Genomic DNA, 288,358 nt, shown 5'->3' with positions numbered 1-288,358 from the left:
TGAGACTCCCAATAAGGGAAGGTAGAATGGCTACGGCAGTTAATTTCTAGAGACTCCTTTGTAATGCTTTCATTAATGCATCACAGTTACACAGAACAGCTGGGCTCATTTTGACACACTCTTACAGGCCAGAAACTTAATTTGGTCCATTTCAGCCCCCAGTGCCCTGCCATTTCCCTCCCCTCCTCCTCCTCTATTCTCCTTCCTTTACTGGTCTTTCTTTCACTCCGGTTTTAGTTCATTTTTGATTGGACCTTCACAGACATGCGTGAAGGGGGAATTCCTTTTGGCATATTTACAAGCACACGTAGCATAATTTTGTCAAATCCCTGTCACATTTCCTCCCCTTTCCTGTCCCCCTTGCTCTCTTGCTCTCCCCCTTGTACTCCACTGATTTTCCCTTTATCATTATGACATCTGACCCCTCCCTAGCATTTTCCCCCTTATTGTGCTCTAGTTTCCACGTATATGAGAAAACAGTCAACCCTTGATTTTCTGAGCTGATTTACTTTACTTCACAATGTTTTCCAGTTCCATCCATTTACCAACAAATGTTGGAAAGTTTGTTCTTCTTTATGGCTAAGTAAAACTCCATAGTGTATATATACACATGTGTTTTATCAATTCATCTTTTGACAGGTGCCTGGGCTGTTTTCATAACTTGATTACTGTTGTGCTGCTATAAATATTGATGTAGCTGTATTTCTATATGATGCTGATTTTAATTATTTTGATAAATACCATGCAGTGGGATAGCTGGGTTATGTGATGGTTCATTCCTTGTTTTTGGAGGAACCTCCATACTGCTTTCCTGGATGGTTGTACAACTCTGCAGTCCCACCAACAACTTGTGAGTGTACCTTTCCTTCCACATCTTCACCAGCATTTATCACTGTTTGTATTCTTGATCATTGCCATTCTGATTGGAGTAAGATAAATCTTAGTGTGTGATCCTGATTTGCATTTCCCTAGTTGCTAGAAATGTTGGAGATTTTTTCATATATTAATTGGCCATGTGTGTTTCTTATTTTAAGGAATGTCTGTGTAGTTCTTTCACCCTTTACTAGTTGGCTTGTTTGATATTTTGGTGTTAAGCTTTTCTAGTCCTTTATGTATTCTGCGTATGAATCCCCTGTCAGAAGATAGCTGACAAAGACTTTCTCCCACTCTGCAGGATCTTTCTTCACATGCTTGGTCATTTTCTTTGCTGTGCAGAAGCTTTCTGTTTATTCTAGGTTTTATTTCTTGAGTTTTGGGGGCTCTTGATAAAGAAGTTGGTGCCTGCACCAATATGTTGGAGTGTTGACCCTGTTTTCTTCTAACAGTTGGAAATCTTACGGTCTAATTCCTAAGCCTTTGATTCACTTTGACTCGACTTTTGTTCAGGGTGAGAGATAGGGTCTAGTTTCATTCTCTACATACGGCTAGCCAGTTTCCCCTCCACCACTTGTTTAAGAGGCTATCTGTTCTCCAATATATATTTTTGGCACTTTTGTCAAATATGACATGACTCTAAGTATGTGGGTTTGTCTCTGTGTCTTCTATCCTGATCCACTGACCTTCATGTCTTATGTATGCCAATGCCATGCTGTTTTTGTTACTATAGCTCTGAAGCTTGAGACCAAATATTGTAATGCCTCCAGTATTGCTCTTCTTCTTTAGGATTGCTTCAGTGATTCAAGTTTTATTCTTTCAAATAGTACTCCTTTTTCTAGTTTTATTGGTATTTTAATAGGGATTACATTGAATCTGTATAGAGCTTTTGATATTATGCCCATTCTGACTATTAACTCTTCCTATGCATGTGAGGTCTTTAAATCTTTTAAGATGATCTTCATTTTTCTTTCAGTGATCTATAATTTTTAGTGTAGAGATCTTTCATCTCCTTGGTTAGATTAATCCCCAAATACTTCATTTTTTGAGATTATTGTAAATGGGGCCATTTTCCTAGTTTGATTCTCAGTAGGATCACTGTTGGAGAGTAGGAAAGCAATTGATTTATAAATGTTGACCTTAGATCCTGCTACTCTGCTGAATTCAGATAAGCTACTTATCAACTCTATAAGTCTCTTATGGGGTTTTTTGGTGGTCTAGACACAGGATCATGTCTTCAGTAAACAGACAATTTGACTTCTTTTCCTTTTTGTATCCCTTTATTTTCCTTTTGTTTCTTGATTGCTCTGGCTAGAGTTTCAAGAATTATATTGAATAGGTGAGAGTGGACATCCTTGTCTTGTTCCTGATTTTAGAGGAAATATTTTCAGTTTTTCTCTGCTTAGCCTGATGATAGCTTTGAGTGTGTGATATATAGCCTTCATAATGTTTGGGTAACTTCCTTCTCTCCCTAGCTTCTCCAGCATTTTTAACATGAATGGATGCTGGATTTTATCAAGGCTTTTCTGCACCTATTGAGATGATCATGATTCTCTCCCTTATTTCCATTGAAGTGGTAAATTACATATATTAATTTGCATGTGTTGTTTCAATATTGGTATACCTGGGACGAAACCCACTTGATTATGGTGTATTATCTTCTTTATGAGTTTTTAAATGCAGTTTGCTTATTAAGAACTTCGGCATGTATATTCATCAAAGTTATTGTTCTGTAGTCTTTCTTTCCTTTCATGTGTCTTTGTCTGGTTTTAATATCAGGGTGTTACTGTTTAGGTATTAGGTGTCCCACAAAAGCTCAGGTGTGAGAAAACACAAAAAGGTTTAGAGGTGAAATGATTGGGTTATCAAAGCTCTAATCCACTCAGGGCATTATCACTTGATAGAGATTACTTGAAAGGTAACCAAAGGCAAGTAGGCTGTGGCTGGAGGAGGTTGGTGCCTGAAGAAAGGCCTTTGGTATTGCCGCAGTCCTGCTGCAGCAAAATAACCGGGGGGTGATGAGCAACTTGTGTACATGGATACAGCAGGAGTGGGAGCCGTTTATTGTAGGACAGGAGGGGTATATATACATTCCACACAGCTTATCTTAATTAACATAAACTAGATACAGCAGTCAACCAATAAGGAATCTCCACACTTAATGGCTCACTTTTGTTACTTCACAAACCACTCCCTCTGGCAAAATGCCAGGCGCCATCCTGACTTGTTTACAGACCCTAACATGGTATAATATTTTCTATCTGGTAAGTGGAGTCTCTCTCTACTTTCTAATCATCTGATTATCACATCTTGAGCTGCTTCCCTCCATCACAATCCTCCACCCTGATGTCCAGCCTCACCTCAAGCAACAAGGAATGAAGTGGGCCATTTAAGAACTGAGACCTCTGAATCCATGAGCACACGGATGAACTTTTCCTCCTCTAATTGTTATTGTCACATCTTTTGGTCATAGCAGCAAAAAGGCTGACCAAAACACAGGGTATACCGGCTCCATAGAATGTATTTAGGAGTCTCCTCCCTCTCAATGCCATGGAGTACTCAGAGGAAAACTGATGTTAGTATCTCTTTAAAGGTCTGGTAGAATTCAGATGAGAATTCATCTGGTCTTGGGCTTTTCTTTGTTGGAAGGCTTTTGATTACTATTTCAACCTCATTACTTAGGTTTTCTGTGTTTGGGTGGTTCAGTCTGGGCAGGTCATATGTGTTTAGAAATTTGTCACTGTCACCAAGATTTTCCAGTTATTTGAGTTTAAGTTTTCAAAATATTTTTTGATGTTCCTCTGTATTTCAGAAGTGTTTGTGGTGATATTTCCTCTTCCATATCTAATTTTGTTTGTTTGGGCTTCTATCTCTTTCTTTTGGTTAGTTTAATTAAGGTTTTATTAATCTTATTTACAGACAAAAAACCCTCTTTGTTGTATTGATCCTGTGTATTTATTTTTTATTCTAAATTTCATTAATTTTGACTCTGATCTTTATTAATTTCTTGTCTTCTACTAAATTTGGAATGAGTGTTTTAAGGTTTGAGGTGGAGCATTAGATGATTCATCTGTTATCTATTTTGTTTTTGATGTGGACACTCAATGGTATATGTTTTCTTCTTAGAACTAAATTCATACTATCCCAGAGATTTTGAAGTGTTGTATCTCTGTTCTCATTTGTTTCTAAGAATTTCTTAACTTCTTCACTCATGTCTTGTATGACCCATTCCTTATTTAAAAGTGTTTTGTTCAGTCTCCATGTGTTTATGTGGTTTCTATTACTGTTTCTTGCAGTTGATTTCTAATTTCTATCCATTATGATGTGACAGCATGCATCAGATTATATTAAGTTTGTTTTTATCTGCTAATACTAAGACTGTCACCTAGAATACATTCTATTTTGGAAAATATTCCTGGCTTACTGAGAAGAAAGTAAATTCGGGTGTTTGGCAGGGAAATATTCTGTATATGTCTATTAAATCCATTTTGATTTATAGTATTATGTAGGTCAGAAATATCTATCGTCATTTATTTTGTTTGAAGGACCTTATTGGTGATCATCCACTATTATAGTACTGGGATCTATCTTTCATTTGATATCAAGTATTTTTAATTTAATTGCATATGTGATATTCAGGGTATATAAACTCACTATTATTATATCTTCTTGTTGGATTGTTCCCTATATCAGTACATGGTGGCCTTCTTTGTCGCTTCTGATTAATTTTTGTCTGAAATCTTCTTTGTTAGATATGAAGGTAGCTACTCCTGCTTGTTTTCAAGCTTAATTTACATAGAATTTTTTATCCTTTTATTTTTAGCCTGTGGATATCTTTCACACAACCTATAGTTGAACCTTGTTTTGTAATCCATTCTGCCAATCTATGTGTTTTATTGGGGAATTGAGACTATTTACATTTAGTGTTATTACAGATAGATGCTTGTTAATTCCTGCCATTTTTGGTTTGTTTGCTATAATTAATTCAGGCTTGATTTTCATTCAGGTAGTTTCTCTTTTCATATACTTCATCTATTTGACAGCTTTGGGGTTTATTTTTGAGTTTTTCTTTGTGCAATATATTTTTAAGTTCTCTTTCAAGAGGCTTAGTGATCATGAATTATTTTAGTTTATTCTGATGAATTTTTATTTGTCCATCAATAATCTCATTAATGGTCTTTCTTTGGAATTTCATTCATTTCTATGTCTGTTGATTCATTTGTTGGGGGATTGGGAATTTTAGGGGGAGATTTGTGTGTCTGTTTTCTCAGGTCTTGAATTTATCCATCAGTTGATTCATAATCCTTTTCCTCTTTTATATGCATGTCCTTTTAAGTGAAATCAATCTTTTTTATTTTTTCTTTTAGGAACCGCTTTCTGCTTTTTCGATATGAGTAGATTTCTAGGAGTGAGTCCTGAGGTCTCTCTAGTTGTTTCTTCTTGGGCTCTGGTTTTGGTTTGAGGTTTTTTCTCTCCTATTCTATATGTTGAAGTATTATTGAGTCTCAGGTAGGGCTAGTTCATATGTGAAGTGAGATTCACTGTTACTTGGCTCAATTGGGAGTGTTCCTCAGAAGCAGGATCTCTACTTTACAAACTTGAAGTGTCCCATTTATTTCCAGTCCCTCTTAGAGAAGAGTGGGGGTCCAGAAATAGCAAATAGCAATATTGTTAGTAAATTATGTACAGCCTTAAAATAAAAGTCCAGTGTTTACTTTGACCTCTATAATACTAATTACCACCTACATAGGAAAGACAGGGTTAGTGCTTAACAGGAGCACCAACAATAGACTCCTGTAAATTAGATCAGACATTAAACCAGGAAGTGTCTACTATATCATCCACTGAATTAATAATCACAACATGAATGGGATAGGTCAAAAATAAACTATATAATCCCACAAGATAGTGGAATTACAGTTTCTTAAGTGAAGAGAAAATAGGAAGGCAAGAAAATGTTTGAAATAGTTAAAAAGCGTACAGAAGAGAAGCAGGAAATAGGTAGGAGATGATGACTACAAAGGGGTAGAAGAAAATAATTAGAAGTAATAGAATAATAAAAAAGTGGAAATGGGAACAAGAAAATTTGTCAAGTAGTGGTGAAAGAAAGTGAAGAAAGAAAAATAATAAAGTCAAAAACCAAATATGAACAAACAAATATAAGATCAAAGCAACTCAAACTCACATAATTTTACTCCACCAAAGTCAAAAACAAAACTAAATAATAAATGGGTGAAGAAAGCAATTAAAATGAAACCATAACTGAAAATATACATATATATGTATATGATATTCATATATACTTATGTATTATATTTTATGTATCATATATATTGTATATATTTATACACCCAGAGAGAGAATGAGAAAAAGCAAAATATGAAATAAATTTCAAAAATTAAACTTAACTTTTAAATATAGTAGATTTTTTTCTAAATTGGGGACAAGATAAAAAGGAATGAAAGTAAAAACTATGAAAGAGAAAGTGCTTGCTTCCTCTGTGGGGATCAAAACTGTTGGCAAGAGGGATTTTCATTGCTTATGCTATTGAGCCAGTTTTTGTGTTTATTTTATGAAGTCTTGGTAACCCTGGGGTCATGGGCTGGGGCTGTTGGGTCCAATGTGTTTGTGTTTCCCACCAAGTTGCCAGGGTCCAAAGCTGATTGCAGTAGTCTTAGCTTCCCATCTCCCAGTACAGGGTGGGATAGACTTGTGAATGATGTACTTCCAAAGCAGGGCTGGTGCATAGTTCTGAATTGGAGGTTCCAATAGTTGAGTTTTCATCTTGGTCACCTCGGACCTCCACTAGTGGGTTCTGAGGTTGGATCCACACCCCTGCTGCTGGGGAGATGCTGATCTCTGCTGGACATCTGGGTCTTAGGTCCCTCCATAAATCCCACCTTGAGGATTCAGAGTCTAGCCTTCCACAGGTCTCACCTTCACTCCTGTGGATGGGATTCAGCCTAGATCACCATGGAGTGCAGATGCTCCTGTCTCACTGGTTATTGGTGTCTTCTCAGTAGCTCTTCTGTGGTGCCATCAGCAAAGGGAATTCTTTCCTCATATCCCAAGCCTGGATGCTGAGGGCACAGTCCTTTCTGCACCCGCTTCAGCCCTGGTCCAGGCACACTCTGGACCCCACAATAGATAACTTACTAAGCCCAGTGGCAAATTCCTTTATGAGTTCCTGGTCTCCTGCTTTGCTCTCTACCTTGTGGCACTTATAAATTGTTCCCCACCAGAGTCCCAGGTCCCTCTGGCTTATCTGCCCAGAGGCTGAGCAATTTGGGTTGCTTTTCACTCTTTAACTTCCCCACCCCACCTCTGGTCATTAAGCTCAGCTCTGTCTCCATTCCCCAGGTTCCCCCAGGTCACACCTCGCTGTGCCCTCTGCCTGTGTCCCTCCCCTCAGCAGTCCAGCTGGTGCATCCCTCATGGATTATCTCTCATATCACGTTCAAGGTTTCCCATTTTCTTGGTGCTGTGGTTCCTTTTACTGTCCAGGAATGAAGCTGCAGGAGTCCCTCAGTGGCTCACCTTGCTGAAGAGCAGTCTTCCTCTTTCCAACCTTCTGGGAAAGATGCCGTTCCTCTAACCCACCATCTTCTCCCTCTCTAGGCATTCTTTATTAAACTTCCATGGTGTGCGCTTGATTCCAGCTGTTCTTCTTAGGCACCTACCGGTTTGAATTAATTGAAACCAAAGCAGTATGTTTTAATTTATATGTAAGTTATCACCCGGATATTATAGATCCACAAAAATCGTAGGAGGATATGCTTATGTGGGCAGATACCCATGGAAGCAACCAAATATTAAATGCAGAAAAAGGAGCTGTGATGAAATTAATTTATTATTATTATTATTATTCCTCTCATCTACCATTTAGCAGACTGCATTACCATTTTCCCTGGTAATTTAACATTAAGCCACGTGAGGAGATGGTGCTACCATCTGCATCTGCATATTGAACCCCACAAATTTTACTAATATTTATATTTTGTCTGTGTGAACCAATGCCTCCAGTGTCTATCCCAGATTTTTATGTCCATTTGTGGCAGTATTTTTAAATTATTCTGTTAGCAGTCAGTCATCAATGCTAGTGAATTCCAAGTCGATTGGCATTTAGAACTGGTCTCATACAGCTCTCTTCAGCCAACCTGTAATGCTTTTAGAGTATCTTAAAAAATAAAAGAAAGAGATGTAGAAATGATAAATAAGTATCAGAGGGGCATTTTTTTTTCAAAATCATATTCCTAATGAATTTTAAGCCTTCAGTCTGGGTTTATAAGTCTAGGGAAAAGAGAGATCTGGAAATTATGCTTGGCATATTTTACTTATTTCTGTATACACTCTGGTTGTACCTTGCTTGATTCTTGTCCCTCTGTCCTTCTCTGACTGAAAGTGAGGCAGAGAAGAGAAGGCAGTGTGACACACAGAGAAGGCAGGAAGTTTACTGTAATTCTATTCTCCTCACCACACTTTCTTTGCTCTAGATTAGAGACTTTGGCAATTTGCAGAAGCCTTCCTCAAATCGGCCATATTGCAGAGGTTCACCTTGAACCCCTTTCTCTTCCTTGTCCCACGCATGCTCCATTCACAAAGCTCATTGCTTGTGCTTCCTTTTTATTGGCCAAGTAAGTCCAAGTCTTCCTTTGTTCATTGCTACAAGGTTTCACTGAAATCATTTCAAACCCAACATTTGCTCTTCTGTATCAAATTCATTTGCATAACACTATTGAATCATTTGTTCTATAAAATCCAAGTCATATGCTTTAATTTCATGCTGTAAATCCTTTATTTTCCCCCGATTCCCTTGGAAAAATTGTTCTTAACTTAAAACCCTTTGATAACTTCTCACTGCGCATGTGTAAAACACCACCCCCTGACCACTTAATTAGCCCCAGAGAAGAAAATCCTTTCTAGATAGCATTCTAATTCTAGTTCAAAGTCTTAATAGGCCCCACAGTGTCCTCACACTCTGGCTTTGCTCACTTCTTCTGTTCAGTGTCTTCACATTGTCCCCTGCCCGGTCTCAATGCTGTACATACCAAAGCATCTGCCAGAAATGCTCCTGTTCGTCACCTGGACTAGCAGAGTACACTCTTTGGGGTCAAGAGAAGCATCATCCTCTTACAGCTGTCATGCAGATTCCATGCTTCTGCTCCATACTCTTGGGATTTGTAGTTTTTAAAATAGCTGGGATTGGACATATCATTCAAAATTGTGCTCAGTTCTACTTTTTCCACTCAACTGTAAATTCCATGAAGCAAAGAATTATGCCAAGCAAGGTCACCTCTGTGTCCAAAAATATATGTCAAAATGTCTGATAGTTAAGACTCTTTATTATACAACAAGCAAATGAACAAACATGGTCACCATTACGGCCAAGTTAGTGTCCCCAGGATGCACAGAATCTAGATGTCCCATCCAAAGACCTGAGTTGCCAACAACAAACCTTTCCTCAGTCACTTCCTTTAAGTTCTGTATTTAAAGTGATTTCTTCATCTTAAAATTAAAGCACCTTTCAATAAACAGGTCTAATATAAAACATCTAAAAAAGAAACTAATAAAGCAAACAAGTAAATTGAGAAGGAAAAAAGTATGGAATGAAAATAATCTAAACTATGACATTCAGAAATTCCTTTGAGTTTTAAATCTAAGGAACATCTAAATGAATAAATATTTTATTGCACGGTTCAAAAAGAACATTAGAATTTAGTAATTTTTTTAAAAAATGAGATAAAGAAAACAGAAAAAAAACAACTCAGCATATTTCTGACTGGAGAGAGAAAAATTAATTGGTAAGTAAATCCAAAGGGCTGAACTAGGACTATTTGTGTACATAGAGATGAAAATGATCAGTGTTCATGTTCCTCATGTCACAACAGAGAACCATCCATGAGAAGGCACACGTGGGTGGCTAGTAGCTGGTGGTGGTGGTGCTGGAGGAGGGGTTAACCAACACCACTGTCCACGTCGGGCCAGGAAGACTGGGGTGCACATTGCAGCTCTGATGGACGAAGATGCATTTCCTCCTTTCCTCCTACACAAGACAATAAATGCTGCTATTTAACTTCAGAACTTATCCCTGAAACTTCGATATTGTAGATGGAAAAGAAATTAAGGTAAGAGGAGTGAGAAAAATGTATTGGGGGAAACCATGCCTATTTAGAGAGCTCAGCATGTGGATAATTGGAAGCAGAGAAGGAGATGGTTTCTAGATAGCATTCTAATTCACATGGTTTAATTTCCAACTGATAAAATACAGCATGGCTCTGACCCTGAAACGTTCGGTTTAACAAGCAAAGAGCTTTGGAGGAAAGCAGGGTATTTAAAAGCTCTCACAGGGAGCGAGACCATTAGCTCCGTTCAGTAAAAATTTCAGAGTATTAATTAGCACTTAATTATTTTTATCATTAAACTTCCTGAATGTTCTCAATATGTCTTCTTAACTTAAGCCCTTTGATAACTTCTCATTGCGCATGGTTAAAACACCACCCCCAGATCACTTTTCCTACCTGCCCTGCCCCAGCCAAGGCTTCCTCTTGTCCTCACTGACCTCTAAGTTGGCTCTAGAACATTCAATACACTCCCTGACCAGGGCATCCATTCTATCCTTCCACCTAGAGGCTGCTAGTAGGCCCTGCCCCATTGACTGCCCTGAAATCTTGCACTTGTGTAAAATAGGTGGCCGCTTCTCAAAATGATGTTTCTAAGATGCATAAAAGAAAACTTACAGAACTACAAATGTAGCCAATAATATTAAAGTATCATAAATATTTTAGACAAAACTTGCTTTACAGTAACTTCTTTATCAATTCATTAAAATAACAAGCAGCATATCTAGTAATGCCTATAATGTCAAAGTAGTAATGAATATAACTACATTTTAAGATGTCTAAACAGTATTATATAAAATACAAAGTATTATATAAAATTAAAATATCTCTAAATTCTTTAGATGACAAAATTACAGATACTGGTAGGACTCCTGCCCATTACAAAGATAATTCAAAATTGAAGGAAATACTAAATTGTGGTTAGGAATTATTGAAGGAAATGTTTGAATTTTATTTCAAGTTTAAGTTCATGAGCCCCCTGAATTATAGGGAGGAGCCCAGACCAAAACCCCCTTCTTTACAAAATGCTCTTTCCCAGATATCTGCACTACTCTTGTTCCACTCTTTAATCCTGTCAAGGTCCCCTTCCAAAATCCTTTGCCCTGAGTACTTAGTAACAGAGCAGCCCTTCGTTCATTATTGTATGTCCTCTGCTCTTTTTTCTCTGCACCACTTACTGACTTTCTGTGTCTATACTGTCTCCTGCTAGCATCTAAGATGTGTGAGATGAATGCTTTTCCCCCTCTTTCAATTGCTGCCACATTCCCAGCAAATACAGCAAGGTCTGGTATGACTAAGCTATCAACTGATGTTTGTTCAATTCATTGATGAAAGGAGAATCCCTTAGAATGGGGTAGGAACTGCTTATTTCTGATTATTTTGCTAGTCTCATTCTGTACTGCTTCCTGCCTGACTCATGGCCCTCTATTCTTAAATGCTCTCCTTTTTCAGAAAGAACAAGGTGCCATCCTGCCTCCAGTCCAGCTCTCGGGACTGTCCCCTCCCATCCCTCCCCAGCGCCACCTGTGCTGGTGAACTCCTACCCGCCCTGCAAGGCCCATCATGCCTGTTGAACAGTCTTCCTGGGCCAGCTCTCCCTGACGCATGTTCCTACAGACCCTCTGCTCCCCTACGCTTCACAGGGATAAGTGAATGGTTATTGGCATAAACTTTCCTTCAAAGTTTACTACAACTCCCCAGAAGCTGACACAAGTGCCCAGCCAGCATTTTCAAAACTCATGTGAGCAAATCAGACGGGTCTCAGAGACTGCCCTCTAGAGATCTTTCTAAACTTAGAACTTGGAACACAATCACAAAGTTAGCTGGCCCAGCCCAGGCCATCGCTGCTTGCACCTGTTGTCTTTGAATTAAATTCTAATGAGATGGCAGAGATCACTCATAAATATTTATAAAGACAAGTTTGGCACACACTGGCACCGGGCTACAAATCCTCAGTGATGTTATTCCGCGTTCGGTAGCTTTCCAGTACCGCAGCCCCCAGTTCCACCTGAAGCTCTGCCAAACATTTGATGCCCAGAAGGAGCATTTTCACCTCCAGCTTGATTTTAAAGCCGGAATTTAGAACAGACTTAACATTCTCATATAATTTAATCTTTGGTGCAGTAAGTTTCTACATTTTATCCTAAAACCACTAGTTTTCAGTAAACAAAACGCTGTCTGGGAGATATGGTATATATAAAAGAAAGCACTGTAAAAAAATGGAAGTTCTCTCTTCTTTTTCTTAACCCTATGGTCACGATCAGGGCTGGACACTGAAGGCCACTCAGGAGGGAGGATACTCAGTGCAGACACGTGAGTTAAAGAAGCACTGGTCAACACCAAAACCAAACCAAGCTACAGAATCAGCACCATTGGAGTCTTCAAGAGATAAAGATCAATAAACCAGAAGAGTGACTCCTAAGTGCTGTTCCTGTCAGGACACACCCCCAGGCTCTGCTGCATCAAAATGGGGTTTTATCACCTCCCAGAATACTTCTTTGCTGTCTCCCAGGTATAACGAGGTGTTGGGGAATTTTTACACTCTGCTCCTCTGCTGTTATTAACTCTATCTCAGTGCTATTATTTTGAAGGAGATACTGCAAAATAGCAAGGGATCACATTCTCATTAGCTCCTATAATGCAAGACACTAACATTATAAAAGAAACTTAAGTCCATGGCTGTGAATATTAATGCCAAATCACTATCTGACAGCAGCAAAATAACTGAATTATAGTATCCCTATTCTTAGTTGGGAGAAATTTTAACTCCCATCTAATACTTCAGGAAATAAAGTAAATATGTCAAAATCTTTTGAACGTTAAGGAAATACTGATAGCTGAGAAAGCTTTCCTTTCGTTTTTGACAAGGTTAGAGGTTTTTTTTTTTTTGAGGGATTTGTTATGAAGACAAAAGTCTCCTCTTGAAATGTTTGCAAGAAAAATGAATTACATTTCTGAGAGGGCAGAAATTATTTGGGGTAAAAGTTAATTGCCATATTTTTAAATTATTTTTGTGGCCTTTTAGAGGTTTTAATAAAAACTGTCCCTACCCAGCCAATATGACTAAATCTGAGAAACAGCAATTAATGATTAAGGTGTACATTTAAGGCTTGAATTCCACCAATCAGAGAGAAGGAGCGACACTGACCTACCGCGAGAGATGCCACGGCTCTGTTTTCATGCCCACACACAATCGCTGGCAGCTGTGTTCAGGGCACTCTCCATAAAGCAGTCACTGGAGCAAGAATTAATTCTGTTCTGTATACTCACTCATGCACACACACACGCACATGGGCACACAAAGCCAGTTTTGAGAAAAGTCAGGCAATATTTTTTATGATAATCCATCTACGCTGCCCAGTATAAACAACTCAGTTCCACTCCAATAGGGAAAGAAAGAGAGATGTTATTTTTAGCAGCATGATAGCAAATCTCTTTGATTTGTCTTTAATTTGAAAAATTGCTCATGGAAGTTTCTGGTATTGTTTTTGTTCTGTTTTCTGCAAGTCCAATCCTGAGTGTTGCTCACCTGTGCCCATTTGTATTAAACACATTTATGTTCTTCTGGTGATAAACCTACTGCAAGTGCTCACCAGAATCAACCTCTGAAAGATCAAATCAGTAATCTGTCTCGTTGGCATTAACACAGTCCATTAATGTAAACCATTCTAGGTGGTAGAGAGATTTCTAGGCAAGAGGAACTACAGAATTAAGGTTGAGTAAGTAAATTTGTGTTAGAAAAATATGCGTGGAATAGAAGCAATGCAGAAGAGGTATTGATTGATTCCTCTGCCAGGGAATAGAGGGAATCACAAAGGTGATTAAATACCTTTTTGGAAAAGAGTAGATATTTTCTAGGTAGAAAAAAGTTTCAAAACAGCATCGAAGCCTTAAGAAACCTAAGATCATAACATCTTCTCCCTGTATCTACATCAAAAAGCAACTTCTACATATTCCAGAAAGTAGAAAGGGAAGAAACACACACACGCACACACACACACACACACACACACACACACACACTCACACACACATATACCAAAAAATAATATATCAGCATTAAATATGACTATACACTAAATCAGCCCTGCACTTTTTAAGAGAAACAAGTATAAATGGCAGTACTATTTATTTTCTGATGACATAAACAGCAAAGCAACTTCACTGAGAAAGACACCTCAGACAGGAATACGCTATGAGCATCATTCTTCCTGTTTCCGTCCTGTTGCCTCTGTGCTAGCAGAGACTGGCAGGCAGGGGCAGGGGCACAGAGCCTTGGGGTTGCCAGCCCCCCTGCTGCCGGCTCACCTGGGAGGAATTCTCAAGTGGAGGGAAATGGCCTAGGGGTCAAGTGCACCCCACAGACATTCAAACCATTTCTGACAAAGGCGGTTTCCCAGAGGAGAGGCCTCTCTGGGCAGGACAGGCAGCCCGTCAGCCTGTGCTGCTGGCTTGGTTGTTCTCTAAGGGATGTACTTGAGAAGGAGGCTCATTTTAGGGTTTTCTTTTCTGAGACGATTCCTTAAACTGGCGATTGGAATGGACTTGAGTGGCCACACAGGGAGACAGGAAGGGGGCTGCTAACCGCAGAGAGAGTTTGAAGAGGTCAAGTAGAAAGGATTTTACAGAACATTTTATCAGAGCTTACTTTAAGGTGGCTGAGACTTTTAGTAAAGCCTGTCACCCTAACTTACCATGGTTGGGTTTTAGTTTTCTATAGATTCTTTATAGTAACTATAATTAATCTGCTGTGCTACATGTCCCCAAACTGTGACATGTCTCCAAAGTGCCACGTATTAAAGGCTTGTTCTCTGTAGTGGTGACGTTGGGAAGTGGTGGGGTCTTCAAGAGGTGACCTCTAGTGAGAGGTGTGAGGTCATCAGTGCTGTGCCCTGGAGAAGACTTTGAGGCACAGGTCTCTTCCTCCTTCTCTTTCTCAGATGGGAGTGCTCCCCCTGTAGCTGCTCCTCCCATGAGACGATGTACTGCCGCAGACCAAAGCAGCAGTGCCAGCTGGGCATAGACTGAACCTGCAAAAGTGTGAGCCAAGATAAACCTTTCATTTTTTAAGGCTGATCTGTCTCAGGTATTTGTTACAGCAATGTATAGCTGAGGTAAGACCTGAGACTACTTAGGGGTGACTGAGCACATATGGATTCTAACTGATTTGTAAAAGAAGGACCATGATGAAGTATTATGTTATACTGAAAGAAATACAGCTGTTAGTGAAATTGAAAGTATGTGAATGTTTTACTAGTCATAGCTTAAGAAAATAAACTTGATTCCTCATTGTCTAGGTTAAATTAAACAAAGCAGATATAACTAAAGAATTCCAGTGTCCAGAATTTCCACCTTATTGTTTTAGTGGTTGGAGAGATTTCTTGTATGTATGTATGTATGTACTTTTTGAAGAAGGAACTGTGACAATATGACAACAAGCAACATGTGGTTGTCGTTTGATGCTGCCACTTTCCACAAGTCCAAGGAATTGATTGGCAGCTGTGAGATCTGTCAGTCTGGAGAGCTCCAGTTGAAGTGCGCGACATTTATCATCTCATTTTATCCTCACTAGATTCTTTGAGGCAGGTTCTCTTATCCTGATCTTATAGGTGTGGGAATGGAAGTGCACAGAAGGTAAGAAACATGTTCAAGTCCCCAGAGAGTCTAAGTCTGAGCCAGGACTCAGAGCAGTTTTATTTCCGATCCAGAACCTGCTGGGTGGAGGCTGGAGGGGAGCCATGGACAGGGCGCGGGTACCAGGGAAGTCCAGGTGGGCAGTGCGATGGCAGGCTGACGGGAGACGCGTGCTGCCCAGTGTGTGGGCTGGACCTCGGACTCAGTCGGCATTTTACCGCGGTTTTGATGAAATTGTCATCATAAAACAAGGGCCCTCCCCAAATAAATGCAACCTTGCCCCCCCCCAAAAGTAACGGGACACCCTCACCCAGGCTGGGCACAGATGCGCTGGGGCTGGCGGACCCTCCCGCGGTGCCCTGCAGCAGCCCTGCCCCTGGCCGCCTGGCTGTGTGCCAAGGTGAGCTCCCTGGAGGCGCCCACCTGCTTCCTTTTGTCCTCCGGGTGGATCCCGCCATCCCACCCAGCTGACCACACCTTCCGAGGGCCAGTCTGCAGAGGCAGTCCCGGAAATGTTGTAGGGTTTCCTCTACCAATCCAGACTTCTCTAATCTCCAAGGAATTGGCGACCACAGCTGCTGCTCTACCTTTTCTGTGGCCCACGCGAGGACTGGCCCCACTGACTGGCACATCCCCCACCCCACCCCCGCAGCCCCCAGTTTCCCAGGGTCGCGCTGAATTATGGGTTGGGGCTGCCCTGCTCCTGGCTGGGGATTTCGAGCTCAAAGCCTGGTGTCAGTCACACTCTGGCCCAGCCCGACTCCCTGGGGCCGTCTGGGGCCTCCCAGGTGGGCTGTGAGCAGGGTGGCCCCTGTCTGGCGAAGCCTCTCCATGCCATGCAGAATGATGAATTCATTTTCTCATGGGCTTCTCCCAAGGCCTTTTCCAAAGACGCTGATCTCCTGTGGTTTCTGAGCCCAGTGCTCAGGACACAAGATGGGCCTCAGCTGGCGCCTGAACGCTTTCCTGCTGCCCAGAGGGGTGCCTTCTGTCAACCTGATGGCCCTCCTCAAAGTAACTCATGTTTAAGCAATCAGGTCTCTCTCTCTCTCTCTCTCTCTCTCTCTCTCTCTCTCTCTCTCTCTCTCACACACACACACACACACACACACACAACCCCCCCACACACACACTATGTGTGTGTGTGTGTATTGTTTTTGCCAAAAGTTTTGATTAAAGTGCAAGAAGAAACCAATGTGTTCAATGGAGGTATCATTTGGAAAGCGTAATAAGTTACAGGTACATCAGTATTCTTTTTGCGATGGGGACCACGTTCGCCGTGCTTTAACAGCGACACAAGTGAGCTTTCATCTCTTGAGTGCTCTGACGAAGTCTGAGTGTGGAAGGCTCTGCTCTAGACCTCGTTCCACTTCTCAACACAGGCAGGGATTCCAAGACCTGTGCTCTCTCTACCTCTCCCCATTGCATCTTGCATTTTCTCTCCTATTTTAAATTTGTTTTGTCCTGCAAATATCTTTGTTAACTGCAATTAGAATGTTCTTGAGTGTAATAGGATAGGTAAATCTCACTTTTGGGGGTGAAGTTACCAGGGATTGAACTGAGGGCACTTGACCACTGATCCACGTTCCCAGCCCTATTTTGTATTTTATTTGGAGACAGGGTCTCACTGAATTACCTAGTACCTTGCTTTTGCTGAGGCTGGCTTTGAACCTGCGATCCTCCTGCCTCAGTCTCCCTCTCTGCTGGGATCACAGGCGTGTACTACCATGCCCAGCTAAATTGCATTTATTAAGGGCATTCAACAAAGGAGCACCTGAGGGAAAGTCCAAGACATAGAGCACTTAAAAGTAATTACATCAACTTTTAAAATGTAAAGAAATGTAATCAGAAATAAATATGAAACCAAAAGGACACTAAGGTTTGTGGAAAAAAAATCACACCAAATTATTTAATTTATTTGAAAACATAGTAATGGCTAGACCAGGGGCTCCAGATCAAGTTTCAGTAAAGTTTTATTGGAACTGAGTTATGTCCACTCAACTACATTCTGTCTGTGGCTGCTTTCTGCTTTTTGTGGTGGAGACACAGAGGGTTGTGAACCCCCACACACATCCTGCAAATCCTGGAACTTTTGTTATCTGGCCCATTGCATAAAAGGTGCTTGGAGATGGAGGAATGGTTTCTAGCCAGTGTTGCTGCCCCTGTGGAGTGCCCCCTACCAATAGTCATCAGGGCACCCATATTGGAAGTGTACTGGAGTGTCTGCTAAAGAGGTTTCTGCCTCTGGTTTCCCCATCACAGTCCACTGGGGTTAAAAATACCTATTCATCAGAGACAGTTGAATGTTTTAGAAAATGTGTGCAAAACAACTCACATACCTATTTTTGTGGGGTGAATAGTCAAACAATATATAATTGATTTGTTATATAACCAAATAAATTCCATTTACATGGAGAACGTGTCCAATTTTTCTAATGGGCTCATCATACATTATGCTGTTTATATACTTAAGATACTCTTCTATTAAAGAAAAAAAAAGAAAAAAGTAAATGAAATTTGCCAGGAGACCAAAAAGGCCCCAGTAGAAACAAAATGGACAACCTCTGTTTTGATCAGCTTAATCCAACCACATATCTCACAAAAGCAAAGCCGTCTTTTTCCACCAGTATCACATGTGTCTGTCTGCCTGTTTGGGCGAGCACTAGGAAACCTAAGGGGAGTTATTTTGTTACTGATGAAAAGCCCCAATCTGTAACACATATGTGCATTTCAGTATGTAGTATCTGCTTATTTTCATTAAATTGCATTAAATGCTTCAATATGCAGCGGAGTCATCTTCCTTAAGAATCATGTACTTGTGGAATTCTTTGTGGTATCCTTGGGAATCCCTTTACCATGAATCCATGGCACTCCGCCCTTACTGGGCTCACTCCCTCTAGCCCCTGGTATATTTATTAAGACGGGGGAGTTTTTTCCTTCTCGACTCTAAATTTGCTCTTTTCCCCAAGCTACCGTTTTTGAACTGAAAGCAAAGGCAAAGGATAATATATTTGAGCAAAGACTATAACATTACTAGAAGTTACTGGAGGAGGCCTGTTTTCTTACTTAAGGCAGCAACAGAGGTTTTATTCTCTCACTTTGCTCCCCAAACTGCTGTACTTTAGACCTGAGCAAGGCCTGAAGTAGAAAAAGAAAGCAAGCCAGGGATTTCTGCCATTCACGCACGTTCACCATCGTGGGTATATGGAAGTGAGTACTTGCTTTTGTACAAACTTCTGTTCACCACAAGACACAAAGCCCGCATACGACTTTAAAATGGTTGATATAAACCTTCTTTCACATACTCTCATTATGTTATTCCTGGAAGAAAATGAACTTCACTTTATGACTATACTTTAATGGGCACCTGGTAACATACAGTGGTTTACTTTTATTTATTCTTGGTTAATTATTCATCTTTGTTTTCACATTGACAGCCATGTGAAGAATGAAGCTTTTTTAAGCAAGATTTTGTTTTAATCACACTTCACTTCTCTTTCCTAAATCCATCTCACGGCCAAGAGTTCCAGTAGCTGAAAGCCACCACCATGGTAAAGGCAAATAACACATTTTTGTTCATATATAAATAAAAGATACTACTCTTATTTGTTTTTACTTAGAAAGGAAAGGGTGAAATGAACAGAAAAAAAATTATTTTAGATGAAATTCAAGAGTTGCTTGTCAATTTCACAGACAAATCTGTGGAAGAAGTTTGCTTCCTGAAGAGACCAGAAGATTCTGAGAGCATAGAGGTATCATGACGTCTAAGCTTAGGCAGGGAGACGAGTGGGTGCGCAGCTGGGGCTGGGCTCACCTCTGGGTGAGTCAGGTCAAGGCAGCTTGTGCTCACAGTTTCAAAGCTGCCTTCTCACTTACTCAGGCTGTGGATTTGCACTTCCCACACTCACAAGGGAGGCTCGGGAAGGTGGGAGAGGTGGCAGTCACAGCCCCATTCCCAGGGCACTCATCACCACCTACAACACCTGCCCACTCTCCCGGGGTTACCTCTCCCAGATTTGGAATGGGGACTCCTGCACCAGGGGCAGAAGAGGAAGGAGTTTCCTTTCAATTCAAGGTGCTTACAGCTATTTTGAAGCCAATAAGCAATTATCATCAAGTATAAGTGCAGGAAGTGAAAGATGTGTTCAAATAACATTAGTTTTTACTTATAGGTTTACTGTATCCTGAAATAGCTCACCTATGTCAACGAGATAATTCAGTATTCATCGTCAGTGCCAACAGGGATAATAAATGGCATACTATTAATATATATGTTGGCTACTACTTTAAACAATTTATAAATAATAAACTTGTTTAATCATCAATAATTAGCAAGTCTGAAGCAAAAGTTAAATAATTTGTTTGAGGTCACACAGAGATCACAAGCAGTCGGTCACCAGACCCAATCCATCTCCCCAAACTCTTTCTAAAATAAATATACACATATCTTGAGACAGTCGATGTTAGTCACTGTCTATTTCACCTTATCATCAAGTGCAGGTTCCATTGCAAAAGAGACACTCTAGAGTTTGGCTCTTGGGATGAGTCCAATTTTATCTGAGAGGCTGTAGACCTTAGTAATTAAACACATCAACTTCTTGGCCTATTTCCTAGGATTTGAACCCATAGTAAGTGACCCTGAAAGTTCATAATCTTTCTCTGCCTCAGTTTCCTATTCTGTGATATGGAGACAATGTTACTACTTATTTCTAGAATCATTCTGATGATTAAATGAATCAATATAAGTTAAGTGCTTAAAGTAGTACATGGCCCACAGGAAGCACTGGATACATGTCATTTGTAATTATGACTGTTCTAAGTGGGGGGTGAATGTGACCCTTTTGGAAATGAGGACTCTGTACTGTAATTGATTTATGATGGGTTAGTGTGGGTCCTAAGTTCAACTCTGGTGTCCTGACAAGGAGACAGACCTTTAGGAAGGAAAGACGGGGGAAGTCATGTGAGAACAGAGGCCGAGGCCCCAGTTGAGTTGCCAGGAACAAAGATGGCCAAGGATCAGGAGCCGGAAGCACCGTCTGTGGGGTGGGTCACCTTGGCTTGTTCATTCTGACTGGAACTTCACAACCTTTCACCAGCACCTCCCCTTCCCATCACCCCTCAACCCCACCCCACTTCTGGTGACCACCATTCCACTCTCTGCTTCTGTGGGTTGACATTTTACATTCTGCTGCACTGTTTTGGATTCCACATGTGATATTTGTCCTGTGTCACATGACATACTCTATTGCTGGCTTACATTGCTTAGCATAATGTCCTCTAGATTCATCCCAGTTGTGATAAATGACAGAATTTCTTGGCCAGGAGTATTTCAGAGTACCTGTGCACACATATTTTAAATCCATTTATCCATGAATGGACACATAGGTTGATCTCTTATCTTGGCTATTGTGAACAATGCTGTAATGAACCTGGAGGTGGAGACGACTTTTGACATATTGGATTTAATTCCTCTGGATACACGCCCAGAAGTGGGATTGCCGGGTAGGTCATAGAGCACCTCTATTTTCAGATTTGTGAGAAATCTCTATACTCTTTTCCAAAATGGCTGTGCTGAGTTACATTCCTACCCACACTGTACATGTGCCCTTTTCTCCACATTCTCACCAACACTGGTTACCTTGCTGTTTGATGGTGTTCTAAGAGGAATAATGTGATGATTCAACATGTTTAGATTGCTTTTCTCTAATGATTACATTAATAGAAGGTAATTTGACTAAAATGGTAAACTTTTTTTTTCCACAAATCTTTTGGGGCCCATATGTTATATTTTTTCTTTCAAGAAGTCTCTATTTAGAGCCTTTGCTCATTTTTAAATGGAACTGTTTTTTTGTTATTGGGCAGTTTGAGTTCCTTCTGTAAGTTGCATATTAGCCTCTCATTCTATATATACTTTGCCAATATTCCCCACCTGTCTCTGGGTTGTCTCTTAGCTCTTTTATTGTTTATCATGCAGGAGCTTTTTAGTTTTATATTACCTCTGAAATCACTTTCTGGAGCAATGTCAAAGAGGTTCTCCCACATATCTTCTTTCAGTAAATTTATATTTTGAAGTCTTAAATTCAAATCTTTAGTATTTTTTGAATTGATTCTCCTACGAGGTTACATTTTCATTATTCTGTGGGTTGATAGCCAGTTTTCCTCACACCACTGTTGAGACGACCCTTCCACTATTCTGTATTCGTGGCACCTTTATAAAACATCAATTGGCCACAGATGTGCTGCTTTCATTCTGGGTACTGTATCCTGTTCCATTGGTCAACATATCTGTTTTTATGCCAGTAGCACACTGTTTTGATTACTATACCATTGTAATATATTTTAAAATCAGTCAGCATAATGTCTCCAACTTTGTTGTTTTTGCCCAAGATGGCTTTGGCTCTTGAGATCTTATGTGATTTTATATTAATGTTAGGGTGGTCCTTATATTTAGGTGAAGAAGATATTGGAATTGTGATAAGAATGGCATGGAACCTGTAGATCACATTGAGTACAGTGACATGCCTCTTTCCCCATTGCATGAAGGTGGGATATCTCTCCATTTATATATGTATTTCAATTTTTTCATCAATTTTTATTTTAAGCATTTTTTTCCCTGTGCAAGCATTTGGCCACAATTCTATCAAGATGCCCTGAAATTATAATGCTCCTCCCTAATTCTACAGAATCCAGATGGTAGTGGTGGGAAGAGGTCTTTGACCTAGCTAGAACTCTTCATGCATGTCTTTTATCTGTGTGGGCTTAGCTCTGACTTGACAACTTTTCCACCCAGGCGTTTGAGCGCAGAGCCCTACATGGTCAGGTGGTTGGCAGCTTCACTCCCCCGCTGCACTGAACCACAGGTATGTGTGCAGCCATTGCTGCCCAGTCTGTGTCTCAGCTCCAGGGGAGGCCTCTATTCAGAACCCTTTTCCCTCGTGACTGGTTACCTTGGTGGGATGTGAGGATAGAGAAGTTTACGTGTCTTTTTTTTTCACATTCAGGAGGATCTCAGTTAATAAGAAATATTTTCAACTGATTGAGTCTCAATAAAGAAATGAGTCAGATCAAAAAATATTACCCCCAGGCTGGGGTTGTGGCTCAGCAGTAGAGCGCTAGCACGTGCAAGGCCCTGGGTTTGATTCTCAGTATCACGTAAAAATAAATAAATAAATGAAGGTATTGTGTCCAACTACAACTAATAAATAAATAAATAAATAAATGTGTACCTCATATTAAATATTTTCTTTTCTAAAAAAAATGTATCTTCCCTTTTTCTGAGATTGAAATTCCTCATGGGAGATCAAGGGCAAACATTTTTCTTATATCCTTCCTCCAGAGCAATATGTAATAAGCATCATATTTGAAGGAAATAAATAACTGATAACTTTAAACCTATTTCTAGAACTTTGAAGTCTCTCTTGACAAGGACACTGTTTCATATACCAACCCTATTTGTCAAGATAGAAAAAGATTTTAAAAAGTCAATGAATTCTTTTTATTTTAAAAAAAAATTATGACAAACTAATAAGCACAATTTTATATTTTTCTTACCAAGATCCCAGTAGTGCACATAGAAGTGCTAAAAGAAAACCCCCAATATATTTCCAGAGGTCAGTTTGGGTACCTCCTCATGCATCAGGAAGAAAATAGTACCTTGGGAGTAGAGAGTCTCTCATTGTAGGAAGACGCATGTCACCAGCATTTATTTGGGAACATTTTGCATCTTAGGCAGTGTTTTACATATTTCTTCCAATCTTCTAAGTAACCTAACTGAGAAATTGTATAAAAGGACTTTGAATATTGAAGAAAGAGGCTATTGTCTCTTGAGCCTTAGACTAATTCTGGAATCTAAGAAAACTATAAGGAAAATTAGATTTTTTTTCATCAAATGTAAGAGTGAAAGAATAATAAATTAAAAAGTAACGGGTGAGATCATAGTTGAAGGTCAGAGTCTCCATCTTAGTCTACTGAGGATGCTGTAAGTCACCCATTTACGCTGGATGACTTGTGAACAGTGGAGACTTCTTTCTCTCCTAGGAGGCTGGGAAGTCCCAGATCCAGGTGCTGGCCGTCCCTGTCTGGTGAGGACCACTTCCTGGTTCAAGGCCATTTTCTTGCAGGTTCTCACAGTGGAGGGGACAAGGGAGCTCTCTTGGGCTTCTCTCACGGCAGTATCCCATCATGTTCATGAGGCTTCATTCTCATGACCTAATCACCTCACAGCCCCCGTATCACTGAGGAAGGTCACCTTGAGTGTTAGGCTCTCACATGTAAATTTTTAAGGTTTGAGAAAATGAATACTCATTCTATAACAGTATCTAGTCTAGTTTGGGATTAGTTTTCTTTTCTCCTTTTCTTTCTTCCTTTATTTTATCTTCAGTAAACACCAACTCTGACTAAAATATTTTTTAAAGAATGTTAAGAAAAAGAAAAACAGTCTAGCCCCAGAAAGATCAGTAGAATTTAAGATAAAGTTAAAGTAGTCTCAGAAATTCCTGAAAGCAGAGCTCGGAAGAGTCAGACCTAATGGGGAATCTCTTTAAGGTGCTCATATCATGTTGCATCAAAACTACATTTTTTCTTACATTATTCAGGAGTTCAATTTCCACAAAGAACTAAAAGATATCACATACCTGTGTGATAGCCAGGAAGGTACAGGGCATCTTTAATAGCATCACAGCAAGATTTGTTACCATCTAAGGGGAGAACAGAGTGCTGTTCCCAATGGGAGAGTCACGGATGAGGAAGTCCAAAGAGTAGATTCCTCGTTAGTGTCATAGTAAACTCTAAACTCTGTTGTGTTACATGTAGCCTCCAGACTCTTCGTTAAAATTAACAACCATTTTAAATTATTTTGATTATGAATTTTTATCAGTGTTTGATTCAGCTATGAGTCAAATAGATACAAAAGAGCACTAGAGTAAAGACATTTGAAGAGTGTTTTCCCATATGTAACAAGTTAAATGGCAAAGGATGCAGCTCCGTGATGCACAAGGTCCTCAGAAACACACGTCCCTTCTACCTTCCTGTTCCACCATGACAGGTTTCCTTTCTTTCATCTCCAAGGTCAGCTGTAGCTCCAGGTAGTCCTACAAATGCCATCTCTAGATGTCACATCCAGGTGTCACATCATAGGAAGGGACAAAGAAATAGCAGAGGACACCTGCATTCAATCACATCCCCATGTACTTATCTGGAGCAGAAGACAGAACAGAGTGACTCTGTACTTGGTGATACTAGTCTCAGCCAATGATCAGGTTCTCTTTTAAATGTAGAAGGGAAAGAGATCTGCACATCTGGGATGGGCTCTGGTGCCTGCTGCCATGGCATCCTTAGGTACTATCGTTTCACATGAATTTAATCTATTTATCATTTTAGCGAAAGACAGCATACATTTTTACTTAGTTTACAAACCCCAACTGTATTAGTCAAGGTTCTCCAATGAAACAGAACCAAGAGCACATGGGCACACACCACACACACATAGCTGTAATTATATATATATATAGTGAGGCTGGAGGTGGGGGAGACTGAGCGGGACTAACAAATAGGAACACAGTGGCAAGTGCAGAATCTAAATCTAAAGGGTGGAGGCTGGGACTCAAAAAAGGCCAGAGCTAGAGTTCCCTTCTGAAGACTGTCTTCTGGAGAATTCTCTGACTTCAAGAATGCTCAGTCTTATGTTGAATTAGGACCTTAATAGAGAGAAATAGATCGGATATTGTGCAACTACATCACACAGAGCAATGGGCTTTACTCAAACCCATCAATTTATATGTTGATCTCATCTGAAGGCACCCTCGCAGACTTTACCATGTATCGAGTTAGGGGCCTGGTCAATCAATACATAAAGTTAGACTTTAGAACAGCAAATGGAGTACTCTGACTCAAAACTTAACCCTAGTTACGTTTAAATTTCCAGTCAAACAAGCATTATATATACATACATGTGTACTTGCACACACACATAGAACACATAAACATCCATACATACACAAGGATACTTGTATCCTTGAGGATATATAAATCCAATTTACATTGGATCAATAAAGCATCATCAAATGAGTGAAGGAGAGAAGAAGCAAAGAAGCTGTCTGAAATGTCCTTACTCCAAATAGACAAAGCAACTCATGATGATATCCATGAAAGAAAAAGAGGGAAGACAATAAATACTGAATTCTCTCAGAGGACACTTGAAATATAGTTACAATGTATAACACTGAAAATGCCTGGATCTGGGGAACTTAATGATTTTACACAGATAATGGCCTGTGAAAGAATAAAATTAAAAAATAAAATTTTAATTTAAAATTCACAAATTGAATTTCTCAAATAAATTTATTACCTAGCCTCAGATTGGAGGCTATTAATTCAATCAGCAAATCTTTAATAACTATTATATGTGAGTGATCATGCTATTCTAAACACACATGGTCTGAAATACATTTGTTTAAATACGGTCTACTTATCATGAGCCTTGAGTACTTTAGACTCCAAATGTAATATCTGAAGTGTAGTGAAGATTACGAAATCCAAGTTGTTCACCCAAGATGACTGTGGGTGCAGTGGAGGTGCCAATATTCTGTGACTGGTCTCCATATCCCATGTCACAAATGGCAGCTGTCACTCTGAGAAAGCCCTCAAAGCATTAGGCTAATAGGAATTCAGCATGTAATTCTGCAGGCTGAAACCATATTGAGGTCTAGAAACTCATTTTATTGCTAGCTTTCTTCTGGTTAAATTATTTAAAAGATTTATTCTTTTATCCAGGTATCAAGAATGTGTTTTATGTTGTTCATTCCCAGAGAAACGGCAATGGATGGTCCTGGCAAAGCTCTTTGCCCTGACTGAACTGTCATATGGGAAAAGATACATGAGATTTAAGTTGGTCCATCAGATGAGATGACCTCAGGCAATCCTGATGTGAGAAGGTGTTAAAGTTCTCTTTTTCAGCCATGATGAAAAAAGTAAAATGAAAGCCTTTTCTCCTTGCAGGGAAATAGAGAGAAGAGCCACTTCCACTTAGGAACAGAGGCTGCACTAGACCAACACTTCTGGGGTGGCCTGAGCAGTATGGGCTTTGAGGCTGGCAACAGCAAAGTCTGAAGGGTGTCCAGCAAGCCCAAGACTCAGGAGAGAGAGCCAGTGTTGTGCTTCCTCACACACACACACACACACACACACACACACACACACACACACACACACATACACACACACACACTGTGATCCCCGTTGATCAGGGCTTTAAGCAAAATACATGATATGTACACAGAACAGGAAAGGTGAAAGGGAAAGAAGCGGATCTCTGTGGAACCATTCTAAAGTCAACACTGTCCCCTGCTTTGTGGTCTCTAGAGAAAAGTTCTTGATCTAGTAAGAAAGCAGTGCTTTCTTTTTTAAAATAGAGAATTGACTGTTATTCTAATTTTTCTCAGATTTTAGTTCATATTTTGTAACAATGATAAACCATTTGAAAATAAATCGGGCAGATTAAACATCAGAAAAGAATGTGTAACAGAAAGCATTTAAAAGGAAATATATAAAGAATCATAGATTAGGGAAAACTCTTGCTCATTAAGTTCTCTTTGTTTATGTAAATAAGTATTTCAGATCAGATTTCCAGAGACTGAGAAAGGCATATAGCATCTGTACTATTAATATGGCTTCACCAAACGCCATGTTTTCTCACATAAAATTTCTCCTTTTCTTACTCCTTACAGATCCACTCTTTCAAGAAGAGTGGACTGTGGCCATCAAGTTGGTTACTCACTTGTTTATACTAAACTATTTATGAAGCCCCTACATGTAAGGCATTAGGGAAAACTAGTCAAAGAGACAACCGAGCCGACTGACACTCCTTCAGCAGGTTTGACAGGAGCAGACAAGGCAGTCCCCTGTGAACAGACATGTCTCCTTCCCTGGGTGGTCGGCCTTTTCTCAGGCCATCTTCCTGCCCTCTCTTCTCTCAATGCTGCTCTCTCTGGACTTCCCAGATCTGGGAAATGGTGGCAGGCACAGCCCCCCACATCATGAAGGGGCTGTTCAGATCCCTTCCCACTGCTACCACACAAATGCCACTACGCACAGATGTTCAGTGGCTTTTCATGAAAAGGGGACATGAGAAGTCGGATGGTCTTAAACATCCACAAGCTGGATCTTTGCTCATGGTTTTAAGTAATTCAATCTTTTACTCTTTATAGGTTAGGTGGTTTGCATTCTTTCCTTAGAGGATCTTTTCATCTAAAGCTGGTCTTAGTAATTGATTGGATATTATTTAGATCTCTAGAAATTAAAGATTTAAAGATTTGTACTTTTAAATGAGAGCCACAAACATTAAGAGCATAAATTTTAAGTTTTAAACTTAGTATGAGTTTGCTATGGCTGCCATAACAAATTACAACAGTCTGGGTGACTAAAATAACAGAAATCTATGTTCCAACTGTTCTGGAGGACAGAGTGCTGAGATCCAAGCACAGGTGGCTTAGGTTTCTTGGAGGCCTCCCCTTGTGGCTTGCCAAGGGCAATCTTCTCCCTGACTGTCCAGCTGTGCCCTTCCCTCTGTGCACGCTTTCTGTATTCTAACCTTTGCTTATAAGGAGACCATAGTGGATCAGGGCCCACTTAACTGGGCTCATTTTAATTTAACTGCCTCTTTAAAGTCCCTATCCCCAAATACAGTCACATTCTGAGATACGGGGTTTGAAGACCTTACCCTATGAATTTTAGAGAACACCACTCAGCCAATAACCAAGGTACAACTTAACCATCCAGAAACCACTAGAAAGTTAAATGCAACAGCCAAGTTGTGAAACTAACATGCAGATCGAATGTGAAAGGCAAAATACAACTTTCCCAGTTGTATTTCTCCCTACCTAGTTTAGACTGATCTTTCTCCTGAAAATCTTATAAAACTGTAAGGGATTCACTGTAGAATGAATTTCTTATGACATTTCAAAGTTAAAAAAAAATAGGAATTTCCAAATCCTACCAAATTGGTAGCACTTTTTGCATATATGGTGGAATTTTTTTAATGCCATGTGAGATTATTTTAATAATTTCTCTTTGCCCTATATATATTTATGATGTAATCTGTCGCCAGTCTTAGTTATTTGACTTAGATTCATGTCAATGTTTATCCCATTCAGTATAATCTTAGTAAAAATTCACTACAAAAGAATTTAAAATTAAATTATTTTAATCTTAATAAAAAGACTATTTCAATCTTCATAAAGATTCAATATAAAATAATTTAAGATTAAAAGAAAGGATTTAAAAAACAAAAAAGGAGATTTGGCCTTTTGTACAAAAGTGTTCTGGGAAGGAAGGATGTATTACACCAAGTGTCTGCCCTGCTTGCCAAGCCTTTCTGCTATGCAGATGAGGGGTGCAAGCATGCTCCGTCCTGATTGGCTGATATTTAAATTGGACCTGGCTATCTTGCATGGGTCAGTTCCTGGTGGTGAAGTGGGACTCCTAGGACAAAGTTCATTTTGGCAGTTGCAACGGGAGCAAGTCTGGGCAATGGCTGCAAAGCTCAGTCTGTGGTTACTGCAGGAACACATGAGACCCTTGGTCCTTAAATGCCTACCAGACTCATTTGGAATTTAGACCCAAATGGGATGCTGCCTGGAGATTCAGCTTTTAAAAAAATTCACAGTAAGATGTAAATAAAATGGGTATTCTTTAAAAGTTGAAATTCATGAATTCAGGCCATTCTTAAAGACAGGGGAAAAAAGATGAATGATGTCCTAGAGTGTATCCTTTTACCTCCCCAATTTGCACTATCCACAGGAGGAAGTTGGGGGCAGTAAAACTGTAGACTTTAAGTTTTTGCAATTATTCCTTTGACCTATATTAAATTGAAGAAACTCCTGAGGGGAAGAATTTAGGCTTTGGTGTGTCCTGCGATTTCTTTTTGATGGATAGTTTTATAAGGTGAGAGAAAGGAACATCAGGGCCACGTGCCTGGGTGCATGTGTTTGCAGGTGGGATGCCGTTGCTGCGGTAGAGGGTGTCAGATTATTGAGGGATGTCGGTTAGCACAGGAGGGAAGGCAGGCAGGCCCAAAGGCGGAGAGTGGGAAGGCGAGGATGTTCCGGATGTTAAACAAATAGCTACTGAAGCACATTGTCTCAAGACGCCTTTTAAACTCATACCAACACAGGAGCACAAAATATTAAAATAAATATATTTGGAGCATTTTAAAGAATTGTAAAAATGTCTCAACCAGTTGAGATTGCCTGAAAGAGTCACTGCAAATTCATTCTAATCAGTTGGAACTCTCAAAATTAAGCTCAGTCACTCATAAAAAAAAAAGTCTTTTTAAAACATACTTTGTGAGGACAAAATGTGAAGACTTGTTTTGAACATCCCCTTTCATCACTGGAAATATCAGCAGCAAACTCAACTTCTGGGTTCTGTTCTCAGAATTCTAAAAGGCCCTCATATGCCTGCCCTGGAGCACATTTCCAAATGCTCTAGAATGCTTTAATGCTTTCATTTTGACTTTAACTAAAGTGTTTTTGAGTTGAATAAATATTGGGATTTGAGGCAGATTCTTATTTGTATGGAGTTCTTATTAAACACAGTGAGCAGTTTCTTTCTCATTCTCCCTGATATTATCATTTTTGTCCTGAAATAGTAATAATCCTAAGAGAGAAAATATTTTTCAGGAATTAAAATTGATCTTTCCAATAAATAGACATGGTACCCCTCATCTGTCAGTCGTCTGAGGATAATGGGCATCAGGAGTCAGGACTCTTCCCAGCAGGACCTCACACTCCTTTAGACCACAGTGCTGTTTCCTAAGTGCGCTTTTCAACATCCATCATTTTAAATTGTTTTAGTGAAACAAATTCCCGGCACTGTGTTCTCCAATAGTTCTCCCAGCAGCAGGACCCAGTGTATCACAACTGAATGTCCCAGATGTTCATTCTGGTTCGGTCCCTGGCTGAAGACAGGTTCTGGAGACCTATGGAGGTAGATCAGAATCACTCTGGGAGGTGGTTCCTGAGAGCATCCAAGAGGCAAAAATACTGCCGACTCTCTGTTTGGAGCTCATGAGAGCCTTTCTCCAGAATAAACAGTGAGGAGAAAGACAGCCATCCTGAGAGGGAGTGCAAGTGAGCCCCCGCATGCAGGTGAAGGGATGGCTTTGACTGTCCAAGGTAAAATCTTCCAAGATGGTGTCAGACTTGCAAGAGTTGCAAAAGGCATGGCAACCATGCTCATCTTCAGGGTGGCCAAGGCTTACCAGATGTGATCTTAGTTTAGTTGCATTAGTTTCTGGGATTACAGATATTTACACACAGTGTCTGCCTTCTAAGACTTCAGCATTTGGCCAAAAAAAAAAAAAAAGACTAATATTGCAAAAGCAAAAGCTGAAGCCAAAACCTGTACTTTTAAAAGAAAGAATTAAATGAAAATGAAATTTATGCCAGTGGTTAAATTTTTAAAAATTTATCTTACTATATTATCTTAAAACTTATTTAAGACTCTAGCTAGTATTTATACTAATTATCTAATTAAAGAGTATTTTTAGTTTGTCAGCTTAGGCAGGGCTGTTGTCCTTGCTTCTTGTTTCCAGTGCCAGGAGGATGAGTGATTTGCCTGGTTGAACGGCCAGGCACCTCATTCTCCAGTGGACATTAATTACTGGAAATCACAAACTCTGAATAAAAGGAAGGGTTTTACCTCGGTCCTGTAGTCTCCCAGGACTTGTTAGATGAACAGAATGTTTATGTAAACATTTCAAGAAAGAAGATGGTGCCTCTTCTCACATCTTTGAAATAACCACCAAAAATTAATAAGCATCACATATTTAGAAGGACCATGCAACACCAAATGCCAAGCCCTTAAATTCCACTCAAGTGATTAAAAAAAAAATCTGAATCATAGTTTTGCAAACCTTTTGTCCCTCGGATCATTTTTACACTCTTCTCAAGTACGTCCAACTTTCCCTGATCTTTATTTCTGGAATTCACTTTTCTTTACAAAATGTTTCATTTTCCATAATGTCTGCCTTCTTCCCAGAATATCAAATCGTTTTTCACTTCAGCTCCACTCTCTGTATTTGTTTCCCACCACCTTCTCTTTTTAATAATCTGCCCATAATCACTAAACCATTTAGACAATAGTATTTGTTCCAAGATCAGGCTGCAACCTTGATCCCTGAAGACCTGAGAAACATTTTCTAGATGCATCCATGATTCTGACAATATTCTGAATTTTAACCTATTTAAATAAGGCATCAAATTGGAAACTGTTGCTTTTTCCTATTCTTACAATACCAGATCAACTATTCAGATCTTAGCTTCTATCTTTCCCATAAGCTATAGCCATCTCTGGAACCTCTTTTTGGAACATAAAACACATTTTTCCCCTTTAATACAGCTTATCTTTATTTCATTACAATATGTTTGTGATACTTTGAAATTTCAACATAACTCTGAAGTTTAACCATACCACAGAATAACCATTCAGGTGTATGAACTCCATGAACTTTCTGTTGCTTTGATTTTTAGAACTACTGTTAAGAACTTGTTTGCAACATCTAATGCTTAAAAGTGATCACACATTGTTATTAGGAATTTTTCCCTCTGTTAATGATAGCTTCAAGTGATTTCTATAGATATCTAAATGTACTACAGATACCTAAGGATATTTATCATATAGGTCGTATTACACAGATTAATATAAATGTCGATGTGTAAGTAAATATAAATAATCTAGGAAGTAGAAATAGGATAGACTGCTTTAGGCTGGGGTATCTTTCTTCAAAGTTTCTCTTGAAATGTAATTGCTATAGCACCCAGGAATTTAAGATATTTGTAATGACCTAAGACAGAAAATTTACAAGGATGTGAGAAGTGCAACTTTTTGATTTATTTTGTGACATATAAGAAAATAAATTTGACAATTACTTTATGTATAGTATAATACTTCAATTAGTTATAAATCTTATCCAAGGAAATGAGTATTTCTTCATTTTCATGCAAGAAACTTATTTTTTTAATAAATAGAAATATATAGAAACTGATGTACAAAAATTTACTTGAGTGACATTCAAATACACAGACAAGTGACATTGGAGAAAAGTAACACAGGACAGAACGGATATAGCAAAGTTATTACCCATGATATAATCTGGTTCGCATTGATTTGATTTCTTATCACATCTCCATTTTACAAAAGCAAAACTCATAGATAATTTTTTTTCTACTTATTCTTAATTTATTACAATCCACTTGACCCTTTATAAAGTTATTGAATTGATAAGTGTACCTTTTCTTTTCTTTTTTCTTCCTCAAAACTTTGCATGGCTTTTTTTCTTTTTTTCCAATGAAGTTATTTAATAGTGGTAAAGACTAGTTTTACAAATGCAATTGATATTCCTAAAATAAATTTTAGTCCTATCCTCATGGGAACTTAGTCAAGCAATACATTTTCTGCTAGCCATTACAAAATTGGATACACTTTTGAACCTTAATTGCATGTCATTCTGCATGTTGCAGAAAGGATTCTACAGGAATATACAAAATCATAATCAAGGATGAAAGTAACAAAAGTCATAACAAATCTTTACATTTAGCATTGCCAAGGAAGATACCCAGTATCATGATTTTGAAGCACAAGGAATTTCCACATTTTCTAATTTTCCTCCAGGTCAGCATTTTTATCATTGGAATACAGAACTGTGAATGAGTCAGAAACAAGAGGAAATGAAGACAATTGTAGTCCAGTTTACATGTCAGAGCTGATGTTCCAAGAGCTTTACAAGCCTTTTACATGTGTTCTGGTACTTCCCTAATGTAGCTACAATATCTCCAGGGCCTTTTACATCCTTTCTTTCCTTTCTCAAGCGGCCCATAAATGAAGCTTAGGAGAGCACAGAATTTTAGGAAAACGACCAGAGGGGTTTTCTGGTCATTTTTTCCAATTTGATCATTTAAAACAAATTCCTTTTCCTTTTCAGTATTTCTTGTTATTTTAGAGAAACAGTTCAAATTTTACAGGAACTCAAATATCTAAGTTCTATTTCTCTTCTGGTGTTGACAGTGGTTTTAAAAGACTGGCAGGTATAGGCTCTGATATGCTTGCACTGGATATTTTATGACCAAATGGGACATAAGCCCACAGCCCCCCTTTCATCAGCCATGAAAATAAGGCAGAGAATGGATTCAAGTTCAATTAGGGGTCATTTAGTTGACCTGATTATGAATCAGTCCTGATTTTCTTTTCATAGATTTCAGGTACAAGATATGTAGTACCTCAAAACACTGCTTTGTATAACATGTGTATAAATGGTGTGAGCCGTCTCCATCCAGAACCTCTATGAACATGCAGGCCCAAAAGTCAGTTCACTCTCCTGGAAGAAGGGGGTTGTCAAATGCAAATGTACCTACTATTAAATATAAATACAGCTGCTTTTTGTGTCTTTCTTATGCTGTACACATATCTGTATGTGTGTGCTTTTGGTTTTGGTTTATGCTTTAGGGTAAAGAGAAATATAATGAAGCAAAGCATGGAGATATTAATATGCAAAAGCACTGTTAAAAGAAAAATGTTTGGCAAATTAAATTTAAAGGAGTTCATCTGAGCCAAGAAGGATGCATGAATGGACAACATTCAGTTCTTTTGCTACATCAGAGCTGGCAAGATAAGACCTGCAGGCCAAATCTAGCATACTGCATGGGCTGTGAGCTAAGAGTATTTTATTTTTTAATAGTTATCAAAAAATCAAAAGAAAGATAATATTCTGTGACACATACAAACTATGTTATATTTAACTTCAGTGTCCATAAAGTAGTTTGCTGAAATATTTATCCATTTCCACACTGACCCCATTTTTACACTTATAACAGCAGAATTGAGCATTTGAAATAGACTACTACTCTACAGATGAAGTTCACGGACTTATTGATTTAAAGAAACCAATGGACATGTTCAGCTTTTTGTCTAAAAATCACATTGCCGAAGTCCCAAGAGCTTCTTAGGAACATGTCTACTGGTAACGTCTTGCTGATTATCTTGTATTCCCAAGTGCACTCGCTCAGCATCTCCCTGGCCTCTCTAGGTATTTGCTTATCTTGTTGCTCTTATATCTGCTTACTGCTTTGCTCTCAAATCTGGTGTGTACCAATTTCTATACCTGTTCTATGAAATGTAAGAAAAAAAGACACGCAAATACTCAGGCTCTTTTAGTTAGCTTTTCAATGCTCTGACCAAGAGAATTGACAAGAACCTTAAAAGGAGGAAAAGTTCATTTTGGTTTGGATTTGGAGGTTCAGTCCATGGTCTGCCACCTCCATAGCTCTGGGCTTGAGATAGGTAGATCGTCATGGTGGAAGGGTGTGGTAGGGGGAAGCAGCTGAGGACGTGAAATCAGGAAGCAGAGAGATCTCAGCTCACCAAGGACAAAATGTAAATCACACAGGCTTGCCCTCAGTGGCCTGCTTTCTCCAGCCACCCCTACCTGCCTGCAGTTAGCACCTGGTTAATCCAAATGCAAAAGCACTGCTGAAAGAAAAATATTTGGCAAATTTGACTGTCCTGTTAATTTTCACGACTCTATGACCAAACACTCACCTAAGGGAATTAGTCTTTAAAGACCTGTGCAGTACCTACTGAGAGCGGGGCCTGAGAGTGTGAACCAAGGGACATACCTACCCAGTGCCAGTTTGGGTCTGTGAGTCTCTTGGGCATTCTTACTGCTTTTAATACTAACACAATGTAAAAGGAGAGTGTGGTCTCATTTTCATCACTTGGAGTTACTAGATGGGAAAAGAAGGAAACAGATGTGCCTTTCATGTCCCCTTTGTAAAACTGAGGCCAGACTCCTCTGAGACTGTGCGGACACCTTGTAGTTTGAAAACTAGATCAGAGTCAGGGTCCTCCGGTCAGAGGCAAGGCAGGCTCAGAGAGCTCTCTGGCTGGTTTTCTTGAGGGCTCCAGAATTTGTCAAGCAAGCTTTCTGGTAGGTTTTTCAAGCCAGGCAAAATCACCATCATGGACATGTTCGTTTCCTTTCCTAGAAACTCTAATGGGGAAGTTTGTCTGTGCTTTCTCTCATGGCTGTAATTAGGAGATAATCCTTCCTTCTGAAGTAAGGCAGAGATGGAAAATGTTTTAAAAATTTCTTTTGTATGAATGCCACAGAAAGGAACATATCCAAAGAAATAGACATTTTATTAGGGATGGTTCTATAGACAGCCGTATCCATAACCTCCCCTCTCTGTAATATGGGCTGACCCCTTTACAAGAGGAGCTAGCTTTGGGGCAGCTCAGCCTCCTCTCTGCAGGCGCGGCTCCTTTTGCCTTACTCAGTTGTTAACTCCTGCTCATTTCCCTTATTAGCCAAGACCTCACTTCCTTAGAGAATCCTCCCATTCCTTACTCACTCAGCTCACAGCTGCTAGGGGTTTCTTGGAGCCTCTGTGTCAGGGACTTTTGATTTCTTACCCAGTATTCACTTTCCTCTCCTATTTTCTTATGAAATCTCCATTTTGTCAAGAATGACAAGGTGACCTGCTTTAACAGTAAGGTGAATTTCTTGTTCCCCTCAGAGCTGAGTGGATGGGACTTCTGTCCAATCAGGTGAGCGTGCACCTTGATGGAAGTGAAGCTCACTTAATGAAAGGTGGCCTCAGGTAAGTGTCAGCCTTTGTCCTTCTCTTGCCCTCTTTCTGCAGGCCGGTCATGTGACCTGGGATGGAATCTTGTGGCCATGAGGACTAGGACAAGATCACAGTGACATGGCCTTTGAATCTCTTCACCAGTGTGGGGAGCCATTTATTTCCGGAGGTCTCCCTACTGTCGAATATTACACATCATTTGTTAAGGCCCTCCGATTGCTTTATTCTGAACCACACAGACTCAATCCTTGGCGAGTATCCCATTCATAACAGTTTGGGGTGCCTGCTGGGGCCTGACTGTTCGTCTTTCCTCCAGTGGGACCATGGGCTCAATCAGAGGGAAAGACAGTGGTTGTTTTGTTCCCCATTGTAAGAATTTTCTCAGAATAATACAAGTTATGAAATAGCACCTTAAAAACTTCTACCAAAAGTGTATGTCCCTTCTTCCAATAAGAAATCTGTATAATTCCCCAGGAACATTGTCCCTGGTTGGAGGTACTAAAGCCACACCAGAGTTTTTCATGCTCAGTACCATGAACAGTTTAGGCCAGATGATTTTTTGTTTAGAATGAGGTTCTTTCCTCTGTCCATTGCAGATGTTGAGCAGTGTCCTTGGTCTCTACAGACAAGAAACCAGCAGCACCGCTCCCCAACATTGTGATCACCAAAAATGACTCCTGACCTTAACACGCATCCCAAAAATGGGAACAAAAATCACCTCTCTTGAGAACCAGTGGATTAGACTAAGGCGTCTTGGTGGAGGAGGTGGGGGGATCCAGTAGAGCAATTCAAGATGGCTGTTGGCAACCTAAGCCCCTGCCTTCAGGACCCCCTGTGGTTGTGACCTGTGCCTCCCTCCTGGGCCACCACTAGCTAAGGACTGAATCAGACTCCTCCTCACCACTTATCTTCCTATAGAAGAACAGACATAGAGCACCTACTACTGAGTTTAGGAGGAACTTCTTTATAGGACACTTTTGTAACACATGAAAAAATCACTGTGAGATCAGTTCAAATTTTTGAAATATCAAAAAGTAAAAGTATCTGCATTGAAAAAATTGAGCAATTCTTAAACATAGAAGAGTACAAATGTATTTTTAAACCTGTATCTGAGAGCAACACAGCGACCCTCTGTGTGTTTATGAGCAACAGTTCTGAACTCTTGAGGAAAGCCCACTTTCTCCTCCGTCTACAACCTGGTTTCATTGGATAATTTAAAATACCCAGCAGACACATTTGTGCTTTCCAATATCTGAGCCCAAATCCCCTCTATGGGTAGGGCATTTCCATACTAGTATTTACAAATGGAATGGAAACAATAAGGATTTACAGTTCTCCACTGTGAGAAGCCCCAAGCATGGGAGAGGGTGAGTGGGTTGCTCTTCCCAGCTCACCCCTAGGTACTTTCCTGCTAGTCAAACTCAGTCACATATGTACTCAATTATCCCAGCCCACACCCACCAATCCCCACATACAAGCCTTAATCTACAAGGTCATCTAACGCTTGAAAATATTCCTGTGAATAATTCATCTATCACCTCTAGGTACGGTCTATCCAGTCTGATGGAATCCTGAGAATTTTAACTTAATTTATGACCTTAGTTTATTCATAATGCATAACAGATTCTTCAAATATGTAATATAATTTTTCAGAGTACAATACCACATTTATTCCTTCTAATCTTTGTTATGAATTTTAAATAGCCAAGACCCCGTTATTCTGTTATTTTGTTATTTAAAAATTTTATATAGTTTTAAAACTATTATGTATAGTAATGTACCAATTGAAAAGGACTCACTTCTAAGAAAGGAGTTACCCGGTTTTAGATTCAATTCTATCTGAAAATATACTGGAGAGCTTATTAATGGTTATTTATTTTAAAATAAAATAACAGAAGCATTACTTTTCTTTTTCAAATCTGCATTACAGACTGTCTTTATTTTGAAGTATAATAAGTCGACATAAGCAGGCATAAGCAGGCACGTTTCCTCAGTGAGCAGCTTGGTTAATTTTCACAAGCTGGACACACCTGTGTAAGCAGCGTCCCCATCAGTAAACAGAGCCGTGCCAAACTCAGAAGCACGTCCTGCCCAAGCTTCCTTCCAGGGGTTGGTAAAAACTAAAACATGTGGGGAAATGTGGGGCCTGTGATGCCCCTCTGAGCTTTATGTCCTTCATCTACAAGTTAATGGAACAAGGAATATGCTGAAAAATCACTCCATTCCACGTGACAAACTCAGTGTATGAAGACATGTCTTAAGCTCTAGTAGGTTGCAAGAATGAAGGGGATTATTTTAATTTGCCATCACTGCAAAGCACCCATTGCAGAGTTCACCTTGGAAAAATCATCAGGCTGGGCTGCATCCATGGCAAAGGGGGAGTGTGCTGTGGCTGCCGAGGCTACCTTGCAAAGGACTCTCTGAGGCTCAGGGTCTTGCTGGGTCATCTGGCTCTAGGGCTGGTGTTCAGCCCTTCCAGACTCTCAGAGATAGTTGTCTATTTCTAAGGGGCCTAGAGCTGTTTAATAATCTCCAGGGACTGATTATAAAACTCAGAGTCCTGATTTATTAGTTTACCATGAGGGCACCAGGCACTTGAGACTCCTGGCCAGAACATTCTCTGCTGACTCCTGGGGGGAAGCCACACTGTTTTAGCTTGTGGGTGAGGATGGTTTAGGAAAAAGGAAAGATAGGTGCCGGGAAGTTCCTCCTCTGTGGTGCGATCTAGGTTCCCTACTTCTGCATCCAGATGCAACCCTGTTCCTTGACTCTTCTCTTCAGGCCATCTCAGCTGCCAGTCTAACCAGTGGTCAATCCAAAGGCCCGAGGTTCCAGAAAGGGAACTACGTGGGCATTTTCACCTGGTAATATCCTCTGACATGTCATCATGGGAGACTCACACAACATTTCACGCTCTTCCATAAAACAGCCATATTCAAGTCCTGTGCGGCTCCCCTGTGTGCTACTCCTGTGGCAGGTGTCTTTGGGCCCATTAGCAGAGGAAGTATCCCACTGGAGGCCCCGAAGGTTATTGGGTTTTTCTTTTCTTACCTTTTCTTTCTTTCTTTGTTCAACTTCTCTTCCAGGTTCTTGTGGCAAAGATTCATGAGCAACTGAGAAAAGTTTCTATCCTTGAAGATGAATGCTGACCCTTGTGCCCAGAGTTAAATACGTGTCAGAGACTAATCAGTACAGGGTTGTGGCTCTTCTCATGCCCAGTACAGGCTGGGTCATGCCCCCTGCTCTGTTTCTACCTCTCCTGGATGTATGCTTTCCTGGGGAGCCGTCTTTACCAGACTCTTCACCTCTAATCAGCTCAGCAGCAACTTCTTTAAAAACGATGATGTTTTCAATTAAGGAACTCTAGTGTACTTAGAGAAGATTTCTTTCCCTTTGTTAAAAAGATTGTTCTAATTGTCTGGATTAATTCATTATGTGTCAATCCCCTATTCTTGGGAACCTATATAGAACATAACAGAACATAAAAATTCACAATACTTTGACACTCTTCTGGGTAAATCTCATACCCTCTATGACCTTCACTAAGGCTATTTATGAAATGGAGATGGAATAATAAATGCAGAATACCTATAACACTCACCTGACACTATTTTCAAAGCACTTCAAAACCACAGTTTTGGCCAAATGAAAATAGTTAATATTAAAAAATAATCAGTGTTTATTTTTTGTGATTTGAGATTTTTCTTCTATAAATTTTTTAGGCATTAAGATTGGTATTTTGTTTTAACATTATCCTCATAATATCTAAATATTTCTTAAATAGGATTTGTTTTTGAAACAATTAAAACATAAAAATATCAAACTACAACATTAAAAACAAAATTTTAAAGTTATTTTTCCAACTATAGTGTGAATCAACAAATTATTTCAAAAGATAAAATATGATAAAATATATTTAGTTCTATTACATGTTTAATATTAAAACAAAAATAGTGCACCTAAAGGATCAAAATATTCTTCCTAATTTTCTACCAAATACTCAATTAATAGCTGCATCAATTATTATTTTTCTATCTTAATTTGTTGAACAAAATTCACAGCATCACAATCACCATAAAACATGACATTATTTTTGTTTTGTTTTGTAAAAAAAAATCTATGCATTTCTACATGAAATGACACATTGGATTTCAACCTACAGGACACATAATGAGATTTTTACTTTTCTACACCAAGAATACTTTTAATCATCAAAAAATTACACTTGTTATTATGAAGAAATCCAAATAACACAATGAAATACTGAAAACTTTAAAAGTATTTGAAGATGGTAATAATGGTGATTATCATGGATAATGAACAAAGGCAGAGATGTCAGGAAGCATGCTTACGTAGGCACTCAGCTAGTTAGACCCCCAAGGCCAGCACTCAGGCCAGCGAGTGAAGATCTTCGGCATTGGCCACTGTCTTTGTGTGGGTATTTTTGTTTGTTTGTTCTTTGTCTATTTGATTTATAAAGCCAAAGTTTATGAGTCTATACTTAAGAAATAGTCAAAATTCAATAATTTTCCCATAATTATTAGTCTTCAATCTATTCTGTGTGTTTGTGGCTTAATTTTCCAATAATACTTAAAAATTAACTAATGTACATTTCAAAAAATAAGGATTTTTGCTGGTTTGAATTCAGGATTCAAAAGAAACAAAATTTTCTAGTCCAAGGGAAAAAAAAATAAAAGAATTCTCCAAGCCTGGAGATGAGTGTTTTAAAATGTTGTTCCAAAGTGTTTCAGAGAGGACATTTGCAAATAGCATGTTACTAATAAATGAAGTTGGCACATTTTAAATGTTTAAATCTGGACAGTTCTTATAACTGACTCAACATTTAATCTTTGAAGCATTTTTCCTCCCTTCCTGATTCTTTCATTTGGAAACAGAATTTAACTTAGAATAATTTGATAAATGTCATGTCAGCAATTTTTAAAAGAGACTTCTGTTGTTACAAAAGCTGGCAGACACTAAACAGACAAAGTTTTGGAATAATTGATAAAGACAACAGCAGCAAGGATCTAGACTCCCAGTGGGCAAACCACCTATACAAACAACACTTTCAGCTCAAATCTGAGCTGCTGACTTCTGAACATTGAATTATTTAGGGCATTCAAAGGCTTTCACTAAGGAAAGATATATCTACAGGCCTGAAGTGTAAAGGTGCATTTCAACCTGAAAGATTAGTCCTCAATAATAAATAACTCGATTGCTATGCTTTTGTCAAATGCTTTTCTGCATCAGAACTGTATGCCTTCAGTTCAACACACTATGTGTTTATTCAGAACATTTCAATGTTATTTTGCCTTGAAATCTTCAAAGACAGGCATTTTTAGAGGCAGAATATAAAAGGATAGAAAATGGCCATCCAGATGTTCTTGTGTTCCAAAGCAGTCTCCCTATTGCAGTCCAGACGGCCTGCTCTGGATTCTTAAAGGAGGAGTGTGGTTGGAGGGATGAGCTAGTCCCCCTACCCCAGCAGCCATGGCATGTACTGCAGGTCCTGCCAGTACAGAGAGGGGACTCAGAGTCCCTGCCCCACATTCTAAGGGACAACAGTGTTTTGTTTTGTTTTACTTTGTCTTATTGAGAAATAGGGATTTAACTTATTTTTAATGAGCTTTTTGTTTTAAGACAGGTCTTAGATTTATGAAAAGCATTCGCAAAGAGAGTAAAGAGAATTTCCTGATACGCTGTGGCCAGCTTCCCTCATTGTTAACATCTTTGTATGGGACACTTTTTAAAGCTGATGAAACAATACTGATACATGATTATTAATTAACTTCCACAGATTATTCAGACTTCCTTAGTTTTGACCTAATGTCCTTCTCACACCCTGGGGTCCCATCCAGAGTACCGCGATCCATTTGGTTTTTCTGCTTCCTTACATTCCTCAAGGCTAGGACCACTTCTCAGAAAGTCTTAGTTTGGGGTGATTTTTTGATAGATTTGAGGAGTGCTGATTGAATAAAGTCACACAGTGGGAGTTTGTCTGGTTTTTCCCCTCATGACTGGACTGTACTTATGGGTTCTGGGGAGGAAGATCGGGGAGACAGTACTATTTTTCTTCAGATTCTATCAAAGGTACATATCCTAATTGGGATGGCCAAGGAAGATTTTCAAGGGTTTCCATTGAAATTACACTCTTTCTGACCTCCGTTCCTTCCTGACCCCTCTGAAAGTCCACCCATGAGGACTGGGTTGCTTTGCTCCATTCCTGGAGGGCAGGATGTTTGCAGGACTTATCTGGAGTTCTTCTGAGCATATTCGCCTCTTCTCATTCATGAATTCATCTATCTGTCCAGCCATTTGTATCACAAGGACTCACTGATGTTCGTTTTAGGCACTGGGTTACAATTTAATATCACTTGGTTTCTTGGCCACTGGGAACTATTTACTTGGCTCTTATATCCCTTTGGCTGACTGTGGTGTCTATGTGTGTGTGTGTGGACACATGTGGGCATGTGTGAACTGAACATGGGTGTGGGTGCTTTCTTACTCTCTGGCTCTGTAAGATGTTCCAGGCATATCTTGCGTGTTTCCTGTCCGAATCCTAGAGTCTGATACCATGACCAAACAGGCTTTGGCCCAAGCGACCATCAATTCTGCCAAAGATGGCTATTGCCTGAGAGAGTATATTTTCAGGGCAGGACAGCCTGGATTCCCCAGGTGTTCCCTCCTCATCCTGCTGTGCCCTGTGGCCACCTCCCTGCCCGATCCCCAGCCACTGTTCCTTTCTGCAGTCCAGAATGCTATTTCAGCTTAACCACAAGCTCTTTATTTTTAGTCTCATTCATGTGGCTCCTATCGCCAGGCTGCCAGGGCCTTGCCAGGGTAATTTCTCCTGCACAGGAAGGGATAAGCCACCTGAGAAAATAAAGTCTGAAATAGTTAGTGAAGAAATAAGACAAAGTCAGAATTCCAGTTTTAAGAAGCATGGAGTGCCTGATAGGATCTTCCAGTCCTGGTAGGAGCTAGAACAGAACAAGTAGAAAATCTTTCTGGTGGTTTTATTTAAGGGGGTACATCAAAAGCAGTGATAAGGTTTCAGGGGTGGAGTCATTCTTCATGATGTCTTGCAGTCCCCAGGTTGATTGGCATCTTAACAGGCTACGCCCATCTCTGAGAGGCTGCCTAGCTGCAGCAGGTAACCCCATCTCCAGAGCTGCATGGGACCTGGCAGAGATGAATAGGACTCACATGTATCTGGGTGATTTTACCAGCAGGATTGCCACTGGAAGTTCCCCAAAACCAGATTTTCCTATCCAATGAGCTTCCATGCTGATTTGGTCCCCACATAACCCAGGGATGCTTCTTGAAGTTCCCATGTGCACGCTTGTAGGTAAAGTGCATTCCATTTCCCATTGATCTGTCTGTGGTCAGGCTATTTCAGCAGGCTGGATTATCAGATCTTCACAGGGCGGAGCTGAAGTTCCTTTGCTCCAATACATCTAAGGATGTCTTTACCTCAGCATAGAGTTAGAAGCATTCTTCTGTGATCAGCAGAGCATCTAAATTCCCATTTCAGCTTGTTAGTAGCAACATTTCTTCAGAAGGAATCAGTGGACTGGAATGGTAGTTCATCATTAAGTTAAGACTAATATTTATCAAATACTGTAGATGAATTATTAACGGAACCATCCCTTGTTATCCTGACAGTTGTTAAATACTGAGCGAAAGCAAGCCTGTTGTCAGAAAGAACTTCTTGTACATGAGTGCAAAGGAGCTTTGGCTCTGTTTTCCTTAGCTTTGCATTGCTGTGACCAAGAGACCTGACAGAAATAACGTGAAGGAGAAAAGGTTTATCTTGGCCCATAGTTCCAGAGGTTCAGTCTACGCTCGGCTGACTCCATAGCCCTGGCTGGAGGCAAGGTAGACTTCATGGCAGAAGAGCATGGTGGGGGAAAGACATGGTCAGGAAGCAGAGCGCTCCACTGGCCAGGGACAAAATATAAACCAAAAAACACCCCCCAGTGTCCCACCTCCTCCAGCCACACCCCTCCTGCCTGTAGTTCCTACTCTGTAACTTATATCAGTGGATTAATTCACCAATTAGGCTGTGCCTCTCATAATCTAATCATTACTCTGCTTCTTCTCACACGTGAGCTGTTGGGGAACAGCACATATCTAAACCATAATAAGCTCTTGGAATCAAATTGAAGAACAGGCTTAAGATGTAACCCAAGATGAAGAGAACTAGGAGATTCAGAGCACAGACAGATATAAGGAGGCCATGTGGATACATGCAGGACCCAGCAGTTGAAGACGCAGGGGGAATAGACGATGAAGTCTTCCTAGAAGGATTTATGAGGGTGTCAGGGCTTGTGCTTGTCACAAAGGATGGCTCTATGTGGATAGTCCAGGCTAAAGAGAGAGGGATGCTGAGAATGAAAGGTGAGCCACAGCAAAGGCTCTGGGTGAAGCTGAACACCTCAAGAGCCCAGCCAATCCGCCAAGAGGGAGGCAGTCCCGGGGGTACTTTCAACAGAAGCAACAGCTTGAGTAGTTTCAAAATAGAGCTATGGAGTAGATCAGTGGTTCACCTATGGCCATCCAGGGGACCTAAGTTTCCGAACAGATAGTTGATGTGAAAAAATAATGTTTGTGACAAATTTGGAGTATCGACACCACTGTTAGAGCAAAGCTGAGCGCTCAAAAAACCTCTTAGCACATGGCATTGCCACATCCCTGGTCACCTGCTCAGAAGTACACGTCTAATCCATTTCTATCTAACAGAGGGAAGTTTATAATTTCAATTTGCTGATGGTTGGAAGAAGATTCTCCTTCAGGCACAGAGGATGTACAGATGGGGCACATGCTGCTTCTCCAGGCACCTCGGGACTGAAGGATAAGGTGTGTGACAGAGGAAGGAAGTGCCAGAGGAGAACAGGGAAGAGCCAGGAAGCTGAGGAAGCACATTTGAATCCTGGCGGACACCTGGCTAGAGATGCTGATGGAGCGTGGGGACCTCCTGTGCAGCTTCTTCAGAGTCCTCCGAGCGTCTTCCCACGCACAGCCCCACGTTAGGAGATCGCTCGAGCTCTACCTCCCTCCACACCTTCAGAACCTGTTTCTCACCGTCTTCCTCTGAAATAATGGAATGAGATCTGAACTAGTCCCCTTTCTCCACCCCTGCCCTGCACATCCAGGCCGATGACGAAAGTGACATCTAACTATTCCTCTGCTCAGCCCCCTTCAAAAGCTCCTCCAACCACTTGGGGTAAATGCCAAAGCCCCGCTGAGGTTGAGCAGGCCCTGCATGACCTGGGGCTCTGCATGACCTGGGGCCCTGCATGGCCTGGGGCCCTGCCAATTCTGCAACCCCCTGCCGTTCCCCATTCCCCCCATTCCCTGTTTCTCAGGCACAGGTGATACAGTTTGTCTTCCAGCTTTTCCCACTTGTCCCTCATTGTTTGGAACACAGCTGTATAAGACACTGCTATTCCTTCACTTCCATCCATTCTCCTGACGGGGGATTCAGCTTCCAGAGAAAACCAGCAACCTCTTCCTACTGGTACCAAGTACAGTTCTTTTTTTCTTCCATTTTCCAGCTTTATTTTCCTTCCAATCCTTTATTATTGCTTGAGACTGTTTAGTTCTGATTTCTGATTTTCTACCCCCACCACTAACATGTAAGTTTCATAAGAAAAGGGAGATTTTGTTTTCCATGTTAATCTCTCTATAGCCTGGAGCAGGACAAGCAGTAGGTGCTCATTAATGCTGTTAAACTATTCTTTAGGCTATTTTGAGTTGTTCTTACTTCTTTTGTTATTTTGCAACTACTAAGAGCAATTTAATCAGATAAATTCTAACCTAATTAGCCTTTACTAAAATTTAGTAAAGGGTAGGTTGCTTACGATTACAGGTGATTATTATTATTAAAGAGTAATTGTAGATGACAATATATCCTACCCATCAAAGACATTGTAAATTATGTGATGTTGCATGAAGGTGAACTCTTCATATGTAATGTTCTCCATTAAAAGGATTAGATATTAGCCGACCCAGAAAAATGAAAATAGCAGTTCATGGAAACCATTTGTATTGGGAAAGGTAAAACAGCCCAAGTAAAATGCATCTCATTTAGAAGGGTTGAAGATTTTTACAAAAGAAGAAATTCCACTGTGCTCCTCTATGAATGGTACAGTGTAGTTTTACATTTCCTTACAGAGGAACATGGGTGGGATTTAATAGGGACTCAGTTTCCAGGAAAAGTTGGAGCTTCCTAGTTATAGAACTAAAATGCTAGATACTTGACATATTACCTAACTAATTACATGTCACCTAATTTTATGTTTTCAAAACCTTTTCCTGGTGAATACTGTAGTTATTTTGCTGACAAGAAAACCTGAGGTTCAGAAACAAACAGACAAAAAATCCTAAGAGCCCATAACTGCTACTGGCCACCAAAAGCTACAGCTTCAAGTATCCAAATTAATTAAAAACTTTTTTTCAGTAAATTTGTGAAGCTTTTGGAATATATGCAAACATTATTTATGTATTGTCTGAAAATTCCTTGTTTGGAAAAATAGGGCTGAAAAGATATTAAAATGCTTATTGTGTTTTTCAATCCATTCAGTAAAATTTTAATTATCAAAAAAAACCTAGCTCACTGTTGTTTTGCAGATGAATAATGTAATTATTTAAAAATGGAAACAATTGTATCGACAAAGAGACTATTAAAAGTGAATGCTACTTGCTAATAAAGCTACATTAGAAGTGCTACAGCCACTTGTTAAAATAAATCATAGTAAGGGACAGGGAGAGGAATGTAAAGACACAAGGAACAGTGTGATAATTACAGTTAACAGTGACTATGACATGAGCTTCACGCCTGGAAACACTTCTGTAAAGACTGAAACATCAAAGAAAATGTCTCACACCATAAATATACAGGAAATTACAAGAAAACTTCTCTCAAAACATTGTGTGATAATAGGAAATGTATTATGCACCAGGAAGGAAAACAATATATGCATCCAATAATAAGAACAAAGGTATTACTTATGTCTGATGGAAACTCACTATTGTGGAGGCAGGAGTTCTAAAGGTGAGGCGATAGGGCTGTTCAAGTTTTTGATGCAAAGGACGACCAGGAGGCCCCCAGGCTGTGGCTTTGTGTGCTGAGGCTGAAGATTCTGCTGGACGGGGTCTGGACATGGGCGAGGTGTAGGATGGTCTCAGTCCCCTTGCAGCTGGCTGGCAGTGTCAGACCCAGAACCGAGCCGTGTCTCCAGGTTCCTCGGTCAGAACCCAGAGACTAGGGTCCACCACCACAGCCACCGCGAGATGGGCACAGCCAGCACAGGTGGTCATCACTGCCTCTTCTCCACGCCACAGCCCCATTTGGACTTTCTGCTGAATGGATGCCCCCACACCAGGCTCTGAGTAGGCTCTGTTGGAATTTAACATCTGGAACTCTCGCGTCAACATGGGCTTCTTTGAGAGAACAGAAGTTGACTTTTTGGACACGAGTAAGTCAGCCAGTGGATTCATCCGAAGGATGAAACACAGCAATGGTCAATAGCAAATGCAGCGCCATCACCCTACCACTATCCACCAACTAGCCAGCTCCCTTCTGTCATCCAATCCAGTGGCTTTCATGGCGTCTACTCTGAATGATTTACAATGACAACCTCATCAACCTCCGTTCTTTAAGAGGAGGCTTAGCTGGTCTGGGCAGTTTGCTTTGACAATGAAGATACTTGAACAGGACTTCCATGGGTATGATTTTGCAAACTACTGTACTCTGGCCAACGGAGGCCTTATTGGTATAGATTTCAGTCTCTCAAACTATAAAAAGACTGATAAAACAGGAATATGATAAGAAGTTATTAAAGCACTGAATGACAAAGACTTTCCTCAGGTCACTTGGTATAGAAAATCTTAAGGGATTTGTAGAGAAATAGATACAAAAGAAAAATCCAAAGCAACGTCTAAAGGAAGGGGACAGTAAATCTTCAACCCAGTCTGGGTCCCAGGCTGCCACTGATTGAGCTAAAATACTCTCCAGATCAACAGTTTTGAAAGTAGGAATTGCTTGGGTATTAAGTAAAGCAAGATGTAGTTTTCAGAACCCAGAAATGGACACTAGAACTTCAAAATATGAACATAGAGCTTCTGGCGCCAATATCACCATGGAGCCTGAGCAGTTTCAGGTTTAGCTTCAAGATCTCAGTGAGCAGGTGGAGAAACTGGGAAAACAGCTGTCTGACCCCTCAAGCCCACAATTCACATAGACTCGCTCCAGATTCGTCAGGGCCATGAAGGAAACATCAGCGTGTGTAGCTTTGGCTAGATAACATCAATCGATTATTTAAAGTGTCAGGGACTCCAGGAGCCATGACTTCAGAAAAATGTAGCGAGACATCACAGCGTTGCGTGAAGCGAGGTAGGAAGCCAAGGAGTGGCAGAGCACATGGGCATGGCTCAGACCCTTCCTTCTCAGCAACGTGCCAAAGCAGCAGCCGCTGCCACCTCCCCGCCACTTGGCATTCAGCCCTGGTACCCGGGCCTTGGCCATTTCTGAGGCTTAGTTTAGTAGGTATTCAACACAGGTATTGGCACTGATTTGCGATCAAATGGCTTAGGATTTTCAAACTGCAAGTGTTGGAACCCGCTCTTGTTTGAGAAATAGCACCACCAAGGCTCCATTTGGAAAAATAAATAAACCTTCAGGAGGCCTGGTGCAAGCTTTGGCAGCTCCACGACATCTGTGCCTAACTTCAGCAGCTCTGACCTCACAGTCCCCGGGGCTTGGACAAATCACATGTCCAGTTCTGGCTCTGCAGGCCTCGGAACAGGAGAGGCCCTCCTTCAGTTAAAGAAAACTCCAAGTGGAGCAAAACAGGAAAAATGACAAATGTATGCGTTGGTGTGTTAAGAGATGCCATCAAGCGTTCCTCATGCTGAGTCTATGTTTTCTAAAATTGATGCTGTAATTACATAGCATCCCAGGAACTTGATAAAGAGTTGATATTTTTCTCGACTCTGGAATTTCAACTCCATCCACATTTGCCATGCTGAATAGCTTTTTGCTTATGAATATAAAACCCACTTGTGTATTTTCCTTTGCTCTGTAAAATATCCTCTAATGATGTCTCTGACTAGGAAAAACATCCTTCCATCTAGTATAGATAACTGTTTTTGCTAAAAAGTTTTACACTACATGGATAATTCTGCATTTGTTTCTTATACAGATGAGGTGAACTCCAGTGTTTGCAGAAGAATCAACTTGTTCTTCAATAAAGGCCTCTTGAACTACACTGAAGGGCATTTTCTTATACAGAATAATATACATATTTTTGCATGTGTATTAAATACGTATTTATGGAAAGAAGCTCTTGCCTCAAACTGTTTCCCATTTTTAGGGGGATTCCGTTTTCTCACATTTTAGACTTTGAAGCTTCAGTGCATGTGGAAGAATGAGCCCAAGCACCAGGTCTTTGAGGATGGCCACTGAACAGCAGGTGGGGACAGTTTCCAGCCTGAGTGTTTGCTGACTCAGCTCCCGTGTCCAGTCTTTTCCATTTGTGGATCTACTTGGACCCTTGGCAACTCCCCCCACCCCCACAAAGGAATGTTGTGAAGTTTGTCAGACTTTTAGTGACCTGTGTTGATCGTTTTAGGACACTTATAAGAAGTGTTTATTGTTGTTATTTTGCTTTTAACATTTAAAAAGATTCATCTTCAACCTCCAGGAACAATTTTTTTCCAGTGCTGGGAATGGGACCCTGAAACTCACATATACCAGGCATGTGCTGCACCCCAGAGCTGCGCCCCAGACCTCTCAGGACATATCTGGATTCCAGTCAAACTGATCCTATGCAGGTGAAGAATGTGTCATTTCTTTCAGGGAAACTGACAGGCTTTTCTGTTATGGAGCTACTTCTTACATGGTCATTGATAATGACACCAAATACAGTGGCATGAGTACCACTTGCTGTCTTAAGTGCTTGTTGCATATTAGGGAAGCAACCTGTGTAACAAGGTGTTCTTTGTATGAGTTATAAACGCTCCATAGTCTTAGGGTGCTAGAGCCTGGATAACTGTGCGCAGAAGGTCAGGCTCTGTGTGATGAGCATAGGAAAGCATCAGTTCGAGGACACTGGGTAGGGGGGAGTTCATGGAAGAGAAGGGCCTGAGCCTGGACTTCGTGGACATGCAATTACAGCCACCTACTGACCTTTCCAGTTCAGTTTCGAGATGCAGTTAGAACCTGGAATGTCATTGAAAATGGTTGAATTTTTAACACAGGTTTAATTATATGTATTTAAATATAATATGTATTTTTTCTAAAACACATATTGTGAGATATTGTGCCTATTTATACATTTAAAAATAAATGTTCAGCAGATTTGGGTTATATAAGTATTATAAAAGTGCTTATAGTAATCATTGGCTTTGCTGATCCAAAATATTTTACTTTGATGCATTAAAATTAGAAAAGCAAAACAAAAAAAGGAAAAAAAAATAGAACGGCTATTTATATATGAACATTGAACTTGTTTTTAAAAATATTTCCCTATGACAGCAATCCCCAAATCCAGACTGTAGAAAAGGGCTCAAAAATAATTTTACATTTTGCAAATTATATTTAGTTGTTGAGGGACCTTTATTTTATTCATTTACTTATATACAGTGCTGGGAATCAAACCCTACCTCACACATGCAAAGCAAGTGCTCTATCCTTAAGCCACAACACCAGATCCTCATGTGAACATTTTATAAAAGTACATTAGCTCTCTTATTTTTCATAAGACAATTTTCATTTTACTATGTCAGACCCCTGGAAGTCTGTGAAGGGGTTTCGCTGCCTTCATTTGGTGTAGAGTCTATGTGGCACCATAGACAATAGGAGTAGCGTGTCAACTTCTATTAAAGAGATAAAATTGGCATATTCAAAGGTGTCATACTAAGGGATTTGGATGCTGTTGAGACACACTGGGCTACTTCAGGATGGTGGTGAGGTCCTTACTTGCTGGGGATGTGCAACTTAGGGTGACCAAGGGACCTGTGGGGCCACAGCCTTCTCCTTTGCCATACCACGGCGTTCAGCACCCACCTGCCCAGAGAGCTTGTCATTGCAGTCTCAAGTGGCCTGCTGACCTCCCGTGCTCCATTCCTCAGCACAGAAGCAGCCTTCCATGCCACAGTCCGCAGCCCTGAGGGGCTCTTGGCACTTTCTCACATTCCCTCTGACACCTGCTCTTAAGGATATTGCTCCATTTTCCCTTGTGTCAGAAGTTATATAACTTGCACGGATGAGCTGGCATCTCTGAAATCATCTGTGACAAAACAAGTGTGCCCTACCCAGGGCTGTCTGTCCCTCCTCCTCCTTCAGCAGGTAACAACTTGCAAGGTGACAGGAAACTAATGTGGACCCGTGCTGCATAATCATGGGGAAGAAATCACCCAGAGCAGCTCATCCTCCAGGTCCCTGTGTCTAGAGCGGCGACCTGTTCCGTGAAGTCACTCTCAAGACGCGCAGAGCTGCACTCCAATCAGCAATGGCCAGGGAACAAGGAAGCACGCCTGGCACACCTCCTGCAACAGATCCTAAATGGCTCATCCCCTGCCAGGGCATCAGGGCTCCAGGGGAGGAGAGGAACTTGGCAGTGTGTGCTACCAGAGAAATGGAGCAGAGGGTTTGTCCAGAGACCCACTACAGAGGTCAGGGTTGGGGGCGGGAAATGTTGGGCAGAAGGGAAGCTGTGGCTCCCCTACTCTAAGTTCTCTCTCCTTGTCTACAACTAGGCTTCTTTGTGTATGTTCCTTCATTCATTCCACAAATCTTTATTTTTTAATTTTTTATTAAAGTTTTTGTTAAAATGTGAGCATCATTGCTCCCGAACACATCACTGGGTAATTTATAATGAATGTTTCCCTACTGCAAATGATTTTTAATTTTAAATTTGATACTATCCTCCTCCTCTCCCTCTTCCTCTTCCTCCTCCTCCTCCTCCTCCTTATTATTATTATTATTATACCATAAATTGGACTCAGAGAGACTTAACCACTGAGCCACATCCCCAGCCCTTTTTAAATTATTTTTTAAATTTTGAGACAGGATCTCATTCAATTGCTTGGGGCCTCAATAAGTTTTCAGGCTGTCTTTGAACTTGCAATCCTCCTGCCTCAGCCTCCAGAGCTGCTGGGATTGCAGGCATGCACCACTGCAGCTGGCCCACATGGTTTTTTATCTCAGTTATTTGTCATATTTCTTAATCTTTAATGTGTGAAGTGCCATCTGAAGGTCTCATTGAGAAACAGATCCTGGTTTGGTAGTGGTCGGGGCGGGGGGACAGGAAGCAAAGTTTCTGCATTTCTCAATGTTAATAGGTCTCTAATGCCATGGTCTGTGAGCTACACTTTGAAGCAAGGATCTAAATTAGCTTCCAGTCCTGTCTGCCAGTCTCTGAGTGGCAGCACCACATCATCTCAAGGGGCAGCACCTCCCTGTGCTGTGGACCCAGCTTCTCTTGCCAGGTCCTGCTCCGCAGAGGCACTGCAGTCCTCCTCCCAGCCTCCTGGGCCTGAGCGCTCCTTAGCTCTGCTCTCTTCCTACTCTCATGCTCATTGCTTTATGCAGCAATTACTCCTGTACCGTGGACCAGCCTCGGGTACAGACAGCATGCTGGACCATGGCCTGTCATCCCAGACTGCAGTATTGACTCTCTATTTCAGCTGTCTGATTCCAATTTCTTCCTCTTATTTTGCTGTAATGTGATCTTTCCTGGGTTCACCTCAGACACCTTCAGAGCCCCTTCTCTGAACAGGTGCATCCCCCTCCCTGACAGTGGCAGAGGGGAGTGCTCTGCAGTTGGATCTAGAGTGTCTACTGAAGGCGCGGACCCCACCAGGGCCCTATTGGGAGGTGGTGGAAATTAATATGTAGGGCTGAGCGGAAGGTCCTCCTATCATTGGGGACATGCCCTCTAAGGTGACACTGGGATCCCAGACCTCCTGTTCTGCTCCTCTTTATGTTCTAGCCAAGAGGTGAACAAATCCTTGCTCCAACACACTTTCTCCAAGGTGATGTGCTACCTGAGCCTGGGCCCAAAGCCAATGTGCAAACCAATCATAGCAGAAAACTCCAAAACATGAGCCAAAATAACCCTTTTCTCTTCATAAGTTGGTTCTCTCAGGTTTTTATTACAGTAAGGCAAAGCTGACTAACAACTGTGTTTCACAATCAAGCCTACACCATGGCTGATGGTCAATATTGGCAAGAGACAAGTTGTTTGGTTTCATCTCCTCTGTTTTAATTGATCTGAAAAGTTGTAGGCTAACTCCTATGTTTAACCAAGCTGGGGTCCATAGCATATATGATCGAGGTCCTCAAAATCTTCTTTCTTTGTAACTCTACCAGAAAACATAACATCTCCTCAAATCTAGGGCTAATGATACTTACCTAGAGTATTTTCATTCCTTCCATTATTACATCTTTGTGATGAATTAGGTTCTTTATTACTTTCTAGTACAGGGCTCATCAAATTTGCTTATTGTAAACATCCATGCAATCCTAAGGTTATGCAAGATGTACCTTGGTTTATCTTATCAAGTTACCTGTAAGATCTTTTTTGGTAGAATCTGCTTTGGGTAAAAATTCAAAGACTCTTTAAAAAAAATAACACCTTTTTCTTCTCCTCTTGCCACCTCTTAACTGTCCCATTAAATATTTAGAATATACTCTTCCCACACAAGCGAGTTTCAGCATTTATGTGAAAATCCACAGTCCCAGAATAGCTCAGAGGAATTCTGCAAAAAAAAAGAATAAAGTGAGGGAGTTACTCCACCTCATCCTAATTCCTAATCTGTAGTTATGATAATAAAGACTGTGTGGTATTGGAAAACGGATTAAAAAGGAAGATTGTCTTGAACAGAAAAGAGAAGCCACATTAAGATCTGTACAAATGTTCCCCACTGATGTTTGACAAAAGTGCAAAGCAACTGAGGAGTGAATGACCGAGCCTTTTTTTTATAATGGCACTGGGAAAGGGGATGTCCAAGGCAAAAAGGAAAATAGATGAATCCATAAATTTGTATCCCAGAGTTAACTATAAACTTAAAGCTGCAAAATTTTCATAAAAACACACAAAAGAAACTTTTCAGAATCCAGAGCTAGGCCACAGGTTCTTAAACTTTACCCCCCACCCCCCAATCATCCTGCACAAATTAAAATCGATAAAGTGGAGCTGCATTAAAATGGAAACTCTTGCTCTGTGGATCCCATATGGAGAGGATGAAAAGAGAAGCTGAGCTGGGGAAATCATCCTCAAACTCCCTGTTGGACTAGAGATAGTGTTTAGAATGTAAACAAAGGAAAGCAAACATGCAACAGTAAAAAATATGACCCAGTGAGAGAACGGGAAAGAGCACCAACAGACATCAACCGCACCAGGCCCAACAGACATCAACCGCACCAGGCCCAACAGACAGAGGCTGGGGCCTGATTCCACCAGTTCCTGTGACTGGGCTCAGGACGTCCAGTGGCCAGAGAAAGGCTGACTCTGCATGTGGGTGAGGGCGAGGGACAGATCAGCAGGTTCCCAGGCCCTCAGACCCAGGCTGTATGAGGCCACAGGGTTTCCTGGTTGTCCACTGCATGTCCCGAGACTGCTCAGGCTCCATATCCAGGGACACCCTGTTGGTTCTGCTTCTCTGGCGAACCCTAACACACACAGATAGCAAACAGCACAGGATAAGATGCTTAACATCATCAGCCGTCACGGAATGCAAAATAGCCACAGTGAAATGCAACTACACACCACAATAACTCAAATAAAAAGTAGTGCTGGGGCTGGCTGGGGCTCAGCCGTGGAGCGCTTGGCTGGCATGCATAAGGCCCTGGGTTCAATCCTCAGCACCACATAAAAGTAAATAAACAAAATAAACTATTGTGTCTATCTACATCTAAAAAAAATTAAACAGTGCTAATATCAAAATCTGGCAATGACACAGAAAAACTTGGTCATTCCTACAGTGCTGATGGAAATGTAAAATGGTATGGCCTCTCTGGAAAGCTGGGTGACAATTTCTAATAAGTTCAACAGGAACTACCATGCAACTGAAACATACTCTTCACCTTTTTTTCCCAAGAAAAATGAAGCATGTTCCACAGAAAACAGTACACATTAATGATTAAGCAGTTTTATTCATGGTAGCTTCAAACTAGAAATAATCCTATTGTCCTCAAAAGGAAAATGGTTGACAAACTGCATTACATCCAGTCCATGGAATACTACTCAGCAATAAAAAGGAAAGTGAATTAATTTCTAAATAGAAATTCCAACCCCAGAAGTTTGAATGCTGCATGATTCCAATAATATAATATTCTTAATATGACAAAAAATAATAATAAGTAACAGATGAGTGGTTGTGCATGGCTAGGAAATTGAAGAGAGGAGGAGGAGGAGGCAGTTTTAGGTGTAAGAGATCCTTTTGGTGATGGAGAAGTTGTCTGCAGCAGCACCAACCTCCACCCTCTGGCTGTGATATTGAACAGAAGATTTGCAAGGGGTCAGCCTTGTAGGAAGCCAAGTGGAAAGCACCTGTGATGTTCTGTCATTCTCACAACTGCCTGAGAACCTGCAACCTCTGAAAACAAGATGCTCCATTTGTCAATTATATAATTCATGTTTCCATTATTTTATTTCATAGCCAAGATAAATTACATTTTAACACAGACATCCAAACGACATGACTTTGTCCAGTATCACATTTCCTTCAAGATTGCTACCAATACACGCATTGATGCAGTCTGAGGTCAAAAGTGTTCCTAAGATGTGCCTTAGAATGACTCTAGATGGTGCTTATAACCGTGTCCACAGTCTTCTCACGGCAGAGTGGTCTTGTTCCTCAAATGAACCCCACAATGATGACGCGCTGTTGACAGATGACGCACTTCTTTACCCCTCTGCATACAGGCAGTAGAGAACCAGCCCCTCCAAAGTAGACTGGGAGCTTCCTGCTTCCCAGAATAATCTCTTGCTTCTTTCCTGAATTATCACCTCTCAGTTGTGGGGGCTCCTAAGTTTAAGTAAATAATTCCACCTGCACTCTACCTGCTGTTGATTCCTCAGTGTCTATATGGATCTCATTTTCCAGTGACTCATCCTTGCTGTGAATTTACATTCAGAGGTAATATGCTTACATTTTTGTAGTTGGCAAATAAGTCTGAGCAATGTCACAAGAGTTATACTTAAAAACAAATTTCAGATAAAATTATTAGTACGCACCCCCGCCCCTCCCCCCCCACACAAATTGAGTACAAGGAATGGCATTGGGTTTAAGCAATACAGAGGAGACCAGTTGTTTTGGTCACATGTTGTAAAATCACTCTACCAATGTCTTATGAGCTCTTTCCATCAATTCAAAAGGGGACAAATACTGAACAATATCATTGAAATCGTTAAGGAGTGGTAATTATTCCATGTTCTTTGTTTTAACTATTTCTCAAAAATCCAAAATTAAATGATGTTTATTTTGACAGAATTCATGTAAGTAAATGTTCTAGAAAGTCAACTGCATTAAATACCTCGTGTATTTTGTTGGTTACTAAGACAGAACGAAAAGGCCTTTAGCATTTGCTCTCAAAAATCAAATCATTATTGCAGTGCACAATTGTATCTATGTCCAGATCTTCAAGCTTTCCAAAAAGATGTGTCTTACCACCGTACAGGGGGATTTTGTGAGGATTCCTTTGTCACATATATGTTGAAGCTGCTGTTCCCATGTGTGTGCTTATTTCAGAGTTAGCTGGTAAAAACTGCAAATAAGCATATTAAATGCTATTAAAATCTTGCAATAAAGCTGGAAAAATCTTAAACACAATTATTCTCAAAGTGATTTGATCATCGATTTATTAGTTGTGGTGCGTCGCCAGTCTCAGAGGACTCCCTTGGAGGCCGCCTCCTCCTACACGGCTCCCTTTGGCAGTACTTTCCCAGAGTAATCAGATTTTTATTTTTTCACCAAAGAAGGACCTGAAAAGCAATATTCAGCCCATAAGTTTTGTGTGTGTTTGTAAGGGTGTGGTATTTGTGTATGCCTGTGTGTGTTCCCTCTTTATCAAAAACAGTTATTTACAAGATCTCCTTTCCTTACCACCCACATAAAAAACCCTAACTCTGCCCTTGCAAGCGAATCAGATATCGGAGACGCCCAACGTTGCTCTTCTTCATGCTGCTGCTAGTTCCCAGAGTGTTTGCAGAAACCGCTAATGCCATCCTGTTTCTTCCGTAGTTTCCACGTTCCTACCGAGTTACTGGAACAGAAAAGAACCGTGCAAGTCTTCTTCTTAAAGCTTCCTGACAGCTTCCAATTCCATGTAGAACAGGAGGCCCCCTCTGCACTCTGTGTTAAAGGCCGACTGACTGGACGCACTGTCTCTCTGGACTCAGTTCCCGCCTCTCCCTCTCCTTCACCCTATGAGTGGAGTGACCTTGTGTCATTACTTGAACTTGACAAGCTTGCTCTTTCCTCTGCCCTGAACATCCTTCAGGCCTCCTAACTCAGAGGATCAGTTGCTTTCTTCTAAATACTTAACCACCAGAAGAGAAATTATATGCTTAATATTCATGTACAGTTAAAAAAAAATGTTTCCCTTCCCCAGCCAGGTTCTTCTCCATCACCTGTGGTTATTTCACTTGGAAACATCTCCAGTGATGCTGTTGACTCTTTGATCTACTTTCCTATTTTGTCTCCATGGAAGAGTCTCAAAGTTCAGAAGAACATGGATCCTCTTTATGTTTCCCACTATGATGTCCCAGAAATGAGAAGCATGCCTGGTACCAACCAGGTGCTCCGTACTCACGTCTGAATGTGTGGATGAGTCCACAGGAAAGAGGGAAGAGAGGCCAGCCGTCCCTCGGGCAGGAGGTGACCTTGGAGCAGTCCAGCTGAAGAGAAGATGGTCAAGTGGAAGTCCATTAACTCTGACCTCTCTTGGCCTGGGACCCTCAGGTCATCATTCAATCTGTCCATAGCTCAGTTCCTTCAACAGTATAAAAGAAATATTAGACCTATCCTTCCAGGTTAGAATATTATACGAAAATCACTTAAAATACTGCGTGGTTAGCCTTGAAATAGAGAAATAAGGAATCCAACAAGGATCCCGATGTGATGTTGACAGAATGACATGTTTCAGAAGAGGAAAGGTGAGAGAAGCTGTTCCTAGGTAGAGACGGGGAGAGAGACTTACTTAATGGATCCCAGGTAAAAATCTACTCCCTAATGACAAAGGGTAGGAGTTCACAGGGAAATGGCCTATTGCAGTATCCCAGGGCACAGCTGGGTGTGTGTATGCAGGGTTGCATTTTAGTAGCAGTTAATAAATTGCTTCATTGGTTCAAAAATTATCCAATAATTATAAATTTATGTATCTACCTTAATTCTTTGCAGGGGAAGGATTAAAAAAATGTGATCAAAGTCTCCAAACTCAGCTGATTACAATGGTAATTAATGAATAAACATCACATTTTTCACAGAATCTTGCCTGATGTCAGCTGTCTTACCAGGTGTGACTGGTGTCGCACATTACTTAAGGTGGTCTGGAGTGTGTCATTTCTGTTCTGATTTATCTGGCTTTTTCCTTGAGATGCTTTATCTGCCTGAAGAAAACCAGAGAACTGCTTGAATTCCGGCTCAATGTTTTTCTCCCTTGAAGTTGTGTTAAAACCCCATGTAAAATAATATTCTAAGCAAGGAAATCATTTTAACTCCTTGCTAAGTTGGAGGCATAGAATAAGATATCTTACTTCAAAATAACAATATAGAAGATTTATTATTTCCATACAGACCCACTGCTATGCTCACTTATGAACTATCTTATTGAATCCTCACAAAATCCCCCTGTACTGAGTACTGTGATTATTATGCTCATTTTTACTAATCAGTAACTGGGGTGGGGGGAGTGGGGGGGTGGGGATGGGGGGGTGACGAGCAACTTGTGGACATTGATACAGCAGGAGTGGGAGCCGTTTATTGTAGGACAGGAGGGGTATATATACATTCCACACAGCTTATCTAATTAACATAAACTAGATACAGCAGTCAACCAATAAGGAATCTCCACACTTAATAGCTCGCTGCCCTTATTTCACAAACCACTCCCCCTGAAAAATGCCAGGCGCCATCCTGACCCTAACACTTGAGTGGGACAGAAAGAAGGAAGGGGGACAAAATGCAAGGAGTTGGAATACAGCAAAAGGAAATACAAACCATGTCTCGCTTCCCGCAAACTCAGCCGGAAGTTCACCCAGGAACCAATGAGCGCGTCTTCACCTTTCTGCATGCTTTAACATCTCGTAATTTCCCCCCCTCTGTATTCAACTCACAAAAATTCACCTCGGATTCTTACATCTGGAGCTGCTGGCTGTGAGACCTGTGTGGTGGAGGTAAGGATGTCCCCACAGGGGTCACTCCACAGGAAGACACAGAACTCAGAGGAGAGAAGTCTGGGCCAGAGGGAGGAGAAGCTCTGTTAGGGGAAAGGCCAGAATCTGACCAAGTGTTGCTTCTGAGATTCAAGATAAAGATGCGTCTTCCACTAGGCCATATTCAGAAAGTCGAAGCCTGCTATTACAGGGGATGGTTACTTAGTCAGCATCACACCAACCTCTGAACTTAGTTTTCCAGTCTATTAGGTGTACTTAGGACTTCCTGGCTCTCTTTCGGAGATTTGAAAAGTTAGCCCAGGGCCCCTGACCTGAGGGCCTTTCCTTTAGCAAACTTCAAGTTTAAGGAGAATGGAATCCAAGTTCTGCTCTATAACTTGTGACAGGGCCTTGTTTAGAGGATGAGAGCCACCTCTGAGCCCAGATGACCAGAGGCACTCACCTCCAGGGAGAAGGAGCACCGCGCACACTGCACCATCTCCCTCTCGGCGGATTTTTATTTGAGATGGTCAAAGTGGATTAAGTTCAAGTTCTGTTACTCCGCATGGCTTTTCTGTAAATGGGTACCGGTGTGAAGTTTTGTTTTCCTCTGAAGAGGGAACTCCATTTTTTTTTCCTTTTCCTTTTTCTTTCCTGCCTTCCTGTCTTTCTTCTCCCTCCCTCATTCTTGCTGTCTTCTTTTTAAAATAATCCTGGTGTGGTACTTTCGTGTTGATCATCTGCTCTAAAATGCCATCTCCACAGCGTAAATAGTGGTGACTGCAGACCTGTGCGGGACTCCATAAGGCACTACTGGTGTGTCAGAGGGGCTTACAGCAGCAGCGGGACTTACTTCTAATAAGTTTGTGATTTCTTCTAATTACTTTCCCCAAAGGAGGCCTTTCTGGGTACATGGTGAACCTTACCCAGAGCCTGGCTGGCCAGCTGCTCCTTCCCCACCCCTGTCCCCAGCCCTGCTTGACAACAGAATAACACCAAACGCTCAGCTTGCGTCCAGGGTCTGGGTGGGCTCCACCTCTGCAGTGTGGAGGCTGCGGGGTTCCTCGCTCCCCAGCCTCCGCTGTCCCACCACGGGGGGGGCTCTCTTCAGAACAGGGGATGTGGTCTGTTCTTCCCATGTGCACAGGGGCACAGCATGCCTGTGCTTGGACCTCAACCTCGTGACCTGGCAGACACCTTCTCCTCCTCTGCACCTTAGCCAAACGACCCTTCCTCCAGGAGCCCAAGGATCACCCTGTGCTTTACAGCACAAAGTGATTCATTTGTTTAATGATTTGGTCTCCATCCCCCTCTTCCAGCAGAGCTCAGTTGCATCAGGGCAGAGGCCTTGTCTGCTCTCATTTCACATTTTGTCCCGAGCATGTAAACACTGACTGCTCAGAAAACATTTGTTGGAAGAGTAAAGGAACAAACAATCTGGACTCCTGGACTCTGTTCCTACTGTAACTTGACGCTCTGTTATTCTGCTAATCAAAGTGACATTTCATTTCCCTCTTTCTTATATGAAAATTGAGAAACTGTCAAGAACCATGAGTTGATGTAGCATGAAAATGTGTGCCCTGAATAGTTCTTGACATCCTGTGAAGTGGAAACCGAGGCACACTGCTTCATCCTTTCTGACACTCTATGTATGTGCCATCTTACTTTTAGCCTTTGACGGCAAGTCATGAGAAATGACTTTTCTGAGGTACAAAATACGCACACACATGCACAAGCACCATAAGTGGTCAGTGGCAGGAAGCTTGGATGTGCTACACCTCCAAACACAATGCACCTTTTGATCTTCCTTACCCCCAGCCTGTCTCCAAGAGGCAGGTAAGTGTGGAATCTCATGTATGGTGGAAAAGGGTCACAAAGAGAGTGGGAATTAGGAACAGCCTGGCTACTGTGCACACAGCACAATTCACGTTGTCTTTGTGACATTGTATATTTAATCTTCATAATGGACTTTTGATGCAGGGTAAGTGTACAGGAGAAAACTGAATTTAGGGGACATCAAGGTACAAAGCCAAAGCACAGGGCCACTGTGGAGGAGCTGAGGACCCAGGGCTGATTGTTCAACAACCGCTAGTGTGCTCAGCGTCAGGAGAGAAAAGCGTTCTCCTCCACGGAGACTGCTGTCTGCTAACACATCATCGCCCCCCTCTGGAAAACTCCTGTCCAGAGAGTGTGGCTGCCCATCTTAGGAACTTCCCTGAGATCTGACCAGCTCTTCAGTCTGCAGTGTTCTTGGCAACTGGTGCCTTCTGGTAGTAACCAACAGCCACTGTCACAGCAAAGATGCAGATGCTGAGAGGCCAGGTGAGTGTCACCTGAGTAGACCTGAGTGAGCCACTAAAACAGCGAGGTTCATTTAGAGGAGTAGCCAGACCTCCTCACTAGAAAAGCAACTTTCTAGGACAAATTTTCTTTAGACATTTTAAATTCATATTTTGTACCTCTGAATAATTTATTTTATTCTAATAATTAACTGATTTTAGAGCGATCATAAGGAGTGAAGCATTTTTAAACAAACATAGCCAATTTTATTTTCCTATAGGAACTGAGAGCTTGAGGCAGAAATCAGAGGCTTAATATTTACTCTAAGAAAATGTGTTTCTATTTCTCTTGAATGGTTACTTTCTATATTGTGCTATTACTCTGGGTCCAGGAATAAGTGTATGACTCATGATTTAATTCCTACTAAATGGAGAAAAAGAAGTTTGGGATATTTAACAGGTTTGTTCTTTGGCAACTTAACATCCCTTTTCATTAATCTCTGAACACCTGTTGATGCTTCAAACCCAAAATATCATGATCTTAAGTTAACCTGTGCTCTTAACCAAATAGAGATGCACATTGCACTTTATTTTACATATCTTTAGCTCAACAAATGAATCTTCTGAAAAATAATAACTCTTGCTAATATTTCTCCACTTTTGTCATAGACATAAGCTCCTTTGATAGATGATTGTTCTTTCAAAGCTTAGTTCTAGATGAATTTTTGGATAAAAAGTGAAGTCATGCAAGTCGGTAGAAAGGATAGAACAATCCACGGGATGATAACATGGAGTTATAAAGGTGCAGTCCCACGGAAATCGCCTTGAGAGTTGTGAAATTCGGTTTGCCTTGGCACTTGCAGAGTTGACCTATGTGAGTGCAGGCAGATGTGGTACCAGGCTCTCCAGATAGTGCATCAACAATAAATTGGCTAGACATGCCATCATACAACTGTTCTGCACTGTCACCCTCTTTAGAGATCACCACAGCTGCAGAAAACTGCTATGCCAGCTCCATGCCTCCTATGGGATCAGAGTGTCAATCACAATGGGGAGAAGTAGGCCCGTGCCCTTCTGATCTGACCCCCGATGGTGGTGCCAGATCCAGGGCCTCAAACCTTAGCTTCCTTGGGCTGCCCTGCATCTCACCCTTTCCCTCTGGAGAGCTTTCTTTCTTTCTCCTTCTTTCCACAGGTATCGATCCCAGGCATGCACATGTCTTAATAATCACACAGATCTTGTCCAGAGTCCTGGGGAATTGAAACTGTGAGCCTTTTAATTTCCCCACCTGTGAAGTTGGGCTAATAATATCATTACTTATTTTCCAGGGTATGCTTCTCAAATGAGAAGTGAAAATATTTGTGAAGGGGAAAATGTCATTCAAAAGTACAATTATGGCCATAATTGAAATCAGTTTTACCCAGGTGCTTTCCCTAAACCAAGAGATCTCATAAAGCACTTAGTCCACCTAATAGAAATTCAATAGTTATGTTAATGAAAAAATGTACCGCTACCACCACCTGTGAATGACACTCCACATCAACATTCAGAACCTGTGTGAGGACTCAGATGTCCTTGGGGTGTGTGGATACAGTCCTTTCCCGGCTAATGAGTTTGTTCTCAAAACACAGTGAGAATTTATTTTGCATCCTGTGCAGCACACGGTACATATCTTGCTATCGGCTATTTGACATAGTTTTAGCACCACACAGTTAAAGATCACAATTTTAAGGTACAGCTAGTGTGTGATCTTTGGAGGATTGTTACCCCCTTTGGTTTTGTAATAACTGTCTGGAGAACAGCCCAAAGATCCTCAGCTGCATTTGGCTGTCTCCCCTCAGGGCAGTCCAGTCCTCTGTGCAGAGTGCTTAGATCCCTCCCTGCCAGGCTCTGGAACATGCATATCAATGAAGGGATGGATTTATTCTTGTACATTCTCTTAGGTAAAATATTCAACTTTAAAAATGCATGTTACATCTCCAAATAAAAATTTAGAAGGTCATACTAAGACCTGTCAACAGTTGTGTTGGAGTTATAAACCTGTTCAGATTTTCCTTAAAACATTCATTTAAAAAAAATCACTGTTGCTATGGTAATTAGAGAACTCTCATCAATTTTCTTATGCTCAATATGAAGAAATGAAAATGCAGAGCTTCAAAAGAAATGTTCCCAAGTCTTGTTTAATAAAAAATGAGTCTTTCAAATTTTAAGTATTTTAATCTGAAATAAAAGCCTAGAACTAAAGGGCATATTTTAAATTGATGTGGCTAGAAAGCAGGCTAAAATTTCCAAACAATATCCATTTTAGTGAGCTGCTTTTAGGCCCAAAATAAGCACGCAAGAGGCTGGGGTGTAACTCAGTGTAAAGTGCAGGCTTAGCAGAGCCCTGGATTTAATTCCTAGCACTAAGAAAACAAAAAATAAGAGTGCCTAAAGGCAAAATTACAATTTATGCAGGTGTTGTATTTAGATGAGCACAAACACACTGCAGTGTCAGACACAGATGACGCTTCTAAAGCCTTCCTTCCCAACCCCTGTGCATCTGCAGAGGTAACCAGCACACTCATACTAGCCCCATTACCTCCCACAGGAAAAAACGCACAGAAAGCATATTCAGTGAAGTCATGCACTGTTAAAAATGTTATCCAGTAAAAATAAAACAATGTTGAATTGAGAGCAATATTAAGATAAAGTTTAAAATGATAAACGATTCAGGTTTGATAATCAACCTAGACTTCCTCACTGGCTCTGGGAGATACGCTTATACTTGGAGAAATATGGCAGTAACAACATTACTATCAATATAATAATATGTTACTATCTTGACATAAGTTTTGAAAGTTTAGGAAGAGTTTGGAAATACTTCATTATGGAAGCAATATTCCTAGAACTGAGTGGACAGGTGAATAGATTCCAGGAAAGGAGTAATTAGAGATGAGCAACAGCGTTCATGCTTTATCAAATTTCTCAGAAATCAGGTAATACTAATATGGACTAGAGGTGAAGCTCAGCCTCGGACAGGCCAGTTTTTCCTGAAAGCAAGGATACCAGTGTACCTGAGTCAGCAGGAGAGGAGATGTTTTCTGTCTAGCCTTCACCAAACACAGCAGCCTGTAGCAACCTGAAGATCCTCACTAGCTGGGTTTTGTTGATGCCTGTGCTTGTTCCCACCCTGCAAAGTCCTGTTCTCTTTTGCCCAGTGTCCCTTTCATTCCACTTTGTAGAAGTGGAATTGGAGGCTGCCCCAATTCGTGGATCTCTTGAGACTTCTTTATTTAAAAAAAAAAGTATAAAAATTCAATCAGTAATTTACAATTTTTAATTAAACCAAAAGTTTTATCATGTGTACTTACAAATTTTACTAAATAATATGAAGATGTTAATTTTGAACAAATTGATCAATGGAGTCAATACAACTCACATCAAAATTCAAAAGATTTGGGGGTGGGCACCTGACATGCTAATTCAAAATGTACTAAGAGAAAAAAAGGCTGAAATATGGTCACAATACTTACTCTGTCAGATAATAAGGGACTTACATTAAAGTCATACTAATCACCACAACACAGCATTCAGAACAGGTGTATGACAGCTTGAACATACCCTTTCCATTTCCCCACAATTTACAATAGAAGGAACGGTGTAAGTTCAAGGGGAGAGGCGGGCTGTTTATTGGGGGGTGGTTAAAATTGCATATGCAAATGAAAAGGAACCTACCTGTTCAAATAGACAAAAAAATAAGCATAGCTATTATATACTTTATTGCCAACATTCCTTGGAATCACTGACTGTTGGGGTAGAAACGATATCTTAAATAGAGTTGATGGCACATATCCTTAAAAATAATTAATTTGACTACTTTAAAGTTAAGAATGTGCATCCTAAGACACCATTAAGAAGAATTAAAGCAGACCACAAACTTTGGCCAGGACACTTGCAATCAAGTAGGAATTAATATTCAGAATATATTATCCACAATCATGTATGAGAGAGGTGGTCAGATGAGCCATGAGGTGAAGGCCACCAGACATCTCACAAGGGTGGACGTGATCTCTGATTTCTGGGTGGGAGTTATACTGGCAGAGCACAGTGCCATCGCTCTGGCGTAACCGACAGGGTGTAGGGTGAGTTCAGGTATTTTCCTAGAGTTCTACTCCCAGACATATATCCTGGAAGTGCTGATGCTTAGTGCCTAGAAAATATATATAACTTCATCTTTTAAATGAAAAAACATGGCTAGCAGTCCAAATATCTGTCAAGAGTATGATGAATAAATAAGTCTCCCAAGAAAATTCTACACAACTCAACCACCTGCATGCACAATGATTAATCTTCAAAAAGTAACACTGTAAAACAACAAAACCACACAACAGAAACAAGATATTGGCCTTATGTGTAATGGAAAATAGGAAAAATTAAACCACTAACTTTTTCAGGGAAAAACATAAGTAAAATCAAATATGAGAAAAGTTAACTCTCAAGTTAATAATAACTTGTGGAGGAAGAAGGAAAAATTTTGATCAAGAAATATCAATGAAATCTTCAACATTGCTAAGAAAGTTTAGTTTTAAGTTGACTGTTAGTATTTTTATAGTATTGCTTTTGAAATGGTACCTGCATTATTAATTCATGTAAAGTGTGTTTCATCAAAACCAAAACCAAAAATCTCAATGTATTTGATATCTAACATGATAAGTTTGGATCTAGTTTTATGTCAAAAAATATAGTTTTGGCTTTTTGTTTGAACAGAAAATGAGAAATATTTTTGGGGAAAGTGTTCTCTTCTTTTTCCTCTTTCTTCTGTAGATACTGCTTTGGAAATCAAATTAGTTCAGCTGGGAGGGTCTTGCATTTGAGGTCAATCGGGCAATGAGGCGAGAGAGGCTGTCTCAAAAACAAACAAAATATTCTATAGATAGAAATCCCCTCTGAGTGTAAAGAATGACTTTATGGCTCTGGTTAGAGAATTTTGTTTGTTTGTTTTTCTCTCATTGATGCGGAAGGTAGTCCTCCAAAATCACCTTAGCAAGGGAGATTCCTTGACCAGCAAACAGATCCTTAGAGAGTTACCTAAAAAGCTCTTATGATATCATAAATCACCTGAAATATTTAATATTTACAGCAAAAGAGACATAATTCTGTGGATAAAAGTAACTGGAGTACTGATGTAGAGTCCTCACAACAAGCTTCTACTATTTACACAAAATGCAGGATCTAGATATTCGAAATAATTCAGCCCTCTAATATTAAGATATATCTGTTAAAAATAAATAAGACAAAACAAAAGCAGATAAGCATTTGAAAACTAGTCCCAATGTTTAAGCTAAACAGGTGCTTCCATCTAGTTCAAAACAGACAGAAACCAGGTTAGGCCAGGAAGCTTTCCCATGCAGCATCACCGTCCAGTGGAGGAAAGAACTGCACAGAGAAGCCTTTTGCTCCTACAAGATGCCAGAGGTCGATCAGTGAAGCATTTTCAAAACATATAGCCAAGTTGGGTTATTTTTCTTTAGTTTTGACTGGGTGCTTCTTTTCTTCTATTTTTATTTTCATGGAAAAAAAAAAGTTAAGGTAGTATTCTAGGCTCTTCTAGTTTTGCAAATTTTTTTTCTAGTTTTGCAAAAATTTCCTGGCTGGTCTCTGACTGTTATACCTAAGTAAAACAAAATTTAACCATCAAATTTCCCGCCTGCTCACATTCTGTCTGTGTATCAGCTCTGAGTAGCTGACGCATCTCTAGTACCTGGGGCACAGAACAGCCCTCGGTGGGAGGTGCTCAGGCAGTTTTCATCTTTCTTTCCCACTTTTCTTTCTTTCTGTTTTTTAATATTTATTTTTAAGTTGTAGTTGGAGACAATACCGTTATTTTATTTATTTTTACGTGGTGCTGAGGATCAAACCCAGGGCCTCACATGTGCTAGGCAAGCGCTCCACCACTGAGCCACAACCTCAACCCTTCCTTCCTTCCTTCCTTCCTTCCTTCCTTTCTTCCTTTCTTCCTTCCTTCCTTCCTTCCTTCCTTCCCTCCTTCTTTTCTTTTTAATTTAATCCAGTAGCTTGCATACATCTCAGCAATTTTTCCTAGAAGTCGATCAAATCATGAAGAAGCTCTGGGATCCCTGAGGGGACTTTCTAATCATTATTACTTTTTACAAATAAGATTCCTATACGATTCTCTGTCATTCAATGGAGCAGGGTATGTAATTCTTTGAAAAACAAAAACCACTAGCAATAGGTCAGTTCCACAAACACAGCCCTGAACGTGCGTAAGTGCGGACAGAAACCCAAGACTGAGCTTCCTGACCGGCATCGTTCCCTAAGCGCTCTGAGTGTCCAAGGCGACAGAGTGGAAAGCTTCTCTTTCCTTCCGAGGCAGCTTTGCCTAGCTTTGCCTGGGTACTGGATTCACAGGTCCCCCCTAATTCCTTTCCAGGGACTGTGGGGAAGGCAGGGCAGTGAATTGACGGTGACTGCCCGGCTGTTTTCATTTGCTCTCATTTTCCTAATAAGGCACAGCACTGACAGCAGGAAATTGTCCCTACAGAAAAATCTAGCAACGCTAGAGAAAAAAAATGCTCTGGTTATGGAGACTTCTGCTTCCTTTTCACCAAAAGTGCAGTCAGTACTGAGGGTCCTATAGTGAAAAGCTCGTGACAGCCAGTTAAGAAGGCCTGCACTGGTCATTAGCAAGCCAAGGAGTCTCCAGGAGTCTGCATGAGGAATCTGTGAGTGATACAGCACCAAAGGATACTTCTCTCCCCTAAGCTTCTTTTCCAAATGGTTGGAAATCCCTTGGTGTAGGCATCAGTTTGGCAGTAGATGTGGAATTTTACTTAAACTACATACAGTGAAGGATTGACCCTGTAGGTGTGAGACTTGGCAGTGGAGCTACACGGAAAATACGCAAGCAGCAGAAGAAACCCAAACACCAGGGAGAAGAGGGTGCCAACGCATCCTCCACGTCTGCCGGGCGCTGGCGAATGGAGGGTCCAGTGCTCACTGTGCAGAGCGTGCTCTGCCACCCCACCTGGTGTGCCAGGCAATTCCCCGAGATCCAAGGGGTCCTTCTGTCAACACCGTGATAGAGATGAAAGCTGATTCTCAGAGCGCCTACGGAGCTGCTCCTACCTAAACTTTGAAACAACTGATGGAAGTAGAAGTCAGAGGGCTTCAAATGAAAAGTTGAGCATGAATCATCGCCCTCCAAATGTTAATCACAGGCTCCCAAATATAGGTTCTCAATAAATATTTGTTGAATTAAGCTGGATTCCAAAACAAACAGTTCTGCTGTTGTTACTCAGTCTAAGAACTACTTAGGCCTATTCCCAACAATAATAAAAGGGAGTGCGTTAGAACTTTTCCTATACAGATGAGAATCATACGAGCAATTTAACTTTTAACAAGCTTAGAACCTGTTAGTTTGGGAGCAGTAACCTAGGTTTAGAATGTGGGGTGAGTTTTACCTTCCAATTTTGTTCTCTTTGTGATATTCTTTTCCATTTTTATTAATGCTGAAGATGGCAGATATATGATAAGCAAAGGTAAATGCTTGGAAACATGTCAGACTTGGGATGAGCTGCTACTTACCTCTGCACACTTGCTAGAAGGTGGGTGGGGAGAGAACTACAGATACGCCCTTTTCAGGTGTAAGATTTGAACTTATCAAAAAAGAGGAAGCCCAAACACTTCACTTGTTATAACATACCACCTCTGTCAGAACATCACACAAATATGTCAGTCCAGGGCAGACAAAAAGAATGGAAATCAAGTGCCTTGTGGAATAGTATTCGGGAGGTGGAGTAACAAATGGGAAATATTTGTTGTTTTCAAAATGTGCTATTTTTGACGGACTAAATAACAAGTCTCGTTCTCTTGTTCACTAACACTAGATTGTTATAAGAAGCAAATTTGATAATGTATAAACAGCTAGCAAAGTACCTAGCACATTCTGATAATCAGCCAATGCCAGTGACCATGATCCTCTTACCTGTGTGACATCTCGTGAGTGTTTCTGCCCAGTCATGGCCACCTTCAATTATTTTGCGACATGTACAAACTGGACATGTCTTTTAACTTATTAGAATAAATAAAGAGAATCTAGAGAGGATGGGTTAAAAATTGGAAGAAAAAAACTATAAACAAAAAGGTGTGGAATCAGGTACAGAAGAATCAATCTGAAGAATATAAAGATAAAAAAGAGGCACTAGAGAACTATTAAAAAAAAAAAGCCTTGACTAGTGTGAATGGTGGGTACTGATGTCCTATAATGGCAGTGGAAGGGAAGCAGATATTGATGGTGGCTGTTTGGACTGGTACAATCTGGCATAGCCTTAGGAAAGGTTTCCTCCTTGATGGGACTTCAGCCAGACTCCTTGGAGCCCTTCCTTGGCTCACAAAGACTTGAACTGAACACTAGCAGGGTTTCTCTCTGCTGAGGGGCACAGCCTTAGGAGGACTCCAGGCTCCTTCAAGAAGCTGCCTGAGAAAACTCAAGGCCCCCAGGGCATTGCCTTTGGTTTCCAGACAGCGCCCACCCTGTGCCAGTCTCCCTGGCCCAGTAGGAGATGAGCTTCTGGAGGCACCATAAAACAGTCCCACTTTACGGAGCCCAGGTGGGTTCCACGTGGTCCTCCCCAGTGGCTGTGACTTTTGCTTCTATTACTATTGAACCCACTCTCCCCCTCCCAATTTCCCAGTTCTCTCTTTGAAATGCTGAGTCGCCTCTGTAGAAAGGGAAGCAGAGTTCAGCCCATTTCGACTCTGCCCATGACAGTCCTCTAGCCTGTTGCCAACCAGAACCTTTAACCAGCTGTGGCTTTGTCCTGTGTCTCCTCATGGTCCCCACTGCCAGCCGCAGGGGGCCGAGGAGGGCTCAGTGAACTCGGTAAATGTGAGAATGTCTCACTGGTGGTATCAAAAGCAAAGAAGGGGAGTGCCTTACCGAGAGCCCGGGGTTTGGTCTGTGCAGTCCACAGCCCAGAGCAGTGCTGGAGGGGAGGGGGCTCAGGTTGGCAGATGGCTGAAGAGAGGTGGCAGAGCTGTGGACAGAGGCCAGTCCTGGGGACCGCATGATGGCCTGGCTTTTCCTTTAAAGAAGGGGGCTCAATGCCAACCTGAGCACCCTCCCTCCAGCACTGCACCCTTCAAATCTTTCCTCATGTGCGTCACTCTATTGCCATTGAACCCCATTCTGCAACCATGTGTCTGTTCTGTGACTAAAGACAAGACGGTCAGCTCTTAGAGATACCTGCTACCTCCTCAACAGCATGGTGCTAGAGCCCCGTGCCAACCCTCTGAATGCTTCTAGCACAGGGTTTGGGAGGCAGCTCAATGAAACCAAAGGAAAGAAAAAAGAAAGGAAGAAGGCAGGCATAGTTCTGCACCCCTGTGATCCCAGCCAATTCAGACCTCCTCAAATTATCGAGGCCCTAAACAACTTAGTGAGGCTCTGTCTCTAAATAAAAAAGGCTGGGAATATGGCTCACACGTTAAGTACCTCTGTGTTTCATCCCTGGTCTGTAAAGAAAAAAAGAAAGTATCTTCCTAAGACTCTAAAACAATGTGCACCTCCTCTCTGTGGCCTTCCCGCAGCATTTCACAGTGTCTCAAATTCTACCTTTTTTTCTGAAGGAGTGTATTTTTTTTTAATTCTAAGAAACTACTCATCTATGGTTTCCTATCATTTTGTTTGCCTTTTTAGTTTCTATTTTGTTTTTTAACTTGAGTTTCATGTTAAAAGACTTCAGAGTGTCTATAACTCTCTGATTATGGTGAGTATGCACTTTTTCATGGGAAATGGCTCATAAATTTGATCAGTATATCAAAAGACCTATGAAGTTGGAAGCCTGTTCCCATGGGTAATCTTCATGAGTCATCTCATATTTTTGTGGCAAATTCTCTACTAAACATAAGAGCTCTATTTCTATCTGTCAATCTCTTCCCAGATGTGGCTGAGTTATTACAAACAAAATATTCCCATCTCTATCACTGCCTGCCTCTTGCGAGAAAGTATGTGCCCGGGGTTGTAATCTCCCATTTCAGTCGATGGTGTTGGCCAGACTCGACCATAAAACTTTTGCACTCAATTTGAACCTTGCCTTTTTTGCTCCATCATATTTAATAAATCACAAAGTCTTTCCATTTCTATCTCAGAGATATCTTTAAAAGAGAAGATAAAAATAAATAGTAAAAATAAGAAAAGAAAGAACTCCATTTGGCCATGGCCTTTCCTGTGGCGATACCAACTGGCTCATGACAATCCCCAGAGTCACTATTACAGCATATGCACTTATTCAAAATATGACCATAGTAAAATTTTCTGCTCCTCGTCCTGTGTGTAAGAGCATTAAATAACTCTGATGTTCTAATTACCTTACCTCTGTTACTTACCCCTCCCTCTGCCTCAGACTCTGGTGTTTCTCCCACCAAGTGACCAGGATAAAGGATGGGCTCTAACTAAGAACCCAGTGCCTTTACCTAGTATAGACCTCCGCACAGTTCTGATCCGTTAGAGTGATTCTACTGCCAGGGGTGCTCTTAATAGTGCCTTGGGGACCCAAATTCCTCCAATCTGTGACCCCTGGTCTGGAGGCCTTTGCTTCCAGTTGTCACAGAAAAGAATTTCCTATGGGACCTTTAAGGATGTGTTCTAGAAGTAACCTAAATAACTCCAGCTCACCTGTCACCACCAGATCTGGTCACATAGACTCGTCTAGGTGCAAGAGTCTGGGAAACAACTCTCCCTATGTTCCCGGGACAGGGCCACACTACTGCACCTCAGGACTTCTCTAACATACCCGCCATGTTGAAACTCCTCGTACTCCAGAACCTGCACATCTCAGCTCCAAGCTCTGTAGCATGTTGACACTCAGCTCATCCATGTCTTCATCACACACCTCTGAACGTATCCATGGACTTCCAGCATCAAGTAGCACCCTATTTGTCTTTGGTTGGTAGTACCCAGTGATACCCCTAAGATAGCGGCAGGTCAGGTTCACTGCCTCCATGTTGCAGGAACTGCTCAGATAACAGCGGTCCCTCTTTGCCATTATATATAAATTCAATCATTTAACAAACGAAAATGTTAAATGTCATCTGATTATAACATTTATTTCCATAAATTAGTTTAAAAATACTTCAAAACAGTATATATAAAAAATCATATAATGATATTTATATATATAATTATACATATAAAATATACATATATAAAATGGTAAAGAGGGATATAAAATTTCTCACAATGTTGAACAATAAACATTATATTCTTATGTAAAAAGAAGCATGAATAATTTATAAAGGTGGATCTATATTTTTCTCATAGTACTTTTAGCAAAAAACCATAAAGTAAATCAAGTAATATCTACATGTTAATAATGGTACCAAGATGCTATTTTATTGTAGTCAGTACATTGGGAAAAGCGTTTTAAGAAAATGAAGCTCTTGGCTTGGTTATTCTTCTATGCAGATGAACAATTAATTTTATTTTATCAAAATATAAAATAGTTTTTAGTTTCTACCAATTATGGACCATACAAAATCTCAACTAACATTTTAATTTTTATTGGTTATAGAACAAAGCAGTTTATAAATACACATCTTGGAAAAAATTGGAGTTGATTCCTCTAGTTCGATATCTCTAATTTTCTCAAATTCAGCAGGTGTAAGGCATAAAATAACAGATGGAAAAGTTAAAGAAGAAATTGAAACTGGGGTATGTTGCACATAATTCTATTTACTATAATAAAACTTAGTGTTAAAAAAGAGACCTGTTTATTTTTACTTTTCTCACTGAAAAATTTAACAGGGAACATAGCTGCTAGCATTTCCTGAGCCCAGGAATGAGAAGTTAGCCCATCTTGAATAAAGTTCCATTTCACTTTCCCATAATTTTGAATCCCAATTGAACAGAAGTTTAGAAATACATCAATTTTATAGAACCACAAGGAAACATTTGTGCCTACAATCCAGTCATTTCAAAAGTGATGATGTTGAATGTCACATGATCACCACTGCTTCTTTCCAAAAGTTAGTGAAAAGAAAAAAAAACTTTAAAATTGTATTTACACCTTTACATTTATCTATTCATTAAATATTGGACCAATCCATTGAGAATTTCTTCATTTTGCTAAATTTCTTTCTGGGCACAATAATAGAAGAATTAGTTACATGTAAAATGCAAATCAATTTAATATTATCTTCATTTTAAAAACTCATTTTGCTAACGGCACCACCCATCTTTTGGATACTTGAGTCCGAGGTGTTAGAAGGGTAATGCAGGGCCCTCAAGTCTCTCCTGGTCTAGGCACCTTCCAGGCTCCGGTGCTTCTGCTTAGGGAGCCCCTGCACTCCCTCTTTTCACAGAATGGCCATCATATCGTCTCTTCAACTCCATTTGATTCTAGTTAACAAACCCTTTCCCCTCCTCCTGCAAACACACCTTTAAAGTTTTGTTACATAGCTTTCTTGGGCCTTTTACATGGATATTGTCCAAAAAAGTACACATTTTAATTAAATATACTTTCCAAAATTTACTCAGTATCTTTGTTTTCAGGTTTATCTTCAAGCACTTTTCCAGCATCAATGACCTGATCCCCAAACACTGTGTGTTCCCACTTTCTGAGCATCTTCCATCTCTCTTTTATGCACCCAGCCTCCTGACCTGAGAAAGTCTCCTACTATCCCAACTCTGGAAATGAGATCCCAGAACTGTGCCCTGGTGTGTCATTCACACCGCGATGCATTAGCCCCTGGCTCAGAAGGTGTGCTGTGACACTGTGCGTACATGAAGTCTTCTCCAACTGACCTGGTGGCATGTGTTTTCTCTGTCCTCGGATCTCCACGTGGCACTTGACTTTGGGGATTGTACAATACATGTGAGCTGCTTTGAAAGCCAGTGTTGGAGCATATTCCCCCTGAGACATTCTCCAGAACTGCGTCCATTTACATCATTGTCACTGTCCTCTACATAAAATAAGCACCATTTATTAATTTAATATTGAATTTCCCTAGTGTACTCACACACACACCAATGCAAATTTTTAGAATAAACTAGCATTTCACAGATAAATTTCATAAAAGAAATCAATGGCAATATCAGCCCCTTTCAATATTGCAGGCTGGGCTATGATAAGGGGACTATCTGGGAGAGCAATGTGGCAATAGACACATTAGACATTAAAAGCTGGTGGCTGGAAATTCAAGATTAAGATGGCATCGACCCACATCCACTAACTCCCTTTCCTAAATGCTTCCAAAACAACTACCAAGACAGAATGAAAAAACAAAACACATACTGAAAATCAATACCAACATGAATCAATTCGAAGAAAATTAGACTAATGGCTATTGTAAATGGATAAAAGTACTTTCCACAAATGCCCACTGGTTGTTCACATTATGCTGTGTCAAAAGAAGCCGCACAAGCCTATACAAAGTGCAAGAGAGAAGCTCTCTTTCTCTCCGTTGGATCTCTCTGATTTAGAAACACAAGCGCCATAGAAAACTAAAAGTCACACAACTGGCCGATTATTTTATGGGTGTTCTTAATAACACTAACCCTAAAAGTGTATCTTTTTTCTTCATGTAGACAAACTACCAGTTCCAGAGTAAAACTCAGAAGAATGGTTCGGTGAACAAGGACTATTCAGGGGCAGCAGCTGAAGGTGGCAATTTTTCTCAGGACAAAAAAGCTGAGGTGCTGCAGATCAGCCGGCAGGACAGCAAACATGCGGCCCTTCTCCTTCAGGAGTGTGATCACGTGGGGACTGGAAAATGGACAAAGTGCCTGATTTTTCCACAGTAATAGATTCTTGCATTATTCTAGTCCTATATTTGTATATGTGTATATAGATGTGTATGTGTGTATGTGTGGGCCATGGACTGACACTGCAAAATCATGAACCATATAAACTTTTCTCCTCTAAGTTGTTATTGTAAGGTGCATTTGTCACAACAGTGTGATGCTGGCTAAACCACGTGTACGGACTTATATTTAAAAGGAAAATGGGGAGCAATCTAAAACACTTATTATCTAGAGTGTCCGAAGAGGAGGAGAGGTGGGATAAGGACTAGCTGTTAGAAAACCGTGCAACCAAAGCCCACACGGACAGCTGTAACACAGCAGGGCCATCCAAACCACCAGACGTGCTGACCCATAATGAAAGTACCTTAGAGAAATGGAAATGATAAAGAAAGAGAAATGATTTTCAAGAGAAAAAGAATAATCATATCCAAACCACTAATTAACAATAATCTTGCACTAAAAAAAAATTATCTTGACTGGAACATGGTGGCGCATGCCTATAACCCCAGCAACTTAGGAGGCTGAGAGAATGGCAAGTTCAAGTTCAGCTCAGACACTTAGTGAGGACCTAAGCAACTTAGTGAGACCTCAGCTCAAAATTTAAAAAGTAAAATAAAAGGGCTAGGGATGTAACACAATGGTAAAGAGCCACTGGGTTCAATCCTCAGTACCCAAAAATAAAAATTAAAGAAAAATCTCCCATCAAGAAAAGCTGTAAATTATCACACAAATTTGATAAAAATAATAATATATTCAAACCCCTTATCCATGGAGGATATGTTCCAAGACCCTTAGTGAATTCCTGAAAACAAAGGGCAGTTCTGAACCCCATGTACACGGTTTAATTCTATGTGTGCATGCCATACCTATGATAAAGTTTAATATATAAATTAGACACAGTAAGGAATCAACACCATAGCTAATAATAAAATGGAACAATTATAACAATATGCTATAATAAAATTTATGTGATTGCTGTCTTCATCTTCCTCTTTCAAAATGCATTATGGTGCATTCACTTTTTTACTTAAAGAAAGCATTTTATATCTTTTCTTTGGTGTATATAAATTGCCAGCATCACTACACTTGCATTTGGAGGCCATTATGAAGTAAAATTGGTTATTTGAAGCCAAACACTATGAATTCGCTAAGTGACTAATAGGTAGGTAGTTTATACAGAGTGGATACACCAGACAAAGGGATGATTCATATCCTGGGATGAGGGACATGTGAGATTTCTTCATGCAGTCAGGATGATGCACATCTAAAACCTTATCAAGTGTTTATTTGTAGAATCTTCTATTTAATAATTTTGGATCATAGTGGACAAACAGTAACGGAAAGTATGGGAAAAACTGACTAAGGAGGGACTACAGTGCATAATAGTTATTAAAATTAGACATACATGCTGGTTAATTGGACAATCCTAATGAAAGGAATGATTTTCAGAATAAATACTAATTACTGGAGTTTCCTTGAGTTGAAATTGTATCTTCAATAGAACAATAACCATGGAAGAAAATAGACCTAAATTATTGGCAGTGGTTTTGGTAAGATCTACGAGGGAAATAAATAAGGAGCTGTGGTAGGGCATACAGAGCAAGTGACCTATATCAGCTTAGTGGTCAGGGAAGTTGTCTTGAAATTTATCTTTCATCCAGTATTTTATTATGTTGAATGTTTTAAAATTTGTATAATGGACATAGGAAATGTTTTAAGAATATCCCATTTGATAAGAAATTTGGGGAAAATGACACAAGATATATTAAAATTTCTTGAATAGTAGGACTTAATAGTTTTAGGTAGAAAATGTTGATAATAAAAACATGAGTGACATTTATTTTTGATCTTTTGTATTTACCTTCATACTACTAAAAGTATTATATGATCAGAAAATGGTAGCGTAACATTAATTTTTAAAATAAAAATTTCCTACAAAAATGGAAGTATCCAAAAAGAAATAAAACAAACATCTGTAAACCTGTAATTGTAAAAATCATCCAAATCTTTTCATTTTTAATTCAATTTTTCTTTTATTAAATGAGTTCAAACTTGCTAGGACACAAGTTATTTTTTTCTGAAAAAAAATTTAGAGGAATCCATTGGCAAATATCAGGAGATATCAAGAATATTGAGTTCTGCTAAGGCCCCTACTCCTAGAGAGGAGCAAGGGTAAAGAAAACCCCATATTTTTTGAGTTCCTAGAAATGCTAGTTGCAGAGGGAGACTTGACTTTGCTATTGTCCAGATATGACCCAACTTTACCCTACCCAGAACCTCAGGCAAGACCCAATTCCATCCTGCTTCATGATTCTCAAAATTAGCTGATGATCACATCACTTACCTGCTACTATAAAACTTAGGTCCCCTCATTTTCTCTGATCTGCTCCTCAGTAATGAAGGTTTTTTCCTACGCAGTGCATGAGCAGGATCGTCTCTGCACGTGACCAGTGCTTTTCCCTTATGGTTTTGGCACCATGCTTGCAATGGGTCCTGTTCTCTCCACAGATTCACAATGCTAATAGCCTTTGTGCCCTGTCCCTTCCTGACTGGGGCTCTGGGAGCCCTGGTTGAGTCCAGCCCTAACCCTACTTTGCAGACTCCTGTCTGCTATTGGCATCGAATGGAATTGATTTGGATTAGGTAGGGTACTCACTTGGTTCTGTTTCCTTTGGATTCATCCCCTGATCTCAGGATCCTCTGGATGGATGAACGGCTGTAGAGCTCTTGTGTTGAGTGGAAGATGGCAGGGGACCTGGTTGTCAGACTTCTGTGCTTCTCTATTCATCCATTTTTCCTCAGTTGGATTCAGAATCTCATGCCGACTAGACAGTGAATGGTAGGTCTGGTAAATTCTGTACTTCTGTCCTTATGATTGATTCAGGCTGTAATTTCAGAATTGAAGCTATAAACGTTTTTATGTTTGAATGTTTATATGCGTGTAAGTCAGAACGACCCTTCCTCTCATTGTGTGTGTGTGATATTTTTTTGCCTCTGGATGTCGTTACCATGGAGGATTATAAAATCTTCTTCTTCAAAAAAACTATGTGTATAGGTTTAAAGATAAATGAAGATAAATAAATTGAATATTCCTAAAAAATTCCAGAAAACAAGAAAATTGAACTTATATTTTCAATATGCTAAAAATTTCTCATACAATTGTGTCAAAAACATTTTAAAAATTCACAGGAACCAAATTTAGGAATATCTTTAGTAAACAAAATTAGTTTGACATTTTTGGGTAATACAAACAAAGTTTTGTGGTATAATAGCTTTGAATATTAAATGTAACACAGTATATAATTTTTATTCCACATAGGTATTGTTTTCTAAAATTTAAACAGGTTGGCTGGTTGAATAAGGTAGCATTAATTCTTTCAAATGTTTGCAATTCTTAAAGATATGTTAATTTGTGTTTAATTAAATTGAATTCTTAATCTGACAAACTCTATTTCTGCAACAATTTTGTCATTTGGAAGACAGTTTAAACATTGTTCCCAAGACCCTGTAAGACAAGCCGGTCATCTCTGTTTGTCTGACTCAATCAACTCCCAAATATTTTTTTGTAAAACTTTAAGATATTCATCAAATGAACGTTGTCACTATTGCAATAGGCTGAATAAAACAATCTCTTTAAATGTCCAGTGCATTTGATATTTCACAGTGCTAACTTATATACTTGACACATGGACTCTTTAACAAAATAAATAGATTTTACTCTTAATTCTTTCTGACCGGGTGAACTAATTGTTATGTATTGCCTTCAAAAGAACTTGACTTTTTCTTTACAGTTCAAGTTAAACAGAATAGAAGTCTCTGTGCTTGAAATTCCCCTGTAAATGAAAAAAATAATTTCCTATTAAGGATATGAATTTCCCATTAGAAAAGATCACTGTATTAATACCCTCTAAGGTAATCCTTTCAGTTATTATTATTTTTATTTGAGCTCTGAGGATCTCTTTATAATTCATCTGAACTACTTGACATCTATCATCCAGGCTTCAATGCTTATTTACTGCATTCTGCCCCAAATAGGATCCACTAAATCTGAATTTAAAAATCTATTATGCTCCATTAGTACATTTATCACCAGGACAGGAATGGTACAAACTCTGCAGCTGGGAGGAGCTGGCCTGAAGTTTCCTTGACGGAGCCCATGGGTGATAGCTGGACCTTTCTAGCATGTCTCAGTCTTCACAGGAAGGAACAAAGAGAAACCCACAGTGTTGCTCTTCTCACATTGGTCTTAAACTGGGGTGGCTCTGGGGCCTTTGAGTTGGTCCATATATAGTGTGGGGTTGGTCCATATATAGTTTACCAATTAAATAGATTTAATATTTTGCATATAATTTTAATTAGCTAATTAATGAATTAATTTAGGTACTAGGGATTGAACCCAACAGTGCTTTACCACTGAGCTACAACCCAAGTCTTCTCATTTTTTATTTTGAGACAGGGTCCTCTAGGTTGAAGAGGCTGATCTTGAATTTGTGATTCTCCTGCCTCAGATTCCCAAGTCCCAATGATTACAGGTGTTTGCCGCCGTGCCTAGTTATAATTTCTATTTTTATTTTTATTTTATTATTTTTTTTTTTTAGTTTTCAGCGGGCACAACATCTTTGTTTGTATGTGGTGCTGAGGATCGAACTCGGGCCGCACGCATGCCAGGCGAGCGTGCTACCGCTTGAGCCACATCCCCAGCCCTATAATTTTTATTTTTAAAAGCATGCAAATTAAATTAACTAAAAGTCAAACTAAAAGATTTACTTGTAAATGTCATTTGCCCTATTATCTCCTTCTAAATAGTCCCTTTTTTGCTGATGGTTTTTATATTTTTGCATACATATAAATTACCTGATATTTTCCTTCATGTTCATAAATAAGTACATTTTAATGTTTTTGTGAATGGCGATAATAAGATTTAAAGAGGCTTTATGACTCAACTAAAAATAGAGTCATCCTGTTTGGGGTCCTTAAAAATAAAGCTAATTCAAAGAAACAAAGAGCAGAAAGAGATTCTTTGTCAAAGTCAGATCCTTACTGGGATGGGAAAGAACTTCCTTTTTCTAAATATATTACATAGAAAGATATATTTTTCTTTCAGTGTATTACTCTGAGACCTCTTATAGTCCAATGTCCACAAGAAAGCCTGGAACTTTAGTCTTCATTGAGTAGACCTCCTCAGTCTTCCTAGACTTGACTCCCTCCGTGGCCCCTGGTGGAGCTGGGTCTCAGGATCCTGTGAATAACACATGGGCAGGAAAGGAGGAGAGGAGAGAATCCAGGCAAGGAAGAGGCCGCTGCAGAGTGTCTTTCCTCTGGAGGCCCAGGGAGGAAAGTCCAGAATGCCTGCGTTAACCTACTAACTTCTGACTGTGTCCTTAATTAGTTGGTGATAGAATAAACTGTTTTGTTAAACCTGTTTCTGAGTGTCCCCCGGAGGCTGTCACACGTACACCCACATGGAAGGCATTACCAACCCCCAGATGCACTGTATTCCCCAATCCTTAACCCCTTTGTACCTCCCTGAATTTCCTCACCTGCTTTGAAGTACTTATCTCTGGATCTCAGAGCCCTTACTGGCCTGAAAATGAGAGTAATTATCTAAATTTCAAGCCCCAGAAGTCAACTCTCTGACCCTGGCAATTGGTGAGCTGCTGGGGTCAGTGGCTGCCTGTGGTTGGAGGAATGGATTGTGCATGGGAATTTGGGTATCTTCCCAGAACCATGACCCTCTCTGGAAGTTTTGTCCAAATTCAGGGAAGTTGTGATTATCCCATTCTGTCCATGAATAAGAATCTTTATCTACAGAAAGCTGATGTAGCAATTAGCCTGGGACGCTAAAATGACAGAAGGCAGAAGATGTGAAAGAAATTCTCGTAGAGATGAGTACTACGTTTAGACTCTCAGAGAAACACAGTGAGAACGTCAGAGAAGGAAATACTTAAGTACTAAATAGCAGAGAGGTTAACGGAAACTTTGTGTTATTATAAATCAGAAGAATGAAAATTAAGGCTCTCAGATACATATATTGTGCAATATAACTTAAAAGTCTCATTCTTCCTCACTAAAAATTCTAGTTTTAGAATTCTTAAATTCTTAAGAAGTTATCCAAGCAGGACAAAAATTACTTCCCCTTGCCCCTTGGTATTTGATAAATTGATGAGAATCTAAATATTAGCAGGATCGACTATCATAAGATATAATTTTGGAGACCCCTTCAATTCTAGGTGGGCCCTATGTTTTCAAAGATTACATTGTAGATCACTCATTTGCTTTAAAAAAGTATGATTTAGAAGTTACACTTACTTGATTCATAGCAGATGACTCAAAGGCACTGAGTTAAAAAGTATGAAAAGGAAGAAAATAAATAAATGTCCAGTCAGAGATGACATTTGAGGATGGCAGAAACCTTAAATTGTCATGTATTGATGGGAAAGTGGATAAATAACTGAAGAATGACATGAAGAAGTATGCAGCATTTACATCAAATGCAATACAATATGAACAACATTCATATAAAAATAATTCCTAAGCTATTGGCACAGTGTGCAATATCATACAGTTAAGAAAAAAACCCACATTTAAAAAAAATTTATACATTCAATAACTGAGACAAAAATGGAAAAGAAAATAATTACGAGTCTAAGCTTCAAGATCATTCTGAGCTTGAGAGGGATGTGTGTTGAGGAATATAAGAGAGGGATGCTGTTGAGGAATATGAGAGGTGCACCCATATTGCTGGATGTGGGTTACTGTTTGTTTTTTTTTTTTTAGAACCTCTATCTCCCTGTTGAGGTGACCTTTTGCTTCCTGTATTTGCTTTGTAGCTCCTTGTTGAAGTGATCTTTCACTGTCTGTGTGTGCTCTCTTGTGTCTTCCTTGTGTTTACAGAATGTTTTAGCCATGTGCACCCTAGATTCATTCCTCCTGCTGTTGCTGCCAACGACTCTAATGACGTGGTGTCTTCATTTGTTTGGGGCACATTCTTCCCTGTCATTTCATGTTGCTTGTGCGTCTTCCTTCCCAGCTCTGTGGGTCTAGATTGTTACGGTTTTTACCCTGTAGGTTTGTAGTGCTCCTGTAGGATTCCGAGACCTCTCCTTTGTGGGGAAGGACAATATTAACAGATCCCAGTATCAGCAATATGCCACCTATGAGCAATTTGTTGTTATTCAGACGTTTACAGTTTAGTCTCAATGTACAGAAATGTTGGATTCAATTATCATCTAAAATATAATCAGTAGTTTTGTAAAAAGGTTTACAGTTTCTGACAGTGAACAATAATCTGGGGGTGGGGCGTAGGACGACATGCTGAGGAGGTGGGATTTGAGGATATAGAGTTAATCTATCTTAGGAAGTGTGAAGGAGAAATCTAGCAAAGAGGGTTAGTGGCAAGAGAATAGACAGGAAGTAATTTAGGGTAGGCAAGTACCTGGGATGACAGTAGAATACATAAAACAAACACACATATATATTTAGAAAAATACAGGTGTTAAAACACTAACATTTGGAGGGGGAAAGAAAAATGAAAGAATAAAAAGAAGAAATAAAGGGCATATCCAACAACACCTCTATATTATATTGTTCAGACGACTCAGTCCTCAAAGTCCTATTTCATGCAAAGTTCTTGGTTTCACATATATTGGGGGATATGAGGGCCAGAGGATGGGGGGGGGGTAGAAGAGAAAAAACAAACAAACAAACAAACAAGAAACTGGAAGGAAGAAGCCAGGAGTGGCTAGCTTTAGAGATCCCTATCTTTCCTGCTTCTCTTCTCATCCCATAGGTGGGGTCAGCTGTTGGAAGCTGGTGTCTGCCCTCCTGATGGTGGAGGTAGCCAGGTGGGAAGACTGGTCTGGCACAGGCCACCTGGATGTGGGGAGTGGCACTTGCCAGCCCCTGCAGAAAGACTGCACCTCACGGGTCTCTTTTGGGGACCTCTGGTATGACGTGAGCGCCGGTACTCTCTCCCTCCATTGCCTGGAGATTCCCCAGGCCCTGGCCTCTCCTCTCCCCTGCACTCAGTGCCCCATGGAGGAACCTCTCACCCTGGGGGCTCCCGTGGGCGGTTCCCTGGTCACACTGCACACCTGAGTTGGGCAGCTACTGCGTTGGGTCACCTCGTTGGAGAGGGGGGAAGGTTGGAAACCTGGTGCCTGGCTGCTGGAGGTCCCATCTGGGAATGGCCCCCGCTGATATGGCAAGAATGTTGAGCCCAGATGGCGGCGTCTGCTGAGGTGGGGGACTGCGTTGTGCTGTGGGGAGGTAGCACCTGAGTGACAGCGTGGGAACTGAGCGGAGTCCTGGCGACCTGCAGATGTGTTGATAGGTGATTCTGCCAAGGTGCTCCCGAATCTTGCCTGGCTAGAAATTGGGCTTTGGGTCCTGCTCCAACGGGGGCGTCCTATTGAAGGCTGAGGCCCTGAGCCCCGCAGGGTCACCTGCTGGTGATGTCTAGGGAGAGCAGCTGGATGGGGTCCTCTAACACTCTCCGAGATGGAGTCTTCCCACTAGGTGAGATCTGCGGGCCTGGGGCATGAGGCAGGGCGGCTAGCTCCCTTCCTGCCAGGTTTTCCCTCTCTGGAGGCTGGTCACTGTGAGGCCCTAGATGACATGTGCAGAGGAAAGCTCATGGGTCATTATTACTCTATAAAATTAATTAATTTGCCAACTAAATAAGTGAGAATGAGTCCACAGTAGGAGAATGCAATGAAGAAAGTTCTGAGATTCATTTTTAAAAGGTAGAGGTATGGACCCAGAGAGTCCTTTTCAAACTCCTGTGTTGAAACACTAACACCCAGTGTGACAGTATTAAGAGGTAGGGCCTTTGGGAGGTAAATGTGGTTTACATGAAAACTTGAGGGTGGGGTCCTCATGGTGGGATTAGTGCCCTTTAAAGAAGAGGCCAGAGACCTTGCTCTCCTCCTTCTCCACCCTGTGAGGACACAGTTAGATGTCAGCCATCTGCTAGCCGTGAAGAGCCCTCCCTGAGAACTGAATTGGTCTGAACCTTCATCTTGGATTTCCAGCCTTCTGAACTTTAAGAAATAAATTTCTATTGTTAAGCCTCCTGGTCCCTAGTATTTGCTATAGCAGCTTGAGCAGACTGAGTCAGGCAGAATTTAGGGTCTGAAATTTTTCAACAGCCCTCCTGTGAACTATCCCTAGCACAGCCAGATTCTTGGGCTACAGCTGAAGCACAGACATCAGAGGATCTTCCTTGATGACAAGTGAATAATTTTTTTAAAATTTATTTTTTATTTTATTTTATTTTATTTTTATTTTTTATTTTTCCTGCAAAGAGAGCAGAAAATTTCTAGTCTTGAAAATGATTCTAGGAGCTTAACATATCTCTACCTAGGAAAATTTCAAAAATTCATTAGTGTCTGGATTTTTATCAGAGATGAATTTATAGGATTAGAACAGAGTTTTCCTCCAAAATAAATTTCTAATCACATAGGTTTAAGTTAGGAATATTAATTCAATAATTTTCTCATTTGTAGACTGAATATTCTCAGATACCTAAAACAACACATGAATTTTGTTTTATTTTTTCTTTTCAACCTGAAAACAGGAACCGTGAGCCTCCCTCTCAGATGGAGTGGGGGTTAGCCACCTGTGGCCACCATGTGCTGCTCAGGGTTGGGACTTGCAGTAAATTTAAATTCACATCTGATTGGGAGGAACTAGCATGAACAAAATGATATTATCAGTTACATGTTCGGCAAAAATATTATAAATGTATGCATGGGATTAAACAAAATATATCAAAAAAGTTAATTTTTTCCTCTTTGTGTGTGCTTAACAGAAAATGTAAGCTTCATATGAAGCTCTTTTTAAAAAATTTATACTGGGCATTGATCATGTAGATATATCAATGTCCAGAAGTTATTCTGAGCTTTCATTGACTAATAACTTCCTGTCCACTGAGTGAGGTAATGAGAAGATTCTGTTTTCAAATTATGAGGGGCCAGAGCAAGTCTTTCAGGTGAGAAAATGAAAATCATTCCAAAGGGGCTATTTTTAGGGACAGAGAAATATTTGGTGATTGAAACTGTTTACTTCAGAAAGATGAAAATAACTTCATGGAGGAAAATTCTTTACTCCATTGTCTGGGAAAAAGCCAGCCCAATGTTTCAATCTGAAACAAGAGAATTATGAAAGACACTATATGCATATGTAGAAAGAGAAAAAAACCTAAATATGTTCTAATCTGAGGGCCAAGTAGATTATAGAGTAAGTAATGAGATAATATAAATGATGATATTAGAAATAACAGAAATAATAAAAGACCACCAATGTCTACTTTGGATTTTTAAATGGCTGTAGAATTTTGTTGAATGAGCTAGACATCTTAAGTGACAAAAATGAACATCTTTGCAAAAAAAGAATTTCAAAAGGCCAGCCTCTTCGTCTGAGAGTTCTGTAACCCCAGTCCCAGGTAGAATGATCTAGTGTAGAAAATTCTTAAGTTTTCACCTCAACCCACTGCATACAGGCACAACCACATTCGGATACACACACCTACCATTCCAGGTGAGGCCAAAGTCCCTTAGTCAGGAAGAGCTCAGTGAAAATCAAAGCCCCCTGACCATTAGCACTTGGCCTAATCCCTCGCTTAATCCTCAGTGGTTGTCTCTGGATTAAAGCAGAAGTGCAGCATGCCAGCCTGCATTCATCACTGCCACGTCTCTGCTCCTCCAATGCCTACTTCCTGCCACACCTTCCAAGAAGCCCATCCTGCTGCCAAGGTCAGCCATCCCTGGTGCCCTACCAGCTCTACCTCTGCCCCCTGGGACCTCCAGACACTCAGAACAGCACTGCACCGCTTTCTGCCTTTTGAGAGTAGAATTTGTGCAGCCAACATTCACTGCATTCAACGTGCCATTCAGTTCAGTTCTACGCAATAAGATTTTAAGTTTAGCTCAAATGATTGTCTGTGTCTTGTTTATTGAAAAATCCATAGCTTTGATGGTAGCTTCACATAAATACATCTCATCTAGCCTATTTATCAGTCATGGAATGATTATACACTTCAAAAATTATTTACTGGAAGCCAGGCCTAGTGGTGCATATGGGTAATCCCAAGGCTCAGGAGGCTGAGGCAGGAGGATCAACAGTTCAAAGTCAGCCTTAGCAAAAGTGAGGTGCTAAGCAACTCAGCGAGATTCTATCTCTAAATCAAATACAAAATAGGGCTAGGGATGTGGCTCAGGGGTGGAGTGCCCCAAGTTCAATCCCTGGTGTCCCCTCACCCCCGACACATACAAAATTATTCACTCCAGAATTGACAGCTTTTGCCCTGGAAACATCTTTTCTGTTCTACTCATTGGTAGTAGTCAATCTGCTACTTTAAAAAACCAACTCACACAACAAACTATTTCAATGTATTTCCTGCCACTGCACAGATGTCCCTCTACCTTTCAGATAAACTTCCTAGAAAAAACAATGAGTTTTAAGTTTTAATTGAATTTGTGCACTTTACAAGATTAGAAAGAAAGGAAATGATTGCACTCACTTTCTCATTTCTTTACTTCGTCAGAGGATCCCTTTAGTCAACAATCCCCTAATGCTAGTGGTCCTCCGTGTGTCTCCCCGCAGTGGGTCGGTAGGGTAAACCCCACTCTCCTCAAAGATTTCATATAATTTCAAACTGCATTAACTTTCAAGTCAGAAGATATTTATGGCCCTTGGAGAAATGTGATCAAGATACAGTGTTTGTCTCTAGCTTCTCAACACTCCTTCCTAAAAAAAGAGATTCTTTCACATCAAAGCTTCCCCATCCTTCTGAAGAGAACTGGATGACCAGTAGAGTTAATGGTCTTCAGTTTATTAATCACGGTTTGCTCCATTTCATGTTCCAGGACGATCACCAGCACGGCCTGTGCCTATGGCGATTCAACTCTCAGAGCCTTAATTTCTTCCAGGATTTTTCTTTACCAATTCTCATCCCCTTGCCTTTTGAAATTTTTCTTTTTTCTTCTTCAGATAATGTTTCCATCGACATTGAGCAATATTGCATTTCATGCTTGCTTGGTGCTTCAGGTCTAGTAACCACATTTCCTGTGAACCGTGCAGTGGTCAAGTCAGACTGGTTGTTGGCTTTTTGATGTGAAATGGTTATTGCACATGACTGAGGTGACACATATTATTTTTGCCTCTGATCATGTCACACATAATAAAACAAGTAACACTCAGGCTAGAGCACAGATTGACCCACAAAGTTTATAGAAGTTTGACTTTTTATGTGAAACTCACGGCTAACGTAGAAAAATAAGAATTGGAAATTCTTGTCCCCTCAACGAAAACCCACTATAATTAAAAACTACTAGAACCAGCAGAGCCCAGTAGAGGATATACACACTCAAAAATGGTGTGTGTGTGCGCGCAAAACTAGATTTGTTATTAACAGTGCATTTACTCTTAAAAATAGAATTCTAAAGAGAATCTCAATCTCAGAGCTTTTGAATTATATATGAACCTTGTGAATTATATATGAACCTATCTCAAATAGAATAATGAAAATAATGTGTTGGTGAAATAGAGTTAGAATATGGAGGAGTAACGTAAATAAGTAAGGAAATGTGAATCAATAGTACTTTTTCGATGCAGGAAGATGAAAAATGTAGGAACATTGAGAAAATGAACAGATACTTGCACACACGCAACTCTCACTATTTTTCCATTTTTTATTCCCTGGCTCAGGAGATATCCACATGTGCTTTTTTGTGTTTTTTACCATGAAGAATTCATATTTTTTCTTTATTATTTTAAGATAAAATATGTATCTTTTCCCCAAGATGTTAGATTTACCAACCCTAAGAAGATAATTGTCATATTTTGAGTGGTTTTTTTCAAGAGTCAATATTTTAAAAATGATAACTCACCCATTATAAATACACTAAAACGTGTCTAGCCCACGTCCACTATGAGAGACGTGTGCATCTGTATGCTGTGCCATGTGGTGTGTCTCACCCATGCTCACTCACCCTTGCTCACGCTGTGGTGAGGAAGAGAGCCACCTGGCTGTGGCAGAGGCTGACCACGCAGCCCATCCCAGGCAGAGGAGACCCACAGCACTTGATGGTCACAGGCACCAGGCCTGGGGGTAGGAAGCTGCAGGCCTTGTGCTGGCCTCACCAGGTCACAGCCCAGAACAGAGTGGACAACCTGCTTGTGGGGACAAGCCCTGCAGGATCAAGAGCCAGGGCGCCCCTGAGTCCTGATGGGGGACATCACTGCCCAGCTGAGTGATCCTTTGCACAGCCCACACTCAGATCCTAGGGCCCACACTCAGAGACAGGCCTCCTCCAGGAGAAGGGTGCAGGGGACCCTTATCCAAGAGAGGACAGCGAGGAAGGAACCCAGGTGAGGCTAAGGGAGGCCCCTCCCATGTCACTGTGGGCAGGGTAGCCTGTGAGACTTAATTTCAGGCTTGGCACTGTATTCTTTTAATAATACGATTGGTTTAGCAATGCTGAAATCAAGCTCAGAGAGTAGGTGATCAATTATTAAACTCCACTGATGTTTGTGGAAAGCGTCACCGGTTAGGTGTGAGTAGCCACAGAGAACAGGAAGACTACAGCCAGGTGACAGCACATCCCGGGAGTTGTGAGGTCAGGTCCTGACAGTCAGATTTCTGCTTCCCAAGCCCTCCGTGTATTGGATGAAGCCCACCCGAGTCAGGTGGTTGCTTCTCTGAGTCTACCAACCTGATGCTGACCTCACCGGGAAACGCCCTCACAGACAGGCCCAGACTTTGTTGTAATGGTGTTCAGTCAGGGAGGGGAAGCACTGAATTACCATCACACACTGTCCCTGCCACCGGCCTTCCCAGGAGCAGCCAGAGGAAAGTACACGAGTGTTTCCTATCAGGGCCTGGAGGAGGAGGTCAGCGCTTGCCTGGCAGGGGGTGTGCCCCTTTCATATTAAACCTGCAACGAGTTCTTCCCAACTGGACAAGGTCTCAGGAAGGCAGCCCTGTCCTCAGGGTTGAAACAGTGCTGGTGGCCAGTTCGACCAAATTTTTTGTCTGTTCTGACTCCAGAGCCCATGGCCTCTTTCTGACCTCATCCAGGGACAGGAAACGCTCTTTTCACAGGATAAACTATTTTTGCATGCTCTTTAATTGCTAAACATTTTTTATTCCTAATGAAGTCAAATTGTTTCCAAAAAATATTGGAAATCACCTTTCTATTCTTCAACAGAACCAGGTCAAATGTCTTTAACTAGTGTGTCATTTTACTATCCCTGTGTTTATGTGACAGAAATATTTGAAAGGCAATCAAAAAATGATAACATTGGGCTGGGGACATAGCTCAGTTGGTAGAGTATTCGCCTTGCATGCACAAGGCCCTGGGTTCAATCCCCAACATCACACACACACACACACACACAAAGGAAGTGATAAAATTATTGACTTGAAAGAAAAAAAAAGGTCAGTGAAAAGTTACTTTTATTAAACTTCATATGTGGCATTATATAAAATTAAAATATTAGAGCATTAAAAAAGAAAATTTGACTAATTCCTTTTAATTATGTGAATGTATGCTTTAAAAAGAGAGAAAAACATACATATATATTGGTATGTTTTATTAATAAATAAAAAATATATGGCTTTCATTTTTTAGCCTAAACATTTGCAAATCTGTCACAATCTTTCTCAAAATCAACCTTCTTCACATATTCAGGTTCAATAGACAGTATAGATGGATTTGACAACCTATCATCACTCACAGGGACGAGAGACAGTTTTCCTTAACTTATTTTTTTGAAAATGTTGTTTTGCACGGAAGCCTCAGATGCACAAATGCTCAGCAAAAGTCCTCGACATAAGAATCAGTTTGGCAGAGACTTGGAAACTCCAGTTCATGACAAATTCCAGAAATCAAAGCCCTGCCAGGGCCTTGGGTCCTTCAGGTTCTGTTCTTACAATTTTCAGATGTCTAAAATGTCTACAGCAAATGAAGACTCCGAGTAGTCACCAAGAAGGACAGATCTAAAGTAATTCCACTTCTGTTTCTTCTAATTTCACAATTACCGTGATGTCAGCACTTCCATAAAATGATTGTCTCAGTAGTTGGAGGTTCAAGCCATGCTGAATGTGAGATCTGAGGATTCTGAATCCTTGAGAAACTGTTTCTGTGCAACTGAGTCTACACGTTTCAGAAGAACAATGTAATTGGAAATTTTTCAAATAATTTAAAGTAGTATAGAATGTTTCTTAAAGCGTGTGTGTGTGCGCGCACGTGTGTGTGCGTGTGTGTGTGTGTGTGCGTGTGTGTGCATGAAAAGGGCTGTCTAGAATTTCCACTGACAGAGACTTCTTCAGGAAAGATTATTTTATTACCGACATTGTTTATAATTGCCAGCACATGGTCATAAAAAATGTTAGGACCACCCTTCAGTCAGTTTTATGAGCATTTTGAAATCCTCCACCAACTATTCACCCCATTACTTCTTAGACCCAGTGCTGACTGCTCGCCAGCCTGCCTCAGAATGCCTGTGCTGTCAAGTTGCTTGGGGCATCTTAAGCTCCTCCTGGGCTTGGGCATCTCCTCCTCAGACATTCGTCCTATAATGACATCCTCAGCTGTCACTGCTCCCACCCTGCCGGCCCTCTGCTTGTCAACCAGCACTTGATAATTCTATATTTCAGATGAGCAATATTTAGGTTGCTGGTAATTTACTTTTGTATTGATCAACCTGAAATTACAAAACATGAAGTGTGTTTTCAAGCATGGAATAATAGTCCATAAAATTCCACATGGTCTACCGATATTATCTCTTTACCACTAACATAACTAACAGTCACTGCAGATATTTCATGGCCTGATGCCAGATCACAGTATAAATCACCAACAAATACCCACAGAGAAGTTAAAGGAATCTATATATTTTCACAATTACATTTACCACATCAATTTTCAGGTCCATTATATCTCAACTTTTGCTCTGTTTCTTATATAGGCTGAGTCCATCAGTATTTTATCTCTCTTCCTTTTGGCCTGAGTTTGTACCCACTTAATTGTGGGTTTTCTCTTAAGCATCAATCAACTAACCATGATAGCTATAAGAAAATGTTAAAAATTAATGTTTCGGGACTGGGGCTATAGCTTAGTGGTAGAGTGCCTGCCTCACAAATGTGAGGCACTGAATTTGATCCTCAGCACCACTTAAAAATAAAGATATTATGTCCATTTTCAACTAAAAAAATTTTAAAAAATAATGGGATATTGTGTAATATCCCAGCTTCATTTGAGAAATTATTTTTTTAAACCAAGAAAAGTTTGCAAATAAATTCTAAATTTAAATATAACAAAAAAGGTTCTAGAATGTAGCTGTGCAGGCTTCTGTAGATGGAAAAGGGTGAAGGTAATCTAATTGAGTTCCTAAATTTAGAGAGGAATTTATATACATAGGAGTTAAATGATTTTAGACTCACAAGGCCTACGTGTGAATCCTGAGTTCCACCATTTATAAATCTGTGGCTAGTCGAGCATCTTAACCTCTTGAGCTTTTATTTCCTCATCTCCAGATACTTGGAAAATAAAATACCTACCTCCTGCAGTTGCTGTGAAATAATGCATACAAAGTGTTTCCCAGAGTGCTTGGCAGGGAAATTTTGTATTGAGATGGAGCAGAACACAGTGAAAGGCCCACTGGAGAATTCTAGGGCCAGAATGTCTGGCCATGAATCATGGAGCCACAGATGAGTCTCCTGTTTATTTTCTCATTTGTAAGATGGGGGGAGGGGAAGTTGTACTTTACACATTTGTTTGTTTTTGAGGAATAATTTTAAGTGAATTAATATTTGAAAACATACTCAAAAATAAATACCAGCTGGGTATTGTGGCCTACACCTGTAATCTCAGCAGCTCAGGAGGCTGAGGCTAGAAGATGGCAAGTTCAAAGCCGGCCTCAGCAATTTAGCAAGGCTGAGTCTCACTAAGTTGCTTATTGAGACCCTGTCTCAAAATAAAATACAGGAGGTCTGGGGATGTGGCTCAGTGGTTCAGCACCCCTGGGTTCAACCCCTGGTACCAAAAAACAAACAATAACAAAAAGAAAGTGCTTTCCAAATGCTTATTTGTTTATATAATCTATATGGTTGCTGCTATGACCATGACTCTTGAATATGCTGTCTTTTAAAATATGTAATTCTATGAATTGCACCATTTTTTCCTATTTAAACCTTCAATAAAAAACAACATCACCATGTGTGTTTTCTTGGATACTGAGACCTCAATCCTGAGACTCCCTAGTGCACAGTACAAGCCTGCTGCAATGAAGTCCACCCACCTTTGAGGACATGATTTTGGGAAAGGGACAGGGCTCCCATAGCCGCTTCTCCTTTTAATAAATTACTCTGGCAATGGAAACATGGCTGTGCATTTTCTCTCTGTTTTTTGATAACCCTGTGGAAATTCAGAAACTGGCCACGAGAGCCCTGGATAATAGGAAGAATTCATTGTGTTCTTAAATGTCTATGGCCCTTTTTAAAATTTAACTATACTCAGGCACTAGACAGAATGGGGCACATTGTAGTAAAAACAATCACAGGATGGGTAGCAGGCTCTGGATCCTGATTCTGAGTGGGTGATTTGTCCCTGGGGGCACCTGGTAAGGTCTGGAGACATGTTAGCTTTGTGAGTTCTCCTGGCATCTAGCCGGTAGGAGCCAGTGACCTTCAGACACAATGGGTGCAGCCTTCATCCCCCGCAAAATTACCTGGTCTGAAACTGCAGGACTGTGGAGGTCCCAAATCCCTGCTGGTCAGTCAGCCTGGGTTTCTGACTGTACCAAAGTCAGGGAATCTCCAGTTCTACTTGGCTTGCAGCACACATAAGTGTGTTTGTGAGTTGTGCCAATTCCCAATCCAGTCACTGCTGTTGAGAAGGCATTGCTAGGATGCTAAAAATAGCCAGTTGGCAGAAGTAACTTGACTTTAGTGCTGTTTTTTGTTTATTTATTCTGTAATCAGACTCTAATTGCCAGTATAATGTCCTTTCTGCTAGCTACTTCCATGTTATTATGCACATTCTGTATGCAAAAATTATGCACTTACTTTTAAATATTGTAAATATTTGCTCTAAATATATACTAGCATTTTTCTATATTATAGCTCTACCCAGGCAGTAGAATAATACTTATAAAATGTGGAATTCATACACAGAGTCGGTAAGATGAGAAATGTTGCTTTTTGGAGGAAGATGATTTTGCAAAGTCGGTGTTTTGCATTATAGATGTGTGAAAAGAAAACCTTGGTTTTTAGTTTAATTTTATGAAGTAATTAGCTCTGCGCTCCTTCCAATGTAAGGGTCAGCAGCAAGTCACATGATCACGCACCCCCTTCTCCCCCCCCCAAAAGGGCTGCTCCCTAAAGGCCAGTACTAACGCTTTTACTCTACTGCATGTCCCCTTCCCTTGAGTGGGAATGCAGGAAAAAAGTTCTGCTCTGTGCTTCAAGTCAGAATAAGTTCACGAGTTGGTAGATTCACCCATGTTCCATCACAGCACAGCTCCAAGGTCAAAGTAAGAAATGTCTAGAAAGCCACAGGATGTTTGTGCTTTGCTCTAAGAAAATACTTGTTAAGTCTTTTTTTTTTTTCTTTTTTTAAGAGTAGGATTCCCCTTGATTGGAGCTTCAGAACAAAATCCCGTTGCCAGTGTCTCAGCAGTCATAGGCAGGGGAAGGAGATATGGGTAGTGGCTGACACATCTATTAAAATTCTTGAGGGAATTGCTGATTTCTACTCTCTTTTCCATGCATGGCCTTAGACATACAGATTCCAAGATTAAAGAGTAGGTACTTCAGAAAGAATGGGTGCATTATCTACTTCCATTTTCCCCTAGGGGTTGGATCCCTTTTATTTTGATTTATATGTTATTCCATTCTAGTTCTTTTGGGGGGAAAAAAGTTTTTATTTTGAAAAAGTATAACATACTAGACCCGATAACAGACACCTGCCAAATATTGATACCTTTATGAATGTATACAGTTTTGCATAACTATGTTCTTATTGAACATAGTTTTAGGAGAACAAAAATAACATTTTTTTTCTCTTTGAATCAGACTCTTAATTACTATTTTAAAGCCTCTTTCTTTTTTTTTCCAGGTTGGATGTGCTGGTTTCTCCTTTGCCTCTGTTAGTCAGCTTGTCCTCCTCATGAACAAAAGGCCATCTAAGACTAATTTACAGGAGAAAAAGTGTATTTGGGGCTCAGAGGTTCAGTCCACTGAGGGCCAACTCCATCAATTTAGGCCTGAGCAGGGACAGTCCTTCTTGGCAGAAGGGCAGTGGTGAAGGAAGGCTGCTCAGCTCGTGGTGGCCAGGAAGCAGACAGAGAGGCCAGGGACAAACCATAGGATCCCCAGGGCACATTCCCGGCCCCACCTCCTGCAGCTGCCTTCCTTACCACCCAGTCAGCCCATTCCAGCTAAGAAGGACTGATTAGGCTACAGCTCTCTGAATCTCATCGTCTCACTCCTGAACACTCCTGCATTCATGGAGCTCTGGGGGACCCTCACATCCAAACCACAGTCTCTAAAATTATTTATTTCAAAAAGTTTATTCATTGTTGAAAATTTTATCTTTCTCTACATCCAGTTATCAGAAAGATAAAGAAAATGAAAGATAAATTTTTTTAGACTTTTAAAACACTATAACTATTTTAGACTATTTTTAAGAACAAAAGAGTAACTTAAATTAAACATGGTACAACTTAGAATGCAAATTCCTCTTCTCTCTCCCCCTTTGTCTGAGGCAGATCTGCATGCAGGTTGTAGGCTTTTTTTGTTTATGGTACACATTTTACTGAATCTCTGGCCTTGGTATTTATCATTACAAGCCATCTAGGATTTTAAGATCTGGGTTGAGGAATGATTTGAAAGTTGTACCATGATGTTCCCTGCTAAGGAGAAACCTGAGATCAAAAATATTGCTTAAACTGATCTGACCAAAAGGTGCACTATGCACTGGTGCTTAAAAAGCATGCTCTTCTCTCATTGAGTGATGGGAGTGCTGAAGCCATAGCCATCCTTGAAAAAAGTGCAACAGTATTTCTTTGATTCAGTTCCTCTAAACAACACACACACACACACACACACACACACACACACACACACACACACACACATGAGGATCCTGGAAGTGCCTATCAAGGAACCTAGGTTGTGCCTCATGGAAGGTAGAAAAAACTGGTGCAGGCTAGACTATACCCATGTGACTCCAGTGAGAAGGGCAAAGGGGAACCTATGTGTCTGGAAGCTAATGTGACCAGCCGAAGTGTCAGAGAAAATGACCTAAGAAGGCAGAGAAAATGTGCCCCCAAGGATGGTGTTTTTTCTGGCTACTCACCCCTCAAAAAGACAGGCGAAAGGTGAGTAGCCAGAGAGCAGGAGATGGTGAGAGCATGAAATTCTGTAGGCCCACACAGAGAAGAGTATGAAATAGGTCAGGATTTGTCTCAGAATAAAGGGATAGGTGAGGCCTAATGCCAGAGGACAGTTGAGGCAGAGGAAAGGTATAAAGATACAGAATGAGGCTTGGGTCATGTCAGGAAATATTTCTAAGAAATTTCAGAAGTTTGACCTTTCACATTCTAAAGAGATGCTTATGGTGACATTTGCATGGTAGCTAGTTCACTCCAAAGGGTGAAAATAGGGAGAATGTAATAGTATGATATGTAGGGGAAACAACTCAGAATTGAGGGGATATTCCCAGAAACAGAGGAGAGATCATTTTCTGTGACTACTGATAACATTGTGAGGAAAATCCTCCCACCTCTTTAGGAAATCCACCTTACATGTGAGAACAATGGTAGCATTTCAAGTGTTTTAACATTGTGTTCCCTGGTGTGTTGTAATGTAAAACTTACCCAATTTGACTGTCTTTTCTTTCACCTTGCCTAATCCTTTCCGTGGAAGCGCCTCTTTTATTGTGATGGGATCGGTGCGCTTAGAAAGAAGACAGTACATAAAGAGTGTATTTTTCATTGACTACAAAGTTAATAATTTAGAATAAATATTCCACTATGACTTTCTATCATGCTGTTTCTGTGATAGAGTCAGAAGCTTATGGGAACCTGTGAAGCCATGAGCCAAAAATTAATCTGCCCTCCTATAACTTGTTCCTGTCACATAAAATGGTCACAATGAAGAAGATCTGACCACCACAAATGGGACAGTTGCAGAGCACATTAGTGTTTCTTGTAGTTCTGCCCAGCATGAAATACTGAGGGGAGTCCTAAGACTTAAGAAGGGTAAGAGATGGGAACTTGAGAACCTGGGAAATTAATATCTCTGCTAAAGGTACTTACATAGCTGAACATAAATCCTAACAATGACATATCCTTGTATTTTAGTTTCTAACATATTATATTATAAATTAAAAACAGGAGAAAAAATTTCATAGTTTGAATCAATAATGGAAATGAACACAAAAATTCCAGTGTGCACATCATAATTGTGACAACAGCATCATAAACAATAAGGAAGAGATGAGGGTAGGAGGAGAAGGAACATGGTAATAGAACTCAGGCATATGTTGGTATTGATGTAAAACACATAGAAACCACTATAAAAATAAATTTCAAATATAGATAAAAGGATATAAAAGGTAACAAAAGTGGTATGATAGGGAATAAATAAACCAATCAAAATGGAAGCTGCTAGTGGAGCAGTGAGGAACCTAAAACAAAGAAAAAACACATGTAAAAAACAGCCCATTGGCAGAAGTCTTTCATTATCTGTGATGACATTAGATGGAACAGATGAGTCTTGGTTTCTAAATACCTAAGAAGCCTGCGTCCACACAAAGTTTCACACAATTTCTCTACAATATTGCATTAGGGAGATAAGCTTGGGTTTGATGGATTCTCTTCTAACAGAAACAATGCACCTGGTAACACAAACTTGACCTGCCATGACTTCCCATGCTCTGTCAATGCCATCAATCTGAGACACAGGACAGGACACCTTTTGGCATAACTGGCACAGAATGAGGCTGGACACCCTTGCAATAGGCTCTCCAGTGACAGAAGATTTGGGGTCCTCAGGAGGCGGGCTGTGAAACCTAAACAAGAAAGAAGCAGTGGAGGGGCATTCAGAGGAATCCAGGAGAGAAGCTGGGGTTGTACAGAGTTCAGGAGTGAGGCCAGTCCTGGGAGTGAACAGGAGGAATGGGCATCAGGAGAGTTTAAACTGTCTGAGGTTGCAGTAACCACATTCTGAGGGTCAGACAGTACATATAATAGTAACCCCATTACTATTAGCTATATATACATCCAAAGGAAATGAAATTAGCATATCAAAGAGATACCTACACTTTCATGTTTACTAAAACACTATTTACAATACTCAAATATGGAATCAACTGTGTCCATCAATGAATGAACTGATAAATAAAATGTCAAACACACAAATGAAATATTATTCAGCCATAAAAGAAAGGGATTATGTTATTTGTGGAAACACAAATATGTTGGACATCATATTAAGTGAAATAAGCCATGCATAAAAAGACAAATATTGCATGATTTCACTCACTTGTGGAATCTTAAAAATGCTGAGCTTATAAAACTAGAGGGCAAAATACTGTTTATGAGAGGTTGGGAGACTAGGGGAGATGTTGAGGAGGAGATATTGGTTAATGTGTACAAAGTCACAGCCAAACAGGATAAATATAACTACATATTCTTAGTTATTCAATACACAATGTATCAATGTTCCAAACAACCATAAAGATGTACAATTATAATGTCAGTAAAAAGAGCATAAAGTAAAAATAAAACTACAACAAACCCGGTCTAAATATTCCTTAATATTTTTATGTAATATTTCTCTAACCCACAGAGCATTTTCTTCCTATTACTATTTTGATTTCTTTATCACAATTATGTACATCTTGTCTTCATCACTAGACTATCTCGTCTGAAGGGCGGGTATGTCTTTAATTCATTAGAGTACCCAACACGGTGCCTAGGACAAATAGGATCGGCACTGCGACTATTTTGAATTAATAAAATCCAAAGGAATATGAAAATGACCTACCATAGAATTTTAGGGTTGTACAATGTAATAGCCAACTCAGAGATGATGCAGTATCTGAAGGGAAGGGGGCTGTGGGGAGTCTAGTTAAGAAAATCATTTTATGGCAATTAACTGAAATCTTTTTTCATTTCTCCCTAAGAAAACAAAATACTCCTCACAAATTTTAGGACAAATAATTCTCTGAGCAGTCAGTATTTGAATAATTTTAAATACTGATGAATTTTTAGGCCATGAAAAGTTATGAGAAATTTATGATTTATAAATCTAAAAATAGGACTAATCTGATTATTATACATCCTATTCACGAAACACATAACACTAAAATTTTGGGTGAGTAATCAGTGTGGATACCATCATAGACCCATCAGAATAAGATTAACTTTTGTATCCAAGTGCACCCTGCTTGACTAGTACCCTCTGTGCCTTATTTTGAAACTTAAAAGATTTGTCATGTTACTATTTTTTCTCTCTGATGGATATAATTCCTCCTACATCCTGTGTCATGATCAGTGAAGCAGATTTCCTACTTCCCAAAACCTGCGTGCTCCCTAACAGAATGACTGAAATTTATCAGCCTTCATGGCTTGTTTTTCCTTCATTTACTCGCTGCACTCACTCTCTCTGCCTTTCCCAATGTGTATTCACCCTTATCCTCTCTACTTCACAATTTCCAACTCCCCTATGATCTATGCCTGTCTTGTATAGAAACTAAGAGGGATACTCCCACTATAACCTGCTGCTGGACTTTGGTCTTAAGAGAGACAACTCATTATCTTTCTCACTTTTTCATTATTACCTGTTTACTAGGTTCATTTTTCCAAGTATTAGAATAAATCAGCACTCATTGAGCATTAAAAAACGCAGGCATTCAAGTAGCTAATGAGGGTACATGGTACTACCTAGAGTGAGCAGTTTGATCGTGAAGACCTTGAATTATTAGAAAACTGTATAATTACTAAACTCAATTCCTTTTAGACTCTCCCGCCAGCACCACGCTGTCACTACTCATCAGAACAAGCCTTCCTGGCCAGAAGAGGTTGGCAGTGCTGTCCTAAGGATCAGCAGAGCAGCTTAGGTAAATTAGTGGTGTCGAGGGCCCCAAGGAACCCCCTGTCCTGGCCGCCCTGACCTGCCTCTTCCTACAGACCTGTGGTGCCCTTGAGGTTTCCCCACAGCAGCAGCCTGCTCTCAGCAGTGTTGCATGCAGGCCTGGCCACCAGCAAGGCAAGTGGGGCCAAGACTATGGGTCCAGCTGCTCCTGGATTGACCAGCTCCCCAGTAGGCTGAGGGAAGGTACATATACCCCCTTTGGCCTCACCCACCGTCCGTCCTGCCTGTGGGCTGCCAGGAGCAGGAGGGGAACGATCACACAGCCCACCATTACGCCATCCTCCTTACCGGGGTAAGCGGAGCAACAGCCTCCCTGATCTCCGAGAGGATCACATGGCAATGGATGTTTCTGGGTGCACGCTGGTAGAGCATCTTCCACCTGAGGCCAGGGCAAACAGCAACAGATTAACCATTGCCCACCCTGCAAACTGCTAAGCCCTTCCTCCCTGGCAGGTCTCCATCTCCCAAGGATCTCCAGCTTCACCCCCAGACGGCCAGGCAGTCAGTCCATGGTGTGCTGAGTGAGTCTCTGAAGGACCCGAGTGTCACTACAGCTGCGGCATGGGGCCTGCCCCTGCTGGACAGGGTGGGGCAGAGAAGCTGCACAGGGAGCAGAACGTGCTCCTGCCCATTAAAACATCCCCTCTAGTGTGGAGAACAGATGAGTGTACAGTGAATATTGGCTGTGAGGGCCAGGGTTCCAGGGTCCCCACTCTCCCATCATTTCTTCAATTTTACTTAAACAGCAGAGGGCTTCCTCTGGGCAGTTAGGGGAGACTCCTGGCCAGCACAGACCAGAGAGTCCTCACTGTACTACCCAGCCTGGCCACAGCAGTCCCAGACTACAATGCTAACAGGGCCAAAGGCCAGACCATGGGTGGAAGTGGGCCAGGGCTGCTGCTTGCTGCTATCTCTGCCAGCAGGTGTGAGCCTGGCACCTGCTATAGCAGATGTGAAAACCAGGCGCACAGCAGTAGGCAGGACAGAATATGGGCAGACTCATGCCACACCTTCAATCCCACCTGGACAGTGGTAGCAGCCTTGGGGTCTACATGCTCACCCACAGGAGAACAGGGCTATGCCAGCAGCAGTAGACATGAAACCACTCTGGCCCACAGCATCTAACATCAGAGGGTGCCCAGAGAGGGCAGGAGGGGCTGACCTGCACGAATACCCAGCATCTCACCTGTTCACACAAGCCTCCACAGTGGGGTCCCCAGCGTCCACTGCCTGAAGAACCTCGCGAACATTTTCCTCCAGCCAGCTCATGGTGGCAGGCTATTTCCAGAGGAAGTGCAACCTCCCGAGGTACAGACTCACCAGCTGGGTAGGGCAGGGGGGTGGCTGTGGGAGCAAGGCCTGGGTCAGGGATGGGGGGTTGGCTGTGGGAGCAAGGCCAGGGTCAGGGACGGGGGGCTGGGTGGAGCACGGCCAAGGTCAGGGATGGGGAGCTGGGTGTGGGAAAAAGGCCATGGTCAGGGCAGAGGACTGGCTGTGGGAGCAAGACTGGGACATGGATGGGAGCTGGGTGGAGCAAGGCCAAGGTCAGAGATGGGGAGCTGGGTGGAGGAAGGTCAAGGTCAGGGATGGGGAGCTAGGAGTGGGAACTAGGCCATGGTCAGGGCAGGGGACTGGCTGTGGGAGCAAGACCTGGGTGAGGGATGGGAGCTGGGTGGAGCAAGGCCAAGGTCAGGGATGGGGAGCTGGGTGTGGGAGCAAGGCCTGGGTCAGGGATGGGGAGCTGGGTGGAGCAAGGCCTGCATCAGGGATGGGAGACTGGTTGTAGAGCAAGGCCAGGGTCAGGGATGGAGAGTTGGGTGAAGCAAGGCCTGGGTCAGGGATGGGGGACTGGCTGTGGGAACAAGGCCTGGGTCAGGGATGGGGAGCTGGGTGGAGCAAGGCCAAGTTCAGGGATGGGGAGATGGCTGTGGGAATAAGGCGAGGGTCAGGGATGAGAAGCTGGCTGTGGGAGCAAGGCCAGGGTCAGGGATGGGGGACTGGCTGTGGGAGCAAGGCCAGGGTCAGGGATGAAGGACTGGCTGTGGGAACAAGGCCTGGGTCAGGGATCGGGGGCTGGGTGTGGAAATAAGGCCAGTGTCAGGGATGGGGAGCTGGGAGGAGAAAGGCCAAGGTCAGGGATGGGGAGCTGGGTGGAGCAAGGCCAGGGTCAGGGATGGGGAGCTGGATGGAGTAAGGCCAAGGTCAGGGATGGGGAGATGGCTGTGGGAATAAGGCGAGGGTCAGGGATGAGAAGCTGGCTGTGGGAGCAAGGCCAGGGTCAGGGATGGGGGACTGGCTGTGGGAGCAAGGCCAGGGTCAGGGATGAAGGACTGGCTGTGGGAACAAGGCCTGGGTCAGGGATCGGGGGCTGGGTGTGGAAATAAGGCCAGTGTCAGGGATGGGGAGCTGGGAGGAGAAAGGCCAAGGTCAGGGATGGGGAGCTGGGTGGAGCAAGGCCAGGGTCAGGGATGGGGAGCTGGCTGTGGAATAAGGCCAGGGTCAGGGCAGGGGCATGGCTGTGGGAGCAAGGCCAGGGTCAGAGATGGGTGGCTGGCTGAGGGAGCAAGGCCAGGATCAGGGATGGGAACCTGGGTAAAGCAAGGCCAAGGTCAGGGATGGGGAGCTGGCTGTGGGAGCAAAGCCAGGGTCAGGGATGGGGGGCTGGGTGGAGCAAGGCCAAAGTCAGGGATGGGGAGCTAGGAGTGGGAACTAGGCCATGGTCAGGGTAGAGGACTGGCTGGGGGAGCAAGACCAGGGTCAGGGATGGGAGTTGGGTGGAGCAAAGCGAAGGTCAGGGATGGGGAGGTGGGTGTGGGAGCAAGGCCTGGGTCAGGGATGGGGAGCTGGGTGGAGCAAGGCCTGCATCAGGGATGGGAGACTGGTTGTAGAGCAAGGCCAGGGTCAGGGATGGAGAGTTGGGTGGAGCAAGGCCTGGGTCAGGGATGGGGGACTGGCTGTGGGAACAAGGCCTTGGTCAGGGATGGGGAGCTGGATGGAGCAAGGCCAAGGTCAGGGATGGGGAGATGGCTGTGGGAATAAAGCCAGGGTCAGGGATGAGAAGCTGGCTGTGGGAGCAAGGCCAGGGTCAGGGATGGGGGACTGGCTGTGGGAGCAAGGCCAGGGTCAGGGATGAAGGACTGGCTGTGGGAACAAGGCCTGGGTCAGGGATGGGGAGCTGGATGGAGTAAGGCCAAGGTCAGGGATGGGGAGATGGCTGTGGGAATAAGGCGAGGGTCAGGGATGAGAAGCTGGCTGTGGGAGCAAGGCCAGGGTCAGGGATGGGGGACTGGCTGTGGGAGCAAGGCCAGGGTCAGGGATGAAGGACTGGCTGTGGGAACAAGGCCTGGGTCAGGGATAGGGAGCTGGGTGGAGCAAGGACAAGGTCAGGGATGGGGAGCTGGGAGGAGAAAGGCCAAGGTCAGGGATGGGGAGCTGGGTGGAGCAAGGCCAGGGTCAGGGATGGGGAGCTGGCTGTGGAATAAGGCCAGGGTCAGGGATGAAGGCCTGGCTGTGGGAGCAAGCCTGGGTCAGGGATGGGGAGCTGGGTAGAGCAAGGCCTGGGTCAGGGATGGGGGGCTGGCTGTGGAGCAAGGCCTGGGTCAGGGACGGAGGGCTGGCTGTGGGAGCAAGGCTTGGGTCAGGGATTGGGGGCTGGCTGTGGGATCAAGGCCTGGGTCAGGGATGGGGAGCTGGGTGAAGCAAGGCCAAGGTCAGAGATGGGGGGCTGACTTTGGGAGCAAGCCTTTGTCAGGGATGGGGGGCTGGCACTGGGAGCAAGACCTGGGTCAGGGATGGGGAGCTGGGTGGAGCAAGGCCAGCGTCAGGGATGGGGAGCTGGGTGGAACAAGGCCAGGGTCAGGGATGGGGGACTGGCTGTGGGAGCAAGACCAAGGTAAGGGATAAGGAGCTGGCTGTGGGAGCAAGGCCTGGGTCAGGGTTGGAGAACTGGGTGGAGCTAGTCCTGCTTCAGGGATGGGCGACAGGCTGTGGGAGCAAGGCCAGGCTCAGGGATGGAGAGCTGGGTGGAGAAAGGCCTGGATCAGGGATGGCTGTGGGATCAGGGCCTGGGTCAGGGATGGGGAGTTGGCTGAGCAAGGCCAAGGTCAGAGATGGGGGGCTGGCATTGGGAGCAAGCCTGTGTCAGGGATGGGGAGCTGGGTGGAGCAAGGCCTGTGTCAGGGATGGGGAGCTGGGTGGAGCAAGGCCAGGTCAGGTATGGGTGCTGCTTGGAGCAAAGCCTGGGTCAGGGATTGGGGACTGGCTGTGGGAACAAGGCCTGGGTCAGGAATGAGGAGCTGGGTGGAGCAAGGCCAAGGTCAGGGATGGAGAGCTGTGTGGATCAAGACCTGGGTCAGGGTTGGGAGCTGGGTGGAGCAAGGCCAGGGTCAGGGATTGAGTGTAGGCTGTGGGAGCAAGCCTGGGTCACATATGGGGAGCTGGGTGGAGCAACGCCTGGGTCAGGGATGAGGAGCTGGGTGAAGCAAGGCCTGGGTCAGGGATTGGGGACTGGCTGTGGGAACAAGGCCATTTTCAGGGATGTGGGACTGGCTTTGGGAGCAAGGCCTGGGTCAGGGATGGGGGACTGGCTGTGGGAACAAAGCCTGGGTCAGGGATGAGGAGCTGGGTGGAGCAAGGCCAGCGTCAGGGAAGGGGAGCTGTGTGGATCAAGACCTGGGTCAGGGTTGGGAGCTGCGTGGAGCAAGGCCAGGGTCAGGGATTGCGGGCTGGGTAGAGGAAGGCCAAGGTCAGGGATGGGGAGCTGGGTGTGGGAACTAGGCCATGGTCAGGTCAGGGGACTGGCTGTGGGAGTAAGACCTGGGACAGGGATGGGAGTTCAGTGGAGCAAGGCCATGGTCAGGGATGGGGAGCTGGATGTGGGAGCAAGACCTGGGTCAGAAATGCCGAGCTGCATAGAGCAAAGCCTAGGTTAGGGGTAGGGTACTGGCTGTGGGAGCAAGGCAAGGGTCAGGGATGGAGAGCCGGGTAGAGCAAGGCTTGGGTCAGGGATGAGGAGCTGGGTGGATCAAGACCTGGGTGAGGGATGAGGAGCTGGTGGAGCAATGCCATGGTCAGGGATGGGGAGCTGGCTGTGGGAACAAGCCTGGGTCATGGATGGGGAGCAGGGTGGAGCACTGCTTGGGTCAGGGATTGGGGGCTGCCTGTGGGATCAAGGCCTGGGTCAGGGATGGAGAGCTGGGTGGAGCAAGGCCAAGTTTAGAGATGGGTGGCTGGCTTTGGGACCAATCCTGTGTCAGATATGGGGAGCTGGATGGAGCAAGGCCTGGGTAAGGGATGGGGGGCTTGCTCTGGGAGCAAGACCTGGGTCACGGATCGGGAGCTGGGTGGAGCAAGGCCAGGGTCAGGGATGGGGAGCTGGGTGGAACAAGGCCAGGGTCAGGGATGGGGTATTGGCTGTGGGAGCAAGGCCAGGTTCAGGGATGGGGGACTGGCTTTGGGAGCAAGGCCAGGGTCTGGGTTGGGGAGCTGGGTGGAGCAAGGCCAAGGTCAGGGATGGGGAGCTGGCTGTGAAAGCAAGGCCTGGGTCACGGTTGGGGCACTGGGTGGAGGCAGGCCTGCCTCAGGGATGGGGGACTGGCTGTGGTAGCAAGGCCAGGGTCAGGGATGGAGAGCTGGGTGGAGAAAGGCCTGGGTCAGAGATGGGGGGCTGGCTGTGGGATCAAGGCCTGGGTCAGGGATGGGGGACTGGCTGTGGGAATAAGGCCTGGGTCAGGGATGGGGAGCTGGGTGGAGCAAGGCATGGGTCAGGGATGGGGGACTGGCTGTGGGATCAAGGCCTGGGTCAAGGATCGGGTGCTGGATGGAGCAAGGCTAGGGTCAGGGATGGAAGCTGGGTGGAGCAAAGCCTGGGTCAGTGATTGGGGACTGGCTGTGGGAAGAAGGCCTGGGTCAGGGATGAGGAGCTGGGTGGAGCAAGGCCAAGGTCAGGGATGGGGAGCTGTGTGGATCAAGACCTGGATCAGGGTTGGGAGCTGGGTGGAGCAAGGCCAGGGTCAGGGATTTAGAGCTGGCTGTGGGAGCAAGCCTGGGTCAGAGATGCGGAGCTGGGTGGAGCAAGGCCTGGGTCAGGATTGGGTAGCTGGTTGTGGAGCAAGGCCAGGGTCAGGAATGGGGGGCTGGGTGGAGTAAGGCCAAGGTCAGGGATGGGGAGCTGGGTGTTGGAACAAGGCCATGGTCAGGGCAGGGGACTGGCTGTGGGAGCAAGACCTGGGACAGGGATGGGAGTTGGGTGGAGCAAGGCCAAGGTCAGTGATGGGGAGCTGGATATGGGAGCAAGACCTGAGTCAGGGATGGGGAGCTGGGTAGAGCAAAGGCTGGGTCAGGGTTAGGGGACTGGCTATGGGAGCAAGGCTAGTGTCATGGATGTGGAGCCGGGTGGAGCAAGGCCTGGATCAGGGATGGGGGACTGGCTGTGGTAACATGGCCTGGGTCAGGGTTGAGAAGATAGGAGGAGCAAGGCCAAGGTCAGGGATGGGGAGGTGGGTGAATCAAGACCTGGGTCAGGGATGAGGAGCTAGGTAGAGCAAGGCCAGGGTCAGGGTGGGGAGCTGGCTGTGGGAGCAAGCCTGGGTCAGAGATGGGGAGCTGGGTGGAGCAAGGCCTGGGTCAGGGAATAGGTGCTGGCTGTGGAGCAAGGTGTGGATCAGGGATGGGGGGCTGGCTGTGGAGCAAGGCCTGGGTCAGGGATGGGGTCTGGCTGTGGGAGCAAGGCTTGGGTCAGGGATTGGAGGCTGGTTGTAGGATCAAGGCCTGGGTCAGGGATGAGGAGCTGGGTGGAGCAAAGCCAAGGTCAGAGATGTGGGCCTGGCTTTGGGAGCAATCCTGTGTCAGGGATGGGGAGCTGGGTGCAGCAAGGCCTGGGTAAGGGTTGGGGGGCTGGCTGTGGGAGCAAAACCTGGGTAAGGGATGGTGAGCTGGGTGGAGCAAGTTCAAGGTCAGGGATGTGGAGGTTGCTGTGGGAGCAAGGCCTGGGTCAGGGATCGGGGGCTGGGTGTGGAAATAAGGCCAGTGTCAGGGATGGGGAGCTGGGTGGATCAAGGCCTGGGTCAGAGATGGGGAGCTGGGTGGAGCAAGGCCAGGGTCAGGGATCGGGAGCTGGCTGTGGAGCAAGGCCTTGGTTAGGTATGGGCGACTGGCTGTGGTGCAAGGACTGGGTCTGGGATGGGCGGCTGCCTGTGGGAGCAAGCCTGGGTCAGGGATGGGGAGCTGGGTAGAGCAAGGCCTGGGTCAGAGATGGGGGGCTGGCTATGAGAGCAAGACCTGGGTCAGGAATGGGGAGCTGGGTGGAACAAGGCCTGGGTCAGCCTACTGCTCAACAGGAGATGACCAGCTGTTCTGTGGCTCATTCCTTCCTTGCGCTCTCCAACCTGACCTCATCCTCTGGATCTGGCCTAACAACTACTTCTCTGAGGGATGCCAGGCCAGGTAATGGTGGGGGGTGTTCTTGGACCCATGCTGTCTTCTATGCTAACGTGAGATTCATAGTGGACTTCAGGCCATTAATCTTGACTTCAGGAGGACTAGAGCCTGAGGTCAGCCACATGAGTGGTCAGCCATGCAGGTCTGACAGAGTTCCAGTGACAAATGCTGACGTCAAGTCTCATTAAGCCTCCTGGTTGGCATAGGTCTGTTTGTGTTCTCAGGTGTCACTGGGAGGAGAAGGTGCTCTTCCTCACTGCACTGGGAGCGGGAGGCTGGGAGCTCATAAGTGGTGACACTGGACCCTCCCGAAGTGCTCTTCTTTTTTCTCAGGGGCTGCAGTCTTGTCTTTATGCTGAAGTAAACCCTAACCCTGAGCATAATAGCTCTGAACTCCAAGACCTTCTGGTGAATCACTGAACCTGAAGGCAACCTTGGGGACCAGTGAACTGGACGTCAGAAGTGAGAGTGGTCTCGGGACCCCAAGCCTATGGAGGTGCAGAAAGTGAGGATGGTCTCGGGACCCCAAGCCTGTGGCAGTGTCAAGTGAGACGGGCCTGGGAGACACCTGACCTCCCTTGACCTTGGCAGCTCCCATCCGTGAGCCACGTAAGGCCTGTGCTCTGTGACCCTGAAGGCGCAGTGTGATCAGCACCCTTCCTGGCCCATTAAGTTTACAGGCCTCTCCTGCACCCAGGTGCCTGCCTGTGCCCCCCTCTGTGGTCCTGGTGCTCTCTCGGCTGCCCTCAGGCATGTCTGTCTCGGCCCTGTGCTGACTCCTCACCCTGCTCATTCCCTAGGGTGGCCATGGCACCACCTGACTTACCTGTTCACTGTCCATCCCCAGGATGTTTGCCCTTGAACAGGCCTGGACTGTCTCTTGTTCCCCATGCCCAGCCCACTGACCAGACCCCATGCTGTCCTCAGCCCCCGTGCAGCCCACCCCTGGTAGGGGTTCCTGTGAAGGGTCAGTCTGTAGGCCCTAGCAGGTACCCTTGTACCAGCTGACAGTAGGCTTGGGTGTGCCGGTCACGCGGCAAGCCAGCTTTACAGTTTCCCCCAGCTCAGCCGTGCAGTCAGCCAGTTCCTCTTCAAATTCCAGAGGACCTGAGGACACATGTAGGGGTCTGAGGACTTTGAGGGTGGGATGTCAGGCCTATGTCCCCTGGGTGCACCCTGGCAAATTGCCCCCAACAACAGCAGTGGCCTCACATCCAAGGGCCTGGTTACTGACTAAGCTAGGTGTGGCTGCACGAGGCAGGGACAGACCAGGGTACAAGACCATCACACCCAAACATGACCTGGTCAGATACTCCAAGTCTGGAGCTATGCCATGTCCCCACTACATCCCTTTTGTCCCAGGGTCAGCTCAACACCTGCTATGGGGCTCCCTGGGAGGCCAAAGCCATTGGTCCCTCAGCTACATCTGACCAAGGGGAGAACCAAGCCACCAGTGCAGAAAGCAACCCATGCCCACGTGCCCGGCCTGGGTGCAGCCCGCTGGGCATCTAAGTGATGTTCAGGTCCCCACACCAGCACAGCACCAGGGACACTCACACCACACAGGCAGGGCCAGGCGCTGCTGGATGCTGCTGATCTCCTTCACCCAGGAGTGCTTGATGATGACTGTGCACGCCTGCAGCAGGTACTTGCGCACAGAGTACTCCCGCTCATGCCACACCTCGAAGGCAAGGTTGTCCCCTTCCACCTGGTCGTTCAGGTCGATGCTGCTTAGCTGTTGAGGGGTGCAACATTAGTGGGAGGACAGAGCTAAGCATCCCTAGACAGACAGGGTCCAGTAGGGCTATGCCCAGGTCATCCCAGAACAATGGCAAGTTCTGCTCCAGTGGCCACCCTGGAGCCCAGGAACAGGGAAACCTCCACTGGCCTGCATGACACCCCCAGCCCCTGGCACCACAGACCTTCATCATATTCCAGAACACATAGCTGAAGGTGTCGGTGCGCCAGTTTCGTCGGGGCTTGCAGATCATCAGGTGGTTCCGAAACAGGAAGACATGGCGATTGTGGCCCTTCCAAGGCATTCGGGCTCCTGGTGCTCCCTCCCACACAATGAAGTGGCCCTGGGGTGTGAGTAGATGTGGTTGGACTGTGGTTGCCTGGCTCCATCCCTGGGCGCAGACCCCAGGGTCATCTATGAGCCCAGCACCCACAAAAGCCACACCCCACCACATGGCAGCAGACGCAAGTCCCCCCACCTGGCGGATGGGCTCCCCCAGGGCCTCCAGGGTGCCAGGGTAGTTCTCCATGAGGGACACGTGCAGCTTGTTCTCAGCACGCTGGGGCAGCGCTGACACGACTGCGTAGGCCTGCTCCAGAAGGGCGCAGTTCTGCTGGTTCTGCGCCTTGTTGTGGATCAGCTCCTGAGGCAGACCAAGGGTCAGGACCCAGACCGCTTCAGCCCCAAGGCCTGGCCTGGACATTCAGGGCTGGGGCAAGACAGGGCTTCCCACCTTGAGCAGAGCCTGGTACTTCTGCACCCGCTCCACCGGCTGCTCCAGGTAGTGCTGTAGTGGGGGTGGCAGTGGCTGCGAGGGGTCCCCAGCAGACAGCATCTCCTCAGTGCATTTCTGTAGGCACCACAGGGCGGGTTTCAGGCAAGAAAGCACAGCTCCAGTTAGGGCATCCTGACAGTAGAGGACATCCCAGGGGCACTCTCACACCTGGCCCTGAACCTGGACAATGGCTGTGTTACCATCTAGCCGGACGCATGCACAGAACTTGGGCAGTGAAGTGGCCAGCCCAGGAGCACAAAGCTACAGGGCTCAAGGGTCCCTGGGGACTGTGGGGAAAGAGATCAGGGAATATGAACTAAGGCCATGAGCACAGGACAAGGGCTAAGCCTCAGGGGACTTTCAGGTCAGTGAGTTTTCTGGTGGGAGTCAAGGCCAGCACTAGGCCTGGGAGTAGCCAGGGAGGGGTACCGTGGCCAACGCCATGGAGCCAGGCATGAGCACCTTGTAGAACTCCTGGACGGGCGTGCTGACAACCACGGACTCTGCCTGCACACGGCCCACCAGGAACTCCAGGTACTTCTCAAAGGCTTCCTGGTTCTTGATGAAGCACATGGCCACATCATCATCTGTGTCACAGCGATGCAGGTCCTGCAAGAAGCTGCCACAGAGAGGGACAGGGTCAGGGACAGGGTCAGGCACAGCTCACAGCCCAGTCCTGGGCCCTGTCCTTGAGAGGCTATGGTTCTTGCCCAGGAGTGGGTTCTGGGTCTGTGAGACTGAGTATACTAAGCTGGGTGTGCAGACATGTGGGCACGTACAGAAGTGCATGGGTATGTACACTTGCCCACGAGTGTGCAGATGTGTAGTACGTGAGCATGTATATGTGGGTACATGCATGTACATGTGCACGTGTGTGGGTGCATGTGTGTATGCATGTGGCTGTGCATGTATACACAAGTGTGCAGATATGACCATGCATGTGTGGCATGTGTGTATAATATGTGTGCATGTGTTTGCCTGAATGTGTCTGTGGATGTGCGCATGGCACACACATGCACTCAAATGCTTGTGTGAGTGTGCAAGAGTACATGTGCATGGAGATCAGCATGCATGTGAGTGCACATATCTATGTGTATCCAGCATGTATGTACATTTTTGTACAGGAATCACATATGTATGTGTGCACACATGTACACTATGTGCACACACATATCAAGTACATGTCCATGCACATTTGAGGCTGGGTGCGTGAGCATATGTGGTGTGCACATGGGACTTCCCGTGTGCCCGTGTACATTCATGTGCATGCACATGGGCCTGTGTGAGTGCTCACGGGTAGCAGGTATTCTTCAGCCTTCAACCCATATGGCGAGCGTCTGTCACTGGGGCATCACACAAGTGGGATGTGCCCATGGGTAAATCGAGTTCCTACCCCAGCTGCTGAGTGTCACCCTCCACGAGGCCTGACCCACAACTGTGCGTGCACCTCACATGTATGTGTGTGGCCTTGCCTACCTGCTGTGGAAGCAACTGATGTCCTGTACATTGCGAAAAATGACTGCCTTCTGGCTGGCCACGGCTGCTGGTGCTGTTTGTAGTGGCTTTGGAGGAACTGAAGCTCACCCACGAAGGTCTGCTCTGAGCTCAGCAGTTCCTGGATGACAGAACTGGTGGAAGAGTGGCATCAGGGAGTGCCCAGCAGCTGCCCTGCTCCCACTGTCCCTAGTCTCCACATGGGGACTAAGGATACATGGAGAGCTTGCTCCCTTGCACTGCAGTTAAATGGGGTTCCTGTGATCAGGAGCCTGTCACCCAGTTTCAGAAAGTGGGTAGGTGGTGGAGCAAGGGCACCACCTCTTCCCCAGGAAGCCCTCCCGAATGAGGCTCTGGGAGGGCACAGCTGCAGAAACCAGGGGCAGGACCGTGACCTAAGGAGGCTCACACAGCTTCAGCAAGCACAGGTCCCCCATGAAGAAGCACGGCAGAACGCCAGCTGGCCCTTGAGGCCCAGCAGCCAGCTGTGGCTCCACTCTCAACCCTCCCCAACACATACCTCAGCCTGGTCTTGTACTCATCCTCGGACACGGCCTCGGGGAATTCGGGGGCCTCACTGGGCCCCCACTCAGGAGACAGCTATTGAGAAACAGGAGTTTGTTCCAGGGCACCAGTTTGTTCCACCTCCTCTGTGGCCACCGGGCTCCTGTCCCTTACTTCCAGGTTTCTCTGGCGAAGGGCCAGGATCCCAGGGCCTTGGCACCCTCCCCCAGCTCCGGACTACCATACCTTGAGCCTCTTGTCCAGGTAGGCTGGTGACACACAGCCTTGCCTGGAGGGGCTGGACTTGGTGGGCTTGGTGCGCACAAGCCAGTGCAGTGGGTGGGCTGAGTCCAAGACCTCCACATACTGGCCTTCCCGCAGTGTGATGGCATCCTGCTCGGCCCCCAGGGGTAGGTAGTTGGCCATGGCCACATAGATATCAAAGATCTGATAAAGAGAAATGGGCCTAAGTCTTGGGGCCAGAGGGGTGAGGCCTGCCAAGGCCCCCCATTGCCCCCCACCTCTGAGGAGGGATAGGTTCTCCCAACCCCCTAAAACCCCCAAGAGCACAGAGGGGAGGGTGCTGAGTCCAGGGGTTGAAGAGGTACCCAGTCCAGGGCCACAGGGCAGGAGCCCCCAGGGTCACTCTGCACAGATGGCAGTGAGAGGGCTGGCTCCTGCCAACGTGGATGGGCGCCTAGACTGTGGTTGCTCACAGCGCCTTGCTGCCCACTGCCCCCTGCAACCCAAGAGGTGGTGGGCTCTGGAGGCAAAGGTGCGCTCTTCACAGATGGCAGTGAGAGTGACATCAGAGGTAGTGCTCTGCAGGAACCCACGTGCAGAGACCCTGCCCTCTGCTCTAACCTCTGGTGTCCCTTGGTGTCTCTGGGGGTGATGTCCCTTCCTTGGTAGCACCAGGCCCTTGCAGCCCCCCATTGTCTCTTCAGCAAGTCAGGCCCCAAGCCCTGTTCCTAAGGGTCCTAGCCCACCCACCTCTCCTTGGGAGTCCCCATCCTCTGACTCTGAGGATGACTCCTGGACGCTGGAGGAGGGCCGCGACCGGCCATGCCGGGGGGAGGTGGACAGAGTCTTGGACTCCTCATCACTGTCACCTCCAGGCACCTGCAGCTTGGCTGGGCGAACACAAGAGTTGTGATGTCCCTGGAAGGCTGTCCCCCTACTGCCTACCACCCAGCCAGTCTCCAGGGCTCCCAGGCACAGAGTCCTAGCTAGGCCCCATGCGAGGACACAGGGTCCCAGCCTCCCCTGTGGTTGGGGAGGTCCCATCCTGGCCCCCTCACCCTGTGTGATCTTGGCCGACACCATCTCAGTGATCTGGGAGGTGAGTTTCTGTAGGAATTCCTCTGTAGCCACCTCAGTGAGGGACAGGTGGCTATGGGCCTCCTCAGCCACCAGGGCCTCCCCTGGGGGAACAAACACAACACTGTGGGGTCATGCTTCCCCCAAAAGTTCACTGCAATTCTCCTAGGGGCTGATGGTGAGCAGGAGACCAGGCCCTGGCAGGGAGACCATGAGGTGGTGCCAGCAGGAAGAGACCAGTGAGGTCAGCAGGATGCAGAGCCTGTGACCAGGGATGAGAATGAAGGGAGCGGGTCTGGACAGAAGAGGCAGCAAGTGGCCAGAGAATGGCAAGCACAGCTAAGGGGCAGCAGGTGGCAGGCAGGGCTGCAGGCAGATGGTGAGGGAGCTGAGGACAGGGCTGGGCAGGGTCCAGCCTGGCATCAGGCTTGAGGCAGGGTTGGGGCTATGGGGGCCGAGGTGACTTTGTGGCTCTTCTTAACATAGCCCACTGGGCATGGGCCCCCTGACCACAGAGGTCAGAAATAGCTCTGACTCCAACCAGAGCTGGGAGCTGGCCATGAGAGGACAGGAACCTAGAGCCCAGGCTGCTCAGGTCCAAAGGGCGGCCTCCCCTGCACCCAACCCGGGCATACCTTTCCTCTGCCCAGCAAGGCCGGTGAGACCAGCAGACTCTGACATCTGTGCTGAGATGGCTTGGGTGGTCCTGAGGGGAGGAGGGGTGTCCTGCCAGCCCAGCTTGGACCCCACCACTCTGCTCCCCATAGAGGGGGGCCTAGGGGCCAGGACACCACAATCAGTGGCTCCACACCAGAAGGGGCCCATAAAAACTTCATTTGATAGTGTGGAGAAGCTGCACAGGGAAGGGGGTGGCCACCCACAGGGCTACACCACCCTAGCCCACTGGGTAAGTCAGTCAGGGCACCCACTCACCCCTGTAGGAAGGTAGAAATGAGAGCCTCCTTCATCTTCTCCTGCTCCTCCTCCTTGGGCACTGTCCAGAGATCCAGGGGAGCTGTCAGGACCAGTCCTGTACTCCGATACCTTGAGTCCTGGGCTGGGACCCCTACCCAGGACATCTAGACCACCCTGGGGGCCCTGCCTGCACTGTCCCTAAGAAGCCCTGGCAAGGGTCTGTGCCTAAGCGCCCACCTCCCTGTCCACTCTCAGCACTTGGTCACCCATGGGGTTGGGGGACAGGCCTGCCCTCCAAGCACCATCGCTCAGAGGGGCTGAACAGAGGGCTCTGGGCAGGGCCTGCAGGCCATCTGTGCACCATGCAGGCAGGGCTGAGGTTCCAGGCCAAACTGGCCTGCACCACTGGGCCCAGACTGCTCTTGGGCTCTGCAGGCGAAGGATCAGAGGTGGGTGAAGGCCATACATCCCAAGCTGGTCCCTCACCACACCCAGGCTCCCTACTCACTGCCTGAGACATGCAGGCTGGCAGAGCAGAGGGCCTGGCCAGCGGCCTTGGTGGCAATGCACGTGTAGGTGCCCTGGTGTTGCCGGCCCACATCTAGCAGGACCAGGCTGTGCTGCTGAGCAGAGCTGGCCATAGTGTAGCCTGGGGTGTTTGGGCCAATCCACAGCACGCCTCTCTCGGCCTCCTCCTTGAGCCAGTGTATGGTGGGGGCCTGGCATCCTGTGGGCAGGAGAGGGCTCAGTGGGTACACAGCCCCACTGGCTATGGGCCTCCAGAAGAGGGTGCTTGGCAAGAGTGATATGAGGGCTGGAGCAGGAGGCCATGCAGGGTGGCATGGGTGGACTGTGGGAGGGTGGCATGGGGACTCTGGGGGGGGGTGATCTTTCTCCGGGGAGTGAGGATGCCCACCTTCCACCTTCACCGAGAATGTGATGCTGGAGCCCCTCTTCACTTTCTTGGGGGTGAACCTCTCCAGGATGCGGGGTGGCACCAATTGCTCACACACATCTGGGAGAGCAAGGACAGCCATGGAGACACCCGGCACCCCTCCTTCAGCTCCCACGTCCTGATGTCCTTGTTCTGGGAACCCCAGGTAGTTCTCTGCGACCTGTGCCTGTGGCCCCAGAGAGCCCTCTTCCTGCACCTCCACCGCTACCAGGCCCAGGGCTGGTCCACTCTGGCCTCACACCCACAATCCACCCAGCCTCTGTCTGCCCACAGGGCCATCTCACCTGATGCTGACTTCTCTTCTGGTTCATCAGGACCTGAAAAGTGCAGAGGGAGTCAGATGTGCAGCATGCACAGATTCCCTTGCTTCCCTACATGTGGGAAGGTCCTGTCCTACTGCCCAGTGGGGGGACCTGGGCATGGCCCCACCCATGGTCAAAGGTCCATTACCCTGCCTGAAACTTTGGCCGGGAGGCCAAAGAACTCACACTCCAGTGTACATCCGTGTGACATCCCCACCCTCCCTGTGCCCACTGGGAATCTGGGGCCCCGCCTAGAACCACATGGGCACTGGGAGATGGCAGCTGGGGCTGCACCCTGAGAGGCAGGAGGAGGACCCAGCAACAGTCTCTCCGCAGGACCAGTATGGGTCAAACTAGGAGTCAGCTCTCAGTGCTCAGAACGTTTGGGAAAATAAAGACACAGGAGTTTTCTTGTCAGAGCTGCCACTGGGGCTTTGTGCAGGTCTGCTGGGCCCAGTGTTCGTCCGCTTCCCCCAAGAGCCTGCTCATCACTCAGGGCGTCCAAGCCCCACTGGGCACCCGCTCCTGTGGGGCAATTCTGCCATCTGTGCCACTGTGCATAGGGCAATGGGCTGGGCCCCGGCCTGATGGGGCCTGGCATGCAGTACATGTGGCACTGCTCACTCCTTCAGGGCACACACCTCGGACCAGCAGATGGGCAGATGAGTAGGCAGCACCAACAGCATTGCTGATATAGGCTGCATACTGGCCCACGTCCTCCCGGGTGACAGAGACGATCTCCAGGGTGTGCAGTGTCTTCTTGTCAGCCATGCGAATGTGGGCAGATGTAGACAGGGGCTGGCCATCTTTGAACCAGTACAATCTGGGGACTGGGTAGCCTACCCCATGGAGGAGAGTGGTCAGCACATGACCATTCTCAATGGGCACTATACTCTTTCGATGGGAGACAGACAAAGGCCCAGAAAAGAGGTTGCTCAGAGGCCAGGGAGCCTCTGGTGTGGGGGTGGGGTGGCAGCCTCTTGTTGCCCAGCAGCAGGCACACATGACCTCCTGACCTCCACTGGTCAGGCCCTTCCCATGTGTAACCAATGGGAGACAGCTCCTGGCCTCCCTCCAGCTATGGTGCCCACTCCCCAGCACCTCACCTTTCACTTTGAGCTGAAATTTGGCCAGGCGTGTACCAGGGGCCACCTGGAGGTCCCTCAGCTCCTCCACCACCTGGGGCAGCTGCCTCTCATCTGATTCGGTTCCCTCTTGCTCCCGGCTGGCAAAAAAGACAAATAAGGGAGTAGCCATAAAGTGGAGCAGGCTGAGGGTCCAGGCAGGAGGGCCCACGGGGTGAAGGTCAGAGGCGGATAGGTTTGAGGTTCCCTGTATGCTGAGTGGAGGAGCAGAGGGACAGAAACGGCCAGGGTCTGACTGAAAGCTGCAGGCTTGGGAAAGTCGATCTAAGCCACCCAGCCCAGATCACCACTTCCCGGGAGGCCCTGGGCCGCTGTCTGTGTGGCCCCACCTAGACAGGTATCCCTGGGCACTGAAGTAGGATGAGGTCTCCATGGCGTCTGCGGCAGTGTCGTAGTCTGTGCTGGTCACTGGGGAGGAAAAGTGAGTGGAGGAGGCTCAGGACTTTGGGATTTCAGGGGGATGCGCCCTCCTGGGCCTGCCCACCCCTGCTGTTCCCAGCCTCGTTCTTCCACACCAATAACTAACTGCAAGCCTCTTAGGCCCAGCACAAAATGTCATATGACCTGAGTCTCCAGAAACAGCAGACAGGGACAGTGGCAGAACCTTCTGGTTCCATCCCACCAGGGCATGAGAGGTTGGAGACACAAGCCTCAAAACCAAGAGAAAGAGACTTGAATTTCTGGCCAAGAAGGGGCAACAAGCTGGACTTCCACCACTGTGGGCCAAGCGAGAGTCCCCAGAGTGCCCATGCTGAGACGCTACCCCAGCAGGATGGTTGGGAGGTGGGGCTCTGGGCCTGGGGCCAGTGGGAGCTGAATGGCAGCTGCACCTTAGCCAAGGACCCGAGACCCCTGGCCCTTCTTGCCATGTTCTCAGTGACATTCAGGTAAAATTGGGGGACTTTACAAGATTTCTTAGACAATAAAATTGAAGAAAATAGTCTTTTACAAATGGTGTTAAGAAAGAGTGAACTTGGAGCCTTACCTCAAACTCACAAATTCCCTCCAAGGGAACCAAAGACCTCAACTTCAGAGCTACCACCAAGTTTCCAGAAGAAAACACACATGTGGGTCTTTATGACTCACATCAGGCAGCACTTGCATACGTGTGGCAAAGCCCAAGCAGGCAAGAAAGAGCAGAGACCCTAGCCTTCATCAGGCCAGACACAGTGCCCCCAAAACATGGCCAAGAAAGGGAAAGACCGAGGTCATGCCTCTGATGCAGCCCGGAATCAGAAACACGTGAAGAGCTCTTTCAGCTCTGGAAGGAGACCAGCCATCAGTGCCCACCATGCCACAGCTCCAAGCATGCCTGTATGCAGGGGAGCCTCCACCACGACCCCACACACACCAGCAGCAGTTCTGTGGCCAGGGCACCTGCCAGCTGTATGTCCTCTAGCCCAGCTCAGCTCTGACCCTGTTTGCCTGGGGACAGGCAAGACAACCTGCTTCAGAGGCTAGTCAGAAGCCCAGGCTCCTCGCTGGGGTGGACCCAGTGGATATAAATCAGGACCCATGGTCTCCCTGGGGCAGGATTAACCTGCCAGGGCAGCTCACAGAAGCCAACCAAGGGTCCTGTTGCCTAGGCTGAAGGTGTTTTAAGGACACCTCAGGAGCAGCCAGATGTGAGATCATGTCGGGCAAGCTTTGGTGGGCACAGCCCCTGCCAGCACCTCTGTTTCCATCAGGCCGAAGTTCCCTGAGGCCCACAGCCTGGGCACCCTACTCCAGCTGTGTCACACGCCATCCCCAGTGGATGGGGTGGGGCCCTTTCCAGGCTTCCTGTCAAAGCTTGGTCTTCCTGGCCAGCCTGCCCACCAAGGCTACAGGGACCCTGTAATTAATTGGTGTCTATTTGCTAATTAATTAGACACCAGTGCTACAAGTTCAAGTATGGGGGTCAGGGGTCAGGGCGTGCTGTGAGGGTGGCTCTGCAGTGCCAGGGCTGGGGGCAGTTGCTTGGAGGGTAGAGGGGCCCACTAGATCCCTGCCTGCTTCAGCCCAGGTTCCCCACCCCTTCTCTTGTGCCACAATGGGGTGGGGGCTGGAGCTCTCCTCCAGGAGAGGCAGGCACTACAGATCCGGGGTCTGCTGGACCCAGTCCTGGAGAGAGCCATCACCCCCTAGCATGTTTTGCCTGCCTTGGCTTGACTGTTCTCGTGACTGCTGGGCCAGCTGAGGGCAAAGCAGGGAGACAGTGGTTGGATGGAAGGAAGAACTTCCCAGTTACCAGGGGGCCCTGTTGCCTGTTGCCCTGGAGTGTACTCAGAGCCTCACTGACCACATGTATGGGCTGTGCAGCCTGGGAATCCCTCCTCATGTCCCCCTTTCTACCTCTTCCCAGGGCCCCCAACCATGCAGGTGACCATTGAGGATGTGCAGGTCCAGGCGAGTGGTACGGCACAGTTTGAGGCTGTCATTGAGGGGCACCCACAGCCCACTGTGACATGGTACAAGGTAAGAGCTGGCCCAAGGAGGCAGGGTGGGACCCTCAGAGGCCGGAGGCACCTGTGTGTGCATGTGTGTACGAAAACCGCACCACACAATCCTAGCTGTGTGGCCCCTCGTGCAATCCCCAAGCCCATCATGGCTGGGCATGGGGCTGGACCTGGGGCCGACACACAGCAGGTACCAGGGAAGGGCAGGTGGGCCTGATGCTAGGATGGGCTGATGGCGTCCTGGCCTGCTGGTGTTTCAGGATGGTGTCCAAATGGAGGACAGTGCCCGGCTGAGCCAGCAGAAGGATGGCACCACTCACTGCCTGCTACTGAAGGATGTGGCCCAGCAAGATGCAGGCGTCTACACCTGTCTCACACACAATGCTGCTGGCCAGGTGCTCTGCAAGGCGGAACTGCTGGTCCATGGGGGTAAGCCGCAGAGCCTCCCAGGCCCAGGGCCGCTTGGTCTCCACATTGCATCCCCAGTCCCCACAGGGACCCCAGCTCAAGGTTCCCATGGGCCACAGACCCAGGCCCAGGGAACAGCTTGCCAGCTCCACAGTACTGGGGACGAGGGCCAGGGCAGTGCCTTTGCCGTCCTAACTACCTTCTGTGCTGACCACAGGAGACAGTGAGCCAGATTCAGAAGAGCAGAGCCATTGAAGGAAGCTGCACTCCTTCTACGAGGTCAAGGAGGAGATTGGCAGATACACTCCAGCCCTTCTGGCCCCGGGGATGCCCAGGACCTGTGGCACAGCGTCACCATCCTGATCCCCCTCCCTCCTCCCCAGAGGCGTGTTTGGCTTTGTAAAAAGGGTACAGCACAAAGGAAATAAGGTATTCTGTGCTGCCAAGTTCATCCCCCTGCGGAGCAGAACTCGGGCCCAGGTGTACCAGGAGGGAGATATCCTGGCCACGGTCAGCCACCCGCTGGTCACTGGGCTGCTGGACCAGTTTGAGAACCGGAAGACCCTCATCCTCATTTTGGAACTGTATCCTTTCTTCTCCTGGCCCCTTGGGGTTTGAGGAGGGGTACAGTGGCCACCAGGCTGGGGATTGGAGGAGCATATGCTCCCTGGGCCTGGCAGGTTGTGACGGCCTCAGCCCACCTTCCTGTGGCCAATGCTGTGTGACAAGCAGCCCTGTTCCTGACACTCCTGATGGTATTGGGCAGGGGGTTCTTTCTCTCTGAGGGTTGTCCATGGGGGTCACCAGGCAGGGTCAGTGGTTGAGCTGCTCCTGAGGGTCCAGATGTCCTCGGTGGAGATGGCCAGGGGTCTCCTCCCATGGGTGACCTCTCAGATGTCAGGCGAGGTGTATCCTACACAGGTTACTCCAGGTCTTTGCCCACTGCCCATAGGTCCCTGACTGGGGTCTCAGTGTGGAGGGCCTTGTGGCTGGATCTGCTCCTGTGTTCTTGTCTCTCCCCTGAGGAGGGATTTGTGCAGACAGGCCAGGTGCCCTCACCCTACCACTGCCCTGTGGCCTCAGTCCCTAGGCAGCCCCCCTCATCTGGGCTGGATGCTGTCTGGGGTTCCAGGGGCCCATGGCACCTCCCCTCAACCTGAGCACCAGTACCCCACCCTTGAGACCGCAGGAACCCTGTCCTGGCCACCTCCTGGTGGGTTCCAGCCTCAGCTGCTTTCCTTGACCAGGCCCCAGGTGCTCATCAGAGGAGCTGCTGGATCGCCTCTTCAAGAAGAGAGTGGTGACAGAAGCCGAGGTGACCCTGCACCTGCCTGCCACTGGCCTGAGCTGCATGCGGGTCCCAGCCCCACCCAGACACAGCTGCCCCAAATGTGGCCCAGGCCCCGCCTCTCTGGATCCCAGGCCCCGTGGCTACCCAGGCTCTGTGCCCAGCTGCACTGCCTGGCTTCCTGCAACCTTGCTTGTTCTTGGGGATTTCTCTGGCTTTGGCACTTAGGGCTCAGGGTGCCACCTACCCTTTGGCACTTAGGGCTCAGGGTGCTACCTCTCTTCAACCCCTTTGGGCTTGTCCCAGATGCTAGACTGGGGCACTCAAGCAGGATGAGTCAAGGTGGAGGGCCACGGCCCCTCCCTGAGCACAGCATTTGCCACAGGTCAAGGTCTACCTCCAGCAGCTGGTGGAAGGACTGCACTATCTGCACAGCCACGGGGTCCTCCACCTGGACATAAAGATTCTGTCCCTTGGGCCCCTCCAGAACCTGGGTGGGAGAGGGGAGCCCTGGGCCTACAGGATAGGAAGGGACAGGCCTACCGTGTCCAGTTTCCTTGACAGGACTTGCTATCCTGCAGGGACTGGATGCACTGCTAATTGGCAGCTCATCCGTGGGTTCTGTCTGATCTACAGAACTTCTAGTTTCCCCCTCACCCCCCTCTCCCATTGTGGCTTAGCTTCTACAGATCAGAGAAAATATTTGACCTTGGATTTTTAATCCTAATTTTCAACTCTGTAGAAGAATTTGGCTCCAAACCTTTCCAATCAAAAGGGTGATTATCTCCTCCATGGGACACAGTCTCCCCTTTAGATACAGCTGACTTATGGAACCAGACCAGAAATACCTGTCACTTTCACAAATGGAGGGGGAGAATGGCTCTACCACTGCCTCTGGGTCCAAACCCATCACTTTGGATCCACTTTTAAGAAATCTAATATCCAGTATGCTAATGAATTATTTTCTCAATTAATTCCACTAATTAGTCATCTATTCTTGCTCTGCCAGAATCCCTATCTTTTTACCATCTAATCATTCATTGCCAACAAGCCACATATTCTACCTCCCTAGAGGGATGCATTTACACTGGGTAAATAAATGGTTAGGGTAATCTCATGCTGCCTGTTCCAGCTTCCCAGATCCAGTTCACAGTACCAAACATCAATATTAACCATCAAGGGAAAATATGCTTCTTTAAATAATCAGGAGAGAATCTCCTACTCTATCTGGAAATTTCTCTGTTCTGCTAGTTCAGTATTGGCAGTCAACAGACAATGGCACTCATTACTACTACAATACTAAAAGGCATTTTCCCTATAGCTAAACCATCATCTCTGACACCCAAATAATCAGAATTTTTTAGCAGAATTTAGTGTCCTTGCCTCACCTCCCAACAGCATCTTCTGCTCATTTTTCGCCCAATACTGAGGTTTTATCTGAGTTCCATGGTGATGCCAAGACAGGTAAAGATATTCTTTAAATCTTCCACCTACTCCCTTCTTTTCTGAAACTTACACATAATCAATGTTTTTACTTATTTTGAAAACTCTCATGCACCAGGTATAGTGATAATAGCTTTAAAAAGCATTTACCTACTTCGACCCTTAAATCTTTATGGGTTGGGGTTTGTACCCCCATTTTACAGAGAAGAAAAGCTGAGGCTCGGTCACCTGCCCAAGATCATCCCGGGCAGGGGCTGGGATCCAGGTTTGACCTGGATGTCCTCTGTCCTCCGCTTGCTGGGTTCTCACAGTGCGTGCGGGCGAGGTGCGCTCCTCGGGGCTGTCTTCCTTGGAGGACGAGCCTCTGAGAAGAACCAGTCCCCTTCCCTGTCTTCACCACGCTCCCGCCACTTCCACCTGGCAGCGGTTCCCGGAGACCCTACTCACAGTCCCTCCTCTGGGGCCAATTCAAACTTCCCCTCGGTCCCCAAAGCAGGCACCGGCTGGCTGACACGAGGAGCCGCCTCCTCCCCGCCCGCAAGGGTGGGAGCCGGCGAGTGGAAGAAAGGAGGGCGCGGATACCCCGCTTCCCCGGGCTCGGACTCGGGGGCCAGAGGCGGCACGACGCTGCGGGGGAGTGGGCAGCGCGGGCGGGCCAGGGGTCGGCGGGACCCGGGGACCGGGGGACTGGAGACCCGGCGTGGGAGCGCGGCTCGGGCGGGCAGGGGGCTCCGGCGCCGGGGGAGGATGCGCAGGCGGCGGGGCTCTGCCGCCGGCGCCAGGTCGGTGCGCGGAATGCCGGGAGCCGCGCCAGGGCGGGGGGGGGGGGGGGGAAGGGGTCCGCGGCGCGGGGGGCGGGACCCCGGGGCCGGGCGCAACGGGCGGGAAGGTGCGGCGGCCTCAGGCGCGCCAGGCCCGGGTCGGGGTCGGGTCCCGGGAGGCCCCCTCCTACCTTTGCCGGGCGCCACGTAGACGGAGTACATCAGCGAGGACGAGAGCGAGAAGAAGAAGAGTGCGGCGAGCGGCGAGCGGGCGCGGCAGCCACAGCAGCCCCCGGCGGGCGCACATGCTGCAGCCGGGCGGCCGCTCGAGGGCCGGGCCTGCTCCTGCCGCTCCCCTGCGCCGCCGCCTGGGCCTCTGCCGCCGCCTCCCGAGCCTCGCGGGCCGCCACCGCCTCCTCGCGGATCCCAGCCGAGGGCCGCCGCGGGGCCGGGCCACATGAAGCGGGCGGGGCCGCGCGGCCCGGAACCAGCGCAGCGACGGGGGCGGGGCGGGCGGTCGCACAGGGGCGGAGGGGCGGGGCCAGCGCCGCCCGGCACCAGCGCAAAAGACCCGCGCGCTCGCTCGCCACCCGACCCCGTCGCCCCCGCGGCCGAGCAGCGGCTTTAGGAAGCTGTTAGAGGTACAGTAGTGAAGGATAAGTCTAACCCCACTCTTGAGGGTAGTGGGTTAGAAGCACAAATGTACTCCAAGTAGGCCATGTGGTACAGGTGCCATGGACCATATGTAGCTGCCCAGCACCTGAAGTAGTGTTAACTGAGTAGTGTTAAATAGTGTTAACTGAGATATGCTATGAGTATAAAACACTCACTGGAATTACACAAAGGATGTAAAATTCCCAGTGCTATTTTTTCATGCTGATTGTATCCAATCACATTACTTTGAATATAGTCATCCCTCTGTATCTGAAGGAGATTGGCTCCAGGACTCATCCCAAACTAAAAATCTGGGAATGCTTCTATCTTTTATATAAAAGCATTTGGACATAAACTATGCATATCCTCCTGTATGTTTTAAATTTCCTTTAGATTTATAATACCCATTATAAATTAATATTATGTTGTTATATATTTACATATTATATTGCATTGATTAGGGAATAATAATAAGAAAAAAATCTGCACATGTTCAATAAATATGCCATTTTTTCCCTGAATATTTTTTAATCCTAACTTAGTTGCAGAAACCACAAGTATGGAGGGCCAACGCTGTTTGGTCAGACAAGATGTATTGTTAAAACTGATTTTCCCTTCTCCCTTCTGCTTTTCTGCACTTGGCTACAGAGACCTCTGGTCACAGGCTGCTTACATTCCATTTGTACTTGAAAGAGGTACAGCTGTATCTACTCTACAGGATGCTCCGGATGAGTGGGGGTTCCAGCCACGGGGACAGAGAAGGCCTGCAGAAGGATGTGACAACAAAACTGTCATTTGGATGGCAAGTAAGATTTAGGCCAAGAATAGGTCAGTGGTGGGGTTGGAGGATAAACTTGAAGGCAGAACAGGGTATTTAGAGAAGGCCACCATTTGCAAAGTCAAATCATCATGATTTTCATTTATTAAGTAGCAGGTTGCAGCCACTTTTTAAAAGTGGGCTTTCTCTTCTAATGCAAGGCTCTGATGGCCCCTTTATTGGAAGCCTGGCAGCAGAAGGGTGGGCCTCAGTGATGCCAACTTCCCCCACATGGGCTATCCCCCCTCATATCTTAATATGAGATAAAGCTCATTTTAGGAAAGGGTAAATTCTCTTACACCAGAGGAAGAATAGTGACATTGAATTAGCTAGATAGATGGCAACAAGTAATCTGAGTGATTACCTTGGACTTGGGCTGGGCAGGCACGTCAGCATTGGCTGGAGGACCTCTGATCATGCAATTTATCCTCATCCATGGAAATGAATGTGCACTTAAAAAGTTCCAGGAGAATATTTTAGTGAAAAACAATAGAAAATTTTAAGACAGATTAAGGTTTAGTGTCACAGAAGATTATAGTGTGAGCAGACTGTCCTCATAGGGATCAGTTTAACTGTTCACAACAGGAGGAGATGTGAGCTGCAAGGATATTTGACATGAGAAACATGAATTTTCCCTCTGAGTGTTGACTAGCATTTGCAAGTACCAGGAGATGAGATATGAAATGTACTGTCAAGCATTCAGTGTTCAAAATATAATGCATTATTTTAAGTTGAATTTTTTGTTTTCTGAGATCCTCATTCTCAATTTGTCTACCTCTGGGATAGATAGATTGGCCTCATATGGTGCCTTCCCAAACCCTAATGGCAAGCTGCTGCAGCAAAAAAAGGATGGGGCTTTCCAAAGCCACTTACTCCTGCCTGTTCCTTGCCTCCCTGGATTAGAGGCAGAATGGTAAGGCCAGCCCCTCTGTAACAAGTGAGGGTCATTGGCTTACTCTGTCCAGTAAGATTTGGGCAATAGTGTCTAGGGAGAATGTTCTCCCAGACAGAAGAGCCAAAGCGCTACTGGCAGGGAACCCATACCCTTTTCCTCCCTACCTCCTCCAGCCTGGTGTCCAGAAGGAGGACACACATTCAGCAACAATGCAAAATGCTTCCATGAGGTCGGCAAAGGGCAACTTTCCCCAGATGCCCAAGACACTTTCTTTGTCCCAGTGCATGGACCAAGTTTCTGAACCTCCCTATAATTCTGAAGGGGAAAATCTTGTAACAGCAGGGACCCACAGATCTGAACCTTAGTGAAATAGTTAGGGTGTCACTTGTGGAAGTGCAGAGGACCTGTGACCATGGGCTCTCAAGCTAAAATCAGGATGAAAAGTGCAGTTTTATAGAATCCTGTTTTAGCATGGCCTGTTAAAGCCAAAGTACTTAGAATTTAGAGCCCAAGACTTACTTACTATTGCATGACACAAGCCTCTGTGGTGTGGCTTCCCTTCCCACATCTGAAAAACAATTAATGTTAGTTTTAACACTTAAGCCAAGAGATTCCCCCCGCCCCAGCCTACTCAAACACACCATGTGAGTGTTCACTGCTGCTCTTCCTGGATCTCATGACTTTCTTGCAGCCCTCCTCTCTAAAGTCCAGCTTTCTCTGGTCATGTCCAAATATGAGGTTTTGCTCAAACGATATTTATTATATGAATCAATGAATGAAATAAAACAATTGAATGTGAAACACAGAAGAGTTTTTTTTCTGTTTTTTTTATTGGTTGTTCACAACATTACAAAGCTCTTGACATATCATATTTCATACATTAGATTGAAGTGGGTTATGAACTCCCAATTTTACCCCAAATGCAGATTGCAGAATCACGTCGTTTACACATCCACAATTTTACATAATGCCATATTAGTAATTGTTGTATTCTGCTACCTTTCCTATCCCCTACTATCCCCCCTCCCCTCCCCTCCCATCTTCTCTCTTTACCCCATCTACTGTAATTCATTTCTCTCCTTGTTTATTTTCCCATTCCCCTCACAACCTCTTATATGTAATTTTGTATAGCAATGAGGGTCTCCTTTCATTTCCATGCAATTTCCCTTTTCTCTCCCTTTCCCTCCCATCTCATGTCTCTGTTTAATGTTAATCTTTTCTTCCTGCTCTTCCTCCCTGCTCTGTTCATAGTTGCTCTCATTATATCGAAGAAGATATTTGGTATTTGTTTTTTAGGGATTGGCTAGCTTCACTAAGCATAATCTGTTCTAGTGCCATCAATTTCCCTGCAAATTCCATGATTTTGTCATTTTTTAGTGCTGCGTAATATTCCATGGTGTATAAATGCCACATTTTTTTTATCCATTCATCTATTGAAGGGCATCTGGGTTGGTTCCACAGTCTAGTTATTGTGAATTGTGCTGCTGCTATGAACATCGATGTAGCAGTATCCCTGTAGCGTGCTCTTTTAAGGTCTGCAGGGAATAGTCCAAGAAGGGCAATAGCAGGGTCAAATGGTGGTTCCATTTCCAGCTTTCCCAGGAATCTCCATACTGCTTTCCAAATTGGCCGCACCAATTTGCAGTCCCACCAGCAATGTACAAGTGTACCCTTTTCTCCACATCCTCGCCAGCACTTGTTATTGTTTGACTTCATAGTGGCTGCCAATCTTACTGGAGTGAGATGGTGTCTTAGGGTGGTTTTGATTTGCATTTCTCTGACTGCTAGAGATGGTGAGCATTTTTTCATGTACTTGTTTATTGATTGTATATCCTCCTCTGAGAAGTGTCTGTTCAGGTCCTTGGCCCATTTGTTGATTGGGTTATTTGTTATCTTATTGTCTAATTTTTTGAGTTCTTTGTATACTCTGGATATTAGAGCTCTATCTGAAGTGTGAGAAGTAAAAATTTGTTCCCAGGATGTAGGCTCCCTATTTACCTCTCTTATTGTTTCTCTTGCTGAGAAAAAAACTTTTTAGTTTAAGTAAGTCCCATTTGTTGATTCTTGTTATTAAATCTTGTGCTATGGGTGTCCTATTAAGGAATTTGGAGCCCGACCCCACAATATGTAGATCGGAGCCAACTTTTTCTTCTATCAGATCAGAGTCTCTGATTTGATATCAAGCTCCTTGATCCATTTTGAGTTAACTTTTGTGCATGTCAAGAGAAAGGGATTCAGTTTCATTTTGTTGCATATGGATTTCCAGTTTTCCCAACACCATTTGTTGAAGATGCTATCTTTCCTCCATTGCATGCTTTTAGCCCCTTTATCAAATATAAGATAGTTGTAACTTTGTGGATTAGTCTCTGTGTCCTCTATTCTATACCATTGGTCCACCCGCCTGTTTTGGTACCAGTACCATGCTGTTTTTGTCACTGTTGCTCTGTAATATAGTTTGAAATCTGGTATCACTATACCGCATGATTCACACTTCCTGCTTAGAATTGCTTTTGCTATTCTGGGTCTTTTATTTTTCCATATGAATTTCATGATTGCTTTATCTATTTCTACAAGAAATGCCATTGGGATTTTGATTGGCATTGCATTAAACCTATAGAGAACTTTTGGTAATATCGCCATTTTGATGATGTTAGTTCTGTCCATGTACAGGGTATATTTTTCCATCTTCTAAGATCTTCTTCTACTTCTCTCTTTAGGGTTCTGTAGTTTTCATTGTATAAATCTTTCACCTCTTTTGTTAGGTTGATTCCCAAGTATTTTATTTTTTTGAGGATATTGTGAATGGAGTGTTTTTCCTCATTTCCGTTTCAGAACTTTTGTCGCTGATATACAGAAATGCCTTTGATTTATGCATGTTGATTTTATATCCTGCCACTTTGCTTAATTCATTTATTAGTTCTAGTAGTTTCTTTGTAGACCCTTTTGGGTCTTCTAGGTATAGAATCATGTCGCCCGCAAATAGTGATAATTTAAGTTCTTCTTTTCCTATTTTTATGCCTTTAATTTCTTTTGTCTGTCTAATTGCTCTGGCTAATATTTCAAGGACTAAATTAAATAGAAGTGGCCATAGAAGGCATCCCTGTCTTGTTCCAGATTTTAGAGGGAATGCCTTCAACTTTTCTCCATTCAGAATAATGCTAGCCTGAGGCTTAGCATAGATAGCTTTTACAATGTCAAGGTAAGTTCCTGTTATCCTTAGTTTTTCTAATGTTTTTAACATAAAGGGATGCTGAATGAGGGGAATGACAGCCAGGGTTTGTGGCGCTGTCCTCATGGGCTGGGTGCTGTCACCGGCAGTTCACATCATGATCTCACTTAACCCCATGCTGCCCAGGTGCATCCCTTGGCCCTGCTCGCGGGTTCTCCTGCCTCGCGGGGGCTGCACTAGGATCCACTACGTGGGTTTGTTCTGTGGATTCAGCAAGTTCACCCACGAGGTGCCCAGCTCCAGGGAACCGCACAGTGAAGATCGGCTGTCATTTTTTATTACAATCCCTCAATTCTGAAGCCCAAAAAAGACTATGAAAACCAACAGCTTCCACCAAGTCTGATGCTACGACTCATTCTAGGACAAATCCCGGGCTGCTCTGAGGCTACTTGGACTCTCGTGGAGCCCTAGTTTGAATAATCATGAGTCACAGAAATGGTGATGGAACATGGTAGGATACGTGGCTCATAAACCTCACCCCCCCCCTGAAATCTAAACATGTCTAAATTTGGAAACAATGACTTCTGCCCAAAGATTATGGACTTGTGATACCAATCCTCATGACAACCCTTAGGCCAGCCCTACGAGATCTTTATTTTGTAGACAAGGAAACAGGCTCCTGACAAGGAAACAGTCCTGACATGAATCTTGTTTTTCTTTTGTCATGATGCAATTTGCCCAAAGCCACCAAACTAGGAGATGGATGACTGAGAACTTGAACTTGGGTGGGCTGACTCCATGGGTGTCTAGGTCCTTTTTCTTAGGGGATTGCCTGGTGCCCCCATTCTGAGGACCAGGGAGGCCCTTTGAGCAGGAAAAGGCTTGGTGACTCCTATCCTGCCACCAATGAACTCTGTGTGACCTTGACAAAGCCCTTCCTCCTCCCAGGACCTGTGCCTCCTGACTTGTAAAACAACTGACAACACTGTCTTTGAGGTCCCTTAGCTGCTGGTCACATTTTCTCTACAGCCTTTGAAGAGGAGTCCCGCCTGTCGCATTGAAAGTAGGCATTCAGACCCTTGGGGAGGTGCAGTGGCGCCAGGTCCCGTCCTGGAAATCCTTTGAAATGTCAGGCTGGGCTGGGGGAGTCTATGGGATGGGGGGTAAGGAGCAGGCAGAAAGAATTCTGAATGTCCCTTGATTCTGAGATGCAAGTGCCACGTCATTGTCTCCACCCCTTGGTGAGTGAACCTGCCAAGGACACTGCCTTCTTACTTTCCCAGGTTTCTGAGGCTATTTCAGCAAGAGCCAGTCTTGCCAGATTGAATGGATTTCTTTCACACACTTAAAAGAAATGTAAAACCCAATCGTTCCACTGTCTTTTGAAGTTTTATTACCTAGTTTTGAAATGGTGAAAACTGGCCCAAGATAAACAAAATTCAAGGACAATAAAAATATGTAGGAAAAATAAGTTGGTCCCTCTCGGGGACTGATGTCCCCGTCCTCAGAGGCACGCCCAGCTGTACATCTCCTTCCCGAACACTTTTGGGGTCTGTGAGTGCTGTTGGGATGCTCTGGGCAGCAGGCACAGAGCCACACGTGACCTATATGTGCATAATTTCCACATAAGTACTTGGCTGTCAAGGAGTCCCCATGGATGCACTCAGGGGCATGTAAATCCAGAGAACCAGATTCTGTCCTTCCTTTGCTCTGGCCATCGTAGCAGTGAGACTTGTGAATCCTGACACTGGGTGAGTGAGCACCATGTGCAGCAGGAGTGTTCTGCAAGTCACCTCTACACCAGGACAATGAACAATACCGAAGAGATAGTGAGAGACATGATCCCCTCCCACGGAACTGAATGAGATGGATTCCCCACTTCAGCTTCCCCTTAGGTGACACTGCCCATGGCCCCCCAGTGCCACCTGACACCTGTCCTGGGAGTGCGGGGCAGTCGGGGACAGTGGTCTGCTTGCAGCTGCAGGACCTTACCTCTATGGGGGGCTGGGGGAGCCTATGACCCTGAGGACACTTGGCTAGGGCTTTGGCAGCTCTCACCAGTTGAAGTCCTGGCGTAAGCTTGTAAGCTTCGTTTCTTTAGGGTTGATCTACTTCCACATTTGCAGGAAAGCTGGGCCGGCTGAGTGATCGGATGTGAAAAGTGAGCGAAAGAGAGAAATCCAAAGTGATTTGAATGTGGTTTTTCTTTCTTTCTTTCTTTTTTTTTTTTTTTGGCTTAAGCAACCAGTTGTTTAGAAAATAAAAAAAAAATCAGTTTGGGGGAATCAGAAAGCAAAAGTTCAAATAAAAAAATTGAGGTTCCTATTAGACAGCTTCTGGACAGGCAATCCAGGCATCTATTATCTCCTCTCTTGCTGAGAAGTCCATCACACATTTGTAGGTTGTTTTTGTACTTGTAGCCAAAAGCTTCCCAACAAATGCAGTATATGCATATGTGTGTGTGTGTGTGTGTGTGCACGCGCGTGCATGTTACACACACATATACATGTAGATGCCTCTCTTTTTTTTTTAACAGTACTGGGGATTGAACCCAGGGGTGCTTTACCATGGAGATACATCCCCAACCCTTTTTGAAAATTTTATTCTAATTTGTTACATATGATAGCAAGATGCATTACAATTCATATTACACTCATATAACACAATTTTTCATATTTCTGGTTGTACACAATGTAGAGTCACACCATTCGTGTCTTCATGCATGTACTTAGAGTATTGATGTCCACCTCATTCCACTGTCTTTCCACCCCCATAATCCCTTCTTTTCCCTCTCTCCCCTTTGCCCTATCTAGAGTTCATCTAATCTACCCATGCTCCCCATTCCAACCCCATTATGAATCAGCCTGCTTATATCAGAGTAAACATTCAGCATCTGTTTTTTTTGGGGGGATTGGCTTACTTAATGCAGCATTATATTCAACTCCATGCATTTACTTGAAAATGCCATGATTTTAATCTCTTTTAATGCAGAGTAATATTCCATTGTGAATACTTACCACATTTTCTTTATCCATTCACCTCAAAAGAGCATCTAGGTTGGTTCCACAGTGTAGCTATTGTGAATTGTGCTGCTATAAACATGGATGTGGCTGTGTCCTTGTAGCATGCTGTTTTTAAGTCCTTTGGGTATAGACCTAGGAGTGGGATAGCTGAGTCACATGATGGTTCCATTCCCAGTTTTCCAAGGATTCTCCACACTGCTTTCCATATTGGCTGCACCAATTTGCAGTCCCACCAGCAATGTGTGAGTGTGCCTTTTCTCACATCCTCACCAACACTTATTGTTGTTTGTGTTCTTAATAGCTGCCATTCTGACTGGAATGAGATAAAATCTTAAAGTAGTTTTGATTTGCATTTCTCTAATTGCTAGAGATGTTGAACACTTTTTCATGTATTTGTTGACTGATTGTATATCACCTTCTGAGAAGTATCTGTTCAATTCCTTGGCCCATTGATTGGGTTATTTGTTTTTTTGGTGGTAAGATTTTTGAGTTCTTTATATATCCTAGAGGTTAGTGCTCTATCTGATGTGTGTGTGGTGAAAATTTGCTCCCATTCTGTAGGCTCCCTATTCACCTCACTGATTGTTTCTTTTGCAGAGAAGAAAGCATTTTAGTTTGAATTCATCCCATTTATTGAGTCTTGATTGTAATTTTTGTGCTATATGAGTCTTATGTTGATGATTGGGCCTACTTTTAAGTCTCTGGTTTAATTCCTAGGTCCTTGATCCACTTTGAGTTTTGTGCATGGTGAGAGATAGGGATTTAATCTCATTTTGTTGCATATGGATTTCCAGTTTTCCCAGCACCATTTATTGAAGATGCTATCTTTTCTCCAATGCATGTTTTTGGCGCCTTTATCTAATATAAATGTAATTATGTGGGTTTGTCTCTGGGTCTTCCCCAACCCTTTTTAAAATTTTTATTTTGAAATGGGTTCTCCCTGTGTTGCTCAGGCTGGCCTCGAAGTTGCCTCAGCCTCCTGAGTAGTTGGGTTTACAAGGTGTGTGCCATCGTGTCCAGCTCTACACATCTGTCTATCTGTCTATCTATCTAAATACGCCTGAGACTAGTCAACAGCCTGGCCTCTGGGGCAGAGAGATGGCAGGAGGATGGGGGACGGAGGGACAGTTGGGAGACTTACTTTTTCTAGGAATTTTTATTCTGCTTGAATAAAGAAGCAGCAGAGCCATCTGACCTGAAGCTGGCCTGGCTGGAAGGAGGCCCCCAGGGTCAGTCCTGTCCTCTGCCTCTGCTGGGTGATTCCTCTGTGTCTCACCGTGGCAGCTCTCTCTCTCTCTCTCTCTCTCTCTCTCTCTCTCTCTCTCTCTCTCTCAATATTTTTTAGTTGTTGATAGACCTTTATTGTATTTATTTGTGTGTGTTACTGAGGATCGAACCCAGGGCCTCACACATGCAAGGCAAGCGCTCTACCACTGAGCCACGATCCCATCCCCCATGGCATCTCTTTTGACTGAGCATCACTAAGATTCCCTTGGCCAAGAAAACTGTGCACTCTTCATTCCCTCCACTATGGAAACTCCTATGTGGTTAAAGCTGCAAGTCCTGAATGGGGGCCGTGCATAGTGGCGCACACCTGTAATCCCAGCCGCTTGGGAGCCTGAGGCAGGAGGATCACAAGTTCAAAGCTAACCTCAGCAACAGTGAAGTGCTAAGCAACTCAGTGAGATCCTGTCTCTAAATAAAATACAAAATAGGGCTGGGATGTGGCTCAGAGGGTAAATGTCCAGAAGTTCAATCCCCAGTACAAAAAAAGAAAAAAGTAATAGTCCTGGGTGGTCCCCAGACGACACATCTGCCCCACATCTGCTTTCTTTTGTAATACCAGATTCGTGGGACCCCATTAGACCTCCAGGAGCTGAATCCGATGCAGTCACACAAGAGTCTTTATTCCAAGCTTGAGCCTGGACTCACAACCGTTCCCGACACAGCAGTCCTAGGGAGTGAGTCCCAGTCCTTTGTTCAGTGAGATTTTATAGGTTTTGGGGGGATACTCTATGCATAACAACAACATACAGCAAATCATTCCAAACTGCGGGAAAATCAAACAACTCTTAACATTGATTAGCACATTCACTGGCGGGAACAAGTTGGGTGGGGTGATTGGTTAGTACAAGAAGGGGTTTCCTTTGAACTGGTGGGTTTAGGCCACGAGGGGAGTACGTGCTAAACTACATGGTTTCCCAACATGTTATCAACCACCATAAACTACTGGGGGGTCATCTGGCATCCCAGGTATTTCCCTGTCTCATGCTGTTTGGTGATTGCTAAGAGGTTGCTATGGGTCCTCACCTAACCTGAGTCAGGGACATCTGGCACTGCAGATCTCTCCTGCAAACAACTCAGCAGGGTGGCTATCTGCCTAGAAAAGCCCTATGGATTTTTCCAAGGACAAGGATCATGCCCCCCCTTCCTCAGGACAGGCCTTGGGTACAAGCTGCTGTTATTTATTTTCAAAAAAGGAGTCACATTAGTTTCTCACTTTCACTTAAGGATGAGAGCTGCTTAGGACTCCAGAGAGGTCTGGGTCCTACCCCAGCTCCATTGTCACGTCACTGATGGTAGTGCTGTGTGTCTTTGGGGAGGTTATTTACCCCTCTGTGTTTGGGTTTGCTCCTCTGCAGCAGCTGTCTTGCAGGATGGCTGGAAGTGTCAGCGCTGTCCTTCAGACTGGAACGTCTCCCCAAGGCCTAGGTGTTAAAGTCCTGGTCCCTGGCGTGGTGAAGGTGTGGGTGACTGAAACTTTGTGAGCTCGAGCCTCGCGGGAGGCCTCTGGTCCCTGGGCATGCCCTTGAAGGGGACTGCGGGCCCAGCTCTGCCCTCTTCTCCTGTTTTTCACTTCCTAGCCCTGAGGTGAGGGTTCTGCTCCAGCATCGGCCTCCATCATGATGCGCCGCCTCAACAGCTGAGCCCACTGATCATGAACTGAATCTCCAAAACTGTGACCAAAACAAACCTTTTCCCTTTATAAGCCAGTCATCCCAGTTATTTGTTGCAGTGACAGAAAGCTGACCAACACAGTCGGAGACTTGGTAGGTCTGAACTGTTGGGCTCTCTGCCTCCTGGCAATCCATCAATCAGTCTGCTCCTGTTGCTCCCACTCCCACGCCCCCTCCTCTCACTGGGCCTTCGCATATGATGTTCCCTCTACCGGGAATGCTTTTCCCTTCCTCTCTTTGCCTAATTAATGACCACTTGTCCGTCAGGATCTCTAACACTTGACTGCAACCTTCATGAAGGCAGGCCTATTTTTGTTTCAATATATAATGCACCTGGCGCTTAGCACCACTGGCATTCAGTCATCATTCACTGTTCACCGTGTGAGGGAATGACTGCATGAGTAAATGAAGGAAGAGATCCATTATTGCTAATCTGCTCAATCAATATCCTGCAAAGGAAGATAGTAGATACCTATCTCCTATCACCATGGGGACTGAGGGCATGCATTTAAAGTGTGTGGGGTGGTGCACACCTGTGATCCAAGCTACTTGGGAGGCTGAGGCAAGAGGCAAGTTTTTAGCCAGCCTCAGCAACTTAGTGGGTCGTTATTACTTATTATTATTTCCGACAGGTATCCAGGTGGCTTCCTGGTGGCTCCAGCTCTCAGCCCTGCTCAGATGGGAGGCCCCTGCAGTCCCTCCACACCTTCACCCTGGCAGCTGGTCCACTCACCCATCCCAGCAGCCTCAGTCACACTCCACAGGAGAGGACTGTGCTAGTCCTGAGGAAGGGAATTCTTTTTTTTTAAATATTTATTTCTTAGTTCTCGGTGGACACAACATCGTTGTTTGTATGTGGTGCTGAGGATTGAACCCGGGCCGCACGCATGCCAGGTGAGCTCGCTACCGCTTGAGCCACACAGGGAACAGGAAAGAGGAGCTAAGCAGGCCAAGAAACCCAAGTACAGGGACGGAGAAGCACCATCCGCTCACTACAAAAGGCTGAGTTCTCCTAGTAGAAAGCATCTTCTTTTCAGAAATAGAAAGAAAAGTGTGCATCCAGTGGGGAAGCGACAGAGAGAATGACCAGAAAAATACACATGGCTCCTGAACATGTCGAAAGAATGCTCACAGAAAACGAAATGCAAACTAAACTACAGAGACGCTGCCTCCCTCAGCGAGGCTGGTGAAATCAGGCACCACGCACTTTGCTGCTGGGGACGTGCATGGTAGGGCCAGTGTGGCACCATCTGGCAGTGTCAATCACCACTACGGAGATGCACCTGTTGATTCAGAAAGTCCATTTCTGGTCATTTATCCTGCAGGATATGCTACAAAGCATAGAACAGCTATGCTTTGTAACATTGTTAAGGTAAAAAGAGGTGGGGTAGAGGCTTGGGGTGGGTTAGAGGCTGGGGGTAGGTTAGAAGCTGGGGGTGGAGTAGAGGCTGGGGGTATAGCTCTGCTGTAGAGCACTAGGCCACCAGTTCTATCCCCAGCACCAGAACAGAGTTAGGAACAACCCAAATGTCTATCCCAAGACTAGTTAAACAAATTACAGTTTATCCATAAAATTGAATGCTACATGGCTATAAGAGGAATCAGGAAAGTGTAAATGCACTGGCACATTATAGGAAGGGCAAAGCAAGATGATGCTTCTTGTGTACCAGGGTGAGAGAGGAGAATCTATATTTATATTTACTTTTTAAAAAAATATTCATTTTTTAGTTGTAGTTGGACACAATACCTTTATTTTATTTATTTATTTTTATGTGGTGCTGAGGATGGAGCCCAGGGCCTCACACGTGCTAGGTGAGAGCTCTACTGCTGAGCCCCAGCCCCAGCTCTTATATTTACTTTTATATGCATGAAAACTCTGGAAAAATCCACAAGAAATGAACAATAGTGGGGTGGGGCTGTGGCTCAGTGGTAGAGTGCTCACTTAGCACATGTGAGCATTGGGTTCGAAACTTAGCACCACATTAAAAAAATGAAATAAAGATATTGTGTCCACCAACAACTAAAAAGAAATTAAAAAAAGAGAAATGAACAATAGTGGTTAGCTGTGTGTGTGTGTGTGTGTGTGTGTGTGTGTGTGTGTGTGTGTCATGAGAGACTTGTAGAGATGGGAGTCAGTTCAATAAAAAATAAGTGTGGGATGGGGCAGGAGTTGAAGCTCAGCAATAGCGCACTTGCCTTATACGTGTGAGGCACTGGGTTCGGTTCATAGCACCACACATAAATAAGCAAATAAAATAAAGATCCATCAACAACTAAAACATAAGTGTGGAAGTTGATTTATTTAAACTGGATTTAACACACACAATCTCTCTCTCTTTTTCTCTATCTATACACACACACACACACACACACACATATATATATATATATATATATATATATATATATATATATATATATATGTTATTGAGAAACATTACCCATAGCATACAATGAATCCATTTAAAATGTACAATTAAAAAATAAATAAACATAGGATTCAATGCTTTTTAGTGAATTCACAGAGTTGTGCAACCACCATCAAGTTTAGAACAATCAAGTTTAGAACATTTGCATCACCCCCCAAGAAACCACACACCCGTTAGCAGCCCCCCCCACCTCCCTGCATCCCCCATCCCTAGACGACTACTATCTATAGATTTGCAGATTCTGTACATTGCCTTAAATGGACTCACACAATCTGTGTCTTCTTTCACCCAGCATAAAGCTTCCAAGATCATTCCCATAGTAGCATGTGTCAGTTCTTTCTTTCTTTCTTTCTTTCTTTCTTTCTTTCTTTCTTTCTTTCTTTCTTTCTTTCTTTCTTTTTCTTCTTCTTTTTTTCTTTCTTTCTTTTTCTTTTTGGCTGAATATTATTCCTTTACACTGACATAACACATTTATCTGTTCATCAGTCAATGGATATTTGGTTTTATGTTTTATGTTTTTGTTTTGTTTTTTGGTACTAGGGGTTGAACTCAGGGGCACTGGACCACTGAGCCACACCCCCAGCCCTATTTTGTATTTTATTTAGAGACAGGGTCTCACTGAGTTGCTTAGCACCTTGCATTTTGCTGAGGCTGGCTTTGAACTTTCAATCCTCCTGCCTCAGCCTCCTGAGTCGCTGGGATCACAGGCCTCGGCCACGGTGCCTGAAGTCAATAGATATTTGACTTGCTTCCACTTTTTGGCTGTGATATCCAATGCTACTCTCAACTCTCATGTATGGTTTTTCTGTGGACGTGAGTTTCCATTTCTCTTGGGTCTACACCTAGGAGCAGAATGGCAGTCAGGGTAGCTGATTTTAACTGTTTGACAAGCACTAGTTTATTTTCCAAAGTAGCTCCATGATGTTGTTACATTTCCCCCCAGCAGGGCAGGAAGGTTCTAATTTTTTGATACTTTTTACTTTAGTTTCTGGTGTCCTGCTGGGGTTGCGGCAGCCCTGGCATGGTAAGCATGAGCTCTACCCCTGAACTGCCTCCCAACCCGGGCCCTGCTTTCCTTTGTGCACAGCATCGCTGTGTGAACAAGGTGTGGAAGAGGTGCAGGCAGGCAAGCCAGGAAAGGCTAGGGCTGGGCCTTCTTTCATTTTTTTCTCTAATATTGATGGTTCCATTGTTGGTGTGTGCCAGGCCAGCCAATGTCACCCTGCTGTGCATCTCATGTCTCGTTTTGAGCCCCCTCTTTTCTCATAACATTATAAATATCAATTACCGACACACAGGAAGTTCTAATTCATTCATTGTAACTGCTGCGTGGTGTGCCACCAAGTGACCAACCCATATTTCATTCACCATTCCCCAGGGATGGGATTTCAGCTGCCTGCAGTTTTTACTGCCAAGCTCAACCCTGTGCGGGGAAGGGGGGGTGGGGGTGGGGGTGGGGTGGGGTGGGGAGGGGGGGCAGCCCTCTATGGCTCTTCTCTGCTCACTTGGCCAGAGTTTCTTTGGAGCACATTTCTAGAAGCAGAGTTTCTGTCAATCTCTAGATGTGAGCTGGTATCTCATTATGTTTTTAAGCACATTTCTCTGAATACTTCTGAGTGGTAGCAACTTTTTATACGATGATGAGCCCTTTGGGTTTCCTAGTCTCAACAAAATGCCTTTTGAAATCCTTTATTATTTGTGATTGGACCGATGCTTTCTCTTCATCTCTCTCTCTCTCTCTCTCTCTCTCTCTCTCTCTCTCTCTCTCTCTCTGGAAGGGGTAGGAACTGGAGATTGAATCTATGAGTGCTTTACCACTGAACTACATCCCAGCTCTTTTTATATTTTTTTATTTTGGGACAGAGTCTCCCTAAATTACCCAGGCTGGCCTTGAACTTGCGATTCTCCTGCCTCAGCCTCCTGAGTAGCTGTTACAGACTTGTGCCACCTCACCTGGCTGGAATATTGAACTCTGATGTAGGCAAGTGTACTATTCTTCCCCTCATAGTTTATGTTCTTTGTGCCTGGTTTAAGAAATTCCTTTCTTGGAGTGGGGTACAGCTCAGGGGTATAGCACTTGCTTAGCTCCAGCACCACGAACAAACAAAAACAAACACATTTCTTTCTGTCTCAGTTAATTTAAAGATATTCTGGATTTGCCTTCCTTAAATCATCTCAGAGCTTTTGAAGACAAAATTTTTAAAAGTATAATGTGGTGGGCTTGGTGGTGTGTGTGCCTATAATCCCAGCTACTTGGGAGGCCCAGGCAGGAGGTAAGTTCAAGACCCTCCTGGGCAATTTAGCATAACCCTGGCTAGACAATAAAATCGCATTAATGATGCCAGAGGAATCTGTAAGATGCTCTTATATTCCATAAAAGGGCGCATGGTTTAAAAACTTGAGAAGCAACAGTGATCGCCTCTTTCCATCCTCGGGCCTGGGGGGTACCAGAATACGCCACTTGAAATGTACTTCTTTGGCATATGGATATTCTGAGTTAAAGGTCACTGAGAACCATCAGAAAAGCTTAAAAATAGTAACCACGTTTTCCTTTTGTAGAGGAAATTTACATCGATAGAGGAAATTTAGTCACTTTCCTGTAAATTGCCTCCCCTCACCCCCCCCAGTAGCCCCCAAGCCCTTTGTTCTATGTTTAGCACATGTTGTCACTGAAGCCCAAGTTCCACTCACCCCTGAGGTCAACAGCACTGGGAGCTCCTGCGTACACGTGATGGATGCCCACGTTAATGAACTTGTGTTCCTGCTTCTTGTTAGTTCATCTTGACTGGTCTAGTTTAAAGCATCCAGTGAGGAGCCTCAGATGGTTAGATGAAAAGCTTTCTTCTCTACAGACCTCGAGCTAAGGCCAGAATTGTATTCGCTGTCATGTGGGTTTGATGGATGGTGGCTGGGTTCTGGGATGTTAAGACCCTGGACTCGATTCTCTTTCCCTGCCTTTGATCAACAGCCTTCATTCCCGCTTGTGACCCTGGGGCTTAGTTGGGCCATAATTCCCCGCTCTGGCCCCATTTCAATGCTCTGGCTGGCTCAGAGCCCTCCCCTGGGACTCGTGGGACACTTGTGGGGAAAGGGAAAGAGAAGCTGAAACAGCTGTTGCTCCTTCCTGAGACCGTGACAATATCTGATTCCTTCAGACACCTGCCACAGCATACTGTCCTTGGCCAATCGGCTTCCACTGTGGCCACAGGGATGGCCTTTCCTCGAAGCTGGGTGCTATCTGGAGCTCGGTCCATCTCCTGAGAGTCACTCGGTGGTGAATGAACTGGGCTTGGCTTTGGGTTGTCAGCTCTCAGGGACTGGGTTGGAGAAGGGGCCATGGGTGGCTTCAAAATGGGAACTTCCCATGGAAACTTGCCCGCAGCTTCCACCTCTACTGACATTTCAGGATCTTCCTGGGCCCCTCGCATTACTTTTAAGTCCCTACCACATCCTATTAAGCCTAAGAAAATTGCCTCTTCACGTTGTCAATAGGTGCAATTAGATACAATCATCTGAATCCAGAGGCAGTTGATTGATACTACATTTTGTAGACATTTTAATTAAACATTGGTTAGTTTCAATTTTATAGTGTTTGGTTTTTTTTTTTTTTTTGAGTCAGTCTTGGTCTCCAGGTCTCCCATATCTTTATGTGTCCTTGAAATGTTCACACAGTCAGGCTCTGACTTATGGAGTCTGATGGTGAAATGGTCCAGCCACCAACGTTCATCAGACCAGACTGACCAAGATCCTGATAGCCACAGAAACGCCAAGGATTCCCCAAGCACCTTCCTGGGTTTAAAATCATGGGCTGCTTCCAAAACCCTTTATACAGAGTAAGTGGATATTGCAGAGATTCTTTCTCCCCTTGGCAGAATCAAGGAATCTTGCTGGACCCCTTCATCTGTGTAAGATCTTGGAATGGGGTCTGAACCCCCTTCTACGTACGGATAAAACCACAGGATATTTGCAGACTTTCAGATTGTGAGTACAGCCGTGGCCTGTTGGCTAGCCTCCTCCTCTGGTGAGGGGCATATTTAGAGAATGGCCTCCTATCTCTCACATCCTGAATGCACACAGAGTCCCCCAGGTTCATACCATGGGATCCCAGATCTAAAAGAGTCGAGCAAATGAACACCTTCCTCTTGGCAGAGTTGTTCATTGTGAGGAGTTCTCTCCTGTCTTAGGATCGCCAGTGTGGAATCTGCTTTGACAAAAGGTCTCCACAGCCGGTCTCTGTCTGTAGAAGTATGAAATACAATAAAGCCTCCTCGTTATGAAATCACGAAACACTCCTGAGTACTTCCTGAGGATAGAATTTTGGGGTCATAGAACAACTTCTTCTTGTATATAGAATTTTGAAGAACAGTTAATCATGGGATGTTTGCAGAGCCCCTTCTTGTGCCTTGAGTTTTGTTCTGTTTGCAGACCGCCTCCCTGGGTAGGAAATCATGGAACGTCCACAGAACCGCTTTCCTAATCATGATGGAACATCTGCAGAGCTTCCTCATCTGTGTGGACTTGGAATGTTAGCAGAAACCCCTTCTGTGTGGAATTATGGGAGGCTGATTGAGCTCTCTGCCACATATGTGCTCCGGGAACCCTGACTGAGCCCCCAACCCTGTAGGAACTCCTGAAATGCTGACTGAGTCCCCAACCATGGAGAGACTCCCGAAATGCTGACTGGTCTCCTGGTGGTGTAGAATCACAGGCTGATACTTAAGGACATTCTTCAGTATAAAATCTTGAAGTCCTCAGGAGGGCTGGAAGAAGAGAGCAGACATGGGCCATGGCTGTGCTCTATTACATGTTGGAGAGAAGCAGAGGATACAAAGTGCGTGGCCAGATCATGGAGGGTCTTAAAGACCAAATGAAGGTTAGGAATAGTTCTACAGACTATAAAGAGCCACCAATGTTTTGAGGTAGAAGAATGATGTGATGCAAATTATATTTGAAGAAGCTTGGGGCTGGCTAGCTCCGTTGGTAGAGTGCTAGCCTTGCATGCACAAGGCCTTGGGTTCGATCCCCAGCACCAAAAACAAAACAAACAAATTATATTTGAAGAAGCTTAATCTGGTAAGAGAAATAGATCAAATAAACTGAAGGGTGGTAGTTTATAAAAATAATTTTAAAGACACAACAGAAAATCGATATTTACTAAGTACAATAACCTATTGTAAATACTTTCATGAAATAAAGGCTCTTCCTCTAAAGTGAGGCTCAGCAAACAATCACCTCTGGGCAAATCTGGCCCACCACTTGTCTTTGTAAATAAAATTTTATCAGAACAGTCATGCACATTTGTTCATTTACTGTCTATGGTGGCTTTTATGCTACAATAGCAGATTTAAGTAGTTGTGCCAGGGATTGTACAGCTTGTTAAAACCAACAACATTTACTATCTGCCTTTTACAAAAGAACTTGGCTACAGAGCTATAGAAAACTAAGAACAGGGCTGGGAATGTGGATCAAGCGGTAGTGCGCTTGCCTGGTATGCGTGCGGCCCGAGTTCGATCCTCAGCACCATATACAAACAAAGATGTTGTGTCCGCCGAAAACTAAAAAATAAATATTAAAAAATTCTCTCTCTTTAAAAAAAAAAGAAAACTAAGCAAAAAATTGTAAATGACTTAAATAGACCTCATCAGAAAAATGATTTTTAAAAAAGTGTGACCTAGTTATATGATAAAATATTATATAGAAGTAGAAATAAATAAACTCAATTTTCATGTATCATTATGGATACATGTTACAGAAATGATGTCAAGAGAAAGCAAGTTGCAGAAGAGTATATTTATATTCAGTTAGGATAGGCCAGGTTATGCTGCAGTAACAAACAGCCCTGATATCTAAAGCTTAAAACAATGTTTTCTTTCTTGTTCATGCTATGAGTTCATCGCTAGTCCAAGGCAGTTGGAGGATTCCTTTTCATTCTAGAACTCAGCTGCTCTGTAGAACATGATGGTTATTTGGTAGAGAGAAAAGAATGGCATAGGACCCACTGACTTTTATAGCTGCTGACAGGAAGTGATAAGTGTCCCTTCTGCTCTGAGTCTCATTTCTCCTGAGAGTGACCGATTAGCCATAGCTCAGCTTTAGGCTACCAGGGTGAATCTCAGGGTAAACCACTGCTCAGCCTTCAGGAGTTCTTGGCACTGGGAGCCCTTGATGGCTGCAGTTATATGCATGCTTGTGCTCTTTATCTGCTGCTGCTCCTGGAGTTTGAACTGATGGGATGGACAGAGAGGCTGGGGACAGGGAAGCTCCCTTGGAGGAAAGTCTTGGGAGAGGTAACACTCGAGCAGGAAGCAGAATTCAAGTCTGTTTGACGGAGGGATTGAGCAGTCCAGGGAAGGAATGAATGAAAAACGAATACCCAGGTGAGCTGGAAACTTAACTTGGAGATGAAAAAGGAGCATGATGGGGGGAATTGAGACAGGGACCCCAATATCTTTTTTCTCCCTTCTTCCATTAAAAAAAAAGTAACCTGTAATTCTAGCTACTCAGGAGACAGAGGCAGGAGGATTGCAAGTTTGAGGCCAGTCAGACCCTGGCTCAAAATAAAATAAAATAAGATAAAAAGAGCTAGGGATACAGTTCAGCTCCTGGATCAGTCCCCAGTACTGCCAAACAGGAAGAAAAAGAGGGAGAGATGTAACAGAGGTTGGACATCAGTATTTAGTCTGGATGTAGCAAGGCCTCCTTGTCAAGGCCTCCAGAATAGGCCAGAAATTATAAGGATATGATACGATTGCTAATTTACTTGTTCTTGCTGCCCCCCTTCCCCCACTGGAAATTGAACCCAGGGGCAGGCACTGTACCACCAAGCTTTATCCTTTTTATTTATTTATTTTTAAATTTTGAGACAGGGTCTTGCTAAATTGCCTAGGTTGGCCTCAAATTTGTGATCCTCCTGTCTCAGCCTCCAGACTTGCTGGGATTATAGGCATGTGCCATCGCAGCCAGCAAGGATAACAATTGTTGAATTCAGGTGGAGAGTGTACAAATGTGTTGTATTGTTCTTTTTTTTTCTTTCTTTTTTTTTTAAAGAGAGAGAGACACACACACACACACACAGAGAATTTTAATATTTATTTTTTAGTTTTCGGCAGACACAACATCTTTGTTTGTATGTGGTGCTGAGGATCGAACCCGGGCCGAACGCATGCCAGGTGAGCGCGCTACCGCTTGAGCCACATCCCCAGCCCTTGTATTCTTCTTAAAAGTTAAAACTTTTCTGTGCATCTAAAAATATTTCTTAGACATGGGTGTTTAAAAGGGTTATTATATTGGCTAAAGAAAAAGTATTCAAAATCAGATTAGTTTAGAGAGTTTGGTTCAGGGCCTTTCCACAGTAACCTCACATAATCTACATCACATCCCTGTGGGGTAGGTGGCACGGGGTGGGGTGCATTTCACAAATGAACAGAAACTCAGAGAGATAAGAGGTTTTCTCAAGGTCACACAGTAAAGTTTAGGCCAAGCCGAGAGTTGAACCCACATCTATCCAAATCAAAATTCTCTGCTTCTCTTTTTAAAGCCTCTTCTCTCCCATCCCATTTCCCAGGGCTGTTGGATAAGGCGAGACCCATGTGCATTTACCATGTGTCAGGCATTGCATGTATCCGTCAAATCCTCACAACAATCTCATATGGTCATTACTAATGACATTCCCATTGTATTAAGGTACAGAGAGTTTAACTAACTTGCTTAAGGTCACAAGCTAAGAATGGAAGAGCTGGGAGTTAAAGAACCCCAGCAGTCTGGCTCTATAGCCTCCCCTTAAAAGGGTCAAGTTAACAGTGGAAAAAGTTCAAATTGCTTTAGGAATATAGAGTAGGATTAATTTTGGTTCTCACAGAATCCCTGAAAAGTTCCCCACTCCTGGCTTCTGACATATTCCAAGACAGGGCTCTGGTTTCAGATGTTCCCACATGGGGGACACTTGCCTCTTGGATTCATCTGGGAGCTTCTTGAAGATGGTGGGGTGCTACTGTCACTCCCCATGGGTCTCTAGCTATTGCTCACTGCCTTCTGAGGTGCTCTGGATCAAGGCTGGTCTTGAGGTACTGTTTTAGATATGGTCCCGTGCTAAAGTGATGGGATAGGACACCAATTTGCCTACAGAATGAGCTGCAGGGTGCAGAGAGACCACTGAGGCAGTTTACGGCTCAGTAGTCAAGGGCCTGCCTTCAGAGTCAGGCCAGTTTTGCGTGGAAGGGCATGACTTGCTTCTCCTTATAGCAATGTCAGTTTCCTCTTTGGTTCCCTGTTCCGTGGGATGTGCACCTGTCTACAGGTCTCCTACTTCACTTGCTGGCCTTGGGTTCAACCTGGGGCCAGAGTGGGCTTTCTCCACCTCAGGGCCTTTGCCCTGCTGTTCCCCCTGGTGGCACTGTTCTGTCCTCACTTGTGGCTGGCTCTTTCTCACCCTTGGTCTCAGCTGATGTCAGCTGCTTAGGGAGACCTTCCTTGTCTACTGTAGCCTGCTGCCAACACATCCTCCTGTTTTATTTTGCTCATATCTGTTATTAGTACCAGATAATTATTGATTGACTTGCGTTTATTCTCCTCCACATGAATATAAGTTCAAATAAGACAAGAGATTTAATCTGTTTTGTTCTCAGCACCAACAACTGCATCTGGCATCCAATAAATAAATAATGAATTGATTGACTGAATAAATAAACGAATGAATGAAAGCCCAGCCCCCCAAGCATTACAATCCCAGTTCTTCTGCTGCAGTGGGCTATCAGACCGTCAGACTTTGCAGATGGCCCCTTGGCCCCCTTCTCGAGGAGCCTGAGCGCAAGCCGGCTGGCTCTTGAGACACGCTCCCTGCAAGCCTGGGCGGTGGCCCCGCGGGGAGAGGGGCTGTCGTCATTTAGTGACGCTCCCTAAAGCCGCTGCGCGGCCTCGGGGGCTACTGGGGTCGGGTGGCGAGCGCGCGGGTCTTTTGCGACGGTGCCCGGCGGCGCTGGTCCCGCCCCTCCGCCCCTGTGCGACCGCCCGCCCCGCCCCCGTCGCTGCGCTGGCTCCAGGCCGCGCGGCCCGCCCGCTTCATGTGGCCCGTCCTGCGGCGGCCGTTGGCTGGGATCCGCGAGGCGGCCATTGGCTGGGATCCGCGAGGCGGCCATTGGCTGGGATCCGCGAGGCGGCCGTTGGCTGGGATCCGCGAGGCGGCAGCGGCGGCGGCGGCCCGCGAGGCTCCGGAGACGGCGGCCGAGGCCCAGGCGGCGGCGCACAGGAGCGGCAGGAGCAGGCCGGGCCCTCGAGCGGCCGCCCGGCTGCAGCTTGTGCGCCCGCCGGGGGCTGCTGTGGCTGCCGCGCCGCTCGCTGCTCGCTGCGATCTTCTTCTTCTCCCTCTCGTCCTCGCTGCTCTACTCCGTCTGTGTGGCCCCCGGCATAGGTAGGAGGGGGCCTCCCAGGACCCGACCCCGACCCGGCCCGGCGCGCCTGAGGCCGCCGCACCTTCCCGCCCGTTGCGCCCGGCCCCGGGGCGCCGCCTGCCGCCCCGCGGACCCCTTCCCCTCCCCCCCGCCCCGCGGACCCCTTCCCCCCCGCCGCCCCGCGGACCCCTTCCCCCCCCGCCCCGCGGACCCCTTCCCCCCCCGCCCCGCGGACCCCTTCCCCCCCCGCCCCGCGGACCCCTTCCCCCCCCCGCCGACCCCTTCCCCCGCCGACCCCTTCCCCCCCCGCCGACCCCTTCCCGCCCCCCCCGCCGACCCCTTCCCGCCCCCCCCCGCCGACCCCTTCCCGCCCCCCCGCCCACCCCTTCCCCCCCCCCGCCCACCCCTTCCCCCCCCCCCCGCCCACCCCTTCCCCCCCCCCGCCCACCCCTTCCCCCCCCCCGCCCACCCCTTCCCCCCCCGCCCACCCCTTCTCCCCCCCCCCCCCCGCCGACCCCTTCCCCCCCCCCCCGCCGACCCCTTCCCCCCCCCCCCCCCCCCCCCGCCGACCCCTTCCCCCTGCCCCGGCGCGGCTCCCGGCATTCCGCGCACAGACCTGGCGCCGGCGGCAGAGCCCCGCCGCCCGCGCATCCTCCCCCGGCGCCGGAGCCCCCTGCCTGCCCGAGCCGCGCTCCCGCGCCGGGTCTCCGGTTCCCCCGGTCCCCCGTCCCAGGGTCCCGCCGACCCCTGGCCCGCCCGCGCTGCCCACTCCCCGCAGCGTCGTGCCGCCTCTGGCCCCCGAGTCCGAGCCATTTCATACAGAAAAGTAAAAACTGTAAAGGTCTCATAATACCAAGGTGCTGGTAAGCAACAGAAATTCTCATACCTTGTGGGTAGGAATGCATATATTTTCCTCATAAAAGTCTTATGAATCTTTTATGAGATTTATTTCTATATATTTTTCTTATAAATGATATTTCTAAATTTTATATTATGTGTTGTTCTCTGTGAGAATGAAATTGATTTTTTGGTAATTGTTGTACTTATGTTTAGCAACTTACCTGCACTGCTATAATACAACTAATGACTTGTCTATAAATTCTTAGGATTTTCTTTATAGATAATTGTATCCCTAGTAGGTAATCCTAAGTTTGTTAGCTTTCTAATGCTTAGTCTTTTAAAAATTTTTATTTATCTTATTTTGCTGCTGGAACCTGTAGCACAATTTTGCTAGAAATAGAGATAGCAGGCATCTTTATGTTGTTGTTATTTGTTGAAATTTTTAATCTGTCCTTTATCTGATTAAAAAAAACCAATTGTTGAGTGCTTTCCTGCATCATTTGAGATAAATACGTTTTGTTTTTCCCTAGAATTTTCAAATATCATGAATTACATGTTATTCTTTTTGTTGTAGTTTTCAATGCTGGGGATTGAAGGGCCTTGTACACGCTAGGCAATTGCTCTACCACTGAACTACATTCCCAGCACTTATGCTGATTTTTAAATATAATATATTTGCATACTGAGAATGAACTCAACTTTGACATGTTTTTATACATTATTAAATTTTCTTTAGAAAGGATATACATTTATGCTTCTCACTGGGTTCATAATTGAGATTGGCTTATGTTCTTCCTTTCTCATGCTGTCCCTGTCATATTTTATATGCATTTTTAGATTTAATTATAATATACAGTGTGCAAGTCATTACAGCTTCACAAAATGATCACATTTGTGTAACAAGAAAGAAGCAGAACTTTTCTAGGACACCAAGGGCCCTTCATGTTCTCTTCTAATCAGCACTGTTTCCCTGACAGTAACCAAAATCCTAATTTCTAACACTTTAGTTTTACCTTTTACTTTAATGTTATAAAAATGAAATCCTATATTTGAGGCCATTTTAAAAAATAAATGTTCCTTGTTTGAGGCCATTTTAAAGAATAAATGTTCCTTGAAAAGAATGTGTTTGTTAGATTCAGGATTCCTTATAGGTTCGTTGGATCAAATTTTTTTTATTACGTTGTTCTTACTAATGTCTAAAAATTATTTTTATCAATTATTATTTTATTAAATCTACTGTTTCATTTGCATATTATTACTTTCTTCTTGTAATTTTATATACAGATTTAGAATCACCATAGTTATTAACCCACAGCTAATTTTGAACTTCTTGTCCTAGGTTCATGCTTTGAATATCCTCAGAGCCTTGTTTAGAGATACACCTCTAGGAGAAAATATCATTCCGTATGTTGCCGATGGAGCTAAGGCTGCAATTCTGGGTTTTACCTCACCAGTCTGGGCAGTGAGTGCTTTTGCCATTTACTTTCATTGATTTAATTGTACCTCTAATTAAGTTTTAATAAACCTTTCACTGGATGATAAAAAAATATATATTGCATTTTATCAAGGAATTTCTCTAGGGAATAAATTCTTGGATCAGACTATATTTTGATTCTTGATGTTTTATGGCTTCATTTTATCTCTTTTGTTGGTTTATTAGACTTAAGTCTTTTATTTTAGTGCAGTAAGCTATAACTTTAACTTATCACAGTCTACCCTTGAGTGATATTTTGCTGTGCCACTTAAAGTATAAGAACTTAATATTTTGCTTCCCTTTTCTTCTTCCTATCTTGATGCTGCTATTGTTATACATTTTACTTTTTTTGTGTTGTAAGCCTGCCCTAGGTTGTTATTACTTTTGTTTAAAGTCAGTTATCTTTTTTTTTAAATTTGCCATTTTAACCATTTAACTTGGCATAAGTGTATACAATATTCATCACATTACACATTTTCAGAACCTTTTTGTCATCCCCAACAAAAGCTCTATACTCATTAAGTTTTGACTTCCTGTATTTTCTTATCCCCGGTAACCTCTGTAATACCTTTGGATTCTATGAATTTACCTGACCTAATATCTCTTATAAGTGGAATCATAACAATATTTATTAATTTATATTTGGCTTATTTCATTTAATATAATGTCTTTAAGTTTCAACCAAGTTGTAACATGTCAGAATTTTATTCCTTTTTAAGTTTGCATAACATTTCATTGTATGTGTGTACTTTATTTTCTTTATCCACTCATCTGTTGATAGATTGTTTCCACATTTTACTTATTATGGTAATTCAGCAGTGAGCATTAGCATACAAGTTATCTGAGTCCCTGTTTTCAGTTAATTTGGGTGTATTATAGGGTAATTCTATGTTTTAACTTTTTGAGGAACCATCAAACTCTTCCATAGAGACAGTATCATTTTACGTTCATATCAGCAATGCACAAGAGTTCCAATTTGTTTAAGTCTTCACTTAGGATTTTCATTTTTTAAAATGATAGTTCTTCCTGATGGGTGTGAAGTGGTATCCCTTTATGATTTTGCTTTGCATTTCCCTACTGATTAGTAATATTGATCTAGAAACAGACCAACTGTTTCTTAGTATCTTAATGTATCTCTTTTTGGATGTTGTAGATTCTGTATATCATATGTTGAGTGAGTGGTACCAATATATTCTATCAAAAGTTGAAAAATCAAGCACAAAACATTAAATAGAAGTCTAAATATTGAATCACTTTTTTTTCAATATAACACTGTCCAGAAACCATTTGACTTAGAACTCTGTAAAGACTGTGAGCAGTACCTAGTGTACTTCTTAGATTTAAGAAAGGAAACTTTCATATGTCTTTTTTCATGATTCCTTGGAGAAACCCTTATTTTTTTTTCTCCTATGTCATTGTGTCTTCTAGAGTAAAGGACAATAACCTATGATTCATAGGCGCTTGACATGTGGCTTTACAAAAATGCTTGGCAAAGGGGAGGGGAGGAGCAAAGAACCTAGGTCTTAAACCCACAGAGTGGTGGGGTGTGGTGGCCCATGCCTGTGATCCCAGCAGCTTCGGAGATCTGAGGCAGGAGGATTATGAGTTCAAAGCCAGCCTCAGCAACAGTGAGGCATAAGCATCTCAGTGAGACCCTGTCTCTAAATAAAATGCAAAGTAGGGCTGGGGATGTGGCTCAAGTGGTTAAGTCCCCCTGAGTTCAATCCTTTGTAACTCCCCACCCACAACTCCCACAAACAAAACAAAATCCACAGAGTGGAGTATTTACTAGACAGGCAGGCGTTCCAATTAGTAGGCTGCACAAACCATTCCGTACCAATATGATAAGCCTCTAATTGAGATTCAGTCTGTTGCAGTGGCTGCCAAAGGCACAGACTCCCAGTGTGAGGAACACTCCTCAAGGTTGCCAACATTTGCCTAGACAATTGGGCATCTTCTTGTAAGAGATGCAGACTTTTGGAATTCTGTCTAGGAGCATTGCATAACTGCCCTTGAAGGCACAGCTTTTACCTTTTACATTTATAGGAAGTAGAACAATACCCGTATACCATCAATGTAATCAGAGATGTAGGAATGTGGCTTGATCATCAGGAAAATTAGAGATGGTAAAACTGATTGCCAACAATATTAATATTGTTTTCTTCAAGTCTAATCCAGATAATACAAGAAATATTTTCTGTGAAAGGGCTTTAGCAGTGTGAAATGTGGTGATTTTCCCAACTTTTTGCCAAAGCCAAAAGTGTCAGAAACAAATGATTCCTTTGTGGAAGTCCATTTGTGAGACCCAAAACAGTAATGCATATGCCTGAAAAATTTTTTAAAATAAAGGAAAACATAAGAGAAACCTTTAAAATGAGTTACCTGTTAAGCCACCACAGAGTTATCATGATTCTGATGCATATTTTTTATCCTGTGAGTTTTATGCATGAATACTATCAATATCCATATATATATCCACAAAAGCTTGTAATAATATAAATGCTTATGATAATTTTATTAACTGGAATCTTCCTTTTGAACACTGGTTGTATAGGAATATTTTGTTTCTATTTGCTGTTCTTGCTTTGTCAGACAAAGTAACATCATACCTGTGACAATCTATACTGTTGCCATAAATTTTTTTAACTTTATAACAACAGTTTCACAGACTCCAGGCATAGCATTGGCTGTGTTCAGTTCTGGTGATGATCTTCTTGCTTGTAGAGTCCTGAGCAAGCATGGGACTTCATGTGGGGTGGGAGGGAGCTCATGTTGCCATATGCTGATTGCTCTATTTCCTTTCTTATGAAAACCTAATGAAATTATATGTCAACATAATCACCGGCTATGAAGAAACCTTCATTTTACAGTAACAGTTTACTATAGCATTATTTGTTGAAGTCATTTTAAAGGGTGTTTTTCCCCTAGTGCTTGTGAAATATGGTTTGATTTACAGAAATTTGATTTGTGTGCATCCTCTCAGGAATATATTGTGCCTAAAGCTGGCGACATCTGTACTTTTGACTTAATTGTTTTTCCTGATAAGTTGGAGAGGCAAAAACCCAGGTAAAGTGAATTATTTGCAGTAAAGGGCCATTTTTCAGAGAGCATTCATGTATAGATTTAATGTGTTTTTACAGATTACTGACTATTTGTATTGAGACCTTACAGGTCTTTCAATCTTTGCTACTTGGTTGGAATTTTTTAAATACAGAGAAAATGTACTATTGTAAACATTGTAGGCATTAGGCATACCTAAAGTGTAGTAGATGACATATTAAGCACTGGAAATACTAATATAAATAATGTACCTGGCATCATTTATATTACATTGATTAATTTCAGTAAACTTTATTATACTTCATATTTTATATATAAATAAAATAAGGCTAAGAGACGTGAAATACCTTTGTCTAAGAATGTGCAACTATTATCTGTCTGACTTCAGAATCTGAAGTGTGGTAAAGCAGTTTTGTGTGTGATAGGATTGCAGAAAAGGTCATTTTAGCTGATTTGTAGGGCTTGGGCCCTGTGTCCTCAGAAAGCAACTGGAGGTAAGGTTTTATTGAGTGGTACAAACCCAGAGCAGCAAGAATGAAAGAAAACAATAAATAAGGCAAGAAAGGAGGAAAGATGCTACCAAGTAGGCCCTAACCTTGCAAGAAAACTGAGCTGGTTGTCTTGTCACATGGTACATCTTCTATGTGAAACTACCACCTCTTAGAAGAGTCCCATTGCTTGTTTCTTGTTGGTCAGAGTTTACCCCTTGGGGCATTAACCCAACTTGGACAAGTGTTGGCATAAATACTTGAAATGCAACTGTGATTCCTTCTGCTATTGAAAAGCCTATTGAAAAATCCTTCACAAGGGGGTTTTATAGCAGGGAATGATGGGTTTTTTATTAATCTAGATAAATGGGGACTTGATTCTAAGGTGGCAAGAAGGAAGGAGGAAGACCAATCAGGAAGCTATTATAATAGTTCTGCCAAAAGGTGATGATGGCCTAGAATAGAGAAATGTTAGTAAAGATGGTAAGAAATGATTATGTTTGATGTACATTTTGTAGATGAAGTTAGTTTAGTCAAAATTTAAGTTACATAAAATGACTTATAGATACATATGCATAGATCCTTAGAGTTTTCTGGGCAGTTGTTCTTTTAAAATAGCATCTGATTCTCTTTATTATGTTTAGTGACTGTTGGACACCTGATTGCCTTTCCCTAGGCAACTCTCAGCCTTTCCAATAGAGCTTGCCTAGCAACCCAATTAGGGTCCTCCTATGACCCATCCTGAGGTTATATTTTCATCTAGAACAGTTTTATCTTGCTTCTCTCAAGTCAGTTCTGATTCACAGCATGCAGGGGATATCAGAGGAATATACAAAAAAGACACTTTCAGATCTTCCTGGCAGCACTGCCACGGTTACTTTGTGTCTTGTTGGCACCAATGACTCTGCCCTCTGGCAGTTGTGAAGTTGCTATGAAGGTTCCAGGCTTAGGGCTGTGTAGTCTTGAAATCCAGCTGTGCTCCACTCATCATGCTATGTGCCTTGGAATGGAGCTTCATTTACTCAGAGGAAGAGGTACATTTTTTCTAATTCACTTATAGATGCTGTATGGATTAGTGGAAACCCTTTCTTTACTTTTGACCTCTCATGGGAGAAGTATCTTACAGCTTTGGAAGACAGTTACCAAGAACTCAAGTATTGCTGGTCTTCTCCTTAGAAGCCCAGAAAATATGGCATGGTTTTTCTGGATTATAGGTGTAGGATTTCTTCAAAGTCACATGGCTTAGAACTCAAATCTCATTTAATTTTTTTCAAAAAATGTCTCTTTCTGCTCTAAACCTGTATCACATACCCTGGACAGAATATTAAAATGTTGTATCTTGACCCTATCCTTGACTGCCTACTAGGGGTGTATGGTGTGTCAGTGATCATGCTACATAGCAATTGCACAGGGTGGGCTCCCCTTTCATATTTTTTGAATATTTGTTAAGGGAGTTTATATGTTATGTAATTAAAAAATGAGTGTACATATGTGCTTGTACACACGCATACAACCTGGTGTAACCTAATTTTCTAATAAATTAGAGCTAATAAATTCTTCTCTTATACAAGTCTATATATAGAAGCTTTCTTATGCCAAGAAAGAAAGAAAAAAATTATCTATTCAATGAATAGAAGAGAAATACTTTGGTAACAGTTGTCACTTTGCAGCTGACTACCAAGTCCCTGCCAACCATATGTTGGAGACTCAGTGAAGAAAGAGGTAGAGAGCAGGAAGTATTCTGGTTTTCCCTGATAAAAAGAATTGTTTATAGGTAGAATTACTTGACAGTTGTTCTAATCTCTGCATTTTCAACTTTACCACTAATTCTGTTTTTAATCTTTTTTTAACTTGCCTACTCCTTCATTCATTTTTCCCCAAAGGAATTTGCTTTTATTGTATTACTGTTGCTATAGTTTGGATCTAAGAATTTCCCCAGAGGCCCATGTGTGAAAGGCTTGATCACCATCCTGTGGTACTATTGGGAAGTAATAGAACCTTTGGGAGGTGGGGCCTAGTGGGAGGAAGTTAGGTCATAGAGGCGTGCTCTCGAAAATCCTGTTGGGACCTACATCCCTCCTCTCTTTTCTTTTGCTTTCTGACTCCCATAAGGTAAACAGTTGTTCTCTACTACATGCTCCCTGCCATGATGGTTTGCCTTGCCACAGTCTCAAAAATAATGGGACCAACTGACCCTTTATAATAACTATTTAGTGGTCTGTTTTTTAACTTCAACAGTTTTAAAACAGTATACATCTCAGCATAGGAAATGAGCTAATGTAACATGTAATGAATAAAGGGCAAAAATTAAATGATGTTTAAGCAGATGTAGAAAAAGCATTTGACAATAATCTAATTCCATTTCATGATTAAAAACACTCAATGAACTAGGAATGGAATTTTCTCAACCTGATCAAGAACAGCAGTGGAAAACATAGCATATACTTACTGGTGAAAAACTGAAAGCTCTCCCTTAAGATCAGTAAAAGGTCAAGGGTATACACTCTTGCCACTTATGTTCAGCATTACATTAGAACTCCTAACTAGGGCAATCAGGCCAAAATAAGATGTAATAAAGGAATGTGTAACTGTTTTTATTTTCTGATGCCATGATCTTTTATGTAGAAAATCCTAAGGAACACACTCACATAAATTAGAGCTAATAAACAAGTTCAATGAGGTGGCTGAATACAAGATAAAAGTATCAAAATCATTTTTACTTGAGCAATGAATAGTCCAAACATTAATTCAAAAAGAATTTTTAAAAAAGAATAAAAGAAGAGAAGAAAATGTATGGCATATGTACACTGCTGAGGGCCATTGCCAAGTAGAAATGACGATTCAAAATCCTTGCCAGCGTACCCCATGTTAAATGGACTTGCCTTTGAAATCCGCTGTGACCTTGCATGTGTGTTTGAGAAAGGCGACCCTGCTCAAGGTGAATGAGGGTGGATCCAGGTTTGAGGAAGTATCCTGCAGGTTTGAGGAAGTATCCGGGCTTAAGATAATTTGGGTTTAAGGCATTCCCACTTTAAGACAATAGGGGTTTTAGGGAAGTTGGAGGTTGAAGATTATTGCTGCTGGGATTAGGGTGTTCCTGCTGCGTGTTCCTGTTGAGATTCAAATTGGATTTGGAAAAAGCCTCTGTGGAGTAGGTGATTGGGGGCGGCGGGATTTTGGAGATTGGATCAGAACATGTTAGCTGGAGGCCGGTGTGAGTTCTGGAATAAAGAATTGCTATTTGAATCTACAAAGCTGTGTAGTGGCTCGTGATTCAGTGCCAGCCGAGACACTGGCAGTACACAATAGAGTTCTACTCAGCCATCAAGAAGAATGAAATTATATCATTTGCTGATAAATGGATAGAACTAGAGAACAACATGCTAAGTGAATAAGCCAGACTCAGGGAGACGAGGGTCAAATCTTTTCTCTCCTGTGTGGAAGTGAAGAGAAATAAGGAATAATAAAAGGGAATCTGATGAAAACAGAAGGGAGAATAGTATAATAGAAGAAAGTCATTGAAGGGCAGGGTGGAGTGGAGGAAGACTAAATGGACTAAATTATGCTATGTGCTGTATGCATATATCACAATGAGTCACAGTTTTATGTATAATTATAATGCACCTATTAAAAATTAAATAAATAAAGGTAATAAAATAAATAGAAGAAAGATCAGTAGAGAAAGGGGATTCAGGAAAGGAGGAAGGGAGGGAAAGGGGAAGTCTAGAGAATGAAATGGAGTAAATTACAATATATGCATGTATGTACATGTCACAAAGAATACCACTATTATGTATAACTGTAATGCACTAATAAAAATATAAAGAAGAATAAAATACTTTAGAAATAAATTTAACAGAAGATGAGGCTGGGGTTGTGGCTCAGTGGTAGAGTGCTTGCCCAGCATGTGTGAGAAACTGGTTCTATTCTCAGCACCACATATAAACAAATAAATAAAGGCCCATCAATAACTAATAAAAATATTTTTTAAAAGGAAATTAATTTAACAGAAAAAGTGCAACCTTTCACACTGAAAATCTGAAAACATTATTCAGAGAAATGCAAGAGGACCAGATATCCCATGTTCATTATTGGAAGACGTTCTATCATTAAGATGATAATATTCCCCAAATTGATCTACAGATTCAACATAATTTCTGTTAAAATTCCATCTGAATATTTTTTGGCATAAATTAATATTTTGGTCCTAATATATGTTAAAAAAATACAAGGGTCCCATACTAGACAAAACAATCTTGAAAAAAAGTCAAAGGGCTCATAGGCCCCAATTTCAAAAATTACTACTAAGCAGTAGTAAATTTGATTATGGATTTGACATCAGGATAGACATATAAATCATGGAATAGGATTGATTGTCCAGAAATAAATCTCCACAAAAAATTTAAAAAATAGTGCTCAAAGATCAATGGAGAAAGAATAGTTCTTTCAACCAATAGTACTAGTACCATTAGATAGCTATAATGCAAGGGAATGAATTTCATGTTTGAGGAACTAAAAATGGATCAAAAATCTAAATGTAAGAGCTATAAAAATTTTAGAAGAAAACTTGTGTAAGTTTTTCTACCTTGGAGTGGGTTAACAGTGTCTTAGATACAACACCTAAGGTACAAGCAACAGAAAATAACATAGGTAAATTAGACTTGATCAAAATTAAGAATATACAGAAAACTCTTAGAACTCAATAATAATAAAAAGATAACCCAATTAAAAAAATGGACAATTCATTTGAATATATTTCCCCCCAAAAGATATTCAGATGGTCAATAAGTACATAAAAAGATGTTTAGCATCATTAGGGAAATGCAAATCATAGCCACAATGAGATACCATTTTGTACTCACTAAGATTAAAAAGATGGACAATAAAAGTATTGAGGAAGATGTGCAGAATCACAGAATTGGTGAAATTGAAGCCCTAATATATTGCTAATCAGAATATAAAATGGTACCACCATTTTGGCAGTTCCTACAAGCAGAGTTACTGTAATAATTTACCATACTACTTCTGGATGTATACCTAAGAGAAGTGAAAACATATTGATACAAAAATTTGTGCACAGATGTTTTCAGTAGCATTATCCATAATAGCCAAAAAATGGGAAACAAGCCAAATGTCCCATCAAATGCTGAACAGATTTAAAAAATGTGATATATCTCTATTATGGGATATTACCATAAAAAGGAAGAACATATCAAAAAATGTTAGAATATGGGTGAATCTTGAGGATATTGTGCTGAGTGAAAGAAGGCTTACATAAAAGGCCATCTGTTTCATGAACCTATGTATATGAAATGTCTGGAATAGGCAAATATTTAGAGACAGAAATAGATCAGTGCTTTCCTACTATGGGTGGAGGGAAAATGATGACTAATGTGTGCAGGGTTTCATTTTGGGGCTGTGAAAATATTGTTGATTTAGTGGTGATAGTCTCCCACTTTAGAAATATAGTAAAAACCACTGACTTGTATACTTCAAAATGGTGAATTTTACAGTATGTGTATTGTATCTCAAAGAAGGGAAAGTCATTTTTAAAATATTAAAACCAAGTATTGGGGGCTGGGGATGTGGCTCAAGCGGTAGTGCACTCGCCTAGCGTGCGTACGACCCGGGTTCGATCCTCAGCAGCACCACATACCAACAAAGATGTTGTGTCCGCCGAGAACTAAGAAAAAATAAATGTTAAAATTCTCTCTCTCTCTCTCTCTGCGCCCCCCATTCTCTCTTTAAAAAAAATAAATAAATAAAACCAAGTATCATCAATTGATTACTTTTGGAGGTTTGCTCTGCCCTGAATGGAAAATTGGTTAATACATGCAAATAATTCTGTATTGAGTGAACAGGGTAACCAAATAGATGATTAGGGAAAGTTTTTAAAATTTTTTCTGGGAATGTTAAGTAATTAATGCAGAAGTTCTGATAGAGTATCACCGTTTTGCTATATGTATCAGAATAGGTATTGATCATAATTGGCTACTAAATGGAGGAATTTTATAATGGATTTCTTGGTCTGTTTGAGCTGCTATAACAAAATGCCACAGAATGGGTGACTTATAAGCAGCAAAAATTTATTTCTCATAGTTCTGGAGGCTGGGAAATCCAAGATCGATGTGCCAGCAGATTCAGTGTCTCATGAGGGCCTGCTTTTTGGTTCATAGAAGTTGCCTTATCTTGTAAAAGGTTAAAGGGGGCAATGGATCTCTCTCTCTCTCTCTCTCTCTCTCTCTCTCTCTCTCTCTGGTCTCTTTAATATGAGCATTTAATATTTCATTTATAAGTGTAAAGATTTCATAACCTAATCATATCCTAAGTACCCCACCTCCCAAAGCCATCACTTTGAAGGTTAGGATTTCTACATATGTATTTGGGGAAGGAGGCACAAACATTCAGCCTATGCAGGATGGATCAAGCTGATAGTATTGATACCCATTGGTTCATCTTTTTTTTTTTTTTTTAATTTAGAGACAGGGTCTTACTAAGCTGCTCAGGCCTCAGTAAGTTGCTGAGGCTGGCTTTGAACTTGTGGTCCCCCTGCCTCAGCCTTTGAACTTGTGGTCCCCCGGCCTTTCTGGGATTACAGGCGTGTGTCACTGCACCCGGCTCCATTTGTCCATATTAATATTACTAAAATGCATTATCTGTCTCTTGCCCTCAGTCTATTGATTAAAAAAAAAGAATTTTATTTCTGGGTTGTGCCTGTTTCACAAAGTGAAAAAAAAACCCTATGGTTTTGTTTAAAGTGTGTATTCTCAACATCTCCAGATGTTTAACTTTAGTGCATCTGGCAGCCTTTGTCAGAGAGTTTGGTTTAGGGCAAAATGGAATTTGTGTTTCTGTTGTGTTTTGTTTATTTTTTTGTTATTACTTGTGGTGCTGGGCAAGCACTCTATCACTGAGCCCTACTTTTAACCTTTCTTTTTGTGTTTTATCATTGTTATGATTTGAGGGAAGTAATGGTGTCCTAAATGTCCTTACCAAGCCTTCTGAGACTGAGTAAGATAATCAAGACCTGTGATAGGCAGAGGTGATACTGATATTGACAGGATGGATCTATTTGTTACAGTTTGGGCATATTAGGCAGGGCATGTAGTAGGGACTCCATTAATGTTTGCTGACTATTGAATGGACCTAAGTAGATCTGTCCAAGATTAGGGTTTCATTGCAATTTTGGTATGAATTTTATTTGGACTCTATGGTCATTTTTCCACCACCCCTTTTCTTTAATTTGTTGCCAACATTTCAAAATAGTGAGATTTCACATAAAAATCATGTTTCTGGCTTCTGTTAAAAAAGCAGAAGATCTGGCAACATTAGGCTTGCATTCCTTCATGGCAGCTAGTCAGCTGAAGCTGAGCAGGGACTAAATTAGACACAGTCCACTGCTGCCTCTGTTGCTCCCTGCTTCTACTGGGCGTTTGAGTTTGTGACCCTTATGCAATGGTTTCAGGAAGTGGTTTTCTAAATCTCAAGTTATTACTTTTTTAAAAAAATCTTTGTTTATTAATTTATTTTTGTGTGGTGCTGAGGATCAAACCCAGTTCCTCACATGTGCGAGGCAAGGGCTCTACCACTGAGCTATGGCTCCAGCCTGCATTATTACTTTTAATGACTTTTCTGATTATATTGCTACTTAACATACCATATGATCACTTACCTAATTAGAAAATAAGCTCTATGATGGCAGCAATTGTGTGTCTTCTATTTCTAGATATTCTCTGTGGTGCTGATATATTGCCTTGCACACCATAAGGAAGGCAGTACATACTTAAACCTCTCTACTCTGATTTGGCAAGGTGATTGAGGAAGACCAATAATGCTAGAATATTCAAGACATTGTCGTGAAATTCCAAAGTATCTTGATGCATTGGCTTGGAAAACATACTCTGTAGTGTCTTGGAGAAATGATCCAAGTTTATTAACATTATTCTTGCCTCTTGTTTTTATTAATCAGTTCTATCATATAATTTTAGGGTTAATATCCCTTGGCTATATTATTGGCATTGTGAAGTTAATGGCATTTGGAATATTAAGTATTTTCTTGACTATTTATTACATGGATTCTTTGAAATTAAGTCTTACAAGTATTTTCTCACAGGTAGGTAAGTACAGAAAAATAAGTGAAAAGAGTTGAGGTCTAGAATAATCATTGTCAGGAAGGATATGAAAAATAGTTTTTTTTTCTTAAAGTACTGTTTGGTGATTCAATTCAAGGACAAAATGAAATCAATTGATAATATTAGAATAGGAAAAAACTATATTGTGTTTGGAGTTAGGGCTTAATTTAAGAGTTCATTGAGTCAATTACTATTAAGTTTTTTTTAAAAAAGTTGTCTCATTTTGTGAAAACAAACCATGTTTTCTTTAGTCCTACACTAGCCAATGGTATAATGATTGGAATACCTAGTTGACCATTATACATGTTGATTTCATGCCATAAATATTCCTTGACCCATATTGTGTGTTTATTTTTATAATAGGTGAGAAATTCATCCACTCTTCTCTTTAGTTCCTTGATCACAAGAATTTTTGGAGTTAAAAGGGGAAAGGATGAACTTTCCAAAACAAATAGGTAAGTAAGCTTCATCTAATGCTAACTTTTCTTTTTACACAAAATTGTCCTGGCCAAAAATAATTGTCGAAATTTTGCTTACTTTTACAGATTCATCTGTAGCATAAAACTATAAAAATGGTATAATGAATTAACCTGTGCTGCCAAATTCTAAATCCTTGGGCAAAAATATCAACTGATTACAAAGTTGACCTTTCAAATCAACAAATATAAAGCAAGGAAGCCAGGGCTGAAATATAGACTTGTTTCTCACTGCAGTAACTATTCTTTTTTCTTTGTGTCTTCTTCAAGTATTCCTGAAATGTCCTACATTCTTTTTTCCTGATGTGTTATCGAGTATTTACTATCTGTGCAGTATCTTTAATCATATAGGCGAAAGTTTAAAAGATTGTGAAACTCTTATCAGAACACCTTCCAGACTACCTGTGCATTCATTACTCTCCTAAACGAAGGGAGAAAGTTGGAGATGTTGACTGTGTGAAATAAATAATGCATTTACTTTTTGGTCTTTAATTTACTCTGTTTTTTTCAGTAAGGCTTTTTAATGTCTGGAAGGAAATCTATGGAACCATTTTGGTTATTATTATTATTTAATATAATGCACAAGTTCTGTTTGTTCTTAAAGAGAAGCTTTGGATAGTTCTTCAGCATTTGAGGATTTAATAGTAGTGTAGTTGGCTTGCAGCTGTTAACACTAGATGTCACTGTCGCTGCATGTTTAATTACTCCCTTAAACTTTTAGAATCCAATTTGACATACAAGTCATTGTCTTAAGGACCTAAACATGAATTCAAGCCCAGCTTCTCTCTTCCCTAAACAAGTTACTATGTTTTTGCTTCAAATTTAGATTTTAAACTGGTATTTATTAAAATATGTCTTCTTGTGATGAAATTAAGTTTTAAGAACTAAAAGATATGATGAAATAATTTTTTGATATGCTTGTGGTAATTCTAGTGAAACCTGCTGTGGTGGTTCTGAAAATTGCTGCTTATCAGCCTGTAAAATTCACCAAATATTTCAAAGAAAGGTAACTGGCTCTAAGTTTGAATCCCCTGAGTAAATGCAGGAATACTAAGAGATTTTTTTTTTCTCCCCTGAGTTGTATTTTTAAAATAAATATTACTACTTTGGTAGCATGATTATAATTTTTACTTTATAGCCTGTTATTTTTTTTAAATATTTTTAGTTGTAGATGGACACAATACCTTTATTTATTTATTTTTAGGTGGTGCTGAGGATTGAACTCAGTGTCTTACGCATGGTAGGCAACTGCTCTACCACCAAGCCATGACACCAGCCCCTTTAGCTCATTCTTAAAGTAATTTTTCCTGTCATTAACTGAAAATTACTAGTATTTGTTTCTTTTTAACTTTGTCTAATTTGTTAATAATTCTACAGTGTGCTTAAGTTTAAAATAGTTGTATCTTTTTATGAGACCATGATGATGTTTAGTAGTATGAATAAAATATGATATTAAGTAACAATTAAAGTTAATGTTAAAATTGCTCTTCTTGAATGTGTATATAAATTTTACTGTGCACCAGAGAAAAATGATCATTAATTTCATTTAGGTTGCAACTGAAAGAGGATAGAAGAATAAAAGGGCGATGAGATCACACAGTTTTACCCTTTTAGCTAAAGTCACACTGATGGAAATTCATTTCTTTTGAATAGAGAAGATTACAAAATTAATAACTTTCCTAGAAGAAGAGAAATGGAATATTTGTATAATTATTTTGACTAATGGTGGAAAGTGAAATGAAGGAATTAGGAAGTTGATATTTTACTTAAGTGTGGTGAACATTTTTTAGTAAGAGCCTGTATTTCAATAATCAGAAGACTGGCATGTGTCATCTCCTATACAGGCTTCTCTTTTCTATTTAACTCTTGAATTATCAGTTTCTTGGCAGGTCTTCTTAGAAGTTCTGCAAAACATTTAGTTTGTTAAATTTGCAATTGTTTGTGATTATTCTACTTTTGTAGTTTATTTAATTTTGTCACTTTTTGTTGAAATATTTATATACCCATTTTCTACATATTAATTCCCCGAAGGATAGGACCGTTTCCATCTATTCTTTGTATATATAAAGGGCACTTTAAGAATGCTACTTACAATGTCTTGTTGGGTGATTACTCAGTCATCAAATAACTAACCTCAGCTGATGACACCTCACAGCCAGTTAAATTTGCTTTCACAACCACAGGTTGTTCTGCATGCAGTCTTGCAAATGTGTGCTCTTGGTCGGAAAGGAACTGAACATAAAAAGAACATCTGCTTTTTTTCCATCTAGTGTGAAAAGAATGTCTACCTTGGAGTAAATAAACTTGGTTTCTAGGCATTTTGCTGCCACTGGAGATGACCTTAGTAGAGTCCCTTATTCACTCCATACTTCAGTTTCTCAATCTATATGACAGGAGTAGTAAGATCTAGATTTTATCTTCATGGGGTTATTAAGAGTCTACAACAAACTATTACAACTTTATTATTATTTTTTTTAAAATTGAAGTCCTAAACAATTAGAGATATGGTTTGCTGTTTCTGTCTGTTGCCTTGCTGTTAGACTGTGCCTTTTGAGGACAGCACCAGGGTCAGAATCCTGTGTATCTGGTACCTTGTATACTGTCTGGTGTGTAGGAAGCATATAGAAATACTTGCTTAGTAGAAAAAGTAAATTTTATTACTGGGGAGGGGGGGATAAAAAGTTTGTTTTCTACTCCTGCCTTTGTTCTCATAAAGCCACAATAACCAACGAGGTTATCCTCTCTGTTCCTTGAGTTTCTTCTTGCTCAAATAAGAGGTTGGGCCAAGCCTGAGGTGTCTTCCCTCTAAAATATGAAGCTGAGACTTTATATAATGTTACTAGAATTGCATGTTTGATAAAGTGCCAATGCCTTAGACAGTACCTGACACATAGTAGGGACCAGAAGTTTTCATTTAATATGTGGAGAAAGGACCAGGGGTCTGCCTCTCTGTATGAGTGTGTGGAATGCACTTAAGATTGAGCTTTTGAGCCCATTGGTCTGATCTAGATGTGTTCTTTGAATTATGAATAGTGAGAAAATACAAGTTTTACAGTCATGTTATTACACTGTAATTTTCTAACACTCCTTTCCTTTCTGTTTGTTGTCATTTAACTGACTTAGTCTGACAGAATGAATAATGGATTCCATGTAAAATCGGAACATGCATAGCCCTGTTTTCTGGGGAAGGTGCTGTGCTTTCTGCTTTTCTATAGTAGCTGCCATCTGTATGTGAATGGACCGTCCTTGATAGCTGCTCATTCTTTATAGGGTAGCAGCTAAACCAATTGCATCTTTAACTCTGGGTCCCTTGTGTGTCTTAACCTTCAACTATGTTAGTTGCAGCTAAGTGGCAAGTGCCAATATATAGTAGTCTGAGAAGCTTTATTTTTGACTTTGTGGAGTGTCTGCTTTGCCAAAACTTCATACAGGTGCTCAGTGTGCAGAGTTAAATAGTATTGCTTTTACATTTTCCTTTTGCTTAAACTCAACCTGTGAGCCAATAAGAACTTAATGATGAATAAGTACTTACCTTGAATTCAGTTTAAACATGAGGGCTCCAAAACTTGGGCTTTTGAGCTTACAGTTCAGCTGGGGAGAAATAAACTGTTACTTGTGAATCAGATGAAAATAGAAGATATCACTAATCACCTGTGCATTGTGATTTGGGTAATGAATGCCTTGGACATCTGTAAATGGAAAAAATAGAGTGATGTATTTTTGAGGAAATAGTATTTCTTATAAGGCTTTGGGGATGAGTAGATTTAAGGTCATGAAATAGACTGAAAAAGAGAAATGAATAAATAATTTTGTTTACTGTGTTAAGTGCAATTTCTATTCTGTATTATTAAGGAGCTCATATTCAAATTAAGAGCTTAGTACAGTTTACTATAATTTAAGAAGAAAATGGGTTTGTAAAAGCATCACTAGATCCAAATAAAATAATTTCCAATGACTGTATTGGGAGATGTTAGATTAATTTTATTTTCTTGGACATAAATGACAGAATTATTAGAATTATTTTTCTTAGTGGCATAGGTCTAGAGGAACCCTTCAAGGGGCATCTAACTCAGCCCAACTTCTTGCTTATCGGCAGATTTTGAAGCCATTTCCAGACTGACTGGCTTCTTTCCTGTTCTTCGTGTTTTCTAGGAAAAGAGATTCCACAAGTTTCTGTGGTTACCCACTCCATTGTTTAGGAAAGAATTGGTTTTTCAAAACTAAAATTGAGAGCTTTAGGGCAATTGAGTTTTTTATATTTTAGAGAATGTAATTATTAGAATTCAGAATAGCTTATTTGCTTTGAACCACATAGAAGCTTGTAGTAAACACTTACCTATTTGGCCAAACTGAAAATTGGAACTTTCTTTCACTGGGTCTGGGATAATATTAACATCCTCAGACCCAAAGAATTTCTCATTTTCCCCATTGAATAACGTTCATTATGTTTTCAATCTGCTGGGTACTAGCATGCAGAGATGAATCAGAAATATTCTGTGCCTAAGGGGAACTGACAGCCCAGTGAAAAATATGGCAGCTATCTGTTGCATTGGATTCTGTTCAACTTACCTTGAGGGAAGGGAGAAGTTTTGTAAGGCAGATGGCATGTCTTTTAGTGTCTTTTGCCTATTCCATGGTTGGCTTGTGCCAGGCCATTTTTATGTGTCTAATTTAACTTTCACGAGATCCCTGCAAGGTGAACAATATCATCATCACCTTACAGTGGCGTAAAACCACAGGGAGTGAATTTTAGTTATTTGCCTGTTGTCATATAGCCAGAAAGTGGCAGGACTGGAACACAAATTATTTTCATGTACAGGGCACTTATTTATCAATACATAGAGCCTGTCATGAGTAGTATATTACTTTTTTGGTGTATGTCTTTAGATTTTACATTGCCCTAACTGTGGGAGACAAGCCACTTCATTCGTTCATTCAAAGTCTGAATGTGGACCAATAATCACACATTTTTAATATGGTATGTTGATTTCAGTGGGGGTGGGGCGCAGGGGAGAAGTTTGCTTGAGTTGACTCTAAGACCCTTTCTGTGGGTGTTGGAAGACAATATGAATTATGTAGTTTTTTTCGTTCGTGGATTTTATGTTTTTGGTGGGGAAGTTATTAGAGCAGTTTATTGCAAGTAAGACAAAGGCAAGAGAAAATACAGTATACCCTATAGAGGGGCAGGCAGGTAGGCTATGGATGAGAATGCCCATAAGTATTCTTTTTTTGAGTGAGCCTCACTGTTTTCATGTATATAAGAGATGAGGCAAGAGTAGGCCTTAAAGTTTCTAACATTATGCTGTTAAACCAGAAAGGTAAAAATCATACATTTCTGGTTGGCAAGTAGGGAATGAATTAAATTAGCCCAGGAGGTTATCAGTTTTACTAATAAGAAATTTACCTTTTTCATAGTTAACTCTGTAAAACTCAATTGTTTGGTGCTATCGAGAGGGGATTTGGGGTTTACAAAAATTCTTGGCTGTGGTTCAATTTCTTTTAGACTTAATGTTTTACAGAATCTTTGGTTACATTTTTCACATCTTTAATTAAAATGACATAAATGATAACAATTATTATTTGTCTTTATTTTCTAAAGGACCTAAAAAGTCACCCAATCCCATTTTCATTTAACAGATAAGAAAATTAAGGTGCAGAAAATTAAGTGATTTGCTCAAGATCACAAAGCTAGCATTAATATAATTTAATGGTTATTTTTAGCTTATAGCATGACTAGAACATTTGAAAAAAATATTTAGAAATGAAGTTTCTATTAGCAACAATAATATTCATTTGAATTTAAATGATTCTAATGTGGAATATGAGGTTCATTCTCCCAAAGAGGCACTTTACTTGTCAGAGGATTTTAAATAATAATGATTTAAAGTTAAGAGCCCCATGATTTGATATAGTCTGGAGGTGTCATTCATGCATTTACCACAAATCTTTGTAGAACATTCAATCTGTTGCTTTAGCCAGGGTAGATAAATGAGTATTTTTGGAGACTGAGAAGTACAGTACAAGTCTTGTATAACCTTGTTGAGATGGTCTAGTCAGAATTAAGTCTGTACTGACATTTTTGTTTACTGGAGAGTTTCATGTTTCAACGTTTTGTTCATTCATAGGTTCATGGATTATAGGTAGGGAGACCACAAATGAAATTTGTAACCAAAAAGAAGTTCTTGAAAAGAAATATGTTCATGAACTTAAAGTGGGAATTACTCATTGTATGCTTAAATATTGACTCTTGCATGGACCAAGTAATCTTTGTTCCTTAGGACTGCTTCAGGCCATTGCCCTCTCTAATAACTGAGGCATTGTTGCTCTCGTTTGAGCTTGTTCTATGGAATCTTGGCAATGCATGCATCCTCTTTCTGCATGTAAAAGCATGAGTAAATATTTTTTCTTAGCTTTGATATTTTTGTAGCTTACATTTTATATGAGCCAGACTAATATAATGTAATACCAGGATTACATAATTTAAGACGTCAGGGTTGCTTCCAGGGCTATGAGATAAAGTATTCATTTATCAGGAAGTTTACAAGCTGTATTTGTTGCTCATTCACTACCTGTAGAGAAACACCACAGAGCTGTTTTCCAAATGAGAAAATGGAGTCAAAGAACTTAAGGCCAGAGGGAATGGTTTCCTTAGAACTTAAGATAACATTTATAATTTGTTCAGAATTCAGTCCTAGTAACTATTGATTTTAGTAACATATAGTTTTGAAATTCCAGAAATTTCCAACTATTGTTGTTACACACAAAACTATTTTTGATAAAAATATGATCAATAAAATTTTTTATGTGTGTCTAATTTAACCTTCACGAGATCCTTGCAAGGTGAGTAATATCATCATCACCTCACAATGGAGTAAAACGACAGGGAGTGAATTTTAGTTATTTGCCTGCTGTCATATAGCTGGAAAGTGGCAGGACTGGAACACAAATTATTTTCATGTACAAAGCATTTATTCACCAGTACACAGAGCCTGTCATGAGCAGTATATTACTTTTTTGGTGTTTGTCTTTACCGTTATTAGAAGAAGATACTTTCCATTTTCCTAAAGTCATGACATGGGGAAAGTAGCACCGCCAGTCTGGATGATGAACTGGTCAGCAGGCTGAGGACCTAATCTGTCAGACTGTGGTATGTGTACTTATGTGTTTGCTTGTAAGTGGGGAAGGAGGGGAGGCAAGTAGTGAAGGGGGAATAGAGTAGTAAACACCTTTGAAATATAATAGACTTTAGGATTCACTAGAAGTACTGAGTTCTGTACCTTGGGCTAGATGTCCTAGTAAAAAATTAAGTAGCTATAGGTGGACACAATATCTTTATTTTATATTTGTGTGGTTAAAAAAATTAAGTAGCATACTCTTGTCATTGTCATTTTTCATCCCTCAAATAATAGCTCCATTTTTTAATATTTAAATGTAAGTTTGAAATAGTTCAGACTTAATAGTAGTTAGAATGCTTTTGGATACAACTAATAAAAAACCCAAATCAGAATTTAAACAGGGAAAAGTTATTACATATGTAACCAGGATGTTTTAAGGGGGATTCATTTTTTTCAGGTTGAAGCATGTGTTTTCTCTGTGTTTCTACTGTGCCATCCTAGACGTGAAGGCATGGACCCAGGGGGCTTTCTGGATGGTTACAAGATGGCTGCTATTATGTAGATGTTGGAGCCATCCTCCAGATGTTAGAGTTGAAACACAATATTTAGAAGCCTTGTGTTTCTTATTTCTTTTTGAAAACAATGACACTTCCTCCTGTGTGTGTTTCTATGTCCCCACCTCCACATCCTACAGATTTTTATTCACATATTATTGACCAAAGTTAATTTTTAACATGTCCCAACTTAACCCGGGTGGGGGAAATAGATCTGCCATAATTAGCTTAGACAAATCAGGATTCTTCAGTTGGGCCTGGAATATATGTTAGCTCTTCCTGAAGCACATGACTAGTCTGAGAATGGTAAATTCTAAAAGTCAAGTTCCATTAAAAGGAAGGACAAGGTCAGGGAACGAGTGAATTAAGCAATGTGTGTTACTACATTGATGTCTGATGTTCAAGGTCATCTCAGAAGCATTGAAAATGTTTTCATTAGGAACAGTGATTTAAATATAGGAAGATAATAAATATATTTTAGCCTAATATGAAAATTTATTTTCTTTACATATTTCCTACATGTAGTTTAAAGAAATATGAAATAGTACAAGGGTCTAGATATACGGTTCTGTATAATTCATTCTTTTTAATTTTTTTTATTTTTTTTATATGACAGTAGAGTGTATTTTAACACTATACATACATGGTGTATAGCTTATTCTAATTAGGATCCCATTCTTGTGGTTGTAAATGATGTGGAATTATACTGGTCATGTATTCGCATATGAACATAGGAAAGTTATGTTCAGTTCATTGTACTATCTTTCTTATTCTCCTCTCCACTCCCTTCTCTTCATTCTCCTTTATCTAATCCAATTGAACTTCTATTCTTCTCCTCTCCACTTTCCTTCACTGTGTGTTAGCATCCACGTATTAGAGATAACATTCAACCATTGGTTTTTTGGGGGACTGGCTTATTTCACTTAGCACGACATTCTTCAGTTCCAACCATTTACCAGCCAATGCCATAATTTCACTCTTCTTTATGGCTTACTAACATTCCATTTTGTATATATACCACATTTTCTTTATCCATTCATCTGTGGAAAGGTACCTAGGTTGGTTCCATAGCTTAGCTATTTTGAATTGAGCTGATATAAACACTGATGTGGCTATAATTCATTCTTGTAAATAGCTTGCATTTAAAAAATTTTCATGTAATTCCTTAGTCCATTTCATGTTGCTGTAACAGAACACGTGATGCTAGGTAGTGCATAAAGAAAAGAGATTTATTTGGCTCATGATTCTGGTGGTGGAAGGTGGTCCAAACAGCATGGTGCTAGTATTCTGGAAAAGTTCCCTCCCCCACACCCATGGCTATCACAACATGGTCAGGAAGTAGAAAGGAAACCAATGGACTGCGTAGAAGGGCCAATTGCATGGTGTGGCTTTGCTTTCCAATAGCCCAGTTTATCAAGAACTAATTCAGTCCCATGAGGTTTGACCTATTCCAAGACATCATGAATCCATTCATGAGGGTATAAGTAACCCTGTAACCTAGTTACCTTCCATGAGGCCCTACCCCTTAAAAGTTTGACTACTCCAACATCATTTTATTGGATACCAATCTTCCAGCATATGTCCTTTTGAGGGATAAACCATATCCAAAACCATAGCACCCAGAAACAAAGTATATGTATGTCTTCACACATGAACCAAGTTTTGTAAAACATTAAAATAGAGATTCTGAATCCAAGCTTGAAAATGCTCTTTGACATTATGAATTATCTTCCTGGTTCACAGCTAATCTCTAATAAGCTAACAGTGTTAACATGTTTGTTATCACAAACTCTGGTTTACTTTTGGAATTTGACCCATATATTGGTTTTCTTATCATAAGGCCAAATAGTGTGAAGTCAAATGATCTTTCTAAATTTATGGGAATTGGCATTTAATTATTTTTGTTTCTGTGTCAAAAATCCCTGTTCTATTTCAATTGAATGTGGTATTCTGATGTGACTTTTTTTGCCTCTGAACTCAAATTAGGCCAATTGTTCTGAATAATCTCTCTTTCTTTTTCTGCCAAGTTTCTTTCTTTTCTGTCCTCTGAACTCTAACTGCTTTGTTCTCTACAAACTGCCTCTATAGAATTGGAACATGAGGCTGTCTGGGTCAGGGCAAACCAGCTGGGCTTGACAGAAGTTAGGGTTAGATTAGCTTCATTTGACAAGGATCAGTACGTCTGATCCAGTTGCTAAATCTTGGAAGACTAGAATTTTGCATTCTATAAGCACAATTTCATGACATCTTGCCTTTCTTTTGCTCATAAGACATCTTCATCTTAGTTGTATCTATTTCTACAACCTCTCAAATCTGAATAATTGACTTAGATCCATCTAATGGTCAGCTACATACCCCTGTCCCGTAATTCACTTGATCCCCTCTGTCACCCCTTTAATCAAAGCTTTCCTATGCCTGTGGTTCCATTTCTGTGTAACTGGTGTCCAGGTTAGGCATTCTGACATTTTTTTTCTTCATCATTCATTCAGCAAGTATACGAGGTAGGTTCAAGCACTGAGGGGATGAGGGGATGACACACATTTATAAAATAGGATGCAAATCTCTGAAGAACAATGGAAGAGGAGAGGCAAGACTTGGACTCAACTGTAAAGTTACTTATAAAGCAAGGTGGAATGCTGAAGGTAACTGTGGACTTTGCTCTCCCTCATGGGAAGAGCTCACTCCCGCTGCACTGTGCAGACGTGGCTGTAGCAGAGCTCTTGCTAATGTCTTTTAAACACACTTTCTCCCTGTGTCTCTTCCAGTTCTTCCATTAATGTGGGAAAATCTTCCCTCACCTTTTGTTTATATTGCTGCTAGAAAATGTGGTCAACGAAGAGCAATATTGGTGCTCTGCCTCCCCTACCTGCATTTGGAAATGGAATTATGTGTATTAAAAATACTGTGTCACTGACTTCTAAGGGTCACAAGTGCCTAGTTTCCCCCAGAAACCCAGCACAGGACATCTCTAACTCCTTAATGCTTTAATTGAGAACTTTCCCTGAAGCTTCCATATTTCAGAGAAAAGAAGTTCTTTTAGTGGTGTTCTCCTTGATTGCTTTCCAATATTTCAATGAACTAGTTTTCAATTATTTATCATTATAAAAGTATATTGTTCTAGTGGTGAAGTAAATAACTTCTGTGGGCTACCTGCAATGCCACCATTTATAATATCATGTATTTCATTTGCCATATGACTATAAGTTGTGGCCTTCCACCAAGGAACATACTGTCCCTAAATACTTGATGATTGTGTATATCCTTCCTGTTTTCAGCTATGACTGCATTTAAAATTATGCCCTCATGCATTGCCAAACTGGTTGGCTTGTCCATGAAAATTGAATCCCATGGAATCCCTGGCATTTTCTGTGGACGTTTCTTCCTGCTCCCATTAAATAGAATTTTTAATGGTTTTTTAGGGCCTTCTGTATAATAACCCTCTTTTCTTTCTTTCTTTCTTCCTTTCTTTCTTTTTTTTTTTTTTTTTTGGTAGTCCTAAGGACTACACCTGGGCTTCATGCCTGCTAGGCAAGTGCTCTACCACTTAGCTGTATCCCCAGCCTTCTTTATTTTTTATTTTGAGATAAGGTCTTATTAAGTTGCCAAGGCTGGGATCCTCCTGCCTCAGCCTTCCAAGTAGCTGGGATTACAGTCATGTATAGTGACACCTGGAGTAATGTCACTCTTCATAGAATTATTTTAAAAAATCACAGTAGCAGAAGGAATCATGTTTCTCAATTTACCTTAGTCTGGAATGACTTTGAGCACCTAGCCTGATATCTATCAATAAATATGTATTAACTATCAACTGTATACAGGGCTTAGTACTAGGTGACACCAAAAAAGATCTAAGAACAGCCTATTCTCACGGAACATATAGTGTGCTTACAATGAAATAAACTAAAACACAATCAAGGAACAGGTCAGTCTTATTGTGAAGTGACAGCAATGATAAAGAAGAAGAGAGAGGAATCAAATATTATACCATTGTTCTGGTATAATCCAAGAGGCGAGCATCTGAGGATTCTTCCCGTTTTTCTCTATGGTATATGTGATATAGCTCATGTGGTAGGAAGTGCTTAGAGGTAGGCCAGCTCTTTAAGGAGATTTCTCAGAGGGACTCCCTGATTTCTAGTGTGTATTCTTTATAATCAGAGGTACTCTGTAATTGGCAATATCTTATTCTCTATGGGGAACAATAAATGATATGTCAGAGTATTTTCTCTTCTCCTTGTTCTGTATTTTTTGATCCGTTTACTTAGAAAAATCTTGAATGTTCAGAGACCTGGGTGCATTTGTGAATTAAAAGAAAACACTGGTACATTTTCAGTAGGTCTTTGGACTCCCAAATCTTTTCCTACACTCTTTCTTTTCCAACATTCAGCCTTGTTTTTTGGTCCTTCAGGTACTTCCTGGTATCAGTGCCATGGCTGAGTTTTCTTTCCTTATAGTCAAAAGGTTTGCTTTCCAACTAGCATCTCTCCTCTTTGTGGCCAGTGTGTCGATTTGACATGGGGTAGTTAAGTATGGGCAGAACGTTGGGGGGGGGGAATGACGCTGTGGTTTCCAGGAATTCACTCCTACTCTTCTGTTTCACTCTTCTTCTCTCTTTGTATGTTGAAAGTAATATGTGCTTATTAAGAAAAATATGAAAAAGTTACACAGTTTTATTGTCTTCACCTAGGCTATTGCATTGCAGTTGTCATTTTGCTGTGTTTTCTGGACCTTTTTTTTAATTCATGAGTATTTAGTTTTTATAAAATGTATTTGTAGTTATTCTACACACACCCTTCTTTTTTCACTGGTAGGAATCACTTTTCATTTTTGTTTGATAATTTATAATCCTCCTAGTTTTAAAAAAATTAACAGACTGCTGTGTATCTTTGTTTATAAAGTGTTTTAATGTGTAAGCCTCTTTCTGCAAGTAGAGTCTCCTGTGTGTGATTTCTAGGTCACAGGACATGACTTGTTGTTGCATTCTATACTGTTAGGTTTTACATATTGTCATATTTCTTTTCTTTCTTCCTTTTTTTTCAGAGTTCTTTATTTTATAATTTATTTATTTTTTAATGTGGTGCCGAGGATCGAACCCAAAGCCTCACTTGTGCTAGGCAAGGGCTCTGCCACTGAGCCACACCCCAACCCACAAGTTGTCATATTTCTTTTTTTTTCTTAAGAGAGAGAGAGAGAGAGAGGGAGGGGAGAGAGAGAGAGAGAATTTTTAAAAAATTTTTTAGTTTTTGGCGGACACAACATCTTTGTATGTGGTGCTGAGGACCGAACCCGAGCCGCACGCATGCCAGGCAAGCACGCTACCTCTTGAGCCACATCACCAGCCCGTCATATTTCTTAATAAATTAATTTTCTTGAAAAAACAGGTTCCATTTCACTTCCAGTCACACGTTTCACTTTCCATTTCACATAGTATAAAGTTTATTGCTCTAATTGGCCTTTTTTCTTTTTAAAAGAGTTATTTTTATTTTAATCAACAATCTTGAGCATTTTATCTGATTTTTCCCCACTATAGATAGTGATGCAAGGAATATTCTCTCATGAATTTTATCTTTGTCCTTTTTTTAAAAAATTTGTTTTTTTAGTTTGTAGTTAGATACAATACCGTTATTTTATTTATTTATCTTTATGTGGTGCTAAGGATTGAACCTAGGACCTCGCACGTGTGAGGTGAGCACTCTACCACTGAGCCATAACCCCAGCCCCTGTCCATGTTTTTATGATTATTGAAAGGGAGATTGCTGGACTGAAGAATATAAACATTCCATGAAACTAATAGCCAAGTTTCTTTTAACTGATACCAATCAACACATTTACCAGCATGTGCAATCTTCCTAGTACTAAGAGTAAGCATTTTTAAAAAATATTTATTTTTTAGTTTTAGGTGGACACAGTATTTTTGTTTCACATTTATGTGGTACTGAGGATCGAACCAGTGCCTCATGCATGCTAGGAGAGCACTCTACCATTGAGCCACAACCCTAGCCCCAGAAATAAGTATTTTTTTATGCAAATTTCAGGGAATGTGAGAAGAAAAAGACCTTGGTGTTTCAATTTACATTGCTTTTATTACTGGGGAGGCTGAACATTTGCTCAAGTTATTTGTTGGTTAATTGCATTTTCTTCAGCTTTGCTTTCAAGGCCCTTTTCACCTTATCTCGCATTATTCAAACTTACAAATATTTATTAAAGCCTGCCAACTACCTTCTCCCATTCCAAACATATACCCACACACTAATCAAGCTAATCTCCCTATTGTTCCTTTGAATGTTAAGCTTTTACTTTGAGTGCTTTTGTTCATGGTTTTTCTGCTCCTAAATGCCTGCCTCTCCCTTCTTCTTAAGCTATGCTGATTTCCATCCTTGGGTTCAGCCCAATGGTCTTCCTAAAACTGGTTTTCTGGAGAACAGACTCTGGGGCTGCAGCTCTGTAGTAGACCATACTGCCTTCTTCAGGCTCTGCCCTAGGAGCAGGCAAAGAAGATGAATGTAGAAATAGGCATGTCTACATTTGATTTCTGGTGTAAGTGACTTAGTCCCCTGAGCCTCCATTTCTTTGTCTCAGCATCCTTATAAAATGTGAATGACAATAGAGTCTGCCTCTGGAATTGTGAGGAGCAAATGTGATAAAGCTAAGAGGGCCTAAGGCTGGTGTAGAGGGCCTAAGGCTGGTGCTTAGTATATAGGAAACTCTCCTTTAGTGCCCATTGTTTTAATTGTCATCTCAGCATTTGTTGTTTTTTTTTGTTCCATAGGACTCTCCTGTACCACCCCAGAGGCTGTGTACTGTCTCTTTCTTGTAAATTAGTTATGTACTCTCAAGTGAACACAAGGTTCTAAAGGGGAGGGATTGCATTTTAAGTCTTTGCATGTCCTAATGCACTATGCTGCTTGAGTATAGTTGGGTAGCTTTGGTAGTGGTGGAAATTAGAGGAAGGCAGTGATGAGGACCTCATTTTCAGCTTTTCATAAGACCTTTACTAGGAGAACTTTCTCCTAGGGCCTTTTAAAAAATGTTAGCTTTTGTTGCTTATTCAGCCAACGGAGTTACTCAGTAGAAAATGTTTAAGAGATCCAGATTATACCACCAGATTTCACTTTTCCATACAGTGTTTCAAAGTGTTGTATTCATTAGTATTTGTGAGAGGGCTTGGGATGTGGCTCAAGCGGTAGCGCGCTTGCCTGGCATGTGTGTGGCCCAGGTTCGATCCTCAGCACCACATACCAACAAAGATGTTGTGTCTGCCGAGAACTAAAAAATAAATATTAAAAAAAATTCTCTCTCTCTCTCTCTCCTCTCTCACTCTCTCTTTAAAAAAAATTGTGATAAACCTATGGTTAATGTAAAGGGGGTCCGGCGGATCATCGGAGGGAGAGACCACATAAGAGACTTACTCCATGCAATTGACAAAAGGAGATTTATTGGGGATCCATTCCAGCGCGCTGGGGCTCTGTGCTCACTCAAGGAGGGAGAGCAGCCCAGAGCCCAGAGCAAAGGTCAAGCAGAGCTTAAGTACACTTTTTGGAGAGGGCGGTGGGCTTTGCATACATCAGAACAAATCATCATGAGGCACGGGGAAATTGAACAACAACTCTGAGACGTGATTGGCAAATCCATTGGCGGGAACAGCTCGGGCAGGGGTGATTGGTCATTCCTAAGCGGGGTACACATTCAAACTGATTGGTTCGGGCCCTGTGACAAACTGCATAGGGCCCTAGGCTAAATGGCTAGTAGGGTGTTGTCTCAACTAACTCAGGAAGCTGGGTGTAACCGAGGAACTCAATAATACCTAATCTTTTACATTTTAATTCAAGCCTTCCAGCTTAGAAACTTTACCCTTTCAGTTAATACCACAAGAAGCCATAAACTAAACCAGATTCTTTCCCCTTTTAACTTTCACATGCCCTGGATTAACAGCAATGTTACTCCCTCATTTACACCTGGTATTTCCTAGCATTCTCAAAAAGCTGAAACAATGATTCATGTTTAGTCACTGTGTAAATGGCTATTTTCATTTATTTAAAATAAAAATAACAAAAAATATCCCAGGTAAAGATCTCGTATTTTAACTAGTGACAGATGCTCTGATCAGTATTTCTACTTAAGTCAGGCATTTTTTACATACACCTCAAGCCTTGCAATTAAGCTTTATGCCTTTCCAAGCATAACAGTTAACCAATAAACCAAAATATCAGCCTGGTCTGGCTTAGCTCAGTGGTCTTTTGATTTCTTCCAGTCTGTTTGATGTGGAGGCTTATTGAGATTTATCTACTGAGCTGTTCATAGTTTGTAGGGCTGGGAGCATTGACTATATTATATAAGATTCCATTAGTGACAGAAGAGTGTGGACAGTCTCTGCAGTGTAGATAGTCTAGCCAGTTGTACTGGTCATGATTTTGTTGAAATTTTTAAGACTGTTGTCGAGCTTTTTATTAAATACTCAATGGTTTTTCTTATTTCCCAGTTTATACTCCAAGCCTCAAAGCAGATGTGCTTTGATTGGTTCAATTTTGTAGAAAGTTTCTTAACTTTCAGTATGCAGATTTAAAAACTTTTCCAGTTATTTGGACTAGTTATCATCAAGGGAAGTAAAAATAGAAATATATAGTAATCAATCATAAATATTGCTAGATGGGGAGGTAAACATCATTCCATTATATTGTTCAAGGTGGAAACAGCATTGGCGTATCCAACTTTATAACAAAGCCTGCAGAGGGCTTTTTTTTTTATACTTATGTATTCCTAATAGGAATGTTCAATATGGAAAGTATTATTGTCCTCATTCTAGATGACACACTTGGAGTTTAGATGATTAATTTGCTACATGCCTCATACCTAGTGTGAAGCAGAGCTGGTGTTTGAATTCAAATGTGACTCCTAACCCAGTTAATTTTCCATTACATCAAAGTTTTTTTTGTTCAATAATATATAGTATTTCTAAAAGTAACAAGAGTTTTGCCAAGCAGTTTTCCAGTGGTTTAATCATGTCCTCTTTCCTGAGAAGTTGAGTAGAATTACTCATGTATACCCTGCAGGAGATAAAAAAAAAGTGTCATATTAGAGGAATAATGAAACCTATCCATTTTTTTCTCCTTTAGTTGCTTCATGTACAGAATTGGGAAACTACCTGTAGGGCTTTTGTTTGATTGAGTAAGTTAGGAGTTGGCATGAGCAAATGCATGTTAGCATTCATTTGCTCATGTAGGTTTATTGACGTACTCCTGTGTACCAACAATGTGCTAAGCATTAAAAGGCACATAAGTGGAAAATCTTTGCTCTTAAGCATCTCAGAATCCAGCAGAGTAGATATGTTCCAAACTACATGACCATAGTATGGTATAGAGATGGCAAGAAGAAATTTAAAAGCTTGAAATGGAGATAAATGGTATCTCTCAGACAGGCTTCCTATAAGAGTCAGGGTCTGAGCTTGAAAGATGAGTAGAGATTAGCTAGATGAAGAAAAACTGTGTGGAGAAAGGGAGCCAGGAGAACAGGTGTGGCATAGATGGGTTGGTGTGAATGTGTATCTTCAACCCAGGCTTTCTTGAGCACTTTAATGTGATACTCATTTAAAATATTGAGTCATGGAATTCTTCTTGTGGGATATTTTGCAAAGAACTGTGTTTTAAAGAACCCATTTTGGAAAACTGGATGGACCAAGTGGTGAGAAAAGAAAGTTGTGCTTTGGGGAAAATTGAGGCAGGCAAGGAGGATGGAGAGGGATATTGATTACAAGAGAGAGTATAATAGTAGATTTGATAGGACTTGATGGAAAATGAGGGGACCAGGGAAGAGGAAAGATAGTGGAGTTTTGGCTTGGATAGTTTCTGGGACCATTTGTAAAGGTGAAGATTTAGAAAGAACAGATTGTTGAGGGAAGATTTCAAGTTCAGTTTTGCAACTATGTTTTGAGATGCTGAGGCATGTGGAGTGGGTCATATCCATTTGGCAGTTAGATATGTGAGTGGAGTTTGGGCTAGATGAAGGAGTCATCTGTGTGGAGATGATATACCGTACCAGGAGTGAATGAGATCACCAGTGGGGTGAGGATAGATGCCAGGAGACATCAGTAAGTAAGTGATGTGTGCAGGAAGAAGATCTGTCAGCTCACAAGCATTTCAATAATCTAAAATTGTTTGGGATATACTTTTCTGTTTCAAGATCCATCAGTTGTGTTTTATTTTGTTACAGAGTGCCTGAATCCACCCATGAAGGAAGTCTATTCTGTGGATTTGCCCTCTCAAGATTCAGGGTAGTCGTGGAGGAGGTTCTTCACCCACACCCTAAGCTCGCCAAGGAGCACAGTGTGATTCCCACCCAGCCCTTCTGAATTCAGTGGGAAAGGTGGAAACATCTTGCATTGTTAAGTTTTTGAGTGTTGGGTTCCTTAAATGTAACTGGAGAAATAATGAAAGAGAAGTAAGTATTCCACTGGATTAAATGAATTCAATGGATTTTAATTTTCTCGATAAACTGTTATTAAGAAATTGTTTTGGAGATTTACTCCCTGAGTAGGATTAGCTAACCTACATTTTTCATTTGGATAAGTAGTTCTTTAATTAGAAAGCAAGATTGGAGTAATAGTTTCTCCTTGCTTTAAATAGTGTAGAGAAGATATGTGAAACTGCCAAATGAAGGTTTTCCTCCTCACAGTGGTGTGAAGCAGGGAAAACAAGAGGAAGTTATAATGTTAGGGGAAAGGGTTCTCTTCATCCAGTGTACCTGCTTTTATCTTCAATTCTGGAAGTCTCGATGGAAGGGTTTTTTACCCCCTTATTCTTGTCATGCTAAGAGTTGCATATTTTCTGGCAAAACGTTCATTACTGGCTAGGAGTGCACAAGAAATCCTTTGCCAGAGAATTAAGCAAGCAGAAGTGTGTCAAAACAAATATTCTAGTTTGAAAATATAGTCCTGCAGGAGGGGCGGGGATGTGTGGGTAGTGGAGGAGGCCAGGGCATGTTCTAAGATTGAGTATTTATTTCATAAGAATTCTGTGTTCTGAAGGACTGTTGTTTGTAGGAACTCTGGAGGAATCAGGATTGTGCTGCATTAAATGTACTGATGAGCACGGATAGTTTTTCTGGGATTTGGGGTTTGCTCTTGTGTTTAGTGTGCAGCTCATATGATGACAGCCTTTACTATGAGCGAAACATTTTGATAACAAATAGCCTTTTAAATTTAATTCAAGAGGCATTTAACAAAACTTTTGTTTACATGGAAAAACTCTGAGGCTTGAGAATATTAAACACACATAAACAAACATGCACATAAACACCAGTCCACTTCATAAGCATTTATTTGGCTAGGAAATGCCAAATTTATGTAACTCCAATCTTAAAAGTATTTGTTGATTGATTCTAAAAAGCAAAACCTTGTTTTCCCTTCTAACTTTTCCATCTACCTTTTCCTTGTTACTTTAAAAAAATCATCATATAAATGAATAAGAGCATAGACTGGGTAAATAGAAGTTTTGTATACTTCCTTGCTATATAGTTGCTCAAAACAACTACTAGAGAAGTCACTTTTCAAATTGGAGAAACATTTTTTTAAGTTAGATGACATTTTCTTTTTTTTTGTCAGTACCCACTGGGATGGGTGTGGGCGCTAACCATGTTAAGTAAGTTTCAAGATAAAAGTTATTGCTTGCAGAAATGGACTTGAGTTCTTCTACAGGATTTCCTGACTGTATATTTACCTGCAGCTGACATTATTTTCTGAGAGAATTTTTAAAATAAAATATACTGCCTTGTAATATTGCAATAAGTGATCACACATGATAGAATGTATAGATAAAAATAAGCCCTCAAAATAATATTAATAAAATACAGACCCTTCATTCTTTTCTCCTTTTGGCAGATTTTAGGCCTGTTGCCATAAGCAGTTCAAGGAACACATGCTTGCATCCAGAGCACTGGGAGGAAGTCTGCCTGCACTTTGATTCCCTGATTTGATACACGTTAGTTACTGGAAGAAAGATGAATTAATGTAAATTTCTTTAGTTTTAGTAACTCAGAAGAGTAAAAAATTGTTGAGGGCTTGAAAAGATCATGGTGCACCATTGGAATTTGACTTTAGTAAATGTAACATTTGTTTTCTAAAGAATTATAACAACATACTTAAATTCCAGAACAGTAAGCAAAATAGCTTAAGTTCACTGACTTGAAAAAACATTCTTTTATACTGCACGGTTCTAAAATAAATACTTAAACAGAGAACAAGCCATTCTATCTTGGATTTCATTTTCCTTCAGATAGAACAGCTAGAACAAACATTCTTGCTAGTTAACATTGCCTGTGTTTTTATGAAGTTAATAACTGACCTGTCAATCACGCCCTATATAAATACGGTAGTTTAATGTTTTCTGCTTTAGAAGCACTTTTATTTACAAGAGCTGCCAGCCAAGATTTCCAAAGGACTCCATGGGCTGTTTGCTTTGATTTGTTTTGAGGGCTGGTCTCTTTATACCTGTTGGTTTGCTCTTTATGATACCTTTGTGTAATCAGGTATGGGGAGAGCAGATGTGCAGAATAAACACATCTTAAGGAAACCAAAGCTCAAGAAAAATCATGTAATTATGAACCAACAGCTCTAGAAAAGAGAGAGAGAATATTTTCTTAAATAAACTTAGTTGCTATTATGAGAAGAGAACAGATGTCATGATATTCACCCCAGAGAAGCCTCAGCTTTTCTTTTAAATCTCAGCTTCTAATGGATGGAGGTTATGTGTGTCCCTTACCCCTTAAATTTGTAACTTGCCGAGATGTTGCAGCTCTTCTCAGTTGTCTTTTACCTTTGACCTTTTTTCATTTCCCTAGGAAATGTTTACCACATGTCTCTATCCAAATAATCATTGCTCAGTGGGAATCATTACCTTTGCATTTTGAACTGGAAATGCCTTTTAATAAGGGAGATTTCAAAACAGGAGAGCTTTGGATTAGTTGTTTTAAGATTTTGATTTTTGACTTCCCCAGCACTTGAGGGTATTGAATGCTTGATTCAATTTTTTTTAATCCTTCAGAATGCCATACATATTAGTCAGTGAATGAAAGAATGATGGAAATAAAGAGAAAACAGAGTTCTTGGTTCCAGAATAACCTATTCACCTTTCAATTAATTGTAGCCCTAACAATTCCTATGCATTATATTCACATATTACTTTTCTTTAGGAATCTGAATGTTTGGACATGTTAATTTGATTATTTTAGTTTGATTAAAACAGTTTCCCTTACTTTTTTTTTTAAACTAGGAATTTTATCATCACTTAACTGAGCTTTAGGAGGAAACGAGATTTCCAGGCATTCAGAGCTCCACTACTTTGGGAGGTTCTCTTTATGCATTTTGTGTTGATTTCGCTGACATTTTTTGGTCAGCACTTTTATCCTTTTGTAATACTGTCATCAATTTTAGATTTACTGTGGAAGTAAAAAGCAGGTTTTTTATTAATCAGTTTTCTCCTTTCTTGCTCAGAAAACTTTCAAACTCTAGTCTTTTAACAGTTATTGCATTTTATTTTGTTTCTAGTTTATATTTTTTAAATACTGGTATCTCTAGGATAACAAAGTATAAAATGCAGCCCCAAATACCCTTGGTTCAGCAGCTTTCCTCAGATAATCACTTGCCAGAGTCAAAGTATTTGGTGAATGTAGAGGTATGTTAAAGCCAGGTTTTATTTATTTTTTTTTAAGAGAGAGTGAGAGAGGAGAGAGAGAGAGATAGAGAGAGAATTTTTAATATTTATTCTTTTTAGTTCTTGGCGGACACAACATCTTTGTTGGTATGTGGTGCTGAGGATCAAACCCGGGCCGCACGCATGCCAGGCGAGTGCACTACCACTTGAGCCACATCCCCAGCCCCTTAAAGCCAGGTTTTAAACTCTTGTTTCCTCTGCAAAGCCTTTGGGGTCAAAGGTGGGAAAGCTCTGAGGTTTCCTGGAGCCAGTGCACAGGGGCGCAGTCTTAGTTGTGCTGCCTGCATTGAGGCAGAAGGGTATATAAAACTTTAAAGGGTATAAAACTGCCAAAATTATGGTTTAGCATCTTTGGGCCTTTGGTTGCAGAGCCCTTTGTCAGAAATGGTTGTTGTAGGACAGTCAGAGATCAGGCCAGAGAAGCAAATTAGGAGTAAACTAGGGCAGGCCATGCTACAGACAACAGGGAAGAAACTGCCTCTACAATGCACCCAGGGACGCTCCTGAAGTCGCATGGGTCCACTTAGTTGGCAGATTAGCTGAGAGTCCCCTCCAGTGTTTTCCTTTTGCATTTATCCAAGGTTCAAACCTATAATTAAATTTTCTGAACAAAGACCCTATTAACCCACACCATCCAGACTGATGACTAACAGCTCTTCCTTCTAGATACATAAAGAAACCTGTAATGCTTAAAGGAAAATAAAGACCCTAGTCAGGTTTGTGGGGGAGGGTGAAGTGATGGAGTAGGTGTAGGAGGATTAGATTTGCCTTTCAGAAGTCATTTTTTAGTGCTGTTTAAAATGGATCTTTCAGTAGTTATAGCTCTTATTCAGATATGTATGATTTACTGCATGATCTAAAACTTAGTCACAGTGATATGACTTTATTTAAATATCTATGAAAATATGTTGGTTTTTCAACTTTTAACACATTAAAAAAAATTTGCTCTACTTCTTTTGTGTGGACAGTGTAGACTTACATGAAACTGTTTAGGGAAGACCCAAACACAGTTCATTGTGATACTTCTGGGCCACATCATCAAGTGTCTTACCAGTAATTGGAAATAATTCATTAGTTTAGAGTTTGAGGTCTCCACAGTCTGGCCTGCTCTACACCAGAGCCTTTTGCTGTAGCCTTCTCCACCTTCCATGGCTGCCTTACACATCTCTGCCTTAGCAGTGTGTCAGTCTCTTCCTTCTCCACACATTCTCTTCTTCCTCCTTCAGCCTCGCATGGCCCAGGGAGAGGTGATTCCCATCTGTCCTTCAAGACTGAAGGGCACCTAGAACAGTGTAGGGCTCTTCTCTGCTTTTCTCAGTCTCCAAACATCCTGGTGAGTCCCACTCCTTGTGAAACCAGCCTTGTTGAGCATCCCTCTTTGGGCTCTCCCCAATTGATTTGGCCTCCAGAGCAACAATCTACTACTTCTCTGGCTCTTAAAATGCCAGCCTTTCAATCTGGTTTGCATTTTTTTTTTGTTTTTCCATTCATTTCTGTCTTATTTTTTAAACTTGATTTAAAGTTCCTTAAGGCCTAGAATTATGTCTTTCTTATATGTGTGACTATGCTTCAGAGCACTTAGTACATAATACTGGCTTGTCAGTTGGTTGATGGATTGGTGCGTGTCTCAGTCCCAAGGCTTGATGTATTTGCTGTCTGTAAAGATAGTGAGCTATTTTCAGAACCATGGGTACCTTTGTACCAGGTTTATTTTTTGGCTTTGAACTTGGTAGTGGAGATGTTAGTCCCCAGTTCTGCCCAGAAAATCTGTTTTCCAAATTTTTGCATGAACAGAATGGTGTTACAGTCACATCCTGGAGCAGTTTCACCTGGGCACTGCCAACTCTTACTTACACTGACTGGCTGACCTGTGTTGAGTGTTCCTCAGATCTTATTTCAGCTTTCTGGGTTATTTTTATTTTTAATTAAAGGAAAGCTTATTTCTAAGACTTTCTTGGACCAAAGGCAAGTGAATATTCATTAAATGTTTACTTTCTTGACTTTAATTTACTTCAGCAGGTGATAACTTAGGTAGGATTAGGCCTTGACAGTGATATGACAGGGTCCTTGTTCATGGTAGTTATTGACTTTTCCAGTATTAACCTTTTATATATAGCACGAAGCCAGCATTCTGGTGTCCAAACCATATAAGGAACTGGCTTTCTTTTAATTTTGTGTTTTGAGTTTGAGGAAGATGCACAGTATGCCAAGTTGGGACTTTCGAGACTTCAGTGCTTAACTCATTTGATCTGAAAATTACTGGTAAAATTATGACTTTTGCCAACTGTAAAACCAAGTCTAAGTAGTGAATGGCCTGGTATGACTAACACAACATGCTTTAGGCCTCTGAAAGCTTAGACCAGATTCTGAGAAGAGGTTTTCATAGGCAGTAGACAATACTTCACATTCACATAGCATCTTTTCACACTGCTGTATTTATTCATTCAGTAAGTATTTTTTGAGCACTGGCTAGGAGCGAGGCATTGTCCTAGGTTCCTGGGATATAATGATGAGCAATCACCAAATATTCTACTTCTTTGCTATTATTTTGACGTTAATTTCTAGTCTGCTTCCTCTTACTAGAATGTCATCAGCTCCATGGGGAGGAGTTCTTTGTCTTATTCCCTGTTGTATCTCAAGCACCAAGGGCCGGGTCTGACAGAGCAGAAGCTCAGTATTTGTCAAATGTATGAATGAAGGTCTTCAAGGAAGGATTTAAGTGTTGCCATGAGAGCATGTGGGAATGTATGTTAGAGCACATGGGAATGGTCTGGGGCATCAAGGAAAACACCCAGAGAAAGAAGTAGATAATGGCAGAGAGGAAGGCCAGGAAATGTTTGCCTGGGAGAGAGTGAAGGTGGGGGTGACCGCTTCTGTGTAAAAGCCTGGGGATGAGGTGTGCACAATGCAAGGAGGGACAGCCCGAGGTGAACAGAGGACCTTGTTAGCCAGCTGAGAGCAAAGAAAGTATTTCAAAGCACAGGTAAAACAGGATTAGCTTTGTTTAGTATAATAATTTTGACGGCTGCATGGATGATACACTGTAGCTGGATGAGAAGTAAAAGTTGAAGACTGGGGACATCCATTTGTTTACTTGGATGGTTTTGTTTGTTAGAACAGTATTGAGTAAGATACCCAGATTTTGAAATTTTGTGCATCAGTATTTTTTTTTTAATTTTGAAGATCAACATAGAGAATCTTTTTTCTTTTTGCTTCTCAGACTTAATACTTTCAATTGTCATAACTTCAGTTTCATTGATCTTTCTTCCTCCTATTCAAATATGTCTTTGAATCCCTGTAATGTATTTTTCATTTTGGTTACTATAACTTAGTTAATATTTCCATTTTGTTAGTGTATCATTTTCTTGTCTTTGCTCATGTCTTCCTTTAATTCTTGGAGCATCTTTTTATTTTTTGAGCCACATTCCCAGTCCTTTTAACATTTTTTTAAATTTATTTATTTTCATTAGGTATATATGACAGCAGAATGCATTTTGATTGTATAGAATGCATTGTACACAATTGCAGCACAACTTTCAGTTTTTTGATTGTACATGATATATTATCACATCATATATATGTTTTATATATATATATATATATATTCACATCATATATATACATATATATACATGATGTATTGTCACATGTCCCTAGGATAATAAAGTCCATCCCATTCTATCATCTTTCCCACCCCCATATTTCCTTCCCACCCTCCCTTCCCTTCTCTTTACCCAAAGTTTCTCCATTTTTTACATACCCCCATATGGATCAGCATCCACTTATCAGAGAGTAGATTTAGCCTTTGATTTTTTGAGGATTGGCTTAATTCGCTTAGCAGGATAAACTGATTCTTTGAGCATCTTTTTAAAATTTTTTTTGTAGTTGTAGATGGATAGAATGCCTTTATTTATTTTTATGTGGTGCTTAGGATCGAAGCCAGTGCCTCACACATGCTAGGCAAGTAGTCTGCCTGTGAGCTACAGTTCCAGCCCTTCTTTGAGTATCTTTAAGTCAGTTGTTTTAAGGTTTTTCTAGCAACCCCACCATCTATATGGTCTTTCTCAGGGAAAGTTTCTGTTGTGATGATGTTGTTTTCCTTTGAATGGGCCACACTCTCCTGTTTCTTGGGATTTTTCTTTTTTTTTTTAAATCTGGACATTTAAATCTAATAATGTAGCTCTAGAAATCAGATTCTGTCTTTTCTCCAGAATGTGTTGATTTTTTTTTTTATTGTTGCTGTGCTGGAGATTAGCCTGAAGTATAAGTTTAAGTTCTTTTCAGTTCTTTTTCAACCTGCAACTTTTATTGGATGTGTGTGGTGACTTTTTAAATTTCCTTGTATATGTAGTTGCTTTTTTTAAAATGTCTGACTTTCAATAGGGTAAGAAGTAAAAAATGAATGGGTAGAAAAAATGAATGGGTAGGTTAATAAAAGAAAGAAAAAGGTCTCTGGCTCATTAAATCTCCTAGATTTTTCTTCAATCAGAGGAGGAGGAACTTGGGGGAGGATTACAACAATGGCTGCCTGCCCATGGGTTTGTGTCTCTAAAATCAGAGTTGTATCTGTCAGTAATCAGTATGTAGATCCTCAATTTTTGGACAGAGTTCTTCTTGTCCTATAAATTTGTGCAGGCTCTCCCAGAGAAGATCTGTAGTTACCTGTCGTGAGACTGGTGCATAGGCAGGTGCTACAATGCTGTGAACTGAAATTGGCCAAAATTTACTACTCTCCAAATCTTAAGGTTGACTCCAGAGTTTCAAAATACTTACATTTGATACATTCTGCCAGTGCATTTGTTGTCTGAGGAAACAAGTTCCTGGTGTTTCTTACTTAGCTATCTTCCCAGAATCCTCTCTTCATTTTTTTAAAGAGTTTTATTTTTTATTTTTTTTTATTATTTCATTTTTATTTTTAACTATTGGGATTATATTTGAGTAAAGTAGTCTATTGCTTTAAAGCTTTAGAAAACAACAGCCTTGGACTAAACTAGTATATTCATTCTTGTGCTTAACTCTTGTCTGAGCAGTTGTGACAGGCAGAGTAATGGCCCCTAAAGAGACCAAGTCTAAATTCCTGGAACCTGTAAACGTTACCTTGTACGGAATAGATGGAGTGGGATGTTTGTTAATGTAACTAACTTAAGGGCCTTGAGATAGGGTGATGTATTAGTCTATTTTTTTTTTGTTACTACAAAGAAATACCTAAGGCAGACTAATATTTGGGAGGCTGAAAGTCCAAGTTCAGGTGGCCCAGTTGGTTCCGCTTCTGATGAGGGCTTAATCGTGGACAGCATGAAATGGTAGGGAACATGTGTGGGAGCCAGAGATCACATCACCAAACAGGAAGCCAGAGAGTGATTAGGGGTCTAGAGATTGGGCTTGCTCTTATAACAACTCTCGGGAGAGTTCAGGGTTTTATGAATTCTGGGAGCAGCTACTTAATATTAATATCCTTAGGACCTTCCATTAGAGCCCACACCTCTTAAATAGTGTCTCTCAGCTCCCACCTTGCCACATTGGGACCAAATCTCCAACACGTGAACCTTTGGAGGGTAATATTTTAAAACTATATCCAAGCCATAGCAGGTGACTCTTTTGTATAATTTGGATGGGCCCTAATGTAATCACTTATAGACATGAGGTAGAGGGAGTCTTCATAGAGAGAAGAGGAAAAAATGGCATGATTGCAGAGGCAGAGATTGAAACAATGTGACTTCTTATGGTTTGGATATGAGGTGTTCCCCAAAAGCTCGTGATCCTGGAATGTTCAGAGGTAAAATGATCAGATTATGAGAGTTGTGAGCTAATCAATGGATTAATCATTTGAATGGGTTACTAGGTGGTAGCTAAAGGCAGGTAAATTTGGAGAGGGTGGGTCACTAGAGGTGTGCCCATAGGGATTATGTATTCTGTCCCTGGCTCCTGCTCTCTCCCTGCTTTCTGGCTGCCATCAGCTGAGCAGTGTCCTTCTGCTACACCTCTCTGCCATAATACTCTTCCTCACCTTGGGATCAGAACAATTGAGTTGACTGTGGACTAAAACTTTGAAACCATAAGCCAAAAATAAATGTTTTCTCCTGTAAGTTGTTCTGGTTAGGTTTTTGTTCAGCAAATGAAATCTGATTAACATAGCTATAAGCCAAAAAGTGCTGGCAGATACTAGAAGCTGGAAGAGGTAAAGATAAGATTCTCCAGTAGAGCCTCCAGAGGTGTCATGCTGACACCTTGATTTTCATACCATTGACTGCTGGCCTCTGGAGTTGTGTTCCTTATTATCAGCTTTTCTTTTATTTATTATTACTTTTCCCTGAAGTTTAACACAATGCTTTCAGTTTTATGACTATTTCACTTACATATTGCTGCATAACAAACCATCCCTGAGTTTAATGGCTTAAAATAGCAACAATTTATGATTTCTATATTTTTCTTGGCTGACTAGATTCAGCTGGGGGTGGTGGTGGTTTCTTCACTGTGTGATGTCCTATGGAATCACTCAGAAGCTGCATTCATTTGAGACCTCAACCAAGGTTGGAAAGACCAAGATGACTTCACACTTAATGTGGCTGCAACTGGAATTGCGGGCATCAGTGACTGGGGACTGACCGGGCTTTAAGAGGATAAACACAGAAGTTGCCATGCTTATTAAGTCCTAAGCCAGAACTAACACAGTGTCACTTCTGCTGCTTTCTGTTGATTAGAGCAGATCACAAGGAATCCCAAGTTGAGGAACAGGGATGAAACAAACATACAGAAAGGAGGATTGTGGGGCTGGGGATATAGCTCAGTTGGCAGAGTGCTTGCCTCAAATGCCGAAGGCCCTGGGTTCAATCCCCAGCATGAGTAAAAATAATAAATAAATAAATAAGGAGTTTTACACAAGGGAAGGTAGGAATTTGCCAGTCATCTCCAGAAAGTATACAACAGACTGTTTAGAAAATGGACTTCAGCAAGAAACATTTTTTTTCTTTCTTTCTTTTTTTTTTAAATATTTTTTGGTAGTTGAACACAATACCTTTCTTTCTTTCTTTCTTTCTTTCTTTCTTTCTTTCTTTCTTTCTTTCTTTCTTTCTCTCTTTCTCTCTTTCTCTCTTTCTCTCTTTCTCTCTCTCTCTCTCTGTCTTTCTCTCTTTCTTTCTTCCTTTCTCTCTCTTTCTCTCCTTCTCTATTTTTCTCTCTCTTTCTCTCTTTCTTTCCTTCTTTCTTTCTATGTGGTGGTGAGCATCGAATACCCAGGGCCTTGCACATGTGAGACAAGTGCTCTACCACTGAGCCATAACCCCAGCCCCTTCAGCAAGAAGCATTTTCTAAGAAATAATTTCTGGTGTGAAAACAAATCCATAGAAACTGCCTAAATAGAAACCTGCACACATGAGGCGTTTAAGAGATGCATGTTTTCTCTGGGTGCAGTGGTGTTTACCTGTAATCCCTGTGACTTGGAGGCTGAGGCTGGAGGATTACAAAGTTTGAGGCTAGCCTCAGCAATTTAGCAAGAACCTGTATCAAAATTAACAGCTACCAGTGAAGTGAGTGCAAATATGTTTCTAGGACTACTTCTGGACCAGTGACTTCCTTGGCAAATGGCGGAGCACTTCCAGAACTAAACCTTTCACTCCCTCCCTGGATATGGTATTGTGATAGCCAGTTTAGCCATTTGGAAATTCCCCATCTTGAGAGCAGCTTCTGAAAGGGAAGGGTTACAAAAGCATTCACCAAGTCCAGCAATTTCTCTGTCGTCTGCAGAGGATTAGAAGGGAAATGAAGAGACTGGGAGGATAGCTAATCCGTCAGCACTTAGAGACCCTGGGGCAGATCCTTTCCGGGGCTTCCTGCATGGTTTGCCTGTAGCTGAATAAAGGGACTTCCTGGTAGAACCACTGCTTGGGTACAAGGGCTTGGTTTTTCTTTTGCTTTTTTATTGCTAGGGTTGAAACCTAGGACCTTGTGTGCAATGCTCTTTACTCCTGAGCTATGTCTCTAGCCCAAGGGCTTTGTTGAGTATGAGATTCTGACTGTGAGACTCCTGATTTCTTTCTAATCATTCTTTTCAGTTTCATTTCATTTCATTTAAAAGAAAATTCTTATGTAATTGTTATTAACTCCTTCTTTTACTCATTGCTGCTCTGGGGAATATGTGATGGTGTTGCCTAGTAGGAGGTAGGGATAGGATTCCAAGAACAGAGTCAGAGATGTTCCTCCTGGAGAGTTTCCAAAGCCAAATTTCTCTTTTATGAGTTGTTTCTATTTTTTTATTTTGCATTTGATCATATCCTTTGAAATGCTTGTGTGTGCTTTGTCTTCCTTTGTAAGTTTGTTTCCACTTGGAGGATGTTGTTTTTCTTAAGATGAGCTTGCTATTTTATCAGCAATCAGTGTGGCAAGGAGACAGGCCCTTTTGCTGATTTCTGTCCTCTGAGTTGGTTTTATTAGCCCAAATCTAGGGAGTTGCTCCGTTTTAATAGTTTATTTGGTTTCTATTTGAAACACCAACTGAAAAGCTCTAGGTTTTTGCCTTTAGCCATTGTTTCCATCTAATGACTAGATTTATAGTGTTTGCTCCATGGCCTGTGAATAAGTCCTGTCATTTTCAAAGCTGGGCATCACCTATGCCTTTGCTGCTGTTGCCCAGCAGTTCCTTGAGCCTGCGGGGTTTTGTTTGCCTTCTCTAGTTTTTTCCTTTTATATCTTTGTGAGTTGCTCCATTGATCTTGGTTCCTGGGATGATTGAGAATGATGTGGGATGTATATATATATATAGGGACTAGGGGTGAATATACCTTCTTTTTCCTTAACACATTTTGCAAATTCTTTGTTTTTTTCATTGCATAATTATTTTCATCATAATAATGCTTTTGTTATGAAGCATATACTTCTGGCATTTTAACTTTTTCTGTTTATGGCCAATCTAGGTTCTTTGACTGGGTTATGAATTAAATTTACATAAGACAGATTAGCAGGACAAATGCTATTTTAATTATGTGCATATACATAGGAGAGTCCCACAAAATATGAGACTGGGCCAGATGACCGACACTTATGAAGTTTCCCAAGCTCCAGAGAGGAACAGGGATCAGGGATTCTGGGGAGATGGGAACAAATATAGCAAGGTGAGAGGAGAAATTATATAGTGAATAAAGACTGTCTTGTGTGCAGATCAGCAGTGTCTCAGGTGATAAAAATTGTCTCTGAGCAGCCCTCTTCCTGAAATAGATCCTTTCACTAACGTAGATTTCCTTTATGGACAGAAATTATTTTATGAAAGCTTTTTAAAGTTATTCCTGTGACTGTAGTTTTTCTGAATAACCAGATGAAAATATGGCAGTGAAGCGTATGTGGTGTGGGGTGTCTGATCTGTCCTCATACGTATAGTCATACTCTTGGGTGGGATTCCCTGGGCCCAGCAGTCCTCCCTCCCGTTGTACCTGTGTATCCTCCCTGGGGGGCTAGGGGTTTGTGCACCTCTTTCACAGTCTGGCATCCTCAACTTAAAGCTGCCTTATTCTCACCCTGTGTCCTGGCTTGTGTGTTTTCACCTATGTCTGCCTGTTTATCCCATTTACAATTTTTGGTTGTCTTTTCTCTTCCTGGGAGCTTGAACTTACAGAGCTTTTCCCTTTTGGTTATCACTTCTATTGTTTTCATGAAGCTGCTGAACTAGTTTTGACCATATAAATAAACAGGTTTTAAATGGCTGTCACTGGAGTATTCACCCCCAGGGCTTGTGGTGGTAACATCAGTCTGTTTGCTTGTTTGGATGAAATCAAATTGAACTGTTTATAAACCGGTGAGACAAGCTTTATCTATTTGTGTTTAAGAAAATGTCAAGCCCTGGCAGGATACTCAGTTTATTGACCCGAATGATGATTCTGAATGCCATTAGGTGTGGCTAATTGTGAGCTTCATGAAATTATTCTGTTCCCATCTTCATCCTAATTTCTTTCTCTTGGTCTGTCTAAAGGACTCTGTCCTTTTGTTTGCTTCATGCAGTAAGTTTGCATTGGATACAGTTGTGAACTGGACATCATACTTAGTATCAGAGAGACTGTGGAAAAAACATTAGTTAGAATCTCTGCCTAGGCCCAATTTATCATCTGGTGGGATAAATACACAAACAAAGAGGAAGTTCAGTGTATGACATGCTGCAAGTTCTGTGATGGGGAGAGCACAGGTTGCAGTGCAAAACCAAGGACAGGTACCTAACCCAGATGCTATGGTTTGGATGTGGTTTGAGCATGTCCTCTAGGGGTTCATGTGTGGGGAGCTTGGACCTCACTGCAGCAGTGTTTACAGGTGGTAGGACCTTTAAGAGGTAGAGCTTAGAGTGAAATCATTTGGGGGTACTGCCCTCAAAAAGGATTGAGGTCATTCTCCAAAGAGTGAGTTGTTGTAAGAGTGAATATGACCCCCAAATCACTCTCTGGCTTCCTTCCTGGTGTTTTAGAGAAAGACCTCTTATCACAACAGAGTTAGATTGAAGCCGGTGGTGGGAAGCAAAAAGGGTATTATAGCATCTGGGGCAGTAGCAGTAAGGATGGAGAGAGGTTGACTCAACAGACCTTCTGGAGGTAGAAGCAGCAAGATTTGCTGGTTGATTGTGCATGGGGTGTTTCGTTTCTGACTTGGGGAGTCAGATGGCTACTGGGTGGGTAACAGTCACTGAGAGAAATAAAAGGGCATTGAAGGATAGGTTTGAGATCAACCATATTAGAAAATTTTTCTTCTCTAAGTTTATTTATTCATTTATTGCCAAAATATTTTCTGGCCCAGTGGCATTTATGTAATATTGTGTTGTGTATCAGGAGGGACGTGAAGAAGTGTGAGTTCCAGTCTTCAGAAATTCAGCCATAGTTGAGGTAGCAAGGTAAACATTTAGTGAGTGACTGTTGGGTCAGCAGTTTTCTACGCTATCTCCCTGCCTCGTCCATCTTCTTTGTTTCTCTATGTCCTGCTCATAAACTTTTCAGGCCAGGCACAGATTTACATTTAGATGGGAGAAATAAGTCCTGGTATGTGATCGCACAGTAAGATGACTATAGTTAAAATAATGTATACATATTTCGAAATAGCTAGAAGAGAGGATTTGAATGTTTCATCATAAAGAAATAACTTGTTTGGAGTGATGGGTAGATATGCTAATCATCCTGATTTGATCATTACATAGTGTACACATGTAATGAATCACTGCATTGTATCCCATAAATTTGTACAACTCTTGTGTCAACTAGACTTTTTTTTACAAGGGAAACTTTCAAATCCAGTAAAACATAAGTGAAGCTGCTTAGCTTGGCATTCACATTTTTAAGAAACTTTTGCCAGTCTACCTTTTCTACCTTCTCTTGTCACAAAGTCCTTTTGTCTTACATCCAGCTGGGCCTACCCACTCTGTTTTATCTTGTTTTTAATTCAGTGTTACTAGTATTTCAAGACTCATCTTGTTTTCCCTCTTTCCCACAAAACTTTCCCTAACCTTTTTACCCCCAATGATATGTTTTCCAACTCTGAACTCTTATTATAAACATCATTCATTTGACCCTGACATACATATCTTGTTTTCTAAACAGATTTTAAGCTCCAAGAGCAGTAACTATCTTATATTGTTAGTTATCTCCCACAGGATCTAGTACAGTGCTCAATAGGAAGCTTGTAGGTACTTTTAAAAAATATTTACTACCTTTGTGAGAAAATTACAATCTAATGATAATTTTAATTAAGTAGCAAGTGAAAAACAACAGTCAGGATTCAGAGGAGAAAGATTCGTATATGACCTAAAATGGTACCATGATCTTAGCCTTTTAAAGTAAGACTGTATTACAGACCTGTATCCAGGTATGGTCACACTGCCTATAATTCCAGCTTCTCTGGGAGGAAAAGGCAGGAAGATTGCAAGTTTGCAGACAGCCTCAATAACATATTGATACCTTATCTCAAAATAAAAAATAAGAAGGGGATGAGAATGTCCCTTGGTGGTAATCTTTCCAGGTTTTAATTCCTTGTACAAAAAAAAGGGCAGACTCATAGACACCCCCAAACCTTTGAACTACTTCCACAAAGAAGCACTATTGTAAGTAGTGACTTTGCATTCAGTGTGGCCATAAAAACAAATATAGCCATTGTTACTTGGAATCTGTTATTAGCAGATTATCATTCTAAGCTCTGTATTCAAGGTGCTGTAGACTTTTGGATTTGAAAGTTATAGATGAGTGAAGTTTGAATTAAGTCCCTAAGATAACAATATCTCCCTGTCCTCTACCTCTTGGGGCTTTTTATAATACACATAACTGTTAATATTACATATCTTTCAGGCACAGTATGTAAATATTTAGCCAAGTCTTTAGGAGCTTTTGGCAGATACAGAGTTGAGATGATGCTCCCTGGCAAGCACACAGAGCTCAGCTCTTTTGTTTGTAGTAAAATGGAATCCTGGTCTTTCAAGTGAGCCGAACCAGAAATAGGGTCAACATTTTCTTACAGGATGGAGGAACCTAAGAATGGTAGTCTTGAAGAACACCTCCTATGTTCTCAGAGTGCTCAGGTGAAGTTAAAATTCACTTTAGAAAATAATTTTGGTTTTCCTTAAACACTGATAAGTGCATAGTTAATTCTTGAAAGTCCTATGCCATCTAGCATGGTGACAGTGATTTTAACAGTATATACTCGGTTCTCTGTATATACAAGTTCTGCATTCATGTATTCAACCAAGGATAAAATGAAAATATTTTGGGGAAAAATGCATCTGTGCTGAACATGTTCAGGTTTTTCTTCCTATTAGCCCCTAAACAATACAGTGTAACAACTATTTACATAGCATTTATATTGTATGAGGTATTATTAATCATCTAGAAATGAATTAAAGAATACAGAAAGATGTACATGGGTTATATGTAAATACTATGCCATTTTATATAAGGCATCTATGCATTTGGGACCTGTGGGGGTCCTGAAATAAACCTACCCACCATGAATACTGAGATACAACTGTGTACTTTTGAAAAGATGTTGTCAAAATCCTACTTAGCTTCTAAAATAATTAAAATATCCACCAAATGTTTACCTTTGAGTAGTATACCTTATTTATATATATATATATATATATATATATATATATATATATATATATATATATCTTCCAAGATAAACTAGTTGGTAAATATTTGATAAGGTATCTGAATGAAGTAATTTACTATTTGGGACAGTTAGCTTTAATTCAACTGTTTTAGTTGAGTTAGTTGTTTTAGTTGTTTTAATGACTTCAATCTTCAATAGTAGTTCTGCAGCTCTTTTTCATGGCAGTATTGTGGTCAACAGAGCTAGTTACCTATCAGGACACTTTCTTAATCAAAGTGCGAGAATCATATGATCTGCACATGTACAATTGCTTATTTTTCTCTCTCTCAATCAAGAGATACCAGGCAACTAAGAAGTGGCTTATTCCCTTAGACATTAATAATTGAGTCCTCAAGAGGACATGTCCACTGACCTTTTTAGTTGTATATGAAGAGTTTCTATTGGGCAAGTGCATTTAGAGATCCTTCTGTGAGTTGTGATTTCGATAGGTATGTCCATCTTTACATTGAGTTCATCTTTTGCTTATTGATTCATTAAAGTTCTTTATATATTTTGGGTATTGATTATGTAACTCTTAGATACATTTATTATAAATTATCTCCTTAATTGTGACCTGACTTTTATTTTTAATTAAAAACAGTTTTATTATGAGAATTTTCAACATATGTAAAAATGAAGAGAGTAGTATAATTGACCCTTACATACTCATCACTTGGCTTCAGCAGTTAGCAACATTTTGCCAATCTTATTTCCCCCGTTTTTTACCTTCCCATAAAGGAGATTGCAGAGCCATGTCATTTTTTTTCCTGTAAATTTACTCATTATGTATTAATGAGTGATAAAGAAGTTTAAGAAGAAATACCACCATCCTATGATCATGCCTAACGAAGTTAATAATTTATTAATATTCAAAATTTCCCTTTTGTTCTATAAATATCTTTTTACAGTTGATTTATTGGGATGAGGAGGAACCGAAACAACTTCCACACATCGCTTTTAGTCTTTAAAAATTTTTTTCTTTTCTTCACTGTACTGGGGTTTGAACCCAGAGGCATTCTACCACTAAACTATATCCTCAGCCTTTTAAAAATTTTTATTTTGAGACAGGGTCTTAATACATTGCTGAGGATGGCCTTGAACGTGTAGATCTTTCTTTCTCATCCTCAGGAGCAGCTAGATTACAGATGTGCACCACTGTACCCCAAATATTTTATAGATAGTATGTATGCTTCCTAATTCATGAACCCTTTAGATGCATATGTCATTTTTAGTAATGCTGAGGTTGATCAGTGGATTTATTGCAGATTGTGTCATCTTGATCTTTTTACAAAATTCCTTTCACTTAATAGTTTTAGCGTCCATCAGTAATCTCTGCCTAGACTCATTAGTTTGTTTTTTTTCTTTTATCAGGTGTTGTAAAATGATGATTGTATAATTGTATTTTCTTTCAACATGTATTAGCTGGATGCCCCTCTACCCATATTCTCCCAGTACTGGGTGCTCTACCACTGACCTACTTCTGTAGACCTTTTTCATTTTTTCTTTTCAGAATCTCACTAAGTTGTCCAGGCTGGCATTGGAATTGAAATCCTGCCTCAGTTGCTGGGAATATAGGAATGGGCCACTGCACCTGGCAGAATTCTTTTATAAAGAAACTATTTTTCATCAATTACTTGTTCGTATATAATGCAGGTTTTCTAGGGAATGTAGGAAAATGCTTTTATTACTAATTTTCTTCATTTTAACTTTCATAATATTAAGTTGCTGTCTTAGCAGCCTCTAGTAACCATATGGTCAGCAATTTTATGTTAGTGTCCTGAACTCCAGTAACCACAGGAAGTATGAAGAGAGACAGAAAATACCTGTATGCTCAGTAGGTTGCATCACAGGAGTGGATCTCAGAGTTAAGGAACCAAAATCTTTTATAATGGGTAGTATACATGTCTGCCCTTTGCTCCAGATGGAGATATTCTGTCTCCTAAGGCTATTCATTACATAAACATCCTTGAATAGAGTCCAAAACATAAGTAGCCATTGCCTTACTTTTCAAGATGTGTAGTAAGGAGAATTTTCTCTCAATTTTATCCATCCCTCATTTCTATACTATCTTGATTTTTGCAGAATTTTCCCTTGAGTACGTCATGCTGTCAGCTCTTTTGATTAATTTGACTGACAAATTGGGACTAAGCCCATTTATTTTATCTCATACAACATTTAGTTTAGGTTATTGTCAACAGGGATCCAAGCAGCCGGATAAGTATAACTTTCAGTATAACATCAACCATGCCCACCGGCATCTCAGATCCAATCAGTTGCACAAATTTAATTAGCCAATAGAGTCTTTGGTTTTCTCTTGAATTTTCTATATTGACCTTTCCACTTAGCCCAAGGCATTAATCCAGATAGCTTAAAATGTATTAGTGATTGCACAGGGTTTGTCTTAACGTGTAAATTGGAAGTCAAGGACAGTTTTTCATCCATAAGAACCCTGTTCATGATTTGAAGCAAACCTGAGTGACCTCAGTTGAGGTACAATGAAGACTTCAGTTGAAGTCAGATGATAAATATGTTGTTTTTTAATTTTTTAAAAAAACATGTTTTTTTAATTGGAGGACTCTCATAGTAGTATGTGTAAAAATTGAGTGCCTTACATCTTTAGGAAGCTTCTGTGAATAACCAGCATGGCCTTGTTTTGAAGTCATTTTAACAATCATTGGAGGGCACATGATCAACTGGTGGCATTCCCTTAAACATTTGAAAGTCTTTTACAACTGCGCCTAAGTGCATATTTTGAGGAGTGAGGCAAGTTAATGCCTGCTTTCAAAAAAGAAATACAATCCCAGGACACGCATGATGCCCCTGTAAAAAGATAGCATTTGGACTTTTTGGAGCTCTGCAGGATCCTTCCAACATTACCTAACAACAAGCTCTAAATAACAAAAAAACTTTAGAGTTTATCAGTGAGTCCAAGTAATTAATTCTAGTCTTTGGATTTGGAGATACTGCTTGTAGGTGGTATGTCTAAGTTGTTTTGTTATACCACAAGCTGAGAGGCATTCACCTCCCTCAGACAGTGCTTGAGTGGTGGCCTCAGAAAAGGGGAAGACATCCGGAGTTTTTGACAGGTGTTTTGCATAGAAGGGTCAGCCATTGGAGGCAGGGCCATTATGTACAGTTTTTGATAGATTTTTCAGTAAGGTTAAGGGGAAAGGAAGTCAAATTGTGAGCAGATGGAGGATGACAGACCCAGCAGGTGAATTTAAAGTGGTCACAACAGTTTGGGAGAGACATAGCAGAGCATTTTCCTAGGTGAGGAAGACTGTAGGGGCAGTTTCTTTCTTATTTTTTTTTAATTATTAAAGATATTTATGGTCTAGGGTTGTGGCTCAGCTTTAAGACTCTCGCCTAGCATGTGTGAGGCTCGGGTTTGATCCTTAGCACCACATAAAAATAAATAAATAAAATAATATAAAGGTATTATGTTCAATTACAACTAAAAATATTAAAAGAGATATTTATTATTCCTGATTGCATAATATAGGTATAAGTGCCAGCTACAGAGTTTCTGTTTTGTGCTCTGAGTTATATGTATGAGAACCCTACACTTTCTTCTCATTACAGTCTGTGTCCGTACCTGCTAATCTAAATCCAGCAAGGAATTTATATGGTGTAACACAGTTGACTTTATAGAGGATGCTTCTTTTTGCTGCTTCTGTTTAAAATTTTTCTTCCACAATGTCTGTTTTCTGCTTTTCCTCTTTTTGGAAACTGATTTTTTTTTTCCTCCTGAAGCAGTTTCAAATGACACAGAACATTGGCATTCTTCCTTCTGTTGTATCTTCTAGGGTCAGGGATGTTCCCCTCCCAGGTGTCCAAGTTGTTCTCCCTCTACCTCCAGAGAATCAACTGCCCCACTTCGTAGCGTCACCTTTCCCCCATCATTCTCTACTGCAGCAAGGCTTTTTGTCTGGAATGGTCATGTACAAGAGGGGCAAGAAACTTTTATAAAACTCCACTTTATCCCACTAGGGCTACCAAAGGATCAAGGAGTGAATCAGCAGCGTACTCAAAAAAGTGGTTATTATCTTATGATACAGAACTCAGCCTCGGGAGAATTCAGATGTGGTTGAACAGAATGAAGTTTGAGTCTTCTGTACACCCTTTGGCTAGAGTATGCAGAGGATGTACCAACTAGGCTGTCTCAGGATATCCTTACTGGAAAAAAAGAAGCAGGCCAGGAATAATCAGGACAGAGCCATAAATTTCCAAAATAGGGAAAAACTTTATTTATTATTTGTTATTTTACTTTATGGCTGTTTTTGAGTCTTCAATTCAATGGAATTTAATTTTATATATAGTAAGAGGGCAGGATCCAATTTTAATTTTGTTAGATAATCTATTACCATACCATCCTTTTCTATAATCTGCAGTATCAGCTTTTCTGTTAATCAAGTTTCCATGTATGTGTCTGTCCTTGTGCTCTTGATCCTTTTTTATTGGCTTAATAATTGTCCCCACACTGTCCTAATTACTAAACTTTTCTAATATTTGTGGCTATCTGATTGGTGAGTCTTCCAACCTTGTTTTTTAAAATTATCTTTGCTTTTCTTAATTCTTATCACTTGGTGTGTCTATATTAATTTTGGAATCTGCTTTTGTTAGATCACTTTCTCTCTCTCTCTCTCTCTCTCTCTCTCTCTCTCTCTCTCTCTCACACACACACACACACACACACACACACACACACACACACACCATTACTGTTTATATTGGAATTGCATTGTCTTTATAACCAACTTGGGGAGAATTTCATCTTTATAATATTAAATCTTTTAAGCCATGAGCACAGCACATCTCTCCTGTTTGAGGAACATCTCCTTAAAAACATGATATACCAGTGCAGGGGGGGGGAGAACCTGACTTCTCTGTCACCCTATACACAAAAGTTAATTTTAGATGGATCATAGACCTCAACATAAAAGCTAAATCCATAAAGGTTCTAGAAGAAAACAAGAAATGTTTTACTTTGAAGTAGGCAGAGATTTCTTAGGCCATGAAAAGCATGAGACATAAAGGGAGGAAAAGAAGGTAAAGTATTAGACTTTACCAAATATCTAAAAACCTCTGCTTATCAAAAGATTTTAGGAAGAAAATAAGTTAGCAAACTACAAACTAGGAGAAAGTATATGCAGTGCATAATTATGACTATATAAGAAAGGAAAGAAGCAACCTGTTTTTAAAATGGACAAAAATCTTGAATAATGTTAGTCAGCATCTATATATCAGAGAGAACATTTGACATTTGGTTTGGGTGAATTGGCTTATTTCATTTAGCATGATAATATCCATTTCTATCCATATACCAGCAAATGCCATAATTTCATTCTTCTTTATGACTAATATTCCATTGTGTATATGTAACAAATTTTCTTTATCCATTCATCTGTTGTTGTTCCATAGCTTAGCTATTATGAATTGAGTTTCTGTAAACATTGATATGGCTGTGTCACTATGGTATGCTGATTTTAAGTCTTTTGGATATATGCTGAAGAGTGGGATGACTGGGTCAAATGGTGGTTCCACTGTAAGTTTTCTGAGGAATCTCCATACTGTTTCCAATAGTGGTTGCACCAATTTGCAGTGCCACCAGCAGTGTATGAGTGTACCTTTTTCTCTATATCTTCACCAACATTTATTGTTACTTATATTCTTGATAATTGCCATTCAGTCAGGGACCATTTTATTTCACTGACTACATTTGGCAATGTCTGGAAATATTTTGATTGTCATGATTGGAAGGAGGAGTGTCATGCTATTGGCATCTATTTGGTAGAGGCCACAGAGGCTGCAGGGCACAGGACATAAATAGCCTGCAGTGCACAGGATGTTGCTCCGCACTGCCCACCAAAACATAGGGTTATTTGGTCCAAAATGATTAGTACCAAGGTTGGGAAACCTTGTTCTAGAACGTACCCTTATCACCAAAGCTGAGTCAGCATCAATCAGATTTTTGACTGTACACATAGTCCAAATCAATTGCTCAGACTTGGCATTTTCACATGTTAAGTATTTCTTCCTGACAGACTTAGTATCAAATTTTCATAAATATATGTAATCTGGGCTGGGGATGTGGCTCACGTGTAGCGTGCTCACCTGGCATGTTTGTGGCCTAGGTTCGATCCTCAACACCACATACAAAGATGTTGTGTCTGCCGATAACTGAAAAATAAATATTAAAAAATTCTCTCTCTCTCTCTCTCTCTCTCTCAAAATAAATAAATAAATAAATAAATAAATAAATGTAATCTTAAATTTGGAGTTAAAAGTCCACAAATCCAAACATGTCCAAAGTCAAAATTATATGTATCATTTCTGTTAAATTTAAGTTGCTATAGGTTTTGTTTTTAACTTGCATTAAGTATCCAAACAAATGACCTTTGTCACTGTTCTTTAAAGTGTATGTGAGGGGAATGGATCAGGGGAAACACATGATAGTAATTGATCTTTTTTCTTTCTCCACAGAATGACAGGCAGAGAGTTTTTCTCTCGTTTCCCAGAACTCTATCCCTTCCTTCTCAAACAGCTGGAAGCTGTAGCCAGTACAGTGGACAGGTAAAAAGTTTTTCAGAAGCCCATGATGATTTCTTCTGTTAAGAGTTATTTTCTGCCAGGTGCGGTGGTACAGGCCTATAATCCCAGCAGCTCAGGAGGCTGAGGCAGGAGGATTTCGAGTTCAAAGCCACCCTCAGCAAAAGTGAGGTGCTAAGTAACTCAGTGAGACTCTGCCTTTAAATAAAATACAAAACAGGGCTGGGGATGTGGCTCAGTGGTCCAGTGCCCCTGAGTTCAACCCCTAGTACCACCCCCCAGAATCTCCCAAAAAAGAGGGCTTCCAGTCTCATCAGGGCAGTTAGAGAAGTTCATCGTTGCCCTTTCAACCACACCCTATCACTGGTAGTGGGATTTTTAGTATGGACATTAGAACATGTGCCATTATATTCTGCCAGGGGTATTTGCATATTGTGTGAATATATGTGGATAGTCTATAATAGGAAAATAAAATTATATCTATTAGTTTTTCTTCTGTTTATGATACATTTCCTCATATTAGTAGTTTGTGCAGACAGACTTTGGCCCTAGTATGTTCATGCCTTAAATACATTTGGACACCAAAAGTTTCACATTTCATACTCAAGAGTAATAGACTCTGCTTAAGCAAATGACTGACTTTGAGAAGAAAATCATGTGCAAGAGCCCAATCCCTGATTTTTCCTAGAGTTTTTTCCCTTTTGATGAATACTAGGTAGATATGAAATGAATGGAGAAAAAAGTGAATAAAAAGGAAAACTCAAAAGAGTCTCACTTCATATACAGAATTAATTAATTACTTAATGAGAAAGGGTTTGAAGATAGTGCCTCAATTATTAAAGTTCAGATCTTTTGTGTACATCCACTTTTTTTTCAGTGATCTGGGGCAATTGGACCATCACCCAAGCATGTTCCTGTTACTTTTGGTGCTGGAGAGACTGTATCCCTCCCTGATGGATGGCACCTCTTCTGCTCTCAGCATTGTACCTTTTGTTCCCTTCATTATGAGGTAGTATCATCCTAAGTGAAAATACTGGGGGTGGTCATGGGAATTTTGTGAGGATATTTTAGTTTGTTTTTATTTCAGAAATTATTATATAATAAGAGATGTTAATTAATTAGTTTATGTTTTTCCTTGGGAGGGATCTTGTATAGACAGGAGCAGGAGGCTTATTGCCCCTGTCCTAGACCACCCTCCAGTGTTTTAGTGGAAGGTTCTTCTCTCATGGGTGCACCCACTGTGTAAGTAGTGTTTTCCTTGGAGACCTGCCTGCTAATGGGTGTGTGGTACTGATACAAGGTACTCTTTTGAAAAACATAGCCTGGGTATTTGCATTATCCCTGTGTTGAGCTCACCCAGCATGGTGCAGACTTGCTCCTGGCATATAGCCCCTGTTGAGCAGTTCAAGAGGACATCAGGACACCTGGTTCTTCACTTGGAGGAATGTGCTAGGGCATGCAGGGGTGGCTTGTTGATGGCAATGCCATGTAGTACAAGTTCCCACTCATCTCCTTCAAGCTTGGAGTGCCTAAAAAATGAAACATGAACATAGAATATGCATGGAATTCAGAAACAGGCTTTCCTGCTTCGGGAGCCCGTGGCCCCAGTTTTCATTTTGGATTAAACACCACAATAAGCAGGCCTTCAAAAAGTATTCACATTTTCTTGAGAAACACTCTGGAAGCCTATAGTACTGGTTAACTTTTACCTTTCTGCTTACTTCTTGACAAAACGGCAACTTCATTTTATTGTATCCACTGAAAATTGAAATGGACTTGGAGCAGAAGGATAAGAATACCAAACTCAAGAGAGTGTGTTTATTATTTATGTGGTGCTCTGGGTTCTACTTCTGGTTTCACAGAGCCGACTTATGCAGTTTATTGTGAGAAACCATTAAACATGAGATTCTGAAGTGTGCTTGCTGTGGCCATTTGCTTGCAACAAGTCCTGGCTGTGGCTCTGTTATCTTTGATCACAGAGATGACTCACTCAAGCTGGTTTTGTTTCCTGATACACAAAGTTACCAGTCTCCTTCATTCAGCATTTGGTGATTCATTTTAGGAATTTGGGTGGTCAGTTTTACTTTCAGGTTCCCTTTTATGACTATCTGGGGGAAAAAACCCAAGATATAGTTTTAGAAAGTTAATGTAAGGGGGAAACGCAGAGAATCCCAGTGTACATTACAAACAAAAATATGCCATGGAGGGCTGGAGATGTGGCTCAAGCGGTAGCGTGCTTGCCTGGCATGTGTGCGGCCCGGGTTCGATCCTCAGCACCACATACCAACAAAGATGTTGTGTCTGCCGAGAACTAAAAAATAAATATTAAAAATTCTCTCTCTCTCTCTCTCTCCCCCTCTCTCATTCTCTCTTAAAAAAATATGCCATGGAACTTGGTCATCAGTCTGTGTTGAAAACATTGTTTGCAGGAGTTTTTTTTTTTTTTCTTTTTTTTCTTTTTTCTATCAGACTATGATGTGTTGGATCCTGGAAGCCACAAATTACTGCATTAAAAATATCTTTCTAAACTTATTTGTTTACATATAATCAGAATGCACATACTACTTATTATCTTAAAAGCAGATATTATATACAACAAAATTGCATTAATATAGAAAATTTAAATACTACTTTGGAGCTACTGTACTTAGTGTGTTTTTTAAAAAAACAAAAACTAAAAAGACACAAAGTAAGAAGTTTTTAATCATATTGTCCTGATGAAAATGTTGTAGTCAATAGTTGCTTTCTGCCTGAATACAGATTTATAGTGCACCACCAGAGGAGAAGCTCTGCAGTGGATTCCTTAGTTGGTCAGTAGGCTGGGATTCATTGAGGGTACGTGTGTCATAAAGCAATGTTTCTCAAATTTTAAGTTATAAAGATACCACTTGGGAATCTCATGAATTCTGATTCAGTAGATTCTGGGATGGGCCTGAAAATCTGCCTTTCAAACAGACTTCCGGGTAATATGATCCTGCTGGTCTAAGGACCACACTTTGAGTAGCGGGATTACATTTGGGATATTAAACATCATCAGTGTCATGTACACAGAGACATTTAATAAACTAGACAGGAGTAGGGTCACACTTGGATGTACTTGGTTAGGCTATTTAAGGAGTTTTATAAAAGTAGATTTTGACTCAGGAGTGTAGAATAAGCAAAGATGTATTCTGAGCAGAGAGGTCATTAGAAAAAAGCCTGCTTTTTTTTTTTGTTTGTTTACCATGACTTCTAGAGGAGGAGTTTTCACTCCTATTTTTCCCATTGAGGAAATTGAGGTTCAGAGAGTGAGCCAGTTGCAGAGTTGAAATTTGAACTCAAGAGTGCAGGGCTTTTCAGGAGTATTATATGTACTCTTTCTATTACACCAAAATAACCAGCTCCCTTTTGAGTTGCCATGCATTTAAGCCACATTGAATGTGCCTGTGAGGCTTGAATGTTATGCAATGAAGAGAGACTGAAGACTATGTCTCCAGTCACTGCATCTGAATACAGGTTGTTTTCAGGGTGTATCCATTGGTGGGATTGCGCATCATTTTGCTTTTCCAGTACTAAAGGTTAGTTGATTGGGTTTATCAGCCATATGTAATCAGACACACATCTGTGGGATGGTGGTCCATGGCCAAATACACTCTTGTCCCTTGACCATCTACTGTGGTAAATGGAAGGAGCCTAGATTAAAATTAGAATATCCAGTTCTGAGTAGCATCAATTTGCTATAGCAACAACCTATGCTACCCCAAAATGTTCACTGGGGAGATGAACTATAAGTGGATCTTTAAAAAATAGCAAATTTGATAAAACTGCACACATTTGATTTAATGACCTCAGAGAACATTACTCATTAAGAATGTAAAAGATTGATTATGAATCCTATTATTCCAAAGCAATGTTTGTGGTTCTGATGAAGACTGAGCAGTTTTGATTTGGGGTAGCTGTTGAAAATATGGATGTACACATGGGAAATAGGTGGTGTTTTATCTTGATAGCATCCTTAATGGGAACATAAGTACTTAGAAGAGCTCTCATTAGACCCAAGGATACTCTGAATCTAGCTAAAGAGAAAATTTTCAGGTAGTGGGAGTTGCACAGTTGCTTTGACCATACTAAAGTGAATCCTACAATGCAAAGACGATTAAAAGCCTAACAACAGCTTTTATTTCCCTTGATTTATGTATGCTTACCTGCTATTTCTATCCTCTCTGCATTGCTAAGTACCATTTGTATTTTTAGTCCTTTGTTCCACATTTAAGAATATATCCAAGCTTAAGGTTTTTGTTGTTGTTGACTGAAATCTTAGAAATCTCTGGTTTGGATTTTCTAGTTGCGTGTATGTGCTTGCGTGCACACAGTTATAATTGTTGCAACATCTTAGGACAGAAATAATAATATTAATCCCAACATCTTGTTTACAAATTTTCTTTAATCCAGTGTATTTTATGTGCCTGATGTTTTGCTGGATCCAGGTCCGCAGTCCTTTAATATATTAATATGATAACTCCGATTTAGGACTATTCACCCTTCAGTTGAAATACCACAGAGCATAGTAATTCATGTTTTCAAAGGAAATGTGTCTGGCTTTGTGACACGCTCACTAGTGCCCACTGTCTGGGGCTTTCTAGACACTAGAAGTCTTTTCAGAGACTAAAATGTCTCCTGACATGCATCTTTGAATTCCTTTTCACAGGCAAGTTTCAAGTTTCCCTTGAAGAACTGTAAGAAACCACATATGCCCCAAACCTAGGATCCTGGAGTCTTGAACAGAGCAAAGACCCAGGACTCAAAAGACTGGGTTCTGTCCAGGTTCTGCCATTTACTAGTTGTGACACTTGGACAAAGCTCTTTATTCTCTGCAACAGCCTGGTGATCTGTTTGAGGGAGCTGGGGCAGTTGGGAAAGTGGCTCTGTTGCTGAAAACTGAAATTGGAGCATCTGATTAATATCTGTGGAGAAACTCTGTCATTGCCTTTCATTTGCTTTTGTGGTTGCTTTTAAAAGGTCTTCCCTCCCACCCTCAGCACTACACCTTTGGGCTTATTTTCATTACAAATGACTTTCAGCACCTCTTTTTCCCAATCCATTTTAGTCATTGTTCTCTTAAAGAAGTTTTCAGTGAAATCTACTCTTTTTCTGACAAACACTAAAGTACAAATAGCAATACAGTCTTAAACACATGGTATAGGAATTACCTATAGGGACCTATGTAGTAGAAACTTGTTTAGATGAAATATGAAAATCTAGCTGACAAAGAATGGAAAAATACATGTTTTATGTATTTTTAAAATATTTCATGGAAACTTCCTCTCTTATAAGAGAGGAAGGTGGGAATATAAAAATTGAGAGAAAGGATGGGAGAGGAGGGGAGGTGTAGTGGGGATAGGAAGGGCAGCAGAATAGAATAGACATTATGATTGATGTATGTACATTCCATGTATCTATTATATGTCAAATTACATTCTGCTGTCATGTATGACTAAAAAAAAAATAAAAATGAATCGTATGGTTAAAAAAAATCCTCTGCAAGATTACAACCCTCCCCCCCAAAAAAATAAAATAGTTGATTTTTTTTAAGATTGTGTCATTGGGAAGTAATATTGACTCTTGTTTTGTTTTCTTTGAAAGTTATATAATTCAGGTATTACCACTTTAGTCCTTACCCAGGCTATGAAGTGAAACAGCTTATTTTCCACGGTAGTGTGTTGGGGCTTTTGCAGGAGGCAGTAGCTGACTTCTCCTTCTATTTGTGATTGTAACACTGGAAACTCTCCTTCAAGATTGCACATCACATTTCTATCGGCCATATTCCCAGCATCCTTGTAGATAAATAAAGGACAAGATTTTTTTTTTTACAGAGAAATAAAGAAGCAGAGTGGCTACAGCACTGCTGAGCTGGAAGTCAGAAAAGTCCTCATTTTCTGTCCATCTCAGCTCCGGATCACCTCCCCTCCTCTATAGCCTTTGTCATTAAACCTCTTTTCTTGCCATTCATCACAACTGTAATGTGCTTTCATGCTCAGTCTCCCCAAGTAAATCTTAATCTCTTTGCACACAGAAATAGTTGTGGGGTTTCTGTGTTTTTTTGTGGGTTGTGGTACTTTTCTATAATTTGTTCAGGTTTGGATGCAGAGCTAGACAGAGTCACGTAAAAATGAATCAAATTTTGAAATTGTGACTTTTTGTCTGAGCAGTTGTGTATCTCTGAAGTACACAAGGGATTCCTAGTCCTACTATATTAGAGCCACATTTTGTATCCCACTGGTTACTAGTTATGTAGAAAAGAGGCCCTGATAAGTTTCATATTTTACCTAGCTTTTGAGGAGTATTATGTTCTAATATAAGCTCTGACATTTTGTTTATATTGTGACTTCCCCTCTTTGACCCTGTTTCCTTTTCTGTCAAATTAAGATATTGGCCTTGTTGTTACCTAGGTCTGCTCTGGCCTCATGAGCCTGTGATCTCAGACCTTCCTGGACTGTAAACTTCTCTCCCCTGATTGCTTTTTAGGGACTCCTTTGGAAGCCCATCTTTCTGTCCCCTGCTGCATGTTTTAGAGCCATATGAGAGAAGCCTGGATTGATAAGAGTAGGAGAGGGGGTATTTTTTCTGTTTAAAATCATAGAATTATAAGTAAGCCAAAATAGGTGGGAAAATCCTCTCAGATTAATGCAGCTTGAATGGAAGACTCATGCAGGAGAGCCCTGTGTGCTTCAGGCTATAGATCAGTGTGATGGGAATAAATGATTCTGCTTATGAAATAGTGCTCCTAAGTTTGCTTATTAAGAAAAATTTTAGAGAGAGGAAGGAGTTGGTAGTATAATGGAGAGAGAGGGCACTTCCTTAAATATATTTCTTCAATATTCAGTTGATAAATGTGTATATGTAATTTACGTAGGGCAACAATGTATCGTTTCAATACATGTATACATGTATACAGAGTTAATAATCAGATCAGGGTAAGTGGCGTATCCACCACCTTATGTTTCTTTGTGTTGGTAACATTCAAAATCTGAGAACAGACTTTTTCATCCTGCTTTGGCATGTCTCTGCTAATAAACTAGAATCTCCTGAGGCTAGAAACGAGACATTGTGGCCTATGAGTGAGACCACATACCTGTACCCAGATAAATGATGTGCAAGTGCGCCCAGAATCATGTCAGTAATTTGAGGAAAGTGTAGGATGGGAATGTTATGCCTGGGGCCTACAGAAGGATTTTTCAATAGAAAGGAAAATATTTTATTAATGACCAAACCAGTTGTGTTGATATCAGACTGGATCATTAAATGTATCACTTGCTGAGAACTAGTAAGGATTCCCAAAGAGTAAGTCATGCCTGAGTCACCTCATTGTTAATGGGATTACTAGGATGGTGGATATAGATAGTGCAGCTTTATTTAATATTTGATTTACTTAAATGAAAACAGACTAGATTGCATGTTTATCAAATTTGTGTGTGAAGTAAACATTACAGGCAAGGGAATAGAAAATCAAAATAGTTTTCAAGCATAGGCATGACAAACACAATTTCAGCCTTGTGGCCGTTACCTCTGTGTGGCTATTACTTCTGTGTGGCTGGAGGGGAAGGGTTCAGTTGAAAGCCATATACTCTAGTTTCCATTTAATTTGTGATGTGTTGTTTTTGTTTGATTGTTTATATGTCTGATATAGTCCATAATTGAAAAGTAATATTCAAAATAGCTTTAGATTGATGGGCTGAGACTATCAAGATAACATTTAATAGAGATATGTATCATATTCTGATTTTTTCAATTAAAAAATCATACACATGCAAAATGAGGGATATCTGGCTTCATGGAAGTTTTTATGAAAAGTAAACAACAAAAAAGTCTTGTGGAATGGGATTTCCTTGTGACCTGTGACAATTGTAGTGTGACAATTGCCACTTTTTGATAGCAGAGGCAATAATCCCCCTGAACTCTGTTGCTTAAACTAAACCCCACATTATTCTGTTTATTATTCTGCTCTGGGATCCCCATTTTAGAAGGGTCATTGATAAACTAATATTTATCCAGGGGAGGTGACCAACATAAGGAGGAAGCTAAACATCTGGAAATCATTAGAATGGAGAAGACTTAGAGGCAACGTGGTGATTGTCTTTACATACTTGATTGTCTTTACATACTTGAGGGCAGAAGGCACACAATTTCTTTCTTTCTTTTTTTTTTTCCTTCTCGATAAAATAGTTGGAGATTTCAGCTTTTAATATAAAAAAGAGTTCTGTGAAAGTCAGCCTTCTCCATCAAGGACATAAAAATTTTCCTAATGCTGAGCTGTCCATAGTGTTTGAGGAAAACTGATCATACGTTGAGAATATTTTCTGAAGGGTTTCTGCAGTGTGTCTGTATTTGGGTTAGATGACTATCCAAGGCATCTATTTGGGATGTTTTATTTCAAAACAGTGGAACCACTCGGAATTTAGTAGATTCTAAATGGGCAGTGAATTACGTGTTAGAATCTTCCTTTAATGGAAGCATATTTGATGCATATTTGCAGATTTTTAAATGGATCTTCAGTTTCCCAAAGAAAGGGGTGCAGTTTTTAACGTGGCCTGCAAGGTTATGGTGATCTGCTCCTAAATGGTGCCCTCCAGGAATTAATTCACCTAAATTTAGCTTCTAAATAACTTCTATAACTTTGTTCTGAAAACATTTTTTGGCCTATGTGATGTTATGTCTGAAAAGCATTCCTTATTAATTTAATTATCTTTTTTTTGTGTGTGTGGTTGCTATATTTTTCTCTATTCCAGATGTTGGCTTAAGCCACATTTGTTTTCTGAGAAGCATAAGAAACATCTGAGTCTTTGAGAAGTTAGAGATGCTTTTCTGAATTGATTGAAATAGATAACTCTTTGTGGTCCAAACTTACCAGAGGAACTTTTTGAACGGAGATCCCTGCAGAGAGAGTAGCAGAGTCCTCAAGCCTTGCCCATTACAAAAGTAGAAACACCCAAGAATAGGGCTTTCCCAGTACTGTTAATGTAGAATATTCTCTTTCCCCAGCATAGAATTCCCAGACTCCACCCTTCCTGTGGTTACCACTGATTTCCAGGAGGCTTAGGGAAACAGGGTACAGGAAATGAGTCTCCCTACACCATCCTCATTTGCTAAGAGTTGTTGGTGAAAGAAGGAACCTGCTACCTCATCAGTCTGGAAACCCTGACCTCTTGGTTTAAGTAGTGTGACTGTGTGACACCAGGCCAGGCTTTGGGCCAGATGTCAAGGTGAGATGTTCATTTCTGCTCAAGGGGTTTTCAGTTGCTCACTCTTCCTCTTTGCCTATAGACTAAATTGTGCCCACTCTTTTTTTTTTTTCACAGACATGTCAATGACCCCAGTGTTAGTTTCTTTGAGGCTGATTGTATCACAGGGACATATATTTGAAATAAAGCCATGAGACTTTGGTGATGGCATTTTAGGACTTAAATAAAGAAGACATAGAAGCAGCGTTTGGAAGGTTCTTTCCCAGTGCTGGTGCAATCACACTGGGCAACTGCCTACTCTGCCTCCTTACTGTGGCTCTGCCTAGTTTTTATTTGGAGAGCTGTGCTTGTGGCCTTCCGAATTCTATGTAGCAGTAGCCGAGGTTCAGCATGTGAAATGAAATCATGTTTTTTGTATTCTATGGCTGTTTGCATAAAAATATACTCTGTTGTCTGACACCAATTTTTTTCCCCTCTCGGTTCCTAAAGAGGGCCCAGCCAATTTCATCTCTGACAGATCTCTTTAAGACCTTTTTCTAAGTATGTCTTTGAGCAAGAGGAATGAGGAGTTCACCTCTTATGGAATGCATTGACAAAGCAAGCTAGAAAAACAAAACTTGTAGGGAAGAGCTTTTCTTAAATGTTATCTGTTACTTTAACAGGCCAATTCAGGTCATGTTAGAACAAGTTATTTGATCTGCAAACAATCTCATTCTTAGGTGAAATTTCTGACAATGATGATAATCTGTGGCCTATTGCTGCCATTCACTCTAAAACTTAGAATCCAATCAGTTGATTGTTGGCTAAACATTCCTTGTGTACTTAGTGGTGTTAGGTCTTGGGCAAAATGCTAAGTAAAGAAAAAGGTCTTCATCCTCAAAAAGAATACCCAGTCTAGCTGGTGAGATAGAACAACAGCCTATAGGCCTGACTATGTATATTAACCACTTCCTTATAGGATATCTATCCTAAGGATAAGGCTTAGTGGGTTCCAGAAAGTCCAGAAAGCTTCCTCAAGTAGCAGAGCAGGGGAAAAACGGAAATTCAGCTTGCCATCTCGAGGACTTTTAGAAGTCACTCATGGTGATTTCATGTGAGAACAAAGTCAGGCCATGCACTCTGCAGACAGTGGGGCCCAACAAGGGGGAGATTGTGATAGAGCTTTATGATTCATAACTTGGAAGTCATCATAAAGAGCTTTGCTTCCACTTGAACCATGGGTGACCCAAGAAATTCACAAAAATAAATGGCTTATTGTTTAACAGGAGAAACCATTGATATGGAATAAAAACAGTATTTGCCCCAAAGATGGCATTTTACTCTTGTGGGAATACTGAATAGTAATGGGGGAAAGTTTAAATTTAGTAATATTAAAATTTTTAAATGCTTTAGCAATATTTTTCCAAAAGAAACTGTCATTTTCTTGGCCATAAATATTTTCTCAAAAATAGTAGACAAGGTGCTCAGCAGCCATTTTAAATTCTAACTTAAGGATTTCACAGTACCAAGTTCCAAATGCTGACAATATGCAGTTTTTTTATCCTATGTAGTAGGGATCATTTTAAGTCCAGAAGTATATATGTATATTTTTCTTTTCAAACAGATATGAATTAGGGAATAAATAGGCAGGCAAAGATTAATTATAGTAGGCTTCAAATGAAGACATGGAAAAATAACATTATAGTATGTTTTGGTTATCTTTCCCTGACTGGCATAGTTTTTTTCTACTCTGCTTCTGAGTCTTGACCCTTGCTAGACTATAGTACACCCTCCTGCCCAACCTCATTCTCAGGGGTTCAAAACCCCCACTGGTGCCTGAAACTATAAAGTACCAGATCCTACGTGTACTATGTTTGTTACTATAATACCACACACTATAGCTGTAACTTGAATTGTGGCAGAAAAACTAGCATGAATTTCTTTTTTCTCTCTTTACAGTTTCACAGGGACTACTTCATTTGTTCTTATCATAAATCTTACCACCAACCTGATTATTCTCTTTCCTTATTAAGTTGAGAACTTCTACTTTTTAGGAATCATCTTATCTTGGGCATATCTGAATTTCAAGCATCACTGTTGTTATGACTTGAACACAAGCACTCATTACTGCCATGGTCAGTCTGATAAGTGAGGTGGCTGGCTGTTCACAGGTGGGTAGCATCTATATTGTGGATATGCTGCACAAATGGCTGACTCACGTCTCTGGTGGAACAGAGCAGGGTCGAATGAAATTTATTCATGCTATTCAAAATGGTACACAAACTAAAACGTATCAATTGTTTATTCCTGGAATTTTCCATGTGGTATTTTTGGGCCATGGGTAACTGAAATTGCAGAAAGCAAAACCTCAGCTAAGCAGGGACTCCTTCATTTATAATTTAGTTAAAACAAGCTTCATTAGTCACATTGGCTGGACTAGATGCATTGTGACCTGCATGCTTTTGCTTGTTCCTCCTTAGCTTATTTTTCTCACTCACCTGGAACATTGAGACATTCCGCTGCTTGTCTCCCTCCAAGCCAGTTACAGACATCCTCTTTTTTATAGTATATGTTCTCTTTTTTATGTTTATGATCAAGAAGTTTATTTATTGGCATTGGAGAATGTTTGCACTATTGCATGACTACATGAATTGAAAATATGTAAAATATATATGAAATTGGATGGGCCCCTCTCATGAAAGAGAGAAAAGAGTAAATGGTCATAGGTCAGCATTAATAAGCATTTGTTTCACCATGTGTTCTCATATCACTTGAATTTGTGACAATTCTTCATCACCATTAAATATATTTACTGAGGGCCTGTTCTGTGCCCTTGTCTAACATCCTGGGTCTCATCTCTTGTTTGAAAGAGAAGAGAGGTCTGCAGTCCATCTTCTGTGGTCAGATGTTAGAAAAAGTTTTGTGTTCATAGGCTCCTACTTCCTCCCCTCCTAATCATTCCTCAGACTACTGCAGCCAACTCCTTCTACCACTGCGCTGAAACTGTATCTAGAAAGGCGAAATTGTAGTGACCTCCTAGTTAAAAAAGCCATTGGATGCTTTGCAGTCATCTTTTTTGGTTTGTATCTGGAGTTGACACTATTGCAAACTTCCTTTCATATGATACTCTTTCCTCAGTGACCTTCTCTGGCCACTTCTTTCTGCTTCCTCTTGTTGCCTTTCAGACATTGATGCACCTCTTTGTCCTGCCCTCAGCCCACTTCTTTTTCGATCTTATGCACTCTGGAGTTGCCACACACCTACACTGATAAGTCAATTCTAGATCTGGAACTCATAGAATCAAATGAAGCTTGCCCACCCCCCCTGCCCCCCACCAACTGGGAATTAAACCAGGGGTACTCTACCACTGAACCACATCCCCAGCCCTTTTATTTATTTATTTATTTTTTGAGACAGGATCTCACTGAGTTGCTTAGGATCTTACAAAGTTGCTGAGGCTGGCCTCAAACTTGAAATCCTATTACCTCAGTCTCCCAAATCACTGGGGTTATAGTGATGTACCACCTATTGGACAGCTTCTTCTGCCTGTGCCACAGGCACCCATAAGTTAGCAGTTTCAGTTACCTTGGCACACTGAGGGCTGAACATCCAGTCCTCTCCTCGTCACATGTAATGCCTGACATCACACTCCATCCACCTGGCAGAAGTTCCTTTCTCCAAAGAAAATGATGGAATCTGGACTCACAGAGGCTTCTCCACCGTAACTGACTGCTCATGCTTGCTCGGTTTTCTTTTCTTTTATTCTCTTTCTTCTCTTCCTCCTCCTTCTTCTTTCTCTTCTTCATTTTTTTGTCCCTCTAGTGCTGGGAATGGAACCCAGACCTGATGCCTGCTAGGCACTGTACCTCTCAGGGGCACTCCACCACTGAGCTACACGCCCAGCCCTTCTGCCTACTCAATAACAAAGGAACATTTGTCTTTAAAAATATATATATCACTTTCTTCCCAAAGCCCTTTAGGGAGTGTGAAATGATTTTTTTTTCTTATATTGATTATCATCAGTTTGAGGTAGCAAGTGGCAGGCATTGGTAACTTTCTTTGGAGATAAAAAAAAAAGATGACACTCCAGAGTCCAGAAGGAATAAATTTAATGTGTCCACAGTGAAAAAATGACTGTGGAAGGAGTCAGGGACTATGAGTCACTCACTCAACAGATATTTTTTGGGAACATCAAAGTGTCAGGCACTAGAAAAATGCAGTGTTGAGTCAGACCCAGGGTTCTGTCATGATGTGCTGTGATACTTCTTGTCCCTATCTTTTGTACTCTGATTTTTTTCATCCTAATTAGTGATTAATGATAACAATTAGCAAATGTTTACCATGGGCCAGGCACTGTTTTAGAACCTTACACATACTAACTCATTTAATCATCACAAAAGTCACTGTGAGCTTATTATCATTGTTATTATTACTGAGGGAGGGCAAAGGCTGGGCAGAAGAAAATTTAGAAATATGCCCTACCTCAGTCTGCTGGTAAGTGATAAGGCATGGATTTGAATCCAGGTGATCTGACTCCAGAACCCATCTTCCATTGTCTTGGCTATCCTAACTCCTCACCCCATAGCAAGTCCTTCCACTAGCTACCCATGATGCTCTGTGATGTAAGACAAGCTAGTTCTCCACGTGCCAGAGTTAACCTGTGGTTTTGAATAACAAATATTTAGACTTTTCTTTCTTGAAACACTTGCCCCCTTGGGCATTGCATTGGCAGTGGTCTCTTTTTCTAATCTGAAATCCACAGAAAAAAAAGAAAAAGTTGCAGTTAGGTCCAAGTGGTTTTGACAGGTTGCTAAATAAAACTGGCTTAACTGAAGTTCTGAGAATTTCTTACAAAAGAAAATTTCCTTAGTATAGGAAATCATGGGTCATTGCAGTTATAAGTGTCTTAGTAAATAGAAAATGTAACTTGAGGCTAAGAAGCATAAAATCTTAATGAGATTATTTGTGGGTTGCTATTTATGCATACCTTTTAAACCATTAAAAAATGTTTCCTATCTGTCTTCAGTGTGTCATGTTAAGTTTCCACTGTTGAAATCTTACATAATTTTTGAGAATCTCCAGAGTTGCTAAAAGGAAAGAAAAAAGCAATAGTAACAAAAATTTATGTAGAATTTGAAATTTATAAAGTACTTTCACATACAGTAACCTTTCTGATCATCCCTGTTTTTATTCTCTTAGAAAATAGAATCACAAGGCTTTCAATGAAAATTTATAAAATTACCTATGTTTTCATATATGGTAATTCTGAACTGATTTGGAAAAACTCAAATCTGAATCAGTGATGTGTTTAAATTACTAATGTTACTCCAAATTGCATGTAGTAACTTTGGGGAACTTCTCTGACAGATACATAACAGGAGCATTTGGCTGACCATAAGGTCTATGAAGTGGTTAAAACCTCCTTTGGTTCCTTAGTTTTGAGTTTTCCTTGTGCTTAGTCCCACTTCCCTCCTTCACCAACTTGAGGTGAGGGCACACTGAGGGCGAGGTAGGCTCCTCTGAGGCTTTTGGCAGCAGGGAGAACACTTGGCTAGGCCATTTGTGCCCCGACTACCAGCTACAAGAAATCAAAGATTTCTCTCAGCTGTAGATGAAAACTCTTAGACACATAGGAAAACTTTATATTTCTATATAAATATCGTGTGTGTGTGTGTGTGTGTGTGTATGTGTGTGTGTGTGTGTGTATGTATATATATAGTTGTAGATGGAAACAATGCTTTTGTTTTTATGTGGTGCTGAGGATCAAACCCAGGGCCTCACACTAGGCAAGCACTCTACTACTGAGCCACTACCCCAGCCCCCATAGGGAAACTTTAGTTCAGCCTTAGAATGAAAATTAGGCATGACCCCAGTAGTGAGATTTTCCTGCTCAGTATATAAAGTGAGAGCATTAATAAAGTATATATTTGTATGAAAGGTGCTGCTCTACAAATAAATCTGCTCTTTTTTGATTATTAGAACTGTACAGGAAGAAGTCATCTGTTTTGGCACAAACTATGGAAATATATCTAGGTAGCCAAGGAAAAACTGAATTGTTACTGAAGGATGTGTCACACAGAAAAGAAATAATTTTCAAAGCAGTGGCTGGAAACTATTTTCAAACATGAATCTAGGGAGTCCCTTGAGCTGTCTCTGTGGGTGATGGGTGAGTAGTATTGGTTTGGTTCTTGCCGGGCTACTTATTTATTTATTTTCCCACAAAGATTCCTTCTTTCCTGTGAAATGAGAGTTGAAGGTGCAGCTCCATTTCGGTGAAGTAGAATTCATTTATACTTACTATAACTTGTATAAATCTAGTGAAGAGAAACAGGTTTTCTTGCTAAGCTTCAGTATTATATAATTAATATAATACAATTATTTTCTTTAACCTTTTTTTAAAAACTACATGATTTAAGATATTTAAGAATTTAATTCATAAGAGATTGAAACTGGACATAGGAGAAAGACTAGAGAAGGATCAGCATTCTGCTACCTGGTTGAACACATCTCTAAAGTGGCAGCCTTAGAATACCATGTCCTGATAGAACTCCCTATTGAAAGCCAGCCAGCAGAGCCACTTCTTTATGCCCTACTCCTTACCTGAAGCACTGTGAATTGTCACCAGGGCCCTGAGTATGAACATAGGTGACTCCACAGGATTGCTACTCAGCCTGACAGAAGGGAACTAGTGTCACTGGGCAATCCACACTCTGATTTAGAAACCCCAGGCTGTGGGTTTGGAATTGGCCAGATACCCTGGCTCAACCTTGAATAAATATTCCTGAGGCCTAAATAGGATAGGGAATTCAAAGCCCTATTTTTCCCAAGTTCTTCCATAACCAATCCATGGCTGCTTGTTGTGAGATTTAAGTGGAGAGGCCATGTTTTGGAGGGGAAACAAGGCGTCATTCTTTACTATAAATTAATTCTCCCATAGCGTTCCCTTTTCTCTTAGAAGTGAAACCATTGGAGGGGCCAGATCAAACCCACTCTAGTCATTGACCAGGGCCAGCTTTATCACACACCCTGCCCAATGTAGTAACAACCTGTGTGAAATGACTTGAGAAATCTTAGGCAGTGCCCTCTCCCCACCCAGATATCTCAAATGCAGCCTTCATCTTAAGCCAGGTCTTAAAGACCCAGGTAGACTTTTATTCTTTTAGTATTTGGATTTCATCCCTTCTAAGAAAATGGACATCACAGTGGGAGGTAAATGACTTTTATGTTATTATAGTCACTTATGCCATGATATAAATTAGTTTAAGTTTCTTTGGTTTTCAAAGAAAGATAATTAGATGACTATGGGGAGAAGGTGCAGAATTGGAACGAAGGCGGGAAGCACAGTCATCACTCTTGTGGCCTGGCTGAGGACTCTGTGACTTCTTTCCCATTAGAACTTGCTTCTATGCTTTCAGGGAAACAGGGCATCCTATTTTCCATTTACTTCTCCCTTCTGTCAAACAAAGACTTGGAGGTCTTTTTACGGCTTTGACTCTTCCTTACCCCTTCTAGATGTAGTTCCATTTCCTTTCCAAGATGAAAGCATGTCTTTGTCCCCTCCCAGAATAGTTCCAGGCAGCAGAACATAGTGAATCCTTCCAGATAAAGAGGATGCTGATAAAATGCCAGATTGTTATCAGAGAAGCAAAGTGAGGGGAGTCAAATCCCTACCATTAATTACCTCATTACAGCTTTGTTTATATCCTGTTCATTTGGGGCATGTTTTTCTTGGACAGTTTCTTGTCTGTGTTCTGAACTGCAGTCTGAAGTTTGCAAAACTCCCAAAGGTCAGGAAATAGTGGGTTCCTTCTTTGCTTAATGGCAAGGAAGAGAAGATCAAAGTTTCTATCTTCATCTGGAAGGAAATAGACAAATGCTTGGTTTGGGCAGCCTATTCCTCACCTCAGTAGACAACTATACTGTGCTGATTGAGCTCTGGCTCTGAATATTGATGAGGTTACCTGGAAATAGAATGGCATTTATCTCTGTGAAGCCATGAGCATCAAGCAGTGATTGACTGTATATCCAGACATTGAGGCTGGAGTCCAGTTGAATCTAAAGTAATACTACTTGGTAGTTTTAGTAAATATACTTGATGCCACTGAACTGTATTCCTAAAAATGGCTAAAATGGTTGACAAAGTTATGTTTCTTTACTAAACAAGTTCATATCTGACCTCATGTTGTTTTATTCGGTTTGGTCTGCAGCCCAACCCATCTTTGCTAACAAGACTATGGACATAATTCAACCCACCCTCTCAGCTCACTGGTGATGTGGGCTTCTGAAGACCAGAACATTGTGTTTTTCATAAGACAAAATCCTACAAGCATGTTATCTGGTAATATACCTGCAGTACGAATTTGAAGAATAAAAGAAAGAAAAAGCGAATAAGAGAATATACCTCATTCTAAATCATGAAACTTAGTACTTATTAACTCCAAAAGCCCTCGCTCAGAGCTCCAATGTAAAGTGTCTTGTTTTTACCTTGTGTGCATGTCTCCTGGTTCATTGCTGTCATCACTTGAAGTTAGCTGATAAAGTCAATTTGATTTTTGCAGGCGCTTGCTCATATTTAAATTTAGTATTTCCTTAGAAGAGGCTAGAAAAATGAGGGACTTAGGGAAAAGTTAAGGTAAATCTTGAAATATATAAAAGCTCACTTTGAGTGAAAACTAATTAAAAACAAGCCCTGGCCTTTTCATAGGCAAGAAAAAATTGGAATGGCGACAGGGGATGTATTCTTTAGGAAATAAAAACTTTGCCAGAAATAGCACGGGTGGTTAAAGGAGTCTGGTGTGAAAGTTGCATCGTTTAAAAAATAATATATCTTTACTTTCTTCTTGACTAATGGTTTTGTCAGAATAACTGTTTAGATAATAAATGAAGTACTTTGAAGTGCATAGGGGAATGAACATTTCTGTGCCTTGTACTAACTGGTGATACAGATTATAAACTAAATGATGCCAAACTTCATCAGTTTATCCCAGATCTGCACACTAGCAAGCTTAGTCAAAGCCGTAGAAATCTACTGAGGAAATCATGAAAATGAATGGAATTGATCCAGAATGTTTTAATTTTCTTCCGAAATGTTATATTTATTAGACCTCAACACCCCAAAGTTAAACAGTATTGAATTTCACACATAGCACTTTATTTGTAATCTTAGGTTAAAGGTTATGGCTTTGGCATGACTGAAGAATAATGACTCATACATTTTACACTGACTTTATTTTATTTCTGATAGGCATAAAGGAGAGCTAGGGAGTAAGATGATAGTGCATTAAGGCTGAATTTATTAGTTGATTGGACACAAATGGAAATACAGAATGTCACTTAATGATTTTTTTGTTTCTGTTGATATTTGTATACTTTGGGTGAAGACTGTGAAATGCTAACTTATACTTAAAATGCAATGTAAAATATCTCTTGACTATGAAAATTAGGAGTGAACATTAACAGTGATTTTTTTCTAATAAATGTCTCAAACTATACATAGCTAAAATCTTATCATGTGGACATTTTGGAGAATGTGACCAGTACTCTGCATTTAAATGTGCCCCATCTTAAAATATAGTCATCATGAAATTAATACATTAAGGCATGGTCACAATCCAGGAAAAGACTTGAAGGTAATATGAGTCTCCCCATAATTAGTAACCTAATTAAATGCTAGATAGCTTCAGCTTTACAATAATGTACCATGCTTCTGAACAAAGATAACACCACCACTGAAACTGTATACTTGTAACACTAGTACATTTTAAATTAGTGGCAGGGTACGTGTGTGTGCTCATTTTTGTTTCATCTTTGGACTTTGCACAGCTGTTTCCATTGTGCATTCATTTGGACTATATCCAGTGAGGACAGTCACTGATTTGGCTTGTTTTTTTCAGAATTTGGGATGATTCAAACTGGTTTGAATCAAAGTTACCTTTTTGCTATGGAAAAGGCAACTTTGGGGGGTATTTAATATATAAAACTGGTTTAATCTACTCAAGAAGAAGAGAAAATCTGTTTTACCTTAATAGCTCACATGGAAAATTGTACCACCAAATGCAGATTAGTTTATTGAAGACGGTCCATCAGATTTGGCATCTCTTGGTTGAATAATTTGAGTTGTATGTACACTTAAAAGTAATACAGCTGAATTTCTTTTAATATATATTATTGCTCAATTCTTTGATGGTAAAAATGACTTAGAATTGGAGTGCATCAGTTTCAATATTAGTGTAGGCTTTTTTTTTCTTTCTTTCTTTAGTTGTACATAATACCTTTATTTTATTTATTTATTTTTGTGTGGTGCTAAGGATGGAAACCAGGGCCTCACATGTACTAGGCGGGCGCTCTACCGCTAAGCCACAACCCCAGCTCCTAGTGTAGGCTTTTGAGTTAGAGGCACCTGACTTTGAATCCAGCTTGTTCACTCACTTCCTTTATGAGCTTGGGCAAGTTACTTAATCTCTCTGAGATTGTCTAGAAGAGAGCATGTGGAAGCTTCAGAACATTGTCCTAAAAACATTTTTGGTTTTTAGTTCTTATGTGATTATTAGGACTTAAGTATTTATTGATTTGATTTTTTAAGAGAGCACAAGGAAAAGTTAATTCTGGTTGGAAAAGTTTAAAAGAAATAACTGGACTTGTTTAATCTGAGGGAGAGAAGACAGGATGTTCCAGAGATAGGGCTAGAGGAAGAGAAGAGAAAAGAAGACAGGATTATACCTCAACTTTTCTAGTGGATATGATAGGATTTTCTTTAAGAACAGTTTCAGTGAGGTCTGACATACACTGCACATGTTTAAAATGTATAGTTTGATAAGTTTATATACAACCTAAAACCATCACCATCGTCAAGATAGTGAACATATCCTTCACCCTTTGTAGTCCTTACACAGCCACTCCATTGCTGGCATTGGCTGTTCCAGGTTCTGTCACTCTAAGTTAATTTGCACTTCTTTGTATTTCATGTAAATTAAATCATACAGTACGCATTCTATTTTGTCTGACTTTTTCACTCAGCCTAATTATTTTGAGATTCAGCCATTTGTTACACGTACCCATGAATTTTTTTCCTTTTTATCATCAAATAGAATTCCATCATATTGATCTACCATATATTTATTTATGTACTCAACTGTTTATTTATGTACTCAACCATTTTAGACATTTATCTTGTATCCAATTTGGGACCATTATAAATGAGTTGCTATCAAGATTTCATGTACAAGTCATATTCTAGACGTGCTTTCATTTCTCTAGAGTAAACATACAGAAGCGGAATGGGTGAACTATATGGTTGGTGTATGTTTAACTTTTTAAGAAATTGAACAATTTGTTTTCCAAGGTGATTGTATTATTTTACATTCCCACCAACAGAGTATGAGAGTTCCAGTTGTTCCATGTCCTAGCCAACACTTCGTGTGCTCGATGTTTTTCATTTTAGCCTTTCTAGTGAGTATGTAGTTATGTCTACTTGGGGTATTAATTTGAACTTCCCAAACAACTGGGGATCTTGAGCATCTTTTACATGTGTTTATGTGCCATCCATATATCTTCTTTGTTGAAGTGTCTGTTCAGAGCTTTGACCCATTTTTTTAAAGAGAGAGTGAGAGAGGAGAGAGAGAGAGAGAATTTTTACTATTTATTTTTCAGTTCTCGGTGGACACAACATCTTTGTTGGTATGTGGTGCTGAGGATTGAACCCGGGCCGCACGCATGCCAGGTGAGCATGCTACCGCTTGAGCCACATCCCCAGCCCCTGACCCATTTTTTTTAACTGAGTTGTTTGTTTTGTTATTTTGAGTGTATTCTGGGACCAAGTCTTTTAGGCATAGATTCATTTATTTCTCTGGCATGTAGAACCAGAAAAACAAAATTAAATTATAGCAAGAAGGAGTCTACTTACACAGAAGGAAGTACTTTTTGACTGTGGCAGTCTAAACATGGGCATGGGTCAACCAAAGGAGGATGTAAAACTTTCCCTGGACTTATTTTAAAAAGGGCTGGCTGTAGTCTATTTGGGATACTGTAGGCATGCAGAAGTATGACTCAGTTTACCTAACTGAAGTTTTCATTTGAGAGAAGATATCTTCCCTGGGATGGGTCTCTTGCTAACATCTTAGTATCCCTTGCTTTTTTGTGCTATTTTTTCCAGGCAAAAAAAAAAGTGCAATTTCTTGGGATTTTTCAAGACTTTTCCTGTACTTTATGATTTTTAAAAAGTCATTCTTTCTGATTTTAGCTTGAAGTGTTGCTACGAAATATGAGGAAGGTCATTCGGGGCATTAATTAACTTCAGCAAAAACAATTGCAATCTCTACAGAGCAATCATATTAAAAGAAATTCTCAAATTTCTCTCATCCAGCAGTAGCACCAATCATTGTTTTTGCTGATGGTATTGGACAGATTAATTCAACTCTCTGTAGAGGTAAAATAATTAACTAGATTCTAGAGAGGAGGTTTTCTGTGATTAAAGGACTTGGGTTGTTGTGGCCCTTGGATGGGAAGAGTCAGGGGTGCTTTAATGACAGGATTCCAGTAGAGCTAATGAAAGGTTTTCCTGTATGTAGAAAACACTGGTCATTTGTTCTCCAACTCCACAGATTGCCCAAACTGGAGGATGTTGGCTCCAACTATAAGGAGATTGAGTATGGTTAGTGTTAGGCATAAAATTTTTATTATCAGCATCAATATTATTATGAGATTAAGCAATGGAACAAGTCAAGAGAGACCATGAAGATATGTGAGAATAAAAAAAAAAAAGATAGCCATCTGCCTGGACTGTTTAAATGCCCATTGATTTATAGGATCTTGTTATTGAAGGAAACTGTAGAGATCACTTCTCCTAAAATAACCTTTTACAGAAGGGAATATGAGAGGACATTATGTAACTTGCCTCTGGCTACATTGTTAGATACTAATATTTTAATTTTAGGATCTTTCAAAAGTAATCTCACTTAAAAGAGACACAAAGTGAACCATGTGTTTCTGCTTCATGAGAAGGTTTCACATGACCAAAATAGTCCCTTAAAGCTGATGACTTATTATTTTTTCCTAAGCCCATGAAGATTCTGACCTATGTTTATCTTTGCTTGTCATTAAAAATATTAAAGATTTTTATTCAGGCATTTTGAACTTCTCTCTAAATAAATATGATACTTCAAGTGACTGAAGGGTAATTTGACCTGAAGTGATCAATGATGATAGAGGACAGCAGGGGACATTGCCAAATCCTTTGTGGAACCTAGCCCAGTATGATATGGGTTCTATATTTTGAAGAAAGATTACAATTTGGTGGATGCCTTTGGCTCAAAGTCCTGTGACTGATTTGCCTTTTAAAAGGTAGTACTTTATAAAGCTGTAAGGCTTTGTTTTGTTGAAGACTAATTGGATTGGTAGAAAACATATTTAGGCTGTCAATTCATTGTGAATGGGGTCTGCAAATACGAATTCTAACCATTGGAATTAGTGGGCTAAATTGCTTGTAAAGGATTCCACATCCACAGTCATGACAGAAAGCAATCAGTATAAGGCCTTTTATTTGGTTGTGGTTATGTTTTATTTGGACTCATCATTTTGTACATGTTCCCACTAAAGTGAAAAACCAACATATATTTATATAATGTTGTTTACTTGTTGTATAGGGTTTATCTGAGTATAAAAGTGGGATAAAATACTTAAAAGTATCACCCCATGATAACCAATGGATTTATTTTCAAAATTGCATTTGTTGTTGTCTAGGCAAAAAATGATGAAAAATTTAAATGAAACATAATTTTCATACTTCATCTCTGTTTTGATAAGAATAAGTAATAAGGGATTAATATACAGAAATCATGCATCCTTTCATTTATTTAAGAAATATTTGACACAGTGGGCATCATGCTAGGCACATGCCTATAATCTCAGGATCTCTGGAGGTTGAGGTGGGAAGTTCACAAGTACGAGGCCAACCTGGGCTATTTGGTGAGATCTTGTCTCAAAATATAAAGTAAAAAGGAGCAGGGTAGTAGCTCAGAGGTAAGACACACCTGGGTTCAATCTCCCTTACTGCAAAACAACAATAACAACACAACAAAAAGTGTTGGGGATGCAGCTCAGTGGTAGAGTGCCCCTGGGTTCAATTCCCAATTCTGCACAAAGAAAAAGGAAGAAGAAGGAGGAGAAGGAATATTAGTAATTCTGATTTTCTGTGTGTGGAGTGGGTACTGGGGATTGAAACCAGAGCCTTGGCATACTAGGCAAGTGCTCTTCCACTGAGCTTGAGACAGGTTTCTCTATGTTCCCTCAGCTGCTCTTGAATTTGCTATCCTCCTGCATAATTCTCCTGAATAGATAGGATTACAGGTATGTTTCACTATACCTGGTTGTAATTCTGTTTTGTGGCTTTTTATCCAGCCCCCATACTGGGGATTAAACCCATGGCCTTGCACATACTAGGCAAGTGCTCTACCTCCTGAGCTACACCCCCAACCCCTGGCTGTAATTCTAAATAATTAAAGCACATTCTTCCAAAAGCTTTTAAAAATAACTACCACACTGTAAACCTTTCCCTTTCTTTGGTGGAAAAATTCCCTTACTTTATCTTCTTGTACTAAAAGGAATGGCATGAATGCTAGCAGCCATTATCTCTGTGACCTTGTGTCCTTGCCACATTATGTGGCTGAGTGCTGTGCCCAGTTCTTGCTACATTATGTATAACCATAGAAATGTGAAGTTGTGTTGCAATTGTGTACAATGAATCCAAATGCATTCTTCTGTCATATATATCCAATTAAAATAAATTAATTAATTTTTAAAAAAGAGAGAGATATATCAAGGTGATGGAAACCACTCCCCAGCTCCTGGCAGCTCCCATTTTCATAGCCTAGAATTTATATTCTGTGGCAGATCAGCCTGGACAAAAGCCTTGGTAACTGAGAGCCAGAGTGAAGGTGGCCTCAAAATCATGCATCTGCTAAGGCCCAGGCTGCTGTTTAGCTTGTCCCAATTGGTCATGCACTGAAGTTTTAAAATATTCTATCATGGCTTATTATTGTCAGCATAAAATGTCACTGCCATAAAAGTATACTTTAGAAAGGTTTTAACATGATGAAGAGTCTTAATTTTTAAAGAGCAGTATTGCTTTTGAGCTACTTGGTAGGTCCAGAGATTTACACTAAACATTCTACCTCAAAAGCATAATAGGTTTTTTTTTGTTTTGTTTTGTTTTTTAATATTTATTTTTTTAGGTGTAGATGGACACAACACAATGCCTTTATTTTTATGTGGTGCTGGGGATTGAACCCAGGTCCCGCCTGTGCTAGGCAAGAGCTCTACCACTGAGACACAATCCCAGCCCCAAAAGCATAATAATTTTTGCTTTATTTTGTTTGTTAGATCTAGAAGGCTTTCCACCCAGACTTCTGGAGATGTACAGTTTTTAGCTCAGTACTCTCTACTGTTCTTACTTTCCCCTTAATACCCAAATGAAGGACTTTAGAAAATCAAACTTGAAAAGTCCTGAACCCACTGCTTTTCTAAGAAATATATTTAAATAAGGAAATTCATGAGCTGTGCAGAGTGCACAATTACAGTAAATGCAACTTTTTTGAGTTACAGGAAAGGAGCAATTAGTTCAGGTGGTGGTAGATCTTTTGATGACTTGAAAATGGGTCTAGGAAGGACAAGTAGAGAATCTGGCAACCTTGACCATTGCTGTATTCTCCAAGAATGCAGAGAATGGTTTTAGGGATGCCCGGAATTGCAACATGGTTAATAGTACCAAAACACAGAGAATGACTGCCTTTTCACATTCACTAGATACAAACTTATTTTTTTTTAGTATTTCTCTTTTTTATACATGTATATGTATATACACAGGCTTTTAAAAGCACATGCTTTCCTCAATACAAGATTTAAACCACATGAAAAAGAAGTCTGGTGGAATATCACCAGAATCAACAGAAAATAGATTTGGACTCTAAACCCAGAGAATAGTCAGTAGGTGCCAAAGAAACCCCAGCTTCCTGCCCCTTGTTGCAGCTCATTTGGTGAGGAGGGAGAAGGGTAGGTGTAGTAAGCATGAAGAGCCTCTTTGGTACAGGCAGGGCTGTTTCCTGGACAGTTGTTGAGACAGAACACTGGAGAAAAATAGAGAGAGTGTATATATGTTAATGGAGGTTTTAAGTTTTCACATTATTCCCCTTACTAGATTTGATAATAGCTACCACTTTTTGATCACTGTCTGATAGGCATTGTGTTTTACATGCTTTATCTCATTTAATTTTTACAAGGCCCTATGTGGTATATGAAGAATTTAGAAAGTTTACTCGCTTGTACAGGGTCACACAGTAGTAAGTGGTAGGACTTGGATTTAAACTTAGGTCTGCTGGATTCCAGAACATGTTCTTGACTCCTTTCCTGTGTGCTCTATGAAGATCCTGTTTCTGCTCTCAAGATCATTTCATTCTAGTAGACATGATGGCCCGAGGGATACTGTGGGAAAGGCAGATGAGTCCTCCCCTGCTCTGAAAGCCAACTGTTCAAGTGCAGTACCTGCACAGTGATTGACTCTGAGGTCATTCCTTAGCAGAGTTCAGATGAGATGTTTCCCAAGGATGCAAGGGTGAAAGGACATTCATTGCAAGTGTTCAGGGAATTACAGATTAAATGGTAGTTGGCTTGACAAAATAAATATAGGAAGAAAGTTTTTTTAAAAAACAAACAAAAACCAAAATGAGCAGTATGACCAGGAGGCTGCTTAGTCTTACCCTACCTTCAGCAAAAGGGTAATCCCAATTGTGGGTTGCCAGTGGGTGACCATTTTCCAAAACCAGGCAGCCATACCATATGAGAAATATTAATGGTCAGGCATTCTTGAATTCCCTCAGTAGGTATCGTGAGGGTAGTCAGACACAGCTTATTTGAACTCAGCTCAGCTCCCAAAGTGCTAACTTTGATTAAGTCGGGGCTCCTGTCCATCATCATCTGAACTTTGGGGACCTCTACTATATAGAGAGTATAGCCTAAAAATCAAAGCTCAGCACTGGAGGTAGGGTCTTGGATTAAGGAGGAACCAGGGGAGCATTAATAATTATGTTAGTGAGGAAGAGTCGAAGAGGATATTGGCTAGAGCCTGAAACCAACTAAGACTTTCAAAGACTGAGGTTGCTGTGGGTACTTAGCGGATCTCCCTATAGGTTGGGTGGGCAGAAACACTTTTGGTGCTCTGCAGCCACTTAACCTTTGAATTCTTTAGGAAAGGAACAATTCAAAGGGTGAATGTACCAGGGGAAACACCTTATAAGTACTCCGCTGCGCCCTGTGAAAGGGGAAATTAGAATGGTCTCGGCAGAATAGTTCTCCTGTGCTCAGAATACTGCATTCTAAACTTGCCTGGTATCTGAAGTGTTAGGTACAAAGGTTGGAAGGATGATATATACCTTGGTACTCTCTCCTCCAGAAAGCCATTCCAACTCTCTCTCCCACTTCCCTTTGTTATCCTTCTCCATAGCATGTGTGTCTCTGTGGGTACCACAGATTTGTGACCAGCATGTATTCCCTGAGCTAGTGGTTCCCCGTGAGCAGTGTCCTAATTCCATTTTTACATCACATGAAATAGAGCACACACCTGACTGCCACACTGTGTGGCCATCCAGTGTGTGCCAAAGAATCTGGGGATTCTTGACCTGGATAAACTATATGGGAAAGTGTGTGTGTGTGTGTGTGTGTGTGTGTATGTGTGTGTGTGTGTGTGTGTGTGTGTGTGTGTGTGTGTACATATACATGTTCATAAGTCTCTCTTTTGAGGAAGTCCATAGTTTATATTAGGCTCCAGTGTGTTTTCATAATCCTGAAAATGTTTATAAAAAACTGAACTTATTTGGAGATTTTCCATATTCTTGTAAATGAATGTGTGTGTATGTGTTTGGGAAGGTGGATTGAACTCAGGGGCACTCGACCACTGAGTCACATCCCCAGCCCTATTTTGTATTTTATTTAGAGACAGGGTCTCACTGAGTTGCTTAGTCCCTTGCTGTTGATGAGGCTGGCTTTGAACTTGGATCCTCCTGCCTCAGCCTCCCAAGCTGCTGGGATTATAGATGAGTGCCACTGCCCCTGGCATGAGCGTGTGTTTTTATATCTGGTAGATACTTTTATGCTTCCTTAACTTCCTGTTGTGAACAACAGCTTAGGGTAGCCAAGGAACTCTCCCTTGGAGCCATGGATCACAATTCTGTCCTGGTCACTGCTGCTTACACATCCTGGCAGGGGGTCTACCTAACCTTCCTGAGTTTTATCTTATTTTTCACCTGTTAACTCCCTCTTGTCCTACAGGAATGTTGAATAGTAAAGAGATTACAGGTATACAGGCATCTCATAAACTGCCAAGAACTATACAATTGCAGAATACAAGTATTGTAATTAAAAATACATCATTTTTCTTGTCACACAATGCCAGGATAACAAATATGTGATTAAAATGAACATTGGGCCAGGTGTGGTTGCACAGGCCTGTGTTCCCAGCTAGAGGCAAGAGGATCACTTGAGCCCAGAAGGTCAAGGCCAAACTGGGCAACATAGCAAAACCACATCTTAAATAAATACATAAAGTGAACATGGAATGAATTTATTGGAGTGAGAGACTAGAAGTTGAAAGGCATTAGTATCTGCATGTCTTGTAGGCTTTGTAGATGCCCAGAACGGTCTTAGAGTACACACAGGGCTATTGAGGAAATGATTTTCAGACAATGATAAAAGTTTATAAGACCTTCAAGACCTCAATTTGTTTGCTTTACTTTACAGAAGAAGTGGAGTCTGGGAGATGGAGGGTATTCTTTTTTTCAGAAAGGCTGTAGATGGGCAGGGGATATAGCTCAGTGGCACTTGCCTGGCAGGTGTGAGGTCCTGAGTTCAACCCCCAGCAGTGCAGCACAAACAGAGGCTGGAAACTCTTCTTCATCATTGTTAATAGAGGACAAAGAAAGAACCTGTTTGTCTTCATGTCATCAGTTTATTATCATATCTTTTTAAAACAGTGTAGACTAAAGTTAACTCTAAATGGATCAAGGAGCTTGATATCAAATCAGAGACTCTGCGTCTGATAGAAGAAAAAGTTGGCTCCGATCTACATATTGTGGGGTCGGGCTCCAAATTCCTTAATAGAACACCCATAGCACAAGAGTTAATAACAAGAATCAACAAATGGGACTTACTTAAACTAAAAAGTTTTTTCTCAGCAAGAGAAACAATAAGAGAGGTAAATAGGGAGCCTACATCCTGGGAACAAATTTTTACTCCTCACACTTCAGATAGAGCCCTAATATCCAGAGTATACAAAGAACTCAAAAAATTAGACAATAAGATAACAAATAACCCAATCAACAAATGGGCCAAGGATCTGAACAGACACTTCTCAGAGGAGGACATACAATCAATCAACAAGTACATGAAAAAATGCTCACCATCTCTAGCAGTCAGAGAAATGCAAATCAAAACCACCCTAAGATACCATCTCACTCCAGTAAGATTGGCAGCCACTATGAAGTCAAACAACAACAAATGCTGGCGAGGATGTGGAGAAAAGGGTACTCTTGTACATTGCTGGTGGGACTGCAAATTGGTGCGGCCAATTTGGAAAGCAGTTTGGAGATTCCTGGGAAAGCTGGGAATGGAACCACCATTTGACCCTGCTATTGCCCTTCTCGGACTATTCCCTGAAGACCTTAAAAGAGCATACTACAGGGATACTGCCACATCGATGTTCATAGCAGCACAATTCACAATAGCTAGACTGTGGAACCAACCCAGATGCCCTTCAATAGATGAATGGATAAAAAAAATGTGGCATCTTTACACAATGGAGTACTATGCAGCAATAAAAAATGACAAAATCATAGAATTTGCAGGGAAATGGATGGCACTAGAGCAGATTATGCTTAGTGAAGCTAGTCAATCCCTAAAAAACAAATACCAAATGTCTTCTTTGATATAATGAGAGCAACCATGAACAGAGCAAGGAGGAAGAGCAGGAAGAAAAGACTAACATTTAACAGAGTCATGAGATGGGAGGGAAAGGGAGAGAAAAGGGAAATTGCATGGAAATGAAGGGAGACCCTCATTGCTATACAAAATTACATATAAGAGGTTGTGAGGGGAATGGGAAAATAAACAAGGAGAGTAATGAATTACAGTAGATGGGGTAGAGAGAGAAGAAGGGAGGGGAGGGGAGGGGGGATAGTACGGGATAGGAAAGGTAGCAAAATACAACAATTACTAATTGGGCATTATGTAAAACTGTGGATGTATAACCGATGTGATTCTGCAATCTGCATTTGGGGTAAAATTGAGAGTTCATAACCCACTTCAATCTAATGTATGAAATATGATATGTCAAGAGCTTTGTAATGTTGTGAACAACCAATAAAAAAAAATTAAAAAAAAAAAAAAAAAAAAAAGTTTGAAGAGAATACTAATATTTTTAATAAAAATGTAAATTAGACTGTTAAAAAAAAAAAAAAAAAAAAAAAAAAAAAAAAAAAAAAAAAAAAAAAAAAAAAAAAAAAAAAAAAAAAAAAAAAAAAAAACAGTGTAGAATTACCCCATGATTTTAAATCTCTCTTTGGGGCTACCTAGAGGCCAGCAGTTCAGCAGTGTGAGCACTTGGCAAGCCATGGGCACAGTGCATCGAAACAACTTTGTGTTTCCAAAGTACCTTCTTGGAGCGCTTCCTGGAGAGCACATCAAAGGGCTGGATGTAGATTACTGCACGCCTCTCAACTGGACTGAGACTCAGAGGTTACTGGGACTTGCCAACTCAAAAAACTCAGTGTCCAAAGCAGAGTGAAAACCCAGATGTTCCAATTTTTTATCCTGGTAGTCACAGGTTCTAAATTTTCTCACTACTCCAGCTCCCTCCTCTCAATAGCTTGCAAAATGGTAACCTGGAAATGTGTTTTTGCTTAGTGTATATATATATATATGTAAATCCAACTATCATCTAACCTTCCATTTAAACAATTTGTACTAGAAGGAAATTTGAAATTACATTTAATCATTGCTTTATAATTAATGTCATTTAATTAAATATTACTTTAAAAAATGGCTTCTTTCTTCTTTGGCAATTACATTACCTTTTGAGCAGTTCTGTTTTGCTTTTTAACCTGGTTATGGGGTTTAGAGAGTACCCTAGTATAGGGTATCTGAAAGCAGAAAGTTCTGGCACTTTTCCCACTTTCCATTCTTTCTCCTGTATGGATGCCAGATTCCTTTGGGAAATCATCATTTGCAAAAGGTCAGGAGCAAAAGGAGGGGCATTCTTGAGTGTAGGGTTACTGCTAATTGGAAACTAAACATCTGTAACCATGTCAGAGTTATTTGTATTTGAAAGGAAACATTTATATATAAGAGCCCTTTCGGTAACATAAAACACACTATAACACAGAGTGTGTGCATTGGAGGGGTGGCGATGGGGTGGGGAAGGACAGCCAGGGAAGCTTCTGACAAATGACTGTGCTGTGCTGAGTGAGGTCACTTGCTAATTAAATCTCAAAGCATTTTGAAAGTATTTTCTTTTCTTTGTCAAATGAAGTTTTCTTCCCTCATATGCCAAAGCAAACATTTTACTGTGTTTGCCATTTACAAATGAAACATTTCACCATTTTAATGGAAAAATAAGAAGAAAATGGGTGTGTGTTCAGAACCTAGTCAAAGACCAGTGGGAACTCTCTAGTTTCCTTCTAGAACCTTAGCTCTCAGCGTCTTCCCATGGTATGATGTGAGACTGGTTCTTCCCTTCCCTGAAACTGTGTGCCCATAGGCTTCCCGATACACCTACCCTTTCAGGAAAAAAAAATCAAACTGTTTTCCACCTGTGCCTTTTTCTCCTTTCTTCCTAGTTTCTTCTTAGAATAAAATTTCTTGAGAATTCCTTTGAAGAAAGTCGAGAATCTACCCCTTTCCCCCTTAGAGTCTAACACCTTCTGTTTTTTCCCACCCTTGCCCTTGGCATCTAAGATATTTCTGTAATTTTTTTAAAATTGGATGAAAGATCACAAAGTCGAGAGAACTTACTTAAGCTAGGACCTATCATATTGTATGAGCTACAACTGCAGCCCCCAGACCTCTTATTTTTGGAGCTGTTTTCTGAAAGAACTTGTGTCCTTATTCACAGACTGTTTGAAGCAAAATCCAATCAAGGTTTTCAAACAAATATTAAATGTCTTAATGCAATTAACTTAAGCATCCTTTTCTTCTGCTTACCTCTCATTCTGTTATATTTGATAATTAAATTTTCCCAGTTCATGCAATGAAAGGTGAGGTAGCACTTTTGACCACTGTAGGGTGGTCAAAACCTGAAGTTTGGGGCAGAAATTTCAGTTTGAAGGATGAAACCAGTCAGTTGGACTGATTTCAGATTTTCAGTAGGACCCAGTCCTGCCTTGTGTGTTTTCTAGTTCCTTATTTGTGTGTTGCTGATCATGCTCATTTTTTGTATGGTTTTCAGGTGGAGTTGGCATGAACTTAAAAGCAGAAGATACTGTTATTTTTTCTGACAGTGATTTTAATCCTCAAAATGACTTTCGGGCAGCTGCCAGAGCTCACTGAATTGGCCAGAACAAGTGAGTGAGTTAGTCATTGGCACCTTTCTGCTCTGTTGGCTTGCAGCTGTGGATTGGGGAGGAAGGTGGACCGTGTAGTGCTGACAACAGTGCCACGTTGGAGTTAGAGTCCACTGGGTTTGAACCCCGTTGTGCTGCTGGCTTGTAGAGCAATGTTGGGGGATCAGTGGTCCCATGATCAGTTCAGACTCACTTTGTTGAAAAGAACAGTTAAATTCCAAAATGATTAGAAGAAACTTAGAATTTATTTAGTTCATGTTTCTCACGTTAGATCCTAATTCAGTTTAAAAATGAAGTTAAAGCCAGTGGGTGCACATGCCTGTAATCATTATCAGCATGGGAGACTCAAGCAGGAAGATCAAGTTTAAAGCCAACCTTGCAACTTACCTAAACCCTGTCTCAAAACTTTTTTTTTTTTTAAGGCTAGGATTATAACTTCATGGTAAAGCTCTCCTGGGTTGGGTTCCCAGTATCACAAAGAGGAAACAAAGTTGTGTTCAGCTACCCTTTGACTTGAGGTAACATGCCTGCCAGGGGTTATCCTGGCTACAGATGAAGGCCCAATAGTGGTCACTTCATCTTCCTTTCTCTTTCTGTTTTGGGAAAAAGTTCAGGAAGAAGTTGAGGCCAGATTTCTCTAACAAATGCTCAGGTCCCAATGAGCAGTGTCCTTTTCATTGTTTCCTGAATGTGGCATTTGGTTTTGCTTCCTTTTGGGTGTATTTTCCTGGCATGCTTTTTTCCCCAGCTTTGCAGACTTCTAACACTGCTCTCATTTGACTCCCGTACAGGGCTGTGAAAGTGATCCGGCTGATTGGCCGAGACACTGTGGAAGAAATAGTTTATAGGAAAGCAGCCTCCAAACTGCAGCTCACCAACACGATCATAGAAAGAGACCATTTTACTCTGGGAGCCCAGAAACCTTTGGCTGATCCTGACCTCCAGGTAAAATGTGTTCCTTTTAGAGTCTCATGATTTATAACCAGTACTATCTTTGGATGAGAATGCAAATAAAAAGGACCAGCATTAACCACCCATTGTTGCAAATTACACATTTTTTTCATTGGCCTAATTCTTACCCTCTCAGTACCTAACTACATGCAAGGTGCCATACAAGCTAAAAATGAGGGTGGCATTTAAAGGCAGAGAAAATAGAATAAAGAGAATACGCTTTGAACCATCTAACTTGGATTGAAATTCACATCTTATCCCTTACTGGATGTATGACTTTGAGCATGTAACTGAACATCAAGGATCTAATCTCTTTATGCCTTCTAAAGATGAGTGTGCCACGAGTTACCTCAGAGAGAATTTGTTTAAGTTCTTTTTTTTTCTTCCTTTTTTTTTTTAATCAGTGATGATTAGTTCCATAGCTCCTCCTTAATCCCAGACGCTTTGAGTAGTGACTTACAGTACTCATTCCATACTCAGAGATGAGTGAACAAGATTAGGAATTCAAAATTATGCCATAGGATATAGGGATGAAAGCACTAGAGTTAATTTGTTGAAGAAGGAAAAATTAGATGGGAGTCAATTGCTGGCTTAGAATATCCTAGAGAGCTCTCTTTTGGTAGGAGGTTTAGAGTTATTCCTTAGCAGCAGCCTTTGAGATAAAATTGAACCTATATTATAATATACCCAAAGTCCTTCTGAGGGATTAGATGCAGAGAGATCAACCCCTAGTATCTAGTATGATTCAAGCATGAAGAGAGTAATAAATGTCTGAGAAAAGGTAGTAGCTGTGGGAAAGTCTGCTGTAGGAAACTGCAGAGAAATGACAGGAGTTGGCTATTGTTTTGAGGCAGGCAGTGTGAGAGAGCAAGTTCCAAGATGGCTTTAAGTCTTTAAGCCTGAAAGATGAGAGTAGAAAGTAGGAAGACAGGGATAGAAATTAGAAAGATGAAGATAATGTAGGCTTTAGTCAACAGAATTTGTAGTAAAAATCAATATACATTATTGTTAGAGGGAGACTCAGAAAATAAAGGAATTAGAAAAATTTGCAAGAAAAACCAGGCTTTAAAAGGATCAGCTTATCAAACAAAAAATTCAAGAGGTATATGAAAGGGAAAAAATTACACAGTATTACAAGCAGAATCATCAAATTTACAACTAGCCCAAGCATGAGTTTAAAAATGGCAGTTTTCTCACATCTGTATCTTTACACATCAGCATTGCAGACAGGAAAGGTGCTGTTTTTGTTAGGGAGTCACTCACCTGCAGGAAAGGGTCACAGATTTGGGGGTACTAGAACTCGAAAGAAGAACCCTAGGTTTTGTTTGTTTGCTTGACTTTAGTTTATCTTAGAGAGTAACTGGAGTCTTTGGCCTTTTGTGTTTTGAGTCTTCTGCATGCTCATCTGTCATGGTGGCAGGGCAGGCTGTGCATTTTATTTTCACACTATTGAAGAGGCAATTTCAAATGGAAGGTGAAAGCTTGAGAGAGAGGTGCGTGTACACTGTAGGTGTCTAAATATACTTCTTCACAGGACCTTGGGAGAGGAGCTCATCATGGGCTGTTGTGAAGGCACAGGCGTCAGGAGTTAGAGGAGATGCTTCCCCAGTGGAGGGAGCTCCAGGCATTCAGTCAGGGGTTTCCCTGTGGCATTGGCTGCTAGCACATCATTGTGAAATGCACAGGCAAAAACTCTGCCATGGGACCAGATCCTGGGGCCAGTACAAACTATGGGCTGGTGGAGAGGACCTCGGTGGGACTTCCTGCCCAAGCCATGGCAAGAAATCACACTCTGGTTCTGTCTTGATTCTTTCCTCCCCACCAGACTGTGAGTTATTTATGGTTGCCAGGAACAAGGGTGATAACTCACTGCCTTGTCTCAAAATACAGCAGGACATTTTTTTAAGTTATTAAAAGAATCTAATAGTAAAAGACGTGGTTCTGGTTTGATAAATCTAAGCAGTATAGAGCAGTGAAGTCCTGAAAAAGGAAAGCAGGTTCCTTGTTTTAGAAGGAGAACACAACAGAAACAGAGAACAGATAAAGATGCGGTGAACACTTATTGAATGCTTACTGTGTGCTAAGCATTGTGTGACGTGCACTTTTTCCAGTTGTTTTAGAAGAAGAATAACAAAAAAATGAGATAGATGTTGTCTTTACCTCCATCTTAAGAAATTTTCCAAACATCAGATTCATGACTCTAATCCGAGCACTCTTTAACTTCCAACTACATGCTCTTAGTTACTATAATAAAGTGGTTTTCATTTAAAAAATGGGTAGTTCCTTAAAGACATGTTGTGAGTGAGCATTAGCGAGGGAAGCCAGGAGACATAGTCCAAGGAGTGGAAGAGGGAAGGGTCCCAGTATGGACTGAGCCTCATCATAAATACTTGGCTTTCTTCTGTTTTGGGTACTAAATGCCAAAGCCAAATGGCTTGGTTATATATATGTACACCAAAGTTAAATATAAATATAACAGGTATGGTTTTGCTTAGTTTTTGTCATAGTTTTCATCTCGGGTATTTTCAAGCTAAAGTTTCTAAGTTACAGAATAGGCAATCTAGAGATAATTAACCAAATCTAAAAGGGCAAAATGAAAATGAAGTCCCATGATGTGGATCCCAATTGGTTCAGAATTCCTAAGAGATAGTATTTAGGGAGGTGGAGAGTTGCAAGTAGCAAATGAAAGCCAGGTAACACTATCTAAGATTCTGGTTCCTGTAGCCATAGGAAGTAGGCTGAGTATATCCCCTAGGGGGAGCAAGAGGGCAGGATGGGGAGTGCCACAGGACTATCCAGGGAGATTGAAATTGAGAAAGGGCTTTTGGGTCTGGTGATCAGGGTGGTTATGGTTTTGCCAAAGTGGGTCCCATAAACCACTGTAGTAGCAAAGCGGCTTGGCAAGGACAGGTGGCAGCTCATGGTGAGATGAGGTATTCAGTGGCACCTTCTCTTTATAAGAGTTTGGCAGTGGGAGAGGTAAGAAGGTAGCCAACAGGTTCTCTGAGTTCTCTCAGGACTGCTGGAAGTGCCTGTAAAAAATGCTGGTGAGAAGTGCTATAGAAGATGCTGGAATCATTTTATCTGCCCCCACTCCTCAAAAAAATTGGAGGCCCAAATTTTTTTTGGTATTGTAAATAATTGTCAAAGTCAACATCTCTGATCATCATTTATCACCTCTCTGCTTATTCCTCATCCAACTTCAAAACAGCCTGGCAGGTGTCATTTGTGATGGAAGAGAAGAAAGTCCATCAGGGAAAGAATTACCTGGTATCATTTAGACACTTAGCAAGTCACACATCCTCATCTGTGTTTTCATGAGAACTAACTGGATCTCTTGTTTTCTTCATTCAAGTTGAGTGACATACTGAAATTTGGCTTGGATAAACTACTGTCCTCTGAGGGGAGCACCCTGGAGGAGGTAGACCTGGAGTCCATCCTGGGAGAGACAGAGAATAGCCAGTGGGCCTCTGATGCCCTGCCTGCAGCTGGAGGAGGGATCAGAGAACAGGAGGAAGGAAGTGAGTTGGGGTTAGGTGAGCCAGTGACTTCATCACCTCAAGGTAGGGTGTGAGTGAAATGCGTCCCCACGGGAAGTCCTGTGTCCTGCTCTGGGACCTTTCTTTCCTACCCAGCCCTGTAGTCATCTGATGACATTCTTAAGGCTTCCTGGTCCAAGAACTACCAGAGTAATCCTTGTTCCCTTGAAGCTGGACTTTGAATCCAAGTGATGATATTAATGTTTATGGTCCTGTCAGTCTCAAGGATTAAATTTGAACCTTTTCTCCCTTGATGCAGACATCTTCTCTGGAGTTTATTTGGTAAACCTCCTATCTTTATGGTGGTGCTTTGCACAGTGATTCCTCTTCTCAATAGTAGAATGTTTTTTAAATTGCAACTGATATTTATGGACATTTATTGTGTTCATCAACAGTACTGACTATGTCATGTGCTTCAGGTCGTTTAAGACCCATGAGGTGGGGGGCTGGGGTGGTGGCTCAGCGGTAGAGCACTCACCTCGCACGTGCAAGGGCCTGGGTTCAATCCTCAGCACCACATAAAAACAAAAGTAAAAATAAAGGCATTGTGTCCAACTTCAACTAAAAAAATACATATTAAAAAAAAAGACCCATGAGGTGTAGGAGATCATTTTGTCTTCCTTTTTCTTTTTTCTCAAATTTGGTGTCCCCCCCCTTCTCTCTCTCTCTCTCTCTCTCTCTCTATATATATATATATATATATATATATATATATATATATATATAGTTGTAGATAGACAGCATGCCCTTATTTTATTTTTTTTAATGTGGTGGCTAAGGATCGAGCCCAGTGCCTCACACATGCTGAGTAAGCACTCTGCCACTGAACTACAACCCTAGCCCCAATATTTATGTTTTTGTCCATTTTCTGTTCTGAAATATTTGAATTTCAGACTTGAAAGGTTTTTTTTTTTCCTCATGATTATTTTTAAAATGACTGTTCTCCTGTATCAGCAAGAGGGAGTCAATATGGGCTGGTGTGAGAGGGTTTTACTGACCTTTTTTAAAAATTTTTATTCATATATGACAGCAGAAAGCATTATAATTCTTATACATATAGAGCACAATTTTTCATATCTCTGATTGCATACACAGTATATTCACACCCAGTTCCTGTATTCAAACCTTTACTTTGGATAATAATTATCACATTCCACCATCATTAATAACCTCATGCCTCCTCCCTTCCCCTCCAACCCCTCTGCCCTATCTAGAGCTTGTTGTTCCTCCCATCTCCCACTCTATCCCACTATGAATCAGCCTCCTTATATCAAATAAAACATTCAGCATTTGGTTTTTTGGGATTGGCTAACTTAGCATTATCTTTTCTAACTCCATCCATTTACCTGCAAATGCCATGATTTTATTTTCTTCTATTGCTGAGTAATATTCCATTGTATGTGTGTGTGTGTGTATGTGTGTGTATACATACACACACACATACACACACACCCCCCACAGTTTTTAATCCATTCATCTATTGAAGGGCATCTAGGTTGGTCCCACAGTTTAGCTATTGTGAATTGTGCTGCTGTAAACATTGATGCATCTGTGTCCTGTAGTATACTGTTTTTAAGTCCTTTGGATATAGATTGAGGATATGGACAGCTGGGTCAGATGGTGGTTCCATTCTCAATTTTCCAAGTAATCTCCATACTGCTTTCCATATTGGCTGCACCAATTTGCAGTCCTATTAGCAGTGTATGAGTGCCTTTTTCTCCCACATCCTCGCCAACACTTATTGTGGTTTGTATCCATAATAGCTGCCATTCTGACGAGTGAGATGAAATCTTAGAGTGGTTTTGATTTGCATTTCTCTAATAGCTAGTAATGATGAACATTTTTTCATGTATTTGTTGACTGATTGTATATTATCTTCTGAGAAGTGTCTGTTCAGGTCCTTGGCCCATTTATTGATTGGGTTATTTTTTTTTTGGTGTTTAGCTTTTGAGGTTTTTTATATACCCTAGAGATTAGTGCTATATCTGATGTGTGAGGGGTAAAAATTTTCTCCCAGGATGTAGGCTCTCTGTTCACCTCACGGATTGTTTTCTTTTGCTGACAAAAAAACTTTTTAGTTTGAATCCATCCCATTTATTGATTCCTGGTTTTAATTCTTTTGCCATTGGGGTCTTATTAAGGAAGTTGTGGCCTAACCCACATGATGAAGTTTAGGGCCTACTTTTTTCTTCTATTAGACGAAGAGTCTCTGGCTTAATTCCTAGGTCCTTGATTCATTTTGAGTTAAGTTTTGTGCATGGTGAGAGTTATGAGTTTAATTTCATTTTGTAGCATATGGATTTCCAGTTTTCCCAGCACCATTTGTTGAAAATGCTATCTTTTCTCCAGTGCATGTTTTTGGCACCTTTGTCTAAAATAAGATGATTGTAATTTTGTGGGTTAGTCTCTGTGTCCTCTATTCTGTACCATTGGTCTACCAGTCTGTTTTAGTGCTGAAACCATGCTGTTTTTGTTACTATTTCTGTGTAGTATAGTTTAAGGTCTCATAGAGCTATACTCCCTGCTTCACTCTTCCTGCTAAGGATTTCTTTAGCTATTCTTGGTCTCTTATTTTTCCAGATGAATTTCATGATTGCTTTTTCTATTTATATGAGGAATGCCATTGAGATTTTGATTGGAATTGCATTAAATCTATATAGCGCTTTTGGTAGTATGGTCATTTTGATAATATTAATTCTGCCTATCCAAGAACAAGGTCGATCTTTCCAGAAATAGTAAATGAATTCAGCAAAGGAGCAGGATATAAATCAATACCCATAAATCAAAGGTATTTCTGTATATCAGTGACAAAGCCTCTGAGAAGGAAGGAAAACTACTCCATTCACAATAACCTAAAAAAAAAAATGATACTTGAGAATCAATGAAAGAAGTCAAAGATCTATACAATGAAAACTACAGAACCCTAAAGAGAGAAACCAAAGAAGATCTTAGAAGATGGAAAGATCAACACATTCCCTTCTTAAAAGGAATTTATATTCTTCAAGAACTTTTTCTTGTTCTCAGCTTGTTGTTTTAATCGTATCCTATTCCCATTTCAAGGATATAATATCCTCCCCGAGGACATTTATTATAGCTTTTTAAAATATATCTCAGGGAGGATATATATTATATCTTTTCAGAAAGTGTTACCCTGCCCACTGTATTATCTCTTTTTCCTCTATTTGCTTTTCCTTCTTCCTCCTCTTTTTAAAAGTTTTGTTTTGGAGTCTCTCGTTCTTGTTAGCAGTTTATCTGAAACATCTGGTGTCCTCTGATCATCGTGCTGGTGAAATTCCCCAAAGCTGACAGGCAGCTCTGTTGTGAACAGGTGGGTGGCCTTTGGGCCTCATGCCAACAGCACTGGTTGGCAAGCCAGCTTTTGCACTGGGGGAGTCAGATTTGAAGATTTCACTGGACAACTCATTGTATCCTAAGACGAGTCCTATACCATTACAGTGAAATTGGTGGTTTAAATTGGAAAGACAGGGAGCTGAGGGCACATGGTGCTCTTGGTGTTTGGTGTGCGGATCCTCTCAGTTCCTCCATACTGTGGTGCCTGTGCTTGTGCATCTGAGTTTTTGGAGAACTGAAAGGGTTTCAGTTCCTGCAGTCAGCCCCAGCTAGATACCAGTGTTTTGGTTCCACAGCTCTTTTGAATCTGTTGTCCTCTTCTTATCCACTTTTTATCTTTCAAAGAATTCGTGCACTGTTTCATCTACCATTGCCTCATATATCTTTTTAGAAATCTGTGTATTGTCCTTTAGCTGTTTTGGGTGAGAGAAAAAATAGATGTGTGTGGTCATATTTTTAAGTTGTATTTGATTACCTTAGTACCAAGTTTCCACCCTTTTCTGTACTCATCTAGATTGACTTTATTTACTAGAACAAAATAAAATTGCAGTGTTTTCAGAAAGATAATTATATATCTCAGTCTACCTACAAAAAAAATTACATTTTTGCAGACAGTTTAACTGTTGGATTCTCTACTTGGATAAAAATTTGGAATGTTGTCTTCGATGACTGTCTTGATTCTCTTTGTGGTAGATGGTTCCTCTGGCAGGACCCAGATGAGGGTCTAGACCTGTGGGCTCCAGCTGCCTCTTCGAAACAGAGTGAAGACATAAAGCATGGTTAAAAATAACAAATGAATATGAAAGAGGAGTAGTTAGAGCAGCCCATTCACAATTAAGTATAAAGTAAGGTTGCTTTGTCTTTAATGCCAAGTTTTTTAAAAAGCACAGTTATATGGTAAGGTGAGCATGCCCAGAAACCTGCCTTGGGAGCATGCGCAAAACCTAGCCCCGCCCAACTCCTCCTTTGAAGGTGGAAATGGAGTTGCCCGCCCCTTGAGCCGGTACTGGTTAATGGAAGTGAACCAGGAACTAACAATAGGCTGCTGCCTTTTCATTTGTTTGGCCAGCGATTTACATCATTTGGTCTCATCCAGAAGGTGTAAGATTTCCATTGCAAATAGAGATTGTGGAGAGGGGTCAGCAGCTGGACTAGGGGAGTAAGATGTTACTTTTCCTGGTGGTCCTTTGGATTTTGCTTCGCTTTCCAACGTCCTGTGCAAATGGAAGCATGGCTGATGGTTCTTAGGAGAAAAATACATGAATAGTCTTTTAATTGGTTCCTTGATCATTCTTTTCTCTTTTATTACAATTTTAGCTTTTAAGTGACTCGGCTGCCTTCTCTACTATTTGGTCATGAATTTCTTTTTTTCCTTCTCAACAAGGATTGTTCTGGGGACCCAAGTGCTGTCAGCTTTTATAAGGAATGTTGATTACTTTATATGAAATAGGATGGAAGGAGGTTGATTAAACCCTGTGAAATGAGAGACAGTTGGGGAATTCTGGGAAAGATGGCCATGGACAAAGATTCGTGGGATCACAATGTACTTCTACAATATTTGTGAGAGGGATGTGTGAGATAAGGATCAGATTTTTTTTTTAAATACCATCAGGTATCAACCAGCACTAATGAGTGAAAGCTAAAGGGAGGCAGCTTGAAAGTCTTTGCAAGAAAGGATTTTGTTCATAACTATGACTTCAGAAATAATGACTCTCCCAGGATTCTCTGAATTTCCCCTCTGAGAGTGGACCATTTGAGTAGAACCAGAGTATCAAAGAAGAAATTTTAAAGTCTAGTATAAATTTATATGTGGATTTTTCAAAATGCTACAAATAGTTGATTATTTGCTGTCTTTAAACAATATACAGTAATCACAAGAAAAGTTCCTTCTGTTCTTTGTGTCATTAGTTCTTGGCCTCACTCAAACCTAAGTGATGATGTGGAGGAAGAAAGCACACAAGATAACATGGCTATTAGCTTCCAGTTTGGAGGCTTGTCCTGGCAAACATTTCTTCTCTTTTCATGAGGTATAAAAATATAACCAAAACCCATCAGGACAGATTTTATATGGCTAAAAATTCATGATTTCATGAAAATAGGAAAGAGTATTTCTGATTTTTCTTAAAGTTCTCAAATACATCTAAATAGTAGATAGAAAAGACAGTGGAATGAGATTACCATCATTACCCTAAGTACACATATAAAGACACAACTAGGGGCTGGGGATGTGGCTCAAGCAGTAGCGCGCTTGCCTGGCATGCATGCAGCCCGGGTTCGATGCTCAACACCACATACAAAAAAAGATGTTGTGTCCGCCGAGAACTAAAAAATAAATATTTAAAAATCTCTCTCTCCCCTTCCTCCCTCCCTCTCCCTCTCCCTCTCCCTCTCCCCCCCCCTCTCTCTCTCTCTCTTCAAAAAAGACACAACTGATGTGACTCTGTATACAACCAGAGATATGAAAAATTGTGTACCATATGTGTAATATGAATTATAGTGCATTCTGCTGTCATATATAACAAATTAGAATTAAAAATATATATTTTTTTAAAAAGATTTTAAAAAGTGGGAAAATCAGAAACTAATATCGTTCCATGCTGTACATATCACTTCCCTTTCTCAAGTACAATCTGGCACAAAATGTGTTGAGAAGAGATTCCCCTCCAAAAAAAAAATCCACTGGGGCTGGGGATATAGCTTAGTTGGAAGAGTACTTGCCTCACACGCACAAGGCTCTGGGTTCAATCCCCAGCACCACCAAAAAACCCCCAAAATCTGATATTACATTTAATGGCATGAACAAGATTTAAAAAGCCACATAACAATAATGAGAGCACAAAGCACACAAAAGGCTTTCTAGATTCCAATCTAGAAAAAAAAAAACATATCTCAAGGAAGGAGAACAATGTTCTTGCAATTACTTTTCTCTAAGGAGTGTCTTAGTATGGTGATGAATGACCTTTTTTAACCCCCAGCACTGAGGATTGAACTGAGGAGTGCTCTACCACTGAGCTACATCTGCAGTCATTAATGTTTGTTTTGTTTTTATTTTTCTTGAGACAGAGTCTCACCAAGTTGCCCAGGCTCTCCTCAAACTTACCATTCTCCTACTTGTCAACCTCCTGAGTAGCTAGGATTATAGGCATGCACTATTGTACTGGCTACAAATTATATGTTTTTAAATCAGGAAATTGTCATTTAGAGAATATTATTCCCATAAGTTTTTTCTATATAAATTATTATAGAGCAAGCTTCACACAACCAATTGAAGAGACATTATCATCAATAGATTATCCTATATTGTAGTTAATTGTATGGAAAAGAAACAATGTAGCAAAAATGAAATCATGAAAACAAAGACATTTCACATAGTAATGTAGATTAAAATGTCATCCAACTATAAATTACCCCAAAATGCATGGACCAAGATCCTACCCAAGATTGAGACTTGAGGAAGGACTGACTGTATCCTTTAAAGGCACACACTCATTTTTTCTTCTCTGTGGTACCCTGTGCCACACTGTAAAGAAGCCCAGGCTATCTTGCTGGAGGGAGAGTCCATTTGAAGAAAGCCCCTGACATATGAAAGACCACATGGAAAGGGAGACTACATAAAGCCAACAGTCAGCACCTTAGTTCCGGACATACAAAGCCATCTCAGACCTTGTAGTCTAAATCAGGCGTGTGCTGTATGGGTGAGCCTAGGTGACACTGGAGCAGAACCTTGGTTAAAGTCTTGACTTACAAAATTATGAGAAATAAAATGGTTGTTTGTTTGGTAGTGGAGATTGAACTCTGAGGCTCTCGACCACTGAGCCACATCCCTAGCCCTATTTTGTATTTTATTTAGAGACAGGGTGTCACTGAGTTGCTTAGTGCCTCGCCATTACTGAGGCTGGCTTTGAACTCTCGATCCTCCTACCTCAGCCTCCTGAGCCACTGGAATTACAGGTGTGCACCACCACTCCCGGCAAATGGTTATTTTTTAAAGCCACTAAATTTTGGAATTTTTAAAAATATAACAATAGATAACTAAAACACTGTTTATTGATGATTTGTAGGGCTTTTATTTAATGACCAGTTTTATTAAAGAATACCCCATTTATTTCTACTGTGATCAGCAAAAAAACTGAAATTCAATATTTAAAATTTTTTGCCAAGAATATAACCTATCTTGCAAGTTTCCATGAGGACTAGAAAAGAATATATATTCTGGAGTTGTTGGGCATTGTCAGTCAATGTCAATAAGGTTAAGGTGGTTCAGACTCTTGTGTATCATTAGTGATTTTTTTTTATAGTGTTACTATCAGTTGTTAAAAGGGTGTTAAAAATTCAAAGTATAGATTTGTCTCTTCAGTTTTGTCAGCTTTCATATATTTGGGGCATATAAATGTTTGGTTGTATGGTGTCATGTTTCTGTGTTCTTAAAAACACATTATGGTATTATGAAATGTCTTTCTTATCTCTTATAAAACTCTTTATCTTGAATTAAATTCATCTGATGTTAGTATAGCCTCTACATTCTTCTTGGCTTACTATTCATGATGTATTTTTATCTATTTCTTGTTTTCGTTCTATTCATATTTTTATTTAATGTAATTAAATAAAATTACATTAAATAAAAATTAAATTTTATTTAATTTATCCATTAGCGTTTAGCTTTATTGCTTTACATTATTGTTTTAGCAATGTTTCCAGAAATTATGAAATGCATTCTTTAATTTATCACAGTTTTCATAATTTAAATTGTGATACTTTCTCACATCTCCCCAAGTCCTTTGTGCTTTGTCGTCATACATATTACAGCTGTATACCCTATGTTTTTTACCTTAGTCATGTTTCCAAGAAATTAAAAGAATAAATATGTATACATATTGCCTTTTATATTTACCTACATTTTAGTATTTCTACTACTTTTCATTTCTGTTTATGGTGCATTGTCTTTAAAAATATCTACCCCAAATTCTCCACATTCCTGTATCATGTTGCTTCTCTCATTATGAAGTAATATCTATTTTCCCACCCACTGAGTCTGGGCTGGTCTTTTGTCTTGTTTTAATGAACAAAATATATTTTTGGTGAAAGTGATGCCATGCCAATCCTAGACCTAACACCTTGGGAAGGTATATACCTTCTACTTTTATCCTCTAGAAATCTAATCAACAAATAAAAAATTTTAGAATGACTGAATGACTAAAAGCATTTGAGGAGATAAGCCTGACCCAACCAGTTGAGCTAGCAGACATGTAAACAAAGCTATTTTGTCAGTTCTACCTTTGGTTAAACAATCCCTGCTAAAGGAAACCACATAAGCACTAATAAATACCTAGACAAAGGACCCATCAGGTTACGTAAAGCCAAATCATAGAATAAGGAGAAATAACAAAGAATTTTTATTTTAAAACATTAAGTTTATTACACAGTAAACTAAAACACACAGTGCATCTGTTTCTACCTGATGGATCATCTCCTTTTATCCTGAAGAGGTTCTTTTAGCATTGTTAATAGTAGAGATCTATTGGTATTGAATTTTCTTACTTTTTATTTATTTGAAAATGTCTATTCTGCTTTCAGTTTTGAAGAGTACTTATCCTGGATTAGCAGTTTTTGTCTTCTAGCACCTTAAACCTTTCCGTTAACTTAAATCTCTCATTTCTGATAAGAAGTCAGCTATCATTTTAGTCATTTTTACCTATGCGTAACACACCACTTTTTTCTAATTGCCTTCAAGACCTTTTTCCTCCTAATTGATTATTTACAGTTGACTCTGATGCATCTAGATGTGATTTGCTTTGTAACTAACTTTAGTATTCACTGAGTTTCCTAAATCTGTTAACATCTTTTTTGTTAATTTGAGATAATTTTAGCCATCATTGTCTTAAATATTTTTTCTGTACAATTTATGCCTCTATTCTTCTAGAAATCTAATTATATGTATGTTAGGTCACTTTGTCCTGATAGTAACCAAGTCTCTATTTTTTTTCTTTCTGATTTTTAGACCAGATAATTTTTATTGGTCTATCTCCAAGTTAACTTTTTGCTGTTTTTGCACTATATAATCTGATGATAGATTTGTTTCATGAATTTTTCATTTCAAATACTATACTTTTTATTTCTTTTTTAAAAAAATTTTCATTTATATGTTGACACCCATATCTACTTATTCATTATGATTAAGCTTTTCTTTAATTCCTTGAAATTAGTTATAAAAACTTTTTAAATTTTTTTTCTGCTAATCCTGTCAGTTCACGGAACTTTTTTTATATGTGACATTTTCTCTTGTGGTTCTCATTTTTCTATCTTCTTTGCATTCTGGCAAAATTTAATGATATTCTACATGCCTATAATCCCATCGACTCAGGAGGCTAAGGCAGGAGGATCAAGAGTTCAAAGCTAATAAATTATGCATGGCACACATTGTTTAATTTTGCATGTAACTTCTTTTTAGTGCGTCAATGAGGTTTTAGTGACATTGTCACCCAACATTTGGCCTTTGTTGTTCAGGGAATGCCTTCATGATTTTAATACTGGTTTTTCTATTCAGACTGTGGATTGGGTTTGAATATACTGTTATCAACCACCTGGTCTTTTAATTACTCATCCCAGTAAATTTATAGTTTGTGAAGCATTTGTTTCTCAGATTCATGACACTGTTAGAACCTGAAGTAGTAGCTGATGGGTATCTGTGAATTCTTTTTTTTTTTTTTTTACTTGAAGTAGATTGTCTGAAATAGGCATATTCTCCTCTGTGTTTATCCAAACCTCCCTGTCATGTGCACTACAAGTTACAATTTGGAAGTTACTGTATTAAAATTCTGTCTGTTCATGGTTCTAGAAGAGTGATATTCTCTCCCAAACACTGGTTACTACAGCAGCATTTTTAATGTTGTAAAATAAGAATAAGGGCTCTGAAGGCCAAAGATTTTAAAAAGTCATTTTACAAATGTTACGTTAAATTAAAACTGAGCTTTGCTGTAATACTGTTTTCTCTTCAAAATGTGATGGTACAGGAAAGGTGTTATATGAAGGGGTGGTATTGCAGGGGAGCATTTTAAATTGCAGAAGTAAAAAAGTTATAATATTTATAATTTTGATGAGTTTATTTTTATAGGGAAGATTTTTCTCCCCTGAAATTTTTTCTGGAATAGCAAAATGTTTCCATTATTAAAAATTGAAATTGTTAAAAAAAAAAAGAGTTCAAAGCTAGCCTCAGCAACTAAGGGATGCACTTAGCAACTCAATGAGAGCCTATATCTAAATAAAATGCAAAAAAGGGCTGAGGTTGTGGCTCAATGGTTAAGCACCCCTGGGTTCAATCCCTGGTACCAAAAAAAAAAAAAATTTAAATTATATTCTGGTCATTTATAGATGATACATCATAGGAAGTCTGGATTATATTGTCTTCCTATAAAGGATATTCTGTTTTATGTGTCATGCAGGCTAATTACTGGTGAATTGTTTTGATCATATTAGATTTGGTATTATTATTATTATTATTATTATTATTATTATTATTATTATTATTATTATTTGGTAACAGAGATTGAACTCAGGGTACTCAATTACTGAGCCACATCCCCAGACCTGTTTTGTATTTTATTGAGAGACAGGGTCTTGCTGAGCTGCTTTAGCACCTCGATTTACTAAGGCTGGCTTTGAGCTCGTGATCCTCTTGCTTCATCTACCTGAGTCACTGGGATTATAAGCATATTCCACCTCACCTCACTAGGTTTGGTATTTTTCTTTATTTCCATATTTCATGGTGCATTATACTTGTACATAATGGTGGGATTTGTTGTTATGTTTTCATACATATGTACAATATAGTGATAAAACTTAGCCAATATCATTCTCGAGTATTTCTCTTTTGCCTGCTTTCCTCTCTCCCCTGATCCCTTTCCTCTATTCTACTGATCTCCCTTTGATTGTCGTCAGATTCCTTTCACACACACACACCTTTCTTTTCCTTTTTTCTTTCTGGCTGCCACATACATTTTCAGCATGTATCAATTTTGATTTCAAATTTAGGTCTACCATTTTTCCTTTACTCTTTTGTGTGTGGTTCTTTTTGCTAAGGTTTATTCCTGAACTCTTAATTAAGTACCTGATATATTAATGAAGCTGCTGCAACCTGACTCTGCTGGAAACCATTTCTTCCAACATTGCCATTTAGCATCATCTTCAGTCTCCTTTATAGTAGTCAAACTCTGCTAAGCCTTAAAGAGTCTCATCTGGTACATTCATATCAAAAATGAATTTCCTCCAGGCTTTTAGTATTCTCTCTCTAACACACACATAATTACATTGCACCCACCATAAATAGCTCAGACATTCTTGTCCACAAAATTCCAACCACTATGATAATCTTGCACTTTGATAATTTTCTCCTTAACTCAGTATGACCACCATCTTACTTGAGCTTCATCTCCCTAATTGTGTTTTGTGCAGCAGGCCTACAGTCATGTCTGAAATTAATACCTGAAAATGTTTAGTTTTTCTAGTTTTATACTCTTTTGTGTCAGGAAAACAAATCAAGTACATTAGATCTATAACAGTTTCAAGTAAAAATACTAACTTACTTATATCTTTGCCAATCAATAGTGGTAGACACTTAGGTCAACTTACATAGAAACTGCAACATCTTATATACTCAACAACAATTTCATTGTCCATGGAACGAAAAATTAATTGAAAGAGTAAACCCCAAAATGGATATCTGAAAAATAAACTGGTCAAAATTAGTAAGGCAATCAGAATTAAATAATCATATATTTTACTAATAGCACTAGCTTAAAAGTATGAGTCTACAATAACTAGAAAAATACATGTTAATGGCTAGAGTCATAAAAGTTTCTATTATGATAGGCAGTCTCTTATGATGCTTTAATATTATATGATAGTTGTGAAATGATTACAAACTAATAATGAACATAATCTATTTGCAGATTAAAATGTTCTTCCCTGTATTATCTACAAAGTTTAGATAAACCTCAAAATGCCCTGGAAAAGAAATTTATTAAGTCTCATCAAAATGAACTGCCAGGTTTTTTCCTACATTTGACATGACACAGTGCCAAGATTTCTAGTCCTGAATACACACTTTCTATAGGGAAGAGACTTTTATCTTGGCATTTAATAGATCATTTATCTCATTTCATACAGCCAATTTTAGTCATAAGAAAAGAAATGTTTATGTATTTATTCTGCTGACTTTAATCTATAATCTAATCAGGGGTCAACAAACTTTTCCTGAAAAGAGACTGATAATAAATATATTAGACTTTGTAGGCAAGTCTTCATTGCCACTCAAGTGCCAGTGTAGCACAAAACAGCCTAGACTGTGGGTAAATAAGTTTCTGTGTTCTAATAAAACTTTGTTTACAAAAGCAAGTGTTATTGTTGGACATCGTGGTGTGCTCCAACAGTCACAACTACTCAGAAAGCTGAGGCAGGAAGATTACTTGAGCCTAGGAGTTTAGGCCAGCCTGGGAAATAAGAGAGAGAGAGGGGGGAGGGAGGGGAGAGAAGAGAGAGGAGAGTGAGGGAGGGAGAGAGAGAGAGAGGGGGGAAAGAATGAAAGAAGGAAGGAAGGAAGGGAGGGAGGGAGGGAAAAAAGGAATAAAGAGAACAATTAAAAAAAAAACAGTGTCAGGATCATCACTGTTCCAGAGTATTAATGTTTATGCTCACAATAGATGTTTGGCTAGGCTGTATACATACATACATACATGCATACATGAAAGCAATTCTGTTCTTTTGTTTGCTTTCTTTTATTTTCTCCATTTTTTTGTTGATACATTATAGTTGTAAATCATGGCAGTATTTGTTGTTACATATTTCCACATGCACAATATAACACTCCAGTTTGGCCTATATCATTCCCTAGTATTTTCCCTTCACTCCTCCATCTCCTGGTCCCTTTGCTACAATCTACTGATCTCCTTTTGATTTTCACTTTCTTTTCCTTTTTCCTCTCTTGCTTCCACATCCGAGAGAAAACATATGCTCCCTTGATCTTATGAGCTTAGCTTATTTTGTGTAACAGAATGTTCTCAAGTTTCATCTGTTTTCCAGCAAATGACATAATTCATCTTTATGGCTGAATAAAGCTCCATTGTGTGTATATGCCACATTTTCTTTATTTATTCATCCTTGATAAGCACCTAGTTTGGTTCCATAGTTTGGCAACTGTGAATTGTGCTGCTATAAACATGGGTATGCATTACTACTCTAGTATTATGACTTTAATTCTTTAGGATAAACATTGATTAGTTGTATAGCTGGGTTATATGGTGGTTTCCTGCCTAGTCTTTTGAGGAACCTCCATACTGATTTCAATAGTGGTTATATTCATTTACAATCCTATCAACAGAGAAAAAAGTGTCCCTTCTTCTCCACATTTTCTCTAGCATTTATTATTGTTCATATTCTTTTTTTTAAGTAGTTGGACACAATACCTTTATTTTTATGTATTTATTTTTAATGTGGTGCTGAGGATCAAACCCAGGGCCTCGAACGTGCTAGACAAGCAATCTGCTGTTTTTTTTTTAAAGGGCGGGGGGGGGGAGAGAGAGAGAGAGAGAGAGAGAGAGAGAATTTTAACATTTTTTTTTTTATTTCTTAGTTTTCGGCAGACACAACATCTTTGTTTGTTTGTGGTGCTGAGGATCGAACCTGGGCCGCGCGCATGCCAGACGGGCGCGCTACCACCTGAGCCACATCCCCAGCCCCAGCAATCTGCTGTTGAGCCACAACCCCAGCCCCATATTATTCATATTCTTGGTGGCTGCTATTCTGAGTAGAGTGAGATGAAAGCTCACTGTAGTTTTGATTTGCATTTCCCTAATTGCTAATGATGTTGAACATTTTCATAGATTTGTTGTCCATTCTTATTTCTTCTTTTGAGAAGAATCTGTTTAATTCATTTGCCCAATTAAGCTAGGTTATTTGAGGTTTTGGTATTAAGTTTTTTAAAGTTTCTTATATAGTCTGGATATTAATCCTGTGTCAAAGAGTAGTTAGCAGGGCTGGGCATGTGGCTCAAGCGGTAGCACGCTCGCCTGGCATGCATGCAGTGCAGGTTCAACCCTCAGCACCACATACAAACAAAGATGTTGTGTCCGCCGAAAACTAAAAAATAAATATTAAAAAATTGTCTCTCTCTCTTTTTTTTTAAAAAAAGAGTAGTTAGCAAATATATTTTCTCCCATTCCGTAGGTTCTTTCTTCATGTTACTAATTGTTTCCTTTGCTGTGCAGAAGCTTTTTAATTTGATGCCATTCTGTTTATTAACTTTTGTCATTATTTTCTGAGCTTTAGGAGTTCTAATAAGAAAGTCATTGCCTGTACCTATATGCTGGAGTCTCAAACCTATATTTTCTTCCAAGGATTTGCATAGTTTCTGGTCTAATTCCTGGGCTTTTGATCTCTTTCAAGTTTGTACAGGGTCTAGTCTTATTTGTCTACATATAGATAACCAATTTTCCTGGCACCATTTGTTTAAAGCATGTCTTTTCTCCCAATATATTTTTGGCATCTTTGTCAAGAATCAGATGACTGTTAACTGTGTTGGATCTTTTTCTGTGTCCTCTCTTCTTTCCCATTGGTCTATGTATCTGGTTTTATGACAGAGCCATGCAGTGGTTATTTCAATAGCTTTGTAGTATAATTTGAAGTCAGGTATTGTGATGATGCCTCCAGCTTGCTTATTGAATTAGAATTGTTTTGGCTATTCTGAATATTTTATTCTTCCAAATGGATTTCAGGACTGTTTTTTCTAGGTCTGGAAAAATGACATTTATTATTATTATTATTATTTTAAATTTATATATGACAACAGAATGCATTACAATTTATATTACATATATAGAGCACAATTTTTCATATTTCTCTTTGTATACAAAGTATATTCACACTAATTTGTGGGTATTTTGATGGGAATTGCATCACATCTGTATGTTGCTCATAAAACCAATTTCAAACATATACAATCATATTAGTAGTGATTTTAGTGTCCAAAAAGAGATCTACTAAACAATAATTACTGGGCTGGTATGGTGACTTGTAGTCCTAACTACTCAGAAGGCCAAACCAGGAGGATTGCTTAAGTCCAGGAGTTGGAGATCAGGTTAGGCAAAATAGCAAGACCCCCATCTTAAAAATAATAATAATTACTCATGTCAAAACACATCTCAATCATTATGATAGTCACTAACTCTTCATTGTTTTCCTTGAAACTCTAATATACAATTAGTGAATGTCAATTTAGGACTAATTGTGCTGTTTTATACAGGAGAAAGCTGATTATAATAGTAAATGAAATCAGCTATCATGAACTGATTTGTGTTTATTTAATTACAATTATCATGTTGATGACTCTACATATTAAGTCTCCATCTATAGTCCCCTAGGTGCTAATTTTAAAGATATGAGTTTTCATTAAAAATAAGAAAAGAAACCCCTCCATATGCATTTCAATAATTCAAATTGTATCATAATTTGACTATTAACACAAGGGAAAATCAATGCAACTAATTCAGATTTAAATTCAAGATTACACAGTGCAAAAGAGGGAATAGTCTTGGAAAGGGAAGTAGAATAATGTAAGATCCCTCTTAGAGGTCAGAAAAAATAAATTAAAAAATGTGATTTTTTTTTAAAGGTAGTGTTAACTTGAAGTGGAAAACAAAAAGCAAAAATCCTTTGAAGCAAAGTCAGTTGTGTTTACAAGGACCTTGAGTTTCTTTGATGTTTTAGTGATTCTGGTTTTTAAAATGTTGATTTGTGGAGGATGGGCACAGGGGATTGAATCTAGGTGCTTAACCACTGATCCACATCACCAGCCCTTTTTTTATATATTTTTTTATTTTGACGTAGGAAATCCATAAATTACTTAAGGCCTTGCTAAATTGCTGAGGGTGACTTTGAACTCAATATCCTCCTGCCTCAGCCTCCAGAGCCACTGGGATTACAGTGCGCATCATGAAGCCCGGCCTTAAATGTTGATTTTATACTTCTTTCTTTTTAGCTGATAAGAGAAATTACAAAATACAGAATACTTGCAAACTACAAAATATAGGATACTTACAACTAAAGGTGCTTTGTTAATTGATCAGAGTTTAACTAACTCTGCAAGTGACTCTCAAACTGGGAGAGTAATACTAGTCTTATCAAGAGAAGTTTAGAAATGCCTGGGGGCATTTTGTTGTTGTTTCACCATCACTGAGGAAACTACTAACATTTTTTGGCCAGGCCCATAGATAGTATATAACCTTCAGCTAGTAGGAACAGTCCAAACCAAAGTACCAATAGAGTTCTATCAAGAAACCCTGGTGCAAAGAAGTAATCTACCAAGGAAAACACAGTTGCAGTTAAGTAAGAGAACAGAGCAGGTGCCAGGTGCAGTGCTGCATGCCTGTAATCCCAGTGGCTCTGGAGGCTGAGGCAGGAGGATCATGAGTTCAAAGCCAGCTTCAGCAAAAGTAAGGCCCTAAACAATTCAGTGAGACCTTATCTCTAAATAAAATACAAAATAGGGCTGGAGATGTGACTCAGTGGTCTAGAGCCCTTGAGTTCAATCCCTGTTACCAAAGAAAAATAGACCACCCAGGTGACTTGTTTGTACCAGTAGGTCTACCTAAAACGAAAAGGGATTTTATGCAGTCAAATTTTTTTATTATCCATTTAAATATAATTCTTTATTTCTTTATGTTTGTCAAGAAGTAAATATATTTAAGATAACAATGAAAAATAATAAAAGAATGACAAGTATAGGAACCTAATGATGACTTATACTTTTTGATTATAGACTTGAGATTCATCTAAAATGACAATGCAATCCCTAGCTATTGCAACAGAAATCTTAACCTCTGAGTGAAAAAAAAAGAGGGATGTTGAGATACCTTCAATCATCTTTTCTCACTTCTGCGTAAGTACCAAGAGAGGTTGGCCAAAAATATTTTAAAACCTAAAACATACTATTAAATGTGGCTTTTCTTTAAAATAAGTGCAAGTATATGATATGGCCTGGTGTTAATTTACAATACCTACTTTCTTATGCTGCGACTGTCTTTAAATGTGCCCAGTTTGAACTGAGATGTGCCATAAGTCAGATATCAAAGACTTATTATGAAGAATGTAAAATAACAGTTATATTTTTATTTTGATTACAAGTTAAAAGGATGACATTTTAAATATATTGAATTATGTAAAATGTGTTATTAAATGAAGCTCATCTGTCTTATTTTTTAAAATATGACTTCTAGAAAATTTAATTTACATGTAGAGTTAATATTATATTTCTATTGGTGGTTCTAAGGGATCAGTGAGAAATAAGAGAAAGATCATGTTCAGATTCTCTATTTCATCATTTGGGTTTGATGTCATTCACTGATCTTCTTATGTATTCCAAACCATTTCAAATTTCATGTGGATTTGGGTAAGACTGAGCTTTCATACTAATCACAGAGAACTTACTTTCCCATATATGTTTGTTCAGTGTCCCCCACTGAGTACAGTCTTCATAATAGTGTTTATGGTCCTGTTTCTAATTTTATACTGCATGCATCAGTTAAAATGCTGAAGATTCAGGAGGGTTTGCTTTGCTTCGGTGTATGCTCTGGTAGACTATATGTTATCCGGAAGAACATATTTTCTCCTCCACTCTCCCTGTCTCCTCCAAGAGGTGCTTGTGATCTTCCAAGCACACTTTGGGAGGATGTTATCAGCCTTACTTTGTTTCAGTGAGAAGAGAACAGTTTCCAGAGTAGGAACTATCTAAAAATGTCTCCTTAGTAATGAAAGCATTTATTGCCAAGACTTTTGTTGCTTTGTCAATTGTCTATATTGGCTGTAACCGCCAGGATTTTGCTGTTTAATTATTTAAACCACATAAATGGGCAATCTTTCATATATTATCTCTATTTCTTCTTTAAAAATGAATTATAAAATTTTAACTTTGACCCATATTTGTATAGATGAAATATCTGAGACTCAGAAAAGTTAATGATTTGCCTATAGTCACACAATTAGACTTCTGACTACAATCCTTTTGGCTGTATTCCTTACTTCTGCTGTTGTTCTGGTAAGGAAGTAATTTATATTTCTGAAAACTAAATGGATAAAGCCCAACAGTGCACTGTGGAAATTGAGATGTGCAGGCCACAAGTCACCAATGTCTGTTCTGCATTTATTTCAACACACCAAATATTTGACCTCCGTGAAAAGAATGCCAAGGTAAATTAGGCAGAACCAGAAACAGGAACTCATATACATGCCATATATTAGTGGCAATTTCAGATGTTTGAGTTTCTTTCTTTGTACAGTTGAAAGTGGAATAATATTTGTCAGGGCTAGACAAACAGTAGATGCTGGCAGAAGACCTTGCCTTGTATATGACTCACTTCCATTAGTACAGTACAGTTCGACATGACTTTTTAATTGTGCCCTACTCATCATGCCCAGCCTAAACCTCCATCTTCCCTGGATTTAAGGACAAGATACTTGTTTAAATTCCACTTAAGTTATATGATCCCTTTACTTAAAGTCCAATAAATATTTTATGCATTTTTATTCTATTAAGTCTAAATCCTTATGCTTGATTTTCAAGGAATTTCATAATCTGACCTAAGCACACAAATATGTCATCCTTTATAGAATCCTTTCCTCTTAGCAAAATGAGGTGTCCTTACTGTCCTTTAAACATACTTTTTTCTGCTGAGTCTTTTATGCTGTTTAATTCACTTGCCTTTTATTCTCTTTTTAGAATCTGAATCCTATGTACTCATCCAGGTCTAGCTCAAATCCCAAGACTCATCTCTTACTTTTAACTCTTTAGTGTTTACAATTTGTACCAAAATACATTTTAGTATTTATTTTGTGGCAGGGTAGGGCCCTTGCCACCCTCCCACTACAGTAACTTTTACCAAGGAAGAAACTGGTGTTACCAAGAAAGACCTGTTTATAATTTAGGAGTTCCCATTCTCGAGAGTATAATGAGGATCTAGAGTCACCTCCACCCTTGGAGATAGATCCAAGATTGGGGTCCTTTGGCACAGGTGTAAAGGTTGATCCATTGCCTAAATCTCTTACATTGGCACAGAGGATGATGTACACACACACACACATACACACACACACGCCAAAACTCAGGAAGGAAGGAAGGAAGGAAGGAAGGGAGGGCGGGAAGGAAGGAAAGAAAGAAAGGTGGGCGGGCGGGGGGGAAAGAAGGAAGGAGACCCTTTGAAATCCATTGAGAAATGATACTGTTCTGGTCAACCTCACAGAAAATGGATATTTCTTGTCATTTTCTGACTTACCATATTGTGACCAAGCATAGTGCTATTATTTTATTTTTCTACTAAGACCTTTACTAGGATTCACCTGGTTTATAACTTTCTACCTTTAAATATAACTGAATCTGCTGGAAGGTGGTGGCAGAGTCTGTAATCCCAGATATTCAGGAGGCTGAGGCTGGAGGATCGCAAGTTTGAGGTAAACTTGGGGAACTGAGCCAGACTCTGTTTCAAAATAAAAACTAAACTGGGCATGGTGGCACACATCTGTAATCCCAGTGGCTCAGAATTGTGAAACAGGAGAATTGGGATTTCAAAGCCAACCTTAGCAACTTAATGAAGCCCTGAGTAACTCATTGGGACCTATCTCTAAATAAAATACAAAAGAGGGCTGGGGATGTGGCCCAGTGGTTTAGTTCCCAAGAGTTTCATCTCTGATAGCAAAAAAAATTAATAATAAATGAATAAATAAAATAAAAAGGGCTGGGGATGTAGCTCAGCAGTAGAGCACCCCTGGATATTTGTACTAGGGAGTACAAAAAAAAAAGAATTTTCAATACATATTACTTTTTGTCTAGTTTATTTCATTCAGAATCTCCCTGTTTTTGCTATTATCAATAGTTCTTTATTCTTGCTAAGTATGTTTCCAAAATTTATTATCTATTTTCCTATTGATATACATTGGGGATTTTTTTTAAGTAAACCAGGTTATATTTATACAGTGGAAAATTATTAAGCAATGAAAATAAGAAGTACATTCACATTCAACAACTTGGATAAATCTTATAAAAATACATATGGAGCTAAAAAAGCCACATACCAAAGAACACATGTGTATGATTACACTGTATAAAGTAACAAAACAGCCAAAACTAATCCTTGTTATTAGAAGTTAAAATAGTGCCTAACTCTGGGGGAGTGGAGGGAATAATTAGGGGAGCAATGAGAAAGGGCTCATGAAAGTGCATTTGATGTCCAATTTCTTGACCTGGGTTAGGGTTCAGTGGATATGTTTACTTTGTGATAATTCATTGTGCTATACGTGATTTTCTTTTGTCTGTTATATTTAATAAAAGAGAAGCTCTATTAACAGTAAAAAAATCAATCTCTACATTCATGTAATAGTTAGTAATCAAATGTCTACTATATGGTTAATATGAGTATAAGGGTTCTGAGGCATGTAAGACAGACATGTTCCCACAGTCCAACATTGGGGATTTTTTGACTATTACAAATAAAACCACCATGAATAGTTGTGCACAAGTCTCAGTGTGGATGTATGCTTTTATTTCTCTGGAGTAAATATCTCGACAGATGTGATTTAATTTTTAAAGCAACTGCCAAACAGTTTTCTAACAGTTTGTGCCATTGTTTATACTACATGTTATAGTCTGCAGTTCTAAGAGAGATACCATAGTCTTCATCTTTGTCAACATTTGTTATGATGAGTCTTAAATTTTGTCCATCCTACTGTATGTGTAATAACATTGCAGTTTTGATTTACATTTCAACTTATGTTGGATATCCTTTCATGTGCACATTCACCATATTTGTGTCTACTTTGGTGAAGAAAAAAAGTCTTCTGCCCATCTTTTCAAATTGGGTGATTTTTCTTATTAATAAGTTGTAAGAATCATTTGTATATCCTAGATATCATTCTCTTGAGAGAGATATGTTTTGCCAATACTTTTTCCTAGTCTGTCAGCTTACCTTTCCATTTCCATAACAATGAATATACAATAGACAAAGTTTGTTGTTGTTGTTGTTTTTGGTACTGGGGATTGAACTCAGGGTCATACCACCACTGAGCCACATCCCCAGTCCTATTTAGTATTTTATTTAGAGACAGGGTCTCACTGAGTTGCTTAGTGCCTCACTTTTGCTGAGGCTGGCTTTGAACTTGCAATCCCCCTGCCTCAGCCTTTTGAGCCACTGGTATTACAGGTATGCACCACCACGCCCAGCATGAGACAAAGTTTTTGAGGAGAGAGAGGAAAAAAGAGCATGAGGCAGAGAGAGCTAGTTAGTTTTAAAAGCCTCTGCCAAGCAGCTTTTTATATTTTCTTCCAGAAGTTGTATAGGTTTAGCTGCTACATTTAGGTCTGTAGTCTATTCCTACCAGTAGTGTGTGAGGGCTCCCATTGATCCACATCCTTGCCAACTTATTATTATCTTTTTGATTATAACCATCTTGATAGATGTGAAGTAGTATCTCACTGAGGTTGTACATTTCCCTAATGGTGCTGGGTATACTTTCATTTGCTTATTTGCTTTTGAATATTTTCTTTGGAGAAATGTCTATTCTAATTTCTTGCCATTTGTCTTTTCATATTGAACAATAAGAATTGCTTGTATATTCTAGGTAGTTATATTCTAACTACATGAATTGTAAATGTTTTCTTCTATGATTGTGTTTTCACTTTCTTCGATGGTAGCCTTTAAAAGTTTTAAATTTGATGAAGTTCATTACTTTATTATTTTTTCTTTTGGTGCTTGGGCCTTTAGTGTCTTAAATACAAAGTCATTGTCTACCCCAAGACTTACCTATGCTTTCTTACATTTAGTTTTGGTTCTTACATATATATGTGTTGTCCATTTTGAATTCTTACATTTATGTCTGTGGTCCATTTTGAGGTAATTTTATGTGGGGTAGGGCTTAACTTAATTCTTTTGCATTAAAGACTATATCATTTTGAAATATATTTTCATTTGGAATGCAATTCTAGGATATCAGTTTTTTTTCTTTCAGAACTTGAAAATGTTGATGTACTCTTTTCTGGTTTGCATGGTTCTTGAATGAATTTTGACATTTTACTTTCACTCCTTTGTACATAATGGTATCTGTTTTCTGTAGATGCTTTTCAATTTTTTTCTTAGCACTGGTTTTAAGCATTTAGTGTAAATTTGTGTCATCTTTATCATTTTTCTTATTCATTGAGCTTTTTGAATCTGAGTGTTCATCAGTTATAGAACATTTTTATTTATTATTTCTTCAAATGTGTTTTTCCCACCTCTTTTAGGAACTACCATAACATATATATTGGACTGGTTGAAGCTGTGCATACTGATGCTTTGTTCAATTCAGTCTCTTTCTCCGTGTTTGATTTTGGAGTCTTTATCACTGCATATTCAGTTTGCTGATATTGACTTCTTCAATGTTGAATCTGCTGTTAATCTCATTCAGTGTAATTTTCACCTTAGCCATTGTTTTATCTGATTTTATCTAATTTTATCTAATTCAGACATTTTTATATCTTCTTTTTCTCCTTTACATGCTTATGCTTTTCCATAGCATCTTGAACATATGGTATACAACTGTATTAATGTCCTTGTATAATAACTCTATCACAGTGTAATTAGTGATCATTTTTATTAATTTTCTTTTCAACATGGTTATATTTTCCTCGCTCTTTGCATGCCTCATACATTTTTATTGGATTCCAAACATTGTGAATTTACCTTGTTCAGTACTGGATATTTTGTATTCTTTTAAATATTCTTGAGCTGTGTACAGCTTTTTGCTGAAGTATCTTGGAAACATTTTGCATTCTTTTAAATATTCTTGAGCTGTGTACAGCTTTTTTTCTGAACTATCTTGGAAACATTTTTATCTTTTTAAGATTCTGCTAGACAGGAGTTACCTTCAATCTTGGGCTATTTTGTCCCTTTTACTATGTTACTTGATGCCCTTTTATTATAGATTTTCCATTCTAGCTGGTGATTACAAAAATTGATCTGCATGCCAACAATCACCACCACCTTCCATTCTGTTCCTTTCTGAAGGTTCTTTCTCTGGCCTTACATGTGAGCCCACTGTTACATAGCCGCAGACTTCAGGGGAACCCTCCATAGATGTCTAGAGAGCTAGTGCATGTACACACTCTCCCTGCCTCTGCAGTTCTCTACTGTCTCCTTTATTCTGCTCTGGGACTTTTAGCTGCATCAGTCTTTTCAGACTTTAAAATCCATCTCTTCAACTCAGGAGATTTTCTATTTGAGTTTCCCTTCTCTGGATGTGGCCTGAAAAATTCTTTCCAGGGAGTAAATTGGGATAATCCTAGCACTCATCTCTCATGCCTAACTTTATCTTAGAGGTCACTCTTATGCTGCTTATTATCTAATATCTGAGAACTGTTGTTTGTATTTTGTCCACTTTTTTTTCCAATGTTTCATATGCGAGGGTAAATCTGTTGCCCCTCTTGGAGAAATTTAGTCTTCCATAAATGTTTAACACTATTCTCTGGCACATCATTTACAATAGATGAGGTTCTTCCTGGTAACAGCAGCGGTAGGCCTACTGAATGCTCCTAGGCAAGTGCCTTCACAAATTTCCAATGGTATATGTTATTATGCTGCCAATTATTTGTTTCAGATATGTTTTTCTTGTCTCATTTAGATTGTACTCTGACATTAGGAACCCTTCATATCTTAGAGTTTTATGTCCCCTCCACCCAAACTGGTCACATTTATCTTTAACAATTACTCAACCCTTACCCCGTAAGAATTCCCTTTGAGGTATTAAAGAATAATTCACTTGAGATTATTTATCTCCATGCCAACAATCACCACCACATTCTATCCTGTTCCTTTTCTGAAGGTTTTTAATATAACCTTATATTAAACATGTTAAACATCAATGCCACATATTTAAATGCTATGAGTAAAAGTGAATGCTGATTCATCCACTAATTGTATGTATCCTGGTAGAAAGAACTACCACTACCTTATTGTGGCCAGTTGAGAAATTTTCTTCTCATTATCCACCAGACTAGTTAATATGTCTTTAAGGCAATAAGTTTAAAAAATAATACTAATAAATCAAAGTATTGAAAACTCTACAAACTAAGCAGCTAGTTCTTCAGTAACTGGAAGCACTGACTATGCATATAAAAGTATATCTGATTATGAGTCAAAGTAAATATCAAGAAGGTAATATGCAATTAGATCATTTTGCTCTTCTGATTTTTCCACCAATGAATTATCATTAATTTCTATTCTACAATAAGAAAAAATCTAAACATACCATATTCTATAATAAGAAAAATAAGAAAAAATTAAAACTAGTTTTAAAAGATCTACTTAAATATTCCAGTATTATGTAACCAAACAACTACTCTCCACACAAGTATGTTTTTATTCAACAAACACATTCAGGGGTACATTCCTGGAGTTGAGGATGCATGCTGCTGAGAGGTGGACCTTAAATGCCTTGTTCTCATAGCTTATTTCCTCTCAGTACTATTTATATATGGAGGCTTAATAGTTAATATATGTGTTTAGGTTAATAGTGTAGTATATTTATAATATTATTGGAACCATGAGTTTATCCAACAAATCATTTGTTAACTCTCTCATACATTCTAGGCATTTCCCTAGTCACTGATGTAACAGTAGTGAACAAAACAACTAATTTCCTGCTCCTGTTGGAAATTGTGTTTGAGGTTGGGTCAGAGCAGTCAAGTGGATAAACATATGTAAGGCAAGTGGTAAGAGAAGTCTAAAGTGGTAAGGCAAGTCTGAAGAGAAAGAAAGGCAGGGTAATGGGCTTGATAGTCATGGCAAGAGGCTCTATTTTGTGTAGGATGGCCAGGAAAAGCCTTTATCACATGAAATGCCACTGTTACAGAGACATGATAAAGTGAGGGGGTAGTTAGCTAGTTAGATGATTTGGGCAGTTAAGGTTGAGGCAAAGTTGCAAGTGTAAATGCTCTGAAGCAGGGGTGGGATTGGTGTATTTAAATGGAACTAACAGACAAGAGAAGAATGTTAGGAAATGGGGAGAAGAGGATGAGGGGAGTCGCATTGAATAAGAACAGTCCATAATAAGGCAGGGCAATCCATAATAAAGTCATGGCTTTTTTTCCTTTTTTTTTCCTGATACCAGAGATTGAACCCCCAGGGGCACTTAAACACTGAGCAACACCCACAGTCCTTTTTAAAATATTTTATTTAGAGATAGGGTCTCACTGAGTTGCTTAGGGACTCACTACATTTCTGAGGCTGGCTTTGAACTCAGGATCCTCCTGACAGCCTCCTGAGCTGCTGGGATTACAGATGAGTACGACCAGGCCTGGCTAAAGTCATTGCCTTTTATTTGGAAATGGGAAGCTATAGGAAGATTTTGAGCAGAGAGACACAATCAAATTTATATTTAAGAATATCACTCTAGTTGCCATCAGGACAATAGATATTGGGGAAAATGAGGGCAGAAGCAAGGACAGAAGAAGGCTATGGGAATCATTCAGGTGACTTATGATGTGGGTTTGGCCTGTATATTGGCTTAGCAGATGCAGAGGAGTGGTCAGATTCTGGGCATGTTTCAAATGCTTATTTGGAAAGAAGGAAGTCAGAAAAATAAATAAATAAAATGCTTTATAATTTATATCAAATTCTAGAAAATGCAAAACAATCTATGATGACAGGAGATGTTTGGAGACAGCCCAGAAAAGGAGAGGGGAGGGATTACAAAGAAGGATGAAATACTTTTTTGATTTTGGTGATAGTCTCATGGGTATATTCATGTCAAAACTTATCAAATCGTACACCTTAAATGTGCAATTTATTGTAGGTCAACTATATCTCAATAAAATTATAAAAATAAAGACATAATATTGTCTAATGGACTGGAGTTGGAATGTGAGAGAAAAGATGGTTTGTAAGTTTTGGGCTTTGAGCACCTGGATAATGGGAATTAAATTGTCATTCTTATTTCTGAGATAGGGAAGACTGAAAGCAGATTTTGAGAGAAAAATGAGTTCAGTTTTCAACATGTTGTTAGAGATGCCTACTAGATACATTTTATAACATAATAAATACATGGTAGAAAAGAAATGAAGAATGACTCAGATAGACAGTTTCTCTGTATGATCCACTGGTTCTCCAGAAAGCGCAGAAGTACACTGGACCAACGGGGACCTCTCATGGCCCTGTAGACAAATGTTTGTGCACACATTTTTTTCCCATCGTTTTCTTTATTTAACATTATGAACATGGTGGACTACATTCTTTTCTCTAAGTTTTAAAGATTCAGTTAATTTGGAAAACAACTGATGGGTTCATTGTTGGAGGTTGATGAATAACCTTAGCAGAGACTATAGTAACAAGCCCTTGGTCACAGACAAACGAGAATGGCTCCACCCAGGATGGGAGCATTGCAGACACTCTTCCTTGGGCTGGCTAGCTTGTGCCTTTCCCCCCTTAACTGTACATATCAGTAATTCAGCTATATTATGATTTAAATCAGATTTTGCTCCTCTTGTCAGAAAGTACAATTGCTTGTTAGTTGATAGGTTGTGATGAAAAGGAGTCTACTCCTTGGGCTTGATACTTAGCTCCATTACTCACTGGATGTGTGACTGCCTCAATTTACTCTAAAATAAGGATTGGAATAGGACCTACTACTACTGTAAGGTACTATTGTTATGAAGATTAAATGAATTGATATGTATAAAACCTTTAGAATAACAACTGGACATAAAGAAAGCATTCAAGAAATGTTAGCTACTAGCTTTCTTCTCTGACAATCGGTTTTGTCAGTTGGTTCCCACTAAGTTGTGGACTTTTTTGGACCAGGGCCAGATATCTTGTCTTTTGATTTTCATCCACTCCCACACCATGCTAGGGCTTTGTCCAGCGTCTGGCATGAATGGTAGCACAAAATGAGAGGTAAAAATATGCTTTTGAATTAAATAATTTCTTCCCTTACAGATAAAGATAAGAATCTCAAGATCTTAGCCTGAAGACTAATGTCCATCTCTCTGCCCCCACCTGTCCCCGCCTTAAAAAAAAGCAGGCCACTGTCTCCAGTTTACACCCTCACTCACAGTTCCATTCACCTTCCCCTTTCCTAATCAGAAGGATCTTGGGGTGGGGCTTCAAGGAACCTCTAGGAATTTGAAGGGGAGGGAGCCTGGAACCATAGACTAGCTGTGACAAGTCAGGGGTGGGATTTGGTAGTTCAGTAAAGGAGGTACCAGACCAGGAATGGGGGATGGGAGTGATGGTGGAGTGGGTTAGTTCAGGATGAACCAGAAATGAGACGTTGAGGAAAGCCAGAAAGGACCAGTTGGCGGGGGGGGGGGGTGGGTGGGTGGGGTGGGGGTGGGTGGGTGACTACTAGAATCATGTGGACGGTCGCTTGTGAGGGCACAGAAGCAAAGGCAGGTGATTGGACGAGAAGGAGAGACCTAGTTGCCAAGGCAGCGACTAGAGGAGAAGGTCTTCAGTTGAGGAGAAGGTCTGGACTAGAGAAGGACGGAGCTCCAGCTCCGTGCGTTCTCCAGTAGAGTCTGTGGACCGACCCCCAGATATCCCTGCTGAAGTGTCACCCGGGAAAGGCTTAAGCCTTCCCTGGCGCCACCCCTCTTCGCTTGGCTACCCACACGCCCCCTGAGCCCCATCTCCACAGACGCCCGCTGCAGCCTACTCCACCGGCTCACCCAGGTGACCACAACATGGCTGTGGCGCAGGTGCTGGTCTTCTGGCTGTTCATGGTGCTCTTCTGGCTGTTCGTTCTGCGGCCGAACTGGCGAGTGCCGGGCCAACCGGACCCGAGCACCGGCCAGCGCTGGTCGAAACACAAACTCTGTGCAGACGACGAATGCAGCAGTGAGTGTGCAGGCGGGCGGGCAGCCTAGGGTCTCCACTGTGGCTCTTTGGGGCCGCATGGGGCTCCAATCTCCCGGTCCCCAGCCCCGAGGGCTGGGTGAGGGGGGTCGCAGGATGACGGGTGGGGAGCAGGAGTGACAGAGCCTCGGGACCCTGCGTGTGTCCCCTCTGGCTCTGCTGGCGCCCCAGCCAGCCCGCTCGGGTTGTGGGGGGCTTCAACTCCCACTTGTTGCCAGCGTTTTATTTTTCTCTACTGAATGAGGCGGGGGTTGGGAAACACGATTCCCCAGGGACAGCTCTCAGTTTATTCCCTTCCAGGATTCGCCTAGGATTTCAGTGTGTGATGGGGTTGTGCCCACGCTGTAGCAGAGCGCTTTTCTGCCCCCTCTACAGGGACCTGGGCCGGTGCAGTATCAGGGCAGATGCTCTCCAGGGCTCGGTGGCCCTAATTCCCGCGGCAGGCTGATGGTGGGGCTCCTTGGGAAAGGCTCACTGGCCCCTTCGTCCTTTTGCTGCACTGGGGATTGGGCTGGTTTTGCCTTTTAACAGGGACTAGAGTTTAGGCTTGGGAAGAGCACCGAGTCCAGGCACGCAATGTGTTCCGAGGTCTCGGCCCCGACTCTGCTTCAATCCTGTCATTTCTGTGCATAGAAGCCTCCCTTCATATTTGAGGTAGGGTAGCAGGTGGGCCAATAATCTTTTGCTTTTGAAAGAGGCCAAGGATCTGCACCAGCCACCTGGGAACTGCAGCCTCTTCTGTGCCCAGGAAGCGGACAGAATTGCTTCCCAGTCCTGGATTGGAGGTGGGCAGTGGGGAGGATGTAGCCATTCAGATTCAGATGAAGAGGTTTGTTGCAATAACAATAAAAAATACTCCAAGATTTTTATAAGCCAATTCAGTTTTAGACTCAGTCACTAGTGTTGTTGGAACCTCTTTCCTCTATATATTTATTGGCCCAGAATACTTCTTATGGACTCCCGCTTGGTTTCTAGTAACCTTGCAACTTGATGACTGTGTTGTCCATAAATTGTAAGCAGAACATATTTTAAAATATTCATGCTAAAAAGGCCAAGAAGTCTACCATTGAGCTCTTTATGCCTAAATTGGTGTTACCAAAACCAAATTTTGTAATTTGAATTGTTTGTTCCACTCCAATAAAGAAAAAAGATGTCTCCAATATATGTTAAGAAGTTCCTAGAGGTAACCCTAAGACTGGAATAAATAAACACTCAGAGAAGCAAAGCAGCTGCCATGATATTTTCTTTCATTTTTGCTATTCTTTGCTATTGAGCGCTATCCTACGTGGGATACCTGGACAGTCTCATCACTGATGCTTCGTCAGTACTAAGACATGGTATTGGTTAGGTTCAGTGGGGTAACATAACTTGAGAAATGGCCTGTGTCCAAACAGATGTGACCAAAAACAACAGGTGGGTCTGTGTTGTGTTGTAGGAAGTAGTGAGGTGTGTATGTAAGGTGTCCTTGTGTGCCTTCCAAATAAGTGCTCCAAAAAAAAAAAAAAAGAACTAAATAGGTGCTCCATAGTATGCATTATGTTGTCACCTAATATATTACTTATTTGTAAATCCTCTATGACCTAAGGGGGAACAAGAGAAACATTGCCATTTCCACTTGTGATGAGAATTCCCCACCTTAAAGTGTCTCTCACCTTCAACTTGGCCTCTTAATTATATATGAATTAGGATGCTGACAGTTCTGAAAATAGTCCTATTTTAGCTTCAAAAAAACAAGTTACCCTCTCCAAATCTGTGTTTGTTCCTCAGACATATATTTTTATAAAACAAACATTCTTGTGTATTTTACTGCTAATTGGCTTTTAGAAAAAGTGTTATATCCATTTCTTTGTGCTTTTTACATACATCTATTGTCCATTTCATCTTAAATCAGAAACTGTCTATTTGGTCAACCAAAAGAAAAATGTTGCTTCTACCAGTTTCTAGATCAATTGTGGTCCTAGTCCTGCATTTTAAGCATGAAGGTATTGCCTGACCTTTTCTCATGGTTAAACTTGTTCCTTGTCAGATAGGATACCCACTTTTGATTTTGTTTATTAAAAAAATACGAATGAGGATGTTTTGAAACAATCTTAATGTTGGATATAGTCAACAATATTTGCTCAGAGAAAATATATTTCCTGGTTATTTACCCAGATCCTGAACCCAGAGACAGCAACTCTGCTGCAAATGAAATTGACAGTGTTTATAGCTGCATAGTAGCACTTGCAGCCACTTAAAGGTAATGTCTTTTAGCAGTTAGTTCAAGTTAATTAACCCCTTGGGGGTTCCTGGATATTCTAACCTCTTCCCTATTACCTCTGCATGAAGCCATACTTAAGCCTGTCCATGTCTACACTTGGATTTACATATTTGCAAAATGAAGCTTTCTATGATTATGAAACAGAAAAAAAATTGAGGCCTGCAAGAACCAAGAGTTTCACTGAAACCAGCTATGGTTGGTGGTAGCCACTTTGCTTTTTATTTCTCAGCACAGAGAAAAATAGAGAAGCTTCCTTTTCCCTCGTCTAATTGCAGGGAATATTGTATTTTATAGCAATAAAATCTCTAAGGATTTTAGATACTTTGAGCAGGTGAATTAAAAGTGATTCCAGAGAGTACTGGAAAAACTTGATTTTTGTTCATAGTGGGATTTATATTTCCTGATGAGTCAATATGGACTGTGAAAAATCAAATCCTAATGTTTGTTTTTTCTTTTTTCAATGTTCATATACAGTGTTAATGTATCGAGGTGAAGCTGTTGAAGATTTCACAGGACCAGATTGTCGCTTTGTTAATTTTAAAAAAGGTGACCCTGTATATGTCTACTATAAACTTGCAGAGGTATCACCAGAACTTTGGGCCGGAAGTGTAAGTAAAAGTTTGACAGGTGTTATATTCTTACTTTTGATGGGTAGCAGTGTAGATTTAAATGACTGATTTCTTGGGGTCTTTGTAGAGTTAACCTGACCTCTTTGCCAGGCCCTGTGCTCCTAACACACCTTAGGCCTGGCACAGCATAGAAAGTCAGGAGACTTTCTGAAACAGAACTGAACTGGTTGTGGTTGCTACCCCTCACATCAAGTTCCAGAAGTCTCTACACATCATAAAGGTCGTCATGGTGAAAACCTGACAATTCTTAGCTTTGTTGCTTCAAAAGGGAAGGATTCATGGACATTAGAGTTAATCCTGTAAATTAAGTCTGAGATAGTAACTCAGGCATGCATATTTAAAGTTGATTTTTTTGTGTATTTTACCTAATCATTTGTGCTGTTTTTACTCTAAAAAAGCAGAATACTATGTTCATTGTGTGCTTTTTTTCCCCCCTTTTTTTCTTTTTTGCAACTTCTGGGTCATCCATTTCCTGCTTTTCCTATATTCTATGCCTGAAGGTTCCCCCAGGGGTTCTACTTCCAGCCAGTTGTATGGATCTTCTGATGAAAGACATGACATTGTTTATATCATGCTTTGATATTTTAAATGGGGAGATTCACTAGGAGTGTCCTCCTAGTGGCTTATGAGTATTGTCTTTTTCATTTAAAAAAATGTGATATGTGGATTGTTTACGTAAAATAGTAGCAAGGGTCTTTGATGACTGTAGGAATGTTCCAGTTTAGAGACATTCCGGGTTGCATCCTTGAAAGTTCTCACCCTAAATAAAACACTACACAGCAGAAAATAAGACAGAAAATAAGAGTAATCCCTATGGAAAACTAGTTTCATTTTGTTGCCATTTCTGACTCTTAGGGAATGATCTTGAAACATGGTGCCTCTAGGTACAAACTTTATATTTAGACAGAGTCCCAGTTGCAGTACTCCATATAAAGAACCATCTATTGTTTCTTTCAAGTATACCAAATAGGATTGGTAACCTTTAAACTTGGAACTGTTTTTCCATGTACCTAAGTGGCATTTTTCATGTAGTAGTCGTCTTTCTTTCCTTCTTTGAGCTTTTGGATAAATGGGCTTGATTTGCATTTTCTCCTCTCACATTGTAGCCTGTTAACTCTGTTCATCCCTAGGACTCTTGCCATTCTGGGTGGTAGCACTCATCCTGTCTTCCTGAGGAGCCCTGCTTTCAGCACCTGGCCAGAAAGGATCTTTGCCGACTGATGAGTGTTTCGGTGGCACCTTGTTTGCATTGCTCCTCTGGCATTCATTTGTCTTCTTTGCCTTCAGTCAGGTTGTGTTTTATCTTAGCTCCCTATAAAATGAAAAACTCAGTTAGGAAAGGACCCCTGTCTAATCCATCTTCCTTTTGAATATTTTCTTTCAGGGCAGTGGCACTTAAGTACATTTGTTCTGATAGTAGCTTATGCAGAATTTGTTCTCTTGTGGCAGTTCTTGGCTCCCCACCCACAAATCAAATCAACAGCACCTTGGCAGGGATGATGTATGGAAGCAAAATTAGATATAAAAATTATTTCCAGTCATGAGCCTCCATGATTCTGCATCATTTTTTTTTCATATCACAAGAAATGGGATACCACCCAGTGTGTAATTATGGAGCTTTATATAATCTATGGTCTCATTTGACACAGATTAAGAAGAGATAAATGTGTTCCCTTTCTCCATACATCTCTGGTTTCTTTCCCTTTTCCAAATTTAACCTTAATAGAATTTTCATCAGAAGGGAAAAGTGTATTTCCCCTCAGACTCGCCTCTCATGTCATAAGTGTTATACTTAAGAAATTAAAAACTCTTTAGTTTTCAAAATGATTCTCCTTTTGAGTTTTCAGTTTTCATTCTGCAATGTGGTTGGTTTTCTAGAGTCTCAGACTTTATCCGTCTTATCTAATCTTCATGGCAGTATTCTACCACTAATACTGGCTCTCAGATGGTTTCTAGATATAACAAGAACATTCATGAATGGGGATATTTTAGAGGTAGTGATAAGATGCCTTATTTAATTTTCTTTTTTGGGCATTTGATTTGCCTATCAGTTTCCTTTAATTATTGGCAAGAATCTTCTGTTCCTTTTAGTCAGTAGTTCGTAATAGGAGTGTCTTTCTCAAGGGGAACTTTATATACCTTTTGTACACTTTATGTAACTTCATATAATTTAAATGTTGGTGCTGAAAATAAATGGGGTTCTTTTCTGCAGAGGATTTATTTTGGGTGAAACTGAAGCTTGATATGTGGTTTCATATGCATTATATTGTAATTTTATTTTCTCCCCTGCTGAGGGCCATTGTCAAGTAGGAATGACGCTTCAAATTTTCCTTGCCAGCGTACCCCATGTTAAATGGATTTTGCTGTTGACATTGCATGTAAGGTGACCTTGCTCAAGGACCAAGGCAGATCCGGGTTTAGAGCTGATCAGGTTTGAGGAAGTATCCCACTCCTTAGGGTGTTCCCGGTTTAAGACAAAAGGAGTTTTAGGGAAGTTGGAGTAGGAGTAGGGTTACTCCTACGCTGCTGGGAGTAGGGCGTGCCTGCAGCCTGAGTTCTCCTGGAGAAAAAGTTTTTAGGAGGTGAATTGTTTGGGAGATTGGATTGCCCCTGAACCTGTGTGGAGGCGGTGTGAGTCGGGAATAAAGAATTGCTGTTTGAATCTACAAGGCTGTGAGTGCCTCCTGATTCTGTGCCCAGCCAAGACTGCAGCATTAATTTTCTCCCCCCTTCTGATTAATTAAACAACAAGCAATGTGGCTAAAGGACCGTGCCTGGTAGGTTGTCCAATTCAACATATGATTCTTACCCGTCATGGGAGAACTGACCTTTAGACGTCAGTTTCCTGTCTTGGGTTGAATCCACTGCAACCAGATCAACCCGTCACTGACTACCGGTCCAGCATTCAGCCATGCTTGTGGATAGGCCTAAGCACCAGTGTGGGGGGGGTGAGGTTCTTGCCTCACCTCTGTTGGCCCCCAAATTTAACCTTGGTGCCAGTGGGGGGTGAGGTTCTTGCCTCACCTCTGTTGGCCCCCAAATTTTAGACCATCACTAGTAGAAGGGAGGAGGATACAGAAATGCCACGACACCAAGCCAATTGACGGCTCCTTTGGAAAAATTGTGTCACTGGTGACACCATCAGCAAAGATGCCAGCATTACCACAATTAACATGGGGTGCACTGGCAAGGAAATTGCATCACTGGTGACACCATCAGCAAGGATATGCCAGCAGTACCACAATTCGCTGTACCAGACGATAGTTCACAATGCATGCAACTCATATATAGTCCAAGCAAGTTCTGCAAGCAGTTCAAATCGGAAGAATCTATCAATATGTCCATTTCCTCCCAAAGTAAATCAAGTCCTTGATTGAGCATTACTTGTTGAGTTATTTTCATTGATGCATCAGTTTATACAGTTTACTGTGATAGCTATCATAGAAGCTGTAGTTTGGTTTTCTTAGTCTTCACTGGCACTGGGATGGAGATGGGAATTCTGGCAATGATGTTAAAGAGACATTATCCTGAACAGAATTATTAAATATAATGAAAAGGAAAAGTGAAAGTAAACAAACAGATCTGTTAATCACCTTTAAAAACAATAGTAAGCAAACAGATCTGTTCACCACCTTTGAAAACAATCATTAACAGCTGTTTACCTAATTTAGATTAAACCACTTAAATCACGTGAATAAAAAAAAAGAAAATTCGGATCCATTTTTTCATGAGCGCTCCTCATATAAAAATATGGACATACACACATACTGACATGCAACACAAAACAGTGCACTCATAACATACAACACATAAGACAATAATAACAGCCTTGTAGCTTTACCTAGGTAAAATCTCCATTACAATGTTTAAAAACTCCACAGTCAAAAAATAAAAGACAGTCAAAAAACAAAGCTGATCAGAAAAACATTAACCTAGGTTTGTATGAGCTCAAAAAATAAAATAGAACTTTATGATGTGGGAAAAAGGCAATAATAAAATAGATATTGAAAAAAGGCACCTTGGTTAATCACTGTCGCAGATGTAAGAATAGCCAAGCTGGAGCTCTGTATATCAGCTGTTATGGATTTGAGTCAAATTATCTTCTTTTTGGTCTGTAGAAATTGTTTTAGTTAGTGTCTCTGGAATCTAAATCGGCTGCTGTTCTCCCTGTGGAAACACAAAAACAGAACCCCGACTCCAGACAAACACTGGGTCAGGAGCTTTCCAATGTCCTGTTAGAATATCTTTCCAAAGTACCTTAGGCTTATGTACATTTTTTGGATACATATGTCTTTCCGCAGCATTAAGTCCTGATGAATCCAAATTTTAAAAGTTTAGAGTAAAAAAAGGGTTATTTTAAGTTTATCTTGGGGGATATATACCCCTTTAAGATCCTTTTAAATTTAAGTCTTTCAAAAGCATTTTGCCTTAGTTTTTAGAATTACTTTAGTCCTTTTAATTTTTAGATGTGGTTTGAAACCATAGTTGTCTTAGCCCTTTGTATTTTCTATCTGAAATACCTTTACTTGACATTTTTAACCATTTTCCATCTTATTTCTATCTTCTAGTTTTCTTCTAAGGTTTTTATATTTACCCTTAGTTGCTTCCTTCTCTCCTAGTTTTCTTTCATTTCCTATTTTGTGGGTATAAAATTCTTGTCTTTCTACATCTTTTTATCTTCCTATATCTTTATCTTTCTACATCTTCTCTTTTTTTTTTACCTTTTTGTACTTCTGTTTTTGAAGTTTTCCACTTCAAATTTTTAATCTTCTTTATCTAAATCTTTTATCTTATTATCTTCCCATTTTCATGGGTTATATTTTTTTTCCTCCATCATGAAGGCATCTTAACCACCTTCAATTTAACCTTTTAAAGCTTTTTGCAATGTACTTAGGCATTTTATAACTTTTTACTTTACCAAACAAAGATTATCTCATCTCCCTCTTTTTAGTTTAATAAGTACATTTTAATAGTTTGATGAGTAAAGCAATCTTTTTTCCCGCCATGAAGGTATCTCAACAACCCTCAATTTAACCTTTTAAAGCATTTCATTTATCATCTATACTGTACTTTTAAATGTACTTTTTCACCACCTACAGCTTCACTCTTTTAAACGAGGCTTAGATTTTGTTTAAATTCTTAATATTAGTTTACATGGCTGTTCTTCAACCAAAGGCTCTTTTTTACTCCATTAAGAAGCTTTGTCTCAATCTGCCATGTACAAATACATTTTTTTTCTTTCTACCTTTCTCAAGCTTTTAAATTGAATCTAGTTTCCTCAAAATCTTTTTTAAATGGCATTTTACAACTTTTCACTTTACCACACAGAGATTATCTCAACTAGAAACATTTCTTTTTCCTTTAACCTTTTATATTAAAATATATTTCCACATCTTGAATCTTTTTATATCTCTTTTTTAACCATTAACCCTTTTTATAAATTCACATTCTAAAACAACCCTTATAAAATTACTCCACTTTAATAAGATGAAATACTTTCATGTTTTTTAAGCTACTGTTATACTGTAATTGAAACCCAGCTGAAACTTCTTATACTCTCTGTATATAAATTACACATGATAGAATCTTAACACTTAGTAACCTTGTTTCAGCAAAGACACAGACCAAAGCAATATTAAACATTTTTCCATTTGCCAATTTATGAAAACACAAATAATGTTTAAATATATTACCTTATGAAACTTAATAAGTAAAGAGTACTTGATTTCATATTTAGTGGTTGATATTTTAACATTTTAGCTTTGTAAATGAATCAGCTGTCTGTAAAAACCAAGACAAGTATAGTGAACAGAACTAGTCATCTCTTTCTTGTTGAAGAAAAATCCTTCTACAGGATACCATAATGGTCCCATTGATATACTTAATAACTCATCTTTATAAAGCCATGGGCTACATTTTTGTATTGTATCAACATATGCCATAGTTTTTCTTGGTCTTACTGGGGTACCTCCTTCCTCTAACAATTTTTCTTCCTCGGAGGCGAACAACTTCAAACCTTGAGTCAACCATTTTTCTTAGTTTGCCTGAGAAAGTTCTAGGAACAGGCCACTTGAAATGAAAACAAAATAAATCAAAACAAGAACACATTGTTTTTTGAAATGGTCACCCATTTTTTTGCTCTCCTTCAGGAGCGAGCAAATTCACTTACCCCCAAGCTTCAGACATCCCACGTACGGGCCACCATAATGCCGCATTCTTGGCTGGGCACAGAATCAGGAGGCACTAACAGCCTTGTAGATTCAAACAGCAATTCTTTATTCCCGACTCACACCGCCTCCACACAGGTTCGGGGGCAATTCAATCTCCCAAACAATTCACCTCCTAAAAACTTTTTCTCCAGGAGAACTCAGCGGGAACTCAGGCTGCAGGCACGCCCTACTCCCAGCAGCAATAATCTTCAACCTCCAGCTTCCCTAAAACTCCTTATGTCTTAAACCGGGAACACCCTAAGGAGTGGGATACTAACTCAAACCTGATCAGCTCTAAACCCGGATCTGCCTTGGTCCTTGAGCAAGGTCACCTTACATGTAATGTCAACAGCGAAATCCATTTAACATGGGGTACGCTGGCAAGGAAATTTTGAAGCTTCATTCCTACTTGACAATGGCCCTCAGCACTCCCCAAGTACTTGTAAAAGTAGATTTGGACAAAGCTAGGAAAGCATATACTATCAATACATCTGCTATAGTGGTAATACATTTTAGAGATTTTTGTATTGTTTTTACTTATTAATTTTTATGACTGTTGTGTATTGGTTAAGAAAGACATAAATATTGGTTTATGAGCAATGCTACAAAATGTACAGGTAAATTCTTGCTAGAGGTTATTTGGAATTGCATTTATAACCAGCTTTGATTTACATAGTTTTAACCATATAGTATCCAATAATCTTCTATGCAGATCTTTTATTTACTTCAGAAGTCTTAACTTTATATGCTCTGTGTTGAGAATTAAGCTAAATGTAAAAAAGAAAACTTCAGTGTTTGGAAATGTTGCTTTAATAGTTCTGTACTTAATTTTTATTTGGAATAATAATCTCAGTGTAATTGTTATAGCAACTTTCTTTCTTGGTTATACCATATACCTATCTATTATGTGTATATTTCCTGCCACTTCTGAGAAATCTCTTATTTATATTCCTTGTACAGAATTTATTTGATATGTGTCTCTTTTGCACTATAGGTTGGCAGTATGTTTGGATACTTTCCAAAAGATTTCATCAAGGTAGTTCGTGAACATACTAAAGAAGAGCTACAAATTCCAACAGATGTAAGTTATGGATTTCTTTTTTGTTCTCAATTGTAAACTGCCTTATAAATCCATCAGTTATATTCAGTTAACTGCTTCTGAATGTTTTATAATGTGTTTGGGGAGCAATCTAACATTTGTGTGTCAGATTTTCATTTGAAATCAGACTACCTGTAAAAAAAAAAAGTTTGAAAGGCATTCAAGGGTGATTATATTATAATCTGAGAGTTGTCTAATATATTGAAACAGATATTCTAAGAGGCAAATAATTTCATTTTACAGGCAAAACTCATTGGATAGTTATTAGACATTTTAAGTATATTTAGGTTAAATTAATAAACTCTAACTTTTATACTAGGCTAGAAATATGTACTTACAAAGGTTTCTTATTCTTAGTCATATATGGGATCATAGTCATGTTATAGATTTGGAAAAGGGGACCTGAGCATTTCAGGTGATGTTCAGTCTCGGATCTTTTAAGGCCCCAACTGCTTCCTTTATACAACATTCCTGTATGGTGCTCTGACTTAAATTGATTTTGTGACTGAAAGGATTTCGTGTTCTAGAATTCTCACTTCAGCTGATTATTTTCTAGAGTTTTAAATTGTATAGTAATTGATGCCCACCAACACTGAAACATCTTTGGGCAGCTCTTTGTAGTGGCTGTAGAATATGCAAACTGCTAGGCTAGGACAGTTCTTAGATTAGATGGACTGAATGGATAAAGTCATCCTGTTTGTTGTTGCTGTTCCTAAAATTTCTTTATAATCTCAGGGGCCATAAAATCACTTCTGTTGCTTGTTGGACTTCATTGTTGGTAAAGAGAGTTCTTGGGATTTAAGCTGTGACAGCAGTTCACTGATTACAGAGAACTCATTTGTTTTGAACTCTGCCTTCTCATTGTATTTCCCATTACATGCATCCCTCATGGCTTAGAAATGCATGTGATGAGGAGAGGAAATCACTCATCCCTACTACATTGAACTGCCTCCCCCACCCCCGGAACCCCCACAGAATATTACGAAGATTTAATTAGGAATGGAATTTTTTTAAAAACATGTCCATTCATACTATGGCTCCTTTTATATCAATTTGCTTACTAGTAGCAAGAAGGAAGACTAGATAATATACACATAATCTTGAGAGAGATCTTAGTGACTGTGAAACCCTGATGAAGAGAAAGGTGTATACCTTGTTGAATCTTGTTTTCAGTTTGTTCTTGTGGTAATAATAATGTGAGGAGCCTCCTTAATATCATTCTTTATTCCATCCAATGTACTTGTATCTCAGTAAGATACTTTAAAACTGATTCATTTTTCTCAATGCTGCAGGATCTTCCAGCTTCTCCTCAGCAAATGATTAAGAGTTAAATTTCTGAAACATAGGTGTAGATATTAAGAGCTGGAGGATCCTATAAGTGATACCTTGCCTTTCCCTACTTATGTTCAGAGCAAATTGAGAGAGACCCAAGAGTCAGGCAGTTGGAGACCAAATTGTCACCATTTTTACTCATTATGCTTTTTAAAGAATATGACCCATGTTAAAAAAAGAAAGAAAGAAAGAATAGACTTTCTAACACTGTAGTCTAGAAAAAGACAGATTTACTCAGCCATAGATGGAGTTAGGCAGTGGGGGTTGGAGGAGGGTAATGTGGTTGACCTCAAAGATTCTTTAGAACCAATCCTGAATTTGGGAGCGTGGATGAGTTTGCTTTTGTGATACTTTGTTATTGACACATTAATGGTTTTCTTTTCCTTACAGGAGAAAGATTTTGTTTGTTTTGATGTTGGAGGAGATGATTTTGATAATTATAACGTAGAAGAACTTCTAGGATTTTTGGAATTATATGATTCTGCAAATGAAGATTCTGAGAAAGCTATAGAAAAAGTGGGACAATTTCCTGAAGTCTCCCAGGATGTTGAACCTGAACCTAAACCAGTAGTAGCAAACTCACAACAAATTGAAAGTGCATTCTCAGAAAACACTGTGGATCTTGAGGAACAATTTTTGGCTCAGAAGAACCATCCTCATGCAGATAGTCAAACAGATAATGCTCAGGGTGAACAAACTTCACTTGAACTTTTTGAAGAAATACTACCAGATAAATTGAAAGTGCCAGAAAGTGAAAAAAACAAAACCAGCAACATTTCTCAGGTCTCAAATGAACAGGAGAAGACTGATGCTTATAAACTTTTGAAAAAAGAAATCAATCCTTATCTAGAAACCAAAGAAAACAAACAAGAAATGAGTATAATTTGGAAGATTTTAAAGAAAACTGAAACCACAGCCAAAAGGGTAGACATGATGGACAAGGAACGAGGTGATATGGAAATGGGAAAGGAGGAAAGTTTTTTGGGGAAGAAAACAGTTGTACATTTAATCAAAGCAGATATATTTTGGATAAGAATGCAAAGTGCAAGTGAATGTTCAGGGTAGAATATGAACCTGTAAAGAGATAATCTTTGCTCTGGATCCTATTGGTCTATGTCCTGAGCTCAGGAAGGAGATAGGTTCACCATTTGGCTCCTAGGTTACTTTGAACATATTTGAAAGGCACATTAAGCAAGCTAGACTTATGGAATTCCCTTCTCTATACTGGCTCATTGAGACCAGCACACACATGTAGATGAAAGAGTTCCTGTTATTTCTGAGCAGAATAGACATTTTGCACTTTTGTTCTGGACCAGAATTCTCTTCTGCACATTTATTCATGTGAGTGTATGTTGGTTTGCCAAGGGAAGGTAAGTTATTGAAGCCTCTATCATAAATGTATTTGTTTATGAAATACTTTGGATTAAATACTTTGGATTAAAGGCTTCTTTATAAATTTGACTGTATAGTTCAGTCATCCTTTAAATGGGATGGAAACAATTAACCCTCCCGTATCCTTGCCCAGTTGTTCTCATGGGCTCATGCCAGGACATGGAGGGCAGTGTTGAGGTATCTGGAACTGTGTGCTGAGGGGGAGTGCTGATCATTGGGCTTAAGTGGGAGTAGATAGTGTCATCCATCTGGCTCAATGCATTCTTCTCCCTTGTAGAGATGCAGCCACCCCATGAAGATGATTTTCCTAAAGAGAACACAAATCGTCTTAATAGAAATCTTCATGAAGAGCCAAACCTCCTGCGTCATCATTTTAATATGAACCATCCTGAAGAGCCCAGCCTCTTGAATCAACCTGTGACTGAGGACATGGGTGTTTCAGAAGTGTCTCAGATCCCAAATACTGAGAAAGTAGACCCAGGTAAAGCTTGCAAATTTTTCTCTACAAAGTAGAGGCATTACCATAATGAAGGCTTTCAAGGATATTTGTTGCCAAAGGTACGAAATAGAGCAGAGAGTGATATAGGTACATGTGAGTTCAAAAAAAAAATATCTTAAGTGAGAGAAAAGCAAGAATAAAGATGACTAGAAATCAAAAATATGCCAGAGACTGTAACTCACCTAAAAGCAAATGTTTAGGTATGACTAGCTTGTGTAAACCATTTACAACTAAAATATTTTTCTTCAAAGGCCTTATGCTCTAAAACTGTAGTTTTCAACCAGACCAACAGCACCAGAAACTCTAGGGGTGGGACCCACAATCTGTGTTTAGCAGGCCTTCCAGGAAAGTCTGGCCTAGTACAAGTTAGCTTGAATAATCACTGTTCATAGTCTCATAAATTCTGTGTTTTTCTTCCCTTTTCTTCTAAATGGAATATAATATAGCTCAAGTCCTGTTTTGACTTGCTTCCTGGACATGGTAATTAAACTTTTTCAAATGCAGTCAATGGTCCAGATCTTTATACTATATACTTACAGCAAACAGTACAGAACTGCAATCGATTTTAGATTGACACTTACGAATACTTCATCATAGTGCACAGTATCCAGTGGGAGATGAGAAACAATTTTTCAAAAAAATCCCCAATAATGGCATCAACAGCATTCTACTTTTGTGTTGCTCACTCTCATTTTATCAGTAAATTAGATGATGACTAATTGTTTATTTTAATCCATCCAGTATGGTGCTATGAAGCCATAATTACTGTATTTTGTGTTTTTAAAGGTTCTGGTCTGTAAGCATAGCTATAAGCATTATCCTGCACCAGTGCAGGGCTTGGCAGCACTGATCTGAACCTCCCCCCCACCATCTGCACACACAGAGTGTAGGAGAACTCATAGCAAGGGGGGATTCAGTTAATTTGAGAAGGAATAACATATGAGTTCTCCCATTTTCCAGAAGACATTGCATCTATATATGAACACTACTGACTTCTGAACTGTCTTTAACTCTATAAGGTTATGAAAATGAATCATGCACAATTACGATTTGTTATTTTCATGCTCCAAAACTTTCAAGAATAGGGAAAACTTGACTTACAAAATTAAGAATGAATTATTTCCCTGGCCTTTTAAGTTCCACCACAAAATGATGTCAATGACCTTTAATAGGTAAAATCTTCCCAAATGTCATTTAATGTGTCTCAGGTGCTGAGATGCTGAGCCAATGGGGCAGACTTCACCAGCAGTCAAATTCATAGACCAATAGTGAATGGAGGGCCTGGGGTTGTAGCTCAGTGGTAGAGTGCTTGTCTAACATATGAGGCACTGAGTTTGATTCTCAGCACTGCATACAAATAAATAAAATAAAGGTCCATCAAAAACTAAAAAAAAAATTAGGCAAAAGCTTAAAAAAATAGTAGTGAATAGAATCTCAGGGTTGAGAAAGACCTTAGAGGCAACTGGTCCAACTTCTTAATAACTGCATGCTGGACTCCTGCTGTTTAATCAAACATACCCCAGGCTCATGTAACTCATACTGAAATTCCACCCCTACAAGCTCTCAGGTCTAACTGGAATTCTACCTCATTCACAGAGCCTCAATGCAGGTCTGTACCCAATTCCCTTTAGTCTCTCTTGGTACTACTGTGTTCTTTTTAAATAGCTGTCATCTGTCCATTCAATAAATAATTGTTGAGTATCTCTGCCAGGTGCCAGATACTATGTTAAGCCTTGGCCCATTCCACCTGCAAATCTGCAAACCAAGACTCCCTCTCTTTCAGCTTTCCTAAAATTTTAAACACAAAGTTTCACCAGCACTAAATCCATGTTTTTTGAATGTGACCCTGTCTATATATCTCTGGTTGTAAAAATTTTCCTTGAGTAATTATTGTTCTGGTAGCAGTTGTATGGCCATGGAAGTAGTGGAGAGTAGACTGGAGATTGTTCATTTTATAATTGAAGGGTTTGACAGCTCTAATTAGGATTTTGAAGTTTTCTTCTCTGTTGTGTTAATTGTCTTTAGGAGAGCCACATATTCCAGGCACTGTGACTCAGATATTTAGTGAAACACTCGATGAATATTGAAACTGAAGAGAGACAATTCTTATTCTATAGCATAAAATAAAATAGCAATTTCCCCTTTCAATTTTAGAGCTACTTATAACAGAAGGTACTCCTGTTGATGCTGCTGATACAGAAAACCAACTAGAGATAAAGGTCGAAGAGCCATCAGATGCCACCCTTTTGGACAACATACTTTTCTTGTTATATTCATTCTTGCTTTATTTGTCTAAGATGGTAAGTTTGACATAGTTTCTTCAATTAGAATGTTGATTATTTATTAGTTCTTAAGTGGCTTCTGGTCATGAAGTGAAAAACTTAAAATGTCTTTATGAAAATGACTCTTGACCCTTTGAGTAGATAGCTCCTGAAACAAAAGCCATAGGGGTGTGGCTTTAATGGCTACTTGGTTTAGCACATGAGGAAGATTTGCTGTCTATCAAGGCTGGACATTGGCATACCTGTAAAAACTTGGTTCTTCCCCTCAGAACCTTTCATTCTGGCAGGGAGATAACAGCATTCACTTGAAACACAGTAAGATAATGGCAGAAAGAGAGGTATTTATTCGATGGTAGAACATTATTGTCCATAAATGCATTTATTATGGTTGGAAGGGTGATCAGTAAGGTCAGAAAGTGGTTGAGATGTGTTTGAAGCACAGGCAAAGGGCAAACAGGAGTCTGACATGTGGTTTGTTGTTGATTAGACAGGCTGGGGTGGTGGGGGAAGCTGGCAGTCAGAAGAAATGTGTTCAGAGAAATGGAAACATGAAGAAAGGATATTTGGGGAGGGCAGGAGAATGTGAATAGTTGGTGTTGTAAAGTGTGAAGTTGGAGGGGGATGGGCCTGTTGGAGAGGCCAGCAAATCTTAAAGGAAGTCATGAGCCAAAGTAGCATTAGACCATTAATAGTGGGGATCCTTAGAAAGTTTTAAGAATGAAAGGAATTAGGTTAGATCTGTTTCTTAGAAAGAGTCACTTAAGGCTGATCTTTCTAAAGAAAATCATGATCCAAACAAGACATTTAATCTGTCTAGAAGCTTATCTAAGCATTTTAGGACTTACCTCCCCCCTGTTGGTATTTGTTGATATTGGACTTTTAGAGTTTAATTATAGGAATGAGAAAGCTTTTAGAGGTTGGAGGATAAGATGGTCCTAGGGCCATTGTGACAGTAATCCTCCTCAACTGAAGTTGTTTCCTGTAGGTTGTGTTATTTCAAGGCTTGTGTAAGAAAGATGATGTTGTTGTTTTCCTTGTAAAATGTGTAGATTTTGAAGCCAGGTAGATCTGGTTTCAAATCCCAAGGTTATCATTTAGACGTTTGGGCAAATAACTAAACTTTTGAAAAAAGTTTTCCTCATCTGAAAAATGTAGATAATGCTTACTCCAATCATAAGAATTAAATGATTTGACAAGGTAAAATGTCTGGTGAGGTGTCTGGCATTTTGAAGGGTTTTACCCCTACACACGCCCTAATTCTCATGTAGACAGTCAGAAGGTGGTATAAAGACAATGAATACCTGGGGAGGAAAGACCACCAGGGTGGAAAAGATGTGGTGGGGAGAAACAAATCATTTTTCAGTTGGCTCCATGTTTGTTCATGATGGTGGCAGCCACCTGGGTAAGGGGTATGTACGAGCCAGGCAGTTAGAATAATTATATTTCCAGTGATTAAAGCAGTCTTCTACAGTCATAATTTGATTATCAGAATGAATCAGCATCACTTGGAAAGTTAACAGCCTCATGATATGGGAAGGATCTCTTTATTCATATTTTTTAGGTATGCACAGAGCCCTCCTCTAGGTCTAGGTCAGGGGACATGAATGTGGTGCAGGTATGGTCAGTGATTGTACGGTGATAGGTAAGACATAGACGTGAGTGGCAAAGAAGAGGCACAATGTTAGGAGACTGATTTGAAAGGAGATTTCAAAAAGGCATTTTGATGGCCCAGTATGTACAGGACATTGTGCAAGGACTAAAAGAGTCTAACAGGTGTAAGGTATGATTGTGATTTTTGAAAGCCTTAAGAAAAGGACTTAACAAATATATGCAAAAATTATGAACAAGTCAATGTAAAATCTTAAACAAGTAGTATGATATCTGATAGGACTGGAGAGTAATAGGCTCTGATGTGTTTGGGAGATGTGCACCAATCAGATTCATTGATCAATGGAATCTTAGCAGAATCTTAGTGTTAGAAGAAACCTTGGAAGGCTGTTAGTCTAGTTTCTCACTCATTGCTGTTATTTTCTTTACTGTGGCCCTGACGAATAGTTATGAGGCCTGTACACCAGTATTTCCTAGCATGAGTCACTCTCTTACAAGGCTATATGTTCTTCTGTTGTCTAGTTCATCCTTGTATTGACTCCAAATTTTCCTCCACATGATTTCCTCTATAAAATTGAATTCTTTTCTACATAGAAATCCTTTAAATATTTGAAGTTATATCTTAATTTAAAAATTATTTTTAGTATTTTTATCATGGAAACTTTCAAATAAGAGCAGAGAGAATAGTAGGGGACTATAGGTAACCATAACATACTGTATATTTTAGAATACTAGAAAAAAAGATTGTGAAAGTTTTACCATAAAGAAATGATGTTTGAGGAGGTAGATATATTTAACTGATTTAAACGTTACATAGTGTATACATGCATCAAAATGTCATGTTACCTACTTCAATAATTATAATGTTTGTTTCTATGTACTAGTTAAAAAATAAATTTAATTAGAAAAGCTTTAAAGAAAAGCATAGAGAATAGTATAATGAACCCACGGGCCATCACCCAACTTAACAGTAATTCCTTGATAGCCAATATCAGTGAGTTTTTTAAATTTGTTCTAGTTGGTTATACATGATAGCAGAATGCATTTCAATTCATTGTATATAAATGGAACAAAACTTTTCCTAGTTGTACACAACACGTGTAGTCCTACATGTACCTCGGGTAATGTGGTTCATCTCATTCCACCATCTTTCCTATCCCTCTGCCCCCTCACCTGTCCTACCTCCCCTTTGCCCAAAGTTCCTCCATTCTTTCCATGCCCCTTACCACCCACCTCACCCCCATTATGGGTCAGCATCCACGTTCAGAGAGAACATACAGCTTTTGGTTTTGGGGATTGGCTTACTTCCCTTAACCTGATATTCCCATTCACCCGCAGATGCCATAATTTTTTTCTCTTTTAATGCTATAAGTAATATTCCATTTCATATATGTACCACAGTTTCTTTATCCATTCATCTGCTGAAGGGTTGGTTCCACAAAACTATGGAATACTTCACAAATGTGGGTGTCATCCTTGCTCGGGGACTATGCTGATTTTTTCTGTATTGTTCCAATTTTAGTATATGTGCTGCCAAAGCAAGCACACTCTGAGTTTTAACAAATGTAGATGCCCATGTAAAAACTACCATAATAAAGATATAGAACAGGTTTTTTTTTCACTAGAAAAGGGGTTTCCTTGGGATCCTTCCCAGTGAGTGCCTTCACCACCTGTTCCAGGCAACCATTGATAACTTTTTTTTAAAACTATAGATTCATTTTTCCTACAGTACTGTTTCATATATATGCCACTATAAGTGGACTCATATCTAGGAGTGCAATTGCCTCCTACGTTTAATGTATGTTTTTGTCTTATGTGATACTGTCAAGCCATGCTAAAAAATGACCACAATCATTTTATACTTCCACCAGCAATTTAGGAGACTTCCACTTGACTTCATCTTCACTAGCACTTGGGCCATTCTAGTGGGTATGTCTTTGTGAGTTTATTTCCTGATAATTAATGATATTGAGTGAACTTTTTTTTTCTTTTGAGATAGGGTCTCACTAACTTCCTTAGGCCCTTGATAAGTTGCCAGCCTCACACTTGGGATCTTCCTGCCTCAACCTGGGATTGATTGCTGGGATTACAGATATGTGCCATGATGCCAGGATCAAATACTTCTTCATGAGCTTGTTGACCATACTGTTTTTGTACGTCAACTCTCTCTGGCTAGCTGGAATCCAGACTTCTCCCAGCTCAGTGCCAACTGTGGGATTGGTTAGCTTATAGTTGTTCTTGGCCCTCACAGGTACTGCTTAGAATGTAGCCCCAGACTGAAGACCACCTCCATGCAGATTTCTGGAACTCTTTTTCTTTGTGGCTCCCATGTTTCTGGTAGTTTTCTCTACATATTTTTGGCTGCTTAATCTCCTGGAACTCTGGTCTCTCTCTCCTCAGTGAGACTGTTGTGCCCCATTTGTGTTCCCCTTTTCAAACTGAGGTCTAGAGGGTACCTCCAGGTAGAATGCTCACCTATTTGTTCTCCTGCTCTTAGGGGTGACAGTTGCATGTTCCTTGTGGCTTTCTATCTGAAAAATAGCTCTTTAAAAATCTTTTTTGACTGGGCATGATGGCACATGCCTTAATCCTAGTGGCTCGGGAGGCTGAGACAGGAGGATCACAAGTTCAAAGCCAAAAGTGAGGTGCTAAGTAACTCAGTGAGACCCTGTCTCTAAATAAAATACAAAATGGGGCTGAGACTGGGGATGTGGCTCAGTGATCATGTGCTCCTGAGTTCAATCCCTGGTACCAATATATATATTCCAACTTTCTGGTTGCTTTCAGTGGGAGAACAAGTCTCATATAAGTTACTCTCTATTGATTTCTCCTTTTGTTGTAACTTTTTGCAATAATTGAAAAAAATATGTTTGTGGGACTTCTAGGATATATTGTAGTTTGAGTGAATAAATGACATCTCCCTGGTACAACAATTTAACCTGTTTTCTCTATTGCCTTTTTTTTTGGTGGTGCTGGGGATTGAACCTCGGGCTCCATGCATTCTAGGCAAGTGCTGAGCTAACAACCTCAGCCTCTCTCTGTTGCTTTATATTTCTTGGAAATTGGTAGTCAGGTTTAGGTTCAATTCTGTTTTTTATGAAAATTTAATAGGAAATATTGCATTGATATCTGCATGTCCTCTCCTTTGATGTTGACTACTAGTCAACAGTGACCTTGGTGAGATTTGCTAATATATTACAGGTTGCAAAATAGCAATGGTCTGAATTGCTGGGATTTTTCTTTCTTCATTTAAAGGCTGGGATGCCTATACAAATAAAAATTTATGATTGATTATTCTTTCTTTTTTTTGGTACTGGGGATTAAACTCAGGGGCACTTGGCTAGTGAGCCATATCCTCAGCCCTATTTTGTATTTTATTTATATACAGGGTCTCACTGAGTTGCTTTAGCAATTCACTTTTGCTGAGGCTGACTTTGAACTTGCTATCTTCCCTCCTCAGCCTCCCAAGCTACTGGGATTGCAAGTGTGTGCCACAGCGCCTGGCTATGATTGATTATTCTTTACACAGATATTCGGTTTGTATAGTTAAGGCAGGAGATAAACATTTGATTCCTTTTCTTCATTTAAACACTTTTCAGAATAGTAAGGTATTATTCTAGCATTATCAAATGATACCCAAAGGGGCTTTTGAAATCTTTTTAACTTTTATTTAAGAGTCAATATGATGTCATGCATTTAAAAATATTTGGTGTGTTTAATCCAGTTAGGAATAGTAATTTTTCTTATCTGATGCTCAATTTCTCCCCCTTTTGCCTTGTAGAAGCCTTTTTATCTTGGCTCCTGGGACCCTTTGCCACCACCTAGTGGTCATTGTTACCTGTTTCCCTTGCTTTTGAACTATGAGATGTTCCAAGTTCATCTTAAACATTCCCTGTCCAGACCTGGAAGGAACTATTTCTCTAAAAGAACTTTGGTTTCTTTCAATAGGAAATGATATTTAGAGGCTACATTCCAAGTACTAGGATTGCTTATTGCTCAAATTGACTGTCATTTGTAAGCCTTTTTAGTGAACAAAGCTCAGAAATATGTGGGGATTTTTGATCATGTCATTTAGATAATTCCCATGAAAATTCAGGATGTTAGAGAGATTTTACTTCACTTCATCTATCTTAGATTTGTGTTTTCTTTCTCTGATGTTGGAGTTCCAGTTTTCAATGACATAAATATAATCGTTTACAGTCTTGTGCCACTTAATGACATTTTGGTCATTAGTGCATAATAATGGAGCTAAAAAATTCTTGACACCTAGTATTTTTAATCTTTTTTGTGTTTTGATATGTTTAGATATATAAACATTTACAATGTTACAATTGTCTACAGAATTCAGTATAATAATATCTTATAGGTTTTTATCCCCAAAGCGATGATATACCATATATGAATACCTACGTGTGGAAATGGCTATATTTTCTAGGTTTGTATAAGCATACTCAATGATGTTTACACACTGAAATTGCCTAAGATGTGTTTCTCAGAATTTATTCCCATTATTAAGCAACACACGACTATATTTATGTTGTTTAAAATACTTTCAGGAATGTATTCCTGAAATGAAATGAAATTCTCTTGTCTTTAAGCTATATCCCACTAAGATATGTTTGAAATAATTCATTTCTGTGGTTTGTCACCAACATGATATCACAGGTTGTTTCATTTTTGCTTTCAATATTTAGGTGTTAATTTTTAAAGATTTTTTTATTTATTTTACAATTATTTAAATATTTAGAAGAGCCAAAGTTAATTTGTGAAAATAAGTTGTTTCTGTTTTCTGGTACTGGTGATTGAACCCAGGGCTCCTATCCACTGAGCCACATACCTAGGCTCTTTATTTTTT

At 40.9% G+C, this 288,358-nt stretch overlaps 2 protein-coding genes, 1 long non-coding RNA gene and 1 other non-coding gene across 4 annotated transcripts; 1 reads left to right on the top strand and 3 right to left on the bottom strand.

Moving 5' to 3' along the window:
• Positions 1-90,309: 90,309 nt before the first annotated feature.
• LOC144373220 (uncharacterized) lies at positions 90,310-102,073 on the bottom strand. The gene is made up of 4 exons (XR_013432978.1): positions 101,082-102,073; positions 100,184-100,274; positions 96,613-97,808; positions 90,310-91,437 (listed from the first exon to the last, which is right to left on the bottom strand). It is a non-coding gene; the product is annotated as an uncharacterized LOC144373220 (long non-coding RNA).
• A 6,241-nt stretch (positions 102,074-108,314) lies between these two features.
• On the bottom strand, positions 108,315-116,884 carry LOC144373219 (obscurin-like). Its single transcript, XM_078036331.1, is given in 20 exon segments — positions 108,315-108,439; positions 108,890-109,067; positions 109,255-109,413; positions 109,549-109,713; positions 109,804-109,920; positions 110,308-110,464; positions 111,322-111,391; positions 111,394-111,473; positions 111,860-111,939; positions 112,090-112,290; positions 112,837-112,976; positions 113,145-113,267; positions 113,799-113,869; positions 114,097-114,157; positions 114,587-114,805; positions 114,995-115,093; positions 115,318-115,350; positions 115,977-116,174; positions 116,442-116,560; positions 116,810-116,884. Coding segments are annotated over 20 exon segments (2,439 nt in total). The 5' UTR covers positions 116,854-116,884.
• Positions 116,885-146,927: 30,043 nt separating this feature from the next.
• On the top strand, positions 146,928-281,913 carry LOC144373218 (transport and Golgi organization protein 1 homolog; the record flags this gene model as incomplete). Its single annotated transcript, XM_078036330.1, has 8 exons — positions 146,928-147,011; positions 148,328-148,450; positions 160,506-160,597; positions 268,928-269,061; positions 276,286-276,372; positions 278,113-278,671; positions 279,392-279,595; positions 281,768-281,913. Coding segments are annotated over exons 3-8 (1,152 nt in total), but the record flags the coding sequence as incomplete, so codon positions are not given.
• Positions 281,914-284,942: 3,029 nt separating this feature from the next.
• On the bottom strand, positions 284,943-285,049 carry LOC144373221 (U6 spliceosomal RNA). Its single transcript, XR_013432979.1, has one exon. It is a non-coding gene; the product is annotated as a U6 spliceosomal RNA (small nuclear RNA).
• Between the last annotated feature and the right edge of the window lie 3,309 nt (positions 285,050-288,358).

Source organism: Ictidomys tridecemlineatus, unplaced genomic scaffold (genome assembly GCF_052094955.1).
Source record: "Ictidomys tridecemlineatus isolate mIctTri1 unplaced genomic scaffold, mIctTri1.hap1 Scaffold_314, whole genome shotgun sequence".
NCBI classification, from domain to species: Eukaryota; Metazoa; Chordata; class Mammalia; order Rodentia; family Sciuridae; genus Ictidomys; species Ictidomys tridecemlineatus.
The sequence above is the reverse complement of the archived record's forward strand: the minus strand, read 5'-3'. Positions and strand labels throughout refer to the sequence as shown.